Source organism: Aplidium turbinatum, chromosome 1, assembly GCF_918807975.1.
Source record: "Aplidium turbinatum chromosome 1, kaAplTurb1.1, whole genome shotgun sequence".
NCBI lineage: Eukaryota > Metazoa > Chordata > Ascidiacea > Aplousobranchia > Polyclinidae > Aplidium > Aplidium turbinatum.
Genome location: NC_137472.1, coordinates 54,732,324 through 55,005,077, shown reverse-complemented (window position 1 = coordinate 55,005,077; position 272,754 = coordinate 54,732,324). Strand labels below are relative to the sequence as shown.

Genomic DNA, 272,754 nt, shown 5'->3' with positions numbered 1-272,754 from the left:
GCCAAACAGGATTTTTTCATGCCAAACAACATAAAAAAATGCCAAATTTGTGAAAGTAAAAAAGGCCAACCTGGCATCCTTGGTTGCCAGATGCACTTGAGATTCCAACAAAAGTTACAACATCTAGTTCAGTGGTCGGGAACCTTTTTGAGTAAGAGAGCCATTAAAGCTACATTTTTGAAAATACATTTCCGTGGGAGCCATAGGATATGCTGTAATGCTTGAACACTTAATAAAATTAACGCGTGGTGGCATTGTTGAAGTTTTGAAAGTGGGAACGCGTTTTCGCATGAGGAGAAAAACAGCGGGGGGTTTGGGTGGTCTCCACCAGCAGTGGCCGAGTGGTTAGTGCGTTGGGCTCGCAGTCGAGAGCCTGCATGTTCGACTCCAGCCACCCGCAATTGCTGTTGTTTCTCTAGGCAAGAAACTTTACGATAATTGCCTCTACCCAGTGATCGATTTCGAGTAATGGGTAGTACCAAATTTAAGTCATAAGCAGAGTAAACAACCGGAAACAGACATTGCCGTCGGCTGCAGCGTGGGTCAGGTGTACGTCGGAAGGCGTACACCGATGCATAGCGCTCAAGTCCGCTTTCCCGCAATGCAGGATAAAGATAAACAAACAAACAAACAAACAAACACCACCAAAAAAAAATGAAAAATTACAATTAATTTGGTGCATTCTGAGCGTATTTTCAGCTCTAAATTGTAATGAAAAGTTAAGATAAAACTTTTGCGGTTTGCACTTTAGAAGATTGGATTTTTTACGAGCCAGATGCCGTCATCAAAAGAGTCATATATTGCTCGTGAGCCATAGGTTCCCGACCCCTGATCTAGTTCATTATTTGTATGTCAGCAACAACTCAAACTGTAAAAATTACTATACCAACTACTACTCAAAACATCAACTTATACTGGCATTTTTGACTGTTGTCAAAAATAGCAGACTGGCCTTCCGTCAAACTAAAAGCTTGTGCAAAATCATGAAATTATATAGGCTAAAAGAGCCAGTTAATGGTTAGCTATTGCAAGGCAACTGGATCTTTTCCATGTTGTGTTTGTCTAATCATGAAATTATATATAGGAGCGAATTAGTGGCAGCTATCACTAGCAGTAGCGTTGACGGGGGGTCCAATGGGGTACTTTTGGACCCGGGGTCTGGATTATCTAAGGCCCCCGGAACATTTCAAGGGACCTGAAAGCATGAAGAAACCACATCGTATTTTTGGATATAGTGCGTTTTTCTTATACATGTCTTGATTTGGAACTCAAGGATCTCATTGGTACCGGGCCCAAAATATCCTCTCACTCTCAACGGCCCTGATCATAAGGCAACTGGAGTTATTCCTTGTTGTGTTTGACTCATAGGCTAATAAATTTTTGTTAACTTATTAACTTTGTTTTGTCAATTTTACATTCTGTTTATTTGTCACGTAGTTTTTTTTAAATAGCAGATGACTGATTGATTGTGCTTGATTGAATCTCTATCCCCGAACTGGTAAAGCTTCTTTGAGAGCTAAATCCTGGCAGTTTCGCATACTTGCAGAGGCTTTGAACAACTATTACGCAGGCCCGGCTGTGGAGATTGATGGAGTAAAGTTTCTAATTGTTGAAGTGTTGTTGCCAATAGATGTCGCTAGATGGCAAGCTGTCCTTTAACATGCGTTGCTCAGGCGCACACCCCGAGAGTCTGAGCGTCGTCGCTTGATCTTAAAGCTTCGTTCAAGAAGTCACGCGCTAACCAACTGAGCTATCGAAGAGGAGGTCCACTTGTAGATCTACAATGTTCTTGATATGGCATCCCCATGATATAAACTTGTAAGTCATTTATGTCTAGCCTACATGCTGAATAAAGTAACGGTGTTTATGCATAAGCATTAATTCTGCTGAATATACTTTTTTCTTTTCTAGTGTTTGAAGCGATGATATTAAACACAAGTTCTACAATATTATTTTCAGGTCATTGCATCCCAATAACTCTACAATTACTTTGCTTTAACATTCTCCTGTTGAATGTTATTGTTGTACCTGGCTTTTTTTAGCCTAGCCTACTTAGCCTATGCTTAATGTACAGTTTTTCATTGTTTGTAAAGTACTCATATTTGGTATTAATTTGGTGTAGCCTAACTGCTTAAAACTTAAACTAAACAATCAAATGACAACACTGCTTTTAGTATCACATGCTATCTTGACATGCTTATCTACAACATGTTATGGTTGTCTTTCACAAAGTTTAATGACTGATCTCAATAAAAAAATTATAAGGTAAGAAGAATAGAATATATTGGTAAAAAAATTAAATGTAGAGGAATTGGTAAAAAAAGTAAGAAATTAAATGTAGAGGGGTTCTCAAGTAACTCAAAAACTGTCCTTTTTTGGTAAAAAATGTCTAAACTTTAGATCAATTGAGGATCCTTTAAAATTGAACTGTTAAGCTAAAATTGGAGCCTACATCTGCAGTTTTCTCACCAACAGGCACCACAAGAAAGGTGGGAGCAAAAAATTGAAATATTAACCCAAAAATGGGATACCCTACTATATGTAAATAGCAAAGTCTTAGCAGATGTCACTACTTTTTGTATAAACCATTAAAAACCACTGCTCTAAAGTCAAATAAATTTATTTGTTTCGATAGCGCCATTTTGGCTACAGCAGAGCGAATAAAATATTAAGTGAACCATTGATAGCAAGATCGTCGTCGGATCTTGGAGCTAACTCTTTTTACAGTTAGGCCTATGTGACTGAAGTTCCAAAGCAAGGTTTTCTAGCAGTAAGAAAGCAAACTTGAGGACTAGCTTTGTCACAAAAAGTCATACTATAAAAAGTAAAGAATATTATAAGTTATGAGTTATGACAAATTGCTTTTTTTTTAATTTTCAAAAGCAACGGTTCTTGCATTATTTCTAAAGAAAACTGTCTTGAAATATGAAAAACAGAAAAGTAGACATTTTAATAACGGTTCCGCTATCTGTAACCTTGGGTTTAAACCAGTGTTTCTCAACCTTTTTTGGCCCAACGCCCCTTTTATAAACTGGCGAAATTTTACCGCCCCCCCAACAAAAACGATTATTATAATTACGAAAAGCAAATATATATTTGCGAGCGTGAAGACAGCATTGTGGTAACGTCATAATGGAACTCACCATATTTTTTGATATACTGAAAAATTACTGAATTTAAACTTTAAATAGATAGCGTTTGTAAACAAAACGGTTGGTCAATCAAATACGACGATGGTGTAAGAGCAATTGTTTCAGTTTGTTTGGCTATCGTGCGAGCATGTAGAGTAGATTATCCAAAAAATGATGTGACGAAATCGTTACGCTGGTTAGTGGTTAGTAGATGGGTTAAACCAGAATGCCCCCTAATAATCAAAACGCCCCCCTTAAGCCGAGGTAATCATACCGCCCCCCCCTGAAAAATCAAAACGCCCCCCGGGGGGCTGTACTGCCCCCGTTGAGAACCACTGGTTTAAACGGAGAGTTCTAATTACATGAAATGTGAGTAGATGTAAGCTAGGTTACTTTCCTTTGGGATAATGTATCATAATCAGCAGTTGTGGACGCATTTAAAACGAATTTTAATTGGATTTCATGAAAAGAAACGTTTCCTTGTAAAACTAGGTAGCCTATCAACAACTGAGCCTAGTGAAACAAATTTCAAGACGTAGTCACGTAGCTTATAACTTATTAGTAGAAATAAGAACACTGAGATTTAAGTTGCTTGTAGTGTAGGACAAACAAGGAACAAATAGACTAATTGCTAAAACAATCTTCTTGTTGACATTTTATCTTTATTCTTTTGTCACCCACGCATAGACGTCGCCTCGTAATTATTGCATTTCGGCGTCGCTTGTTTGTAGACTGAAAAGTGTTTGTAGTGAGGCGCAATGGAGACTGCAGGCACTTGGCTTGGTGCCTCTCCAGGAATAAAGAGTGTTCGATTCTGAATGCACTGTCTCAAAAATAAAAGAAAATGTTGTGTTAGAAAACACAGGAAATTAAACTTATTACAATGTATTTAGTTTATTAACCGACATTGTCAGGTAGAGAGTTGTAGTTATTATAGTCTAATGCTATTAGAATTGTGGGTTGCATTTTCAGCATTTTGATTACAGGTCTAAAGTGAAAGTAGCCTATTGAAACCTCATGATATCGAGATTATTTTGCAAGGAAATCATTGTTTCTTTTACTCGGAAGCTTTGTATTGTCTTAAATTTATGACTTTATAGATTTAGAGGTATCCAGTAGCGTTAACAAAGGTTAACAATTCAGGGCGTAATTTTGGACCCGATTTCGAGATAATTTTAGGGGCCCGGAACTTTTCAAAGGGCCCGGAAACAAAGAAACCGCAGCGTATTCTTTGGATGCAGCGCGTTTTTCTTATAAATGTCTTAATTTTGGACCCGATGATCTCATTAGTAGCCTGCCGGGCCCAAATTATCCTCTCAGCGGCAATGAATACCTACATATGTTTATTACAGTATGCTCTAAAAAGTGTTGTCTTAGCTAGGTTATTTTGACATAGAATAGATTGATACAGCATATGAACTATGCAATTAAGCTTTTCTATCGACGTCATTTTGGGGAGTTGCAATAACAACAAAAAGCAAGAGGAAATAAAAAGGTGCAGTATTCACAAAACGTGCAGGAAAGAGGAATCACAACACAGCAGTGCAGATCAACGCTTTACAGTGAAATGGAAACCTCGTCGATTACCTTCTCTTCATCAACATTCAAACGAGGAAAATAGCTTTGGAAACCTTGTCCCACCTTCCTCTTCTTCAATTAGTCATCTTCAGGCAAATATTTATCGCCAGCAAGATTCAAAAACTATAAACTATTTCTTTCCGAATACAATAAATATCGCAACAGGTTTTAATTATTTCAACACTCCGTTTGAGAAAAACGACTCAGCAGCAAACTCTTCCAGTCATCTACCATGTGATGTCAATACCAAATCATACTCTTATACACCATTTTCTTCTCTGATGATGAAAGCCGCAAGATCTAACAGACATTCTCCTGCCAAACCTCCAAATTGTCCATCAAAGTCAATTCATCAATTAGGTGAGCAAGACAAAAACTGATCAAAATTTTTATATTTATAAGTGTCCGACTCTTACGTTGTTTTGGTCGAATAGCATTCATTTTTTAGCTTATAGAACAACAATACTGTAAAATCAATAGGCACTTTATTACCAGACTACAATGCTCAATGCACCCACCCTAACAATAATATTGTTATGGTTTCATTTATTGTCGCTCTACAACTGCAAAGGTCTTTTAGCGAAAGGGCTCATTTTTAATTTTGTATCAGGTTTACGATGTCATCATATTACAACCCAACTTATTCTCACTGCAACACAGTTGGTGGGCTACCGTTGTTAAAGTCTTCGGTTTGACCCGACTTAGGATTGATCTTCGATCTACCACAGCATCAGAGCCGAAAGCGATAATCTCTCGGCCACTAAGCTGGTCGTGCACCAACTCTGGTTTTTGGAGAGCTATGAAACAGTTGTGCAAGCAAGTTCAAATGGTTTGATTTTGACAGCAATTGACCACACTGCATTTATTGCTTTTTATCAGACACAAATCAAAAGCACGACCTTTCAAAAAAGAAAACTTCCAGAAACCGAGTGGGAAGAAGATTATTCACAGGATTTCAGATCTTGGAATTGGAAAACGCGTTTGCCTCGAGAGCTTATCTAAGTCGCACTGAGAGAGCTTCTTTGGCTCAGAAAGTTGTAAGTAGGTTAATCTTGCTATATATTTTTTCGATTTGTTTTGAGAGGCTGTTTTCTTCTATGTTAAAAACAATATACTGATCAATAATTTTGAAGAAAGCATTAAGGCAATCCGCCGTTGACTTGCGTTAGAAAGCGAATAGTAGAATTAGAAAGCGAATAAAATCAACAATAAACCTTGATCTTTGTAAACCATTATTATTATTTCACCGAGCTACTTAGGTGTGTAAACTTTTAATTTATTGGCTACTATACTTGCTGTTCATGTCAGCCGTTTGTTTTCATATAAACCTACTGGAGCGTTGACAAAGGGATCCAGAATGTACTTTTGGACCCGGATTCGATATGATTTTAGGGGCCCGTATCCTTTCTAAAGGGCTGGGGAACTTGAAGAAACCACCGCGTATTCTTTGGATATAGTGCATTTTTCTTAGAAGTGTCTTGATTTGTGGGCCGAAGGATTTTATCGGTACTGGGTCTAAATGAACCTCTCAACGGCCTTGCTTAGCTATAAAATCAAAACTTTTTAGAGCTTTTTCAGCGAGATTCAAAAAAGTATTTTCACACAATTTTTTTGTAAAGATAAAATTCGTTTAATTGGAATATAGTCAAAACCTAATTAATAAAAGCAAAACTGTTGTCTGAGATTGCTATAAATATGATCCTATGTATCAAGTTAATATTTTAAATAAAATAGCTTTAAGTGCATAAACATTTTGAAGTGTAACTTCTTCTTCATCTTGCTTTTGAGGCCGCTGCAGGTCACGTTGTTATATCCTGGCATAGCAGCCAATGGATCCTGTCTTCATCGAGCGTTGTTAGGTCCACAGATCTATTCTGGGGTCGGTATACAGGACATTGGTAGATACTATGGTGTGTAGTCTGAAAATCCGAGCTACTCGCAGTGTGACTGAAGTGGGCGAATGCGTAATTGAAGTTTCGTTTTTGTTTTATTGTAGTTTAATTGCTAAAAAACGGAAAAATAAACAACTGCCAGATAATAATATTGTTAATAAAGATGCGTGACTATGGACAAAATGTCGAAAAAACGAATGTTTTAATTCATGTCGCCAATTTGTTGCACCATAAAATTTAATGTCTCTCGTGCACTGCCAATGGAGCCACACTAATGTATGTTAATTACTCTGAGCTGTGGACTAAAAGACTTGACGCTCGTTTAGACAATGTCTCCTTGGTCGCAAAATCAATACCCAGCCAGCAAAACCCCTTCTTTTTAGCGTTGATTCAACGTCTCCAGATATTGAGTTAATATCAAAAGGGCGAATTTTGCTTGTTTGGCACGACTTGCTAATTGGCTTCTGTTTGATTTGTAACATCATAAGATTACTGTAAGATACTGGCGATTATTTGGCGCCATTTGCCTCATTTTCTTCTAAAAGTAAAATAGGTGTGAAGAGGACACAATGAAGACTTGCAACTTTTCCTGCCGCCAGTTTATGGATGAAAGAAACAAAACCCTAATTGGTTGCTGCAGGAAATGATATAAACATTTATTACTCAACGCTGTGCACTTACATGATTTTATTGCAGACAAAAAAATCAACATTTAACAAATGTTACTTGATGACAAAACTTGTCAATAAAGTTTTTTGTCATTTGTTATAAACATTTTCAAAAGAGTTGCACGAATGCAATAGGCTTTTGCTTGGGTCTGCGGAAAGTTTGAGGGGTCTTGCTTAATCCATCACTTTTAGAAAATAGCACTAAAATATATACATTAAAAAGAATAATTTTGCAAAAATGTCACATTGTACCGGGTAGCTTTTCAAAGTTATTTAACACCCAAAAATTTGAGGGCTAAAAGAAAGTATGAGTTATAACAAAAATATTAAGAAACACTATGATAAGGTGATGAAATATATCGATTAGCTTAAAAGTCTAAGCTAAGGAGTGCAATTCTCCGCCTTATTTTGTTATTTCTTTGAGGAGGCGGCTTCGCGCTAACTTTCCCGCTTTACCTTCAAAGTGAAGTGACGACCATAGCCAAGACCGTAACGATCTTGCTATAGCTGAATGTATCAGTCTTCATTTAACTTTCATGGTAAATGAAGGTGTCTTACGGTTCAAAGGCGGATTATTAAAAAAAAAAGATTAATGGTAAAAGGATGAACTTTAAGTCTCAGAGGTTGACAAAGTAAACCCAGACGACGACTTTAAACAAATTAATTTCTCGAGTGTTAACGTTTAATAAACTTTGCAGTTTAATTCCACTATTTATACTGTACTGTTCTCGATTTTCTGTACGTAGAAACGTCAAATTATCTTCATTAAACATGTCATTATCTTTGCACTAATGTGCCGTAGATTCTTTGTATATTAAGTTATCAAAGATATAATATACCTTTGCTGTTTATCTGATAGGAAATTTAATGCATTTATTTGCTGCCACAAGAAGTATAAAAACACATTTGAAAATGTTCTCACACCCAAAACCAACCTTATTAACATAGTCAGGTTATCTACGTGACAGAAATAAAGTAACTAAATGTGTTTAGTAACTTTTAAAGTATTTTTTAAAGCTTTATTTTCAAGCGTATATTTGTTAGAATACGTTGCCTACGAGACGCCATTTTGTGATAGCACATGTTTCAGAGTTTTTTTTAAAATCAAATCAAAACTTCTTTTATTAATCAACCAGTTTTGCTTGAAGTGTTGAATACAACACTGAAAAAGAAACGTATTTTTACAAAATGGTGGCAGTACAGTGAGAATGATAATGCATAGTAATTTGTTTGTTTGTTTATCTTTATCTTTATCCTGCATTGCGGGAAAGCGGACTTGACCGCTATGCATCGATGTGCGCCTTCCGACGTACACCTGACCCACGCTGCAGCCGACGGCAATGTCTGTTTCCGGTTGTCTACTCTAGGTATGATTTAAATTTGGTACTACCCATTACTCGAAATCGATCACTGGGTAGAGGCAATTATCGTAAAGTTTCTTGCCCAGAGAAACAACAGCAAGTGCAGGTGGCTGGAGTCGAACATGCAGGCATGTATACACTATACACTACAGCATACCTTGATCTAATCATTCTGAAGCTCTATACCTACCAAGTAAATCATTATTTTTACAACCCATTTTTACAGACCATTTGCACTAATTTAAAACAATAATATTTTGTGTCTTGGAGAGTGGCACGTAGACTGAAAGGCTTTTAAATACCAGATGACGCCATTTTCTGATTTTTCCTTCTCCTTTTGCAATACTAAGATGACGATTTTTGCCAAACTTTATAACGCACACAACGATTTTTTTAAAAGTTGAATCTTTTTATAAAGCTGTAGTAGCCTATGTATGTTTAACTTAATTCTTTTGAGACAGCAAATTGTTGATCAATGGTTAATTTAGAAATGCAGGAGTAGTTTTGTCATGACGGATTGGAACAAAATATTGATTACAAATGAAAAAAAAGAGAAATTCTTTCTAAATTCTATTAATTTCCGATAAAATTATTAAAAAAACATTAAATCAGCATACAAATTACTGAGTTTTGATCTTGTCGTGCCAAAATATAGTTCATGACTTTGTCAATGTCATCAATCATCATAAGTTCGTCTCGAGTTCAGCAAATTCTTCTACTGTAAGTGTGTCGCTTCGAAACTTATGAAACATTTGATTCCATTCAGAGACGAGATATATTAAAGTTTCAGATACAATTTTTAGGGTCCGTGACCGCTTCGATGGCATCAATAGGGGTCCCCCAAGACAAAAAGGCTGAGAACCACTGGGCTGCAGTACATCATGTAGCTATGTCACTATGTCTAAAACATTAGTTCAAGTTCATTTTTGATTATTAATTTTTAAGGAAGTCATTATGTCCGCTGGCTGCAATTGTTTTTGTAATTTGAAACAGTTTAATCAAACTATAATTTCTTTCAAAATGAGTTTATTTAGAAAAGAAGCGTTTATTTATACGGTAACAGAAGTACATTAACTGACAAGTTCGGCACAGCAGTGACATATTTAGTTATTAGGTTACCACCTGAATATGTTGCTCTATCTTCGTCTTTGATTAGTAGGCTAAAAAAATTAATTGAAAGAACTTGGTGGACCTAGTTGAAAGAACATAATAGCATTTGTTTATGAAAGCGTTTATAAAATTTATCAAACTAGGTATTTCTGGAAAAAAAGTTACTCATTGAGCACGTACAAATGTAATTTCAACGTAACCTAAGTTTTTAAAGTGACCCAAAACATTGCATTTACATAACCAAACAAATTGTTTGAATAGCATTCAATTTATTTGGCTGGCTAGTGTTAATTTGTTTCTTGTCTAGGATAGGATATAAAGTTTGTTGTGGAGATTTAGCATTTGAATCTACTGTAACTTTTAGAGAAGTATCAAGTTTGTGAAAAAACTAATAATACTTTTTTCATATGAGTCATGTTTTTTTAGCGCTGTGTTTTTTTCATCGCTTGAGCTTGCTGCGTATACGAGTGGTGATGAGCCTGCACGACACCACTCGAGAGTACGTGCCTGTGTCTTAGCAAAACACGACACAAAATAATAGAAACTGAATCGATCACTGCATCGCATATTACTGCTACCATAAGACTATCGTGTTGCGATTGTAATTTTATTGTCACAATATTTTACATTATCACGGTATTTTTTCATGATGGACGCAAAATAAAATTGCTTATTTTCTTTTTTTATATTATTTTTCAGAATCTCACTGAGTGTCAAATCAAAACCTGGTTTCAAAACAGAAGAACGAAAGAAAAGCGCCGAGGGTCTGTTCCAGAGGTGGAGGAGATTGGTACATGCAACAGCCCTCTGACCAACGAACCATGTCAAGCCAAATCTGTTAAAATACCAGGCCATGGCATTCAAGTGCGGCCTACATACGGTCCGCCTGATAAATACTTGAAAGCCGCAATTGTAGAGCACATGAAAAGAACTTCTGGCCATTTGCTTAGTGCGAAATAATATACCAGCTGTTTGGTGTGAATTAAAGAACATTTATTGCAAAATACCGTTTTTGAATTTTCGATTATCAACTGATACTGTGGTTAGCCTATATAAGATACTGTTTCAAATGCGTAGAGACAGAGTGTTGTTTATTCATGAAAGCCGTAAGGAAATCAGACAAATTTGTCGCAGTGTTATTTTCTATCAAACAAATACTATATTCCAGATTTACTGATCTTGAAGCTGTGATCATGCAAAATTAGACAAAATTTTGTATTAAAGTTTTCCAGCCTTGATGATGTCATTTCTCATGGTATGGCAGTATAACTTTCAAAATGCCTCAGCATATAGGATAATATTGTCTTCATTTGTTTTTTCATCGGGCAAGCATTGATATTTCATTCCAGAATCTTCACGCTGCGTTACGGTTTTATGTTGTTTTGTTAGTAGTAGGTTTATAACCAACAAGTACAACTAAGATGCTTTTTGTCATCAAGGTATCGTGCAACTATAAACATCGAGCAATAAAATGTTTGAACGAAAAACTACTTTCCTTGAAAACTTCTTCCTCTCTTCTCTTCACACTCTTGCCTCGTTGTGAGCCTTCAGAACATGTAGCCTATCTTTAAAGCGTTAGATTTGAAATGGTCGTTTAACATGACAAACGCAACACAGATTTATTTGCAACACAAAATCACTTAATTTAAAATAATACTTCATTAAACGTGAAAGCAATATCTTTGCATCACTTCCTTCTTGAAACGACTACACACCTTACACTAGATGACAGTACAGATTCAAATAATAAATAATATAGTTTCCTTGAAATGGCTCGGGTCAATCTGAAAATGAATAAAACATGCATCATCTTTTACAGCACAATTTTGTCTGAATATTAAGAACAAGTCGAGCAAATGAGATTTAATGGGATTTTTTTTGTTTTGGTTCTTTTTGCTGGCAAAATCACTGTACTTTAGCCAATATTTTCGTTTACCCTACTATGTTTTTCAAGACTTTCTAAGATCTTATGTTGGAGTGCTACTTTATATTTATTTACTTAATAATTGGATCAACAAAATATCAAGTTTCAATTGAAGCTTAACATTTTGTTACAACAAAGATCTGGCCAATTAATTATCTGCTTATGCAAAAGGAATGTTGTGAAGTTGTATACGCATTGGATAAATCTCGGTGACCGGGTCTGCGTCAGTGGTTGGTTGGTTGGTTTGGTTGCTTGATTTTGAATTTTATCCTCGGACCGACAAAGCCTTGATAGGTTATTCCTGGTAGCTCCGCATATTTGTAGAGGCTCTTGACACAGGGCCGGTTACCAAGATTGGCAGAATGAAGTTTTCCGATTTTTGAAATGTTATTGCGAGGCATTATTTCATTCACTAGGTGCCGCTGAATGGAGAGCAGTCCTGAAAATGCGTTGCTCAAGCGCACACCCCGAGAGTAGAACTTGCGCCGAGCGCGTAACCACTGAGCTAACGGAGCAGTTTCTAAAGTTTCTACAAGTAAGCGAAACTGCCAAGATAAAACTTTCGAAGAAGCAATCTCACTCCGAGCATAAAGATTCCAACAGTCAATCAATTGCAAGGCCACCTGTTGCTGTTGACTGGGTTGACTTTGCATTGTCAATCTTGTTTGTTGCCGACATATTACTTAGCGGTGGTGGGCTGGTGTGAAAGTAATTGCCAAATTTTGGAAAGAATGGTTGCTGCTGTTGCACGCCTGCAATGAAACAATATAAAGTTGGTTGCACTTTTTTTTCATTTTGTAGTTTGGCGAAAAACAATTTTTGTTCTTTGAAGTAAAAGTATCTTATTATTTTTTCCGACTCAAAGAGTTTTTTGGTTCAGCAAAATTTAATATGCCAATATCGTAGCTAGATGGGTGCAAGGGATACAATTTTCTACGGATGCAGTATCAAAATTTTGAAAGCCACCTAAATTCCAATTAAAAGTATCATTCTCTATGACATACACACATCGTCATCAGAGGGCGCAAAATGTGTCATTATAATGCCATCAACATGAAGAAGAAACATTTAGAAAAGTGGTTTTTAATTTCGTAGAAATTATTTTTTCAAGGTTTTATTCAAATGTTTTTTCAAATTTTTCTGTAGCCTATCTTTTTGATAATTGCAAAAACTCTTCTATTAACAGCATAGTGGTAGGCCTACAAAAACCAAGCCAAAGTTTGGAAAATTGATTGCTTTTTGCATGATCTATCTTTTTGAACTTGCACCAAGTTTGTAATAGGTTTCTCTCGAATAGGTAAATGTAGCCTTAAAATATATAGTAGGCTACCTCATTTCTCTTTTCAGATAATGAGAAAACGAAAGAAGTTTTGTCTGAGTTAACCGTGGCGACCTTTACCGCTATGGTTAAATATTTTTTTCTCAACAGCCGATTGTAGTAAGGATAATTACCAGTTACCACTTTTTCTACAATCGGCTGCTGAAAAACATATTGTTGATGGGATAGTCTTAATAGCTAGCGTGAAGACTACATCGTTATTGTTAGGAAAACTCAATTGCTTGCTGTTCTTGTGAGTGCTCATTTTTATGCTGACCGTCAGGTAGCTCGCCATTTCTACATAATAAATTCGATCTGGTGATTCTAGCTGACTTTACAAACCTGTGATACAGTGTTGAAACATATTGTGTTGAAGCAGCGGGTTTTGCAACAAGGAATGGGCTAATGGAAGTCCAGGTTTCAATACGTAGTTTAGATTCCCAGTGACGTAACTTAGACTCACAGCAGCCTGTCGCTTCCATTTTGTCCTGAAACAAACCAAACAAAAGCAGATAAAATTTAGTGAATAGAATAATTTCCCCGGCAACAAGACTTCAACAATCGAAAAACTTCACTCTGCCAATCTTGGTAACCGGTCCTGCGTCATGAGCCTCTGCGTCTACATGTAGCCTATGTTGTGAAACTACCAGAAATAACCTATCAAGGCTTTGTCAGTCCGAGGATAAAGATTCAAAACCAACCAACCTAAAATCTAGCAACAACTTAGCATGACGGTTTTATTGTGATGTGCCTTATTTTTTCAACATGTTTAGATTGTTCTTACACATTTGTTTTCCTGTATATCAGTGGTTCAGATGCCTGACAAGGGCTAACATGTGTAGCCGAAAACGATTGCAACTTTTCATTTATTTCTGTTTATTATGTTAACTGGCGTGTCATTGCTTGGTTTATCTGCTTGTGGTTCGACGAAGTTACCTCTTATTAAATAAGATTGTGAACCAGTGGCGTAGCTACGGAATGTGCCGCTCGGGGCAGATTCAGGTTTTGCCGCCCCTTCAAGAAAAGCATGTAAAAATAAAATGCGTTTTTTTATCAGACTATAATCAAAATAAAAAATCGTGGTCTGAAAGTGCCACCCCCAGACGTGCCGCCCGGGGCTGTTCGCCCCGCCTCCCCCTAGCTACGCCACTGTTGTGAACCAAGCAAAATATTTCATGAGTTGCGTTTGCTAGTGGTAAGGTTTGGTTGATTTTAAATCTTTTTTTCTCAGACCGACAAACTGCCTTGGTAGGTTATTCCTGGTACTTTCGCATGCTTGAAGAGGCTTTTGACGGAGGGCCGCTTATCGAGATTGACAGAGTGAAGTTTTTCGATTGTTGAAGTGTTGTTGCTGGGAAATTATTTCATCAACTAGGTGCGGCTGAATGGAGAGAAGTCCTTGAAATGCGTTGCTCAAGCCCACACCCCAAGAGTCGAACCAGCGCCGCTTGATCTCGAGTCGGGCGCGTAACCACTGAGCTAACGTAGGATACAACAAATGTTCAATCGGCTCACGGTAGGTTGTCAGTTTGACAACCACTCCAGTCCAAGCATTCAGTTGTAGGCTAATCATGAGCCACTTAATAACAATAACATGCTCGAAGGCGGACATGAAATTGGTTTCTTTCATTTTCGTCCAGTTGATTAAAGTTTTCAACCAATAAAAGATTCTACAGTCTGTCCTAAGTCATTGCACTTCTCTCGGTCATTGGCCTGTTCTTTTACGCTCTGAAGAATAGAATAAGGGCAACAAAACTTTCACCACTAGATATGGAATCGATGCAAAAATAATAGGTTTGGGCAAGGATGAATGAAAAGTTCATCTTGCTTGAAATACAAAGACTTTGCTTTTTTAAAAAAAATCAAACATTAGAAATTAAATTAATGTTAAATCATAACAAAGACATCGATATTTGTCTTAGATCATTATTGTAGTTTTGTTTCAATTCAAATTTTCATCTTTAATTTGTTGAGCTTGTTTAAATTGAGACAATGGGGAAATCTTTTTGAATTTAACAGCCACCTTGTTTAGAAGCTAATTCTTCTTTCAAGCTGTAAGCTGCTTCTAATTGGGTAGGTTTTGTAACAGGTGCTGACTCTCTAAGGAATTGCCAAGAAAATGCATGTATACGAGCTTGAATGTTGAAGCGGCGTATGTCCGATGAAAAAAAGCTCAATATTATTTCCGAATTCAGTAAATTTACTTTTAAGTATAAGCTGTTTGTGAGAATTTGTTCCTTTGTTATAGGGTAAAAGCTGGTTTAAATTTTCTTTTTAAAATTGCAAATTTGAATATCGTACAAGCCTATAGCCTTCAAGTGAAAGGAAGTAGTAGAACCGTTATAAAATATCATACAGTAGGATGCTTGGCATAATCAGAGAGGGTTAAAAAAACTAACAAGAAATGGAATTATATGATATTTGGACAGTTTTTTTTTTAGACCTTTATAAGATGAAAATTCAAAATTACTTCGATAAATACCCTACACGTCGACAAGTCACATTCAATTTATTAAGAAAACTCCGATGCATCTTTTCATGGTTATGCAAAAAAAAATCACACAATAAAAGCTTAAATAAGTCTTTTAATTTATGTTGTTACTGATATAACTATCAGGGCCGCTGAATCTCATCAAAAGCACACTGATGCCGCAAAACATCAAAGTAAAAGTAGACTGACTTTTTCGGCTTTACCGCTGTTACGTCGTATTGTTGCTTGTCTATGAAATCACATGCGCTTCAGTGTTCACTTAAGGCATGACGCTGGTGCAAGTGAAGTATTAGATTTAGCTTATAGCCTATAAGCCATAAAATCAAATATATTTAAATTCTATTTAATAAGAATCATAAGAGTTAGAAAAATAAAATCATAGATATCAAGAAAAATAATTTCTATTGTATTTGAGATAATAACTTTACCTTCTGTTTTGGTACCAGGTCTTCACCTGAGTGTCTGACAGTTCCAAACTCTGTGCTAAATTTGTCCTGTCGGTCACGGTTAAATATCTAAAAAGCAAACGATTTACTATTTATTAACAGTAGTAAATTTATTCCTACTGAAAGTGCTGCAAGATGTGAAATAAACAAATGTATCCCGTGTTTGCATAATGTTAAAGATCACCGTAACTATGTAACCTATCTTTTAAATCTGCTATAAGTCTATCAAAAACCCTCTCTTATTTTTGAATGAACTTGTTGTAGAAAAAATACACCAGCGAAAGTGTTTCAGTTTATATAGAGAATAAACAATCAGTTGGAAAATTTTGTTGTTGTAAATGGGCTTCTAATCGGTGAAAAATCGTCATCATTGTCAATCAAAGGAAAAAGTGAAGAAATATTGTACAGTTATAAACACATTCACTCGGAGAAAAGAACCAGAAATAAACTCCATTGAAGATTAATTCTGTTTGGAAAGAAATTGCCATACACAGCAGTATGGTCGCACATCTAAACCACGAAATATTGCGAAAAGATACGCAGTTTTCAATTTTGTTTTAATCAATTCATTTTTATTTTTATTTCCGACCCCCAAATCAAAAAATATTAGGCTTCTTGCCATAACTTAAAAGAAATTTAGAAAATGGCAGAAGCGGCAAACACAAACTCGAGACTGAGTTAGTTACAGCGTACTCGAGACCGAGTTGATTCACAAAAGAGACCACAAGGATTCGGCAAGGTCATAACACCTTGGACACAAAGCTTAGACATCATTAGTATATGGCGGGCTATATGGTAACCTACGTAGGCTTAATATGTTTCAAATATTTTGAACTTAAACAATTGATTTACTTTTGTTGTTCAAAGCTCTTCTCAAGCTCGTGCAATTGCTCGTCAGAAAAAGCGGTTCTGGCCTTTCTCACTTTCTTTGTTTTCTTTGGTTTATTTGATATACTTCGGTTTATAGAACTTTGAGCAAGCTCACTCTGTTTCTTTGGAAAATTCTGCTCAAACTTTTGAAGACCAGACCATGGGTTTGCTTGCTCAGACAGGACAACACCTGAAATTATGGAAAGTGACACAACAATCAGAAACGTAAAATCAATAATATATTATTGCTATTCTGGTTGAGTTTTGTACTCGTGGTCAAGCTACTAATGTATTTTCTGTGAAGACTTATATTAAGTATGTCGAAAAGACAAGGCAACCTATTTTTGTCTCCAGTTCTAACTGATGTAAGGTTTCATTTGTATTTGACCATTATAAAACTTCGTTTGAATCTAAAACCAGTCGGAACAAAGAAAACCAGTCGGTCAAAATATTCAAACATTCAAATAACTCATCAAAGCATGTTTTTTTTTTAACAACAATTAATAAATAATAGTGCAGTATAACAAAAATGATGAAAATAATTGCAATACCCTTCTTGTCTTGGATTAGACAAACTAAAATCATTTTACGTTATTATTAGCGCTGTGGAGTCGTGCGAAAACTATAAGAATCCGATTCCTCGATTTATAACTGGCGACTAACTTCAGGGTTGCCAGATGTTTGAGGGTTGCCAGATTTTAATTTTTTTTTCCTTTTTCATTTTTTAAAATTTAATTCACTTAATCATTAATTTGAATTCATCGTTTTGTATAGGGATTGCAAAGAGTTCAAGTTTTGGTTAAGCACCAAACTGAAGAAGCCAGGTAAATGCATTGTTAGTGAAGAGTTAAACTTGGTGGGTAAGAAGGCAAAGAAGTCAATCTTTCTATTCACCTTCAAGCATGTGGTTAAGTGTCTGGTGAAGACACAGCCGCGTGCGCACGATATGTAGGTTTTTTTTGCATCGTTGTTCAGGTCGTCTCATAACATCGTTCAATGCATTTTTTGCTACATCAAACTGCAAAGCTTTCAACATACCCTTTCTCAAAAGCTTTTTTGTCACTTAAGTAGTTTTAAATAAGGCCCCAATCGAACAAAAATGGAAGACGCCGTACTCGAGTTTCACCCTCATTTAGGATCATCAGTGAGGCACATCCAAGTTGTCTTGAGCTGGAATTAAACTTCTGCCTTGATGAATTCCAGTAAGAGTGAAACTCGAGTATGCCGTTTTCCATGTCATTAAATCGGGGCCTTAATTACATCTACAAATCCCTACATTTCTATAAATCTTAAGTAGTTGCAGGGCCGGATTTAGCTGATAGGGGCCCCGGAGCACCTTTAAATCGGGGGGCCCCCGTGCAAAAAAAAATTTTCTCGCCTACGGCGCGAAGTACCACCTCTACGTCTACAGTAGCATTAATCCAGCACTGCACAGCATTTTGCAGAAACTTCGAAGGCTGAAGAAAAAAATTGCACAAAATCACATTTCTTCTACGTAGGGGGCCCTTCAAAAGTCAAGGGCCCGGGGCACCTGCACCCTCTTCCTCCCCCCCCCCTAAATCCGGGCCTGAGTAGTTGTCATACTCAAGTCTTCAATTTCACATTGTCTTACTTTCAAAGGAAGCAGTTTCTTCATTTCCAAAGTCCGTTGGTTCTTTGGGTTGAACTTGTTCCATCATTTTCAATTGCTGACAATTATCGTGTGCGACTGTCTTCTGCCACAGTGACGTGAAGAATAATGTGTTTAATAAGCTTCTTTGATCTGCAATTTACAAAAAACATTCTGGTCTTGAACAAGAAAAATGCCTTTGTAATTAACTTTGCTTTTACGGAAGTTACCTTCCATAACAATGAATGATCCACCCGTTAGCTCAGTGGTTACACGCCCGGCTCAAGATCACGCGGTGCTGGTTTGACTCTCGATATGTGCGCTTGAGCAACGCATTTCAAGACTGCTCTCCATTCAGCGGCACCTAGTGAATGGAATAATTCCCGGCAACAACACTTCAACAATCGAAAAACTTCACTCTGCCAATCTTGGTAACCGGCCCTGCGTCAAAAGCCTTTAAAAGTAAGCGAAACTACCAGGAATAGCTTATCAAGGCTTTGTTAGTCCGAGGGTAAACATTCAAACCCAACCCAAACCAAACCAAACCAATGGTGTACAACTAACTTACAGAAAAATTTGAAAAGAACATTTGCAAGAAGACAAGTCCTTGTATCAAACTTTTGATCACAAAGTTTCATAGCAAATGTTTTTTTTTGGATTAACTTTATCTTTATCTGAGGAATACATCCATGGAAACATGAACATCATTTCATTTTGGCTAAAACCATCGAATTTATTTAATTAAATTATAAAATGGCAATGTGGAAAAAACTCAGTAAGTTAGTTTTTAAATATTCGTATTCGAAAGGACAAACTTTAAAAATATTTTTGAAAGATTGTATTCCTAAACGTTCCCTTGCAACGGTAGTTACAGAGGTTTCCATTTGTCGTTGTGATTAAAGGTAACTATCTGATCAAGCATGATTATGGTAGAATGAGAAGGAAAAAAATCGATTAATCGCCATATATTTTCCCATCTTGTGATAGTAACTGAATGTTTGAAAACAAAGGCACAACATACAAGACCAGTTCCAAATATGAATTTTTCCCTTTTTTAGTTTTGAAATTTACATAAATCTGCCTATTATACATTTCGCTTCAGAAGCAAAAGAATGTAGTCCAAGGTTTGAACCATTACAAATATTTTTTTAACAATGTAACAAATCATTCAAGAAAGAGGGTTGCTTTCCCACGTTTGCTGGTCCTGAGGTAGTTAAACATTACGAAATGGTGGAAAGCGCTGTCATACCAAAAGAAAGGATTCTGTTGCTTGGCCGGTCTGAAAAGAGTCCATGTGGATTATCAGCTGTCACCAACGATGAAAAAACCCCATCGTTGCCATGAGCCAAAGTTTGCGAATTTAGTAAGGTCTCTTGCAAAGCAATGTCTGTTGACAAAGAATTGTTATTTGTGCTTTGGTCGTGAAGGGCTTGCTTGTGACTTCCACATTCAAAACTCTTTGTAATCTTTATTTCATCTGTTCTTTCATTTGAGAAAGGAAATGATGAAGGAAACAACTTTTTATCATTATCTTGTCTACAGTGTGACGCATCCTCCCGCAATTTCACATCATCTTTTTTGATCTTTTCTGTTGCTTCAAGTATGTCCTCTGTTTTGAGAATATTAGCGATTGTGAACAGGGTGGTTGATTCTTTTTTTATATCTGGTGAAGAGGAAGAAGAATTTGATCTTTTTACTTCACTAAATTCTTGGCAATATTTTTTCTTCGCTGATAAGTTATTACTGTTCATCTCGTCAAGCCTTTCACCCATTCTCAAACTGGTTCAAGCTCGTTTAACCTGGTTCAGATTAAAAATTCTATGGTTCGAAAGTTCATTGTTGGGACAGACTAAATCTGCAAATGTAAGACATATGTTCAAGTAAAAATAAAGTATTTATTAATACTTCAAAATAAAATTCGATCAGTTATAGTTTGAATCTTTTTGCTTGAGCCTTCCGGGCTAAACGTCTTTACCGTCCCAGATTGGTGAGATTTCCTTGGCATACACCAAGAAACTATTAGAGAAAAATCATTTTTTTATCCCATCATTCCAGCAACTGACGGATCCAAAGAGGGAGGCGATCGGCCCCCTAAAACACAGAAAAGTAACTTTATTCACGGTTTATTTTACAAGGTCGGATTAATATCGACCTGCACATCATTATGTATTTTTGAAATCGACCCTCCCTTAGGCTGCTGTCTAGATCCGCCCCTGATTCAAGCCACGGACACATTTTCTTAATTTGGTGGATTTACATGTGATTGCTTTATTCAATTAACAAACTGATTATAAGTATATTATAGCCCACAGTTAAGCTCCAGGAAGTTCAATGTAATTTTTCTACAAAAATATGCTTTAATTTTTTTTCAAAACTCTTGTATTATCATGTCATGTATCCTAAAAGGTCTTAAATATCTCATATGTAACCGATATTTCAAAGTCAGTATTGCGCTCATTAGTTATTTAAGAATTCATTATTAGCGTTTTTATTGCGAAGACCATCATCCTCAAAGACGAAGGATAGCCATAGTCATTATGATATAACCTATATGTTCAGTTTATCTTTAAACCGCAAAAATTCCAGCATTAAAACTTAAACATTTGTATAACAGTTTATTTAATTTTTGTTGTTGAATAATCTATTTGACTATATAGGCTGCTGTAGTTGAGAAATATTTTCTCTTGAACTGTCTATCAATGGTGAAGATAGTATGGATAAATTGAACTAAGTTTGACAAATCTTAGCATAGCTCAAATACTTCAGTTTCTCATTTTTGAAATCATTCATTTCTACTAAGTTCAAACTGTTTCTTTCCACACTTGACATTTTCAAGTGAGGTATTAGAAGACTTTCCACACTTTATCGCTTCCCAATTTCGCCTTTTTCGCTTTCTTCACCATTAACTCGTTTCTATCCAATGAGATGGTATCAAATAAAATATGAAGAACTTATCTGACCCTTTAGGCGCAAACTTAAATGCTTTTTCACCGTTGCACTTTGTGGAATATCTCATCTATTGCTTGAATATTTAATTTCAGCTTTAAGAAATTAAATAAAATTTTGCATTTACCAATATGCAGAAAGGTGCGCTTTTCCTGGCTGTTAGTACAAGTCTGAGTACTCAATAGAACAGCCAGGATGCAACGTAATGGTAATGGTGGTAATGGTAAAAGTAATGGCTTCTTAATTTTGTAAGTTATGGAGAAAGAGGTAACTCGTTTATCCCCATCTTATAGCTACCTTTGTGTTTTCTGAAGAGTAAGCCAACAAAATAAAACATAGCCATAAATTCGTTTCGTAATAGATTTAAAATAAACGCAATGTCTTTATTTTAAAGATAGTGTTACATTTTTCCTTATAATTTGATTTTTTTAGGATTTGTTTTCTGCTATAACAGATTTTAAAATTGACAATTTGTAAATAATGTGGCCAAAATATTTAACGGATTTGTATCCAACAACCTTTTCTGGTCTAGTGGTTGTTTGAGGAGGAAGTTGCGCAAATGGCATATCCTGCTAAACACTGAAATAGCTGCCATAATATTGTCTCAATTGGATGAATCAAATATTCGCTTTGGGATTATCCACATTTGGTTATCAATTTCTAAATTTTTACTGTCAGTCAAATGTTTCTTTATAGTCTGCTGCTACAATGGAAGAATTAGTAAGCAATATATAAATTGAGTTATTGAAAATTGCACGTGGTAGTTCAAAGTTGTCGAAAAAACTTTTACCTATTTTTTTGTCATCAGATACACTTTCACAAAAATCTTAACGTGGCTTTGCATTGCAACCACTTTAAAAGTTTTTCTTTGCAATAATTTATTTGACATCAACATCAAAGACCAAAACATTTGTCTATCTAATTGTTATAAAAACATTTAATGGTTTTGCTTTGTTACCAACCTGATGATGTTACAGGCCAAGGTGGCTAGAATAAAATATTAAAATTTGAATAAATGTGGGATTCTTCAATCTTCAATTTCTCACGAGAATACGCGGTCGGACCGTTCTAACCCCCCTATTAAGCATCTAATGGTTTATTAATGCCTGATTGGGATATATGCCGTGAAACGAGCCGGATTAGATTGTCTAAATGCCAGGATCCTTGTCAATAGGATAATTGGGATACGTGCCTCGAGATCTTGTTAAATGTCACTTACCTCCGTTTATAGGCCACCCCTTAGTATCTATTCAAGCCTAAGTTAAAGTGCTGGTTATAATTTTTTCATTCGTGAAAAACTGCCATTCAAACGGTGACAAAAGCAACTTAAGCCGAGATCAAGCCACAAAGAATAAAAAAAACTTTTATTTCCTCGCTAAACCGACGATTAGAAGCGTACTTGTCCAAAAATGCCCAAAAACTTTGAGCATAATACAATAATTTATTGAATGGTGTCGAGAACGAGAGTGTGACAACCCATTGCTGAAAAAAATATATCGTAAAATCTAAAGAAAATGATTTTTCGTATGAAATACGAGGAACCTGCTTAAAATCAAAATAAAGAAGGCTATGACTAGATACTAAGATATGTTTCCGTTCTTAATTGAGTTAAAAGATCGAATTAGTAGTGACAGGTATCTGCGTCGGTTTGCAACAAGTTGCACCTTTTAATTAAACATTAAGGTATCATTCGTACTAAACCGCTCAAATGTTTGCTAACTAATTTTTAAATTCATTATTGATATTACGATACTTGTTACACAACGCTTATATTTGTTAACACGATTGATAAATATTTGCTTTGCGACAAAAAACTATGAACCAACGTTAGTTTGCACTATGCATATGCACTTGAACAACGCAGTAATGCTCTTTACTCTGGAAGTAATCGTCCATTTAACGGCACCTAGTGGATAGAATACGTTTCGTAGAAAACTACAACTGCTGGAACTTCACTCTGTTAACCTAAGTGACTGGGTCTATGTTGACAGCCTACGTCAACGTCAGTGTTTCAAATCCTCTCTATAAGTACACGTAACGGTTGACAGTAAGTCATTTAAAATAGCATTTCTAACATCATAAATAAAAATTCCAAAGAGATTTAAAATTTTGCCAGCTTAATTTAATCATGGCGAAAATTTAGAAAAAGCCAGAAAATTTGTGCTATCGCTTGAAATTGTTTGGCTCACTAATCATGCTTCTTTGGCTATGCAACGTTTGACCTTTATTTACTAACAAAACTTACATGTTTCTTTGATTTGTTCCATGAAACTTATTTCGTGATGTACCAATAACAACTTTTGAATTATCATAACTGCTCGTGCTATTTTTAGATCGATAGCTAATGCGTTTGGTTTGAGGCTCACATGCGAACTTTTCAGTAAGGAATTTAAGCTTTCCAACAGGTTATGGCAGAAAACATGAAAACGTAGATCACTGTACGTTGATGTTGCCAATTCCTTTTGCAAACAAAGTAGGTAAACAAACTTTTAATTTTATTGCTTGCTTTTGGGGTATTTCGAATAATTAATATTTATTTATAAGGTTTATTTTATGGTTTATAAATAATATTTATAATACTTCCAAATTTGTTGCGTTTGTTATTCTTATTTTAGTATGAGATAAATAAGATACTTTTAATGTTTCTATTAATTCAAACAAAAAACTAGTAGTATAAAACTGACTTATTACAACACTTTTCTAATTTTACTTTTGAAATCTTTGCAAGGAAATCTGCACATTGAGTCAAAACATTCTAAGCGCTTCTGTAGCTAACTTCCGTTTTATGATTTCACAATTTAGAATGAGTTCGTTTTGTTTTCTCACATAAATATAAGCGCTTAAATTGTTCGTTAAAAGGTAAATTTATGTTACAAGATTTATTCATTACTTTCTATTGCAAATGTACAAAGGATGTATCGTGGGAATTGTCGCATACAGAAAAATCAGCTTATTAAAAGAATTAATTTTCAATACACATTTTTGGTGCATTTTGTATTGTAAAGAAAGGGGTACACCAATCTTGCGATACTGCTTTGTATACCAAATACTATTAATATGTTAATATTAATACGCAACATTTTCTACACATTTAAATTAGTGAAGTAATTAATTTTTTTGTGTTCTAAAATAAATTTCAAGTATAGTGACGTACATATTTTTTAGATTGGTTTCTTTTTCTACAGATACGGCGAGAAAACGATCATCTATCTAATATACAACAAAAGAACATAGACAAGAGTGTTTAGGCTAGTGCTTTTAAATTTAATTTAAGTGCTTTGTGTGGGCAGTTACGAATATCGACTTAGCGATAGATAAACTTAGAACAACATACTTAAAAGTTGTCACGTATTTTGCCCCAAAATTTTCCATATTTTGTTGGATGAATCATCGTTATATGCGTTAGTTCAGTTTCTTAATACTCCATGTTTAGGCTATTTTTAATAAAAGCATTGGTCCGACTTTCATCGCAAAGGCTAACATTGCTAAATCTTCTTCAAAGACGGTAGATGAACCATAGAATCGAGAAAGCGTAATAAAAAGGTTGTGTATTGTGTACGTGTAATGAAGTTAGCAGAGGTTTAAGATAGCTCAGTTACTTTGGTAGCACACTCGCCGAAGGAAAGTAGGGTCTTGACCGCATTATTAAAAACCTATAATTGTCATTTGACAAAAAGTATTTTATTTCCAGTACAAATATACAATGCGACCGATTTAATAGTTTGTTTGCATACGTTAGAATGAACATTTTCAAGAATTAGAAGACTGAGGTATGAGTAGTTGGAACCTCCCTAAAATATGAAATGCCATTGAGAATCACTACTTTAAATTTTTAAGTTTTTATATTAAATACAATCTTCCTTGAAAAAAAGTGCTGTCGAGCATTTTGTGTTGATAGCCTATGCTTTGTTTTACTCATATGCTTTTGCCTACTCATATGCCACTCATCTTGAGAGAATAGAGGTACACAATTTTTTCTGGCCCACAGAGGTTCAGAAACACTTTAGCTCATTTACTTCATACTGTGGTGATCTGTAATTCCTTTGCTCAGTAGAACAGAAATTTGAACAAAATAGAAAGTGTAAGTGGGAGTGATGAGGCCTTTCCTGATCGAACGGGCTATGTTTATCCTCTGGCATAAAAATTAAGCATTTAAGTATGACAATGTGCCAACAATTATGCCAAAAAAGAAATATAGTTGTTGTAAAATCATTAGGCTTTGAAGAAAACACAAACGCGTTCCCATATTATAGTAAAATCCGCTATTTTTCCATTGATTTAACATTTGCAGATGTTGAATCAATGTAAAAATGATGGATTTTGCTTTGCAGGGCGTGCTGTACATCGTGCGGCAATAACGTTACTTTGTTTGAACAGAGTCGTTACATTTTACTTGGTCATTATTCTAAGCAGTGAAGCATGTCGAAGGTGCATGTTTTGACTCCTCACGATAAGCACTTGTGACATTTGCATTTCGAGAAAAGAAATAAAAATTCCGGTTGTAAGCATTACAGGATTAATGATTTCTTGCTTCATCCTCAACGCAACTTTTATTTAAAAACCCTTTGTCAAGGAAATAACCTGGGGCTGTATGGATACACGAAAATGTAAATACTGAGTAGGCGTTTTCTTGAGAGACGCCAGTGAAACGATTTTTTTTTGGTCGATTCAAGTGGAATTAAAGGCAATCGAAGATAAATAGATGCGACAATCGTTCTTTGTTATTTTTCAAATTTTAGAAACGCTCAAACTTCTTTATGTGGTCAAGAAAACTAAGTTTTTCTGCTTATGCTGTCAACATACAATATGCAGTCAATGTTTTTAATGATCCAGCTTCTACTCTACATGCTAGTAATTATAGCAAGAAGCTTATTTTAAAGCATTTCTTGAAAGCAGAAAGCATTAAATCTAAAAGAATAGGATACTTTATTTTACAATTTCCATACAAAAGTTCGAAACATTAAAAACTATCCCTTTTCCTCAAAAACAATTTCATTTAATTAAGTCGGTCAGTCAAGCTGCACATTAAAAAAATGAACAATCACGGTAATTGCATTTTATATTGGCGGCAATATTTCATCGCGCTACGGCAATCAAACATTATTCCAACGTGCAGACACATGAACAAAATCAATTAAATCAATTTTTTTTTTGTTTTACAATGTTCGCGGAAATGTGTCCATTGTTATAAAAGCGTTTCATGTCTCTGAAGTATTTATTCTTGAAAAGAAAAAGATTTTACATTTGATTTGATATTAGCCTAATTCCGTATGGTCTGTAGTATCAAAATCGTGATGTTTTCACAAGATAAAATTGCAGCACTAGACGTGCCTCTTTCAGATCTGACAGAAGCTCTATTGTTCATAGATTAAATATTTATCAGGCAAGATTAATAGTGCCCTTCCAACCCTCATCAATGCATGTGTCGTTTCAATAAAATCAAAATCAGTCTGAAGATTATCAGGAGTGATTATAATTTTGTAATGCCTGCCGATTGCTCCATTGTTTGATGAGTTTAGGTTTGTTTGATGAGTTTAATCAGCAGGTTTAATTAATGTTCGACGCAATGTCACTTTTGAACAGTTTCCAATTACTTTTCTAACTCTTGTAGTTTTTTAAATTTAAGAAAAAGATCTAGTCCAGGGGTGGGCAACCTTTTTAACACAAGGGCCAGTTAGGAAAATGTAATGCTTACAGGAGGGCCGCACGTCAATTATCATCAACATCATTATTTTCCTAACTCTTGTAGTTTTCTTAAATTTAAGAAAAAGATCTAGTCGTTACGATGACGTCATCACAACTTGTGATAACCCGATACACAACCGAGTGGTGAGGGCTTGAACATGACCATCGAAAGGGTGCCAGCTTGACACCGTATCATTGGGACATATTTAATGACATTGCCTGAAGGTGGACTCGAAGATTGGCTTACTTGCTCACCATCTACTTAATATAAATCTTCAACCACTGTGCATAAGGTGGAATGTAACAAAAAATAAATCATCACAAAAATCCGTAATTTGAGAGTGTTTATCGCTAAAATCCTCAGAATCTTCTTTGACCCCAAACCGTAATATAGTGCTATGTGCAAAATCTTAGTTTTTTGATGTTGATATGACATTTGTTGACGGTACTCTCTTGTACTGGGTTTAATGAAACCTCTTTGATAAGGTGTTGAACAAGAGCAATGCATGCAGGGACCATTCATGGTTGGTAGGTGCGTTAAAATGCTTTTTAAAATCGACTCGGTGGCGTGGTGGTTTGAGTGCCGCCTCAGAGTCAATTGATGCGGGTTCGACACCCCACCGGGTCATACCATGTTTGGTATGTGCATTAAAATGCTTTGTTCTCATTTTTCTTGGAGTAATAAGCGGCATTCTCCTCTGCATAGGAAAGGTCTTTTAGAAACTGTTCAAAGTTTTTATTTTGTAATTATTATGTAAAGATGTTACAACCATTGAAGACGCCGCAATCGGCATGTTTTTTTTAAATGATTTTGCTATGACCGAACCTGGCACCGAACCCATGTCTACTAGGTTTCTTTGTCATATTCAGGCTTTTTTTGGTGGTGAGAGCCCTGGAACGGCAATCGATAGGGCGCCGGTTTGACACCGCTCAAGGGCATGCAGCTGTATCTTTGGAAGGACACTTAAAGGCATACCTGAAGATGGACATGAAGATTGGATTCCTTGCCTTCCCGTCCACATATCTAAATCTTCAACCACCAGGTGTAAGCCTGGATACGACAATATTCAGGCTAACACCTTGTTATTGAAGATTGAAATTGAGTGGAGGAGAAAGCAAGAAAGTCAACATTATTTTATACTTTCAGGCACAGTTTTTAAGTCTTCTACTGAAACGCTGCCGCATACTCTTGAGAGGTGTCGAACCAGTGCCTTTTTTGAGTATTGTACTCAGGCTCTCACCACTTGACTATACGCAGTCTAGTCGGTGGGACATCAGGCAGTCGACCGTTGGATGTTAACTGTTTAGTTCAGTTCCTTTTTATTTCTGGCCATCACAACAAAAAACAATCCTGTATTTGCTAAAAATAGCGAAGGTTTAGAGAAAGTTAAAAGAGACAGGTTAATGTGATATCGTATTTCACAATTATTTGTGCTGACGAAAAGCGGAAAAACTGTTATCAAGATTTTTCTCATGTAGACAACGTTTTTAAGTGTATGAAGTCAAGCAGTTTCCTTACTTTGCATGCCTTCTGCGGGTGGACTCATTCTCACAAATCATTCTTTGTTCAAGCAATAATGCAAACAATTGTGCACTCAGCAAGCAGAACTATAAATTCTTTCCGTGTTTACAGAGAACGTTGAAATACTTTTGCACTAAATGAGATTAAAATAAAGTGCTCAGCTTGATTTTTCTTACATTCAAAGCTAATATTTGGTTTTCTTACGACATTTTTTTGTCAGGTTGATAATGACTTTTCTACGTACAACCGAAAAAGAATCTCTTGCAAAGTGAAGCTTGATACAATAAGAATGAGAGAAAGCCGACTAGCAGTGTAGTCTCTTTTGAATTAACAATTTCGACAATTTTCATTGAAAACAAGCAAAGGTTAGATAGCATAAGCTAAAATGTAAATATAGGCTACATATTTTTTTGAAATGCAAACTCGTTTCATATAAACTGTATTGCATTGTCATTGCGTTGAAGAAAATGAAAAAATTAAATTATTAAATAATTTTTAAAAAATCTTGTTCCATTGCTTTGATCTCAAAGGCATGAAAAAAAAATACTCCTGGCAAAATAGCCGTAAACTTTTAGTAGAAAATAGGATCAAAAAAGCGAGATAGCTTTCAAGTAAGAAAAGCAATTTTTACTTTGCGCCTGAACAGAAATATTACTTTAATTTATGGTGAAGTGAAAACTATTGCAATTTGGTTGTTTGATTGGTTTTGAATCTTTATCTTCGGACTGACAAAGCCTTGATAGGTTATTCCTGATAGTTTCGCATACTTGTAGAAGCGTTTGAAGCGTTTGATTTTGCTGCTGCAAATCATTTAGATGAGACAGCCTGGCAAGTCGATAGTTCACACAAGTCGTCAGACTTAACTTTAACTTCAAGACAGTTTAGTTTGAGAACGTGAGAGGTCTTCATTGGCTATGTCTGCTGTTTAAATGCAGCAAGACCAACGTTTGTGACAGACTATGTTTTACACAGCAATGGATGCTATTGCATTCAGTATTGTGTACATTCTTTGCTTTAACGACTTGTGCTATGCGTTAGCTACTGTATATTCAGTTTGTAACAACATGTTGTTTATGTTTTTAAGAACACAATCAATTGATATCCAATTAAGTATAAAACAAAATTACATAATATTTTTGCTATCTGATTGTTTTGAGATTCAACTTCGTGTCCAAAATATTTTGTGGATTGCGTTTCGTGTATTTATAGCCTAGTATTCATTTCCTTTCTTGGCTTAACTTCAACTTCTGTATATGCCAAACTTTTCGAAACTTATATTAATTACTTCATTCCGTACTTCAGAAGAAGAGGATTTTTATACATTGTGGTTTAGTTTTTTCCTTACCAAACGCCCCGTTTACAAAACGCCAGCTAGCCGGTACATTTCTGACATAAAACACACGTCACAGATAAGCCACAACGCAGGAGTCAGAAACGTTAGGCGTAGAAATGCAATTCACGTTTGCAGACTTTGAAATTTCCCATTGTAAGTGCTCAAGAAAAAGTTTTAAAATCGAACAGTTAACTTGTCAGAAAGTTGGCGTTGTTTAATTTAAATAAATCAATTTCACTTAAAAGGTTAACTGCTTCCGATGTGCGAGCGTTTAGAATAGTTGATGTCACCTTTTAGCACATTTCATTAAACTATTGCAAGACAACGTCTGAAAATTGTTCTTTTTTTTATGTGTTGGTCTCTTGGAAAACTAAAAAATTATAGCGCATTCAAAGTTAAAGATTTATTTTTTTTCAATTTTTTTTACATTTAAAGTTAAAAAATTAATAAAAAATGTAAAATTGATTAAAATTGTACTTTTCATGTTTGCAAAGTAAGTTATACACTTTAAAAGCGTTGCAGACTACATCACCGGACATAACAAAGACAATATATTGCAGATTAGACTAAGTTGCAACGTTATTGATTGATTAAACATTAGTTTTAAATGTTTAGCGGCTCAGAAAAATTTAATTCGAGCTATAACAAAAGTAAGAGTAAAGACAGAGTGAAACTGTTCACCAGGCATTTACTAAATAGAGTGACTTGCGTTCTTCTGGTGACGAAAGGCTACGTGGTTACCTCTTGATGTTAAGGATGATACCTAGCTTTTATTACTGACGTTTCGTCAGTCGGCACGACTGACTTTATCAAGTGGGCTGAAACAAGTAAACACAACCTGTTCAGCAACAAATAGCACAACACAAAAACATACTGACGAAATGAATGAAGTAGCAAGAATCAGAGTTGAAAAACGCAACAAGATTACCGCTTAGTTTAAGTAAGAGTATAAGTAAAGTAAGAATATACAATCAGCAAATTTCTAGATGGAAGACGTTACTTGAGGTCATCATGTGTAATATTTGTACAAAGAATGTGTCGTAAAGTTGGTTAGCACCTATAACATATTGAATTTGTTGCCCACTAGCGAACCAGAAGATTTGGATTAACAATACATGAACGTTTACGAGGACTGATTAATAAAAACTTCAATTTTTTGATTGTGGTTGTGGTTTCACAATGACTGACTTCTGTAACATAAACTATTTCTAAAAGTAAACGTCAGTTCTTTCTGTTTACATGAAACAACTTATACTGTATCCGATCTATCATTCTCTTGTTTAACATTTACCGTTTTCAGAAACAATTTGCAATGTAAATGTAACCCAGTGGTATTTAGAGCTGAAAGTATTTTTGTAAATATTTTAAAAGAAGCATTTTGATTTAATTTTTAAATTTCGATACAAAGAAAGAAAGCAAGTGGAAAATTTCTAAAATATCGTAAACATGAACTTTCTGTGCGTTATTTTATGTCTATGTTTTGTAACGGCAAAGTCAGCCAAGCTTGGGAAAATTTGCGATAATATGCACGATCCAAAGATAAATAATAAGCCAAAAGTTGACGAAGAAATTATAAACCAGTTTATAAATGAGGAAGTTCCTCCATCTATAAAAACAGGAAGATTCTGGCATCTCAGCGATCTGCATTTAGATTTTTATTATAACCAAAATGCGCAAGGATCAAAAGTTTGCCCATCTTCATATGGGGCTGCTCCGATCGACCCAGGGCCATACGGGGACTACAGGTGAGTAGGTATATGACTATTGCAAAGCTTCACAGACCAACCGGACCACAAGCCTATAGTATAAAAAGATTTTTTTATTTTAGTTAGCGTCAGAATAAATCAAAGCACGCTGTTAAATTGTTTTGAAGAGACTTAAAAAGTAATGGTGGACGGTCTTCCGTAGACTTTGGGGTTAGATTAATGTTAGATTTTTCCTTGTTTATCTGCCACTCTATCCTAGCAGTTAAGTTAACGCCGCTTCTCAGTAAATACTAAAAGGAACAGGCAAGAACAGTGCTGGACATCCTGACCAGAATATATCCTTGGTTTGGATGTTAACGACGCCTTGCGTAGATAAGAGTATAAACTAAGCAACATTTTTTAACATTTTAGATGTGATTCCCCTTGGACGTTAATAAATTCTTCCATTTACGCCATGAGAGCAATTCATCCTGACCCTGATTTTATACTATGGACAGGGTAAGTTAAAATATTGTAATAGGCCAAGCATACCAAAATATAAAAATTTCACAAAATACAAAATGAATTTAATCATACTTTATAAAGAAAACTTGATCCATTTTGCATTAACTTAGACACAATACCAATCCAAGGTTTGGAAACTGAAATAAATAAATCGGTCCAACAGGGCAAAGTATTTTTGTTGTTAAAAGTGTTAGATATGAAAACGACGCTTTTAAGGGCCATCTTTGCAACGTACAGTAGTAAAAATTAAAATGTGTTATCATTATTTATGCTTTTTATTGCTTAGCAAAATATTTTGCCAACAATATACAATTACTGAGGGAGAGCTGCCAGAATTTATAGATTTATAAATTTTATTTTTAACATGTTTGAAACAGGGATGATACTTTGCATACAAGCGATGAAGACAAATATCTTGGCCAAGATGTAGTTTTGGAAACAATCGAAAACATAACTCTCCTCATTCAAAAAGTGTTTCCTGGCATCAAAGTCTATTCAGCACTTGGCAACCACGATCTACATCCAAAAAACCAGATGCCGATTGGCAGCACTTCTTTTTTAAGTGGGGTCGCTGAAATATGGGATAAATGGTTGACTCCAACTGAGAGAGTCGTTTTCGAAGAAGGTAAGTCATGTTAAAGTACAAACAATGAACCATAGGCATACGAAGCCGAGTAACGTGATCAAGTTTAACATCTTCAAGTTTATTACATATAGAAACACAAAACTACGCAACAAATTAAGTATCGAACGTTTTCGACATCACAAGATGTCCTCTTCAGGAATGATATGCATACAACTTAACTACATCTGAATAAAATACAATGGTTAAACTAAATCTATAAACAGGAAAAGACAAAAAACGGCACTATACTTCTGACTAGCTCAAACTCAACGATAGGCTCCACGAGAATCAAAGGTAACTGCATCAAAAGGTGTTAAACAGATCACATGATATGGTAGAAAGGCAAGGTGCGAAAAAACTAATTTTTGTGTTTCTATATTTAATAAACTAGAATATGTTAAACTTGATCACGTTACTCGGCTTCGTATGCCTATGGTTCAACAAGACAAACTCTCTACCGAAGCTCTACAAACAATGAGTTTAGCAAATATGCTTAATCTGACAAAAAAGAAAATTTAGTAAATGTTTCCATAAGCCTATGAGGTTTTCTTTAATGCTAATGTTTACGACGTCATAAAAATACATTAATCTTTATGTCTCGGCAAATCGTCTGGTCTTCTGCAAACAATAAACACAAATTGGTCAATGCATTACTGTTTCGGCTACTAGTGAACTTTTATTTCCATGATTTCAGTTATTTTTTCTATGTTTGTCTGATTTTATTTTCGTCATTGTTTCTTCATGGCAAAACAAACTTGCATGTGTTGATCAACTAGACTTGCCGGCTAAAATTAAACTACACAAATTAACTATAAGTATAGTAAAAATCAAACTTATATTTTTGACTGCTATTAATTTTTCGCCCAATGTATTGTGGTTAATGCCCTAAACATTGTAGTTGATTCTTAAATACTCAACATTTTATATAAGAAGTGTGGTTAACACTACAAAAACATACAACTACATAATTTCTTTCATTGCATTAAAGCACACATGAGATATGCGATTGCTGATAATACAATTTATCAGTTTTAATCCTGAGCATGCCAGTATAGTGACTTGGCATCTGCAGTGATTTAGTTGTATCTGTGTTTAAAAGTACCATAGACAGATGATTGGCAACAACCCTGTTAAAAAAATAAGTTTAGTATTTTTCCAACTAGAATAATTGTTCCATTTTACATTGACTCTACGTCTTTAGATGTTAAATCGATGCAAAAAAGACGATTTTCACTAACTTGCTAAACATAAAATTTTAACAGTTATAGTTGAAGTCACTGCAGTTCATTAGTGTTCAAACAGGTGCAAAACGATTTGGCAAGGAAAGACCATTAAGGTTTTATGAAAATATTTCACTTCAAATCGCCAGAGCGCTTGTTTTTTGATTTATTCGTGGTACATGGTTTTTGACTTACCTTCCAAACTCTGCCAAATTTCATCAATCTTGTTATACTTGCCTTATTTGTAGATGAGAAAAATGAGACACACAGTAGATTGTGTTGTTTTTGATTTAGGTGGTTTCTACACTGCTACAGATGTAACCTATCCTAATCTCCAAGTGTTTGTCCTCAATACTAATCTATGGTATTCCAACAACAAAGCTTTTGACGCAACTACAGAAGTTGATCCTGGAGGACAATTTGAGCTCTTACGAACCACGCTCCAAAATGCCGATGTAGACGCGAAGGTATAGGCTATATGTGAAAACGTGTAGTCAGGATCATAGTTTGGAGTAATTTTTATTTTATGAGCAAAGCCATGGTTGGAACGGCATTTTGTAAATTGATTTAACTTAAAAAGTGCCGATTTTGACTGGGTGTAAGTATATCATTATAAGTTTTGGTTAATTGTTTTCTGCAGACAGGATAGTTTTAAACATATTCGCTCCCATTTTTATGTTGATTTAACACCTGCAGATTGTGTTGTCTGGGATGTTCTTCCTTTTTCTGTTACACACTTTGCCTGTGTATGATTAAAATGTTGTAAAAGCCTGCCTTGTTTTCTAGATATACATAATTGGTCACATCCCTCCTGGCTACTTTGAGCTGATAGATGGAGTTTCTTGGCTCTATCCTCAATACAGCGAGAGATATATCGAATTAATCAAGCAGTATAGTGACAGGATTGCTGGACAATTTTTTGGGCATCACCACACCGATAGCTTCCGGATCTTCAATGACGATAAAAACAACACTGTGAGTCTGTATAAACAGTAACAAATAATCTAAATTGGTTTGTCTTAACTATATCATAACACGGCGCATGCATACAAAAACCAAATCAGAACATCAGTGTCAGCCTGTAGATTTTATAGCAATGAAAAAGCAAAACAAAGTAATAATAATAATTGGCCAACTACTTTGCAAAGAACGTGGAAATGAGTTCAACGATTTTATTTTAAGAAAATGTTGATTTTGCAACCTTGCCTGTGTTATTTTGTTTAACCGAAGATTCTATAAGATATTAACACATTTAAAATTCATTTCATAGTTTAACTATCAAAAATGGATAAAAGGCTGATAGAGAAAACAACTAAAACTAAGCTGACTTCAAAATTTTATTGTGAAATTGTACAAAGTTTGATAGTATATTATAACGTGTACTAGACGTGTATTTTTTATGAATTACTAACTTGGCTGTGACTTTGTCAGGTGTCTAGCATGTGGCTCGCCCCTGGCGTGACACCATGGATGACGACACTTCCAGGGGTGGAAAATGGTGCTAACAATCCTGGAATAAGATTATTTGAGTTTGACCAGTCTACCCTTCAACCTACGGTATGCTTCAAAGAACCTTTCATAAATAATTGACATAGCTCCACCTCTTCTAAATATACTGTGTTTTAGCCCAGGGCTGGATTTAGCTGATGGGGGGCCCCGGGCAAGAAAAATTTTCGCGCCGTAGGCGCGAAAAACCACCTCTACGTCTACAGTAGCATTAATACAGTACTGCACAGCATTTTTCAGAAACTTCAAAGGCTGAAAGAAAGAAAAAATAACACAAAATCACATTTTTTCCACGTAGGGGGGCCCGGGGCACCTGCACCCTCTGATCCCTCCTAAATCCGGGCCTGTGTTAGCCTATATTTGTACTGGTGCTCGTAAACGTGTGCATAAAGCTCTGCACTTTTTTTATTAACATGCATTGTATATTTAAACATCTGGCAGAAATACGTAGGTCGGAAATGTTGCAAACAAAAAGTCGTCAATGATTCAAGGCAGTTAGTATGATAACGTAATCTACGACAAAGACAGAATATAATTAAGCGCTGTTTTATTGTTTTTTTTTTTTTTGCAGCAGTAATCAAGGGGGCAAGGGGCTAGTAGCGTATTCTGTATAAAATTGCATAGGCCTATTTCGTTGCATAAGTTAGCCTATATTTGTTTTTCTATTTCCATTTTGGCGACATTGTTGCAGTACAACCAGAAATTAATATTATTCTTCAGTATTTATCTGCTTATTTTTAATGAGAGTCAACTATGTTTTCAAACTACAAAATTTGTAAGGTACTTCAACAAACTATTATTATTGACTGGCTAGGATTACCAACAGTATTATTTGGATTTGGAAATAGCAAACATTGTTGGAAAAGCGGACTGGAAGTTAGAATACAAAGCTACAACTGGTTTGGAGATACCAGATATCAGTCCAACTCAAATGGGAAACGTATTTAACAGACTTAAAGCTGCCGATCCATCTTGTGCGACATGTAAAGACACTCAACTGTTAAAAAAATACAGTTTGTTTAACTCTGTGTCATACAACACGAGTCCTTGCGACTCTGTTTGTCAACGATATCATGTCTGTGCAATAAGTAAATTTCAGGCGGAAGAATATAAAGACTGCATTGGAAGTGATGCGGTTCACTTGGTCTTCACTAATCATCGGTGGTTGATGACCATTTCTTTAATCCTTGCACTGGAGTTAAGTTAATAATCAACTTTTTTGTTTCATAATCTAAGATTTATAATCTCATTCAGAAAATAATTTTTTTATAGCTGCGTTTGCTTTCGTTGAACGTATGTTTGCGCGCGTGTCACAAGCAAAGCATTTAATCCAAACTGCATGCGCAATTGCGCATACAAAAATTAATCATCCATTCGAACTTTTAATGTGATGGATTAGGTTAGCATTGTTTCACAAATAAATCAATTCTAGGCACTGCTTATAAAGTTACACGTGTAAGTTATGTTCAACTGAACTTCGGGAACCTAACATTTTGATTTGCTAACGCGTGTAATTTGCTTGCATATCCCACAATTTCTCCTTCAGATTACTGGGGTACACGTACCAAGTTTGGGGATTAATGACATCATTGGACCTGCATTATGGCGTCTTTCTGTAGGCTAACTTTTCTAACTCAAAATGCTTTTCCTAAACGAAGTGTTTATTGGCGTAATTAGATAGCAGTAGCCTACTGGCTCTATTTGCCTAAGCGCCTGATAGCTTGGGTATTTGCATTGCTGGCAATGCTCAACTCATGAAAAACTTAAATTATAAAAGCTCTCCTTGACAAATTTATTTTTTTATTCATTTTTTTTAACAAAAAAAACTTTGATAAAACATGCTTTGCAGCTTTTGGTTAGGTTAAGCAGCAATATAAGTTGACTGTGTGGCAAAGTGGTAAAGGGATCTGACCAATCGTCTGTAGCCTATAGGCTGTAAATTTGATATTTATCAAGAATACGGTAATTTATGTTGACATCAGACTTCGTGCCATGACAAAATAGGAGCAGCGCCAGCTGGATCTGCGTACATTGTGCTGTAGCTTATGCAATATTGTAGGCTAATGGAAGATATGTTATCGCAATGTACGCAAAATAAAATGTCATTGTTGCTAGCATTATTATATATCCCTATCCTTGTAGAAGCCTGCTATACTTACTGTCACAAACACGTATATAATGTCATGGTACTGGTTGACGATAAACACCGCTCACATCTACCCAGAGTGTAATAAATTGGGTGGGCGTAGTTAATGAAGAAAGGCGGCGAGAGAAAGGAACTGGCCACCCTACTCCTCGTTAGTGCGATGGCTTGGTATAATGAGAACCTTATCTTTTCATTCCCTGATGCTTGGATTCAAGGATGGAACTCACCTTTACCTTTAGGCTACAGTTTGCAAAGTTGCTTTAAACGGTTTTATTAGAAAACGTATAATTTTGTTTGCGCAATTGTGAAGCAATTGGCTATTTTTTAACTTGTACAAGTAATGACGCTGTAATTCCACTGTATTGTTTTACTAATAAGTAATTAACCGCTTTTTATTGTGTTGAAAAATGCATTTTATGGCTTCATATACATAATGATGATGATAATTTAACTACATTTGAATCTGAAATAAGGTTCTAGCTAAAAAAAAAACCCGAACAGTAACAGGTCTAGAAAAGAAAAGAAGTTTGGAGGTCACTATAAAGTTTAGTCGAATGCCAAACTCTGAACTTTAAACGTTTTTTCATACCGTATCCCAAATCCAAACTTATGCCCGTGGTGCAGGTTTTGATTACAACCTTCATCACCTTTAAACATTCAAAGTTATGAAGTGTCTTGCCAGGACCCAAGACCCATTATTATTCAAACAATTAAGAACCTAAAAGTGGAGGACGAATTTAATTAACTCCGCTACAGCATTTTTCCGTGACAATGGCTCAGTGGGTGGCCGTAAACGTTCGATTCTTTGGTACGGTATCATTGTTGCTCCATCAATATCGTTCAAACAAATTACTTTGTTATCAACGATAGCATTGCCAAAAATCAAGCCATAATCAAACTTGCAAGTCATACTTTTTGCAGACCAAGTGTTTTGGCGCAAGAATTAATTTATTCCAACAGAAGTGGAAACACTTACAAATGAACCAGTTTTCCAAATATGAAAAATTGAGCATGGACATTTGCTTTTATGGATTTACATTGGCTATTCCGGCGTGAAAACGGCTATTACAATTAATTATTTTTTGGCAACAGCAAAGTCTACAATACAAATTATTAAATTTCGTGAAGGATGATCATGAACAAATCAACAAATATTGGGATTTGACTTTTACTTTAATGTTCTGCAATTAAATTAGCTGATCCTGCAAAATTTAGAAGGTATAGCCTACTTTGCATGTTATACTAACAATTACATATCAAAAACTAATGAGATACACTAAATATGAGTTAAGTATTGGCAGTGTAGGCTATAATCATAGTTATTGATGGTTGATATTGGTCTGTGGTTTTCATCCTTTATTTTATCACGTGGATTCTTTTAACTGCTATTCAAAGCTAAAAAATTCCTCCTATCGGAATGTATTTTGTAAAGAGTTCTAGTTTTCAGATTAGTTTAGGCTACATCAGTCTACTGAGAAGAGAACAAGAGAAGCTGTTTGTCTATATAATAGCACCTAATTATTAGTAAGGGTACTGGGGTAAGTGGGGTAAGATGAGCATCTTTTTGCTCAAGCTTCTTTTGAAAAAAGAAAAAAAAAACGGTTTATTTCGGGAAATTTTAAAAGGACGGACTAGAAACACTAGTGAATTACCTATATTTTGGATTGAATTTGATCACCTTGTGATTTATATAATTTTTATGTTAATATTTTATATACGCATTGCTCCACTTATGTCCGACTAATAATTTCTGGAGTAATTTGAGCAATGACCTGATGTAAATAGAGCAATTCTATTAAGCTGAAACATTACACTGTCAGTCTGTTTTTTTTTTTGTAATTGCGAGACACTGCTTTACAACATAGCCTAACACTTTATTTATTTTTTGATCCAGTGAAGCTAAATAATATACAAATTCAACAGTTCAAACAAAGTATTTCTTTTAGGATATTTAAGTATTACATTAACTATTTCTTTTCTTTTGAGCAACTGCTCCAACTTAGTTCAATTAACATTACACACTTTATCTTACCCTGAGGTTTGTGACAAAACTGAAAACATGTAAAAAGCTGCAAGACTAACTAATCTAAGCTTTTTTGAGTATCGTCACCTTTTATATTTACTAAAATAAAAGATTTGATTTACATAATGTGTCAATAAAAATATTCATTGTTTGCCACAGAAGGAAAAGTTAAATTTTTCGACATAAAAAATATAATTGCATGTCATTGTAAAATGCAATTCACTGGACGTAGTAAGCAAATTGACTGAAATGTCAGTATAGGTGATATTCAGGACACAGGTAAAAAGAAATTCTGCAGACTTATTTTAAAAAAAAACAGGGGTTGCTTATCTCACCCCATTGCACACTTCGGGCTATCTCAGTCTCCCCCAATTAACTTTACAGAATGATATTTAAATGAGCACCGACTGCAACCAGTACAAGCAAAAATGATCGAAGCCATAGCCTACACTTCACATTTTGATTAGCTTGGGTATAAACTTCACAAGTTCTCATGGAAGTATTTTTTGAACAAAATAAAAACAAGAGATTCCCTCACCCCGCCTCTTGACAACTTGACCATTGAAAAGGAATTTCAAGACTATTTTATAATTTGCATAAAAATAAACTGTTTGTATATGTGTGATCAATGCAGATCCTTTTAACTCCGCTAGGTCCTTTAGTTGGCCTACATTTGCATCCAAAGAGAGTAGGATATTTTTTAGCGTTTTTACAACAGCGTGTGTTTTCAAGGAGTCAGGGCTAGAACTTTAATTTTTGCGAATCTTACAACTTGTGCTTTGGTTTTAGTATCTCCCAATTGCTGATATGTAGCACATAAGCTTATAACAGCTTTGATATGACGTTTGTTAAACGAAAGGTAGGCGGCTTACACGTTTATCAAGTTTGAATTGTTGCATTTTTTGGAAGGCTATAAAATAAAAAAATTGTTTAGCGCACCATGATATATTCTCCGCTACTCCTTTTTAGTCAAGGTACCAAGACGACAATGCTTAATAAAGGTTGGTTGGTTTTGAATCTTTATCCTCGGAATGACAATGCCTCTAAAATGTTATAACTTCTGATAGTAACCAGTTTATAGACCAATCTGGTTATTTGAATATTTTGGACTAAAAAACAACTCTTTGTTTACGCAGTTTACTGTTTCTTCATTTAGTGCAAAATGTTGACGAATTGATGCCAACTGTGGGTAGCAGTGAATCGGTCATACTCCAGTTATTAGAAATTTCAGTTTTTAACTACGGCATTTGTTATGCCTGCTATAAACTTTATATTTAACTTCAATTACAGAAAAATATTTCAATAGAATATCCCACACAGTATGGGCATAAGGCTTTAATTTACTACATGGAGTGTTTGATAAGAAAATAAATATCATCGAAGGCTAATGATGACTAATTGTTTTTATTAAAAATGCCTACTTCTTCTACGTAGGCGTACATTACAATAGTTTAATTACTAGTTTGCAATTTAGTAATTGGAGATTTGTTTAAGTTTCATAAGTAGCCTATAATTAGAAAAGAAGGTCACCACTATCGGTTTAATAGACCAACCAATTGTAGCCTATGATTGTAGATATCATGGTTAACATGGCTACCACAGTGACATTGATGTATTTCGCGCAATGCACTTGCTTGCTGCTGCCAACTGGCATGTGTCAGTTCCCAGGTCTTATGTTGATTGTCAGCAATAGCTAGTCTATCCAATCATGATGTTTTGTGGTAAAAAATTGTTGTTTTGATATTGATAGTAGACAGCTGACAACAATACAGTATTAAATCAAATATTGATTACTGATACTTGAAAAAAATTGTCTTTTTGACTCAAAAAGTATAAGAAGTGTTAAGTAAACAATCACACAAAAACAACCTGGTCTGTTTTACTGATAGTTTTCTTTTCTTGAACTTTTTTTCAAATTGACACTCAGCTACTGATTTTTCAATACGGTGAATCAAGAATGACTATCAGACTATAGTGTAAAATAATTGGCATAAAGCACATTGTAGTTGCCGCAATCGTATCATGCTCTTACGTTACCACCAAAGAATTTATTTTACTTATTTTCAAACTACGAGTGCATTTCAAACAATAGAAAAGACAGGCATACATACAAAGAAGTGCTATTGTCTATATAAAAAAATAATATTAAAAAGCTAAATCTACATTATATTTGACGCATGAAAAAACAGATAGTATGAGTGACTAATAATAGTGCTCAGTGTAAGACAGAAGGACATACATGACTTGAATAAGAACTATTGAAAACTAAAATCTCATTACAATAAAAATCATCAGGAAAGTCTTAATCATACAGATTTTCTTAGGTGAAAAATTTGATGAGCTGTGAGATATATCATGCTTTTGTGAGCTATTTAGGGGAGTGCTTGGTTTTTAACAATTCTGATTAAGTGGTCGGCCAAGAAAAGATTAAGTAGGTCATCAGTGCATTGAAAAAGGACTAACCCCAAAATGAAGGTAAAACCTAAGCCCAACTACACAAATATATATGATTTTGGGCTGGATTAGTGTATGATAACGGCCTTTGACTTATGACTCCAACAATAGTTTAAATCCCATTTTTATGCAATCTTTTGCGATTATTAACACTCTTGCCCGAAAGTGTAGCATTCCTTACAATTCAAGATAAAGAAGTTATTTTAACGTGTATTGCTACTGTTAAAGCAATGAGTCCTTTAAACGGCAATAGTGGCATGATGCCACAAATCTTCTTCGATTTCTCCGACCTCTGTCCATTGATCAAAGCTTGCGTTATAGCATTCAATTGTATTCACAGCTATCCCGTTCTTGTCCAAGCTAAACATTGAACATATTGGCAAAAGTTGTGTTTCTGACAAGAACAGCATATGGTAACTTAACTGTATCGTATAAAACTTAAAATAAAAAATGGAATAATAATTTCAAAAGTTTCTGAGTCACGTTTGTGTGAATTTAGAATTGATAGCAGAGAGAGAGTTTAGTTTGGTTTGGTTTTGAATCTTTATCCTTGGACTGACAAAGCCTTGATTAGTTATTCCTGGTAGTTTCGCATACTTGTGGAGGCTTTTAACGCAGGGCGGTTACCGAGAATGGCAGAGTGAAGTTTTCCGATTGTTGAAGTGTTGTTGCCGGGATATTATTCCATTCACTAGGTGCCGCTGAATAGAAAGCAGTCCTGAAATGCGTTGCTCATGTGCACGAAAGTCGAACCAGCGCCGCTTGATCCTGAGCCGGGAGTGTAACCACTGAGCTAACAAGGAAGAGCGTTGCATTGGCAATCTACAGCAAACATACAGTATACTAAACAAATCTTAGTTTGCAGTAAAAAATCCAAATTGCAGTTTTTCGGAAAATGTTTTTCACCGAAGAGGAAATTTTATAGTACCTACAAATTTTTGAAACTATTTATTTAAAAATCGAAATACTGTATTACCAATAGGCAAGCTTGAAGCGGTAATCTTTTTAACCGCAATACCCACAGTCATGTTAATTTGTTTTCAAATTTTTCTGTTTTATTTTGACTCACCCTCCGCTTACATAAATCCTTCCTTGTAAGACGCAAGCGGAGCATGCGGCTCGTCCAGTCCTCAGGCTGCCGACGTTTCTCCACGAGTTATTTGTGACGTCATAAACTTCCACACTGCTCAAGATTGTTTCATTCTCCTTGGCCGGTTGGCCACCTTGCAAGTAAACAAAAGTCAATCAATCTTGATGTCTTCATGACTTCCGAAACATTAATCAAGAGCTGATCTCACTCGGTGCGATTCAAGCAAGTTTTATTTGCAGGATACGCACTGTTTTCTAAAGTGCAATTAAGCGATATAGGCTAACATCATGCTAACGCAGAACTTTAGCCATATCAGAAAAACAGGCATAACTCAACAACAACGCTACATTTAACATTATAAAAACATAAAATAATAAGCTAACGTTTTCGGCTAGTCATACAACCCTTTTCAAGCTTATAAGAAAAATATTTTTTAAAACAAATACCAAAGAGTCATACACTATCTCAGCAAGAATATGGTCAAATCTAAACATTTGAGAAAGTTGCTTAACTAGCTCACACAAAATCATAACAGAAAAATTATGCAACACAACGGGTCAAGTATTTGAGAGGTAAAATTAATTAACTGTTCAGTAAAGGACTCAAGCAGATTACGCAAGATGGACAGAAGCACAGCACGAGATAGTGGCACAAACAAAGCAAAAATACGAGAAGCACAAGACGTGACAAATCAATCAAAAACAGTTAAAAAATAGAAAGCTCCGCCAGCAAATAATTTCCTGTTGATCGCTGGGTTGAAAGATTTGATGATTATCAAATGATCATCAAAATGATCATCAAAATGATAATCAGTTTGACAAGCGCCCAGCTTTGTGAACAAAGAAACGTCTTGACCAAGCATCTTTTGGTTCATCTTTCAAGGTGTATGCTTAAGCAGCGTACTTTTCAGTGCAGCTCACCATTTAGCGGCATCTAGTGTATGAATTAATTTGCAAACACTTCAACACCAAGCCGAAGGTTTGCTGGCAATTTCGGTAACTGGGCTTGCGCTGGCTCTAAGCCTCTAGTCTAGAAGTAGGCCACAGTATGCAAAAATGCGAAGCTTAGCTTCCATGGAAGCTTTTCGAATCCGGGATAACCATTAACCAACCCAAAATCAATAAATCAATATTTATTGGGCTGCTTTATCATCGCCATAGCAGCGAAATAAGGCATGTATTAACGCATTAACCTATACAAAAAAAGCGTAATTTTGTAATAATGTACCGATGGCGTAGATGAAGTCATTGAGGACAACCGCCACCAGCCACCGACGTGGGGTCTGCATTGAAGCCACTAAGCTCCACTGTTTGGTGTGGACATCAAATCGTTCAGCAGACTTGAGATGCTTGCCATTTCCAAACCCGCCAATCGAGTACAGATAACCTAAACATAGCACTTATAAATCGTTCAGTTGTTTAGTGTTTGGTATTCTTTATAGGTTTGTACGTAGAATTTTTTTTTGTTTTTACCTTTTCATCGGACCACTGCTATGTTGGGCGTGAATTATGTTTTGCCGAGATAGATAGAAATAAAAACAAATTGAACAAAACAATCTCAAATATTCAATATATTTGTTTTTAGTCACCATGATCACTGCAGAATATTTTTAAGACTTTGTAAAAAGACAAAAGAGCTTATGCAAAAACTTATGTGAGTCTTGGAAAGGTTCCCAAGGGATATTTCATTTGACCATTTATCGTAAGCCTTCTTTGTAGCCTGCTCAGATGAAGATTTTAATAAGTTAATAAGTTACGTGTGTCATAAAGAGGTAGCTCAAAGCATCAAAGCAATAATTTTAGAATTATTTAAGTAAAAATGTTAAGGTCTTTAGTCCTTGAGGGTTTTCATGAGGATACGATTGACCTTTTACGATAAGTCTCCTATGTAGTTTAGCTAGATGCAATTTTGGCAAGTCAATCATTTAAAAGTTTTTCAAGTTAAAAAATGCTAAGGACTTTTATTATTCACAAGAAACTTTCTAAGAAACAAGAGTTGATGTGGGCAGCAGAATCACCTTTGCAAGATACAAGAGCACTTCCGCTGCGTGGTGCGTTCATGGATGCTATATTTTTCCATCGGTTAGAAGATGCAGTAAAGAATTCTCCGCTTGATAATTTCGATCCTATCTCGTCTGTTCCGCCAACCACAAACAAAGCGTCTACAAATTCAATAATAGATTGTTCATGACAAATTACAGAAGAGGACATGGATTGTTTAAGTTCTGTTGTCGTCGTGTGAGCCTTTGGGGACCCAGGGTCTATCCTTTTACCACCCCAGCTTCACGATGTATCTGGACTACATGGAAAGGACGGATGCCAGAAAGCAGCCGGTGTGTGATTTTATCATCCAAGACAAGACACGCAGACCTTTCACTTCTATCAGGCGGCTTGGAGTTGATGCTATCGTTGATGAATTTAAGTTCGCTGTGCAGTTGTATTTGAAAACATTTTACTGGTTTAATGGATGCTTCCTTATGAATGTCAGAGTTCAAACCATGGTAGCGTAATGATATTAAAGCTTTATAAATATATAACAAAGGTTGTGAAAGACATTTATTTACCATTTAGAACTGCGGCTCCCATAACGTAGCGTTTCTTGTTCATCGATGCTACTTTTTCCCACTTTTTTACGTCACTGGTGAGCGACATTCGATATACTAGGTTAGATGAAGCCTCATTCTTCAAAGGAATGGTTTGGCCCCCAATGCAATACACGTAGCCATCTAGCACCGCGACGCACAGTGATGACTGACCAACAGGAATATTCTAGAATTATGTAATCACAGTTTTATGTTACTTTTTGTAATTGGTATTAGTTGACCGTAGAATAATTGCAGTATGTAAATCAGTTACCATAAAATAAAACTGTAAACTGTAGAACAAGAGTTTAACAAAAGTTGTTAAAATTTCATATTGTACTGAGGCATTCATTGCCAACAGTCAAACGGTAAGAAAGCTTGCAAAGAAGGCATATCAGTTGGACACCTATAGAAAGCAAGAGTCTGTATCTCTGGCTAGACACCTCATGCTATAAGGTATGAGGTGTCTACACAAATATTGTGCCGTCCAATCCACTCAATTTAAATCTTTAACTAAAAAAGGACAAAAAAACAATCGAAGATATTTCTTTGTATTATATTTCATACAAAACTTGTGCAGACACATGCAGCTTTTTACAACCTACTTACTGGATATTCCTTTCTTTCATCACCTTTTAGATGAAAGATTTCAAAAACTTGAGTTTGTGTTTTGTGGCCGCCCAGGCTCACAACACAGGTTCTGCAATCTGTAAAGTTCGAGTGTATGTCACTTTCTACGATCAAGCATAAAGCCGGAATGAAATAAAAAATTTCCACCTGATTAATCGTCACCTTAATCGGTAAAAAAAAACTTGCTTATTATTCCTCTTACGGACCTTCACTCATCAAACAAATGAAATATTCAGCTCATAATGTTAGTGCCATCTGTTTACGAATTTTCAACGTCAAATGAGACTCATCACCGTTTCTTCGTTCGGTTTACAAACGACAAGCTAAACCAAATTTCCCTACTTTTACTTTTGTTTCTATTCCAAAAATTTGAAAATTCATTGAAAAATAAATTGTCTGGGCAAAATTGGATCATAAAACTGTAGGCTACAGTATTTGTATCGCGTAGATAAGGAATAAACATATAACTATACAGTACATAGTATAATACATATGAAGTACCTCTACTTCGTTTCTGCTTTTCCAATTGAATTACAGCGTCGTGAAGTCTCTTCAAGCTGGGTAAATGTCCTCGAACGAGTGGCTAAAAGTAATATTGTTATAAAAGTTTAAAGAATGAGCAACATCTTTGATATAATTTACTTATTGGTAACAATTTATAAAACAAATTTAAAAAGTTTCTTTGCTTCAATTATGGATGGAACACTTGTCAAGCTTCTTAGTTTACCGGAATTCTGCATTACATGTGCAACAGTAACTCTTCTACTCACCTCGTTGGAAACAATATCTTCTAAAAATTCCACAGGCAGTAGTAAAAGGTTGACTTTTAGGAATAAGTCAGGAAATTCCTTCCGTCTCTCCTCTATACTGTGATTTACCCATAGAATCACAGCATTGTATATTCCTGTCTCGCCAACCTGGAAATATTGCACTTCAAACAACTACATTTTGCTCTACAAGCATTCAAATATATAACACCAAGCAACTAGTCAAAATAAAGTTTTGTTGTTAACTTAATCATGCCCTGTTATTATGGCGCAGAGGAATAAACCGCAAAATATTTGATCTTCATCAACGTAAACGAGATGCATGGATATGGACTAAGTAAATAAAGTTTTTCCGGCGTAGTTTGTCACACTACTTTTCCTTGCGATAATCTGTTGAAAGCACTGCTGGCTATATCCAGTCCAAGGAATGCTTGGCACTGCCAGTTCAATCAGTTCGATATTTGTACCCTGGAGAAAGCATAGGCCTACATTGATTTTTGGTTTCCTTCTTTTTGCTTTGAAAGTCGATTATTGTCTCAATATACAACATACAAAATTTCATAGATGTCCCCAAGCTTTGTTAATTCCGTGTGATTAAAAAAAAACGTTTTATTCACGTGCAAATGAAATTCAATAAGCCTTGGTGGACGCCTTTTTTGCTTAGCTCGAATAATTACAAGGGTTATGACTCCATGGCAATTATGACTCCGTACGAATACTTTCTTTTGTAAAAAAAAGTATCGGTGTTTGCTTGCTGCGTGATAAGGTGGTGAGGGATTAAATGTCTTTGCATTAAAAACAGAACCATAGTTGCCTCTTTGTCTAGAAGTTGACGTGTTTGCTTTGCTGCCTACAGTTTGACACTTACCTCTTTTTTATCTTGCTTAGATAAGCATTCCCTCATTTTGGAAATCGACAAGCTTTTGAAATCCTCTGTGCATATGACGTCATGAAAGTTATCTGCAATGAACTTGCTGGACTTCATAATCAAGCTTTCATATCTGTGGCCTTCGGCAAGACAAAGAATTGTTATCGAGGCTTTTGCGGACAAGGCTGTCTCCAAGTATTCCAGGCAAAATTGCATTAGGTCTGTATGGTTTTAAAACAGTGTCAACAAAGCATGCAAAATCATTGCATCAAAAGATACAATTTTTCATTGATATAAAAGTTTACCATTTTAAGCACTTGTAAGATGAAGTTTAGAAGTTTAAACGGTATAAGTTGAGCGACTTAAACAATAGTTGCTCTCGGAGTGAGAAAGCCTATTCGGATCCTATGTTCTGCTTTTTGCTTAACTGAGCGTTGATTCCATTGAATTACAGACTCAAACATTGTTGTTTCCACTAATGCTAACAAAGCTTTTTTCCTCTAGGCTAGAAGTTTGCAATCACGGGTGAGCCGGTAGCGCTCCACGAGGCATTTGGTAAGCATCCACGCAAAAGGAAGACAAAAACTCTTCATAAACATTTTGAAAAACTTTGTATTAAGTTTGCATGCCATTAATCGCCTTTGTTTTATTTTGTTGTGTTCAACTGCTTTAAACTTGATGACCTGGTCCGTCAAAATGACACTTATAGGTGCACCTATAAATGGCACCTTGAGGTATACCTCAAACTGGTTAGCAATGTGAAAATGAGTGACGACCCATGCTCAAAGTCACTTTGTTCATAAGCTGTCGCCAAACGAAGAACCGTTCTCAGTGCGTTGCTGAAGTTAACTGTTCTATTCGAAAGTTATACAATACGTGTTTGATTTAGCCTTTCGTCGTAGACAGTAGAGGTTATTTGTTGACTACGCGAAACATAAGCGAACAACTCACCAAAAAATGGCGAAAAGTTGTTATTTCAGTTGCTAATATAAAAGTTGTTTTAGTCAATTGCAAACAGAAGGTAAATTAAGCAAACTAATGTTGCTTCGTTGGCAAAGTGGTGAAGGTAGAAATATGGTGAAAGCGCTCGCATTACTGTCCAAAGGGCGTCGGTTCGACTCCAATCCAAAGCAGGCGGCTGTGTCTCGACGAGACTTTTAATGAAATGCCAAAAATATGGGATGCAGACGACTGCAAGTTCTTTCGCTGCTTCCAGCTGTCTGCTGTGTTGTATAAGTGAATCGCAGTGGTAACTACTTCATGTTATTTCAATGGCGCAAAATAAAGAAGTGATTAGAGGAAGTTTTATTGTAACTGCCGCCTTCCAACTATTTTCAATTTCCTTTGATCACACCTTCATCAGCTTTTTCAATGCACTTTATATTGCTTTTACTGGTTTGAATAAAATTCTCCACCTCTTGATTTGCAATAGAGTGATAGCTACAAGATCAGTACCGTTGACAGAGGGGTCAAGGGGGAACTTTTGGCTCCTGGCCCGAGATAATATCAGAGGTCTGTAACATTTCCAAGGAGTCTTGGAACTTGAAGAAATCACCGCATGTTCTTTGGATGTACAGTAGTGGTGTTTTTCTTAGAAGTGTCTTGATATAGACCCCAACAATCTTATTGGTACCAGGCCCAAACTATCTTCTCAACGGCTTTGTGCAAGATTGACTTAGTTTGTATCGCCCTGACTGTAGGCTATGAGGCAAAAACACAGCAGAAACTTACCGTTCATTTGCAAGAAGTTGGCAGCTTGGGTTAAGCTACAAACATTTTCAGTATTGATTGAAATCCTTCCCGTGTAGATATAATCGATTACCAACTCCATAGTTGCAGAATCAATCATTTTGGACTCCACTCCTTGATAAGTGTTATCTTTTAACTGTTACAATACAATGAAAGGTAAATTCATCATCATCAATGTACAGTCGTGGCAAAAAGTTTAAGACCAAACCGCGAATTTCGAAAAAAACACTTCTTCGTCCTATTTCTTGTCGCTTTTTTACTTATATAACGGTGATTTGGACTGCCAAAATGCTTCTACTGTAGTGTCTAAAATTTGTTTTTATTTTAACTTTTAGTCATGTGAGGGTAGGTATGTTTCGTGCTGTTTTTACTCTTAAATCTGGCCTTTAATTTAACACGATTTGAAGTAGATCCAGAGTTTGTATATGGGTAAAGCGTCTGCTGCAGCATTAGGTTTTTATTGCCAGTCAATGATGTGTGATTACTGACTGGGCAAATATCATAAACTTGAGATAAATATTTGGTATAATAGGTGGAGGATAAATAAGCACCACTGAGGTGTACGAGACACTGACTCTTGCAAGTTGCAACGTTGCAGCAAAACAATAAACTGTGCAGCACACCATCTTTAGCTACAATGCCGTGCATCTTGTTACGTACGGAGAAATTGGGTACTCATGGAAGTTGGGAGAACAAGATTCAACAACTTCTACAAATAGGCTCCAAACACTCTCTTCTGACATCACTTGAGAGCTTTTTCTCCAGCTCAGGAAAAGTTCATGTATTTGAAGGTTTAAACCACAAGAAAATTAATTGTTTTGGTGAAATGTATTGGTGCAATCACTCTGATTCTATTCTGACTTATTTCTATGTCAGCAAAAATAGTATTGCTTACCTCAGATTTAAACAACTCCTGAAAAAACTTGGAGTAGCAAGACAAAACCATTCTGTTGGCTGGAATATTCTTGCCTCCAACGTTGATTGTCACGTCGTTGAAACTTCCTCTTTTTCGGTGTCTAATACAAGTATAGCTTACGTCAGTGACACCATGGATTCAGTACTCAGCCTGTTTGAACCAGTTTACACAAGCCACAATTGGAATGCTGTAAATCTGGCAAACCGGTTGTTAACATATCATTGTCAGCAAACAGTAGAAGTTTGTATTATATTAATATGTATCTGGGTAAGCACACATAGCGTTTGAAAGAAAACTCATTTTCATAGATTTTAAACTCAGATACTTAATAAGTACATCAGCCGCTTTCATTTTACAAAATTATTCAACAAAATCGTCATAGTGTGAAAGTGACATTGTGTAAAGATGACATGACGTATCGTTAGAGAAACAAAAAAATTAGTTCATTAAAAAATTTGTTCTCCTCTGCCCAACAAGTCATTGGCCTGACAATGCTATGGTGCTTCAACAATCATATTTCAGGCTAGTCATAATTGCTTACTCGTTGGCGAAGTCGCGAAGAGCATTGTTCTCCTTTCTTTGGCAGCAAACTTCTGGAGTTGCAGATTTCCCACTTAAAGTCAACAACATGCTTGAAGTGCACGGCAGGCGATTGGATGCATATGGATTCAACGCAAATATACAATTGTAAAATTATTTTGTCTTAACACATCTTACGCTTACGCAGTTGAGGTTTTTTTTCTGAAAAAAAAGATATAGGCCTAAGTTTAGTTTGAAAAACATTTTCTTGGTTCTTTGGAACTTCTTGATGGTAGGGTATAGTCTCAAAAGATGAGCAAAAATTTCCGTTGTGTGGTTGTCCAAACCTATTTGTGCTTGGGCTAAACGAAACAAAATTTGATTCAAAGAAGGTGATTTAAATTGAAGTAGCCTAAAGCAAAATTCTTCGCGAAAAAAATTCATTCAAAACAAAATGCAATGGACTTTAGTGTCACGTCCCTCTGCTTTGGCTGAGGCCTAGCTGGACATTACGTGTTCTGCTACATTACGTTGATCTACACCTCAGCAGAATACTGTCAGCTCGTCTAAAGAAGCAATATCTGTAATCCCGAAATACACCCTGCTATAAACTATTGTGCAGTATAGGCCTTGCTTGTTGTCGGTAGCGACTAGATTTTTACGACCAGTTTTTAACTACCGTTCTGTCCTTGTAAACGTCCAGAAGGATGTTTGTCAGGACACACGATGTGCTTCAGGAAGAAACCAAATATTTTTATATCAGCCCTAAACCAAAGCAATATTTTTACTTGATAAATGCAAATCAAACTTAATCAAAAAAATAAAGAGTCTAAAATGGAGAAACTAAGCTCATGTTAGTGATAGAAATACTGTTATCTTTCACTCTCTATGCATTCTTGACATTGTATTCTATTCAGTGTTTTCGCTTCACCTTTGCTGTTTAAATTAATACTGTCTTCAGTAGTAATTTCATCACTGTAGTTTTCAAAGTCACCTAATTTTTGTCACATAAATTAAAGCAATACTTCAAAGAACTTCGTGCCACGAAAAACGCTAGGCGTTTCGGTAAGGTACAGTCAGATGTTTACTGAGCTCCAGATTAATATGTTTGCCTTGACGTAGGCTACATTTCTTTGTTCTTTTTGTAACCTCTGCCTAACTACCGGTACCATACAAAGCTCATAACTACAAACCAAAAACTTTAAATTCACAAGTGATAATTGGCGTTGATTTTATTGCACTGTCAATGCTACTTGCACGGCGTGGTCAAAGGTTAAGCATGGTGTGACAATGATTTGCAGTGCTTTTACAATGCTAAGATTGTTGTATCATGTTTGAAGAGCTAGAGTTTTAAAATATTTTTACTGTTGAAAGTCGCACCGAAATGGTGTCGAAATATTTCTTGTTTAAAGATGATGCTTTTTTCTTCTTTTCTACTTCATTGGTGAGCGACTTGCAGAGAGAAGCAAGCACTTCCACGTTGGCCATCTTGCTACAGAGCATCAAAATACAAAAGATAACCAAAACTAAACGTGCGATGGATGCAGCGCTATCTCAAACGCACATTATTATTACGTACTGGAAGCATGATCGCATCGGATTTGGCATGAGAGCTTGAACAAGTGATTTACAAGTTCTGTTACCAATGTCGAACTAGAATGAGCATTCGTAAGCATTGAAAGCAAAACTTACCTCCAGCTTGGACGCTTTTCTCTGACACGCTACCATCCCCAATTCGCTCTGAGGACATAAGCTTTCAACACTCACCGAGCCACTTCATAAAAAAACCTTAAAATTTTAAGTATGTTAGAATGTTGCTCTAACGTCTATCTTTTTTAAATTGCACTTTATCTTGAAGTTTCCTAATCGAACATAAAGCTGATCTAACCATTTGAAAATAAGCGCCTGGTAACTTAGCTATTTGCTTTAACGATTGATTTATTTGTAGATGCCATAAAACGCATAGGTGGTTTAATTGCAGCGGATTGTTGTTTATATGATATTGTGATAATAAGTGATAGCTTGATAGTACTATTAAAAGGCTTTTACAAGAAAAAATCAATATAAACGGGAGTTGCTATTTTGAAGAATTTTGATGGCAACTCTTTGCCGTTTGAAGTTTTACTTTTGTGGAAGTAATAAAACTATCTCTGCATGTGCATCTACAGTGTTTGAGGTCCTGCACACACACAAAACAAGAACAGAAAAAACTATTCTGCATGAAAACCGATGCTTGTTTAACTCAGGTAATAAATCGTACGAGTATTATTGCAGTCTGTCCGCTGCATAGCCGAGTGGTGAGAGTTCTGGTACGACGTTTAAAAGGGCGTCGTTTCAACACCGTTCAAAAGCGCGTGGTTGTGGCTTTAGAACAGAGGTGACGAACCTGCGGCCCGCGGGCTGCATGCGGCCCGTCAAAGAATTTTATGCGGTCTGCAAAAGAATTTGACAATTGTTCATGCATTAAAGACAAAAGACATCTTAAAGCTGTTTTATGCCTTCACTGGTACACCTTTCCTTTGCTATTTTCTGAAAATCTTAGTATGCAGTTGAGAGTTGCCACATCGTCTTTTTGACCTAATATTGAACGCTTAGTCAAGCAAAAAACTTTCCAAAAATCTCACTAAGCAAAAAAATTCAATGCTTTAATGTTATTTTATAATATTTTATTCTTCAATGCTGCATTAGATAGCTTCCGCTGTATGATTCGCATGGGCTTTTGTTTGTTGTTTGAAAAAGAAATTTCATTAACTGATTTGTTGTTTCGGAGCATAATGGTCAAAACATTTAGTCAACTTGAGCAAAAAGGATAGAGCCAAAAAAAAAGAAATCATACTCGTATGAAAGCAAACGTTTCGAAAAATAAACTGTCTTCATTATCAGTGCAAGTACTGTTGCTCTATCCTTTTTGCTCAAGTTGATTTGTTTTTATTTTTTTACTGTTGTATGTTTCGATTCTGCGTAAGATAATTTAACTGTATAGGTTTTATTACTTTCATCTGCCGTTTGTTACTTTTCATGAATAATATCTTGAGTCGCTTCTGAAAGATTTCATAGTAGGTTACGATTAAGAAGTTGTGTGGCCCGATAACTCATGTGTAATTGACAAAGTGGCCCGCGACCGCAAAAAGGTTCGTCACCCCTGCTTTAGAAAAACACTTAAAGGCATGCTTGTAGGCAAGGTCGTTGAGAGGGTAATTTGGGACTGGTACCGATGAAATCCTCCATCTTTAAATCAAGACACTTCTCAGAAAAACGTACCATGTCCAAAGAATACACGTCGTTTCGTCACGTTTCTTCCCCTTAATATGTAAGTATGCTACATCAAGAGCAGATGCAGTGGTTACTCCAAGTTCTCCGGCCCCTTGAAACGGTTCCGGGCCGCTAAAATTATTTCGTTCTTGGGTTCAAAAGTACCCACTGGACTCCCTGTCACCACTACTGCCTGTACGTGGACACGAAGATCAACTTCCTTGTTTCCTTGCCCAGTTAAACTAAATTTTTAAGAAAAATGCTATGCCTTTTCAAAGGGATGCTAGAAAAAACTGTGCTTAAAATATTTCGACTTTCACCATACTTTTACTTAGGCCTAGACTCAAAGATGGCGGGGAACATTTCTTTGGTCTGCCAATATTCTAATAACTGTCGTTGTTGATGTACTATTGTACTTATTACCCATACAGCAGATCAGTCGTTTTTTATATTGATTCATCGTCTGCAGACTTTAAATCAATGGAAAAAAATGACTGATTATTTTCTTGGTACTTACAACTGGTCTTTCACCACACTTTGAGGTTGCTCTCTGTGATAAAGGTTGCGATATATGGTTACGCAATATTACTCTTATACCTCTTTTGAATAGACGTATATTGTAAAAATACATTAATAATTCTGAGCAAGTAATCATAGACTATTATGAAGAATCAATAGGTCTATAAAAGCGTTTCAGTAAAACATTTATGAAATATTAATGAAAAAGTTAATAAGGTTATATGGATTTCAATTGACAAGATAGGCCTAATAATAGGTGACAACTCTGGTAAAAAAGCTGCTGGGACTTGGGATTAATGATATTTTCAATTTTGTTGGCTTGCCATCCTGGCATTAAATTTGTTGTAGTCGTAAAACGATATTTAAGAGGCCAAAGTTAACATTACCTCAAGTGTTCAAACATAGGGTTGCTATGATGACACAATGAAAATGTTGCGTTATTTCACAGTCATGTGATTTTTATGTAAGCGATGTGTAGCTTATAACCAGTGGCGCGGGAACTATTTTTCTCTAGGGGGGGCTGAAGATGCCGTAGTGTTGTCAGCTTCTGGGGGGCTTCGCCCCCCAGACCCCCCTTATATGGGTCAGCATTTAAAAGTGGTAGTAGCCTATAAGCATTCGGTCCCCTCCGGTGTAAGAGACGACGCCAAAACACATACATTGTAAATTATGACAAATAAAAAACGGCAACAACAAAGCAACTGTTCAGAAAATTCAAATGAAAACGTACAAATTAGAAAGTGATTTGAAAACGATAGTTTGTGGAAGTGAGTTCTCACACGCTTCCGAAGATTGCTTTTCGCTCAGGTGTTTTCTCTATGAACTGTGTCATGAGTTCTTTGACATCGACAGTGTCCAAAATGTTTTGGTGGACATGCATCAACGCAAGATGAGTAGCCTAAGTCTTTTTTGTGTGATTGAGCTTCTCAACCACGTTTTCAAGCGTCTTAGAGCAGAAAAAGAACGTTCTGATGATGCAGCTAAAGCAGGGAGGCAAAGGCAGAGCTCCACGAATTTTCGCAATTCTTTGAAAAGATCTAGTGTTTGAGGATTTAGTCAGGCCCGGATTTGGGGGGGGGGGGGCAGAGGATGCAATTGCCCCGGGCCCCCCTTTTGAAGGGGGCCCCCCCGACGTGGAAAAAATGTAATTTTGTGTTATTTTTTTCTTTTAGCCTTTGATGTTTCTACAGAATTCTGTGCAGTGCAGGATTAATGCTACTGTAGACGTAGTAGTTTTTCGCCGGGGGCCCCCCGATGTAAAAGTGCTCCGAGCCCCCCATCATCTAAATCCGGCCCTGGATTTAGTTGTGATAGTATCTCACCAACCTTTTGAACGGAGTTTGCGGTTTTTTCACTTACAACTTCGCTAAACAAGGAAAGTTCCGTTTTTAGGCGATCTTTTTTGATGGCATCGGATCTGTTCTCAGTAGCCTATCAAATCTTTCCTCACCATTTGCACAGCTCAGAAGGGCCTTCTATCTGTTGGCTGCTGTAAGCAGATCTGCCTGGTCGAATCTTCGATCAAGCTCAGCTTGAACCAACTCAAGGGCTTCGACGTAGCCTATTACCGTTTCCACGCTCTTTCTCCCGCAGACGACAAACCATCGGATTCTTCTGTGTTTCGAAACCTTGCTGGAGTTTTGCCCACTCGGGGATCCTTTGGCGTTTTTAGGTTATCGGCAAACGTAAAGACGTTTGCTGCATCCATAAGCTTGGAAATGGATTCATCTTTTCTGAGATTTTTGATCCGTTTGCGGAGAATGGTGATGGATTCCAAAACTGAAGAAGCAGAAATCTTCTTGTTTTGGAGCTGTCTTGCGACGGCTTCCGCAGGCTGATAAACTTCACCACTGCAGGTAATCGCAATATAAAGCCGCATCGTGCGTACTTGTTTTACAAAGCCGAATATTTTTGCACGTGCGTCTCCTCGCATTGCACTATCTTCTGTCATGTCGGTCAGTCATTGCGACAGGGTAGGGTAGCACTTAACAACAGGAGCGAGGCAAAAGCACGAAAGCACCAACGAGTAGGACGCAAACCCAGCAAATTGCAGGCAACTTCATCGGAACCAAAAAGCGACATGAATGAAGATTTACGCATAGACGATTCACGAATTACAACTGCAACACTTTGAACGAAGTTTAAGGCATCGGCAATAAGCCTCGCTTCCTTTACAACGTCTTGCAAAATCAAATCGAGAGCATGATTACTGCAGTGAATGTATACCGATCCAGGGCATAATGCTTTAAGTTTGGCCCGCACTCACTTCTAGCAACCAGACATACTGTATTTGCTGCACCGTCAAGACAGTAGCCTTGAAGGCGTTCAATCGGCAAATTCAGCTGGGAAAACAAATCGGTAATACACGAAAACAACGTTTCCGATTTCGAATCGGGAGCATTATAAAACCCAAGAAAAACGTTTTGCAACACGATTACTGAAAATATGTTATGTACCTGAAATTGTCAGAATTTTCTAGGGGGGGCTGAAGCAATTATCGAAATTTCCAGGGGGGGCTGAAATAGCTCTAGGGAGGGCTGCAGCCCCTTGAGCACCCCTACTTCCCGCGCCCTTGCTTATAACAGTAAGTTGTAAAGTGGCCTTTTTAAGGCGTTTTTCAAATAAAATAATTCAATCAATTTTGCAACGTTGCTTGGCTAAACAACTACAGAAGCTCGATATTCAATAGCTTGCATCACACAAGGCTGTGTTAGCCGCCTACCTCACCCCCCGTCTGGAAGACTCAACTCTGTCTAAGGGGCCATCTATTATTAGCTTATCAAGCGTTGCTCGGCTGTTTGAAGTAGAAAAAAGTAAAAACTGCAACAAAATCTCAGATGTTCATAGCTGACATCACATCATAGATTGTGTATTGTCGGTTATCATTTGGTATGACTATTTCAAGTCAACAAAACCTTATCTTTTCACCACCCGATGCTTGGATTCAAGTACGAAACTCACCTAAACGAGTAATGATAAACTTAAGCTTCCTTTACTGAGGTCCGACAGAAAAACTTACCACAATTGAAACTGTTGCTTTGGCAATTACAGTGAGGCAGGTGGCTGAAATGAAATTTTGCAGGCCATTTTACACACTAAGGCAAAATTTAAAAAAACTTGCCTTAAAATACCTGCACTTGTTTTCATTAGTAGCTAATCCCCGCATGCTTTTTAGTCTTTTAACTTACTTGGTAGTGCCAAATATTTCATTTTTGTCGTCCTTTGGTTCATTTGCTTTGCAACATCCCAGTCAACATTATATTTTCCAATGAGTTCCACTAGCAATGTGCTATTACTTGGTGCCAATGACTTCTAAGATTCTTTTACTGATGCTGTTAAAATTTCGATTGCTTGGATTCGTAGAAATGTTTGCGATCATTTTGAGAAACTGTGAACTAGGTGCGCGAATGCCATTATAGTCACTCATAAGTTCATAACCTACTCAATAAGACAAGCGTAGGCCTACTCCATCACCACGAATAGCTTGTGACCTACTGTAAACTTGAATCAAAGTTGTTCAATTTGGCAACTTTGAACTGAAAATATTAATGTAAAAATTCCTGATTACCTGCACATTAACACAGCGCTTAATACGATACCAGCCGACTTATCACTAATACCAAGTGTGGTAAACCGTCAGACCAAAATAATTTTTGCTGGAGTGATCAAAGATCATGTTATTAGTTATTCTTAAGGTCCGCAAAGAGATGTAATGTTTGAGGTTTTTCTAAAAGCTGATACAAAGTTTGAGAAAAAAAAAAACACAAGTTGAAAACCACGCAACGCCACAATAGGCTGCTTTGCTTTGTTATGGAAATTGTTGACACAAGTTGCACTTGAAGCAGTTAGAGAAATGGGTGATTTAACTATTAACCAACTGACTTCTTTTGCGCCACACTACACCTTTGAACCGTTTACTAGCCGCTTGACAACTATGCAGGCAACTAGGTTATAGCCCCATCATTTAGCTAACTTGCATTTACTGTATAAAACATACACTGCAGCGGTGTACGGTCGTTTGGTCGACAGGACGTTAAGTCGACAGAACGATTCATTTTAGGGTTAGGGTTAAAGTTAGGGTTAGGTTAGGGTTAAGGTTAGTTAACTAACCCTAACCCTAAAATGAATCGTTCTGTCAACCTAACGTCCTGTCGACCAAACGTTCTGTCGACCAAATGTCTGTCGACCAAACGTCCTGTCGACCAAATGACCGGGTACCCACTGCAGCGCGATAGCACCAAATTCACAGGTTCTCTTTATACCATACTAAGCCTTCCGCACAAATGAGAATAGGATGGCCAGGTCCTTTTTTTTCAGCCGCCTTGCCTTCAGCTACTACGCATACATTTATAAAAAATGCACTGTATCCAAAGAATATGCTGTGGTTTTATTCATGTTTATACAAAAAGAAAATAAAAGTACCTTGAAAAGGTCCAGGCCCCCTAAAATTATCTCGGGCCCGGGCAAAAGGTACCCCTTGGACCCCCCTGTCAACGCTACTGGCCAGAAGTCTAACGAGGATTGCATGATTGGAAAGCGAAAGCCTTATCCGCTGGGCCATCCCAGATAGCAAACCAGCCGTTTTTTACCTTTATTCAAAAAGCGGCTAACTTGCTGTCTGGGATCCCACTTGTTTAGCGAGGTATAAAATAACCTAGCGATGTGTTTTATTATATTTGTCAGTTGGTAAGCCAGAATTTTTGAAGTCTTCGGCTTTATTGGACGTGTAATCGAACCATGGCATGCCAGACGCAGGAGTAGAGATGGGCATGAATTAGCCTTTTGGTGAATGGGGAAATTAGTAAACGTCACCAGAGTGCTTCAGCAAGGTAAAAAGGTTAAAAAAATGAGTCAAGCTGCTGCATCAAAACACGATGTTTTGATTTGACTTTTTAAAAAGTTTTTAATATTTGCAGCAAAATAAACAGGCTATTGTGAAGTCAAGCTAAAATAAATGGGCAATCTGGGCATGATTTCAAAATATTTTGTAGACTAACTCCAGCTTCAAATAAACAAAAGAAAATCTTCTCATTCCAAATCCACAACTCATTTCTAATGAATGCCATTTGCCTGTTTCACTGCACCATGAAAGCGTAGTTTAGTAGATCAGTGGTTCTCAACCTTTTACTGATTGCGTACCACTTAGAAACTTTTACTGGCGCTGCGTACCACCAAGTAGCGTAGCCAGGAATTATGAAAGGGGGGGGGGGGGGTCTGAGGGGCCTCCCCCAGAAATTTTTAAAAAATTAGTTTGAATTTGGTGCCTTCTGAGAGCATTTTTAACAAAAATGTAGCATAGCAAAGTACCACTAGGAAAGCTCCCGCGTATACCACTACAGTGGTACGCGTACCACAGGTTGAGAACCACTGAAGTAGATTGCACGGTGGTCTATCGCAGCGGTCTACAACTTTTAGCACAACAATCAGGCTTGCTTTATTAATGTGCCGTATTATACTTTGAAAAGCACTTTGTAAAAATCACATATTATAGCAAACAAGGATGCAACGCAGTTTAGTGTATTATTAAATAATCACGCTTGAAACCGATATTGTAGATCATGATAGGCCGACGTAGGCTACTTCTCAATGAAGATACAACAGAAGATAATCATTAATCAACGTTTGGCATTCATTGTGACTTGTGATGATCAGCTTTTTTGATTGGATAAGCTCCGGACTTTGCAAGCAAAAAGAAGGTAAGACCAAGCAACACTGGTTCAATACCCGGGGTGTGAGTTGGAGCAACGCATTTCAAGATCAGCTCTTCATTCAGCGGCACCTGGTTGGTGAAATAATTTACAAACACACGGACTTCAACAAACAGAAGCCTTGCGTTTTCGGGCTCGATCATTGTGTCAATCGTTCAAAGTCTTTACAAGTATGCGAAACTGCCAGGACAGTAAGCTTTCAAAGAAGCTTTCTCCATTCGAAGCTAAACATTCCCACAACCCATAAATCATTCAAACAAACACTGGTGTACTTGTAGGTTACAGACAACAAGATAATGAATCCCAATTGACTTTTCACGATTGTTTTGCAGCACTTGCCAAGTAGCCGATTATGAAATAGGGTTTTTATAATAAATGAGAGTGTTAGTGAATAACTAATGATTTGAATTGTAATAATTAATGAGCTGTGAGAACCTAAACAGAGAAATAACAGATGAATCAACTAAAAGTTTATAAACTACCGTGAAAAGTCACTTGGAAATCAACACCTTATCAAAAAATTCTTTCCCATGCATTTTGATTACAGGTCGATAGTATTCAGAGTTAGATTTGAAGTACAACAAGCAAAGATATTGGAATGCATGTCCAATTGAAACTCAAAGCTTTCTTTGTACAACGCAGCTAAAATTCATATTGAGTGCCATTAGCCTTCCTACACCTTCCTTCGCAATCGAAAGGGCGTCGGTTCGACACCCCTCAAAATCATGCAGCTGTGACTGTGGCAGGACACTTAAAGGCATACCTGAAGGTGGACACGAAGATTGGCTTCATTGCCTTCCCGTCCACTTAATCTGAATCTTCAACCACCGGGTGTAAGCTTGGATATGACAAACCTTTACGATACAATGCAATCTTAAAGTGATTCCAAGCATGAAAACATCATTCCAGAGAAAAATTTCCGCAGTAGGTTAATAGAATAGGAATTTACTGAAAGTGTGAGTTTGCCAGCAGTCACAATAATCTCATAATTTTTTTAAACAGAATATTTTCAAGTAATGAAAAGTGTGATTAACATTGCGAATAAAGTAAACTTTGTCAGCGGAGTGAATATGTCATGAAATCTATTGGTAAAAATTCAGACGACGTGTTAATTCATCACAAAAGTGAGTGGTGCTTTTAAGTTTGCGTAATTAAACTCTTTTGCGACATACATTCAAAATGACGTCATTTGATGACGTTGGAGTAAATAATTAGCATTATTTTCCATACAAGTCACGAGTTGTTGCAAAATTTTATATTTAGCCAGAAGTCCTGATAGATTTCTGTACCGGAAATAATGCATACATGAGTATTAAAACATAAGTTAAATTACATTATTTTGTCTGCTTATTGTTACCAAACATGAAACACAGGCTTTTCCCATTTGGACTAAAACGTTGTATATTAATTAGTTAATGCGCGACTGTCTAACGCCCATTGTATTAATAAAGTCACCGAAAGTTTTCAGAAATTTTCTAAACCTTTGTGTGCATACTTTGCTGCGGGAAATTGAAGTGAACGTCCAGTATTTAACAGAAAAATTGAAAAATATAAAATGGGGTTGTCCACCAGTCTTTTAATCTAGAAACGTAGCCATTGGGAGAAAAGGGGGTTTGAGGGAGTAATCGTCCCTTCTAAACTTTATCTTGCTTCCCTAGAAATTTTTGTTTTTGGTACAATTATAACGTTTCGAAGACATTGTGTTCTACTGTAGATTGAATAACGGTTCATGAATGTTTGGCTGCATTCAGTAGCTAAATTTTTAAAGAAACCTCTTCATTTCAATCATTAAAAGATTTACTTCACCAACAGTTGCTTTTGTCTCCCTAACAATTTTCTTTATAGCTACGTCACTGATTTAACTTTCCAATTTCTTGGTTTTGTGGCAGCAGTAGCGCTGGACTACTACATGATTTGAGAATAGATATGACTGTTGTAAACATATGAAAAAGATGACAATATGAAATAAACAGACTATAACATTAAGCTACATTATTGCAACGTGATAGTTCTAACAAGTGGCATGCTAGTGCTGATAATTAATTTTTTTCAGCTTGTTAAGGTTCAATTTGAGTTTAACATTTCTGACCCTTTTTAACATTTGCTGCATTAATTTTGATCAAATGTAGGCCACTTCATTTTTTTCTAGCGAGGAGGCGATGTTGTTTTGAAAACCTTCAAATTTTGATTTGCTATGTTGCTTGGCTTCGTTATTGTTTGACTTGATTACATTGTTACCCAGGAGCTACCTATTGTGACGTGGTGTCGATTGTAAAGTACAGCCATGTTACTTTGCAATTGATTACAAGATTTATAAGAAAACAAAACGTGTATAAAAAAATCCGCTCACACTAAACTACACACTAAACTAAATAGTTAAAAGCCAAAAAGTTAGAAAGAGATGGGACATTGGTTGCTTGAAAAACTGTATTTATGGCTGTTGTTTGCTTGAATAACTGCGCTGACTCTATGTTGTTTTTGTAGATCGATGTCTTTATTAGAATGCACAAATTTTGGTTCACACAGACTAATTTACTTGGTGGAATTAGCGTAGTTAAAAGTCACTGTTGAACTTGGCACTTTCAGAAGAAGAACCGTTCACACCAGGTTGTTGCCGTGATGTAATTAATCTAGTGTGATGCTTATGGGCAGATTGACTTAACCGGGCCAGCAAAATCTGTCATTTTTTTATTGATTCAAAGTCTGCAGACCGGGAAATGGTTCATTTCAATCTTGCAATAAAACATACAGCTTTGATTGAAGGCCCCACACAAGTGAAGACTTGGAGCGTCATACAAAGAAGCAAGAATCAAACCAGCGGTAAAAAGGCTATTTTTTGGGGTGGGGAATTATTCCATCCATTAGATGCCGCTGAATGGAAAGCAGTCCATAACGTGCGTTGCTCAAGCGCACACCCGGAGAGTCGAACCAGCCCCGCTTGATCTTGAAGCTTCTTCGTTCCAGAAGTCACGCGCTAACCAGCTGAGCTAGCTGAGCTATCGGCTCTACTTTAACGACCATACTGGTTACTTGAAAATTTTGTTTTACTGATAAGATGGAGGCTATTAGGTGCATGAGGTCTCGGTGAGTTTGTGGCAGCCGTGTCTGACTTCTGGCACAAATCCCTAATTAAGCCATGAGTGATGACCACTACTAAGTATGCATGCAAAAGACATGGAGTAGGCGCAACCAAAATTAAATAAATGTTTAACAAATGATTATTCATAAAAAAAAAAAAATCACCTCACTTAAGTCAATGCAATCACGAAAGCATGATACGGATGAAATGTGATTTATCAATGTACGAAACCAACTCATTAAGAAGGAAACTAAAAACTTATGACTGGCGACTTTAGTTCCGTGCATGCCAAACATGCGCACGCCCGCAACTAAAACGTTGCTTGTGGGAAGAGAGGTTTCGAAAAGACTTACATAAGCTGCCCCATGTTGAGATAAAAAAAAAACTATTTTTCCATAACTTATGAAAACATAAACTTTTTCTAAATATAAGTTATCATGGCTTCTGCTATTATCTGAAGAGCTTTGCTTTGTTTCATCAAAACTGGTTAGACCTTCTCATTTTACAAGCAGACTGATTGATTGATATCACAATCGTCATGGTAAAATAGCTAACCTAACATATTTTTGCCATGATAGCCGGCTCTCATACAATAGGGTTAGGGTTAGAATAAACGCAGAAATAGTTACATCTCTAATTTGTAAACCTATCCCATGCTATAAATATAGGCTACATAAAAAATACAAAACAATGTGAAATATTTTTTTAATTTGGTACAATAACGTTTATGAACGCTTTATTTGAAGTAAACTGGCTAGCTTGATGACCTTTCAAATGTACACTGTATAGGCTAACTTATAAAAGTTTCCTATCTCATTGTTATAGACATGCAGTTAGCCTAGCCTATATAATTATACAAAAACTTACCATACATAAACACTAGGCTATGCATGTATGGTCCAAAAGGAAAATAAAGGTGTAATTGCTCTTTATCTTCGTGACTTGTCTTCTCCAATTGGCTACCAAGCAGAAGAACAAAAAAACAAAAAAAACATAAACATGTAGCAATCTTGATGCGTTGTTTATGCAGCACGTTTCCCCTGTCACGTTCCGAGAACAAAATTGAAATGTTTTTTGTTTTTTCACTAGCCTTTTGGACGGTGCAATAAACAAAAGTCATGTTTATTTTTAAGTCAAAAACTTTAAATTCAATTCTAAAGATGTTTTGTCTTGAAACTGATTGTAGAGTTTAAAGTGCACTCCTTTAATATTAAGAGACATTTGGAATCACAGTAGGTATTGTGCAATGTGCAAGAAGCGATCAAAATATAGAATTTCTTTGTCGGTGTTTTTTTTTCGTTTGGAACGCGACTATCCGCCATTTTTATTTACAAATTGTAGCTCAAAACTATGATTCCAGAGCCAATTATTTTAGCTTGTTTAAACGTTCATGGTTTCTGGTTCCAGAACCAATTAAAGTTTTTTGTTAATTTATTTAAACGTTGCAACGTTTCAATGACATATCAAACTAATTACGCCAGACACGTTTATGCACTTTTCATTCTCAAGCATCCGTCTTCTGCCCATTCGTGGAATCTAGAACAGGCTATAAATACAAATGTAAAAGTTGCCGTGCAGATATTATTTAAAGCTTAGGCTGCTGAGATGTTGAGGTGGCTAAAATATTTTCTGAAAAGTGATGTCGAAAAGTAAATAATAAAACTAATAAAAAGAAAAAGCATGTTTCAAAAAAAAGATATTAGCCTAGAACTTTGGCATCAAGAAAGTAAAATATCTTCTGACAGGTGTCAAACCTACAACAATGCTTGATATGAACGACTCGGTTACACGTCTTGTAATGCAAACGAAATTATTTTCACACGAGTCAATTCAGTCATAAACAACTAAATATCGATTCGTGTATGCGAAATTATACGAGACAAGTATATGCGAAACTTTCATGATATAGGTCTCAAAGAAGCTTTCTCAGTCTGAGGATAAAAATCCAATTAATCAATCAATCAGCTAGCAGCTAGATCATCTTCAGTTGAGCTGATTCAAATAGAATCGTTTGTAATCTTAATTGTTCTATTTGAATAATCTTAACTGAAGATAATTAATCTAGCTGCTGGCTGATCAAAATCGATTTTTCCCTGTTTATGATTGAATTGACTCGTGTGAAAATAAATTCGTTTGTGCGTATAGAAATTTGGTTGTTTGAAGAGCAGGTGATTGGAAATTTCCTGCTCTTCCAACAAAATAAAGATAAGTTAAAAACTTCAGAACTCTTGTAAAAAATGTTTCTAAGTTTTTGATCGAATGCCTGGTGACAAACAACTCAAACTTTCAGTTAAAATTGTGAAGTCAGATCTAGTTGTTTCAGCAAGCTAGTGGTGGCAAAGCAGGTTTCTAAACATGTTTCGAAATTGTGAACCGCGGATAACCATTTATTGATACGTTTTGTGGTTGTGTAAGCATATTGGTTTAACGAAAACACGCGATGTTTTCCGTGTTATTATGACTAGATTCGAAGCTTGATTCGAAGTTAGGCCTACAAAAATAGCCTACAGAAAATGATGAAACAAAAAATACTCTTTTGATTACAAAAAAGTCCAGTGACTGGATGACAGCATTAATTCTGGCCTAGACATAGACTGACTATCTGCGCAAGCACAATTTTGATTCTCTTTTTAGAAACAAAGCAAATGAGAGATAGTGGCTAGCAATGTTAACGCTGTTAGCCTACACAAGATGGCAGTGCATGATGCATTGCAATAAAGATGTTGTTGCTAAGCAGTGAGCACTTGCCCAAGGTGTTTTTACATGCAAAAGCATTCTGTAAAGTAGGGCTTCGACCTGACGCACGGTCTGAGTCAGTGTTAAAGTTCACTGTAAATGATTGATTGATTGAATCTTTATCCTCGGACTGGGAAAGCTTCTTGCAGAGCTTAATCTTGGCAGTTTCGCATCTTGTAGAGGCTTTGAATCACTGACGCAGGCCCGGTCACCGAGATTGACAGAGTGACGTTTCCAATTGTTGAAGTCTTGTTGCCAGGAAATTATTCCATCCATTAGATGCCGCTGAATGGAGAGCAGTCCTTAACGTGCGTTGCTCAAGGAAAGCTGTATGCCGCTGAATGGAGAGCAGCAGAAATGTGTTAGTCACTTTCGTAAAGTTGGTAGTTGTCAGCCTCGGTCTTGTATACCGTAGAAAGTGAAACGTATCTGCAATGAATACAGTGCTGCACAAAACCTCATATCATTGGGCTTTGTCTGGTGGTGTCAAAATGTTTTTGTCAAAATTGAACTTTAATGAAATAGTCGCAATACCTAAAACTTCCAGAAGGAAAAGTTCACATGTCACAACCTTTTGACTCAAATCAAAAAGTTATCGGAAAATCAAAATTTTTCCATCAACACTCAAAAGCTGCTGCAGCTGAGATTGGCCTCTTTTCAAAAAGCACATGTTCACACATCGGAAAGGCGGACTACAGTTTACGAATTGTCTATTTCCTAAAAATGACTTTAGTTAACTCAGTTATTTTATGCGTGCATTGATTACGTGCCGTCGAAAACAGTATTTTATACGTTACAAAAGATATATTTTATTTGCGCAATTTTCACAGAAATTTCGTGATCTGACGATTCAGATTGTTATGTCAGTGCAATTAAATATGTATTATTAGTAAACTCTACAGTATGAAAGAAACGTTTCTTAACTTATTTATCTAAAGTGAGATACATCATCTAACTCTCCAACTTTTGATTTGTAAAATCGTTATTGAATAAGCAATTTATAAAAAAAAATTGTTTTATTACTTTTGATGATCTATTCTCTTTCTTTATCATGACGTATGTGACTTTTACAAAATAAGAGGACACGATGCATTGGCTTTGCAGAATTATATGAAAGGTCATGCTGCCATGCGTTTATAAAAGTTTTGTTAGTACGTGCGCGCAACATGTCTACAGTAGAAACAATTGTTTAGTTTAAAGCAGTGAAATTTTAATTAACAGAGTTAGTATGCTTGAAAAAATAAAGTGAAAAGATTAATCTCGAATTAATAAATAACCTTTTCTAATGTCTCAGCTTCAATACTACTGCTGTATATCAAGATTATAACCTTTTCTTTTAACAAAATATAACTGTGTCATATAATAATATACAGAAGGAAACTTTACTTTTAGTAATGCATGTATTATTTAAAGGTTAAGATTACTCTAGCAACGAAATGAAAATAAATTTAAAGATATTAGTGCTGGTTGCTGCCATTTCGTGCCAAGTTCTTGGTCAAGGTAAGTTTTTGTATTTTTGTATTTTTACGCTTTGTAATGTATACAGATTTTATGTAAACCTTTATCTAATGAATTAATTCATTTAGCCCCTTTATGAAAAAAGAAACTTTAAAATCAAGTGACGTAAGTTTCACTTTCCTGGTGTGCGCATGAGCAACGTAGTCCAAGGACTGCTATTTATTCTGCGGCACCTAGTAGATGGCATGATTAACCGGGGCTGCGTCAGTGGTTCAATGTATGTGAAACCGCCAGATTTAAGCTCTTAAACATACTTTTTCAATTTCAGAATAATCAATTAAAACTACACTTTTTTCAATGTATCCCTGTCATGCTTGACCCTCAATTTGAATATTGATTCATTAAATCTTTATCCTCGGATTAATAAAGCTTCATTGAGAGGTTAATCCTGGCAGTTTTGTATACTGGAGGTATGCAGCATTGTTTCGTGTTTTGTTGATTGATATTTTGTTTCTTGCTGATGCAGACACTGGCACCAATGACAGAGCAACTGAAGAAGGTACAAAGGTGACCGACGTACTTCGTGGGACCGAAATAAATGATTCAACAACTGATACTGATGGAGACAAAACAGATGATGAATACAGCAAAATTACAAAAGAACTAGAAAAAGAGGCTGACGATATGCAAGAAACAGTTGATGGGATCGAAAAGACGGTCAAAGTTGTCTTGAAGCAAGCCACAGATGTAGGGGATCCAATAAGCAAAGTGCTAAGACGACGAATGATCAGACTCTCTCGGCAACGTATCCGTCGCTTTGAAGCACGCATCAAGGACTTTCGCACAAGATTGCGTGGAATTAGAAAAAATGATCTTTTCATCTGGTTTGCAGAAATGCGATCATTAAGCAGAGCCGGAAGAAGACAACGAATAGGAGCCATCAGAGAACGAGTGGCAATATTCCGGTCAAAAATTGTCACGTTCCGTGAAAGAGGCTTCGGGTTCCGCAGACGCATCAGACAGATACGACGAGATCTCAGAGCGCTCAGAAGACGACCAATTGTTTCTTAAAGGAAGATGCATTTTCATTTTACAAAACTTTTATTACCCGTTCAACCACACTATTGACTACTTTAACAATATAAAAAAATTATTGCTGCACACAAACAGTAATAAAATTAGTATCATTTTGGATGTTAGTTTGGTCAAAGTTTCTGTGGAAAACTGTTCAACACCAAGTAAATTTTATGTGCAAGACATGTTATCATTGGTTTATTGATACATCAATGACACCACTTTAGATTGTAGTTCCTAACTCAAAAACGAAGGCCCAAATATCTCGATATTTCTTTTATTTGGAATGTTTACGGCTTTGTCACAGTCACCATCAAAATAAGCAATGTAACGATAAAATTACACAACTTTTAGAAATTTTTTAATCAATCCTATAACAAGCCTTGTTTCAAAACCATCTATTCTGTTAAATTAACTAGCCTACTATTTTAAATGAAAATCATTGTATGATAACACTGCATAGAAAAATAAATACCTGCAAAAAAGTTAACTGTTTGTATTGACATTATTTTGTTTTTTTCATAATAACCTAGTATCCTAACCCAGGTAAAGGTCACACTGTTGGAAAGTCTACGAGACGAATACTTTTCAGTTTAATTCATTTAAATTGTTTAAAGAAGAATTCATCAAAAATCTATAAAAATGTCATTTACTATTTTTCACCTGACCTAACCTCTTTGAGTGTCTTTCAATTGCAAAACTTTATCAACATGGCGCTTCAAATCGCATATGGGCTTAGCATTCAACTTCTTTATAGTTTGGTTGAAATCATACAGATAGAAATTTGATAATGTCTTATAGCTACGTCTTAGCAAAGGAAACTTGCTACCACTCATTATATTATTCTAATCATAAAAGTTCTGAAATATTCTTCGGTAACTCAGTTTTATGAACAAATAGAATCTTGCTCCTATATGTCATCATTGCATGTGTTTTTTGCTGTGTTTACTTGCGTTTTTAACTCAAGTTGAACAAAAGTTGTAGAATATATGCGCTTGTCTTCTGCAGTAAAATACTATTTAAATTACGAGATATTGAACAGCATTGTACAGTTATATTCCATGCGTCATTTGCAATAGATCACTACAAAAGTTATAATTTATTCGTGGTTGAAAAATAAAAAAAAAGCAAAAACCAACTAAAAGTGTTGCACATTGTGTAATCGTGTGAAGGCCGTTGAGAGGATAATTTGGGCCCAGTACCAATAAAAATGATTCTCTGACCCTAAATTAAGACACTTCTAAAAAAACGTACTATATCCATAAAATACGAGATAATTTCATCAAGAATCCCTGCCCTTTGAAAAGGAAAAGGTAAAGGGGGTCCCATACTTGATTCAAGTATCGGGTATGAAAAGATAAGGTTCTTATTGTACTAAGCCTTCGGCACTAAGGAGAGTAGGGTGGCCAGTTCCTTTCTCTCGGCCGCCTTTACTTCAGCAACTACGCCCACCTAATTTATTACACCCTGGGTAGAGGTGAGCGGAGTTTTTCAACAACCAGCTGAAGCCGAGAGCCGAACACGGTTTGCATAATTGGAAAGCCAACGCTTTATCCGTTGCGCCATCCCACCACCAACCCACAGTTTACGGGTTGGCAGTGGTGAAAAGGTTAGCCTACGGGTTCCTAAAGTCATCCAAAGCCAGAGTTTAAAAATATACCCTCGAACTCCCGTGTCAACGCTACTGCATGCTTCACGTGTGAAAGAAGCTATTATCTTCCATTTGGTTTGACAGTACCTTCAATATTTGTTTTATCAAATCAAATTTGCTTGTAAATCCCGAATTTGTTTCAATAGTTGGTGGAAAATTTTTTTTTTTAAACTATTGATAGCCATGGCATTAGATAATAATCAACGTAGAATTCATTACGCGTAGCCCAAGTGCATGAAAAGTCAAAGCTTTCTGCATAAGCCTAGCTAGGTGAAAAACGTAATTCGACGAAGAAAAAAGGAGCTATGCTACAGTAATCGTATTTTTTAATGTTTAGTAGCCTACTACAGGCATTCAAAAATTCTAAAAAACAGTGCAAATGTTGATTAAAGCTGTGAGTTGGTTTTGAATAGGAACGATGGATTCTTCAGAAAAAAAAAGAACAACTCAGCTAGCTAAACTCGTTCTTTGAACGTTGAATTAACGAAAAAAGACGGAATCTGCGAAAAAGACGGAATCTGCGAAAAAGACGGAATCTGCGAAAAAGACGGAATCTGCGAGCTAGTGATTGATTTTTGGACTTTAAAAGCAATAGTAATAATGTTTGTTGGACCTAGTATTTCTTCATTGAGGCTATTTCATAGAATTAAGTCACACGTTTTTGTTCTGAAAAACGTTTTTCTCTGTAGCCGTCAGAAATAGTTGTCTGAAATACACAGTTGAACGTTCTGATTGCTTTGGTGCTTTGAAATGCAGTTATGTCATCACTATGCACCACTAATGCTGACAAGTAATCCAGTATTCCATTACGGCGAATTAACTAAAGATTATTAATCAAAGCCCAGGGAAATATTTGGTCATGTGTTACAGTTATTCGGATTCAAAACGCAATTATTAACTTCCTTCCTAAAGTAGTGACGAGGCATTAACTATTATGGAACACTGACATCTCAGGAAACATCGGTTTCTATATTTAGTGTCAGTAAAAAAGAATATTTCAGCGGTTTTACGTATTAGTCGGTAAGTAATTTGACAAAATCTAACGACATGTTGCTTGGACAATGTTCTCAGAGATGTTTTTGATATGAAATTACGTTTTAGCTTCAGAGAATTAACGTCTCAGTCAGCAAATTAGTTTTGCATTGATTCAACGTTTAAGAAAAGTAGACTTCATCATCATCGGCCATGCCTGAATAGGGCGTCGGCTACCGCGATTTTCCACAACGATCAATCGTCTATTGATGTTATTAAATTTACAAAATTCTGGTTTGGCCATGTTAAAAAAGATTCTTAAAAATTTCCAAACCTGAACGCTTCCGGCGCCTCTGACCTGGACGCCGCTCCATCATTACCGAGTGCTCAATTCCTGGCTTACGACAGACGTGACTGATGAATGTCATTTGCCTTTTTTTTTTTTTTTACAATAGAATGGAATTGAAATTGAATGTTTATACCCTTCATATACTAAAAAAATGACCAATTTTTACGAATAATCCATCTTTGATATATTAGGTTGCATATATTATATATCACAGTGGGTAGCCTACTAATAAGTTTAGAACTAACAGTGCGTTCAGACCAGGAATTCTTACTCAGGGATGCTAATGCTGTCACCACTGCGACGTACGTAAAGGGTTAACATCTGTGATTTGTCTAATGTTTTTACCCCCATTCTGGGTTAGGTGAATATTTCTTTTTAGCCATCCAAGAAGGGAGTGTGATAACAAGTTGCGGATTTCAAAGTGGTGCCAACAAGGAAAATTTTATGAACCAAACAATAACCAAAGTTAAACCTGAACAATTGGCAATCGTTGACGTCTATTCGGTTTTTGTTTCAAGTTCAGAACGAAACAAAATATTTTAAAACTTGGGTAAGCTGCCGTACGTTTTTTTTTTAAGTTTATTTTAGCCTTTTGATTGATTGAATCTTTATCCTCGGACCGGGAAAGCTTCTTGCAGAGCTTAATCTTGGCAGTTTCGCGTACTTGTAGAGGCTTTGAACCACTAACACAAGCCCGGTCACCGAGATTGACAGAGTGAAGTTTCCGATTGCTCAAGTCTTGTTGCTGGGGAATCATTCCATCCATTAGATGCTGCTAAATTGGCGAGCAATCTTTAAGGTGCGTTGCTCAAGCGCACACCCCAAGAGTCGAACCAGCGCCGCTTGATCTTGAAGTTTCCTCGTTCCAGAAGTCAAGCGCTAACCAACTGAGCTATCGGAGCGCATTTTTCCATGATTACCCTTTTAACTGCTGTGTAACGTAGAATAAAGTAGTCTAGTACATTCTGATGTGTGTCAGATTACAGCTAGTCTGTTTCTGTTATCACGTAGGCTATGTATGAAAATATATTCCGCCAAAAGTGCATTGAATCATCAAGAAATAGGTTATGTTTGAAACGTCCTTTCGGTAAAGCAGGCTTACTTGTAAAGCATTGCTTCTATTTGAATCATCATCATCACGTACCGTCTCCTATCCGAAGGTTGGCTGTCATTTTCTTCCACAAGTCACGTTCTTCTATTTGAATAAGATGCCGAAAAAACACATTTATGATGGCGAAAGCTTTGTCAAAAATTGCACAAGTTCCACAACTTGACCGATTTTATTTATGTTAGCTACATATTTAGTCGAGAATACGCGTCGACCAGGTAGCCCACATGAAATGCCGGTTCTGTTCAAAAATCAATGTTGCATTTGACTGTTTGCTCACAATCCTCTTATTTTTTCCACAGTGAGCTATTGCATCAAAGAGTATTTACCCGTTTTGGTGGCTTGGCCATTATTTTTCTTTGTACCTATTGCTTCACCTCGAATCAGTCTGGCAATGTTTTCATTTGTTAGTGGTGGATATCAGTGGTGGATATGGAACAATGCACGCACGTGGTGACATTTTTAAACAATGGTTGAAGCGCCAAAGTCACTGCATAAGTGCATATAAGATGTGCACACCAAACGACTCTACTTTACTAGTATAGAGTCTCGGATGCCTATTGCAATAAATTCCAGCTGGTAAAATTGGTTTTGCTTGAGTTTATTCAACGTTTACAGTGGCAAAACATCAAAGGACTGATGGTACTTAAATAGAACAATTTACATTAGGTGAGAGGATAATTTGGGCGCGGTACAAACGAGATTTTCGGGCCCCAAATAAAGAGACATCTCAGAAAAACACAATATATCCAAAGAATATGAGGTCGTTTTCTGGGCCTTTTAGAAAGGTTTCGGGCCCCTAAAATCATCCCAGGCTCGGGTGAAAAAAGTACCCTTTGGACCCCCTGTCAACGCTACTGTGAAAAGCCTAGTCTCCATTGACGGTGATGATACCACGCAATGGCTAACCAACGAGTGCCATGACATATAGCGAAACGAAAGAAAAAAGGACTGATTTTTTTGTGAAACGAACTTCTCTGGCTGTTGCGATGACGCTGACAAAATTGCTTTTCTGCTTGTTTATTTGGAAACACAAAATAAAAATATTTATGCAAATCGGCCTTAAGCATAGTCTTGAGATAGGCTACAAAATATATTCGATTCGACAAATATATTAGGCTAATCTGTTTGATAGCTGAATGTCATGGGATTGATTGATCTTATCATAGCGACATGATGCAACACTTATGAATCCAATAGATCCCAGCAAACAAAATTATCCATTTTTCCATCGTTTCAACGTCTGGCAACGATGAGACGACATTGACAATGGCAACTTTTGTGGTTCAGTCATTTAAGCTATTATGACAAGCAAACGAATTGTGCTCTCCTTTCAAACCTTACAAAAGATCCAAAAAAATAGACATAGGCATTTAAGAAGGCTTGTGATTAGTTGTTGAACTTGACTTTGAATCAGTTGGCATTTGAACTGCCCACTCGACGTCTTCATCAGTTTTGAATGGGGTAATAAATTCTGAATGACGAATTCCAGTTGAAAATTGAGGGGGTCTTGGATGGTCTATTACTACTAGCTCCGGGTAATAATTTCCGGGTCCAGGTATTTTAGTTTTGTCTCCTGGCATATACCTTCTCGCCAGCATAGAATACATGGGAGCACGCTGTCTGTAGCTGTTAGGATCCACAATACTATAACGGGCTGCTCCAGGAGTTTTGGCAAGATCTTCAGCAAAACTTCCTGTGAGGCATCTTCCAGTCATAGAATAACTTGCGCTTGCTATTTTATTGATGACTTTGTTACCTAACAAACTTGGTAAAGCGTAATTGTTTGGAGCAGGGTAAGAATCGCTTCGGCGAAATCGAGTTCTTGATCCCATTGAGTATTTTGGAGCATGTTTCTCTCCTTGCGGATGAACTTTTTCGTTTTCATATTTTCCTGGTCCTGCCTGGTCACAAACAACTCAAACTATCAATTAAAATTGTGAAGTCAGATCTAGTTGTTTCAGCAAGTTAGTGGTGGCAAAGCAGGTTTCTAAACATGTTTCGAAATTGTGAACCGCGGATAACCATTTATCGATACGTTTTGTCGTTGTGTAAGCACATTGGTTTAACGAAAACACGCGATGATTTCCGTGTTATTATGACTAGATTCGAAGCTTGATTCGAAGTTAGGCCTACAAAACTAGTCTATAGAAAATGATGAAACAAAAAATACTCTTTTAATTTCAAAAAAGTCCAGTGACTGGATGACAGCATTAATTCTGACCTAGGCATAGACTGACTATCTGCGCAAGCACAATTTTGAATTTCTTTTTAGAAACAAAGCAAATGAGAGATTGTGGCTAGCAATGTTAACGCTGTTAACCTACACAAGATGGTAGTGCATGATGCATTGCAATAAAGATGTTGTTGCTAAGCAGTGAGCACTTGCCCAAGGTGTTTTTACATGCAAAAGCATTCTGTAAAGTAGGGCTTCGACCTGACGCACGGTCTGAGTCAGTGTTAAAGTTCACTGTAAATGACTGATTGAATCTTTATCCTCGGACTGGGAAAGCTTCTTGTAGAGCTTAATCCTGGCAGTTTTGCATACTTGTAGAGGCTTTGAATCACTGACGCAGGCCCGGTCACCGAGATTGACAGAGTGAAGTTTCCGATTGTTGAAGTCTTGTTGCCAGGAAATTATTCTATCCATTAGATGCCGCTGAATGGAGAGCAGTCCTTAACGTGCGTTGCTCAAGGAGAGCAGTATGCCGCTGAATGGAGAGCAGCAGAAATGCGTTAGTCACTTTTGTAAAGTTGGTAGTTGTCAGCAGAGGTGGGCAAAGTTACTTTCAAAAGTAACTGAGTTACAGTTACAGTTACTTGGCCAAAATAGTAACTGAGTTAGCGTTACAGTTACCGATTTTAAAAAGTAACTAGTTACCGTTACTAGTTACAGTTACTAGTTACTTTCAGTTACTCACAAATCTGAACATAAAATTCTGCACCTGGCCAGCTCTGCATGCAAGTCCAGTTTAACCGCAATGTTTGATACATATTGTTAGAGCCATCCATGCTAACATAACAGCACAAGTACAAAACCAACAAGGTTTTATTTAAAAAAAATACTCAGTGGCTTATATGTTTATTTCCTGTGAGAAATACGAGCATTTCAAAGTGCTCGTCACTCAGGCCTGCCCTTTTGGGCTTTAACATGTCCATCCTTGCCCAATCGTCGTCGTCGTGTGAGCTTCTGGGGCCGAAAGTCTATCCTTTTACCGCCCCAGATTCACGATGTTCCCGGACTACACTGGAAGGCTACTAGAGAGCAGCCAGTCTTTGGTTTCATCATCCATGACGCGCAGACCTTCCACTCCGTTAGGTGGCTTGAAGATGTTACAGTCATCGATGATGTCCGCCCCGATAGTTCAATTGGTTAGCGCGTCACTTCTGGAACGAAAAAGCTTCAAGATCAAGCGGCACTGGTTCGACTCTCAGGGCATGCGCTTGAGCAACGCACGTTAAGGACTCCTCTCTATTTAGCGGCATCTAATAGATGGAATAATTTCCCGGCAACAGGACTTCAACAATCGGAAACTTCACTCTGTCAATCTCGGTGACCGGGCCTGCGTCAGTGATTTAAAGCCTCTACAAGTATGCGAAACTGCCAGGATTAAGTTCTGCAAGAAGCTTTCCCAGTCCGAGGATAAAGATTTAATCAATCAATCAATGATGTGGTCTGCGGTCTGTTCCTCGGCACTACATTCACAGGAGGAAGAGGCCATTTCCTATTGGTGCATGGTTGAGCGGAAAAGCCCGACGCCCGTACGGAGACGGTTGAGGCGCACCCATGCCTGTATTGGTAGTGTCAGGTCGATGGAGCGTGTGTCGGCGTCGGGAATGAACGAATAGTCTGGTGATGAACATTATGAACAAGTGCTGCAATGAAAACAATATTTCTACTGCAGCACTTGACGGAATGGGAGTGTTATGTTTTTAAAACAGTTTTTTCATCGGTCCAATTGTGAATCTGGATCCGCTTAACTTGTCCTCAGGGTCCGCTTCCAAATACTCCTGTAACAGATTCAACGCGCATTGCTTTCTTTTCTAGGTATTTGCGTAAAGTGGTGCAAAAGTCCTCCGTGGCTCTACCTACCACCATCCACTTCAGCGTCGCTGCTACTCCCCTCTTCAGCAGACCAGTTTGCTTCTTCAATTGCTTGAAGCATGTTCTGTTTTATTTTTGTCTTCAATTCAGCAGTGTCGCTTAATGATCAGGCATTAAACACAGATAAGTCTAAATTGTAGGTGGAATGCAGTCGCTGTCCTCTAACCAATGACCAAATCTGGTTTGTATTGCTTCCACAAGAACGTTCACCAACGGCAAGCAAACAGCAATGCTGTTGCTGGTTTTAATGTCAGACAATCTTTTTAGAGGCATTGCAAGCGTTACACTAAATGCAATAAGTTTCAACTTCTTGAAGGTAACTATAACTAACTGACTATAAGCATCAACAAATTTCTTTTAATCGCTGCGTGTTTCTTGATGCTTAAAGTCAGTTAGTTAGTTACCTTCAAGAAGTTGAAATTTACTGCATTTTTATAAATATTTTCAGGTTCCTGATGAGGGCTTAAGTTAAACCGAAAACGTTTGACTGTTAAATTCATTTGTAAATATGTAAAATTTATTATTATAATGCTCAACCCTGTTGCATTGTTGTGTCTTGCCTGTCTTTGGTACATATTGATTAATCGCCAAAAACAACTAATTTAGCCAAATCAGTTATAAAAAATCGCCAAAAAAGAGCCAAATCATAAATATGAAGCTAAACGTCTTAAAAAATCGCCAGATTTCTGGACTTTGGCGATCAATTTGCCAATATGGCAACCCTTCTCCACCAGACCACAAAACAAAAGTAGAACCGCCCATGCGCAGTGCTGCGCCGATACATCTGCGAAAAAAATGCATTATTGCGCAAAACGCAGCAAACACGCACTAAGCAAGACACAAACACGTGCAGAGAAATAAACGGCAATTAAAAACTAAAATTTCAATACAAAAGTAACTTGTAACTGTAACTGTTGAAAAAGTGTTAAAATAGGAACTAGTTACCGCGTTTCGTTACTTTTGGAAAATAGTAACGAAGTTACCGTTACAGTTACTCAAAAAGTAACTAGTTACAGTAACTAGTTACTTTTGTAACTAGTTACTGCCCACCTCTGGTTGTCAGCCTCGGTCTTGTATACCGTAGAAAGTGAAACGTATCTGCAATGAATACAGTGCTGCACAAAACCTCATATCATTGGGCTTTGTCTGATGGTGTCAAAATGTTTTTGTCAAAATTGAACTTTAACGAAATAGTCGCAATACCTATAACTTCCAGAAGGAAAAGTTCACATGTCACAAGCTTTTGACTCAAATCAAAAAGTTGTCGGAAAATCAAAATTTCCTATCAACACTCAAAAGCTGCTGCGGCTGAAATGGTGTCCGACGTTTTTTCGTAAACAGTTGTTCATAAAGCAATTGTTCGTAAGCAATTGTACGTAAAACAATTGTTCGTAAAATTAATTCTTCGTAAAACAATTCATTCTAAAGCATTTTTTCGTGCATGCATTTAAAATTTGATGTATACGAAGAAATGCTTTACGAAGAATTGTTTTACGGATCTCATTTTACGAAAAACAGTTTACGAACAATTGTTTTACGAACAATTGCTTACGAACGATTTGCCTATAACCGGCTGAAATTAATCTCTTTTTAAAAACCACATGTTCACTTAAATATCGGAGAGGCCCACAACAGTTTACGAATCGTATATTTCCTAAAAATGACTTTAGTTAACTCAGCTATTTTATGCCTGCATTGATTACGTGCCGGTCGAAACAGTATTTTATACGTTACAACAGATAAATTTTATTTGCGTAATTTTCACAGAAATTTCGTTATCTGACGATTCAGATTGTTATGTCAGTGCAATTAAATATGTATTATTAGTAAACTCTACAGCATGAAAGAAACGTCTCTTAACTTATTTATCTAAAGTGAGATACATCATCTAACTCTCCAACTTTTGATTTGTAAAATTGTTATTGAATGAGCAATTTATAAAAAAATTTTTTTTATTACTTTTGATGATCTATTCTCTTTCTTTATCATGACGTATGTGAGTTTTACAAAATAAGAGGACACTATGCACTGGCTTTGCAGAATTATATGAAAGGAGATGCTGCCATGCGTTTATAAAAGTTTTGTTAGTACGTGCGCGCAACATGTCTACAGTAGAAACAATTGTTTAGTTTAAAGCAGTGAAATTTTAATTAACAGAGTTAGTATGCTTAAAAAAATAAAGTGAAAAGATTAATCTCGAATTAATAGATAACCTTTTCTAATGTCTCAGCTTCAATACTACTGCTGTATATCAACATTATATAACCTTTTCTTTTAACAAAATATAACTGTGTCATATAATAATATACAGAAGGAAACTTTACTTTTAGTAATGCATGTATTATTTAAAGGTTAAGATTACTCTAGCAACGAAATGAAAATAAATTTAAAGATATTAGTGCTGGTTGCTGCCATTTCGTGCCAAGTTCTTGGTCAAGGTAAGTCTTTGCATTTTTGTGTTTTTATGCTTTGTAATGCATACAGATTTTATGTAAAGCTTTGTCTGATAAATTAAATCATTTAGCCCCTATATGAAAAAAGAAACTTTAAAATCAAGTGACGTAAGTTTGACTTTCCTGGTGTGCGCATGAGCAACGTAGTCCAAGGACTGCTATTTATTCTGCGGCACCTAGTAGATGGCATGATTGACCGGGGCTGCGTCAGTGGTTCAATGTATGTGAAACCGCCAGATTTAAGCTCTTAAACAGACTTTTTCAATTTCAGAATAATCAATTAAAACTACACTTTTTTCAATGTATCCCTGTCATGCTTGACCCTCAATTTGAATATTGATTCATTAAATCTTTATCCTCGGATTAATAAAGCTTCATTGAGAGGTTAATCCTGGCAGTTTTGTTTACTGGAGGTATGCAGCATTGTTTCGTGTTTTGTTGATTGATATTTTGTTTCTTGCTGATGCAGACACTGGCACCAATGACAGAGCAACTGAAGAAGGTACAAAGGTGACCGACGTACTTCGTGGGACCGAAATAAATGATTCAACAACTGATACTGATGGAGACAAAACAGATGATGAATACAGCAAAATTACAAACGAACTAGAAAAAGAGGCTGACGATATGCAAGAAACAGTTGATGGGATCGAAAAGACGGTCAAAGTTGTCTTGAAGCAAGCCACAGATGTAGGGGATCCAATAAGCAAAGTGCTAAGACGACGAATGATCAGACTCTCTCGGCAACGTATCCGTCGCTTTGAAGCACGCATCAAGGACTTTCGCACAAGATTGCGTGGAATTAGAAAGAACGATCTTTCCATCTGGTTTGCAGAAATGCGATCATTAAGCAGAGCCGGAAGAAGACAACGGATAGGAGCCATCAGAGAACGAGTGGCAATATTCCGGTCAAAAATTGTCACGTTCCGTGAAAGAGGCTTCGGGTTCCGCAGACGCATCAGACAGATACGACGAGATCTCAGAGCGCTCAGAAGCCGACCAATCAGGGCCGTTGACAGGATTTCTCGGGCCCGGTACCCATTCATTTTCGGGCCCCCTTCACCGACAAATTGCTGTTAAAATGAGGATGACACATGCCGTTCAAAGTAGAAAATTAAGAGGAATATTATTTAAATATATTCTCAAAGATTTGTCGTATCCACGAATTTCCCCAACTGTGCCATTACGCATAGCCTAATTAGGGATTTCTCCAAAAACCACAAAATCCTTGCTCTCAATCATGATTTTCGTCGGTATGTTAAAATTGTTGGAGTTTTGTCAAATCGCTCAGAAGACGACCAATTGTTTCTTAAAGGAAGATGCATTTTCATTTTACAAAACCTTTATTACCCGTTCAACCACACCATTGACTACTTTAACAATATAAAAAAATTATTGCTGCACACAAACAGTAATAAAATTAGTATCATTTTGCATGTTAGTTTGGTCAAAGTTCTGTGGAAAACTGTTCAACACCAATTAAATTTTATGTGCAAGACATGTTATCATTGGTTTATTGATACATCAATGACACCACTTTAGATTGCAGTTCCTAACTCAAAAACGAAGGCCCAAATATCTCGATATTTCTTTTATTTGGAATGTTTACGGCTTTGTCGCAGTCACCATCAAAATAAGCAATGTAACGATAAAATTACACAACTTTTAGAAATTTTTTAATCAATCCTATAACAAGCCTTGTTTCAAAACCATCTATTCTGTTAAATTAACTAGCCTACTATTTTAAATGAAAATCATTGTATGATAACACTGCATAGAAAAATAAATACCTGCAAAAAAGTTAACTGTTTGTATTGACATTATTCTGGTTTTTTCATAATAACCCAGTATCCTAACCCAGGTAAAGGTCACACTGTTGGAAAGTCTACGAGACGAATACTTTTCAGTTTAATTCATTTAAATTGTTTAAAGAAGAATTCATCAGAAACCTATAAAAATGTCATTTACTATTTTTCACCTGACCTAACCTCTTTGAGTGTCTTTCAATTGCAAAACTTTATCAACATGGCGCTTCAAATCGCACATGGGCCTAGCATTCAACTTCTTTATAGTTTGGTTGAAATCATACAGATAGAAATTTGATAATGTCTTATAGCTTCTTCTTCTTGCTTATGAGGCAGCAATTCAGGTAACATCTCCCAATTGTTGCAACCAGAGCAGTGTCTTCATATCAGGGTCTATGAGATTCACATGTTCTTCAGGTCGAAACACTGGACAGTGATTTATGATGTGCTGTGCTGTTTGACAGTCACCACAAATACAGGCTGGTGAGTCACACAATCCCCAGGTAAACATATTGTGCTTGAAGCAACCAACACCAGTACGGAGGCGATTCAGAGTTACCCATTCTTTTCTTGGCAGGTCTGAGCCAGGTGGTACCGTAGTGTCTGGTGTGACTTGGAACTGGTTGGGCCGTGAGATGGTTTCCCAGCGATCTCTCCATGACTTTATCAGGTCGAAGTGACCTTCATGAAGCGCCACAATGTGTCGAGAAAAAGGGCGCCTGGAAGGCAGGCGTTGACGTGTGAGCTGTTGTGCGTCAAGGACTACACTGTGGAGGAGATGGCGATCATTGACCTCTGCCTTTAATGCAAGCCGTATGGTAGAATTCTCTCTGCGTAGTTTTGGTGGAGCGATGCCTGAAAGCACTGGTAGTAAGTCTGTAGGAGTTGGACGCAGGCATCCAGTGATTATGCGCATGGTGTCGTTAAGGGCGATATCTACTTTTCCTGCGTGTGTGCTGCGGCACCAGACTGGAGAAGCATATTCGGCAGCACTGTACATAAGCGCTAGGGCACTAGTGCGCAGTGTTGGGGTTTTGGATCCCCAAGTCGACCCAACTAGACATCTGAGAAGGTTGTTTCTTGCTGATGCTTTGGCACGAACTGAGTCACAGTGTTTTTTATACGTGAGTTGCCGATCCAAGGTCACTCCCAGATATGTAGGGCAGGGGTCATGTCGGATAAGGGTTCCATCTAGGGGGACTCGTAACTGGCGGCCAGCTTATAGCTACGTCTTAGCAAAAGAAACTTTCTACCACTCATCATATTATTCTAATCATAAAAGTTCTGAAATATTCTTCGGTAACTCAGTTTTATGAACAAATAGAATCTTGCTCCTATGTGTCATCATTGCATGTGTTTTTTGCTGTGTTTACTTGCGTTTTTAACTCAAGTTAAACAAAACTTGTAGAATTTATGCGCTTGTCTTCTGCAGTAAAATATTGTTTAAATTACGAGATATTGAACAGCATTGTACAGTTATATTCCATGCGTCATTTGCAATAGATCACTACAAAAGTTATAATTTATTCGTGGTTGAAAAAAAAAAAAAAAGCAAAAACCAACTAAAAGTGTTGCACATTGTGTAATCGTGTGAAGGCCGTTGAGAGGATAATTTGGGCCCAGTACCAATAAAAATGATTCTCTGACCCTAAATTAAGACACTTCTAAAAAAACGCACTATATCCATAAAATACGAGATAATTTCATCAAGAATCCCTGCCCTTTGAAAAGGTTGAAAAGTTAAAGGGGGTCCCATACTTGATTCAAGTATCGGGTATGAGAAGATAAGGTTCTCATTGTACTAAGCCTTCGGCACTAAGGAGAGTAGGGTGGCCAGTTCCTTTCTCTCGGCCGCCTTTACTTCAGCAACTACGCCCACCCAATTTATTACACCCTGGGTAAAGGTGAGCGGAGTTTTTCAACAACCAGCTGAAGCCGAGAGCCGAACACGGTTTGCATAATTGGAAAGCCAACGCTTTATCCGTTGCGCCATCCCACCACCAACCCACAGTTTACGGGTTGGCGGTGGTGAAAAGGTTAGCCTACGGGTTCCTAAAGTCATCCAAAACCAGAGTTCAAAAATATACCCTCGAACTCCCGTGTCAACGCTACTGCATGCTTCACGTGTGAAAGAAGCTATTATCTTCCATTTGGTTTGAAAGTACTTTCAACATTTGTTTTATCAAATCAAATTTGCTTGTAAATCCCGAATTTGTTTCAATAGTTGGTGGAAAATTTTTTTTTTTAAACTATTGCCAGCCATGGCATTAGATAATAATCAACGTAGAATTCATTACGCGTAGCCCAAGTGCATGAAAAGTCAAAGCTTTCTGCATAAGCCTAGCTAGGTGAAAAACGTAATTCGACGAAGAAAAAAGGAGCTATGCTACAGTAATCGTATTTTTTAATGTTTAGTAGCCTACTACAGGCATTCAAAAATTCTAAAAAACAGTGCAAATGTTGATTAAAGCTGTGAGTTGGTTTTGAATAGGAACGATGGATTCTTCAGAAAAAAAAAGAACAACTCAGCTAGCTAAACTCGTTCTTTGAACGTTGAATTAACGAAAAAAGACGGAATCTGCGAAAAAGACGGAATCTGCGAAAAAGACGGAATCTGCGAGCTAGTGATTGATTTTTGGACTTTAAAAGCAATAGTAATAATGTTTGTTGGACCTAGTATTTCTTCGTTGAGGCTATTTCATAGAATCAAGTCACACGTTTTTGTTCTGAAAAACGTTTTTCTCTGTAGCCGTCAGAAATAGTTGTCTGAAATACAGAGTTGAACGTTCTGATTGCTTTGGTGCTTTGAAATGCAGTTATGTCATCACTATGCACCACTAATGCTGACAAGTAATCCAGTATTCCATTACGGCGAATTAACTAAAGATTATTAATCAAAGCCCAGGGAAATATTTGGTCATGTGTTACAGTTATTCGGATTCAAAACGCAATTATTAACTTCCTTCCTAAAGTAGTGACGAGGCATTAACTATTATGGAACACTGACATCTCAGGAAACATCGGTTTCTATATTTAGTGTCAGTAAAAAAGAATATTTCAGCGGTTTTACGTATTAGTCGGTAAGTAATTTGACAAAATCTAACGACATGTTGCTTGGACAATGTTCTCAGAGATGTTTTTGATATGAAATTACGTTTTAGCTTCAGAGAATTAACGTCTCAGTCAGCAAATTAGTTTTGCATTGATTCAACGTTTAAGAAAAGTAGACTTCATCATCATCGGCCATGCCTGAATAGGGCGTCGGCTACCGCGATTTTCCACAACGATCAATCGTCTATTGATGTTATTAAATTTACAAAATTCTGGTTTGGCCATGTTAAAAAAGATTCTTAAAAATTTCCAAACCTGAACGCTTCCGGCGCCTCTGACCTGGACGCCGCGCCATCATTACCGAGTGCTCAATTCCTGGCTTACGACAGACGTGACTGATGAATGTCATTTGCCTTTTTTTTTTTTTTTACAATAGAATGGAATTGAAATTGAATGTTTATACCCTTCATATACTAAAAAAATGACCAATTTTTACGAATAATCCATCTTTGATATATTAGATTGCATATATTATATATCACAGTGGGTAGCCTACTAATAAGTTTAGAACTAACAGTGCGTTCAGACCAGGAATTCTTACTCAGGGATGCTAATGCTGTCACCACTGCGACGTACGTAAAGGGTTAACATCTGTGATTTGTCTAATGTTTTTACCCCCATTCTGGGTTAGGTGAATATTTCTTTTTAGCCATCCAAGAAGGGAGTGTGATAACAAGTTGCGGATTTCAAAGTGGTGCCAACAAGGAAAATTTTATGAACCAAACAATAACCAAAGTTAAACCTGAACAATTGGCAATCGTTGACGTCTATTCGGTTTTTGTTTCAAGTTCAGAACGAAACAAAATATTTTAAAACTTGGGTAAGCTGCCGTACGTTTTTTTTTTAAGTTTATTTTAGCCTTTTGATTGATTGAATCTTTATCCTCGGACCGGGAAAGCTTCTTGCAGAGCTTAATCTTGGCAGTTTCGCGTACTTGTAGAGGCTTTGAACCACTAACACAAGCCCGGTCACCGAGATTGACAGAGTGAAGTTTCCGATTGCTCAAGTCTTGTTGCTGGGGAATCATTCCATCCATTAGATGCTGCTAAATTGGCGAGCAATCTTTAAGGTGCGTTGCTCAAGCGCACACCCCAAGAGTCGAACCAGCGCCGCTTGATCTTGAAGTTTCCTCGTTCCAGAAGTCAAGCGCTAACCAACTGAGCTATCGGAGCGCATTTTTCCATGATTACCCTTTTAACTGCTGTGTAACGTAGAATAAAGTAGTCTAGTACATTCTGATGTGTGTCAGATTACAGCTAGTCTGTTTCTGTTATCACGTAGGCTATGTATGAAAATATATTCCGCCAAAAGTGCATTGAATCATCAAGAAATAGGTTATGTTTGAAACGTCCTTTCGGTAAAGCAGGCTTACTTGTAAAGCATTGCTTCTATTTGAATCATCATCATCACGTACCGTCTCCTATCCGAAGGTTGGCTGTCATTTTCTTCCACAAGTCACGTTCTTCTATTTGAATAAGATGCCGAAAAAACACATTTATGATGGCGAAAGCTTTGTCAAAAATTGCACAAGTTCCACAACTTGACCGATTTTATTTATGTTAGCTACATATTTAGTCGAGAATACGCGTCGACCAGGTAGCCCACATGAAATGCCGGTTCTGTTCAAAAATCAATGTTGCATTTGACTGTTTGCTCACAATCCTCTTATTTTTTCCACAGTGAGCTATTGCATCAAAGAGTATTTACCCGTTTTGGTGGCTTGGCCATTATTTTTCTTTGTACCTATTGCTTCACCTCGAATCAGTCTGGCAATGTTTTCATTTGTTAGTGGTGGATATCAGTGGTGGATATGGAACAATGCACGCACGTGGTGACATTTTTAAACAATGGTTGAAGCGCCAAAGACACTGCATAAGTGCATATAAGATGTGCACACCAAACGACTCTACTTTACTAGTATAGAGTCTCGGATGCCTATTGCAATAAATTCCAGCTGGTAAAATTGGTTTTGCTTGAGTTTATTTAACGTTTACAGCAGTGGCAAAACATCAAAGGACTGATGGTACTTAAATAGAACAATTTACATTAGGTGAGAGGATAATTTGGGCGCGGTACAAACGAGATTTTCGGGCCCCAAATAAAGAGACATCTCAGAAAAACACAATATATCCAAAGAATATGAGGTCGTTTTCTGGGCCTTTTAGAAAGGTTTCGGGCCCCTAAAATCATCCCAGGCTCGGGTGAAAAAAGTACCCTTTGGACCCCCTGTCAACGCTACTGTGAAAAGCCTAGTCTCCATTGACGATGATGATACCACGCAATGGCTAACCAACGAGTGCCCTGATATATAGCGAAACGAAAGAAAAAAGGACTGATTTTTTGTGAAACGAACTTCTCTGGCTGTTGCGATGACGCTGACAAAATTGCTTTTCTGCTTGTTTATTTGGAAACACAAAATAAAAATATTTATGCAAATCGGCCTTAAGCATAGTCTTGAGATAGGCTACAAAATATATTCGATTCGACAAATATATTAGGCTAATCTGTTTGATAGCTGAATGTCATGGGATTGATTGATCTTATCATAGCGACATGATGCAACACTTATGAATCCAATAGATCCCAGCAAACAAAATTATCCATTTTTCCATCGTTTCAACGTCTGGCAACGATGAGACGACATTGACAATGGCAACTTTTGTGGTTCAGTCATTTAAGCTATTATGACAAGCAAACGAATTGTGCTCTCCTTTCAAACCTTACAAAAGATCCAAAAAAATAGACATAGGCATTTAAGAAGGCTTGTGATTAGTTGTTGAACTTGACTTTGAATCAGTTGGCATTTGAACTGCCCACTCGACGTCTTCATCAGTTTTGAATGGGGTAATAAATTCTGAATGACGAATTCCAGTTGAAAATTGAGGGGGTCTTGGATGGTCTATTACTACTAGCTCCGGGTAATAATTTCCGGGTCCAGGTATTTTAGTTTTGTCTCCTGGCATATACCTTCTCGCCAGCATAGAATACATGGGAGCACGCTGTCTGTAGCTGTTAGGATCCACAATACTATAACGGGCTGCTCCAGGAGTTTTGGCAAGATCTTCAGCAAAACTTCCTGTGAGGCATCTTCCAGTCATAGAATAACTTGCGCTTGCTATTTTATTGATGACTTTGTTACCTAACAAACTTGGTAAAGCGTAATTGTTTGGAGCAGGGTAAGAATCGCTTCGGCGAAATCGAGTTCTTGATCCCATTGAGTATTTTGGAGCATGTTTCTCTCCTTGCGGATGAACTTTTTCGTTTTCATATTTTCCTGGTCCTGCCTGGTCACAAACAACTCAAACTATCAATTAAAATTGTGAAGTCAGATCTAGTTGTTTCAGCAAGTTAGTGGTGGCAAAGCAGGTTTCTAAACATGTTTCGAAATTGTGAACCGCGGATAACCATTTATCGATACGTTTTGTCGTTGTGTAAGCACATTGGTTTAACGAAAACACGCGATGATTTCCGTGTTATTATGACTAGATTCGAAGCTTGATTCGAAGTTAGGCCTACAAAACTAGTCTATAGAAAATGATGAAACAAAAAATACTCTTTTAATTTCAAAAAAGTCCAGTGACTGGATGACAGCATTAATTCTGACCTAGGCATAGACTGACTATCTGCGCAAGCACAATTTTGAATTTCTTTTTAGAAACAAAGCAAATGAGAGATTGTGGCTAGCAATGTTAACGCTGTTAACCTACACAAGATGGTAGTGCATGATGCATTGCAATAAAGATGTTGTTGCTAAGCAGTGAGCACTTGCCCAAGGTGTTTTTACATGCAAAAGCATTCTGTAAAGTAGGGCTTCGACCTGACGCACGGTCTGAGTCAGTGTTAAAGTTCACTGTAAATGACTGATTGAATCTTTATCCTCGGACTGGGAAAGCTTCTTGTAGAGCTTAATCCTGGCAGTTTTGCATACTTGTAGAGGCTTTGAATCACTGACGCAGGCCCGGTCACCGAGATTGACAGAGTGAAGTTTCCGATTGTTGAAGTCTTGTTGCCAGGAAATTATTCTATCCATTAGACGCCGCTGAATGGAGAGCAGTCCTTAACGTGCGTTGCTCAAGGAGAGCAGTATGCCGCTGAATGGGGAGCAGCAGAAATGCGTTAGTCACTTTTGTAAAGTTGGTAGTTGTCAGCAGAGGTGGGCAAAGTTACTTTCAAAAGTAACTGAGTTACAGTTACAGTTACTTGGCCAAAATAGTAACTGAGTTAGCGTTACAGTTACCGATTTTAAAAAGTAACTAGTTACCGTTACTAGTTACAGTTACTAGTTACTTTCAGTTACTCACAAATCTGAACATAAAATTCTGCACCTGGCCAGCTCTGCATGCAAGTCCAGTTTAACCGCAATGTTTGATACATATTGTTAGAGCCATCCATGCTAACATAACAGCACAAGTACAAAACCAACAAGGTTTTATTTAAAAAAAATACTCAGTGGCTTATATGTTTATTTCCTGTGAGAAATACGAGCATTTCAAAGTGCTCGTCACTCAGGCCTGCCCTTTTGGGCTTTAACATGTCCATCCTTGCCCAATCGTCGTCGTCGTGTGAGCTTCTGGGGCCGAAAGTCTATCCTTTTACCGCCCCAGATTCACGATGTTCCCGGACTACACTGGAAGGCTACTAGAGAGCAGCCAGTCTTTGGTTTCATCATCCATGACGCGCAGACCTTCCACTCCGTTAGGTGGCTTGAAGATGTTACAGTCATCGATGATGTCCGCCCCGATAGTTCAATTGGTTAGCGCGTCACTTCTGGAACGAAAAAGCTTCAAGATCAAGCGGCACTGGTTCGACTCTCAGGGCATGCGCTTGAGCAACGCACGTTAAGGACTCCTCTCTATTTAGCGGCATCTAATAGATGGAATAATTTCCCGGCGACAGGACTTCAACAATCGGAAACTTCACTCTGTCAATCTCGGTGACCGGGCCTGCGTCAGTGATTTAAAGCCTCTACAAGTATGCGAAACTGCCAGGATTAAGTTCTGCAAGAAGCTTTCCCAGTCCGAGGATAAAGATTTAATCAATCAATCAATGATGTGGTCTGCGGTCTGTTCCTCGGCACTACATTCACAGGAGGAAGAGGCCATTTCCCATTGGTGCATGGTTGAGCGGAAAAGCCCGACGCCCGTACGGAGACGGTTGAGGCGCACCCATGCCTGTATTGGTAGTGTCAGGTCGATGGAGCGTGTGTCGGCGTCGGGAATGAACGAATAGTCTGGTGATGAACATTATGAACAAGTGCTGCAATGAAAACAATATTTCTACTGCAGCACTTGACGGAATGGGAGTGTTATGTTTTTAAAACAGTTTTTTCATCGGTCCAATTGTGAATCTGGATCCGCTTAACTTGTCCTCAGGGTCCGCTTCCAAATACTCCTGTAACAGATTCAACGCGCATTGCTTTCTTTTCTAGGTATTTGCGTAAAGTGGTGCAAAAGTCCTCCGTGGCTCTACCTACCACCATCCACTTCAGCGTCGCTGCTACTCCCCTCTTCAGCAGACCAGTTTGCTTCTTCAATTGCTTGAAGCATGTTCTGTTTTATTTTTGTCTTCAATTCAGCAGTGTCGCTTAATGATCAGGCATTAAACACAGATAAGTCTAAATTGTAGGTGGAATGCAGTCGCTGTCCTCTAACCAATGACCAAATCTGGTTTGTATTGCTTCCACAAGAACGTTCACCAACGGCAAGCAAACAGCAATGCTGTTGCTGGTTTTAATGTCAGACAATCTTTTTAGAGGCATTGCAAGCGTTACACTAAATGCAATAAGTTTCAACTTCTTGAAGGTAACTATAACTAACTGACTATAAGCATCAACAAATTTCTTTTAATCGCTGCGTGTTTCTTGATGCTTAAAGTCAGTTAGTTAGTTACCTTCAAGAAGTTGAAATTTACTGCATTTTTATAAATATTTTCAGGTTCCTGATGAGGGCTTAAGTTAAACCGAAAACGTTTGACTGTTAAATTCATTTGTAAATATGTAAAATTTATTATTATAATGCTCAACCCTGTTGCATTGTTGTGTCTTGCCTGTCTTTGGTACATATTGATTAATCGCCAAAAACAACTAATTTAGCCAAATCAGTTATAAAAAATCGCCAAAAAAGAGCCAAATCATATATATGAAGCTAAACGTCTTAAAAAATCGCCAGATTTCTGGACTTTGGCGATCAATTCGCCAATATGGCAACCCTTCTCCACCAGACCACAAAACAAAAGTAGAACCGCCCATGCGCAGTGCTGCGCCGATACATCTGCGAAAAAAATGCATTATTGCGCAAAACGCAGCAAACACGCACTAAGCAAGACACAAACACGTGCAGAGAAATAAACGGCAATTAAAAACTAAAATTTCGATACAAAAGTAACTTGTAACTGTAACTGTTGAAAAAGTGTTAAAATAGGAACTAGTTACCGCGTTTCGTTACTTTTGGAAAATAGTAACGAAGTTACCGTTACAGTTACTCAAAAAGTAACTAGTTACAGTAACTAGTTACTTTTGTAACTAGTTACTGCCCACCTCTGGTTGTCAGCCTCGGTCTTGTATACCGTAGAAAGTGAAACGTATCTGCAATGAATACAGTGCTGCACAAAACCTCATATCATTGGGCTTTGTCTGATGGTGTCAAAATGTTTTTGTCAAAATTGAACTTTAACGAAATAGTCGCAATACCTATAACTTCCAGAAGGAAAAGTTCACATGTCACAAGCTTTTGACTCAAATCAAAAAGTTGTCGGAAAATCAAAATTTCCTATCAACACTCAAAAGCTGCTGCGGCTGAAATGGTGTCCGACGTTTTTTCGTAAACAGTTGTTCATAAAGCAATTGTTCGTAAGCAATTGTACGTAAAACAATTGTTCGTAAAATTAATTCTTCGTAAAACAATTCATTCTAAAGCATTTTTTCGTGCATGCATTTAAAATTTGATGTATACGAAGAAATGCTTTACGAAGAATTGTTTTACGGATCTCATTTTACGAAAAACAGTTTACGAACAATTGTTTTACGAACAATTGCTTACGAACGATTTGCCTATAACCGGCTGAAATTAATCTCTTTTTAAAAACCACATGTTCACTTAAACATCGGAGAGGCCCACAACAGTTTACGAATCGTATATTTCCTAAAAATGACTTTAGTTAACTCAGCTATTTTATGCGTGCATTGATTACGTGCCGGTCGAAACAGTATTTTATACATTACAACAGATAAATTTTATTTGCGTAATTTTCACAGAAATTTCGTTATCTGACGATTCAAATTGTTATGTCAGTGCAATTAAATATGTATTATTAGTAAACTCTACAGCATGAAAGAAACGTTTCTTAACTTATTTATCTAAAGTGAGATACATCATCTAACTCTCCAACTTTTGATTTGTAAAATTGTTATTGAATGAGCAATTTATAAAAAAATTTTTTTTATTACTTTTGATGATCTATTCTCTTTCTTTATCATGACGTATGTGAGTTTTACAAAATAAGAGGACACTATGCACTGGCTTTGCAGAATTATATGAAAGGAGATGCTGCCATGCGTTTATAAAAGTTTTGTTAGTACGTGCGCGCAACATGTCTACAGTAGAAACAATTGTTTAGTTTAAAGCAGTGAAATTCTAATTAACAGAGTTAGTATGCTTAAAAAAATAAAGTGAAAAGATTAATCTCGAATTAATAGATAACCTTTTCTAATGTCTCAGCTTCAATACTACTGCTGCTGTATATTAGGGAGGGCCGTCGGAAACAGATCGCTTAGCAACTCGAGTTTCTTAGGAGGTTTGTCGAGTAAATGGCGAAATCGAAAACCATTTTTTAATTGAACGCCAGGAAGACGGCGCACAACACGGACCTAATCGGTAAATCACCCCAATCCAGGGATATTGCCAGAGTTGCCATACCGTCCTTAATTCTAAGATTTGTCCTTTTGAAGAACTCTATCTTAGAAAATATTACTGTCCTTATTGCTAGGAAATGTCCTTCTTTTTGATTTGAGTCCTTATTTTGTCTTATTTTCAACAATTAGTGAATAAACGTAGTGGAATGACAGCCAAATCCCTATTACAGTAAAAGTAAACCTAGACCTGAGTTGTAGTGAGATGCACATAGTATTTTTTTACGAACAATGAGTTGCTGGAACACATTGTTTCTGGCAAACAATATGGCATGTGATATATAATGGCTAGTATAAATGTTGAGATTTGTTCAAAAACGTTTGTTTTATTTTGTATGAAAATTTATTTTTTCTGTTGTCGTTATTTTGGGGTCCATGTCGATGGCAACCCTGGATATTGCAGTGGCGTATACGCCGCACACCCATCAAACATGGTTGATTCATCAATCATCATACAATTAAACATGCAAGTAGGCTACTTGGTTGCCTATATAAATGGTGAAGGCAGGGTATACAAGTAGCCTAAGTACTTGGTAGCCTACATAAAAGGTGATGGCAAGGTATGCAAGTAAATAGGCTGCTTGGTAGCCTACATAAAAGGTGAAGGCATGTTATGCAAGTAAGTAGGCTTTTTGATACCCTATATAAACGGTGAAGGCATGGTATGTAAGTAAGTAGGCCACTTGGTAGCCTATATAAATGGTAAAGGCATGGTATGCAAGTAGGCTACTTAGTAGCCTATTTAAAAGGTGAAGGCATGGTATGTAAATAAGTAGGCCACTTGGTGGCCTATATAAATGGTGAAGGCATGGTATGCAAGTAGCCTAAGTACTTGGTAGCGTATATAAAAGGTGATGACAGGGTAGCCTATGCAAGTAAGTAGGCTACTTGGTAGCCTATATAAAAGGCGAAGGCATGATATGCACGTAAGTCGGTTTCTTGGTAGCCTATATAAAAAATGAAGGCACGGTATGTAAGTAAGTAGGCTACTTAGTAGCCTATAGGGCCTATAAAAAGTGAAGTCAGGGTATATGGACGACACAGGTATCAGATAAGTATCAGTGCTCAGTGAAGGCAGAACAGATAGGGTGTTACCATGACGTACTCAACAGAGGCCATGTCATCGTGCGTGCTGGAGTCTAAACTGGAGGCGAACATGTTTTCATGACTTTGACATACCATATTGAAAAGTTATGTATAAAAAGTTGAAGTGAACGTTTTTCACCTTAAATATTTATCTTATATGAAAAAGTTTGCTAGAAAATCAATTTTTAATTGTATATTCATTCGCCATTTGCGCAACCATACTAAAACGATGCAGAGTTGCCAGGTGTGAAAACCCCAACAGACATCTGTGTGCTTTAATCGGTAGCCTACTGTCCCGTTGTTCTGTTGTTGAATTTGCACAATTGTTTTAACATACCCTTCTTTGAACAGGAAAAATCTACAAGAACTATCTTTACTTTTCAAAAACGCAGAAAAGTCTTAGTTTTTAAAATACTTTTTTTTTTCTTTCAATTTTAATAATAATCCTATGTGATGAAACTTTACTAAACGTTTCATTTAGCAGCTTTATCTGCGGTTTTTATAATGTATATATTGAACAAATTTTTAATTTTACTCAGCTTTGTTTTGAAAATTGCACTCCTTTTCATGGCATTTCATTTAAAAAGTTAATTGTTTTAAACTTCTGGCAACACTGATATTGTGTTCAATAATTGAATTAGGTTTTGCGGTAGTTTTGAAGGTGCTTGCTGTTGAAATGTTATTTAGGGTAGGATATTTGGATAAATGAAATGTTGATTTATTGAAATACTGGCCATGCAAACAAATATTGAGTACCGAGGCTGAAGGCTAGCTAGCGAATGCCGGTAGCCGCGTCAGTTTTGGTAAAATAATGTTAGGCTACTTGAGGGCACACCCAGAAGTGTTATGAAATTGTGTGAAAAGTAACTTAGGCTACTGTACGGTACCTTTGAGAATGATGGGAATTGTTGAGGCTAGCTTTGTTTTTTTTTCCAAATTGGTGTAGCTGTTTTTATTTTTAGTAGAGGTGTAGTATATTAAACGCATGATTGCAGGGTCAGCCTTCAGCTCTTGAGCCTAAAATTGCTTGCATGGTCAGTATTTTAAGGTCACCATGGCTCAGACAAATCTAGAAATCCTAGGCAGCATTTTGAAATTCTACCTTAGAAAAATAATTGCTTAGTCTGGCTAGACTTGTGCAGGCTAATACTTTTCTACACTGTAGAACAGTACAGCAAAAATGTGGCATGAAGGCACCCAGGAATTAAGAGACACTCTCATTTTCAAACCTGGTTTTAAAATTTTGTTGCAGTCTAAAATACCCGATTGTTCTATACTGTGCATGTAGTATAAATAGGAATAGTCTAATGTGGTATAAGAAGGAATAGTCTAACAAACGCTTTTAAGTTTGTGTGCATTAATAAAAATTTAGTCTCCAATTTTGAGACCAGCAAAGTTTTTAAAAAAAAAAGCAAAACGTTCCATGTTTAGATTGTTCTTATAAAAACTGTGCATTTAAATTGTGCTGCTTAAAGTTTGATAAGTTGAATTTGGTCAGTTCATGCGGTCTCAAAGCATCATTTGTGACCTTAATTTTGTCAAACTTGTGCCATTGCAAAGTGTAGCCTATAGTTAGTGCAGGCATAGTTTTCATTACATCTTCATTTTCATGTATATTTCAAAGTATGTTAAGAGGTTATTTGATATTTAATTAAGATGGGTAGAAAATGTTGTGTGACTAATTGCCATGGAAATTATGATGAGGCAAACAAAGAAACAACTTTTCGTTTACCTCGAAATCCTGAAGAGAAATATACCATATATAATATGCATATACCAGGTGACACAGTTTGCCAATGGGTACTTTATGGTTATATCATGTTTCATGAAGTTGTTAACCACTGTTGCAGACCCTCGTTATGTCGTGTTTTTCACTCTATATCAGATCAATACCAGTTATCTGTGAACAAAAAGTATGCAGCTACATTGGCCAATATTATGTTTGAAAATTATTGTTGTCTATTTTCACCTGTATCAGAAAAGGAAGTAAAACAAAAGATTTAAAACTTATATATGCATTAAAAACTTGTTTTTGTTTGTTTTTCTTTGTTGTTGAGACTTCTGTAAGGACAGTTATAGAACTTCTTTAAATGTCCATTTTCATTCCTGAGAAGTCCTTGCACTGATATTATTTAAAGTTGTCGTAACAGATAATTTTTTCGTTCATTATCTGAACTAAAGTAGCACCACATTAGTTGCGCAACCAGGGGGCTTGGTTTAGCCCCCGCCCCCACTTTACTAAAATCCTGGTTGCGCTACTGGCCACAGTCCTTTCATGTAGTAGTTTTGACCATGTAGGTACATTGTATTTTTGTGAATCAGCTCAATACAAAATAATAACTTCAAAGTTAAAACCTTACACATCTACTGTAATTATTTTTATTATTGTAACACACACGGGAACAACTATTCATTGGAATAGACTATGTCAAGCATATGAAATGCCATAGATGAAAATGTATTTTACATTTTGAAATTTGAAAGCAAAATTTTCATTGTAATCGTTTTAGGTTTAAATATACTGTGTTTGCAATGCAATATGTCAATGAAAATGTTCGCCTCCAGTTTAGACTCCAGCACGCACGTTGGTTTGGCCTCTGTTAAGTACGCCATGGGTGTTACCCTACTGACTGAAGCAAGTAGGCTACCATAATTGGGTTCTGTTTCAATGAAACATATAATCATAATAGTGAAGTGAAGGGATATTTAAAACACAATTCGCAATTTATTACAGGTATTCAGGACAGTAGCCAAATCGTAATAGTGCTAGTGGTAGCCTACCAGTCGTATTTTACGTTGATTGATTGAATGCAAATAATGACAACATATTAATTGCTCCGGTGGAGTCAGCAGAAACTCACTGAGCCATCAATTCTACGCGATTTTAGCATCCAACAGCTCACAGAGCTTTTCGTCGAGACTAATGTTCCTACATCGATTGACAGTTTTCCATGCTGCACACAAGCAGTTGAGCGCGCAGTCAAACTCGCCACCGAAGTGAGCGATGAAGTCATCGGCCATGATAGTAGACATGAATTTATTCTGACGCGAACTGCTGCTCGTTCACAGCGTCCACGTTTTGAGTCAAAGAAAGATTACGTTCTGTGATTGTTTTTGACTGTTTACGTCGTTTTGTGTATTTTTTATTTTTTTAATTACTTTTTTTTTTGGAAATTTTTTTTTATTTTTTTTATTTGGGTGATATTGATTTTTTGTGCGGCGTCTTCCCGTGGCCCGATCTAAAAAAGGTTTTCAGATTATTTGTTTGTGACCTAAGCCTCCTATCTGAGCCGAGTTGCTAAGTGATTTGACAAAAAAAGTGCATTGACGGCCCTCCCTACTGTATATCAACATTATATAACCTTTTCTTTTAACAAAATATAACTGTGTCATATAATAATATACAGAAGGAAACTTTACTTTTAGTAATGCATGTATTATTTAAAGGTTAAGATTACTCTAGCAACGAAATGAAAATAAATTTAAAGATATTAGTGCTGGTTGCTGCCATTTCGTGCCAAGTTCTTGGTCAAGGTAAGTCTTTGCATTTTTGTGTTTTTATGCTTTGTAATGCATACAGATTTTATGTAAAGCTTTGTCTGATAAATTAAATCATTTAGCCCCTTTATGAAAAAAGAAACTTTAAAATCAAGTGACGTAAGTTTGACTTTCCTGGTGTGCGCATGAGCAACGTAGTCCAAGGACTGCTATTTATTCTGCGGCACCTAGTAGATGGCATGATTGACCGGGGCTGCGTCAGTGGTTCAATGTATGTGAAACCGCCAGATTTAAGCTCTTAAACAGACTTTTTCAATTTCAGAATAATCAATTAAAACTACACTTTTTTCAATGTATCCCTGTCATGCTTGACCCTCAATTTGAATATTGATTCATTAAATCTTTATCCTCGGATTAATAAAGCTTCATTGAGAGGTTAATCCTGGCAGTTTAGTTTACTGGAGGTATGCAGCATTGTTTCGTGTTTTGTTGATTGATATTTTGTTTCTTGCTGATGCAGACACTGGCACCAATGACAGAGCAACTGAAGAAGGTACAAAGGTGACCGACGTACTTCGTGGGACCGAAATAAATGATTCAACAACTGATACTGATGGAGACAAAACAGATGATGAATACAGCAAAATTACAAACGAACTAGAAAAAGAGGCTGACGATATGCAAGAAACAGTTGATGGGATCGAAAAGACGGTCAAAGTTGTCTTGAAGCAAGCCACAGATGTAGGGGATCCAATAAGCAAAGTGCTAAGACGACGAATGATCAGACTCTCTCGGCAACGTATCCGTCGCTTTGAAGCACGCATCAAGGACTTTCGCACAAGATTGCGTGGAATTAGAAAGAACGATCTTTCCATCTGGTTTGCAGAAATGCGATCATTAAGCAGAGCCGGAAGAAGACAACGGATAGGAGCCATCAGAGAACGAGTGGCAATATTCCGGTCAAAAATTGTCACGTTCCGTGAAAGAGGCTTCGGGTTCCGCAGACGCATCAGACAGATACGACGAGATCTCAGAGCGCTCAGAAGCCGACCAATCAGGGCCGTTGACAGGATTTCTCGGGCCCGGTACCCATTCATTTTCGGGCCCCCTTCACCGACAAATTGCTGTTAAAATGAGGATGACACATGCCGTTCAAAGTAGAAAATTAAGAGGAATATTATTTAAATATATTCTCAAAGATTTGTCGTATCCACGAATTTCCCCAACTGTGCCATTACGCATAGCCTAATTAGGGATTTCTCCAAAAACCACAAAATCCTTGCTCTCAATCATGATTTTCGTCGGTATGTTAAAATTGTTGGAGTTTTGTCAAATCGCTCAGAAGACGACCAATTGTTTCTTAAAGGAAGATGCATTTTCATTTTACAAAACCTTTATTACCCGTTCAACCACACCATTGACTACTTTAACAATATAAAAAAATTATTGCTGCACACAAACAGTAATAAAATTAGTATCATTTTGCATGTTAGTTTGGTCAAAGTTTCTGTGGAAAACTGTTCAACACCAATTAAATTTTATGTGCAAGACATGTTATCATTGGTTTATTGATACATCAATGACACCACTTTAGATTGTAGTTCCTAACTCAAAAACGAAGGCCCAAATATCTCGATATTTCTTTTATTTGGAATGTTTACGGCTTTGTCGCAGTCACCATCAAAATAAGCAATGTAACGATAAAATTACACAACTTTTAGAAATTTTTTAATCAATCCTATAACAAGCCTTGTTTCAAAACCATCTATTCTGTTAAATTAACTAGCCTACTATTTTAAATGAAAATCATTGTATGATAACACTGCATAGAAAAATAAATACCTGCAAAAAAGTTAACTGTTTGTATTGACATTATTCTGGTTTTTTCATAATAACCTAGTATCCTAACCCAGGTAAAGGTCACACTGTTGGAAAGTCTACGAGACGAATACTTTTCAGTTTAATTCATTTAAATTGTTTAAAGAAGAATTCATCAGAAACCTATAAAAATGTCATTTACTATTTTTCACCTGACCTAACCTCTTTGAGTGTCTTTCAATTGCAAAACTTTATCAACATGGCGCTTCAAATCGCACATGGGCCTAGCATTCAACTTCTTTATAGTTTGGTTGAAATCATACAGATAGAAATTTGATAATGTCTTATAGCTTCTTCTTCTTGCTTATGAGGCAGCAATTCAGGTAACATCTCCCAATTGTTGCAACCAGAGCAGTGTCTTCATATCAGGGTCTATGAGATTCACATGTTCTTCAGGTCGAAACACTGGACAGTGATTTATGATGTGCTGTGCTGTTTGACAGTCACCACAAATACAGGCTGGTGAGTCACACAATCCCCAGGTAAACATATTGTGCTTGAAGCGACCAACACCAGTACGGAGGCGATTCAGAGTTACCCATTCTTTTCTTGGCAGGTCTGAGCCAGGTGGTACCGTAGTGTCTGGTGTGACTTGGAACTGGTTGGGCCGTGAGATGGTTTCCCAGCGATCTCTCCATGACTTTATCAGGTCGAAGTGACCTTCATGAAGCGCCACAATGTGTCGAGAAAAAGGGCGCCTGGAAGGCAGGCGTTGACGTGTGAGCTGTTGTGCGTCAAGGACTACACTGTGGAGGAGATGGCGATCATTGACCTCTGCCTTTAATGCAAGCCGTATGGTAGAATTCTCTCTGCGTAGTTTTGGTGGAGCGATGCCTGAAAGCACTGGTAGTAAGTCTGTAGGAGTTGGACGCAGGCATCCAGTGATTATGCGCATGGTGTCGTTAAGGGCGATATCTACTTTTCCTGCGTGTGTGCTGCGGCACCAGACTGGAGAAGCATATTCGGCAGCACTGTACGTAAGCGCTAGGGCACTAGTGCGCAGTGTTGGGGTTTTGGATCCCCAAGTCGACCCAACTAGACATCTGAGAAGGTTGTTTCTTGCTGATGCTTTGGCACGAACTGAGTCACAGTGTTTTTTATACGTGAGTTGCCGATCCAAGGTCACTCCCAGATATGTAGGGCAGGGGTCATGTCGGATAAGGGTTCCATCTAGGGGGACTCGTAACTGGCGGCCAGCTTATAGCTACGTCTTAGCAAAAGAAACTTTCTACCACTCATCATATTATTCTAATCATAAAAGTTCTGAAATATTCTTCGGTAACTCAGTTTTATGAACAAATAGAATCTTGCTCCTATGTGTCATCATTGCATGTGTTTTTTGCTGTGTTTACTTGCGTTTTTAACTCAAGTTAAACAAAACTTGTAGAATTTATGCGCTTGTCTTCTGCAGTAAAATATTGTTTAAATTACGAGATATTGAACAGCATTGTACAGTTATATTCCATGCGTCATTTGCAATAGATCACTACAAAAGTTATAATTTATTCGTGGTTGAAAAAAAAAAAAAAAGCAAAAACCAACTAAAAGTGTTGCACATTGTGTAATCGTGTGAAGGCCGTTGAGAGGATAATTTGGGCCCAGTACCAATAAAAATGATTCTCTGACCCTAAATTAAGACACTTCTAAAAAAACGCACTATATCCATAAAATACGAGATAATTTCATCAAGAATCCCTGCCCTTTGAAAAGGTTGAAAAGTTAAAGGGGGTCCCATACTTGATTCAAGTATCGGGTATGAGAAGATAAGGTTCTCATTGTACTAAGCCTTCGGCACTAAGGAGAGTAGGGTGGCCAGTTCCTTTCTCTCGGCCGCCTTTACTTCAGCAACTACGCCCACCCAATTTATTACACCCTGGGTAAAGGTGAGCGGAGTTTTTCAACAACCAGCTGAAGCCGAGAGCCGAACACGGTTTGCATAATTGGAAAGCCAACGCTTTATCCGTTGCGCCATCCCACCACCAACCCACAGTTTACGGGTTGGCGGTGGTGAAAAGGTTAGCCTACGGGTTCCTAAAGTCATCCAAAACCAGAGTTCAAAAATATACCCTCGAACTCCCGTGTCAACGCTACTGCATGCTTCACGTGTGAAAGAAGCTATTATCTTCCATTTGGTTTGACAGTACCTTCAATATTTGTTTTATCAAATCAAATTTGCTTGTAAATCCCGAATTTGTTTCAATAGTTGGTGGAAAATTTTTTTTTTTAAACTATTGATAGCCATGGCATTAGATAATAATCAACGTAGAATTCATTACGCGTAGCCCAAGTGCATGAAAAGTCAAAGCTTTCTGCATAAGCCTAGCTAGGTGAAAAACGTAATTCGACGAAGAAAAAAGGAGCTATGCTACAGTAATCGTATTTTTTAATGTTTAGTAGCCTACTACAGGCATTCAAAAATTCTAAAAAACAGTGCAAATGTTGATTAAAGCTGTGAGTTGGTTTTGAATAGGAACGATGGATTCTTCAGAAAAAAAAAAGAACAACTCAGCTAGCTAAACTCGTTCTTTGAACGTTGAATTAACGAAAAAAGACGGAATCTGCGAAAAAGACGGAATCTGCGAAAAAGACGGAATCTGCGAGCTAGTGATTGATTTTTGGACTTTAAAAGCAATAGTAATATGTTTGTTGGACCTAGTATTTCTTCATTGAGGCTATTTCATAGAATCAAGTCACACGTTTTTGTTCTGAAAAACGTTTTTCTCTGTAGCCGTCAGAAATAGTTGTCTGAAATACACAGTTGAACGTTCTGATTGCTTTGGTGCATTGAAATGCAGTTATGTCATCACTATGCACCACTAATGCTGACAAGTAATCCAGTATTCCATTACGGCGAATTAACTAAGGATTATTAATCAAAGCCCAGGGAAATATTTGGTCATGTGTTACAGTTATTCGGATTCAAAACGCAATTATTAACTTCCTTCCTAAAGTAGTGACGAGGCATTAACTATTATGGAACACTGACATCTCAGGAAACATCGGTTTCTATATTTAGTGTCAGTAAAAAAGAATATTTCAGCGGTTTGACATATTAGTCGGTAAGTAATTTGACAAAATCTAACGACATGTTGCTTGGACAATGTTCTCAGAGATGTTTTTGATACGAAATTACGTTTTAACATCAGAGAATTAACGTCTCAGCCAGCAAATTAGTTTTGCATTGATTCAACGTTTAAGAAAAGTAGACTTCATCATCATCGGCCATGCCTGAATAGGGCGTCGGCTACCGCGATTTTCCACAACGATCAATCGTCTATTGATGTTATTAAATTTACAAAACTCTGGTTTGGCCATGTTAAAAAGATTCTTAAAAATTTTCAAACCTGAACGCTTCCGGCGCCTCTGACCAGGACTCCGCTCCATCATTACCGAGTGCTCAATTCCTGGCTTACGACAGACATGACTGATGAATGTCATTTGCCTTTTTTTTTTTTTATAATAGAATGGAATTGAAATTGAATGTTTATACACTTCATATACTAAAAAAATGACCAATTTTTACGAATAATCCATCTTTGATATATTAGGTTGCATATATTATATATCACAGTGGGTAGCCTACTAATAAGTTTAGAACTAACAGTGTGTTCAGACCAGGAATTCTTACTCAGGGATGCTAATGATGTCACCACTGCGACGTACGTAAAGGGTTAAAATCTGTGATTTGTCTAATGTTTTTACCCCCATTCTGGGTTAGGTGAATATTTTTTTTTAGCCATCCAAGAAGGGAGTGTGATAACAAGTTGCGGCTTTCAAAGTGGTGCCAACAAGGAAAATTTTATGAACCAAACAATAACCAAAGTTAAACCTGAACAATTGGCAATTGTTGACGTCTATTCGGTTTTTGTTTCAAGTTCAGAACGAAACAAAATATTTTAAAACTTGGGTAAGCTGCCGTACGTTTTTTTTTAAGTTTATTTTAGCCTTTTGATTGATTGAATCTTTATCCTCGGACCGGGAAAGCTTCTTGCAGAGCTTAATCCTGGCAGTTTCGCATACTTGTAGAGGCTTTGAACCATTAACGCAGGCCCGGTCACCGAGATTGACAGAGTGAAGTTTCCGATTGTTCAAGTCTTGTTGCTGGGGAATCATTCCATCCATTAGATGCTGCTAAATTGGCGAGCAATCCTTAAGGTGCGTTGCTCAAGCGCACACCCCAAGAGTCGAACCAGCGCCGCTTGATCTTGAAGTTTCCTCGTTCCAGAAGTTAAGCGCTAACCAACTGAGCTATCGGGGCGCGAATTTTTCCATGATTACCCTTTTAACTGCTGTGTAACGTAGACTAAAGTAGTCTAGTACGTGTGTCAGATTACAGCTAGTCTGTTTCTGTTATCACGTAGGCTATGTATGAAAATATATTCCGCCAAAAGTGCATTGAATCATCAAGAAATAGGTTATGTTTGAAACGTCCTTTCGGTAAAGCAGGCTTACTTGTAAAGCATTGCTTCTATTTGAATCATCATCATCACGTACCGTCTCCGATCCGAAGGTTGGCTGTCATTTTCTTCCACAAGTCACGTTCTTCTATTTGAATAAGATGCCGAAAAAACACATTTACGATGGCGAAAGCTTTGTCAAAAATTGCACAAGTTCCACAACTTGACTGATTTTATTTATGTTAGCTACATATTTAGTCGAGAATACGCGTCGACCAGGTAGCCCACATGAAATGTCTGTTCTGTTTAAAAATCAATGTTGCATTTGACTGTTTGCTCACAATCCTCTTATTTTTTCCACAGTGAGCTATTGCATCAAAGAGTATTTACCCGTTTTGGTGGCTTGGCCATTATTTTTCTTTGTACCTATTGCTTCACCTCGAATCAGTCTGGCAATGTTTTCATTTGTTAGTGGTGGATATCAGTGGTGGATATGGAACAATGCACGCACGTGGTGACATTTTTAAACAATGGTTGAAGCGCCAAAGACACTGCATAAGTGCATATAAGATGTGCACACCAAACGACTCTACTTTACTAGTATAGAGTCTCGGATGCCTATTGCAATAAATTCCAGCTGGTAAAATTGGTTTTGCTTGAGTTTATTTAACGTTTACAGTGGCAAAACATCAAAGGACTGATGGTACTTAAATAGAACAATTTACATTAGGTGAGAGGATAATTTGGGCGCGGTACAAACGAGATTTTCGGGCCCCAAATAAAGAGACATCTCAGAAAAACACAATATATCCAAAGAATATGAGGTCGTTTTCTGGGCCTTTTAGAAAGGTTTCGGGCCCCTAAAATCATCCCAGGCTCGGGTGAAAAAAGTACCCTTTGGACCCCCTGTCAACGCTACTGTGAAAAGCCTAGTCTCCATTGACGATGATGATACCACGCAATGGCTAACCAACGAGTGCCCTGATATATAGCGAAACGAAAGAAAAAAGGACTGATTTTTTGTGAAACGAACTTCTCTGGCTGTTGCGATGACGCTGACAAAATTGCTTTTCTGCTTGTTTATTTGGAAACACAAAATAAAAATATTTATGCAAATCGGCCTTAAGCATAGTCTTGAGATAGGCTACAAAATATATTCGATTCGACAAATATATTAGGCTAATCTGTTTGATAGCTGAATGTCATGGGATTGATTGATCTTATCATAGCGACATGATGCAACACTTATGAATCCAATAGATCCCAGCAAACAAAATTTGCCATTTTTCCATCGTTTCAACGTCTGGCAACGATGAGACGACATTGACAATGGCAACTTTTGTGGTTCAGTCATTTAAGCTATTATGACAAGCAAACGAATTGTGCTCTCCTTTCAAACCTTACAAAAGATCCAAAAAAATAGACATAGGCATTTAAGAAGGCTTGTGATTAGTTGTTGAACTTGACTTTGAATCGGTTGGCATTTGAACTGCCCACTCGACGTCTTCATCAGTTTTGAATGGGGTAATAAATTCTGAATGACGAATTCCAGTTGAAAATTGAGGGGGTCTTGGATGGTCTATTACTACTAGCTCCGGGTAATAATTTCCGGGTCCAGGTATTTTAGTTTTGTCTCCTGGCATATACCTTCTCGCCAGCATAGAATACATGGGAGCACGCTGTCTGTAGCTGTTAGGATCCACAATACTATAACGGGCTGCTCCAGGAGTTTTGGCAAGATCTTCAGCAAAACTTCCTGTGAGGCATCTTCCAGTCATAGAATAACTTGCGCTTGCTATTTTATTGATGACTTTGCTACCTAACAAACTTGGTAAAGCGTAATTGTTTGGAGCAGGGTAAGAATCGCTTCGGCGAAATCGAGTTCTTGATCCCATTGAGTATTTTGGAGCATGTTTCTCTCCTTGCGGATGAACTTTTTCGTTTTCATATTTTCCTGGTCCTGGAGTGTCAAATGAATTTACGTCGCGGTGACGTCCTAAAATTGAATATTGAGGTGTCCCATCTTTTCCAGCTCGGGTATAACGCGGCTCTATATAATATATAGGTCCGGGACTGCACTTATTATCTGTTAAAAATGAACTTTCAAGTTTTTTTCCAAACGAATATGCAGGTTTCATGTGCCTCGTGCAATCATGACCTTTGTATCCACATGTTGAAGGGAGATTATATCTTCCAGCTCCGGGGCCTCTTAATCTTGCAGCAATCATAGCAGTTTGTTTTGAATTACCTTCGGCGTTTTCCATGTTGGCAGTTTTTAAGCTTACTTATTTATAAAACATTATTTTTGTATGATCTTTTTACAGTTTGATTTGCATAGGCAAAATGTTTATGACATCACTATAATAATGCTTATGACAACACCACGCAATGATTGCAAATATTTTTTTCTTTTTCAAATGCTAAAAACACCTTTTGATGACTGAAAGTAGGTAAAATTTCGACCTGGCTATATTTATCCACTAGTTGCGGCAAAAAAAGCATTGCTTCTTGACATGTGTTGCCAAAGTTAGGGCTTGTTCTCCATCTAAGACAGCAAAATTTCCCAAATTACAAATTGTTGTCGTCAACAGCCATGACGTAATAGTTTTGTCAGCTTCGGTATGTTTGGCATAATTATGCTGTTTTTCGTTGTGATGGTGAGATATCAAAACAAACTGAATATTGCACATCTTTTTGTGCATGCCAGTATTTTGTAGCATCACATAAACAATACAACTTTATTGGCCGCATTGTCTTGGGACTGCTTTCCATTCAGTGGCACTTAATAGATGGAACAATTCACATATTACAACAGTTCAACAGTCAGAAACTCCACTTTGTCAATCTTGGTACACGGCCTTGCCTCAGTGGTTCAAAACTTTATATACAGATAGCCAGGGCCTGATTAAGGCTCACGGGGGCCCGAGGCACAGCTAAGTTTAGGGGCCCCTATTGGCAATCGCTTTCGATGCAGAGCAGGAGTGCTCAACTGTTACTGCAAAATCTTTACACAATTTGAAATTGTTACTCAAAAATAACAAGTGTGCACATACTGGCACAATAACTTTTACTACCTACGCCTACGGTAGGGGAAAGTGCTATGAAGTGGACCGGCTGATAATTTGGACCACTGCTGTTTTTTCAATGACTGAAGTAAATAATTTCATGGTTTGTGAACAGCTTGAATTAACCTTTCTTACTGACCTACTGACCTAGTTTTTACTACTGTATTTCAGAATTCAGATTCAAAGGATTGAGGCTTGAGCCAGGGTTGTCAGATTGGAATAATTGATTCCAGATCTGGAATCAAAACGAACTGTCTAGTAGAGAAAAAAAATGTCTGGAATCTGGAATAATTTTTAGAAGCAAATTGGGATTGTTTAGACAAGTCTAGATTGTTTCGGTAATTGTCTTTTTTTCATTGCATTTAGTAGCTGCAACGCGTGCACGTAACTTTCTGCCCTAGTTCCGTCTCTTTGATTGAAACTTTGTTGCTGAATTGCACGCTCTCTGGCACGAAAGCCTGTCTGTGAGAAGTGTGACGCAACCTAGTTAGCTGACAGGACTTTCCGCACACTTAACACTGGGTTGTATTTCCACGTATGTTAAGTTTACTTTTAATCTGTTATGTTTTTAGGTTGTTACAGAATGCAGTACCATAGTTATTGTTAAGTACCGCTACGATATTTATTGATTTTCATATTTTGTTGCATCAAAGCAGTTAGATAAGAAGTTCAAAAATCCAAGCGTATGTGAAGTTTATTGTAGGAAGAATATGGCTCTACGCAGTGGCGTATCCTGGTGGGTTGAGCAAGGGATTGAAGGGAAGCAATAAAACTCGTGGGGGGTAAGAACGTTCCGAAGGCACGCGTATTCTAGGGGGTCCGAGGGCATGCCCCCTGAAAAAATTTTGCAAAATTACACTCAAATAATGGATTATATGTAGTGCTTTTGGAAACAATTTTAGGGTAGGCTAATATTTGTATGTACGTACGGTATGAAATTTTTTAGCAGATATCCAGCGATTAACTTATTAAAGGTAGCTCTTACACAAACGGGCAAAAACTGGGCAAGGCTTCTCAGCAGGAGGCAACCCTACGTACATTTTTCAAAAATTCTAATGATATAAAGAAAAAAACAGTTGCTCTTTCGCTTGCTGCACGTTCATTTGTCAGCATACATCGTTTACACTGCCAATCATTTGACAAACTTTTTCAACAAGCACGCAGGCACAGACATAAAATTGGGGTGAACAAAGGCTACAAAACTTGATAAAAAATGTGCTGGCATCATCTTATCTTAGGGATATTTTCATTTCAACATGAAGATTCTCACCACTACTTATTGTAAGTAATGTCATATTTACAATATACACTGCGTATTTAATGGTATTTTGTTTTAGACTTGAGATGAAATGTCTAGAATAAATTTAGAATAATTTAGAATCAAACTGGCATGCAATCTGGAAGGGAAGGCTACAACTAATCTGACAACCCTGGCTTGAGCTAGTTCTTTGTTGTTGCTAGAGGTTTTGGGGGTCTGCCATGTTATTTTGCTGGTCCAAACTATTGAGAATTTTTCAAATATTGCTACAGTTACAAAATATTATACAAAAGTAATCTGCAGGAGAGGCATTGCTAATGACTATCTGCCAAAATCTTGAAGAAATGTCCACTGTTTAAGTTTATTAATTCTAAATGACACCAAGCAACATAAGATTATGCTAACTGTAATATGGACCACCTAACTGTTTGGTGATATGGACCAGTGGTCCAGGTTATGGTCAATTGGTAGAAATTTGTTTCTCAGTAATGAAGACAGGCATAGAAATGAAGTTCCATGAGATTTATGCATTTTTTTTTAAACTTTTTAGAGTGCATCATAAAATATATTTGTAACTTGCTTTCTTATAGTGATAAAAGCTACTACCAGTAATTTGCATAATCACTAATGATATAAACAATTTGATTAAATTCTGATGACATGTCTAAGCATGGAAATTGGATTTAAATGCAGGAAATGGATTTAAAAAAGCAGGAATTTACCCCCATTAATCCTCTTGTATTTGATGAAAGTGATTTTCACTCAGCTGAAGTTACTGACAAGCCTCATGAAGTAGACACCTCTCCAAACAATGTAGCCTATCACCGCTGATAATTGATGATCAAGATATGTCTACTCAAGATGCAATTTCTCGAAACATTTTACCTTTGTTACAAGATGTGGTAAACATTGAGAAAGTGGCAAAAAATTCTATCATGTCAACAGAATTAAATGCCGGAACTTTAGCTGATGCACCGTATGAAGCAATCTCACAAGCACCAGAACCATCGTCATTGAGTGTTAAGAACTTACAATCTTGTTCAGTTAGCATTTCATGCAGGGTATCTGTCGAGGACATTATGAGCCCACTTCTAAAATAAGTTACAAAGGGAAGAAAACGTAGAAAAACTACAAAGGCTACTGTGCTGACAGGTACGTCACACAAACATAAAATCAAGTTCACAGAAAAAGCTAAACCAGCAAAACAAGTGAGAAAAGGCTTAACCTTTAAGTTTTCAAAAAAGAAAGGTATTCCAAGCAATGCTGCTTCTGCATGCACTTGTCTTGTGTGTGACGAGTCCACTGATGAGGATTGGATTCAGTGTTGTACTTGTCAGTGCAAGAAATTGGCCCATAAAAGTTGTGCTGATATATCAAATGCTCATTTTTACTATTGTGACAACTGTGCCAACGATCAATGATTTGAAACTTGTTTGAGATGGCTATCATGAACGTTTCAGACTATTTTTATTTATTGAGTGTTTGTGTTCTATTTCATGCCTTTGAAGTTTGACTTCCTTGATATATTTACTTTCACATGACAACGGTCCATATTACAGTATGGTGGTCCATATTATGAAACAGGGTGGTCCATGTTAGAAACTGAGTTGATAATATGGATCACTATATAAAAAAAACTATAATGTAGTTCTCTTTTGTGTTATGTTTTTTTGATTGGAATTGTTTTTGCAAACCAACTAGCCTGTAACTAATCAAATAAAGTTAGTTTCACCCCAATGTTGTGGATCTTTTTAAAAATATTAAGATTTTTCATTAGGTGGTCCAAATTATAGTACTTTCCCTACTAATGTAAAAAAATGGAGGCCTCCAAAACCAGGGGGCCTGAGGCCTGTGCCTCGTGTGCCTCATGGTTAATCGGGCCCTGCAGATAGCCAGAGATGTACGTATACGCCGCAAATTCTACGCCGTAGACTTTTTGTTTACGCTAACGCTTACGACCACATTTTTTTGGATAGTTGTCGCTTGAGGCTACGCCGTAAAGTTTTCGCGTTTTTTTAGCGTATAGTGTCAACGTATACTTTTTAAAATCTTAGCTGTTGTTTGCATTTTTGATGATGATGCGGATTTTATACTCGCCAGCGCCACACATCCGAATTACAGGCTTTCGTGGTGGTTTGCCTGATGTCAATCCAGTGGAAATTCGAAAAATGGCCACTTGCCACCCATCAAAGTTGTTAAAAAACTCTGAGGCTGAGAACCACTTCAACCAGACGGAGGAAGCCAGCGACAACGAACCCCGTGGGCTACTCCATGCTCTTTATGACGACCCTCGCGAAGACAGCATAGGCCAGCTGTAAAAGCGTAGGCTACTTGGAAGAGAGGCCACACAAAGGACCATTAACCGTTGGCGTTTTTCCAACGAAAGATTTCCAAAATCCATTTTTTTGCTACAATACGCCAATACCTTCCAGCGCTGCAGTTGAAAGAATGTTTTCAATGGGCAAAGACATATTGAAACCAAAACGGAGCAAAATGTCCGATAAACACTTTCAGATGCTTGTGTTTCTTCGTGGAAATTCAAAATAAAACTTGTTTGTTTCGAGTGGTTTATACCGTGTGAATGTTTGGCACCTAGCAAACAAAATGAGTTTACGCTAGTTGTTGGCAACCAAATCTGTAAGATACAGTAGGAAAGTTGTTTCAATTAAGCAGCCTAGTGTCGGAATTACCTGAACTCCTGTTTGATGGGGGCATAGCCTACGTACCTGTGTATTTTTGCATGTGAAACTGTGATTATTTCTCACAATGAGTTTGGACCACAAAACTTGGTAAAAGCTTCTCTGGATTTTTGCTTAGGCCTAGCCGTGACACATCGTACAAATTCAAATATATTTTGCCTAGCCACAAATACGCTGCTATCTCAAAGCACTCGTAGCCAAGGCTAAATTTAAAACTAACTGAACAATTCTTCTTCTTGCGTATGAGATTGCTGTTTTGATTTGTTGTCATTCGCTTGATTGCAAGAATCAATTACCAGGGCTCACCACTAGGAGGTTGACAACTTTTTCAGTAAACAGTTTAATTTACTGAAAACTATAACTGAATGTAGGCTACGCAGTGGCGTTGACAGGGGGGTCTATAGGGTACTTTTGGACCCGGGATCATTTAGGGGCCAGAAAGCATGAAGAAACCACAACGTATTCTTTGGATGTAGTGCGTTTTTTCTCTAAATGTCTTGATTTGAGGCCCAAAGTAACCTCTCAACGGCCCTGAGGGCTGAGGCTATGTATTATTTTATCACCATCACCATAAACAGCGCCCTGGTGCATAGTTGGCTCTGTGGTTTTATTTATTGTCGCTCTGCAACTGCAAGATCGTTCAGCGACATGGCTCATTTTTAATTTTATATCATGTTTACGATGTTGTCACATTACTACACGACTTATTTTCACTGCGTTATGCAAGAAAGAACACAATCCGTATCGTTTTCAAAGTCTTCAGTATGACCCGACATGAAATCGATCTCAGACCTACCAGCACAAGAGCGGCTGAGCCGATTCCAATAACCACTCGGCTACTGAGCTGGTGGCTCTGTGGTTGTGGCGCTAGCCTATATAACGCTGTTATTGCACCGTAATATAATTTAAACAACCAAAATGAAACTTTTGTCATTGCAATGATAAAAGTATTTTATTAATTAATTAATGAAAAAAATAAACGTTAGTGTAACAGTGTTGAAATATCACTTGAAGCAGTTTGGTCAGCTATGACGTAGGCTACCAGCTTCCACACAAAGCTTCCACGTTGGCACATAACTGTCAAAATATTATTGCTCACAAATTTGATATTTAATTTCAAGAGCAATGCAAGCAGTCTGAACAGCTACTACAAATGCGTTTAGTTTCGAAGCAAAACAATCGAATATTGGCACATCACAATCTGAAATGTCTGAAGAAACAAAGTTTAAACATGAACAAAAACTTTTCAAACATGACTGTAATTGACCCTCAGAACATATTGATCGAAGTTTGGAAATACAAATATTCGAGGCATGTAATTTGTTCAAATAATCCACCAAGTATGATTCCATTTTTCCTGCACCTTCAATAACATGTTCTTGTCTGAGAGTCTTATCCAAAGTACTCACAGCAGCCCAGCAAACATGCTTCAAATCGTCTCTCACATGAGGTGCTTCGTAAGGAACTATAAGAGACGCAATCAGTGCATTGTTGTTTTTGACATGAACAAAAGCTTTGTTTTTGACAGAGACAACTGCTATTCCTTCTATGTAACCCATGCATAACTTTAAATCTTCATTAAGATGGCCTACTGTTTTGGCTGCAGTTACACGAGTCAATGCCTCCATTGGCTGTCTCCCAATCCTATCAATAACTATGACACCATGCGTTTTGAAAAAATGCTTCAGTTCCTCAGAAATAACTTTTTGGTTGAAAACAACAAAAATATTGTTGCAAACAATGCTTTGTGCAAAATCTTGCAGCTTTTGAGAGAAAATTTTATCAACAACATCAACACTTTGATCTTTCCAAGAAAAGCTGTCCGCAAGGTCTGTCACAGTCAGAGAAATGTTCAATACAGCCACATTCATATTTCTACACGATGCAGGGCATTTGAACAGCTCTACAATGCCCTCTTGTGTGTAATGATGTAAGTCAAGCAAAAGTCCATTGTATAAACTCAAGTCATCAAAATCTGAACTTTGTATGAAATGAATCGCAGGCCAAGTAATAGATACGTTTTTTGAATTTTCTGGCATACATTTCAAATAGGCATTCAATATCACCATGGATAATCTTTCAGTCTGCTGTGAGCTGAATGACAATACTGGTTTAGTTGCAAGTACATTGCTCAACAACGTAGTCAAAGGTTTAACTTTATTGATTTCAATCTTATGTATAATTTTGCAATTTTCTATACTTTTTATGTGTGAATGAACTAGAAACAAATACTGGCGAAAACATTGTGCAATTAGACAAGAAGATAAATCAGATTTTAAACCATTTTCAACAAGAGCAATGCACAATAACAGACAGTACAAACCATGGTCATAATGTAATTTTAAGTGCTGTTTCACGCTGGAAACAATTAATTTAATCACTGCGTCGTCAATATCAAACAAGGTGCTGTCAAGTAAAAGTGTTGATGAGCTACCAACCCTAACATCTTCGCTCTGTTGACTTGAAAATAGTTTTGTGCGAGACTTCGGTCCGTAAGATGACTTCAGTAAATGTTTCAATTTGTTTAAAGTCTTTATTGTGGATTGCGACTTCAATAACTTAATTCTCGGGCATGTTGCACTTGTTTTGTTTGTTTCCATGGATACAAGGATTGAACACAGATATAGATTTAAAACAGTTTTCCAACCTTTGTATTGTAAGTCTCAATACATTTCAATAAATTTTCTATTGCATGCTACTTGTAGGCACATACCTACATCTCTCTGAAGCTTAAAACAAACAAATTGAACTGTCTGTGCAGCAATAATATCATAATATGCAACATTAAAGTAAGCCACCCACACTGCCACAGTCAAAAATGCTAGATCCTACAAGAAATTGAAAATTACTCACACACCCCTAATGCAGATTTTTGTTAAGTTTTTTCAATTCTGCGAAGTGTGCAAATTAAGTACTGATACGGAAACCTTTGTGACTGACAAAGCTAAAAGGTACCAGTATTTTACTTAAAACGTTGCAAAACAGATCTGCAACTAACACAAAAAAGAAAGCTAACTGAAACCAAAAATGATGAGGATGAAATAAACTCATCATAGCAATAATAAACCTGACAAAATTCCTGAAACAAAAGAAAAGGTGTCAGCGGCATAGCCAAGTGGCATGAATGTCTGCATAGAGCTTAAAATAATGTTACTATGTCATGACAAGACACTTAATGTCTTGCCAATATAATAGAAGCAGCTGAAACTCAATGATTAGAGTATATGTATCTTTGCTGCTTCCAGTAGTCTGTTGTGTTGCAGCTGTCATCATAACATACTGTCACAATAGGCACAAAAAACATGATTATTATGGCAAAACTATAATGCTTTAACAAATGGCAGGGGTCCCACGCTAGTGTTGTTCAATTTTATTATGATTTTATGCTCAAAACAGGCTATTTTTTATGCTTTTTTTATGATATTCAGTACAATTTTATGGCTTTTTTATGTTTTGAGCAGATTTTTAAGATCATGTACACAACAATTGCACGACTTGGAATGGTAAAAATACAATCGTTAAAAACTGTTTTGGTCTAAAAATTAACAAAACTATTTTAAACCAACATTTTTTACAGCAGCAGTGCTTAATACTTATTATACTGAATTCAGAACAACCACACCACATTCTTTCAATGTAAAATACTTAAATATGAAAACTGCCAGGTATAGTACCTCTGTAAAATTTTCAGCATTAGACTTTAAAAATGAATAACATTGCTTCGATTCACAATACAAAGTGGTTGTTTATGAACATTTGGCCACATGTTCGTAACTCAAAACATGCCCTACATTCTACAACTTTCCAAAAATTATACTGAAACACCACTTTTCCACTTCACAATAAAACACAATTGGCCACAGTGAGAAATGCAATTAAATTTAAAAAAATCAAACAAAGGTATAAAAAGTGTAACACAAAGGCTGCCCTACAGTCTACAATGTTCAAAAAACTTTTGAAAAGCCACTACTCCACTTCACAAATATGCAAAGTATGGTGAGCAGTAATAACCCTTACGTTTCACCCCAACTTCACTTTTTTCAATTTAAGGGCAGCCAGTTCTTTATCGCACCGACGCTTTCTCTCAAGGCCAATACTAATTTTCGCCAACGCAGACAATAGTTCGTTTTTATGAAGTATTTTACTAGAAAGAGCATCTTGCAGCTTAGCATTCCCTTGCTCAATAATTTCCTCTGCAGTCTTCAACTCAATCTCGCATCTCTCAATATCATCATTCAGCAAGGCCTTACGTGACAACTTTTCTGTTTCAATTCCTGCAGCATCTTCTTGCTCTTGGCAATTCTGCCTCTCCCGTTCTTTCAAAATGTTTGTTTCTTCCAAAAAAGCCATATAATTACTTCTTGCTCCTTTTACTTGTTGCCGAAGTTCTTGTGTGATAGGACATTTTAAAGTGCCTCCAAACTTATCGATCCATTCTTTAACAATTTGCAAAGATAGCCTACAATGGTTTCTTCTTGTATTGTGTAGCCATGGCTGGCAAGTAAAGCCTTATTAATTGAAAAGCCGCGTTCAGGAGCAGCATTTCCGTGACTTAATGCGCAAACAGTTAGAGCAAGATTGGTAAGTTGGGTGTATTTTTAGTACCGTACCATTTTTGTCAAGCAAATGTCCTATTTTTAGCCAATAATGGTCAATTTGTTTGTAGCTTGATTGAGGGTTTTCATACTCATCAGCCGGCAGCAACCCACATCTTTCTAAGGCATCTTGCCAATAGGAATATTTACGTTGACTTTTGGAAGTTGTAGGCTCATTAGTGGTATCACTTGTGCTTTTTTATACCATTCCTCTTTAACATCTTCATACTGGTACGTCAGCCACTGGTCCCTAACCTTGTCGCAAAGCTCTTCTGCTGTTGTTGAGTTAGGAATGTCATAAACAGATGAAAGACGTACTTTCATCGCACTAGCCACTCTAATGGTCAAATTTGAGATGGCATTGGTAGCACCATGTGCACTTCGTTTCTCTGGGTGAAGATACTGAGCATATTTCAGTATTGGTCGATTCAAAGGCAAATGATCAATCAGATATTTGATAGATTTTTTGTAGAAATTCATGCACCAATTTCTGAAATTCGTTTGGTCTGATCTGAAATAATTGGGTCTAATAGCAATTGCTTTGGAATCTTTAGTACCAACATCAATTAAATTCACAGGCTTCGAATTTTCGTTCTTCCCAACATCAATTTCAATATTTATAGTAGCATTTTTTATGCCAATGGTCAAATTTTATGACAATTTTCTGACTTTTTATGATGGGGGTGAAATTTTATGCTATTTTATGATTTTATGCCGTGTGGGAGCCCTGACATGGTTGCATCACATGTAAGTTTGCCAATCATGAAAACAAATTTTGGTCCACACTACTTTTTTATTTACATACATAAAGAACAACTTATACGCTGGTGAAAATGATTGGAAATGGTGACATCTGTAGTTGAAAAATTTATTGTTTGTAACCACTTCAATATGAAACTAAACAATGGATAAACAGTGATTTGTGCTATTTTAATGGATCAAACATGCTTTTCACGCTTTTGTGCCACATTTTTAATTGTACTTCATGTTGTTACATAATACAGGTCATTAGATTATTTTTTTTAACTCTGTTGGAATTTGAGACATTTTCTAGGATGACTTTTATTTGCCAAAACAAGATGTGGTTACATTTGCGAAACAAACTGTTCATGCAATCTTACCGTATCTCATATTGTAGCTAACCGTAGGCTTCAATCAAGTTTAGTTTCAATGTAAATATTTAATAGCCTAGTTTAAGGAATGCCTTATCGTGTGCACAACATAATTACAATTTGTTGACACTTCCTTACAAAAATAAGCATATGATTTACAAATATCTTGAGAACAAATTTATACAACTGAGAGAATGTTTCCTGAATCCTGACGCTGCCAAACGAGTTTCTCCACAACAGCTTCGAAAATTCCCCAGTTGCAATAATATTTCACCATCATTTCATAATCATAAAAACATCTTAAAAATAAAAATAAAAGCTGGCGAGGTGTCCGTTTCGACCTTTCCGAAAGCTTAAAATGTGCTGCATTATAACATTTTGTTCCAAGCAACTTTGATATATTGTGAAAATCGTCATTTCTAGAGGGGGAGCGATTGACTAGTGGACTGCATTGTCGTCTCGTTGTTTCCTTGTCAGTATGAAAACATGTGCAACTTTTGGATTGTGTAATTTTTATATTAGTTGCATATTTCAAACATGTATATACTATGTTATTGTTTCTAACAAATAAATCATTGGTTGAATAATTACATGATTGATATATTTTCATATTGAAGAGAGGATTTTTTTTTGGCAACACTAAACTAAACTGTACTCGGGATTCCCCAACTTCGACATCAATGTTGTTTTTTTTATTTTGGAAGTGTAAGGTTGGATCTGAAGGAAATATTCATATTTTTGTTTTGTTTGTTTGTTTTTCATATCTTTATCCTGCATTGCGGGAAAGCGGACTTGATCGCTATGCATCGGTGTACGCCTTCCGACGTACACCTGATCCACGCTGCAGCCGACGGCAATGTCTGTTTCCGGTTGTCTACTTTATTTATGACTTAAATTTGGTACTACCCATTACTCAAAATCGATCACTGGGTAGAGGCAATTATCGTAAAGTTTTTTGCTCAGAGAAACAACAGCAAGTGCAGGTGGCTGGAGTCGAACATGCAGGCTCTCGACTGCGAGCCCAACGCGCTAACTTAGTTGTGCAGCCAGTGGCGTAAGCTACGCAAGGGGAATGGCAAAAAAACCATTGGGCTTAATATTTGAAATTATTGTATTATTTTATGGCTTATCATGGCTTTATTTAAAATTTTAAATGCATCATCCTCTATTTTTCTTGGTTTTTATGCAAATTTTGCAAACAAATAGCAGCGTTGATAGGATGGTCCAAGGGATACTTTTGGTTTTGGACCTGAATCACGGGTGATTTTGAGGACTCTAAACCTTTCCTAAGAGTTCAGAAACAAAAAAGTTTCCACGAGTTTTTAGATATAGTGCGTTTTATCTTGGTTTAAGACCCGAGAATCTCATTGGTACCGGACCTAAATTATCCTCTTAATGGCCTTGCTCCTCTTTAGTATGAGCGAAACACTGTGTTGAAATTAGTCGATATAATTAATTCGTCGTAAAAAAATACTTCTTCGTTCTATTTTGTTGATCAAAGTCTTCAACGGCAGAAAGTACCGAAGAGTATGCCTGTTTTGGGTCTATTGTAGTTTTAAGATTTATTTCATCTCTTTTGCTGTCATAATCGGAGATATTCAGTTTATTACTTGACATATGTTGCAGCTTGATATTTTGTCACGTGACTTGAAATCCGGCTTGTTTTTATTGCCACTGAACTGGAGTTGGTTGCTGTTTTCACTTCCTTGAATTGTCAACCATTTTTCAGCAAGTAGCCTAGCCTAATAAAGTTTGTAAAGATTTTTTGCACTTGGAAAACGGAGTGGATGCTAGAATTGGTCTCAATGGGAAATCTTTCGGTAGCGGTGAATCGTGGCTGTTCTTATTTTCATGGCAATAACAACCAAATTGAGCTGATCTTTCATTATTATTTTTTATTGCCTGTAAAGATTGATGATGAATTGGAGAGTGTAAAGATACGCCATGGTATGGGCGCGTTTTACTGAACCATACGCTTTTATGACGAATATCTATGCTGACAAATTCATTGTCAACAAGAAATGTGGGAAAATAACTTTTTGAACGAACTTTGTAAAAGTCAGGCTTGCAAGTGGTGTGTTCATTGATATGTCCTCCACAAACGTAATCACGCAATTCATTGCAGAAGGCAGTAGAGCGACAGCAAAGTACATTGTTTCTGTAGAATGCTACAACTTTATGATGAACAGCGAGTTTTACCGAGCAAACTTGCTCTTCATAAGGTTCAGAAGGTTGAGACTTATCCACATCAATATGGACCGTTCTTTGCCACAGTTTGTTCCTGTTTCTTCGATTTTTATTTTCCTGACGGCGATGAAAATAGCGGGCTTGCAATTTTCTTATAGAGATCGCCACGTATTGCAACGTGTTTTCAGACATTTCAAGACCACATTTTAGATCTTGTCTTTAGTATAAATGAGTTTAGTATGCTACTTGAAATGTTATATTTTACTCAAGCGTGTAATTCTTGTTGGACAAACATAAATGATTTCACATTGGTTTTTCTACTCTTTCTCTCAAAAGAGGTTAGAAAAAGCATTTTCTGTCTTAAGAGTTCCTGCAAAAAGATTAATAAATTATCGAATAAATAGAATTACCATAGCCGCTTTGATCCTGTAATTTCATGTAGATAAAAAGTAATATAGCTACCTTGACACAAACCTTTGAAGCAGATATAGGTCTAATTAGTATAGACCTACAGCTATGCCATATTGTTGAAGTTGAAAGCCCAGTTTTAGCTTTGACATCATTGTAATCGTCATCACTCACCATTCACCAATTGTACAAACACAATATGTGGTATTATTCAGAAAGTGTTTTTCAATGTGTTTAGCTTAGCCTACACACAACCTTGACACTGTTTTAGGCTAGAGTTTTGCCAGGGAAGATTGTTCCACTAAATGTCATTTTGCAATCTCAAGTGCTAACCAGATACGACATTCAGTGCCATGTTTATAACTTTTTAACCTGGTTCATAACAATTCCCCACCGGGTGTCGAACCCATGATAACCAAGCACTCTACTCACTACGAAAGTAGGCTTTTAAATATTTGAAATCAGCGGAGCTTGTAGTCCTAGGTGGTGGTGCAATCATTGTGTTGAATAAACGTAAAATGTTATTTCGTCATTGAGCAACATCTCTCAAAGTTTGTTTCCCTTTGACTATAAAAGATATCTTATAGATTTTTTGATTCAGTGAAACTGTGTTTGCATAGGCATCATATAGCTATAAAGTCAGAAAGTAAGTTTGCAGTTACAATAGGCTACAGACGTCTGTACTTCTTTGTCGTATGAGCTTTCTTCCGGATTATATTATGTTTGGGCATGAGGTCATCAGCCACTCGACAGTCTCATCATCCAGGGCCTTCAGTCCAAGCGTTCCATGTGGTGGTTGATGGATTGGGCAGTCATGGACAACATGGTCTACTGTCTGGTCTGTGGCACCACACTCGCATCCGGGTGAGGGAGCCAGGCCCCATCTGCACATGTCTGAACGAAAGCGACCGACGCCGGTTCGTTCGTCTGTTGATGTCTGTTTTTATAAAACACTGACTTCTACTTACGCTAAGTAAATTGAAACTACTCATGTCTTGCATTAAACTGACAACACGACAGACTATCACCCCAAATGCACACAATATGGAATCACCGGATGCATGCTCATTACAGGATCATACTAAATGTGCCGGAAAAAAGAACAAATAGCGTAGATAAGCGAATTACGAGTAGGCTAGTCAAAAAAGAAGTTAAACTTCGGCTGCCACGCACTTTAATCAATGTCAATGGGACACTACTTTTTCATAGCTTAAATGTTGCAATACCATTTAGATATTTTTGCCACATCATTTAACCATCCGTACCTTTGCTTCTAGCTTGTTACGAACGTAGTTTTCTTAACGCTTGTCAAAATTTTATTACTTTGTTTCGCCCGCGTTTGTTTGTAGTGTAATCGGTGCTGTTGATTGGTTCAGAGTGAAGCAGTCGATGCAGAGTGACTACAGGTTGACTGTGCGAATGATAGCACTTTAACCAGTAGCCTACGAACCATCTTTCTACATGACAATGGCACTTTTCATTGGAAAGACAAGCTCGCACACAACACGATTAGTGTGAGGGCAAGTTCACACCAGAAATCAATAATTTACAATTCTTGGCCCCCATCCATATTGCCTGGAGTTGGATCAAAGGATATTAGCCTACATAAAGTAATTTAGAAAAGGCAGTAATGCAGTCTAACAAAGAAGCAATACTGCAGAAAATCGTTTTCTGAAATCTGATGAAGCAGTTTACTAGGGCTACCACATGTCCTCTTTTAAGAGGATTTGTCCTCTTTTTTGAAGAAAAATAAATGGTCCTCCGAGGACACCCAAAAATGCTCAAATGTCCTCTTTTTTTTACATTTTCAGTTTTCAACAGGACTTCATTGTTATGTGACTTTTTCGCAATTTCCAACCATTTCTGCACCAATGCAACATGTTGAATTATAGATTTTCAAAAAAAGCATTTGCGTAGGCTACTATTTGATCTGTTGTTCTAAATAATCTTAGACGTTTTTTTGTCGTATCCAGGCTTACACCCGATGGTTGAAGATTTAGATTAAGTGGACTGGAAGGCAAGGAAGCCAATCTTCGCGTCCACCTTCAGGGACGTTCATTGAAACACTACATTGCTTTGCGATTGTCGTAGGTAGCCAAATGGCGGTCAGCGATGAGTGTGAGCGGAGCTTCAAATCCACTTGTGAGGGAATTTCCTCATTTGAGGATATCTGATCAACAATTTATAAAAAAAAAGAAAAATTGGGACAAACTAAAAAAATTAAGAAAATCCCAAAAATGAGTAAATTACAAAGAAATAAAAAATTAAAAAACGCAAAAACGTGCAAAAGAGTTTGACATTTTAAGGTCCTCACACTTCTAAAATAAATTATTGTTTTACCCAGATTTATTTCATATTGATTCAGCACTTGTAGACGTTATTGATTACCAACGTAATAGTTTGGCTAATTTGTCAAGTGAAGCAAATCGAAAACAATATCCAACTATGCATATAGGGGAAAGCCGTGTAATATGAACTGCTGTTGTTTTCAGAAAACGTGGCAATAAAAATGTTTGACTTTTAACAGCTTGAATTAAGTAAGTTTGCTGGTCATTTGACCGGAAATGTTCTTGTTGAAAGTTGGCGTGTTGCTGAAGTTTTGAGGGTATGAAGGTAGCTTGTGTGATATTATTTTGCAGATGGAGAAATTGTTGTTTTTTTTATCACTATATCGATGGACTTGTAATTTTTTGATTAATATACCCTCAAATAAACTTGATGATGGAAATCACAACAAGTTTTGTTTAAAAAATGCATTATTTAGTTGATTATCAGCATTTTAACTGGAATCACTACAAGTGTGTAACATGAACCCTAGCTGAATGTGTAATATGAACCCAGGTTCATTTTACCAAGTGCTTTATGATGGTGTAATGAATTTTTGTAAACTGGGGTTCTGTAAACTGGGGTGGTTCTGGGTTCTGTAAACTGGGGTTCAGACTTCAATTTTACCAGCATTCTCAATGCAGTGTACGTCATTTGATTAATGTTGCTTATCTTTTTGTGAATTTAATGTTTACATTTAAAAAGTAGTGCATTTTTACTAAAATTGGTGTAAATTATTTGAAAACCTTATGGTAATAAATTTTGTTATGCTGCGCATGTAATGTGGCTTTCTTTAGTGCAGTTTTTGTGTAGTCAATCCACCTCTATTCAGCAATGACTCAAAATTGGTTCATATTACACATCACAGGGGTTCATATTACACAGAGGGTTGTGTAATATGAACTCTTTTGGTAAATTAATAAAATTGAAATAACTTTTTTATTGCAAAATATCACATACTAATATATTGATGGGGCATAGGTATGTATGTTAGCTTGCTGTTCTGTAAATATTGTCCATATTTTCATTGAAGTTGTGAAATTAAGAACGTTTATTATTAGGGGGTTCATAATACACGGCTTTCCTAGCCTGTTGCAAAATAAATCCTTGCATGAATACTTACAACTTATGTAGGTGCAAATGTGGAATGAATTTAATCTATGATGCAATCACAATAGTACAAGGAAGGAAACAGCCTTGTAGTTGAGTTTGTTTTTAGCATCTGATTAACAGCTGTATACAACTTCAATTATATTTCGTGCAAGTAGGTTTATGATTTCGTTAAAGCTGATCTTTTTTTTTTTTTTCTGAAAAAAGTTCAAGCATGGCTGCCTACAGATACTGCCTGCCTCACATTTTTATTACATTATCACATCACATTTTTATTTTGTCACATGAATTTAACAAATCGGCTTGCGAAAAACAAATTTGTCTGGTTATTTTGTGTCTGTTTTTTTCCTGCTTATGTCTATAATTATCCAAAAGGATGTAAAAAATACTTCATACGTAACACTCTACTTGTATTTTACTCGCTGGCCAAACGTGTCCTCTTTTTAGGCGATGAAAATATGATAGGCCTATGTTTACAGCGATGCAGCAATAAATCTCTTCTACTAGGCCTAGCCTACTACTAGCCTACTCTCTAGCAGTTTAGCTAGACTACACTTCGGTATTCTATGCCTAAACTATCTCATACGTTCTCTCGCTTCTGCTACTACAACAAACGTAGCTAATTTATTGCATTATTCATCACAACGTATCATTGACAACGCGCAAGCGGATGTTTTCTAAGCATACAGTACTCGGATACTAATCACTTTACCATCGATCATATCACTAGAACTGAAACACCACAGGTTGCATTATGCATTACCGTAATAAAAATTCAAAATGCATTATTATTTGTTCTGATGACTATCATGACTTAGGCTTATCTCGAGACGAGTTTTTATAGTTCAACTAAAATGTGAACCAAAACCACAAGCAGATGAAACCAAAAAACCTGGGATTTATTACGGCATTCAGAAACATTACAAAAAAGCTGTTGATGTTTTCAACTGTGCAGTGAATGATAAAACGTTTTAATATGGTACGTTTTTCTAATCGTGATTAGTTGTTCAGTTTCGTTTCAATCGTTTGATTAAAAAGAAACTTATCTACTTAAAGTGCACAAAGTCGACGAACCATGTGTTTTCATAAGCGGGAAAGCGTGATAAGTGCAGACATGTTTTTAACTAGCATTGCCACAACATTCAAAACAAACAGCTCGATTATTGTTTTTGTTTGGACTGTTTTCAATTTCAAAGCTCCATTATTGTTGACATTTTTCCGCATTGCTCTGCCTGTACATGCGAATTTTTTCACATTGAGCACTAAAATTTAAGCGATAAGTAAGAAACAGTTTTACAAAAAACAAAACTCCACAAGACTTAAACTCCAACTGTCAATGAAAATGTATCGTGTTGTTTAGAACTAGTGAAAAGAACACAAAAAATTTTGAAGGTCAGTTCAGTTTGTTTTTATTTGTGACAATTACAACAACAAAAAACAATATATATCCTAAACATAACATAACAGAGGTCCAGAAACAGATATAAGCGACAAAATACAGTTACAAAGTAGTTTGATATGTAGGATAACAACCCTTGAAATGTTTGGTACAAACGATGTTGTAGTTGTAGTAATAGCCTATAATATGGAAAGATGCCTTCTGCTTTCCTAATGTTATACTGGCTAAAAAGCTTTTCCTACTATTTCACTTGGTGAGCTGCGTCGCAATTTTTTACAAGCTGGTCGAGTATCACTTAGTCACTGGATGGCGCAAGCACCACTTTTTGTCAAAGCTGAAGGAAGGTTCACTCTCTTGCGTTGTTGCACTCTTTCCATAACCTAAAAAGCGAAAAGGTTCAAACGAAAAAAAAAATTGAACGTTAATGAAGAAAGGCATTAAATTTAAGAAGGTATGAAAGTATTAACTTGTTGTTGGTGCTGCATTTTCACTTTTATTTAAACTGGCTTTGATGTACGACGGAGCGGTTCATTTACAGGCCCAATTGGGCAATTTTTGTTTCTTTCTGTGATAAACTCCATGGTATTACTGGGTTTTATTCATTTGTAGTTTTGTTTGCAAGAATTATCGAAGCAAAATTATTTTGTTTTTCTTGCTTATTTTAAAATCCAGACTATTTCGTTTCGTTATGTAGTGCCCGAAACAACAATAAGCAGCATGAGATGCTTGAAATGCAGATTTTTACATTTAATAAACATCTTACATATTTTATAAGTTTGCTGGAAGACACGTAGTCAAACGTCATTTCGCCATGATGCACTACTGCCATGAAAATATATTTTTAAAGTAGCTCCGATTTTCAGAAATTCGAGTAAATCAATTTATAGCCTATATGGAACCCTTTATAATTTCCATGCCAGCACATTCCATTTATAATTTCCATGCCAACACAGCTGTGTTGTATTAATTATTTTTGCATATTGGATTGATCAAAAAGTTCCCGCGCTTTTCAAAGCAAGCAGCAAAAATTTCTCTCTCCAGGCCCAAATCAAAAAATAGACTCAAAAAAATAATTAAGGCCTGGAGAAAAGCTAATTCTAGAAAAAGCAAGAAGAAAATTTGATTGTAGTCATATCAACACCAAAACTATCAAAATCAACCAGGAAGTTGCAGAGATAATTAAACTTGAAAAGACCTTCAGTTAGGCTAGCTAAGAAGTCAGCAGTCATTGTTTGTTTGTTTTTTGGCATTTACGAAGATAATCACAGCTGCCAGTAAAATCCTCAAGTTTAGAAGACAAAGTAAGTTAAAAGGACTCATTTTTGACTTCTTACATTTTCTAAACCCAGCCATTATTTTTCACCCAACCGTTACTAATAACCTTCAACCCAATCAAGACCAATTTCAGCACAAGCTCAACCATCAACACCAAAGAGGTTAATTTATTGGAAACAAATCAAATTTCAGAAGTAAAAAAGATCAAATCTGGACAGTTTATTGTACGCTACCACTCCATTTTTTGTTTAATTTTAGTTTGTTATTCTATTAATTTGTAGTTCTACACAATTTTGAAGTACAGTAATCAGATTCAGCTAGGTCAAGACTGACTAATATTTTTCCTCTAAGTTTCATCCTTTGTGACGTAATAATAATATTTTTGAAATCTTTACTTTCCGAACTCGTATTTTTTTTTTTTTTTTTTCTTGTACTGTATTTTACATTTCGTATTCCGACATTGATCGATATCATAAACCGACTAACTTAGGCTACGTCTACGTAAGTATATCCATTATCCTCGCCAGTCTTAATTCTCTTTTTAAGCTGCATATTTTAATCAGGTCATTTTAACACAATTCATTTGATTCTATATCACTGCTTGACGGAATTTTGCCCTGAGTTACCTTTCATCAACTAAAGTACCGTAATTTAATTTAGTTCTTAGTTTCAAATTAAAATTATTACTTAGTCAATTTCCAAAATCCTTGCTAAATTAAATATTTTATAACGCAATAATAGTGTTTTGTTTATTTTCTAAAGTGTTTCTTACACCACTTAAACCAGACTTGTTATTTGTTCTTTTTCGGTGCTTGTTAGACACCGTCCTATTTCGTCACACATAAGTGAATTCTTTGATTATCCTGACTACAAGTTATAAATGCAGGTGTCGGTGATTTTGCTTTTAATCTGTTTTGTTGCAAAGTCATTTTGTAATCTTTCGTGTCCTGCGTTATTGGTTTTGTATTCATCTGTTGGTCATACTTTGTTTGTGGCAATGTCTGCGGATTGTAAAAATTTTTATTCAAAAAACTCCTTCTCTTTAACTAACAATATTAATAGGAACCAGCTATCGATTTTACATGTAAACATGAGAAGCCTAGTTGGCAACTTTGAAAAATTAGAATCACTGCTTGTCGAAATGCAAGAAGCACCGGACCTTATTGCTGTGTCAGAAACCTGGCTGAATGAAAATCGATTGCATTTTGTTAGCTTGCAAGGCTATAATTTTGTCCACTTTAATAACAAACAAACTGATGCTAAAATACAAGCAGGTGGTGTCGGGCTATACGTAAGCAGTTCAATAAAGTATAATCAAATTAATAATTTAAGTCTAAACTTACAGGAATGTGAAGATCTCTGGGTGGATATTACTTTATCAAACAATAGACAGTGCACAGTTGGTGTAGTATACAGGCATCCCAAAAATAAGTTAATTGAGTTTCAAACCAAATTCTGTGAGTGCATTGATTCGTTAAATAATTTCAAAAAACAATATTACATTTGTGGTGATTTTAATATTGATATGTTAGCAAAGTCAAAAAATTCTGCTGTAAAAAATTACTGTGATGCGTTTCTCTCTTTAGGCTGCAATCAATTAGTACAATCCCCAACCCGTGTAACTTCCACAAGTTCAACTTTAATCGATCATGTATACAGCAACGACCAATCAAATAAAATTCAATGCCATGTTCTTATTCACGATGTTTCTGACCACTTTCCTATTGTAGTTGTGATAAACTCTGTAAAACCAAAACAAGAAAAATATACACAAAAAGTAAGGAACATGAAAAACTTTGTTGCTGATGAATTCGTTTGTGATCTGGAAAATAGCTTGACCAACCAATACACAGAAAGGAATGATTCAGTTCATAGCAAATTTAATCATTTCATCGACACTTTTAATGACACTTTAAACAAGCATGCACCTTTACGATTGTTGTCTCGAAGAGAAAGAAAACTCAAGACCAAACCATGGCTAACAAAAGGAATTTTGAACTCCATCAAAACTAAAAACAGACTATATCACTTAAAAATAAAAGACCCAACAAATACTTCTGCACAAGCAACATACAAAAAGTACAGAAATGTACTTACTCATACCAAAGAGCAAGCAAAAAAAATGCATTACAGTTTTCTTATTACGCAAAGCAAGCACAACACTGGAAAAATATGGAAAACCATAAATGACATCATCAAGTACAAACATAAGCACACAGCTCACATACCAGAAGAAATAATTAGCACTGACAATGAAAAAATATCTGACCCTGCACAAATAAGTAACTGTTTTAATGATTATTTCACAGAAATTGGTCCTTCTATGGCATCTAAAATCCCTCTACCGTCTCCTGGCTCATTATTGAAATTGCAAAGTGTCCCATTCTCCTTTTTCCTAAAACCTGTCAATCAAGAAGAAGTATTAAAACATCTTAATAATCTTTCTGTCTCTAAAAGTACGGGACATGATGGAATACCTATAAGATTTGTCAAACTATCCTCACCAATAATCGCCCCTTTCCTCACCAACTTATTCAATGAGTGTATCGATAAAGGTGTATATCCTGATGTACTAAAGGTCGCTCAAGTTACCCCAATCTTCAAAAGTGGCTCCAGGAAAAATTGTTCCAACTATAGGCCCATATCACTATTGTCCCCCTTCACCAAAATATTCGAAAAATGCCTGTATGAACAAATGTACAATTATCTAACAAAAAAAGACCTGATCACACCACATCAGTATGGATTTAGACCTCAATATTCCACTTCGTTAGCTGTGTCAAACGTTTGTGATAACATCTTAACTAACCTAGATAATAAAAATACAACTTGCTCTGTATTTCTTGATTTAGCTAAAGCCTTCGACACAGTTGATCACACTATTCTCATACAGAAACTGCAAACATACGGTTTTCGGGGCCTTCCATTACAATTGTTAAAAAGCTATATCAGCAATCGTCTACAGCACACGGTCGTCAATGGAATCTCTTCAAACTCAAGACAGGTTACCTGCGGTGTGCCCCAAGGATCGACATTGGGACCCCTTCTTTTCTTACTCTATATAAATGACTTACCAAATTCAACAAACATGAATGTTAAACTATTTGCTGACGACACCAATCTTATGATGAGCGATAAATGTGAAATAAATTTGCAGAACAATGTGAATGCCGAAATGCAAAAAGTTTACAACTGGTTGAAGCTTAATAGATTATCATTAAATTTCTCAAAAACTGAATACATGCTAATAACAAATAAAAAACACATAAAAAATTTTAACATTAACATTGGTAACACAAGCATTCAACAAAAAGATCAAATAAAATACCTTGGCGTTTACATAGATAACAAATTAACATGGAAATATCACATAGATAAAATTTGCGGAAAAGTAGCAAAAGGTTCATGGGCGTTGCTTAAACTCAGAAATTATGTCAACACAGACACTTTAAAAGATGTGTATCACGCTTTGATTTACTGTCATTTGCAATATTGTATTTCAAGCTGGGGAAAGGCCTGTGACAGTGCACTGGATCCATTAATAAAATTACAAAAAAAGGTTATAAGAATAATTACGAAACAAAATTACTATGCTCACACAAATTTTTTATTTTTCAAAATGAACATCTTGAAACTAAAAGACATACATAACATTGAAATAAAAAAACATATGTACAAAGTTCATATGAATGAGTATCCGTCTACGTATTGTGATTTATTTACAAATGCTTCATCTATTCATCAGCATAACACAAGATATCAAACAGGCAACAATTATTTTATAAACAGATCAAACACAGAATTTGGCAAGAAGTCCATGCAGGTATTGGGACCAATGCTCTGGTCAGAGGTTCCAAGTAGGCTAAAAAACTTATCATTTCATTGTTTCAAAAAAGAGATCAAAACGTTAATTTTACAAAGCTACAGTGCATCGTAAGTGATATGTTATGGAAACCAACTTGTCAGTTGCTTCGAAAACTTTATTATTCTCTGCTTGCTTCATGGAATTTTGTGTTTTGGCCTACGTTATCATCAATATGTTTTTTTTTTTTTGTGCGTATGCTGTTATTGAAGCGCGGGAACGTTTCAATTATTATTTTTCTCTTGTAAGCTTATTTTAAATGGCAAAATCGTAATTTCCGTAGGGTGGCAATTGACTAGTAGACCGTATGGTCGTCTCGTTGTCTCCCTGTCGGTATGGGAACCTGTGTAACTTTTGTACTGTGTATATTGCATATTTCAAACATGTACCTATGTTCCTGTTACTGACAAATAAAACATTGATTGATTGATTGATTGATTGATTGCCGATGTAAGCTCAAATGCGTGAAACATTACTGCTATCTATTGTTAGATAATTTTGAATTCTTTAAGCAAGAATAGATCATAACGTACGGCAAGGTACTCCATGATGTCAATAGCGCTGTCGTTATCCTTATCGATTTGTGACATCATTTCCTTGAGCTCCTTGTTTGTGTAAAGATGCCCTTGTTTCATCAGCAGTTTCTCCAATTCTTCTTCATCAATTGTCTGAAACAAAATATTACAGCTAAATATTAAAATTATTAAAATTAATTGATAAAAAAAATTAAAACATCTCATAACATACACTAACATTTCTTAACGTTTTATGTGGCCAGAACAGTAAATTCAAAAGCAAAATAATATAGAAGACTGAATAAGCTTGATGGTTTATTTAATTGGCTATTTTTCAAACTACAATAACTGCAAAAATAATGAAAAAGGCAATATAACGCAAGAGAACAACTGCACGCCCAGCAAGCTGATGCAAGAGAGAGGCCCAATTACGGATCCATAGGATGCACTGCCAAATAATTATAAATTCAAGATGAATGTACGACTAGTCCAATTCATGTCAAGTTATCTTGTTGTGTATCGCGATTTCGAATAATAAATTCTCTTCAGCACAACTTTATAACAGGCATAGTAAAATCTTCAGTAGGTCAGTTTAAGAATGCAGCAGTTAAGTTTAGAAAGAAATCAACAAAAGTGTTTTTCGGTTGCTAAGAAACAAATAAATTTAGTCTGCGAGCAGTAGTGACAATATTATGTAAATTATGAAGGGAATTAGGCTAAGTCATACATTAGTAAAACGGAGTGACAACGCCAGGGAGGGATTCTGGGGAGGCAAGCCATCCTCGCACAAAAGTGACACAAAATTGCCCTATAACGGATCAAATTGATACAGTCACTATCAATTAAATGCAAAAATAATGAAAAAGGCAATATAACGCAAGAGAACAACTGCACGCCCAGCAAGCTGATGCAAGAGAGAGGCCCAATTACGGATCCATAGGATGCACTGCCAAATAATTATAAATTCAAGATGAATGTACGACTAGTCCAATTCATGTCAAGTTATCTTGTTGTGTATCGCGATTTCGAATAATAAATTCTCTTCAGCACAACTTTATAACAGGCATAGTAAAATCTTCAGTAGGTCAGTTTAAGAATGCAGCAGTTAAGTTTAGAAAGAAATCAACAAAAGTGTTTTTCGGTTGCTAAGAAACAAATAAATTTAGTCTGCGAGCAGTAGTGACAATATTATGTAAATTATGAAGGGAATTAGGCTAAGTCATACATTAGTAAAACGGAGTGACAACGCCAGGGAGGGATTCTGGGGAGGCAAGCCATCCTCGCACAAAAGTGACACAAAATTGCCCTATAACGGATCAAATTGATACAGTCACTATCAATTAAATGCAAAAATAATGAAAAAGGCAATATAACGCAAGAGAACAACTGCACGCCCAGCAAGCTGATGCAAGAGAGAGGCCCAATTACGGATCCATAGGATGCACTGCCAAATAATTATAAATTCAAGATGAATGTACGACTAGTCCAATTCATGTCAAGTTATCTTGTTGTGTATCGCGATTTCGAATAATAAATTCTCTTCAGCACAACTTTATAACAGGCATAGTAAAATCTTCAGTAGGTCAGTTTAAGAATGCAGCAGTTAAGTTTAGAAAGAAATCAACAAAAGTGTTTTTCATTATTTTTGCATTTAATTGATAGTGACTGTATCAATTTGATCCGTTATAGGGCAATTTTGTGTCACTTTTGTGCGAGGATGGCTTGCCTCCCCAGAATCCCTCCCTGGCGTTGTCACTCCGTTTTACTAATGTATGACTTAGCCTAATTCCCTTCATAATTTACATAATATTGTCACTACTGCTCGCAGACTAAATTTATTTGTTTCTTAGCAACCGAAAAACACTTTTGTTGATTTCTTTCTAAACTTAACTGCTGCATTCTTAAACTGACCTACTGAAGATTTTACTATGCCTGTTATAAAGTTGTGCTGAAGAGAATTTATTATTTGAAATCGCGATACACAACAAGATAACTTGACATGAATTGGACTAGTCGTACATTCATCTTGAATTTATAATTATTTGGCAGTGCATCCTATGGATCCGTAATTGGGCCTCTCTCTTGCATCAGCTTGCTGGGCGTGCAGTTGTTCTCTTGCGTTATATTGCCTTTTTCATTATTTTTGCATTTAATTGATAGTGACTGTATCAATTTGATTCGTTATAGGGCAATTTTGTGTCACTTTTGTGCGAGGATGGCTTGCCTCCCCAGAATCCCTCCCTGGCGTTGTCACTCCGTTTTACTAATGTATGACTTAGCCTAATTCCCTTCATAATTTACATAATATTGTCACTACTGCTCGCAGACTAAATTTATTTGTTTCTTAGCAACCGAAAAACACTTTTGTTGATTTCTTTCTAAACTTAACTGCTGCATTCTTAAACTGACCTACTGAAGATTTTACTATGCCTGTTATAAAGTTGTGCTGAAGAGAATTTATTATTCGAAATCGCGATACACAACAAGATAACTTGACATGAATTGGACTAGTCGTACATTCATCTTGAATTTATAATTATTTGGCAGTGCATCCTATGGATCCGTAATTGGGCCTCTCTCTTGCATCAGCTTGCTGGGCGTGCAGTTGTTCTCTTGCGTTATATTGCCTTTTTCATTATTTTTGCATTTAATTGATAGTGACTGTATCAATTTGATCCGTTATAGGGCAATTTTGTGTCACTTTTGTGCGAGGATGGCTTGCCTCCCCAGAATCCCTCCCTGGCGTTGTCACTCCGTTTTACTAATGTATGACTTAGCCTAATTCCCTTCATAATTTACATAATATTGTCACTACTGCTCGCAGACTAAATTTATTTGTTTCTTAGCAACCGAAAAACACTTTTGTTGATTTCTTTCTAAACTTAACTGCTGCATTCTTAAACTGACCTACTGAAGATTTTACTATGCCTGTTATAAAGTTGTGCTGAAGAGAATTTATTATTCGAAATCGTGATACACAACAAGATAACTTGACATGAATTGGACTAGTCGTACATTCATCTTGAATTTACAATAACTGCACTTGACAAAAAGACCTCAAGTAAAATAGGTGAAATGTAATTCAAAATCTCCATGAACTTTTTTTAGTGATTTCTTGGATCGTTTAAGAATCAACTTCACAAACCAGTGTGCAAAACATATTTTTTCGGATTGTTTAGTAAGCTATTTGTTGAGTAGCTTACGATTTTCCGGCACAGTAGTATTTCATATTTAGCTAGGCTATTTTTTATCAAAATTTCTTAGTCTGATAGATAATCTGAAGGCTGAGAAACGGGCATGTAGGTTTAGGGTTTGTTAGCAGTCAAATCCTGCCGTCAGTAATATTGGTTGTTCAAATGTTTAGAAAGAGTTTATTGTGCTGTAGTTTATCCCATGCTATTGGAAACAAAAGATCTTTGATAGTTGTAAGTGTTGTCTTTACTTTTTTGTTTTCAGTCAATAAGATTTATCAATTATCTTAGCCTTTGTTTCAAAGTCACACAGTAACCTTTGCCTTTCTCATTTTACAGTGGTATAGGATACTTTGTAACAAAATATTCAAGTCTTGTTGAGCCTATACACTGTTACTTTTTGTCCTGCACTATAAATTATACTATCCTACAGACGTTTGTTTAACATTTTAAACCCACTAAACCACTTCAAGACGTTGTTTATCATTTTTACATCACCACATAAAATTTGTTATGTGCTGTACCGATATATAGTAGGCCTACTGCTTTGTGGCATCCTTGATGTATTAGCCAACCAAGAAGAATATTTGTGGTAAATTTCAACTGATAAAACTATGAAACTTTATTATTGTACGACTTCATTTGAGAAAACAGTTTTCTTACCAATTATAAGCCCATTATTAATTTTTTTGGGGACCCTAAAATTACGACCCATAATTTTGGAAGCCTAGTTCTAACTAATGCATTTATTACAGGTTATTCATGAAAAAAAAAATCAGATTGTGCATTGAATCTTTTTCCAGCAGACATTAAAATGGCTACTCGTGCTTGACCTAGAGCAGCTTTTCAACCTTTTTGCACATTGACCACAACGTAGTCTCGAGACCCCTCATAAAATATTCATTGAAATCATGTTTAGACCTAATGCAAAAATACAATCACATTTGATTCATTCTGACATTCACTCTATGTATTTTTTCACTGTTTTAATGTAGCCTAAACTTTTGAGTCAAAATAATCTTTTCGCGATGTTAATACGGTAGCCTACTGCTTTTATTATATTTCCTCCGATTATTTCCATTTTTTATCAAACTTAACTTAAAGCAGAAAAAATAATGAATCAAAGTTATATTTTTTACATTTTTATCGGTGGATTTTATAGCAATCTTTTATGTATTTATGGGCTTGTTAAAATCAGTTTTAATGAAATGGTTGGTGCTGCATTATTTTAGCAAGCTTCTTCAGCTCAAGAACACTCTGCGCTGGTTCGACTCTCGGGGTATTCGCTTGAGCAACGCATTTCCGAAATAGTCTTTATTCAGCGGTATCTAATGGATAGAACAATTTCCTGGCAACATTTCAACAATTGGAAACTTCACTCTCCCGATCTCAATAACCGGCTCTGCGTCATAACCCTGTACACTATGCGAAACTACTAGAAATAACCTTTCAGAGGCTTTGTCAGACCGAGGACAAAGATTTAAAACTACCACCACTGCTACCAATAACTGTTGAAAGAATGTTCATACAAAGAGTATCCTACACACTGAAACTTCTCAAGGCATGAAACGTGTGGTAAGCAGCACTGGACGAAGATATACACTCACCTGATGGCTTTCCATCACCTGCCCTGAAATTTGAACAATCCTGTCTCATACGAAGAAGAAGACCATACTAACAAACTCATTTTGACACAGGATTCCAAATAACCTTGGTATTTTGCCACAGGGCAGTTAGTTAATTACTGCTTAGCTTTAGTCTGCACAAAGCAATGTGCAAGAACCAGGTGAAGAATATCGAATGCTTCCTACGTTAAAGTCTTTGTAACCTTTGCAAAGTTAAATAATAACTGAAGCCGAGAAGTTAAGTAAACCAAGGTCGAGAAACGGTCGATTACAAAAAGACAGTTTTCGATCTTTTCTCGCAAATAAGAATTAAAAAAGATACATTGGTCGTTCAGGCGTGTTGCGTTCCCAGGAAAAAAAAAAGGCCCGCGACCCTCAGGTTAAAAACCACTGACTAAGAACTCCCACTAACATTGAACGTTGATTGGTTATTGGTTTACATCATATTGTCGGAAACTGTAAAAGCCTTTATGATTCATAATTGAACAATCCTTTGAAACGTTTTGTGGCACGTGACTCCTGCTTACCCCATCGTTGTTCGTGTCACATTCGCGGAAGAACTTTTCGGAGCTCAGCATCACTGAAAGTTTTAAGTCTGGATACTTTTCAGCAACTTCCTATAATAAAAAAATATTTTAATTCATACAAGAAGCTCTAGGTAGACCTAACGATTTTTTGTTTTAACTACTTTCAATATATACAGTGCTGTAAGTTTAATTTATTTTTTAAACCTTTCGTCTGTTTGGGCTATTGCCAACAAGGAAATGGTGTCAGCATCGTCATGCCAGTGACAGGGTCAAGTTTTGTCCTGTCTGGTGCTGGGGTTATTTCTCCATGCATTAGAACAGGGTCCGCAAATACTTTTTGGTGCGACCCAAAAAGCAATCGTTCGAAATCTTCGCGACCCAAACGTTTCGGAATGCGCAAAACACTTTGCAAATTAATATCAATTCCAATACGGTCGTCCCCGCTTATTAAGGCCACATCGGGACCGGACGATTTTGGCTTATTAAGCGGGGGACATTTTTCTACCACTCCTATACCTTTAGTTATTCCGGAATGAACCAAATTAGGCTTAATAAGAGGGTGGACCTTTTAACCGTGTGCTTCGTCGTCGTGCAAGCCTCTTGGGCCGAGGGTCTACTCTATCCTTTTACCGCTCCAGATTCAAGATGTTCCCGGACTACACTGGAAGGCTACTAGAGAGCAGCCAGTCTTTAGTTTTATCATCCATGACACGCAGACCTTCCACTCCGTTAGGTGACTTGAAGATGGTGCAATCATTGATGATGTGGTCTGCGGTCTGTTTCTCGGCACCACAATCACAGGAGAAGGAAGAGGCCGATTCCCCATTGGTGCATATGGTTGAGCGGAAAAGCCCGACGCCCGTACGAAGACAGCTGAGGCGCACTCATGCTTGTCTTTGAAGTGTCAGGCCGATGGGGCATGTGTCGGCGTCGGGGATGAACGAATGGAGTCTGGTGGTACTTGACTTCCCTTCAGAATTCCATTTATAGTCCGCCCAAGTAGCCGCAGAGATGAAGTTCATCTGCTTCGTTGATCAGACATTGAGCGACTGGTACGAATGGGTGTCTTGATTTCAGTCGACGGGGGTGCTGGTTTGGGGGAGCAGAGATCTTGTGGTGGAGAAGATGGTTAGGCTCTAGTGCCCGTCGGCCAAGAAACAGAGTGGCTTCTTCGCGACGAAGCTCAGCAGGTTGGATGCCAGCGAGAATGGCAAATTGTCTAATGGTGTGGGACGTAGGCATCCGGTAACTGTGCGCAGGGCGCTGTTTATGGCAGTGTCGATGTTACGGCAGTGAGCACTGCGGCACCAAACAGGTTCACAGTACTCTGCTGAAGAGTAGACAAGGGCTAAGGCTGCTATACGCAAAGTGTCAGCACTCGCCCCCCAGCTGGAGCCTGCCAGGCGCTTGAGCAGTGGATGTCATGTAGTGGAAGTGGCGCTTGAGTAGTGCAGCGCGGGATGTCATTTTCTTACGCAGTGACATCAAATGGTGGCGGTATGTGTACGACCTGTCTAGTGCCACCCCGAGATATTTTGGTTCGAGGCAGAAGGACAGAAGTTTTCCATTGTAGCTCACGACCAGCTTCCCGATTGTGTAGGTGGAAAGCTGCCGCCGATGTTTTGGTTTCGCTGAGTTTCAGTCGCCAGTTCTGGAGATAAGCTGAGAGAGTTTTCATGCCCTGCCTCAAGGTGTCTTCCAGGCTATATAACCGTGAGCTTAACTACTGTACTGCAATCGAAAGTATAAATTTTCTTGTAGCCTACCAAATTGTACGAAACTCAGCACATCAAAGACTATATGATTGTATTTATTTTTGCCATACAAGTTATATTTTTTTTATGGTAAGTTTAAACCGTTTAGCGACCCACTGCGGATGGTCTCGCGACCCAAACTTGGGTCGCGACCCACTATTTGCGGACCCCTGCATTAGAAGACTGAAATTGGATAGACTACTCATGACCTGATTTTAAAACCCTTGTCACCAAGTGTCGATTATCAAAGAAGCAATATAAACTTACGTTAAAATGATCTACACTCTTTAAAGCTGCCTGGTATTTTTTCATGTCTATTGGTGAACCCGGTTCAGGAGTATCTTGAACAGGAGTCGAAGTACTTCCTGCTGCCTTTGGTGCATTATTTCCTTTTGTTTTAGGTTTTGAAGATTTTGCTCTTTTCATAACCGGAGTTCGTGATTTGCTTGTAGTTGGCCTCACTACTCCCAATTTGTTTGCTGGCACTTGGGAGTTGGAACTGTTCTGAAACATTCAAGGCAATTAGCTTTTGAGGAAAAATAAGTCAACACTAACCATAAATCAGACATGAAAAAAAAAACTTTCATTAAGTGCAAAATTCGGTGCCATGAGACAGATCTACTCTCGCGGTTCACTTGATGTGCTTTATTAATGGAACGCTTATACGTACATATTTGTTTCTTCCAATAATTTACGTGAGTAGGTTATGGCAAGTTGATGAAGTGGATAATCAAAGTTAGTTGGTGGCATACCTAAAGGTATAACCTACTGTGCTGTAATGAATGAGTAGGCCTACGTGTCTAACCTTATAAATGGGCCAGTTTTAATGCATTATGCTACTGTGTGTACTACGGGGTGGTTGAAAACTACAGGAACTAAACAAAAATTTAAAGATATTTGACTACCGCAGGAAGTTGCCTGGATGATTCTTTTTGCAGATTTTTGATTTGAGTTTGTAATTCTTCAACTTTGTTTGTTAGATCATAAACTTTAGCCTTGTATTGTTGGATTTCTTTATCTTTTTCTTTTAGATCTGCTTTAAGTAAGTCCTTTTCCTGCAACAAACAAAATAGCTAAACTACTACTAGTTGACTTATATAGGTTAACATATGAGCAAAAACAAGCAAAAATATTAGTCAACTGAAAGCAACAGGATTTGCTTATAAGAAATCGATTAAGTTTCTTACTGTCATAATTCCTAGTTCTTACACGTAAAAAGACTTTGGAAAGATTGATGACGTGGTTTATTGGGATATCAAAACCTCTTTGTCGACTTCAAATAAATATGCACTACCACTTGCAACAGCTACTTTGCAATCGGCAATAACTTCTACTTTTGCAATCTATTCACTATTGGTTAGAACTCTACAGTAGTCTTCAAAATACTTTTCATTACAACTTCTAATCCCCATAATCCACAACTCTAAACACAACTCTTAACACATCTCTAATAATAATAATAAAATCACGCGACTGTTTGTTACAGCTGTGCTTGGACCAGAAACTTCCAGAGACTAGTGTAATATTACATCACAAGATTTCATTCTTCTGGTCAGCAAGCCAAAAACGTTTCCAGAAAATCACGTACACAGAAACTTTCTAGAAGCAGATTTTGCAATAACAGATTACGTAACTAAAGGTTGCTATCGGTTAGTAATCGTCAATACACCACAACTGGATTACTCAATAAAATAGTTCACCTATTCTAAAACAAAAATGTAGCCTGTCGCCCAGCTGCGCATATTGATTGTGACACTCACCTTTATATATTCAATAATGATATCTTGTGGATTTTTATTTGAAATATCTCCGCTTAATGCGGGATATGTGTCAACTTCTGCCATGGCTATTCCAGCACAAACAACAAATACTTAGTATAAATTATCCTGAAATAGGCCTGTGTTGCATGTCAGAACTGGAACAGCAAAATCCGTCGTTTTGCATTTGTTCATCGTCTGCAGACGTTGAATCAATGTAAAAATGATAGATTTTGCTGTCTGGGAATGTGTTAAATTGAAGCTGCAACGCAACATTTTCAACTTTTTTAAACAATTTTATATTTAATGAAGCACACGCTGATGTCTCGTAAACCTTTGTCCCGGTATCTCGATGTTATTGAAGACATAAAGTTACAAGAATCCTTCATTTAGGATACCACAGAACGATTCAACATAATAAATCAATAAAATTAGCCCGGACTCTTAAACCTCCGTTGTGGATTATCGTTGTTGGGAGAATTGAAGATTTAAATCTTATTAAGATCCATGGATGCAGCCGAACAAACAAAATAGGTAAATAAAACAAGCAGGTTTGGCAACTGAATAAAATTTATTGGTAGAGCTTTCGCCACCGTAAATGCGGCTTCATCAGTACTATTATTTAAATAGAAATATTTTAATTCTTTTTGAATAAAAGTTAATATTGTTGGAAAGGTTTTGTATGTTTTGTTTTGAAACTCTGGTATTTTCTCCATCAATCAAATCTTTCAATCTCTTTTTTTTTGAAATCCATTTCGATATTGGATGGCTAACCGTATCAATCAAAAAGAAAAGATAAAAATGGCTCTGTAGTTTTCAAAAGTAACGTCTAATTTTTTTAAAATAGACTAAGATTTGATAAGAGTAAAATTATTAATCTCTGACTAAAACAAAAATCCTTGCTTTAACTTTCTCAAAGCTTCGTTTTTGCTCGAACAACTAACTGGTACGAAACAGAAAGATATTATTAACTGTTTGTACATTTTTTTTGTTTCAATGAATTACTCTCATTCTCACGTCAAAGTGACTAACAAAGCATGTGTACACAGACTGACCCGGTCACATGAAAAGTTGAGATCTCCCATTACAAACAACATTGTCATTTTTATTCACACAATAGCAACACGATGAGACGGACAACATCTTTTTGAGTGCACATTGTCCAAATTAATGAGACAGCAAACTTTAACAAAGCTTATTTACTAAAACTTACTTAGTTGTAATCTTAGGTTTAAACCACGCAGCCTACACAAAAACGAAAAAAAGGAAGTCATTAAAACAGGATTACTGTAGTTCATTGAAGCGCAAGCTTTCTATTGTACAATATTTTGTGTAATCATTATTTTAAAATACTGTATTGTGCTGTTTATTCAATTTTGATTTAGGTATTTAAAAACCTACAAGGAATCTACGGCTGTTGGAGACCAAAACATTACAAAAAGATGTTGAAGTGGTTAAATTTTTCGTCTTTGTTTTGTTTTATTTCGAATTAAGCTTATTCACTGGAACTTTTTTCTTGTCACAACTTAAAACCACTTTTGCTGTGATAGGTTTCTTCCATTTTAAAGAGCACGGATTTTTTAATTTGTGTCATATCAAGTTAAAGGCTTTTACAAATAAAATCTCAGAATTTAAAGTAGATCTTTTTTAGTTACACCAGCTGACGTCATTCATCCAACGGATCTCAGATCCTAATGCACCGAGATAAAAGAATTGTGAAAGAAACCTTATACCTGTCTGCACATTAGTTCCTGTTGAGGTGATTTAACGTCTATGGACGTTGAAGTGTCGCAAGCAGGGTCTGATTTGCTACCTGGGATTTAAACATGTGTCACTAAAAATCAAAAAAATTAAATTGCAAATGTTTCGGGGAATGAGATAAAATGTTACAGAAATAGATGCAAACAGCAGGCCCAAATCAAAAACAGACACACTCGTGGATTCTTTTCGATCTCTCGAATTTCAACTCGTTACTTTCCAGGTAGCAAAACCGTCCACCTTACATTGATTCAACATCTGCAGACGTTATAAAAATGAGGGATTTTGTTGTCTGGAGTGGTGACTGACCAGAACCAAACACACGTTTTATTTGTTTATTGCAAAACAAACCAACTTGTTTCGTCATAATCAATGAGAAAAAAGACAAAAAAAAGATTTCCTATCGCACTTGGGAAAAGGAAATATTCATAAACAGAATTTGAAGCCTGTGCTGGATTGAGTTTAACCGGCACTCAGTATTTTGTCGTGCGAATAGAACAATCAATAGGCTATACTCATATCAATCAAACTTAAGAAAATGGCCTCTATGAGATGTATGAAATTCTTCAAAAGAATGTTTTTATTAGAGTCAAATGATTCGCTTTTATGCTTACAAAATATAGCAACCGAAAGGTGGAAAAAGTGTGGCAGATGGCCTGCAAGTACCAGGCATGCAGGTTCTCAAAGTTTTACCACAGGTAAAGTACCGCAAGAAAACCTTGAACAAAAATCAAAGATTACATAAAAAAGCAATAACAAAAAGTAAATTATATTTGATTTCATTAAAAATGGGCTGAATACTGAAAAGTTTGGGTGTTCATCAGAAACATTATCGTTTTTTAGCAGTAGTTGTAAGTTGTAACGTTCATTTGATGAATGCAAGCGCCAAACATCAGTGAAGCAACAAAACAACATGAATGTTTTTTGTTTTACTTCCACAATGTTCAGATGAACGTTGCAACTGCTAGGCTACTGCTAGAATCGATAAAACTGGCTTCTAATATTTATTGATGTGTCGGTTCATTCGTTACACATTAGTTATCTCATCTTCGATTACTCCATAGGTCCAAGACTCACCTTTATCATTAAATTAAACAAAGTGATCCCATACCCGGTTACTGAATGTCAGAGAGAAGATGGATATGTTTATTTAATCGACCTTAGCTCACACTATTAACCAGAGTAATATGTATTGTTTTTGGTCTCCTTTCTCTTCACAAGCTACGCTAGAGCGTATACGCTCTTACAGTCTATTACACTTTTGAGCAAAATAAGCTATGATTTCAACATTTAGCGCAGCTGGTTATGGAACCTGGGGCGTATTATTACCAATCACCATAAACTAATTGTACCATTAATGTATTAAAGTTCTTCATAAAAAATACATTATTTTATTCACTACAGTAGTGCCCGTTTATTAAGCCCACGGTTAATAGGCCCTTCCTTTTATGCCAACTTGGTCCGGTCCGAAGAACTGAATGTATAGGAGTGGTAGAGAATCGTCTCCGGCTTCTAAGCCCAAAATAGTCCGGTCCTGAAATGGGCTTAATAAGCGGGGTATATTGTCTTTCACTCAATAACAAAAGTCGTAAGATATACATAATCTAAAATAACAGTAAAATATGTTTATTTAGGCCAATTTATTACATTTCTTATCAACGACAAAATGAGTTTTTTTTTTGCCTACTTATTAATGCGTTGTAGATCTTAGTTGCAAAACTCTTGACTATTGGATTCTCATATATTGAAATGTAATACAATGTAATGTAATTAAAATGTAAATATATATATTGTTAACTGAGAAAGCTTGTTTGTAGATTTCAATGTATAATTTTGAATCTTTTAATCAAAAATTCTAAGTGATATTCAAAATATTGACCTACAAGAAGAAATGAGTTTAAAACTAACAAGTCACATTTTGTGAAAATTGGGTTATCAACAAAATATGTTGTATTATAAATAATGATCAAGCATGTACTAGCGCAAAATTTGATTTAAAAAACGACTTTAAAGGAACAACTTTCGCCATGACGCATGCTGGTGTTTACATTGAAATAAAAGATTTAGCAAATTTGATAAAACTTTAACTTGATTTTTTTCATAAGTTGTATTTTGTGACTTAAGTAGTTTTTTAACTCAGATCTTCAATTTGCCTTTTTTCAGAAAGATGCGTCGCAAAAAAACGAAAATGGTTTACTCCTGGGCCATTAATGGTGAGCGATCGTGTCAAGGAAGCAATGCTTACAGACCTGGAAATGCGACACGCCGATTTTGCTTATGTAGTAAAGTGAGCAGCTTTTTTTGTAAAGCCAAAATTCAATTCAATAAAGCTACTAGAGTTAATAAACTTTACTGAAAAATGGTTGAACTTTACTTTTTATTGGAGGTACGCGAAGTGATTTGTTTGTCTCAAGTTAATTCTTCACAAAGAATGAAATTTTGAGCTGTTTTTCTTAGAAAAGAGAAAAAAAACAATTAACCAAAAAGAAATTTTTGTAGAAGCCAATAATTCTATTTTTATTATACAGTAGTATTTTAATAATTTTATTTTTAACAGTTCTGTTAGGCTACGGAATAAGCTTAAAATTTTGTTACTTAAGTCATGGCCACCTGGAGATATTTATCTTTAGGTGGCCATGCTTAAGTTCAAAAAGAAAAAAATAAGGATGCTGCTTCCAATGATACTTGTGTGCAATAAAAAATTTCAATTTGCAAATTACAAGACGATAATTTTTCCCAAATATATTTTTTGCAGTAACGAATACGTGTGATTTGCTACTGCAAAAATGTAGCCTATGGGTCAAAAATATAAATAAAAACTGACAACAGCCCCCAACAAATATCTTGTCAAATGGTTATGACTTTGTAAACTCAAAGCAATATTTGTCAAAAATACAACCTCGAATTTATGATTACATGTGAGCGTTCGCTAATAATGTTACATCTTGAAAGTAACATCGACAGTGGGTGGTCTTTTGGTGGGCTACTGTATGTGTAAAAACTGATTTTTTTCTGGATGATATTGAAGTAAAAACAGTAGAGTACTTATTCAAAAACAAGAGTATGATAAAGAGCCGAAAATGTAAATACAAAACTCATTTTCAGCAAACGTTTCGAAAACTACACTGTCTTCATCTTCAGTGTTATAAATGTAATTTATAGCACATGATGATTATGTGCCTGATCTGATACAGACGTTGGCGATCATGGTCTTCCAAACTTCTCTGTCATTTGCCATTCGTATAAAATCGTTCGTTTTAACTGTTGTGTTTGTGGCCCATTGATTCAAGCTGTTTAAATAAGTTAATCTTTGTCGACCTCTGCTTCTTTTTCCCTGTATCATCCCCAATAGAGCTAATTTTTCCAAATCTCCATGTCTGTGAATATGACCTACAAATTGCATCTGACGCCTTCTAACTGTTGTTATTAATCTCCTTTCTGCATTTGCCAATTTCATAACTGGCAAATGCAGAAAGGAGATAATAGCACATAATGTTATTTATAGAGATGTATTGCACTGAAGATGAAGATAGCAGGCCAGTAGCGTAGCCAGGAATTTTGAAAGGGGGGGGTTTTGACGACCCAGCGGCGGGGGATCTGGGGGGGCCTCCCCCAGAAAATTTTGAAAAATTACTATGAATTTGGTGCATTCAGAGCATTTTCAACAAAAATGTGGTTACATATATTCCTGTAAAATGGTGGTGTCTGGTGGCATAGCAAAAGGATAAGATCATGTTTTCTTTGGCATTTTTCAGAAATAAAGCTAAGTCTCTATGTTTTCTTGTTGCTAATTCCTGGCTGAGATGTTTGGTATTGGCAAAACTGGCTCTTTTAATGCAATTTTGTTTAAAACTAGGCAATTTTTTTTAGACTGAAAGCATCATTCTCAATATCGTGACGTCACACGCGTGCCTAAGGGGGGGGGGGGGGGTTGTAACCCCCCCTCCTTGGCTACGCCACTGTAGCAGGCTATAGTTTTCAAAACGTTTGTTTGTTGAACATAAGTTTAGTACCTACGTTTTGAGCTTTTTATTTATAAATGAGACTAATAATTTAAGCTATTGTCTACTACTTTAAGCTAGCACCTTTTTGTCCAAATCTCTAGCTATGGCACCTTTTATTCTTATAGACTAGTTATATCATCGGCATATTCTGGAAGTGGAAAATGAAACATGCGAAACTAGCTTTGAATTTTCAGGTTTGTCCGTAGATGTCTTCTTCAAATCGCTAAAGTTTCAGACTGCGAATACACAGTGGTTCCGTTCAATGGTAGCGGAACTTTTGCTATGGAAGCAATACTTCGTACTACCCTTGGTGACCACAGTGGAAAGGTGAGACTAAACGAGTTTTCACGTGTAAACGTAACGTATAAAAACACGTTTTACATTTGAAAAACTGTTTGTATGAACTTGATAAACTCATAAACCGAAATAAAAGTAATCGAGAACAAAACATATTGTGTTAAGTCTGTTGAAATACTTCAACTTTGAACATCTGTAGCAAAAATACTGAAGCTTTTTTGCTATACGAAATAAAAAAAATATTCATTTATTTGTGTTAACAATTGAATGCGGCTGTTACCAAGCATTTAGTTCTACATTCTTCTGATGTTCGACGTGCCGGCACTGTCAGTGATTGGAGTGTCGCTTTTCCAGATCTGTAAGCATTGCTCTGTTGACACGCTTGCTCACCATTAATAGATCAGGAGCAGTAGCGTTGACAGGGAGGTTTAGGGAGTACTTTCAGACCCCGGCCCGGGACGAGGTTAGGGGCCCGTAACTCTAACCCCTAATCTTTCCAAATTATCGCGTATTTTCTGGATATACTGTAGTGCGTTTTTCATTGAAGTGTCTTAGTTTGGCCCCTAGAATCTTATTGGAAGCCCAAAATTATCTTCTCAACTCTAACCAGAAGTAAACTACTTTCGTTTTAATGCGACGCATTTTTTTGAAGAAAAGAAAAGATTGAACTTTTTTCTACTTTTAGTTGATTGTGATGGAAAATGGCCAATACGGGAAACAAGTAGCTCACATGGCAAAAGCTTGCGGTCTCAGAACCAAAGTTATTCCAGTAAATATAGAAAAACTCCAACACATTCTTTTGGAGACTAGCGAAGTAAGCGGTGTCGTGGTCTCCCATTGTGAAACTTCAACTGGAATGATCAATCCAATACATGACATCGGGGAAGTTGTAAAAAGATGTGCACCAGGTTAATTAGAAAATAATTTATAAATATTTAAGTGAAATCACAACTTGTCAAACAACATACATTGTACAGCTGTCAACACGCAATGATAGACCATGTAAAGAAGTTTATCAAGAGCCATTTGTCTACGATAAAAAATTCTTGTTAAATTGAATAGTCACAGATATTCAATTAAACATTTTGTCACATATATTTAATCTTTTTATGATTGTGCAATGTGCATTTATTAACAGACAACTTTTACGTTTTTGTAAACCATCCCAGCAAACTGTTCACTTGAAGCGGTTGACTGTCTCGCATCATTGGTATTGTCCTGTTACTCAACGCAACAAACAGCTTACCAAACTCAGTTTTTGAAAAATGAATAATGAATAATAAGAATACATAAAAATGAGGCAGGTAAACTGTTTGTTGTAAACAGTAAAGGCTGGTAAACTGTTTGTTCGTTCGTCGTATCCAGGCTTACACCCGGTGGTTGAAGATTTAGATTAAGTGGACCGGAAGGCAAGGAAGCCAATCTTTTTGTCCACCTTCAGGCATGCCTTTAAGTGTCCTGCCAAAGACACAGCCGCATGCTCTTGAGCGGTGTCGAACCAGCGCCCTTTCGACTGCCGTTCTAGGGCTCTCACCACTTGGCTATGCAGCCGACAACTGTTTACAACTGTTTGTTGTAAACAGTAAAGGCTGTAAACTGTCATAATATGTTTATTGACAGAGTGTGTATTTTCATAATATATATTTCAGTGTGAATTTGATTTAATTGTGAATTAATTTGCTCCTTGGTCAGGTCTTGCCAACATTGCGTCTGAAATGACAAAATTATCGTTTCTGTAGGGTGGCAATTGACTGGTAGACCGTATGGTCGTTTCGTTGTCTCTCTGTCAGCATGGGGACTTGTACCACTTTTGCAGTGTATATAAAACTTGCATATTTCGATCATTCACTGTTCTTGTTTCTTGCAAATTAACCATTGATTGATTGGTTGATTGAAAATATGGCCTACTCTCTATTTCACAGCTCAATGACTTTGGATAGTTACAGTAACATATGAAGCTTTATTCATGACTAGACGGTTCTTTTTCATTATCTTATAATTTTAATTGCTCGTCTACACTAGACACTCAAACTTTCATTGTTTCAAATCATCGTTGATTTTTTGCAGACTCCTTGTATTTTGTTGACGCTTCCACCAGTTTTGGAGCCTTGCCAGTAGATATGCAAAATATAGATTTTTTAATTGGAAGTTCTTACTTCTGTTTGCAAGGTGTTCCAGGAATATCTTTTATAGTGACAAACAAAGAAAAGTTGCAAAAGTATGAATTTAATTTTTTATTCTTTAATACCAAGCGTGCTTGTACTTAGATCCATGTTTACTTGGGTTCCTTCGTCAAACATGTATTTTAATTAAAATAATGGCTAAAACAAACATGTGATGAAAAGCATGCTCTATAATATGCAAAAACTGCTGCACAAACCCGATTGAAATCAAGAAAAAAAGCTTTCTAACACACGTTCAGCCACTAACCTCAACAAAAGAAGAAACAAGACTTAAGCAATGGAAACAACAATTCGAAAATGACCCATCATGCACTGAAATGAAGGTCCCACCATCAGAGTCCCTCCCCCCAGGAGCAAAAGCTCCCTGGGCAAAGTGGAAAACATTAAATCGACTCCGAACCGGTGTTGGACGCACTAAGTCTGCAATGGTGGAGTGGGGCTACGACACGGGCCCAGCTTAATGTATTTTGTGGCACCGAGTCCCAAACAGCGGACCACCTTCTTGTTTGCCCTCGACTTACCACCCGGTGCAGTAGGTGGGACCTGTCAGTGTATAACTCCGTTGCGGAAGAATGTGTCAATCTGTGGTGTATCAACAAATTTTAGAAGACTCGATAGAAGAATTAAAATAATGATAGGCTTATAGCCTGTATTGAACTCAAGCTTCAGTTTCATGTCGCTATTCCCAAAAGACTGCGCTGATAAACTATGGGCTTCTGCTTTGAAGCAGTGCATTTCTGCAGTAATCGGACGTTTACATACTTATGAGAAATAAAAGATGCTTGCCGTGGCAGGGGACATGATAAAGACATTGGTTTCACTTTTGGTGGTTGTGATTGAAGTTACTTTAGGAAAGGCAACATAGAGGCTGTTTTTATCGGTATCACTACAATTAGACAATTCAAAGCCTACAATTCAAAGCCGATCATTCAACGACAAAATTTTAAGGCAGAGATCTCTGAAGAAAAAATCTCTGTTCTTTAAAGATCCCTGGGTTAAGGTTAGGGTTAGGGTTAGTGTTAGGGTTAGGGTTATTGTCTTTATCATAAATAAATTATCGGCTTTGAATTGACCGCTTTGAATTATCTGCTTTGAATTGACGCAAAACCGTTTTTATCTTCCTATTGATAACGATTGTATGTTTTTTGTATGTAAAGGCATCGGTGCAGAGGAGATGGCATGGTTCTAGACATCGGAGCTCAGTACGACGAGTTAGAGAGATCAGGCACATTTATGTTTACTCCTTCTTATCAGGTGATGCTGGCATTTAAAGAAGCACTATTAGAATTTGCTGACGAAGGAGGTTTGCTCGCACGCTCGACCAGGTGACAAAGTTTATGCTTAGTAAACGAATTTGCACTGATTTGCATTATGAAAACTATTTTATGGAATTTGCGCATGGTTTAACTTAGTTTTTGGTGCAGTTGACAAAAAAATCTTTGTTGACTCTAGCTGGCAACTTGTTTTTTATGTTAATTTAGTTTTGCGGTAAGCAAATCACAGCTATAAGAACACATTTGTGTACAATTTCTTTACTGTCTTCTATACAGAATGCTAATTTCCATGCAGAGAGTTGTTTTTCTATAAATATGTCTTTCTTTTTCATTTTTTTTCGTATGTCTATTATTTTTTTCTACAGTACATTATGTCTGTCGATACAAGTTACTGGCTGATTGAATTCAGTCTAAGACTCGCAGATTTGTGCCAACTCCAACTCTTTGTTTACTTTTTGGCTGACTATTTATCGTTTGAAAATTGTAAACTGACATAAAATTAACATTATGTAAACAGCACAACTGAATTGATTTAAACCTTGTCTTCATCCAGACTGCAAAATTTGCCATTTTTAAATTGATTCAACGTCTGCAGACGTTAAATCAATGTAAAAATAACGAATGCATTTCAAATGCAATTTCACTTAACCTATCGTTGCTATGCCAATGTCATTGCATCTCAACATTCTTTGAATTTAGTTCTGTTTAAATTAGTGGTTCAGTTTGTTTTTATTCCTTGCTATCACGATAATAAATAGTGTAGGCTATGTCATCGCAAAAGTCAGGCAAGTCGGACAAATGATAGGAGCTATAATACGTAGAAACTAGTTTTATAGTTAAAAGTTCTCTTTAATTACAATTTTAATAGATTTGATTTTTCACATGTTTATTATCATCTTATTATCTGATTTATTGACCTAAAGTTTTATAGTTAAGTATAATATTTGATCTTTTCTATTCTTTTACACAATATTACCTACTTTTTTAACACTTTCATTAAATTTTATAATCATCTTAATAGTATTTCATTCTTTATTATTGTTGCAGATTATATTGATGAAGCCACACTTGTGTGGCGAAAGCTCTGTATTTAAATGAACTGATTCTTCTGATTTGGTGTGATATTGTTTACTTTACTTAACAACATGCTTGAAATACATAGCGCTCTGTCTTAGGATCGAACCAAAAACCTTTCATGACACATCGTCACCACACTTACAGTTTTTGATCACAAGTGAATACGAGGTCTTGCTATTGCGAAATTTCATAGTGGCAACATGTTTGCAACCTGAGCCTCGTTTATTTACAGATACCGGGAAAACTGTAAGACGTTAAGGCAAGACATGACAGAAATGGGATTCTGTCAGCTTTACAAAGACAAAGAAAATCCCGAAGGTTTTATAGTTACCGCATACTTACAGCCTAACAATCCATTATTTATTGCCGAAGAATTTCGTAGAAGACTAGCAGACACAGGTGCCCAGATATTCTAGCATACTTTTAAAGTACAATGATTTTTCTTTATTATTCTGAAAATACAGTATATTCAGTTCACAGGTGTTACACCGCTACTGCTTTAATATGCTATGTTATTTGTGGTAGACAATATTTTGATGCTATAATAATATTCTACCAATAGGCCGATACAAAAAGTGTTTTATTAATATTTATCTATTATTTACAATGTTAAAGTTGGCTATCGCTTATGCTGAGCTATTACGAAACCACGCTTATAAACTAATTTTTTATCGGCCATCACACTACCAATCTTGAGCTACTGTGAAACTGGCTATCGTGTCATGGCCAACAAAAGCTCTACTCTTTACTTTGACTCTGTTTTATGGTAGGCTAGGCTAATAAGTAGTAAATAGTAGGCTAATAAGACCTTTGTAGAAAACCTCTTTTCAGATGCAAAAGAATAATTTCGGTCATTTTATTTTATTTTGCTTTTCAAAAAGGTGAATAACAGAGTTGATAATCTAATATGTCTAAAAGTAGATCTTTTAGTATTTCTTGTGAATGAAATAGATAAACATTCCTGCTTCATAAAGAAGTAAATATAAGTTGTCAATATATTTAGTCAAGTAAACGATCTTTTAGGTGGACACGGAGTAATAGAAATGGTGGCCAGTGCTTTACAACTTTTTTTACAATATTTATTCCGGCAGATGCATGAAGACAGAAACGTAGACCCAAGTCACTACCTGACTAAATATGATCAAACTGACTAGCCTTTTTTTGTATTTCAATAGGCAACATCATATGCGCAAAGCAACTGAGCTCTATCAACTGCTTTCGTATTGCCAGCATTGGAAACATGTTTCCTGATGATGTAAGAGAATTAACTGTCAACATAAGAGAAGTCTGTCAAGACATGAGGATAGACCTTCCGCTGGATGAAAAGAGTTATTAGACGTCACGAGAGACTTCATTTTTGTTCCAACCGTTGATTCTGGCATGTCAAATTGCAGAAAGAGTCTACCCATGTGCAATAAACCGAAGTGCTTGTTCAGATGATATGTAAACAAAATGATCTAGCCTACGCTATAGCTACAGCATATTGTGGCCTTCTATAATATATTTCAAGGATTTTATTCAACTGACAGGACCTATTTACCTACGTTTCAGTTGTAGGCTGAGTAGGCTATGTTTGTTTATCTTTTTTTGGAAATTTAAATGGTTTATTTTTTCACGCTTGTTGTAGAATTTTTTTGGTTTGTATGGCTACATCTGTCAATGACATAATAGTTGGCCTGCTTCCTCCGAAAGAAGCACGTTGTTTAGATTTATTGTCTCAGTCGTTAACGAAACCGATAAGACAAGCTACAGATATGAATAGGTTATTATGTGCAAGAAAAATATTGAAGTATTAGTTATACAGCTGCTAGCTATCGTTGTTGTCAAGTTTAACAGTAGGCTACAGTACAGGCAAACGTGAACTGAATAACCTATAGTGGTAAAAGATACATTCTTGGCTTCAGAGGCTCAAATAACGATTTAACATCTCTTTTGTAGGCTACTCTTCGTTTTTTCGTCCGTTCAAATAAGTTGTATAAGGCCTATTGAACATGATGTAAAGTAATGAACACAAAAATTGAACCGTTTGGAGCATTTGAAACATTAGTTTTAATAAAATCACTGAAACAAATATTGGTTTCACTATCTGGTTTGCAGTCTGTTGTTTATGTAAATTCTTGATCACAAAATAAAGTTAATAAGTGCTTAATGATGCCAACAAAAGTTTTACCTCTTTTCTTCATTTCTGCCAAAGATCAACATGCAGTAAAAAAATCCATCAAATGCAGTTTTTATGCAAACAAAGCAATTTGCATGAAATTGTATGCTTGGTGATTGTGAGCTTGTACAGAAAGTCATGTCGTCAAGCAAGGCTCTGATTTGTTTAAATCTAGGGTGTTATAGCCAAGGCTGCGAACTCGAGATTGATATAGAAAAAATATATATAAAATATAGTTATTACTCTCTAAAATCTCTACAGGCTGTTTCACTCTAAAAGGGGGATCATCAGAAGGTCCTTATACAAAAAGAATCTTATATGAGCACAAGCAAAATCGATCGAGTTCAAATTTACCCATTCTCTGATTTAAAAAGAAAAGAAACATTCCGGTCAATTTTTGCTCCTAAAAACTTAATTGCATTTGACACAATGCAAATTGCTACGACAGACTTCGCATTTTGTTGAAGCTTTACTCTTTCCTCTGCTTGACATCACTTAATCGCTTGATCACAGGCCAAGTTCCTATAGGCATGGTTCTTGAAAACATATCGTTAGTCTAGTAACTTTAGAGAGGTTCTGGGCTGCTGGCCAGCTAGACTTGTATAAAAGTTAGAGTTAAAATTGTGAAGTTAAAAAAATTAGTTGCATTTACAGTAAGGTATTAGATAGTTTTAGTAGTTATAAGCCAGTAAATTCGTATCATTTATGTAGTGGTAGTGTCTTGTACTTGATTGACTCAGGGAATCTTTAGGGACGGATTGAAAAAGCTTCTTTAAGAGTTTAATCCTGACAGTTTTGCATAGCCTACTTGTATAGATGTTTTCACCACTGACACAGGCCGATCATCGAGATTGACAGAGTGAAGTTTCCGATTGTTGAAGTATTATGTCTGTGAATGCCGATAAATGGAGAGCTATCCTTGACATGCGTGGCTCAACTCAAGCTCAATCCTTAGTATGCGTTGCTCAAATGCACACCCCGAGAGTCGAACCAGCGCCGCTTGATCTTGAAATTTCTTCGTTCCAGCTGCTTAATCAGCTTAGCTATCAAGGTGAACAACTAGTAAGCTACTGGCTTTTAAAACTTGATTTCACTGCTCGCTTGTTTAATAGATATTTTTATTGCTCAAATTGCGGGTTAAGTTTTGTTATTTTGAACACAACTCAATTTATTTTCATTACGCACGAACATGCAGAAAGCGACAAAGTAAATACACGAATTTGGTAACAACAAAAGAAAAACATGACAAAACAAAAAGATTTAAAACGTGCCTCGCTAAAGACTTAGAAGGTTGACTGCGTTTTAATTTGTCCAGTTTTTTGCAGAATACGTGTTGAAGTTTTATCGAAAATAGGCCTGCGGGGGGGGAGTGTCGCTAGACCTCACACCAGTTGGTCGACATTGCCCTACATACGAGAGTGGGAGCTCCCGATGTTGGGTTGCTCAGCGCAGGCAAGTCGACCCTTGTATTCTACCAGAAACAACTTAGGTTTGTGTAACCGAAATAGAGCAAAATCCCGAAAGCAGATTAAGCTGTTTCGTGCCACAAACCTAGAATGAATACTACTGTAAAAGGGTGAGATCTTCTTTTTTGTGACGTAACAAGAATAATTGTTGATCACAGTCAAGAACATTTCTAAAATGCGGTTATTTTGACAAGTCTGTAGAAAAACCTGTAAATGAAAAAGATTTTCTATAACTAGAAAAGTTTGCTCCGTCGCTTAGCGGCTGTATAAAGAAATATATGAAAAGCAAATAAAAGAAAGCTTAGGCTAAGTGTAATTTTAAGCTAAAAACGTTGAAAAGTACAAAGCATGTCTCAGATAAGGCGGTTCACCAAGCTTTGCTGCAAGGAATACCACAAGTACTTGGTAGCGCAAACGCGATGTTCCTCTAGTACTGGAAAGACGTCTGATAAACCTTCAGCACAATTCCCTCCTCCAACACTCATGGAAATAAAAGGAAAACCCCAAAAGAAAGTTAAACAAATCAACGCAGAAGGTAAGTTTGATATTGAGCTTCTGAATGTATTAAACGTGTTTAAGTCTAATGTAAGATTCGTAGCCTAACTTAATGCAAGATAGGTTTTCTTCAGGCAGACATGCAGCTCTTGTAATCTAATTCGAAATTTCACAGGACGCACAGTTGTCCTTGTCGTCTCACATTTGGCAATTTTGAAGCGTTTGTGTGGCAGGGCATGCTTTAACCCAGATGCAGTAGAGTTGTCAGTGGTACTTTTAGACCCGGGATCATTTCTAGAGCCCGAAATCTTTCTGGGGCCGGGAACGAATGAAACACCTCATCAAGGCCGTTGAGAGGTTATTTCGGGCCCGGTACCAATGAGATCCAGTTCAAAAGTACCTCGTGAACCCCCCTGTCAATGTTACTGCACCTCATGTTCTTTTGAGTCATGCTTGTTTTTGGTGGCCGGGGTTGTTATTGGTACCGGCCCCAAATTATCCTCTGAACGATCTTGCTCAGATGGTCCATGCCACCACGGCCTACATGCAGCTTATGCTTTCGTTAGATTTAGATCAGTACCGTAGTTTATGAAGTAAAAATTTTGGCACCGGTATCATGTGTTTAAAATAAATTTAATTCAAGCTTTGCTTAACAAAGAAAAATAAAAAAACTACTAATATGATGCAATTTTGCACTCAGTATTGTATGATAAGATAGAGCAAATACCGTACCATGCAATCTTGGACAACTAGATTTTTTTTATGCTTTTTTGAACTTGGCTTGGCTTAAAATTTCACTGGCCAAAACAAAAAAAGTTTTCTTCCATGAAATTTTTCAACACATTTTGCATAAGTTGGGTTGCTAAACCTAGTGTGGTGTTGGTTTTTGCTCAACACACTACTTTGAGATGAATCATAAAAAACATTCATTCATGAAAAAAAATTGGAATAGAGAGCAGCTACCTTTGATGGGATTCTTTTGCAAGCTACGTTTGTGCTTGCATTTTTTAAATAAATTGCTTTCATTTTCGAGGAATTGTGATGAGAGTATAGAGACAAAGAAACAAGGATTTAGTGAAGTATGGCCTACTCGGCAGGCCAACAAGAAAAAATAATCTAGAATATTGTGCTTATCACACGCGAGGTTATCGCTAAGAAGTTGATTTTTTAATATTCATGTGAGTTAGTTAGTATAGGCTACACGGTTTTACGTCTCCTATTTCCCGTATTGCGAGGGTTAGACGTGTTAAGAGTGTTTTTCACAAAACTAAATCAGCAGATTTAAAACAAAAGCATGAAGAAGAGAAAGGAAACTGAAATAACATCAGGTTTTAAGCAATTTTTCTCATGTAGAAATACGAAACATAGATGAGTCCAAAATTATTAAGCCATCATAACTTTTTTTGGTTGTTGGTCTATTATGAAGGGCACCAAGGTCATTTGTTACCCAATTCGAGCATTAACCTTCTATCATTTCAGTTTAGTCGACTTTGGTCAATTCAACTGTTGATCTGGGCTTTTGATATTGTGATAAAAACGTTCGTCCTGCTTCCCAGTTAGGTCGCCAAAGTTTTCGGTAATTTTACTGAGGTGGTTATGAAAGTAGGGCGCTTCATCGTTCATCTTGTCCCATAGTTCTTGTAGGCTGAGGAGACACTCTTTTACCACCTCTCTGAATCTGTAAGTTTTCCTTCGGCTATGGAAGCTGTAAACCACAATTGCAAATGCATCCAAAGCTCAAGCCACATACTCTACATCTTCTTCTTCATCTTCAGAAGTGGATGAAAATGTCAAGAAGAAGTTTTCTTTTCTTCATCGACTTCTTGGAGCTTGGTACAAATGCTGGTTTCGGTCATATTCATCACCAAGGGGATTCGGTACGAGTAAAATTGACAGAATTTGTTCTTCTGTCTACTTTTCTGGAAGATTTATTTTTATTAAGGTGGCAACTCTCTTATCAAGTATTGAAAATATGCTGCGGTCTCGTAAAAGCCACTTTAGCTACTCCTAGATCAGCGTTTTTCAACCACACAATCAACAATTTATTCACTTTCAGATTTCCTCAATTATGATATCTGGGTCTGCATGAATGAGCACAAAGTTAATATTCATGTGGGCATTACAGAAAAACAAACACTAAGTTCTTGTGATTTTGATTTTTGACTGGTGTTCTATGGACCACAAGTCAAACAACACCTGACGATCTTTCACGGAACACCGGTTGAAAACCATTGTCCTGGATGAGTAACCAAGAAAGACTCGTTGAGCTGCTTATTCCAAAAGTATTGAATGACTTAAACAATTAAATTTTTATTTTTTAATAGCATTTTTTTTAAATTTTTTCCAACTAATAGCTCACACACTTCAGTTTTCAGCACTTGGCTCCATCGAACTACAGTATACTGATGCGATTTTGTCAGAAATTTCAAACGTAATGTTGCCAATCGCACATAATTTAAATAAAAGTTTTCTTTTTACTGTGAAAAGACCCGCTGTCTCTTTATTTCATGACTAGCGGGCTTCTCAATTAGTTGTTTTTTTTGGTACATTCACCATGTACCGGTATGTTGCTCAATCACACATGAGTCCACAACTTCCCGTGATGAGAAATCTTCCGACTTACTGGATTTTTTTCCTGATATAATACGGCAATCTGGCTCGTCGTGTCATTTAAAAACGGTTTTGCATTGAAAGCGTTTCAACCCATGATTAGTCACGGAGCTGGCTTGTAGAAACACATATGTAACTTAATTGCTTCAAGAATCAAAATTATTAGTTTATTTCCAGTAGGTAACGGTATAAAAAATATTTCTTTATGGATTGTTTCTTACCGGAAGTAGGCTAGGCTATGCTTTCTTCTCACTCCCGATCTACTTAGGTCACATATGAAAATTTGCGTTAAACATTTCGATTTGACACACGAAAAGTTTTTGACCTCAGTTTTGTGCCAAAGCATAGGTGGCTTTGCCGCTAGCCCAAGAACGCATGATTGCTGATCGATATAATAAGGACCTTCTGATGATCCTCCTTTTAGGTGAAACAGGCTGTCAAGGGTTTAGAACTTTAGATGGTAATAACTATATGTGATATAATTGTCTGTATGTTTACATGGTGACCTCTGGTGAGATCGTACGCTGTAGACCGGTATGTTTTCATTTTGGATCTTTTTCAAATCTACGAAAGACCCAGCTGATAACCCCAGAGGATATTTAAACATTATTTAAGACTAAGTTTTAATTTTTGATTAGCGAGATGTCAAAATGACCAGTATGGCCTTAATCTGACCTTGCAAATGCAGGTTGGAATAAAGTTCTTTACTCAATTGATTGAGTTACATAGGTAGATAAATGGGAAAGATCACCAGTTTTTCATGACATTGAAGATCAAGATCATCATGAACAAGTGATCTTGAAGATCACATTCAAGACCTCTTTTTTGCATACCGTACTCGAAAAAAAATCAGTTCTCGATCAATGAAAAGATCAGCAACCTCTCAAGCACATAAAGTGAAATTTCCATTACTTTAAAACTTTTTCTTATGATTTGAAAGAAAATGCCTAATGAAGTATTATTAACTGCAGGCAGAGGCCTACTATTTCGATCTTGGGGGTCTCTTCATCGCAGTGAAAGAAAATTGACTTGTATTGCTTTAGTTTTTTATTTTTCCGATTGATTTTGCTTTATTTTTTCCTCTTTGGATTAGATAGTTGTTGTGGTGAGGTAAGTTGACGGAAACAATTAACTATCGATAGCGTTTGAATACCAAAATTAAAACTTGTCTCATTTTGCATTTTGATCACATAGGCCACGTCACTTTACGCTTCCTCACATTCCTATTGAATTCAATGTATCTTTCATAATTCTTAGTTTTTCTACTTGTTTATTGTTTGCAAATTGTAATTGCAGATACAACAAGTCATTTGAACCATTTACGAGTGATCGCAATGAAAAGAAAGTTGTTTACTCCTGGCCCCCTCATGGTCAGCGACCGAGTGAAGGGGGCCATGCTAACTGATATAGGAAAAAGACACGCTGAGTTTCCATATATAGTTCAGTAAGTACAGTATGAGGATTTTGTAGAGTGTTTGAGTTAAATTGTCATTGTTTGGATGGTTCACCACTACGGTATATTCAAAACCTTTTGTGGTTGTTGTGAAATTCGTACAATAGTCTACATCAACTGATCTGAACTGATTACTCGAGAAACAGTAACAAGCTTGTTTTTACCACCATCCTATTTCTTCTACGTCGAACAACGGCATCTATGCCAATGTATAAAATTTCAAAACGTCCATGTTGGCACTGTTAAACCTTTGTTCAATAATTTTGGAAATACTTGAACAGGTATGTGAGAAGTGCGCTTTTGCAAATTGCAAAGGTGGACCCGAAGCAATACACAGCGATTCTCATGAACGGGAGCGGGACCTTTGCCAGCGAGGCTACACTGAGGACTATATTCGGCAACAGCAATAAAAAGGTTTGAAATAACTCAGTGGAAATTGTCTTGTAGGGCTTTAGCAAACAACTAATTAACTTCACAAAACTGAAACTTTCTTGTTCCTTTTTTCTTCGAATTGTTCAGACTACTAAAGTATTTCAGCATATTTAGAAAATGTCATGTTTTTATTGGTGAGAAATTGAGGCGATAGAATGCTGAAAGAAAAAAAATTGAACTTTTTCTGATAGTTTGGCATATCTGTGTTATGTGTTATGCTTTGGTGATGAGACTGCGCAAACTCAATATTGAAGCAAAAGTAATAAAAATTTTTGATTGTGCTGAAGATGTGAATTTTTATCGAGACAAAAAAGTTATTTAAAAAAGGTTTAAAAGAGGTCAACTAAAGAAAAATATTTTAACTTGAATTGTCATACACTTTCAAAACTGACATCAGGTTTGGCTGAGACATTAAAATAGATGCAAAATCACACAACTTAAACCAAAAAAATGCGTGTACTCGAATAAAAATCGATCGAATTTGTATCCCTGACTGACTGTACTGACTTTTTTTTATCATACAAATTGTGAAAAAAACTAGTCTAACTTGTTTTCAAGAAGGTGCTGATCATGGAAAATGGACTGCACGGAAAAGTGTTGGCGGACATCTGCCGCACCAGTGGCATTAATCACAAAGTGATTCCGATGAATATGAAAGTTCTTCAAGACACGTTGCTTTCTGTCAACGACATCAGTGGTGTCATGGCTGTTCATTGCGAAACTTCTTCGGGCATGATCAACCCTGTCAACGAAATCGGAATGATTGTGAAGAAATGTGCCCCCCGTAAGTAAAGCTCTCAGTGTACGGGTATGTGCAAAAGCAACTACATGGTCATTTTTAATAGGCCACTGTATAATATTAGTTTTTATGTATTTTCTATTGTTGCTTGTTTGTGTTATTAAGTTTGTATTTTTAGCTATAGAATCTGTTACATCATTGCATCCACAGTTGGCTGTGTACTGCCGAAAACGTAAATGTGCTCAACTACTCATAATATATATATTTATATGAAAATATATATTATGAGTAATAACTACATTTGTAATAACTACATTTGATTTAATTCGCTCTGCTTTGCCTTTTTGCTTGGCATTGAGCACTTTTTGTAGTATTAATAGTTTTCATTGTTTTTTTATATTTATATGATATATCACCCAAATTCGGTTTTTCCCCGCTAGTGGTGAAATGTAGTATGCGGAATGTGAACTTGGCCAGAATATTGCCCAAAATTTGAAAATTAAAAGTTCAAGTTGAGATATATGTAACCTATATCGAACATATTAACACAAGTATAATATTGATCAAAATTTTCACTTAGGCTACTCTATTTGTGGACGGTTTAGGATACTAATAAATTTTCATACCAGCAACACATACGATCGGTTGTATTTACAAATCTCCAGTCCTTGTCCTACTCGGTTAGAAGGCTTAGTTTTAACGGAAGAAAAAGTTGCTCTACTTTATCTGTCTATTAAGGCGCGTAACTTTTATCACATTTTTCAGAATGTTTGTTCCTCATCGATGCCATGACAAGTTTTGGTTCCATCGAGGTGAACATGGAAAACGTCGACTTTTTGATGAGCAACTCGTGCAAGAGCTTGCAGGGTGTTCCTGGCGTCTCTTTCGTCATCGCTAAAATTGAGATGCTTGAAAAGTAGGTCCTTGTCAAAGCAGCTGTAAAACTTTGCTTTTTTTTGGGGAGGGAGTTGAAGTAACTGTTAAAAAGGTATATAAATGTTCTGATATTTGAAATAAAGAGTTTGTGTAAAATATATTTCGCATGAAGTATTGAAGTATGAAGCAGCTGAATCGAAGCAAATTTATGTTGATTCATTCGAAACAAAATTATCAAAAATAAATCGAAATGAAATGCTAAAAACAAAATTAAGAAATTCCCTTCAAAACGAAATATTTTAAACTTTTATTTGTTTTGTTAAACGCTTATACGAAGCTGTCATATCATTTAAAGGCCATGTAGCAAATCCATTGGTTGCTTTCGTTAATCGCATGTGGTTTATAATTTTTCTAGCATAGCACACCGAACAAGAATATAAATTCTGCAATTGGTTTCAGGCACCGCTGCAAAGGTAACGGGTTGGTCTTGGATATCGGAGCTCAATACAGAGAGCTGGAACAAAATGGCCAGTTTCTATACACACCACCAACGCATGTTATGATAGCGTTCAAAGAAGCTTTAATGGAATTCTCCGAGGAAGGGGCATTGAAAGGACGTTCAAAGAGGTAAGACGTATTTTGAAATGACCATAGACCTGCCGAGATGTAATGAGATAGTGTTAAGATATAATAAAAATGACAGTAAAAAAATAAAACAATGTTGAGTTTGAAAAATTATGTACACTATTACAAGTAAGATGTTGTTTTTGAAACATAAAACTCTGAGGTACACCTTGCTGCGCCGATATTTTTTTTACTGATGGTCCAAAAATTCCACTTCATTTTTTCCCGCGGAAAAACCAGGCGACATTGACTGACATCCTAATAAGTGAAAGTGTGTGATGTTCCATCTTCGGAAGTTTTTCTTCGTATGAATCTTTATCTTCTCCACTCTAAGGATCGAGAGCTCTGCTTTTATCGCCTTTGAGCAGTGCAGCGACTCGGTGTAGATGTTTGGGCAGGTGTCGAGCAGCCACTGAATTGATTCGTGGTCCAGTTCACGCAGACCACGCATATTATACCATTTGGCGCATGTGGTAGATGACGCAGTTGCAGATGGTGTGGTCTGCAGTTTGTTCGTTCTTGCCTACTCGATAATTCTCCATCAAATGACGGCTTGCAGCAAGAAACAGCACTAATTTGCAAATCGGCCGTGACTCAACCATACCGCCAAAAAGCCGTGTTCTTACATCTTGAGACATGTCACTGTTTAATTGCTCAAATCGTGTGATTGGTTCTAGTCCAAACGCAGCTCGTGCAACGTTGTATGTAATATACCATTTGGCGCATGTGGTAGATGACGCAGTTGCAGATGGTGTGGTTTGCGGTTTGTTCGTTCTTGCCTACTCGATAGTTAATAGTTTTTGTATTTGCAGTAGTTTAAACCAAACACCTAAGCTTACTTATTTTTGGTTTGTTGCTGCTACTGTTTTGGAAGCAATCCGCTTGAATGCGATCTGTTAGTAAGTCAGCAATGAAACATGAATCGGATTAGATCAACTGCAGTTTCCTTTTACAGGTACCGTGAAAACACAAAAATACTCAAGCAAGAAATGAAGGAAATGGGGTTTAAAAAGTTGTTTAAAGACGAAGATAACCCACTTGGATACATTGTGACTTCGTTCAAATATCCCAATGTTCCACAATTTGTCTTTGAAGAGTTCTACAGAAGATTAAGTGACGCAGGTAATAAATTAACCCTCAGCGCCCGGTCGCAAAGTTAGGTCAATGTAGGCAGATTTACTTTCGTAAGTAGCCTATTTTTAATTTTGATAGAATATAACTTATTACGCTACGCAATCATAGCTTATTGTATAATATTCAATAGCCTAACACATACGCAAAGTACACATTACAATAGCGTAATAGGTTATCTCATCACTCAAAATTTGAAGGTTAAGAAAAAATATTGAATGGGCTATTTATTGCCGATACTCGGAAAAAATTTAGGACGGTCTGGTCGACTGTTAGAAATGAGTATCAGCACTCTTGATAACGCACCAATACCAAACAGCGTAGCAATGTCTATTCTCTGTTTGTTTGTTTTTTTACACCTACAAATTTTCTCTACTCTTTACTCCTCGTATTATAAAATTTAAAATAATTGCCTTAACCTAAGGTGTTGCGACTGTCCCAAATTTTTAACCGACTACCCTGTTTCGGTCCTAAGCTCGTCATGACGTTCGCGTTTTGTCGCTTTTTTCTTTGTCTAGGTCTCTGCTATGTCTAATATACGACCAGAAATAAAAACAAACTGAACTGAAATGATTTAGTTAGCAATTAATATTATTTATTTATACGCCGGATGCATAGCAGAATGGTGAAAGCTCTGCGGTTCGACGTTTAAAAGAACGCCAGTTCTACCCCGCCTAAGAACATGTGTCTGTGGCAAAGCACTTAAAGGCATGCCTGACGGTGGACATAAAGATTGGCTTCCTTGCTTTCCCGTCCACTTAGTCTAAATCTTTAACAACCGGGCATAAGCCTGAATGGGCCAAAAAAGATAGGCCATTTACTCTGGTGGCAAGCTTTAAAATTTCGATAAATGATAAATATCTTTGCAGGACATGTAATTTCCTCGGAGAAAACAACGGCGTCAAATTGCTTCCGCATTGGGAGCATCGGTCACATGTTTCCTGAAGACATCCGGGAGCTTACCATCAGCATCCGGGATGTTTGTCAAGAAATGAGAATAGAGCTTCCACTTACGCATACCAACAACGCTTAGAACAGATGCTTGTAATGTGCAATGTCCGTCAGGATATGAAAACTCAGCTTGTAAATAAAAAGGAAATTAGATTTATAGTTTGTGTGTCCTTTAACAGGTTAGCCCGGAAAAAAAAGCTGTTGTTAAACAGCGGCCTCGTTCCAATTCCCTGAAAGTAAGCTGCAATAAAACGCATGACCATTGACCAATGTAACCCAAACCTTGTTTATTGATTGAATTTCTGCAATACTCAAGTTCTTTATCATGCGCTAACGTTATGATCTGTGGTTTCAGGATTGCTAATGGCTATAGGCTTACTTGTTATTTCCGCTCAACATCCACTATCTGAAATTTCACATTGTTCTTATGCGTAATCTAAAAACGTTCACTTTATAACGTCAAATCTTCCCAAAGGAAGGTATTGTGTTCTTATTTGCTAAGAGCACATGCACCATGTCTTAACATTTGTCTTGGCCGGTGGAAATGTGCTCCTGGCTTCTGCCAGTTCATGATGTTGCCCATTAAAACATGAAGTTACTAAAATATTAGTAGGCTACAAATTGATTGTACTAATTAAGTACGAATTGACAAAACCGTGTAATAACAAAAAAAACCAAAGTGCTTGGGTTTTGATTGATTGAATGAATCTTTATCCTCGGACTGGGAAAGCTTCTTGCAGAGCTTAATCCTTGCAGTTTTGCACACTTGTAGAGGCTTTGAATCACTCACGCAGGCCCGGTCACCGAGATTGACAGAGTGAAGTTTCCGATTGTTGAAGTCTTGTTGCCAGGGAATTATTCAATCCACTAGGTGCCACTGAATAGAGAGCAGTCAACGTGTGTTACTCAAGCGCACACCCCGAGAGTCGAACCCTCCCCGCTTGATCTTGAAGCTACTTCGTTCCAGAAGTCACGCGTTAACCAACTGAGCTATCGGAGCTGTAGGGTAGTTCGGAGCAAAAAATTCAGCGGGAAAAACCGGTCAATTTCATTTTGATTACACATAATTAAAAAAAAAATTCCAAAAATTACTTAGTGGAAAGTGGTTCTTAGAACTTTGTGGTTCATAAGCTTATGTGACTTGGCAATAGCAATCAGGTCACTACGAAATGTTTGCTTTTTGGGTTGGTCTAAAAAATTGGATGTTTTTAACTTTTGTTAAAGATAGGCTATTGACGATAATACCAAAATGTGACCAGCAAGCTTTTTCCTCACTTTTCTACAGTATCGTCGCGGTACGCAAACACCATGTTAATGATTGGTAGTAAATGCAAACACTGCGCATAAAAATCAAGTATGCAGAACGGTCATCAATTAAAGCAGCCAATAGAACTAGGACTAAAGTGTGATGTAGTCTATTACTCTATTGTTCGTTGGCTTTCTAGTGCTGTAGCGTAGGTACTGTGATTTAAACAATAGAATAGACCAGGGGTCACCAACCTTTTTTGCATGCGGGCCACTTTGGCACTAAGGAGAGTTGTGGCGGGCCACACTAATAAAATGTTAGGTAGGTTGACTCTTATGCTAGAAAAGAACGCATTTCGTACCCAGTATCCAGCGTTACATATTGTTCATATTTATGTTAGAATACCGTAGCAACAAAATTAATCGAACAACCCTACTGCCAGGCCAAGCTCCTTTTACAACACTTTTGGCTTTTTTAACAATGCCTAATGAATAGAGGCCACTTGTTTTGTGCACTTATAGCGAGGCGAGCGGTTTCATCAGAATATTCATCGCCAAGCAAGAGTGGTGTTGTTACTTCGCTTCGCAAAAGATATCTTGCAATTAACAGTTTCAGTAAACAAGGAAATGTTTGACACATCGCAATACAGGCAACAATAGTGACCTGCAAACATATCAGCGAAAAATAGGCTCCAATAACAGGGAAAAAGAAACCAGGTACCATCTTCTCTTCTCTCGTGTTGTCGCTATATGTCAGGGCATCCGTTGGTTAACCACTGCCTGGTGTCGTCATCGATGGAAACTAGGCCTTCCATACCATGAGGAGGTCTGTATAGCCGGCAATCCTTGATAATGTGTGCTGCCGTCTGCATTTCACCACACTCACAAGCAGCATTCTCTGCCGACGAAAGCAAGTACCTCCACGTGGCCGCCCCCGCAAGTACCGACTTTGGGAAACTAAACTTGCTACAACTGTCGCTATAAAGTTATGCGGAAGAACAATCATCAGAATGGCACCCCCAGACCAAGCACAGCGCCCTTGTCAGGGCGAACAGCACCAGCTGTTGTAGGTCAAGGAGTGACCATTCTGCAACTAAATGTTGAAGGCACCACCAACGCTAAACTAGACATCATCACACCAGGTACCATGAAACAAACGCTTGTGGAAATCACCGAAAAATCGTAATTTATGAACAGTCTTCCCTCTAAAAAAGCAATGAGTTGGTTTTTCATCCTTTTTGTGAGAATCTATAAAACCGTCTTTCTTTTATTATAGACAACTGTCACTTGCGGTGCTCATCAGCGTGGCAAGAATTTGTTGATTAACAACATTTTGCAGTAGCCTACTTGCTTCGGCAGTACATATACTATAATTGGAACGATACAGATTAGCATGGCTCCTGCGCAAGGATGACACGCAAAATCTTGAAGCGTTCCATATTTCTTAAAAAAAAAAACGTGTTGCAGTAAGCCTACTAAGCTAAATATTTTCATAATACAATCAGAAAAAGTCTCTAAATTTATATGTAATATATTGCCAATTTATTATAAATTGAGTTGGCACACCGACCCATTTTACCAACAAAAACTTGCACAAAGAGAACACTGCTCGTGAAACCCAATAACGGTGAAACTCGCACTAGTGTTTACATGACATTTGCAAACTTAAAATAAGCAACCCCATGCTCACAGACAATTTCAAAATTCGAAAACAGACGTTTTAATCAACCACTGGGACAGTGTGGCTGGACATCGCATCGGAATAACTTTAAGCAACCCCCACCTATAGAACTATAATCTGATTGGTCGGTTGGTGGAATCGTATGCAATGCGAAAATATGCTTCCAGGAAAGTATTTTTTGCCTTCGTGCTCTTTAATTCCCTCAAGAAAAGTATTTTTGGTTATACTTGTACGCTGATACCTTCCGCGGGCCGCCATTTGGTGACCCCTGGAATAGACAATCGTATATTCTAGGTCTACGGTCAGGCATTGTTTGCTACTGCATTATGACAAATTTGAGATATACCAAGGAATGAATGTTTGATTAAGCACGTCCAGTAAGCCATGAGCACGTCCTTTTAAACTTGTTTTCAAATTTATCAGACTTTCTGCAGTTCTATGATAAAAGCTAAAATCAAATTTATTTTCTGTTCGATTTACTCTGCATCACGACTAAGCTTTACATGAAAAAAAAAAACTCAGAAAAATAGCTTAGCCTATCTTCTCTTTCCGATAAGTTAATTACCTTGGTTTCATCGCTCAGGCTATTTTACTTTTGTGTAGGCTACTCTTAATATTTTGAGCTTCAACACTATTAATCGTTTGGTTGCATAAGTTATCAGAAAAAAAGAAAAAATTTCAAGCTGCAACCCGTAGTGGAGATGACTGATTGCAGGAAATCACATAGCTGACAGAAAATTAACTGTTTTTGATATGTATTGTAGAGGCTCCTTGTAAAGGCAGGTCTACCCTGATGTATCCCCAAAGCTCTTTGCTCCATGAATTTCGAGATACCATGAAAAAGGAAATCTGTTTACTAAGCTCCAGAAAGCGTGTTTCTATTTGCAGAAACTTAAGCTGATTTTTGACATCAGGTCAGATTTACAGGATTAGCCTATTATAGTTTTGTGGTTCATCGTTCAAGGAACTCTTGCAATGGAAGCATGTCCAATAGTGGAAACAAGACTTGGAAAAGTAAAAGGGAGATTACTGCTCAAACATTCTGGGGGCAAACAAGTTTACAACTATACTAAGCTGCCCTTTGCTAAACCACCACTTGGAGAACTTCGCTTTGAGCCGCCTTGCGAGTAAGTAGGCCATAGGCTACAGTATATTTATAGGCTACTAATTTTACTGCTTAGGCTTCTTTAGAAAAGAAGGCTAGTTTAAGGAAAAAAAAAAAATAAAACATTATTTAGACACATTTTGTAAACTATGATTTAATTTTAAGAACAAACTGATAAAACAGACATTAGCTTATCAAATATTATTTGACTAAATTGAGTTCTTACATCAAATGCATCGAAAAATATTGCAAAAAGTGACTGGTCAGAAATCTAGCGTACACATCTAATTTCGTTGTAGGCTTATCGTACCGTACTTCTGCTTATGATGGTCTCGCACCAGTGACGATCGGTGAGGGAAAGCAAGGAAAGCAGTGCTTACCTGAGCGAAAACTATGCAAAGTATAATGACTGAATTCTAGGTTTAACTTCTTATTATTTTTATCATGTCTATTTTAACTTGAAAATTACTGTATTCGTGACTAGAATTACTCGTAACGCTTGTGAGTAGTCTAAATCCTCACCAAACCGCATGTCTTGCCTATAAATGCCAATTAACGCAAACGCTTCTGTCAGAAACAATCACTGAGGCTCCAAGGTAAGCAACTATCAAAGTTGCTTACCCAGATTCAAAAATGTCAAAAAACGCCTTCGTTTTATCCAATCATCACTCGTTTTGCAAAACGTCACCAGCTGCTTAGCCAATCAGATGTGTTATGGTGAGACCAGGTGAGTCTTGCTTTCCCAGTGACGTCAATGCATACATTCGCTAGAGCGGCTAGACTAACTCGTCAGAATGGTGCTCGTCACGGTACACAGCACAAGCATCATAATGCCGAAATAATTGTTGCTGTTTTTTGATGTCTCCTCGCCATGTACTGTACTTTAGCCTACTAGCTTTCATAGTCATGCCTTTGCCCTATTTACAGCGTTGATGTAACGTTACTTCGCCAATGAACGTTCAGGTGCGGATGCAATATTTGGTTTGTTAAGCTTCTATACGCAGGAGGCAAACTTATCCAGCTTTTTGTACAAATTGCTTGCGGTTGTAATTATGTTTGATTTGTTTTGAAAATGCTCTCAGAGCGCATCAAATTGAAAGTGTTTTTCAAAAATTTCTGGGGGAGGCCCCCCAGACCCCCCGCTGGAAGTGTTGCCTTCGGCAACACGCCTTCGGGCTTCGCCCGACGGTTACGCCCTTCGTGCCTAGGCCTACTACCTTGCTGCAGCATATTTACAAATTGCTTTCCCAACGGTTTAAGCCACCGAACGTCACTGCCTCGCACCATTAGCAGCCTAGTTTGCTGCAGTAGGCTACTTAGTTTAGAGATGAGGTTAGCTCAGTGGATCTCAAACTTTTTCAGCTTGTGGCACATTAGAAAAAATATAAAACGCACGCGGCACACTTACAAATCAAGAAAAGATGCTTTAAAAAAAATTATTTTCACGTGTCAATGCGATGGATGTGCTTGTTTATACCAATATAAGCTTCGACTGAAACGAGGTTGCATTGTTGACAAACATATACCCGAATTTTATCGTCAATTCCAAGCAGTCTCTCTCGTTTACAGCTTTTAATTTCAGTCAAACAGAAAAGCCATGTTGACATAGCCATGAAGATGCAAATGGCAATATAGTTTTGATTGCTTTTGCGCGGATCATGAAATAGAATTTGGAAGCAGACAGCCAAAACGCATCCAAGTTTTTTTTGTGGCAACAGCGTTTGAAAAAATGGGTCGTTTCGTAAATCAATGAGCTGTTCTTCTTCTGCAGAAAGATTGCTTGATTCATTACTTCTAAATGGTGGGAAGTAATGTTAGCAATAGCTTAACACAGCAGCCCAATAGTGACGTGGCAATTACCCTGCTGTATCGGCAATGCCATAATTGGTTTCATCGTCACAATGTGCTTATTTATCATCTATTGAAGGAGTTAAAGCGCTTTTAAGTCGCATGCTTGTCTGAATGGCTTATTTTAAATATTTATACAGTTCTCTTACAAAATTTGAAAAAGATTCGCGCACACTTGAGAATCTGTGGCGGCACACTAGTGTGCCGCGGCACACAGTTTGAGAATCACTGGGTTAGCTATTGGTTAGGTGAGCTAAATACATCAAATGAATAAAGACAAACTAACGATTAGTCGAGATTCACACCGAACATACAAAACCGTTTTCAACATAAAAACAATGTCACACGAAAAATGGTGCGTGTTTGTTTCCTTTTATCATTTACACCAGAAATTGTATTCTTGAAATGATTTGAAACCCGTGAACCTCGTGGGTACCGGACCCACATTATCGTCCCAGCTGCCCTGTACATTGCACTGCGGATATGTCACTACATATTGCCATTTCCATGTTAGAGCTGAACCATGGAAAGGGATTTTAGACGGTTCAATCAATCCTCCACTGCCATATCAAGACATGGAAATGAGTCACGAAATATTCCAATATATGGTGATGAGTAAGGAAGTTGAAGTGAATGAAAGCAACATGAGCGAAGATTGTCTTTACTTGACCGTATATACGACAAATCCATCTAAAACTGCCAATCTTCCAGTAAGTTTTGACATTTATTGAACTGTAATGTTAATCGGTGGCCTATAGGTTACTGTACATGAAAACAGTAACATCCGTACATGAAAAGTGCCTATGATTAATTAAAAACTGCAGAATATGACAGTCTTTTTTCGCCTATTAATTTATAAGCTTATTACAGCAGTAGGAGAATGAGCAAGCCTGTAGGAAATGGTAGGTAAGCTATAGACAACACATGACTGCGATTTGACTTTGAAACCCATGTGTTGGTTGCTCAAATTTTCCACCCTAAGGAAATACATCGAACAGTTCTGCTATTGAAAAAACAAACAAAAAAACGTCTCTATACCTTGCTTATTAATATCGTCTGTGGTTTGCGAAGCGCAATGAGCTGCATACTGGCCTGTATCTTACTTTGATTTGAAAGCGTTTCTATTGTTTAGGTCTTATTTGGCATATACGGAGGAGGATTTACTTTTGGAGCTGAAAGCATGTACAACGGTAATGTTGTTAGCGGCTTCAATGACGTAGTTGTTGTTGTCCCAAACTACAGAGTAAACATCTTCGGGTTTTTATCAATGGGAAAAGAGAGCGTTTGCCCGGGAAATATGGGACTGCTAGACCAAGTAATGGCGCTAAAGTAAGTGGTATTTTAACCAATGATACCAGTACAAAAACACAAGGTCTTGCAAATAAATTATACAAGTAGATTGCCTGGCTATTATAGAACAATGACATAAGCTAGTGCATATTTTCCGACTGAGTCATAATACAAAGACACTTAAATTACTTAATCATCTGGACTACCAACAAAAAAGCACCACACAGAGCTTTCTCGATACATCATTTTATTATTTTTAACTTCTAGGTGGACAAGAGACAATATACAAGCTTTTGGAGGTGACCCCAACAATGTCACAATATTTGGCGAGAGTGCTGGGGGAATGGCTGTGAATTATCACATCTATTCTCCTTTATCTCGAGGATTGTTTCATCGAGCTATCTCTTTTAGCGGAGCCATGGACGTTCCGGGTGAGCATAATGAAGTCATCTGTCAGACAGCGGTTAATCTGGTGCAGATTTTCACCAGACCAGCCACCGATTTGATTTGATCTTGTTGACATGTAGGTTGCCGGAAGAACCCTTTTAACATTAATTTTTGGCGTCTCTTGGACTGGCGAACTCTATCAAGAAGTGTGGCTGATTGAAAAGTACTATTGGGCTACTTAGTAGCGTTGATAGGGGGTCCAAGATATAGTTTAGGATCTGGGATCGGTGTAATTTTAGAGGCCAGTAACCTTTTCAAGGGGCTAGAAAACTTAAAAAGTCTCAAAAATGTCATTGGTATCGAGCCCTATAATTGTTCTCTTATTGGCTCTGGGGCTACTACAGTAGCCTATAGGCCTACTATGCACAGTAGCGTGATTTTAAATCGTATTTTGCTTATTTACACAGTTTGTCAGTAAGCTATGTAGGCCTATGATTTGTGACCTCAATGGAGTAAGCCAATTCTACTGCAGTTTACAATTATAATTCCTGTAAATTGTCTAACTGTTAGCTTAAAAGTGGTTGACTTCTGCGGAAATGGTAATAATGATTAAATAGGTTCCCCGAATAGGTTATCAGGCATTCAGGCCCACTGGTTGGCAACTTTAAAAATCATACATTTTCATTTTTATTGATTCAGGACTCCCGTTGAAAACAGCAGCGCCTTTTTATGAAGAAGCTTTGAAAATATTAAACATAAAGGAAGCAAATAAAAAAGACATCCTAGCTCTTCTGAAAACCGTTTCAGCTGACGACTGCATAGATGTTGTTCGTACCTTGTACAAAGTAAGCTGTGAAAGATTAAAATCCATGTTGTAGTGAAAGCTAAGTTATGGACTCATCTTCTTGGTTGCAAATTTGCGCCAGAAAAAAAATTAGATTAACAAATCTTCTGACTCGAAAGTTTACTAAACTTATCGAATTAATGTTAATACAGATTATTACAGCTGTGGGGCGTGGGCCTAATGAGTGGCGTACGCAGGATTTTCTCAAGGGGGGGGGGGCAGGAATTTTGAAAGGGGGGTTTTTAACGACCGGCGGGCGAAGGCCGACGGCGTTTTCGCTTAAGACGACACCTAGGGGCGGGGGTCTGGGGGGCCTCCCCCAGAAAATTTTGAAAAATTACTTTGACTTTGGTGCATTCTGAGAGCATTTTCAAAAAAATGTGGGTATGAATATTCCTGTAAAATGGTGCTGTCAGGTGGCATAGCAAAAGGATAAGGTCATGTTTTCTTCGGCATTTTTCGGAAATAAAGCTAAGTCTCTATGTTTTCTTGTTGTTAATTCCTGGCTGAGATGTTTGAATGTTTGGTATTGGCAAAACTCGCTCTTTTAATGCAGTTTTGTTTAAAATTAGGCAAGTTTTTTTTAGACTGAAACCATCATTCCCAAGCATAAAGAAACTGAAAGCATCATTCTCAATATCGTGACGTCACACGCGTGCCAAAGTGGGGTTGTAACCCCCAAGGCCCAACCCCCCCCCTTTGGCTATGCCACTGGCCATTGATATCCCAGACGTCTTCATGATATCCCAGTATGGTTTTAGTTTAGACTTTATCCATTTCTCTCTCACTAATCACTATAATAGGCTTACAGAACACTATGCTACATTGGCATACCTGGGGTGGGGTAGGTGGATTGGGCCATGTATTTCGTATTGGCTTAGTCTATAAAACAACATTGTTACAGTAATTGCTTTGACAGAGCAATGCAAAACATATTAAATGCCTTAATCTACGTCGTTAACTACTAAAACATTTTAAGGGGGGGAGGGCCATGGCCCAATGCCCCCCCCCCCCCCCTGCGTACGCCACTGGGCTTAATCCTCATTTTTCTGCACCTGCAAGGCTAAAAATTTTTGAACAATAGCCTACCTTTTTCTTTCAAAATTTTATTGTTTTTAACTGTCTTTAATAGAGTAACTTTTACTCTATTTTGAAACAAAAAATGTCCTTTCAAGCAACCGTTTATTGTTTATCATTAAGTTAGCATTTTATTAACTGATGGTTATACTCCAATCAGCAAGCCCATTTAGGACTAGGATAAACAATTAGGCTACCATTTAATGGGCTTGTAAAGAAATGTTTTTTTTTCATGGAGTTCACGGTAGAACAACACATGCAAATGTTTTACAGCTATTTAGCAATCAAGGCACTAGACACTAGAGTATGATCAGTGATGGGCATTATCGGCGATAATTTTTCGGCGATAATTATCGGCGATAAATTTTTATCGTTTATCGTTTATCGTTATCGCTTAATTATTTTTTCAGTTATCGTTTATCGTTATCGCCAAAGGCAATATTTGATTATCGCCGATAAATAATCGCCGATAAATTTTATTTCGGATCAACACACAAGTGGAAGGCCATGAAAAGTAATATTTTTACTAGTCACCTAGTTCATGAAACTAAAATTAAAACCAGTCCTTCTTCAGTGCCTGAAATGTGTGTGCACAGGTCGTTGTCATGGGAGGGGCACGCCCCCTGCAGCGACGGCCCTGACAACACAATAATTTTTAGAGTTGCAAATTGCAATGCAATGAAATGCATGCAACAAGTCTTATGTTGTTTTGCTGCAATGGGCAATCGCGAGTGAATTTTACAATTAAAATGTAAGCGCACAGGCGGTACAGATTCCTTTGAAGCGAAGCGAAAGAAATTGGTAAGTGGTTTATGAAAGTGTCGCAATACGAGGCCGCTTTTACATCGGAAACATGGTCTTTCGCGCCACCATCACTGAAACAAGCCATTGCAGAATATGATATTGCTTGAAGCATTTGACATGCAGACCGACATCACACTTTTTGCATCTTGTAAGTTAGGAGTTTTTGCATGATAATAGGCGCATCGAGTTGCGTGGTAAAATTATGCTAAATACAGTATAACCTTTCTCATTTACCTATGCTGCATAGCCGAGTGGTGAGAGCGCTGGAACGGCAATCGAAAGGGCAGGACACTGTCTTTCGCAGGACACTTAAAGGCATGCCTGAAGGTGGGCATGAAGATTGGCTTCCTTGCCTTCCCGTCCACTTAATCTAAATCTTCAACCACCAGGCGTAAGCCTGGATACGACTACGATTTACCTATGCGACATAGCCAACGCTCAATCAAATATTTTTATTCCCACTAATAATACAGCGCCTATATTGTAATTCTTATCTCAACAACTCAGCGTTCTGCCATTGCTTTAATGATGGTATTCACAAAGAAAACAGAAATATTTATCTGAAATTATCAGTAAATTACGATAATTATGTTATTGTTCTTGAACAAACACGACTAATTTGACTAGTTTGATGGATTTCACAGTATGCACATTTTTACTACCAATAACGCTTAAGATTACTGATAAATTTTCAAGCATTTTGCGTTTTTTGGAATTTTTTCAATTATTGCTGACTTTGCTGTAAACAGCCCGTGGAAAGCAAAAAAAAAGTTTGAAATTTTTTATGGTATTTTCATTTGATTTAATTAATTTGCCTACTGCACGTAAGCGGCAGGCCGGCAGTGTAACTCAATTGATAAAAGCATCCAACTGGTATCTGAAGGTATAATTGTAAGCACGGCGGTTACCTCAGTGGTTTGATTCTGGATCAAGAGGTTGAAGATTCGATACCTACTGCCGCTATTGCGATTCTATTCATGCATAACTTACAAAAAGTTTTGTCCATTTACAGTATATTATGTTCGATTTTTCGTCATGTTGATGAAAACAGGTCGTGCTGCATGGGATGTGGCAGCGCTAATCAAGAAAAAAAAAAATTATCGTTATCGGACATTATCGGCGATAATTTGTCGTTATCGCTTAACTTTTTTTTGATTTATCGTTTATCGTTATCGCTTTAGGCATTTTTCGTTTATCGATTATCGTTATCGCTTAACTGAAAAATGAGTTATCGCGCCCAACACTGAGTATGATCCTCATTAGCGCTTAGACTAGTTTGTTTTTGAGAGGCTAAAGGCTAGATACTAAGATTTCTCTTAACAATTGACTCTCTAGTTGAAAATACCCTTCCGTCATCAGCAGGCTACTGGGCACCGAAGACAGAGTTGTTCTGGTGACTCTTCTTCTTCATGGCACAAGCGACATCGAGCGTTCTAATTCTTCTCCGTCGATATCAGGTTTACCCAACTTTGTAGGGTAGGATTGTGGCTGGAACGAGAAATGAGTGACATTTAATTTTTTATTTTTGCAGAAAATGCAATTCTTTTATGCCACTTTGGATGGGAACTTTTTTCCTGAGGAAATACCAAACCTGATTGCTAAGGGGGATGTTGCTCCAGTTCCTTACCTGCTAGGCAGCAACAGCACAGAAGGATGTGGTATCATGAATTTAGGTTTTCATCCTCACTTTTTTGACGGATTATCGAAAAAAGAATGCTTGGAAACGCTGAAAGGCTTTATTGGCACAGTTTGCTATGTAAGTACATGACTTAGACCTCCAGTTGCCTAATAGGCTAAGTTTGAACCGCTTACCGGGAGGCTAGGTAGTAGCCTAATCGGTAAAAATCTATACGGAAAAAATATCTGCAGAAAATATCCATAAGGAAAATCTCTACTGGAAAATCGTCATATGGAAAATTTCCCGACTGGAAAATTTCCCGACTGGAAAATGCCCATATTAAAAAAAAACCGGACTGGAAAATGCCCACTCAGAAAATAGCCCCTCTCTCAAAAAATAAGGATATTTCCCAGACGGAATGTTTTCCTTGTTTCTACATGAATATGTTTGTTACGGCCAATCTCTGTACAAATCAAACGTCATATAAAACCGTTCAAGTCTACTGAATATTACGTCATGGAAGTTGCTAGAAAATGTGCCAAAATTGCACCATCGTTCATAGACTTGTGTCAAACTTGTTTGGACTTGTTTGGGCCTGTTTAAACAGGAAATATTACATCAGCTTTAAACACCTGTTGGAATGACTTCATAATTGTCTTTCATTTATTGCGTCACAGTTACTTTCTACGTGAATTTGAGATATTGATATCTATCCCCTTCGGTCACGATACAGTAATTCTTTATAAGAAAATTTTTAATTTCTGCCCTAGAGGTCTTTTAGGCCACTAACTTCGGAAAATATTTGATTTTTAATTTTTCTTTAATAATATGCAAATTAGGGGGGGCGTACAATTGTACGCATTGTGACTGTCTTAATTGCACAATTGCACTGTCTGTGACTCAACTAACCAAAATGTAGATATATCTATTCATACAAACATAACAAAGTCAACTGTTTTTTATTGAAAGAATTTGAATCAAAACAGTCTACATTTCAACAGTTTCAAATTAGTCTCTTGTTCGTTTGAAATTGCAGGAAATCATTTCAGTCTGTTACTTCTTGTGAAATTCTTTGAAGCAATTTTTGTGCTTGTTCAAGCATAGATGAACTTTGCACTTGATACATCGGACTCTGCTTCGACTACTGCAAGATTCCAGTCTGCAGGTCTGTCCAAGTCCATCAATAAACTCAGCCCAATGGTCAAAACAATCATACCTCACATCTTGCACTGGCATGGCTGTTATTTTAGCTCTTTTAGGCTGGGATGAAAGGGTTCCGTCATTGTCGGTCAGGGATCTAGGCCTACCCACAGGCCTTGTTTGCACCGTCGCGGTTGTCAAAGCTCGACCGACTTCATCGCGAAAATCAAGTAAATCAAGAATGTTTGATTTGGGAGTGCCATGTTCCCGCTCTAAATCGCGATACTCCAGCCATGAATTGGCAAGTGCCAGATCAAGAAAATGAAAGAAAAAGCGAACAGGCCATTTTTTGATCTTCGCGCTAATTCTGTACAGAGATATCAGAAAGTCAATTTTGTCTACTCCACCCATGAATTTATTGTAGACAGCAATGGAATGGGGGGCGGTCGACCATGATGTGCTCTTTGTTAGACTCACTCCAACGTTGTACTTGATCAATGGGCTCAACGCCGGCATAAGTTGAGGCAAGTGTAACAATCCCATTGTCAAGCCAACGACTGACACAAATGTCCCTTTCAGCAGAAATTTTGGAGTCAATTTCACCACGGGAACGAGCCTTCATTTGCTTTTCAGAGAGTAGTGGGCAGTTGTACATGCGATTGTTTCTCATTGTGCCAAGAGAGAATATACCTTTATTCTTCAATTCTCTAAGCAGAGGAATACCGGTGAAATAATTGTCAAAGATTAGTTTGTAGTTTTTGTTTCTTGGTATAGAGTCTGCTAGCCTTAAAACGACTGCAGCACCCAAGCCCATACTCTTGTACTCTGGAGAAATGCCAGTTCCAGCTCCCTGGTACAGTTCAAAATCAAGAACACGGCCTGATTTTCCACAAATGACCCAGTTTTTAACACCAACGGGGGTAGGTTTTGATTTAATCACTTGTTTTGCAGGTATCCGCCCAGTAAAAGGGATCATCTGCTCATCTACTGAACAAAATTCCTCTCTGGGAACTTGAAGGCAAGCATTGCGAACAGCATGGATGAGTGGTGCTACTTTCCAGAATTTGTTTGTATTGTCATTCGGAGGTTCCTTTGCAGACACAATATGAATGTTTTGGCGTATTTTGAAAAATCTATTGACTGGCATAATATCGGCTACACGGTCAATACGGGTGGCGGGTTGCCAGAACTTTCGGATTCGAGGAAACTTCAAATTACCCATGAGAATGTTCATACCAAAGAATTTTCGAATTTCACCAGCACTAGTATTGAGAGCATTTCCAGTTTCTCTCATGTAGTAGAGGTTAGTCTCGGTTGCAAATTCTTCAAAAAGTTTATTTGGAAAATATTTTATGAGAATCTCAAGTGGTGAGTGCTTTTCTTCTCCGATGTGAAATTGGTCCTTCCAGCTGAGGTCGCCAGGAGTGAAATTATTCCCAGTCCAATCAATAACTGTCTTTTCCTTTGCTGAAGTTGTAGCAGTTGCACTGTTCTTTTTTTTCTTTGCTTTTGATTGTCTTGCCAAATTAGATGAACTAGTGTTAGAAACTAAATTCGCTCCTTCAGTATTACTGGAACCAGAATCAGAACTGGATAAATATGATAATGGCTTGACCCTGGTTGTTTCTGGGACATAATCAATGTCTATGTCATCATCATCAAAACTCTCCTCATCCGAAAGCTCAATGTCTGACCCATCCAGTCGATTCAGCACATCATCTAAGGGTACCAATTTTGGTTTTCTTTTCCTTTTTTGTAGGGCTGAAAAAAAAATCAAGGCTTCAAAAATGTAGAAAAAAGAATAGATTATTTAAAAAAATTTCAAATCAAAGATTGAATCAATGATACCAAACTTTGAGAAAACTAGATTAATTATTTCTGTATTAGTTTAGAGCGTAAGTGTGTAAAAATTGCAGACATTCAAGAAAAACTATACCTGCACCACGTTTTACTCCTGAAGTAAAATTGAGACACGCAACGTACAATTGTACGTGGTTTCGGCCAAAAAATTCTCTAGGCTAATCTTTAGTAAGGATCTACATAAAATTTTTCTCTACGTGATCCTTAATGATTACTAATTCAACTTACACGCTTAATTATTTATTTACTTCCTTGGTTTGTAGTTATTTTAACAGTTATTTTTCTTACCTTCGCTTGCTGCCAGCATGTTGGTAGCCATCTTGATTGAAAGTCGACATGCGGTTTCAACGCTTGAACGCTCAGAGCCAAAACTGTTGTCACGTGTTACTGTTATCAGTACAATTGTACCTCTAGTTATTCAAATGTCCTACTGTAACGCTTGGGCTAATAAAAAACATCTAAAAATGATGTACAATTGTACGTCTGGTGACCGAAGGGGCTATTCTGGTCATTCGTAAAATGATTGTTTGAAAGTTGGCCGCACATTTAACTGTTGGCTTAGTGCTTGCTAGCTGGACAAAGGTTCCGTCTTTTATCCAAGTAATCTGTTCTGTAGTGACAGTTTTCAGTGGTGTACGCGTTGCACCCCCTCGTTTTCGGTAGCCGTGGGCTAATTTTTACAGAAATACACTTTTTGAAAAGAAGTTCAAGTGTGTGTTTCTTCGGTCATTATATGCAGACGAACGGATCCGGGAACTTTAAGTTACAATTTTCCCACGAAGAAATTATGGTTTACCGCTGTGACCAATGTTTTGTAATGGATTTTTACCTACAATCGTAAGCTAGGCTAGATTATGCTTTGTGGATCAAAATCATTGATAACAACCTAACCTTGCGTACACATTTAGAAAGGACTTTCAGAGTCAGCCTACGATGCAATTATAAAAGAATACCAAAAGCAATATGAAGACGAGAAGTTTAAGTGGAGCCAAACTTTCGGAGAGGCTTATGGAGACGTAATGTTTGCAATTCCAGCGCGCAAAAGCGCCGACGCACATGCAAGTAAGCGACACGTAATATTGCAAACACACGAAAACGAGCAAGAAAGGGTTGGATGCATCAAAAATGCATTAATTGCTATTCACCCACAGTAGCGGATCCAGAAAAGCAATTGGTCACATTTCACCCTAAAATTGTAAAACACCCAATTTTCCCTCAAGCTTTGGCTACAGCGTTTTCTTTAGCTTTCTCAGGAGCCGATTGTAGCCTAGCAAGATTTTCATGACCTAACACTAATAGGAAGCATTGGGTAGCCTACTCAAGTTTTCATCACTGATGGATGCAAGCGGTTGAGATTTTTGAATGTGCTCTAAAAACTGATCAAGTTATGCAATATTTCAAAATAAACACATTGCTTATTCAACTAGTTCAAACTTATATTACTGTAATCTATTTTAGATTGAAACAAGTTGCAGTTAGACTATGAGGTAAAACACCATTAGTAGACTATTCAACACTATTGGCCTACCCGCACAATTATAGACTTTGTTGCTATAACTTTTTTGTGGTCATGTAAAACAATCTTGTAAAACTAAATTGCAACTACGACTGTTGCTATCTGGGCTTCTGGAAGGGGATGTGAGCTTGTAGGCACAACGCAGTGCAAGTCAGTCTGAAAAAAGTTCAGAAAACTTCTTCTCTTCACAAGCAAGCAACTTCCCTGCTACGCTACAATCAAACGGTCAAGTCTATTCCAGCTGTGTGAGGAGTGTAACGCTCTATGGCTCTGAATAAGGGCAACATTAGCAAGCATCGTCAAGTGTCTACATATGGGCGGCAATACTTCGGAAGGAAGACGGTAGGCTACTTTAAATATCACGTCATTAGCAAACGCTCCAAAATGTCCAATACGTGATTAGCAGGTGCAGCCGCAACGACAACGTCAACATCTAAAGCCTGCCACTAGTGATGATGGAAAACTCCGACAATTTTGTCTATTGCAACGCTTTTCCTCTTGATTTGTGATACTCGTTTCCATACATATGGAAACGGCCTCATGCACAGTGAGGCTCCACAAATCTCTACAACGTAATGGCTAACCGATGGTAAGATGGACTTGCTTGGTCAAGCCTGAAGACAACATCCGGTTTGAGACTTTTTTATGCAGGCTCAATATTAGAGACATTATTGAAGCCCTTCAATCGGGCAGACCGAAATGGTTTGGACACGTTGAGCACAGCACCACCTGGATCTCGAAGGTCAGAAGTATCAAAATTACAGCAAAGTGGGGTCAAAGTATAGACTAAAACTTTCTTGGGAGGAACTCATAAAATGTGCCCTTAAACATGGACTAACAACCCAATGGACTGTGAGGTGTAAAGTGGAAGACTTCGTTCTTGAACATCCACACCCGCAAAATAAACAAAAAGCGACCAAAGCAAAGTAGGCTACAATTACTTCAAACTGTTTTGAGGTCAACCCCCCACACCCCAAGAATAGGTATTTTATTTTCGGACCAAGTTTTGCAGTGTCATTTTTTACAATTTTGGCTTTGTTAAAGCTCTGCCCTCATTGTGTTTTTTCTGGATCCGCTGCCGCTCTCCAAGTAAGAAAATCTGATAATTAAGCAACTTAAATCCCAGGATTTTTTTTCAATTGTAATCCTGGGATTGGAATGCCGATTACTGATCCACAGATAAACTTTGTGCAAGCTGATTTCTCGATTATTTAACCATGGTTAGTTTAATCGACCGTTCAAAAAATCGCTCGTGGTGCATCCCACCCTAAAATTGTAGCCCCGGAGATCAAAAACATAGGCCCAAGAGAAAAACTCTTCGACATTATCACTTACGTTTCATTGTGATACTAAGATTCTAATAAAAAAAATATAGAATAGTCTATTGATTCCATGGATTTATTGTTTGTTGTACGATAACTTACAGAAAGCAAGAATCCAACTTACGTGTATAAGATGACGCAACAGCTCAAGTATTCTCATGACCCTGAGTATGGACCTGCCAGTGTCAAGAAAGTTCCATTTTGTGAATGTGATCATGGCGACGACGTTGTTTTTACGTTGGGAATTCCTCTTAATGAAGCAAAACTAAGCATTGACGTCAAATTCAATCAAGATGAAAAAGATTTGAGCAGAGAATGGATGAAATATTTGACAAATTTTGCAAAGCACGGGTAAATGAAATGCTATACGTAAATATTATGTTCAGAGTGTGTTTTAGGTTGTAGATGTTAAATGTGTTTTCCTATTTGTTGCTGTATGCTAAACCTCTGCTATGTTAAGCTTCCAGCATACAGTTCGCTGCGATATGATTATGCTAGTAGCCTATAAGATATAAGTCTATTTAACCCCGAATTTGGTTCAAGTGGCGATGAAAAGTTTTTATCTTTACAGAAATCCAAACGTGGGAGTCCCAGTCCAAGTGAAATGGCCATTATACACCATGGAAAACAACGAGTTTTTGTCTGTGCAGCAACCTTGCTCAGCCAAGGCAGGTTTTTGCGGAAATCGAATTAACTTCTGGGAAAAAGAAGTAGGCTAGAGCCTCTTCAAAATACAGCGACGTGATATCAAATTTATTCGTGTAGTTTTCTATTAATTAACATTTTAGTAATTTTTAAACTACTGTATGTTTGTTTTCTTTACTCCAGGCTAGTCGATGGAAGGACTAATCTAAGAAGAAAAAATAGAAAGGGCTTGACAACACTGCGCTTGCGAAAGTTTGAAAGCGGTTGCAAACTCTCGTTATTTTAGGTTTTGACATAAGTGTGTCCAAAAAAAGCATTGCTTATCTGTGTAGCATGGTCTCAAAACCGTATCTTTAGTAAAAGTACTCAATGTACTGTATCATTGATGTATTGTTTTCGTGATTTCGGAAAATATGGCCTTTGCTTTTATGTTGCAGGGTATGTTCTATCACACTTCAAAAAGGTTGTTTGAAACTAGTTATGTTGAGGGAGTACTTGGGTATATTGAAAGCGATTAGTGAGATTGATATAGCGCTTTTGTCAATATTATGTTATAGATAGGCCTATTGGTTTATGAACGACAACTATTAACTGCACATATAAAATACATTGATTTTTGTTTACCATAAACGGTGTGTGTTGGGATTTCTGACATCAAAAATAGACGACTAAAAAATTGGAATGTAGGCCTTAAGTGAAAACGATATTGGTGGTCTCACACTAAAAAAAAGCTTTCACTGTAGCCGGCTAAGTTTTCAGCATTTACGAGAGTAGGGTGGTCATTTTTTCCCCGCCGTTTTTCTTAAGCAACTTGAGGTAGGCTGTCATTTTCTGGATAGAAGTAAGTGGTGTTTTTTATCAACCAGAGTTACGAGAACCTTATCCTGTACACGATTGCACCACTACGTAGAAAGTAGTGGTAAAAGTACTCGCCTGCAAAGACAACTGGTTACAGATGCAATGTGGTAAAAAAAGTGAGTTCCATGCTTGATCCAAGCATCGGGAGATGAGAAGATAAGTTTCACATTATATATATTAAGCCATGGCCACCTAAAGATACGGCCTGATTTGTCACATTTTGCAGAAATTTCCAGGTTTTTCTAACTTTGGGCGAACGTTTAAATAAATTTTTCTTAAAATTAGATTTTTACGCTTTCTTTATTCTTTTCCCCAGATGACACAATAGGTTTCAACATTCTCACATGTTGAAAAACAAAGAAAATTTGATTTCGAAGATTTTAGTCAGACTGTTAATTTTCAATAACAGTCTGATTTCGCGTTTTTCAACTTACTTTTTCTCATTTGCTATTGCTTCCCCAAGGCAACAAAAAAGTTTTATATCATTAGGAAACCGCAAAAAGTAAAAACATCTCAAAAAATGTCAGTCAAGCACTAGCAGTAGCTGTAATCAAAATTTGCAAAATGTGACAAATCAGGCCGCATCTCCAGGTGGCCATGATTAAGCCATCGGCACTAACCAGAGTAGGGCGGCCCGGCCGCTTTTCCTTTAGAAACTACGCCCACCCAATTTATTACATCTTGGTAGAGGTGAGCGGTGTATTTCAACAACCAGCTTAAGCTGGGAGTCGAAACAGGATTGCATGATTGGAAAGCGAGCACTTTATCGACTGCGCCATCCTACCGCACGCAATTTGGTACTCAACGTTAAAGGCGTAATTTTCCATGTATTGAAAAGGTTTATTAAAAGCAATGCAACCGCAATGAGCATAGGCTACTCATGTACAAACTGATAATGTGGATGCAGAAGTAGTTTTTAAACCTTTCATTTTTCGTTTCGACTGGATTCCAAAGTGTCCACCACTTACTATTACCAATTACTTTGTTTGAATTTTTGAAGATATTCTGAAATCTTTTTTTTGTCAATCTACCTCTTGGAACCTGTCATAAAAGATTAATGTAACATTTCGGCACCTTTTTCATGATCTTTTGCTTCCCTTGAGGGGTGCTTTATCTACTCCTCCCACTGTCATCACTACTTCCTCTAGATCTGTGATGTTGAGAAAACTGATAAAAGCCATGTCTGCTATAGATGCAAGTTATTCACACGACTGGTCATGGAAATAGCTTTTCAATATGCTTCAATTAACATGGGCAAGTGGCCTGCATTAAATGTTGTATCGGTTGTACCTTCTAAGTTCAAATAGCTCAGTAGACAAGCATAGAAGATAAAGTTCAAGCAACGCTGGTTAAAATCTTGGAAATATGCGCTTTGAATAACGCACTTTGACAACAATATGAGCCACAAAGCTTGAGAGAAATTTTTACTGGTCAATAGAAGGACTTCTTAAAAGCTAAAAAGGGCTTGATAACCAACGCTCCAAAGTCGGAAAACAATACACGACTCCGACACCTCCATTTGTAACTGGCGGACTCCGAGTTCAGTGTTCTTAAATTTTTGAGTGTTGCCAGATTTGTTCTAATTTGTGTCTTTTTTCATTTTTTTTAAATTTAACTTCATTTAAGTTGTGATCGAAAAGGACGGCTTTCACAAAAACTGAAAAAAAAACACTTCTGCTTTCTGGTGAAGTTTTGGAGCGCAATGCGGAGAACAAGAAACAATATTTTGAAAAAAGATTGCAAACAAAAATTTTATCTCACAATGTAGATACTGTAACGATCTGTTTTAGCCTGATGCTGCGGGTTCCCTGTGGCAGTAGCGGTTTGCACTAGCTTTCGGAAAACAGTTCCCTAGTCATGTGGTATGAAGAATCGATTCATTAATACCTAAATTATGAAGTAAGCAACAATCATGTTGTTAAAAGCGAAACTCAATCTATTGCAAAAATTTTATTGTGCATCGTTTTGTATCAAGTCGGAGTCGGTCTTTCTCGACTCTGACTCCGGATACACCAAAATCCTTCCAACTCCAACTCTACAGCCCTGTTGGTAATACTGTACAGCAGGCTACTGTAGCTTACTTACTGTAAATATGGATGTTTTACGTGGTTGCAAACTCTGGGCTTATTAGCTTTTGACATGAACGTTCTAAACAAAAATTAAATTTTTGTATTTAGACTATTACAGGCTACCTATGTAATAGCAAGACTTTAAAACTGTGGTTTGTATGGAAATATTTTTCTTTATAATGCCTCATCCATGCATCATATCTCTTTCTCAACATTTCAGGTAAATTTGAGATGTATAGGCTTATAGTTTTGTAACCTACGATTAAGTTATGACATTTTGGTTGGCTGGAGAGCATTCACCCTTGGACCTTCTGCCAAATCCCTTTTTTAAATTAATATTGTCATAAAAACCTTGAGATAAGCTATCGATTAAAAACATGGACAAGAAAGCTTTATTGAAGTTCGTACGCAAATACAATGTTAATCATTAATGGCACAAATGCAGACAATGCAAATAAGAAATCAAGTTTGTTCAGCTCGAAGGAAAAGCTTTTGAATTAAAGCATTCTATGGTATTCATTGGCTGTGCAAAGTTTTCGATGAAACTGCAGCAATGTCTAGCAGTTTTGTAGTTTCTGCCTAGCAACAATGTATATTGGACAACCGGTCTCCAGCAGCACGTTCTTAAATGTAGATATATCACTATTGAAAAGAAATAGGATAAAAGAGTGTTGGGTAAATTGTAATGACCAGTTAAACTACATCAAAGCAGGCCTGGATAGAAAAACCTTTTCAAAATATATTTTTATTGTAGGCAACGACGCAGCCAAATTACTTCGTATCAGCTTTATGTGGTATAGGCGTACTCAGTAGCGTAGGGTCTGAGGGGCACGGAGAGAAAGTACCCCCAACCATTTCGAAGTTGCATTTTTTTAATATTAAAATAATGTTTTAATAATGTTAGGTTGAGAATTTTCTGGTTGAAATAAACTTGCAAAGTATCAGGGATGAGCAGTTATGAGGTTACAGGTCACTTAATTGTTCAATACATACATTTGAAACGTTCTTGTTTTCGAAACGTGAATGCAAATCGAAGAAAAAATAATAACATTCCAAGAATACGTCAACAATAAGTTTGTTCTTTCAAAAACATTGTTAGCAATCTTTATTGAAATCCTTATTGCTTTCGATCACATAAAGTTTTGCTTGTTTTCTCTTGTTAGTCGAGGTCAGTACGTTCAAAATTAGGCAAGGTTGCATGTTTTATGACGTATAAACAGACTTTGATATAATGTAACATCATATTTTTGTGCGTTTTTGCGTTGCTGTGCTAAACATAGCTTGGGAGTAGATTTCTACTCCCTATTCAACGCCAAATTGCATTGCGTCAAAAACGCTACAAAGTTGCAATACTTCAAGCATTCATTTTTGTAAAACTTTCTTACTGAGTGATTGCACACCAGACAGCAAAACAGTCGTTTTTTACATTATTTCAACGTCTGCAGACGTTAAATCAATGTAAAAAACGATTGATTTATTTGCTGTCTGAGAATCTCAAAGTTTTCATAATCTATGTAGGCTATATTAGGGATGATTTTGTAGTTGTAAAAATTGAATGTTTTAACTTTTAACAGAGTTCGTGTAAGTTAAATAAAGCAGCCATTATCTCAATCTGATCGCTGTAAAAGTCAAAACAGACATATGCTTGATCACATTTCCTTTTAGCACAACACTGAGAAAAAGTTGCGATTAGTTGCATTTAACGTCTGCAGACGTTGAATCAATGTAACAAAGACGGATTTTCCTGTCTGCTTTGTTTGTGATCGACAAAAAGTCACAGGTGGCGGCTACTTGACATCAGGGTTGTCAGATTGGAATAATTGATTCCAGATCTGGAATCAAAACGAACTGTCTAGTAGGGAAAAAAAATGTCTGGAATCTGGAATAACTTTTAGAAGCAAATTGGGATTGTTTAGACAAGTCTAGATTGTTTCGGTAATTGTCTTTTTTTCATTGCATTTAGTAGCTGCAACGCGTGCGCGTAACTTTCTGTCCTAATTCCGTCTCTTTGCTTGAAACTTTGTTGCTGAATTGAACGCTCTCTGGCACGAAAGCCTGTCTGTGAGAAGTGTGACGCAACCTAGTTAGCTGACAGGACTTTCCGCACACTTAACACTGGGTTGTATTTCCACGTATGTTAAGTTTACTTTTAATCTGTTATGTTTTTAGGTTGTTACAGAATGCAGTACCATAGTTATTGTTAAGTACCGCTACGATATTTATTGATTTTCATATTTTGTTGCATCAAAGCAGTTAGATAAGAAGTTCAAAAATCCAAGCGTATGTGAAGTTTATTGTAGGAAGAATATGGCTCTACGCAGTGGCGTATCCTGGTGGGTTGAGCAAGGGATTGAAGGGAAGCAATAAAACTTGTGGGAGGGTAAGAACGTTCCGAAGGCACGCGTATTTTAGGGGGTCCGAGGGCATGCCCCCTGGAAAATTTTTGCAAAATTACACTCAAATAATGGATGATATGTAGTGCTTTGTGGAAACACTTTTAGGGTAGGCTAATATTTGTATGTACGTACGGTATGAAATTTTTTAGCAGATATACAGCGATTAACTTAAGGTAGCTCTTACACAAACGGGCAAAAACTGGGCAAGGCTTCTCAGCAGGAGGCAACCCTACGTACACTTTTCAAGAATTCTAATGATATAAAGAAAAAAAACAGTTGTTCTTTCGCTTGCTGTGTTCATTTGTCAGCATACATCGTTTACACTGCCAATCATTTGACAAACTTTTTCAACAAGCACGCAGGCACAGACATAAAATTGGGGTGAACAAAGGCTACAAAACTTGATAAAAAATGTGCTGGCATCATCTTATCTTAGGGATATTTTCATTTCAACATGAAGATTCTCACCACTACTTATTGTAAGTAATGTCATATTTACAATATACACTGCGTATTTAATGGTATTTTGTTTTAGACTTGAAATGAAATGTCTAGAATAAATTTAGAATAATTTAGAATCAAACTGGCATGCAATCTGGAAGGGAAGGCTACAACTAATCTGACAACCCTGCTTGACATACACGGCTGCCAGTTCTTTAGCGGTCAGTAGTGGATGCCTGGTTTGTGAGAAAAACTTGCGGTTTCTTGTTTTGCAGGACAGAATGTACCGCTACAAAAATAGCCTATTGAACCTTTGGTACCAATCTTACTACCTTTCAGTCGTGGAATTAAACCGACCAACTTATTAGGTAGAGACACCTACTATTGTGTTGCTGAAACAGGATTTAGCCTCGAATTTTGAGCTTGCATCTTTTGTCATATTTCCAGTAGCAGCTTTGTTTGTTCTTGAAATGCTTTGATCAGTTTCTCCATGTCTGAGATTCTCCTGCCGATGACCTCAAAAATGTCTGCTGCAAGCTATTTTATAAACACATAAAAAGAAATAGGTAGAAATTTAGGCAGTAGGCTAGTGACAGATGGACTGGATAAACACAGTATTATTAACAAAATAAAACATGCTGACTTACTTTGGTTTCTCACTTTGTCCGCCCCGTTAGCTCAGTGGTTACGCGCCGGCTCGAACAAGATCACGCGGCGCTGGTTCGACTCTTGGGGTGCGCGCTTGAGCAACGCACTTCAGGACTGCTCTCCATTCAGCGGCACCTAATGAATGGAATAATTCCCCGACAACAACACTTCAACAATCGGAAAATTTCACTCTGTCAATCTCGGTAACCGGCCTGCGTCAAGAGTCTCTGCAAGTATGCGAAACTACCAGGAATAACCTATCAAGGCTTTGTCAGTCCGAGGATAAAGATTCAAAACCAACCAACCAATCACTTCAAAATACCAAAGCAACTAAATGTAGGCACCACCACTGTATTTTTCAATCAGGAAAATAGTCAGTCCTCTTCGATACAAAAATGCCTAAAAAAATTAAGTTTACAGCCAAAAAGTCATACTTTGTATTGAAGTTGTTGAGAGTTTTGGAAATATTCTAATTTGCACCAGAAAAACGTATCATGTTAGCCTATTTACCTAAATACCTGGTGAACAGCCTCATTCATATTTTAATCTGAATGTATTGCAGATTTACATGGTTATTATAGTTTTTGCGGGTCACAGTTTAACAAATTCTTACAATGGCGGAATGCCCAGTTGTGAAAACAGGTCTTGGCAAAGTTAAAGGGAGATTACTTCACAAGCAACCTGGTGGCAAGCAAGTTTACAACTACACTAGGCTGCCCTTTGCTAAACCCCCACTTGGAGAACTTCGCTTTGAGCCCCCATGCCAGTAAGTAGCCCACATTGGGTTTTACAGCTTAGCTTTCTTCGGACTCATCAAGTAGGTTATAATCTCTGAAACTTTATATTAAAGAAGCAGAAAGCCATTTCACAAACGAATTAAATGAAGGGAAATTATATAAAAAAAATACAATACTTTGCAAACGTCATGCATGCTTTCATCAAATGGTACGAAACCATCAAAACATCGTTTTCGTAAGATTTGGTAAAATAAGTAGCCTATAGTGTACAGCACTTTTGGATTTAAAAGTTAAAGTGAGTTGTTAAGTAAGTCCAATGTCGTTTTAAAAACGCATAATTCAAGTCTAGGTTGATTGAATGTAGAGATGTACCGATACCAATATTTTGGCCGATACCGATCCCGATACCGATATCACTTTTTTAGGCCGATACCGATACTGATATTTTGGCCGATACTTTGATGTTACAAAAAGAAGCAATTTTGGTATTTGCAAGGAATTATATCAAATGCTAAGTTTTACCTTATTTGCATAAAACTATTAAAAAAAGCTTTGAATTGGCATAATTTATTAAAGATTCAAGAATCCAATCTCAACCGCATTGTTGTGTCATAATAGTAGGTTTTAGTAATGAAAGGCCACCGTAATTGATGATTGGAGTATAAGGAAAGAAACATTACATCATAATTGGGGTTTCTGAAAAATTAATAAAGTGTTTGCGCAAACTCTCCAAATAGGCTATCATAATTAATAATAAGATGTAAAATGTAAACCAAGTGATTTGTGTAGTCGCACAAAAAACTATTCGACAAGTAATGTGCAACCTAAGGGCGCTTGTCGTTTGGTTGAAAAGCTTTTGCCAGGCCAAGACTACCCAGGTAGCAAAAATGCACAATTCTGCATCGCTCCCACCCCGCCAAATGCTCAAAAAACCCGTGCAACTCGGCTGCCCCCAGCAAGCCGGCTCCGCCAGTCAGCGATTCAACTTCCACCCTTAGCCGCAATAAACTCACCAAGCCAAAACAATGTCACGGCAGAATAAGTAGGCCCAAAAAGAAAGCAATGGGACCACGAATCCTCACCAAACCAATCAAAATGGTCTTGTTGCGCCCAAGATGACAACCTCATTGCGAAGAAAGGAGCGTCCCCCCCCCCCCCGGCCACCAGCACAAGGCTGAGCACTCACCAGCACAGTGAGCTGCCGCGACCCGCCAACCACAACGGTGCAGCTTCCACACTAGCCATTTCAATTCTTGCTACAAAACGGCTGCCGAGAAACATATAGTTGATTGGATGGGCTAAATGGCTAGCGTGGAAGCTACACCGTTATGGCCAGAGAATCGCAACAGCCCGCCGCACCAGTGAGCGCCCAGCCCCGTGCCGACAGCAGGGAAGGACACTCCCCCCCCACAATGAGGCCGCCATCCCAGGCGCAACAAGACTACTTATTGATTATTTCAGTGAGGATTTCCAGTCCCACCGCCCCACCCCGAGCCCACCCACTCCGCCACAACATTGTTCAAGCCTGGTGAGTTCACCACAACGAAAGGCGGAAACCAAATCACAAACTGACAGAACCAGCCCACCAAAAAACAACCAAGCCACACGGGTCCCTGAAACGTCCAGCAACGCAAAAACGATGCAAAACTACACATCCGCCACCTGGGTAGTCTTGGCCTGGTTTTATCCTCTGCTGAGAGTAAGAAAAAAAAACACAAATGATAAATATTGGAGAAATTGAGTCTCCTTCACAACTTAAGAATCGAACAACGCAAAACTGCTGAAACAAAACGTTTTGTTTGAGTGAAAGAATCACTGTAAGCAAACAATGCCAAAAGGTGCGCGCATGATGGGACTGCATGATGGGAATCATGGGACTGTGAGGTATCAAAAATTTGAACAGGTTGTTATTTTTCTACTTCAATGTGACGTTAGTTACTACTTTAAAAAATCTATATCTTTGCTTCCGCAGAAAATCCGCAGCAAACGCCTTTTTTTACATGTTTAGTATCGGCCACAGTATCGGCCAAATTTTGCCGATACCGATGCCGATACCGATACTCAAAAAATGGCCGATATCACCGATACCGATGCCGATACCGATATATCGGTACATCTCTAATTGAATGTAAAGCCCATTTGCAATTTTCAGTTCAAAAAACGTGCTGACGATCACTTTTCGCAAACAAATGTGGATTCGAAAACAAGCAAAATTTTGACATCGTTTTGCTCAGAACAAACGTTTGTAACTTAGAACGTTTTTAAAACTACACTATTTAATTTACAAACAAGCTTCACGTGCTTTCAATTATTTTATTGTCAAAGAAAATACAGAACAGATGTGGCCTATGATAAAAAAAAAAAATTGATAATTTTTAATATCATACAATTTGCTTCAGAGCCGAGCCATGGAAAGGAATCTTAGACGGTTCTATTGACCCTCCCAAACCTATTCAAGACCCAGAAATGACTCGTGAGTTCTTTCAATACACTGCGGCAAGCAGAGAAGTTGGAGTGGATGAATATACCATGAGCGAAGACTGTCTTTTTTTGAGCATATACACAACCAATCCTTCCAAAAGCGCTAATCTTCCAGTAAGCTTTGAAGATTTGATAATTTTACACTTATTTCATAAAATTGTCTTTGTTCATTGACGTGTCTAGAAAGAAGAGATAATGTGAAGGCCTCAGTTGAAGAGCTACTGTACGTCGAAAATACGACTTTTTAGATAAAGCAAGTTAAAGTTCTTTTAATGTTGTTTAATGATCTATTTCTATGTAAATACCAGCGTGTGTTGTAGCGAATTTGTAATCAAATTTTGCACGGGAACATGCATTGACCATCATACAACATTTTGTATTTTTGGTGATAACTCAATTTTCACAAAGTGTGACTAAAGTAATTTTACAACTCAGATATTTAACTTAACTACAATTAGCAGTGGAGCTACCAGTGAGCTAAAGTGGAAAAAGGTTGGCTTGGAATAGAAACATAACCTATAAGCTTAGGCCTGCAGAGCAGATCTGGCCGGTTTCAGTTTCAGTCGTTATTTTGCATCATTTGGTTATTTTGGCCCATCTGTTGTTGGTCATTCTTGCTACATTTCCCAAAAAAGAACTAGTAAAGTACAAAAAAAGAACTAGAAGGAGACTGAAAAGAAGATGGCGGGATGACATTGAAGAAAAGATTGGCATCACCTGGATGAGAACAGCTAAAGACCGAATTGGGTGGAAACATATGTGGAGGCCATGTGCCAGTAGTGGCATGACTGGCTGATGATGATGAAGATGAATTAAAATTTTAGTCGATTGAATCAAGTTTTACGCAAAATTTTTCTAACTCTGGCTATGAATTTGACAAATGTGGCATTTGGGAAATCGTTTGTTTATACATAAAAAATACCTTACGATTCAAATGCAGCAATGTAGCCTATTACCTCAGTTTGAGAACATCTATTTAATAGTTATTGTTTAGGTCTTATTTGGCATATATGGAGGAGGATTTACTGCTGGTTTTGAAAGCATGTACAACGGTAATGTGCTTAGTGCCATGAATGACGTCGTCGTTGTAGTTCCAAACTACAGAGTAAACATCTTCGGGTTTTTATCAATGGGAATAGGGAGCGTTTGCCCTGGAAATATGGGACTGCTAGACCAAGTAATGGCGCTAAAGTGAGTTATGCGCAACCTATATTGCCTAGAATTGCAATTTAATTATAACTTATAAGGATTTTGTCAGTGAAATGACATCAGTCAACATTTGTCTGTAGCTACTGTATATCTAGGCAACCACAGGAAAAAAAGCAGCAACAACTAACCTAGCCTTCATATGCAACAATATGGTAATACTGACAGCTTCGTAATTCTAAAATTTTAAATACAGTAGGCTACCGGTAGGCTATAGCTTAAAAATTAGAGTAGCCTACATGAAGCAAACTGGATGTTTTTGATCAGTGTCCCAACATCATCTCGAAAATGCTCCTAAACTTAAATCCTCATCAGCTTCATTCAAAATTGTTGAGCTGTGTACTCTTTATTTTCAAGGTGGACAAGAGACAATATACAAGCTTTTGGAGGCGATCCCAACAATGTCACAATATTTGGCGAGAGTGCTGGAGGAATGTCTGTAAATTATCACATCTATTCTCCTTTGTCCCGTGGATTGTTCCATCGAGCTATCTCTTTCAGCGGATTTATAGACGTTTCGGGTGAGAATGAACTCAATCCGTAGGTCGTTTTTCTGTAAAGCAGCTGTGTCCAGCCCTAACGCGTCTCTGGACCAAATTTCTGTTGATATTTTTGAAAGAGCAGGAACTATACAGCACATTTAAAAATATGGCCTAATGACTATACGGTGTCAAAAATCTGTCAACTGCAAATGATTTACTTTATCAGGCAATCTCAATCCAATTTTGTGTAATATCGTTCTTGAGCGCGACAGTTATGAAACAATGAACGGGATGCATGTTAGCAGCTTTGGACAAAACTACTTTGACATGGATTTTTACTATCTTAGCTAAACTTCAAAAAATCGCTACATTAGGCCACTTATTTCTGAGTAAACTACAAGTTTTTTTCCATTTTAACGACAAGATCCTAAAGAGAGTCTGACGACAAATACTTCGCAGCGTCGAGCAATGAGCTATTGTTTTCTTGTCATCTTGTGAATTTCATTGATTATCTTATGTATCAAAACTGAAGTAGGCTATTTCATTCCGAAACCAGTTAGGCTATATAAAGGCTCGACTTAGCGAAAGAAAAACATGCAAGATCAAATAACGGTGGTTAACCCACTGCTTCATTCAGCAGTAAGCCTACCTAACTTTTATGTGGATGAAACAATTTAAAGACAATACCAGTTGAACGGAAAACGCAATGTCGCGTTGTCAAACTCGATGACCAGTTCTAAAGGTGGTCATTGGTTTGTCTTGTTAATTTTAGCTTGCTGCTTATGAGCTACTAATGCATAAGCTAGGTTACCTACTTAAGCCCATTTATCCATTTTTATTTCAGGATGGCCACTGAAAACAGCAGCACCTATTTATGAAGAAGCTTTAAAAATATTAAATATAAAGGAAACAAATGAAAAAGACATTCTCGCTCGCTTGAAAGCCCTTTCAGTTGACGACTGTATAAAAGCTGTAAAAACCTTGTACGCGGTAAGCGAAACATTTAGCTTCCTGCGCTAGCCAAATGTAGCCTATGTTGTGGAGGCCTCAAAGCTAACTTAGGTCTGCTTTTTGAAAGTCTGAGTTTGTCAGTGATTTGATTTCACAACCCTTGTTTTCGTAGCTACCTTCAGTTATTCAATACGGCACTTGCTTTTATTTTAACACACACAAAAAGCTAGATTAAAACAAATTTTTTATCGAACGTTTTCAACACCACATAGTTTTCTCGTCATGAATAACAATTATACAGTAATTTTATCTTCATCTGATGAACAAAATACAGTAGTTTAATGTGTCAGCGCCTACACCTCACATTGCGTTTAGCAGGCACAACGTGGAGTGGATGCGCTGACACCTAGCGGACTGCAACCCTGGCTCTGGTTCACTCTACCGTTGAATACTGTGTCCTTGCCTGGTGCCGCAGTGCCCACACCCACCTCACCGACCGGCAAATCAACAACGCATTGCAAACTGTGAATGGATGCCTGGGCCCAACTCCAACAGAGTACCTACCAATCCTTTTCTAACCCGCTGAGCTTCACCAAAAAGGAGCCGCTATGCATCTGGCTCGTTGGATAGATCCCAACCACCTGCTCCACGCAAAACTCAATGTCGCACCTCAGGAACCCTCCCGGCGACTAAAGTTAAGACCCCCTTTTGTACTGTATGTTAGCTGCCGCTAAATTATTATAACCATTCAGCGATCATACCATCAGGGCAGCACATTGTATGGAAGACACTTGGAATGCAGCATGATGTGCCGCCGATACCAAACTCCATGGTTTTATAACTCACACAGTGGCACGCCTCCCCCCCACTGGTATAGACCTTCCCCGACTGACTTGGGTTAAGCTTAACAAAATCTGAACAGGAGTCGGTCGCTTTCATTCCAACATATAAAGTGGGGTTTGGCTTTCTCATCGGCCTGCGAATGCGTCGCGGAGGAACAAACTGCTGACCATGTCATGCTTGAATGTCCTATGTAGGCTACAAGGTATCAAATGAAATGCATGGTATAGGAGCACTGGACGAAGCTATAGCCTACTCACCTGGCTTTCCATCACCTGCCCTGAAATTAAACAATCCTGTGTCACACGAAACAAGAAGAAGAAGTAGTTCAAGAATAAATTTATCAAAAAAAAGCCAGTACTGTGATCACAGTCACAGACGCTTCTAACTAGCATTACACTTCACATTATTCATAAGAATCCAAACAAGATAACTGCATTAAACGGCGGCAAACAGATCACATAAGGTGGTACAGACACAGTTTCCTGTAGGCTACGCAGATAGGCAAAGTAGAAAAAACGAATTCATTAAAATAGCCTAAGCAGAGCAAGAAAGAAGAGCCCCAAGCATATAATTGTCTGTTTAACTGTGGATTGTTACGTTTTATGTGCAGGTCTTTCAAGATCTTGGTTTAGTACTCAGACCTTCCTCTGAACATAATTTTAAATTGCTTAATCGAAACGTTGTTTTTACATGCTATAGATGAGAAAATGTGATGTTTAATTGCACTTTTGTCTGTACAACTCAAATTCAGTACTATTCCTGACGAGGACACCATGAAGTTCAGTCAGAGATGAGCAAGATCACCAGTTTTGATGATCTTGAAGATCAAGATCACCAAGAATATGTGATCTCGAAGATTAGAATCAGATCACCAAAAAAAAAGTGTAATCTTGAAGATCAAGATCGTAATCTTGCAGATCCTACTGAAAATATCACAAAATTTGTAATTAGTTTTATGCTTTTTATTTGAAAAGAAAACACCTTTGAACTACATCATTTTTCACCAAATTTTTGTCTCGTTTATATGGGAAGCTTTTATTCATGATACTAAGTAGGCTATTCAAAGTTCAAATAAACATTTGAAAAAAAGGAAGTTAGGCCGTGGCGAGTTGGACCCTTGACCTTGACAAAACGTCTATGAACGTTCAATCGTTATGAAAAGTGAAGGTTTTCTCATGAGAATAATTTTGTTTGCAGAAAATGCAATTTTTTTTTGCCACTGTCGATGGAAATTTTTTTCCTGAGGAAACATCAAAACTGATTGCCAAAGGGGAAGTTGCTTCAGTTCCTTATTTACTTGGCTGCAACAACACAGAAGGATGTGGTATACTGAACTTGCATTTTTCTCCAAATGTTTTCGACGGATTGTCAAGAAAAGAATGCTCGGATGCACTAAAAGGTTTTGTTGGTACAATTTTTTATGTAAGTTTGGTGTAAGCTTCCTATATTTTCAAATTGAATTTTAATCTATCAAACAGCAGGCTGAGGCTACTTATACTTAATTTAAAACTAACAAAGCCTACGTCTACGTAACCTTCTAGTAGGCTAAACTAGCCTACATCTACAGAGTTTAAAGGCTACAGATTAAAAATATTTTCTTCATAGTAGCCTAAACACATTTTTGATCACAAGATGATGTTGTATAGCCTACATTCTTCATAACCTAGTAGCTTAACCGCCATCTTTTTAGAAAGGACTACCAGACTCGGCTTACGATGCCATAATAGAGGAATACCAAAAGCTATTTGAAGACGGAAAGTATAAGTGGAGTAAAACCTATGGAGAGGCTTTTGGAGACGTACTGCTTACAATTCCAGCGCGTAAAAGCGCCGATGCACATGCAAGTAAGCATCCGAGTTATGTTAACACACACCAGAATCGGATCAATTACAATTGCGATTGAATGTAATTAATTATACATTTTCATATAAGTGCAATTATTATTGTAATTGAGACTTTTTGTTGCTATGTAAGTTCAAATAATTTTGGTCCAAATTACAATAAAATTTGGTAGCCTAAGTTGCAAGCATGGTTAGTACTTTTGTTGAGCCGCTAGTTGGTATTCCAAATGGACTTCTGCTACATCGCGATCTAATCTTTATCAAATCCAATTCCTTGTCTTTGATAAAATCAAACTGCAAAAACTCATCGATAAACATAAATACTGAAAAATTTAATTTTTGTCTCGGCAATTTCAACGTGTAATCAATCGCCTTTGAAAGTAGCTAATTAACAACGTAATATTGTAAATATAGTGTAGGCCTAGTCCAGGGGTCGCCAACCTTTTTTGCATGCGGGCCACTTTGGCTCTTAGGAGAGCTGTGGCGAGCTGCACTAATAAAATTTTAGGTAGGTTGACTTTATGCTAGAAAAGAACGCATTTCGTACCCAGTATCAAGCGTTACATGTTGTTAATACTTATTTTAGAATACCGCAGCAACAAAATTAGTCGAACAACGCTACTGCCAGGCCAAGCTCCTGAACACTTTTGACTTCTTTTAAATTGCCTAAAAAACAAGGCCACTTGTTTTGCGCACTTATAGCAAGGCGAACGGTTTCATCAGAATATTCATCGCCAAGCAAGAGTGGTGTTGTCACTTCGCTTCACAAAAGATGTCTTGCCATTAGCAGTTTCAGTAAACATGGAAATGTTTGACACATTGCAATACAGGCAACAATAGTGACCTGCAAACATATCACTAGGGCCCGCAAAAGTCAATAAAACCATTTTTTTAAGGAATTTGTCTGTCCATGAACCAAAGAATAAAGTTGTTTTCAGAACCTAGGGGACTGTTCTTAAGAAGTTTATTGGTCAAAATAAAGTCAAAATTTTGATTAAAGTCAAAATTTGTCAAACTATCGCTTTTGACGAACTTTTTGTGTTTCTCGAGAGTAATTTTTGTCAAAATCCTCGTAGAAGCATTGTAAATCAGGAACTGTGACACAATTAAACCATAGCAACCCATAAAAACTGTTGTTTCTCTGGGCAAGAAACTTTACGATAATTGCCTCTACCCAGTGATCGATTTCGAGTAATGGGTAGTACCAAATTTAAGTCATAAGTAGAGTAGACAACCGAAAACAGACATTGCCGTCGGCTACAGCGTGGGTCAGGTGTATGTCGGAAGGCGTACACCCAGTGGCGTACGCAGGGGGGGGCATTGGGCCATGCCCCCCCCCCCACCCTTAAAAATGTTTTAGTAGTTAACGACGTAGATTAAGGCATTTAATATGTTTTGCATTGCTTTGTCAAAGCAATTACTGCAACAATGTTGTTTTATAGACTAATTAAGCCAATACGAAATACATGGCCCAATCCACCTACCCCACCCCAGGTATGCCAATGTAGCATAGTGTTCTGTAAGCCTATTATAGTGATTAGTGAGAGAGAAATGGATAAAGTCTAAACTATAACCATACTGGGATATCATGAAAACGTCTGGGATATCAATGGCCAGTAGCATAGCCAAGGGGGGGGGGGGGGGGGTGGGCCTTGGGGGTTACAACCCCACCTTGGCACGCGTGTGACGTCACGATATTGAGAATGATGCTTTCAGTCTCTTTATGCTGGTTTCAGTCTAAAAAAAACTTGCCTAATTTTAAAGAAAATTGCATTAAAAGAGCGAGTTTTGCCAATACCAAACATCTCAGCCAGGAATTAACAATAAGAAAACATAGAGACTTAGCTTTATTTCCGAAAAATGCCGAAGAAAACATGATCTTATCCTTTTGCTATGCCACCTGACAGCACCACTTTACAGGAATATTCATACCCACATTTTTGTTGAAAATACTCTCAGAATGCACCAAATTCAAAATAATTTTTCAAAATTTTCTGGGGGAGGCCCCCCAGACCCCCCGCCGCTGGGTGTCGTCTTAAGCGAAAAGCCGTCTGGCTTCGCCCGCCGGTCGTCAAAAACCCCCCTTTCAAAATTCTTGGCTACGCTACTCTCAATGTCCCCCCCCTTGAGAAAATCCTGCGTACGCCACTGCGTACACCGATGCATAGCGCTCAAGTCCGCTTTCCCGCAATGCAAGATAAAGATAAACAAACAAACAAAAGCAGGAATGCCCACTTGGATCAGAAGTAAATTTTTTTGCAAATTGTCCATTGTTTATTCATTGTTAAGTATTTAAATAATTCTTATAAAACACTTCCTCTTCACCAACGTGGTCTTTTCGAAGATCAACAGTTTGGATTTTAGGAATAGATTACTGACATTCTGTTATACAAATATGCCTAAGCAAGCTAAATCGTCTTCAGCAATAGTTAGACAGATTTGTCGAGATTTTTCTGATGAAATTAATGCAACTCCCAGGGGTGATTTAAGATGCAATTTTTGCTAGTTTATAGTGAAGTGCGATAAAAAGTATTCTGTTGAAAGCCACAGGAAAAGTAAACGCCATCAAGCTGGATTGGAGTGACTGATAAGCATCGCAATCAAGGCAAACTTTTATTGAACAAGCCCCTTTTATTGAACACGTTTGGGTCTGAAATCGACAAGATATTAATTATGTTTGGGTAACTGGTATCAATTCAAGGAAGAACTGTGACCTCTAGAAATAAGGAGTTTCGTTGGGACAAAATAAAGTCAAAATTTGATAAAAATAAAGTCAAAAAAATTTTTTTTAGGTCAAAAAAAAAATGGCGCTACATATCACCGAAAAATAGGCTCCAATAACAGGGAGAAGAAACCAGGCACCATGAAACCAACGCTTGTGAAAATCACACGAAAAAACGTAACTCCATCGTAACTTATGAACAGTGTTCCCTCTAAAAAAGCAATGAATTGGTTTTTCATCCTTTTTGTGAGAGTTTGTAAAACCGTCTTTCCTTGATTATTAGATAAATGCCACCTGCTGTGTGCTTATTAGCATGGCAAGAACCAGAAAAAGTCTTTTAATTTATATATAATATTTTTCCAATTTATTATAAATTGAGTTGGCACACCGACCAATTTTGCCGACAAAAACTTGCATAAAAGAACACTACTCGTGAAACCCAATAACGGTGAAACGCACACTAGTGTTTACAGGACATTTACAAACTAATAAGCAACCCTATGCTCACAGACATTTTCGAAATTCGAAAACAAACGTTTTAATCAACCACTGGGACAGTGTGGCTGGACATCGCATTGGAATAACTTTAAACTAAATAAACGACTCCTACCTGCTACCTAGAACTAAAATGTGATTGATCGGTCTGTGGAATTGTATGCAAAGCGAAAATATGCTTCGCGGAAAATATTTTTTGCCTTCATGCTGTTTAACTTCTCAGGAAAAGTATTTTTGGTTATACTTGTGCGCTGATACCTTCCGCGGGCCGCACATAACAGCGTGGCGGGCCGCATGCGGCCCGCCAGTTGGTGACCCCTGGTGTAGTCTAAACAGGGATATCTTGATACTACGGGATGCGAAGCTTGAAATCGTGGGCCAAGTTAATGCGCAATAAGGCAATAGTCGTTGTTTTTCTTATTTTGTCCGTTTTTCATGTAGGCCTAACATTATTATGATAGAGCTTCGGTAGAGAGTTTGTCTTGTTGAACCATAGGCATACGAAGAGGACATCTTGTGATGTCGAAAACGTTCGATATTTAATTTGTTGCGTAGTTTTGTGTTTCTGTAAATAAACTTGAATATGTTAAACTTGATAACGTTGCTCGGCTTCGTATGCCTATGGTTTAACTTTATTATGTACGGTAGCCTAATAGGCAATAAACTTATGGGTTATTAATAGCCTACTTTTGTCAAAAACATAAGCTAACAAATACAACTTTAATAAAACGATTAAGTGAAAACAGTCGGTGTAAAACAAATATCAAATGCAGTAACACGGTATTGTTCAATACAATGTAAACAGCATATAGCCTAGTTAGCCCTTAAGTTGGACCGGCAGATTTCGAGTTTCGCATCCCGTAGTGTCAAGATATCCCTGAGTCTGAATAACAATTTTGATGATGTAATTGAAGTGAAAACTACGAAAATGAACCAACTCTAGTACACACCAACAAAAAAACATGTAGCCTAGCGTAACAAATGTGAACTAGTAGCAAAATGAACTTGGCGCAGGCTACATTGGGACGATCTTTTATTTTGTCGTCCATGATTATATTGTTAAATCAATGCTAATTTCATGCCGACAGAAAGCAAGAATCCAACTTACGTGTATAAGATGACGCAACAGTTAAAGTATTCTCATGACCCTGAGTATGGACCTGCCAGTGCCAAGAAAGTTCCATTTTGTGAATGTGATCACTGTGACGACCTTGTTTTTACGTTGGGGATGCCTTTTGATGAAGCAAAGCTATGCATCGACGTCAAATTCAATCAAGATGAAAAAGACTTGAGCAGAGAATGGATGAAATATTTAACAAACTTTGCAAAACATGGGTAAGTGAATGGCATGCTATTATGCTAAGACTATTTAAATGTGTTTAAAGTGTATTTTAGATCGTCTTAAATGTTAAAAATGTTTTCAAATGAGTTGTCTTTTTTTTTAAACTTTGTTCAAGGTAGTATCATAGTGTAAGCATCTGTGTTGTGGTCTAGCTAGCCCAATCACAGAGATCTTTTTGCAATTGTTTTTTGAATGAAGCTTGGTTTAGCGCCTGACCAGCCTATACGAAAAAACTGCAAGATCAAGTGGCGCTGGTTCGACTCTCGTGATGTGAACAACATATTTCAGGACTACTCTTCATGCAGCGGAATCTAGTAGATGGAATAATTCACAGACATTAGTTGAACAATTGGAAACTTCACTCTGTCAATTGTTGGTTTTGAATCTTTATCATCGGACTGACAAAGCCTTGATAAGTAATTCCTGGTAGTTTCGAATACTTGTAGAGGGTTTTGACGCAGGGCCGGCCACCGAGATTGGCAGAGTGAAGTTTCCGATTGTTGAAATGTTGTTGCCATAAAATAATTCTATCCACTATAGTTGCCGCTGAATGGAGAGCAGTCCTGATAGGTGTTGCTCAAACGCATACCCTGAGAGCCGAACCAGCATCGCGTGATCTTAAGTCGGTCGCGTAACCACTGAACCTACATGGATGCAACAACTATGCGCGTAAAACCCAAACTATTATGTAGGTCAGTGGTTCTCAAACTTTTTTTTGTTGCGACGCCTCTGGAAAAGTTTTCTGGACTTGCGACGCACCAGCAAATAAAAGTTAATGAGGAAACTTATTATTAAAGTTTTGTTTGTTGATACAACAACAAAAAGCAATGCATATTATTTAATGTGACGTGTGGGCTTGTTTGTTTTTACAAAGTTCATTAAATCTTGGGAGAATTTTTGAAATTGCCACCCGCATTTTTCTTTCAGTGTTTATTGGTAATCGAAATTTGCTTTTTATCACCGCCAAGGCAGAAAATCTTGCTTCACATAAATATGACGTGACATATGGGATAATAATTCGTAGTGCTTTCTTCACCAAAGCTGGATAATCGCCATTCATTGAAATCCAGAAATTTGCCGGATTTCCTGAATTAAACATCCTTTTCAGGGAATTGTCACAAGAAAGGTCAATGTAGGCTTCTTTTTCTTGTGCAGTAAAAGACAGTGGAGTAGGTTGGACAAAAGGATCACGAATTCATTCGTAGTTTGATAAATTTTTCGGGAAGTATTTTGCAAATTTCGACTCGAGCTTGGACAAATGTTGCCCAAATATGCTTCACAAATTTGAAAGCAGCGTCATACTTTTCTTTTCAAGCAAATTGGACAAGAAAGTGAAATATCGAGAGCTTCCAGACAGGTTTGCTATATCTTCCTTCCACAATAGCAGCTTTTTAACAAATGCTGCAATTTTATCTGAAATGTCATTTTTATTCGGCCCTTGCATAGAAATGTTCAGTATAGTGAAGATATCACACAAGTAAAGTAAGCCAATTTCAATAAGAAATTGTTCTGAGCTAAACAATCTGCAAGTGGATTATTTTCTTGCTGCAAAAAAAGCCTGAAGTTCATCCACCAATTCGTAGAAAAGTTCAAAGAATTTTTTAAGCGAAAGCCACTTGGATGAAAATTAAAAGAGCAAACTCCGATGCGCTGCATTCATTTCTCCACAAAGTTTTTTAAAACTCTTGACTTCAGTGGGCGTGTTTTAATGAAGTTATCAACTTTGATGACAACTGAAACTGCTAATCAAAGGATTAACCTCATCTTTATAAGATAAACTGAATTCATCTACGAAACGAAACTCTTCTGCGACGCCCTTGGAAAATTGAAACGACGCACCAGGGCGTCGCGACGCACAGTTTGAGAACTACTGATGTAGGTTATCATCGCAGTTTTCGCCAAAATCAATGACCGGGCCTGCGTTAGTGGTTCAAAGCCTCTACAAGCATACGATACTGCTAGGATTAAGCTCTTAAAGAAGCTTTCCGAGATTGGCAGAGTAAAGTTTCCGATTGTTGAAAACTCTCGTCAAAATCAAAAAAGCTTATTTTCACTTATGAAATCACACAAATACAGTTAACTACCAAAATAAATCTCCGCTTTTCTTTCTGGCATGAAATAATCACAGAAATGGTGTTTGTCACTTAGTAAGTAATCTTTTATTTTACTGGGGCGTCAATATTCCCACGCCTCTCTTGTAGTTCTACTAAGCATACGTTTTCTCAATCTATTAGTATTTCTTCATCATTTATCATGCCGTCACTAATTTTCTGAAACAACCCACTCAAAGGCTTCAAGCTCAATAGGTTATTCCATGAACAAATCGATACACCACTTGGAGGGGTTGTTTTGCCTCTCTTCATTCCGTACATCGCTTTCTTCACCTATCCTCCTGTAATTTCCTTCGTGAGACTTCTAGAGCAGCATCCCATTTCAGTAATTCCCTGTTGCCATATTTTACAGAAACCCAAACATTGGAGTCCCAGTCCAAGTGGAGTGGCCTTTATACACCATGGAAAACGACGAGTTTTTGTCTGTGCAGCAACCTTGTTCGGTCAAAACAGGCTTCTGCAAAAATCGAAGGAACTTCTGGGAAAAAGAAGTAGAGCCTCTTCAGAATACAGCAAAGTGATATCAGCTGTTAATCGTATGGTCCTCGTATAATTAATCTTTCTGTAATTGTAGAACCATGATGCTTTTCTTTAATTCATGGAAGGACTCCTCCAAAAAGCAAAGGGGACCGTGAGAACTTAGGTTTATCCCAGCAAGCAAACATTGTCCTTTTGCATCATTTTATCGTCGAAGCGATGTAAAAACATTAATTTTTTTCTAGCTGGGGTGTTTAATTACCAACGTTGTACTTGTACGTATAGCCTAATGTAATCAATTACTCACAACGCATTGCATCTGCTTTATTAAAGTGTCCGGAACAACAAGGAAATGGCTAAAAAAGCGACGTACCAGCAGGCCAATCAGTATTGGAGATGGTACTTAAAATTTGAAGGATTAATAATGGCCATGAGTAGTTGTTAGATTAAAATTGTTATGGACGCAAAACCCAAACTATCTTGTACCGTAGTCTATAATCAGTTTTTGCCAAAATCAACGTTACATCCTATGCAATCTTAAAGTAGGCTACATATATTTTCTCCAAGAATGCACTTTGACAGCAGAAATGCGGTACCGTAACTGTGTTTTTATTGATGGAAACATCTCAATGATACTGTCAGAGCACCTCTTTCAATATGGTGTTGCATCTAAAGTGGCTTATTGTTTTATGAAGAACGATGCTTGTACAGTAGGCTACACTGTAGTTATACCGTACAGTAGTGCATGGGTATTGGATATATACTTCCAATTTAGAAGAAACGTATTCAAATAATTAATACCATACCAAATAATTCTATTTAAGTTCCTTCTGATGATCCTATTAAGGTGAAACAGGCTGTTACGGTTTTTAGTAAACTAACAACTAATTTTGATGTAATTCGCTCTGCTTGGCTTTTCGTTTGGCAATGAGCATTTTTTGTAGTATTAATAACATTTATTTACTTTGATCTGGTAAGCTATGTGTATTGTAATTGTGCATTCCATCAGCTGCCAATTATGACGTAACAATCGATGCCGACTTGTTATTGAATTTAGTTCTCAGTGCTGAAGTCATAAGTTCAACGCAAACTTGATAGTTATAGCGATGAAAATAAACGATCATTGTTGATGCAGTGCCAGACCTTCCGCCGTCGAAATAGCACTTCACTAGGATTCCGCAGTGCTCACGCAGTTGCCATGTTCGGATTGCTAAAAATTCGCCAAGACTTTTCGGTCATGGATGTATTTCCAGTGACCTATCTGTCATGAAGGATTGGCATAGGATTTTGGCATCTTTTTCATGATCTTTTGCTTCCCTTGTGGAGTACTACGTCCACTCCTACCACTGTCATCACGACCTCCTCCAGATCCAGTTCGGTGATGTTGGGAAAACCGATGAAGACCATGCCTGGATGAAAATTTGATTAGTTTACATTACTAGTGGTAGAAAATTATTCAAAAAAAAAGGCACAACAGTTGCCATGCCTGACTGACACTAAAGGGAGTCGGTTGTGTATTGGTTGTAACTTGTCCGCTCTAATATCTCAGTAGATCAACATTAAGCTCTGTAAATCAGTCAAATATAACACCAATTAACGATGTATCGACTCTCGGTGGTTCCACTCATGCACTTGAGCAGGACACTTCCATTCCAACTCCTCGTTTCAATGACATGTGATGAATGGGAATACTTTACAGACAACTGATGCAAACTCACGCTGTCGTGACAGAGGTTGGGTGAATGATTTAAACTTCCAAGCACAGTATACAAAACAATCAGAATCAAGCTTCAAAAGAGGTTGTCCCACCACGAGGATAAAGTTTAACACAATCAATCAACCAGGGGTTCTTAAAATAAATGTTCTTTAAATAAAATATATAAATGTACAATACAGTAGTAGAGTCTTTCTTAGTTCCAGGTAAAAAAATTCAGACAATTACTCAAGATAAAAGTCCCCTAAAAAACTCACGGGATTGGCTTCGAACAGTGGCTTTCAACTGGTAGGCCAAGGCAGTATTTTTAACTTTTTTTCACACACCACCAATATTTTTTTCAGTTTTAGTGGACCATGAGCAAAAAAGGTTGAAAACCGCTGGCTTAAAACAACCCAGACAGCAAAACCCGTCATTTTTACATAGATTCAACGTCTCATGTAAAATAACGGATTTTGCTGTTTGAGTAAGATAACTACCTTCCTCCCTGTCGATCATTCCCTTGTTGATTATTTGCTGACTCAGCGTTGTTGTCTTCTTCTATGTTGGGGTAAAGTTGCGCTTTGTTGCCGTCGCTGGCGAGCCGACCGTAGAACTCGACGTGTCGCTGAGAATTTGTGTTCTCAATGCGCTGCGTCCACATCGCAAGCAACGACTGAGAGCCTTCGATGAAACCGAACCATAGGCTTGTTACGTGGGAAAAGTCAAGCAAGTACCCAGACAGCAAATCAACCGTTTTTTTACATTGATTTGCTGTCTGGGTAGTAATAAGCCTTATATTTAAATGCAACATATAACTCAAAAGCAGGCTTGAAGACTTAAAATAAAACCATTATCTACAATTGGTTATAGATCATAGCGCCAAAAAATGATTGCATTAAAATTAAACACAGCAAGCTTTGTCGCTGATGTCTCAAAGCTTCTTTTTGCTCTTGCTTTCTATTCAGCATTTACCTTTTTGAGGTCGCATTGTCAGAGAGGAATCCGCATCACTTTTTTGTTTCTTGACAGGCGGTGGAGATTCTGGGGATTCGAATACGTCACTTCCGGCGTCTATCCTGCTGAAAATAACATCAAAATCTGTAAGAGACTTGAGCTTGAATTAACACTGTACAACTTATCAAAACTGACCGTAACAATGTTTGGTAAAGTTAAAATAATTACTTGTTGAGAGAAAAAGTTGCTTTAACGGAAAGGATTATGAAATTTAAGCTTTTTCAAATTGAAAAAATAAAAAAAACATACATAACACAAGGTTTTCAATGATAAGACGTTGAATACCAACAAAGAGATAGCCTCGGCTGCATGTGAAATGCTGTGCTTTAACAGTGTACGGTACGCAATACTTACGTCAGAGATCAAATGTTTACAAGCAGCATAGATTGTAAGCCTATCCTCACCGTTTGTCATCAGAGAATTTCGTGATTGCTTTCGAAGAGGTGCCATTCTGAGAAGTTAACTTTCCTGTGCATTCGAGCAAACAAACAAGAACTTCGTGATGTTGCGGTGACGTAGAGGAGTGTGACCGAAGGAACGCCTCAAGTTCGTTCCATAGCGACTTGTAATGTTCTTCTCTGGAAAAAAAACACAGCAAAAGAGGTGTAGATTCGATAAATTGTAAACCAATTTTGTCATACCCAGACATATATATCGCAGTTAGCCTAAATATTTACGGAAGAGTGGACGAGACAGAGACCAATCTTCGTGTCTATCTTCAAACATGTCATGGAAGTGTCTTGACAAAAATACAGTCATGTGGCAATTATATTGAACCGAGCCCCTTCCGAAAGTCGTGCATAGCTCCTATTGCTTGACCACGCAGTCGCTTCAAAATTGCACGACTTGAATATAACGCAACGCTATTATTCTCCAAGAACGGAGAAGTATTGAACCAACATCCACTGGTTCAAAATCAGGCATTTATTCACCACATTGGTGACCTGTTGATGAGTGACTGACATATCTTTTGGTTATTGTCGACTACAAGGCAGGCCTAATGTTTCGAATTTAAAACCACTTTTCAATTTACCTAGGTCGATTGAAAGTTTCGAAAATTCTTACTTTCTATTTTGTTTCGTTAAACCACGAGATAGGCCACCCGATGACGTCACAACCGGCAAAGCCACGCCCTCTCGTTCTAAGCCAATCAAATGATAGATGACTCGTTGACAACTGACAACATCTTCTGATGACAAATTCTCCTGTCGAAAGTATTTGAAAAGGTTATTATCATCATCATCATCGAGTGATTTTTTTTAACGTGCAGGTTTCACGGGGCAGTTCTACACTCGTAGGCCTCACCCCAGATCACTGCTGAGCTGCACGAACGGGTAAGATATAATGATTTTCGCTTGATGCGGACAAAAATATAAACGCCCAAAGTGATATGAACATGTTGGCTTTAAATGCAGCATAGTAAGTTAAGAAATCCTACATTTATTCATTGGAGTTCCACGTAGCTTTACAGACACGTTCAGAAAAAAATCCTAGAATGTGAGCACACGGAGATTGTGTAGACTCAGCCTCCATACTTATAAATCGCTAAAATAGAACAAAAGTGATACACCTGCAGTACAAGGTCTAAAAGAGGGTCCACTGACTTTGACATGTTGAACAAAATCGTTTTCGAAAATACAAGAGGCCAACAACGGGTTAGCCTTTCAACGTGTTGTAGGGCTCCCTCCTCTGGAATATCCTGTTCTATTGACAATCCACCAAGGGGCAGTAACTGACTCTTTCTGATAATATCGGAAAAATCCTGTTACATATATAAAAATAAGATACATGTTAAAAATTTTTTCGCTATAATTTGTAAGCGTAAATACGACCTTTTCACAATCTCCTCCGAATCTACAGCAACCTGCAAAACTAAACGAAGACCTAACATACTCCAATTAAACTTTGTAACTATCTCGGCTGCAGAACAAGATAAACGTGATGTTATGTATATTGTGTAGTCATGGTACCTCTAAGTCGCCATGGTATTGTTCACCACAATCTCAATATTTCTACTTTTATACTCACATTAATTCTGTAATCTGTCACTTACCACCGACACCATCGGATATACTGGGGGGCTCTTCAAACGGGGTCCTGTTCACTCCTAACGCGTGCAGGAAAATGTCAGACCCCCTGCATGAGATCATGTGGGTCATTTGGCGGGTGGAAAGTCCACTAGCACTTGAGCCGGCGCCGCCATCGGCTCCTTTTATCCAATGCTCCAAAGACACTGAACGACCTGCAACATAAACAAACTGAAGTTTCAAAATGGAGAGTATCACACTAAATGGGCAATCAAGTTTATTAGAGCTTTCGCCATAGAAGTGTGACTTTATCAGTAAAATAAATTTGATTTATCATTGTGGGGGCAGGGTGTGAAGTGAAGGCGATTGCGGCACTTGAAGGTGAATCCGGCCACCCTCGGAAACGGGGACATCACCAGTTTAAACCTGGACTACTACTAGTAGCCTAAGTACTAAATAGAAACTGAAGTTTACTAAATCTAATGTGTTAAATCTACGACTGGAGTACGTATTGTTCTATAAGTTTGAACTAATTGTAGCAAAAACAAAGAATGCATTTAACTTTTGTTTAGATTTTATCACGAAATGTTTTGATACAAGTTTATCGACTGTGCAAAGACCAAAACATCTTTTAAAAAGTGCCCAAAACATCTTTTAAAAACAGTGGACAAAAATTATGTGGCGATTTTAACAGTTTGCATATACTGTAGAAGAGATACGAGCATAAGCGCTACAGTAGTCACTGACCATTCAACAAGAAATTGGTGAGACACAGTGATGGACGGCTGTTGACGTCAACAGGACTGATGCGAGCGGCTCCGGTGCAGTGAAATAGTTCTGGAAATATAATGAACAAAACTTTAACAACAAGCGGGAACTCCGTTAACTTCGGTGACCGAGCCTGCGTTAGTGGTTCAAAGTCTCTACAAGTATACGAAGCTGCTAGGATCAAGTTCTCAAAGAAGCTTGACATAAAACAAATCAATCATTCAAAACAGTCACTTGGCTACGGTCAATGCATTTGATTGTTCTCATGTTGAATCGATTTTCTGAACTTATCTATTCGTATGTAAAGTTGTAAACGTTTACAAACTATTCTCGAATATACTTGTAAGATTAAAAAAGATTCGGTTTTATGCTGTTTAAATGCAGTTGGTTACAAACATAATAAAAAAACAACCCGTGAGAAAAGAGCATAGTGTGAACTTGTTTAAATGTAATAAAGATATTTCTAACAATAAATTTGCATAAGAGAAAGGCGCTGGGTGACAACACACAAAAGCAAACGCAACAAAACTCTGACGAATATAGGATTTATTGCCTCATCCAAGCTTACGGCTTGTGGATGAAAGTTTACATGTGGACACGAAAACAGAAAGTCAATTTACGTGTCTTTGAGTGCCCTACCAAACACACAGTTCCATGCTCTTGAGGAGTGTTGAACAGGCGCCCTATCGAGTTAATTATCAGGATCCTCACCACTGAGCTATGTAGCCGACACATACTTGATTAGCTTGAAACATACCATTAGTGTCAATTTTCGGAGTGCACCACTTCAACAACATTGTCGAACATAATTCTCCATCCCACGTGCTGCGCTCTGGCTCCACTAGTAGTGTTCCAGGAAGACGGCGATGGAGAAGCAAAACGTCATAGTTCGCTGAACTATTTGCATGCTGCTCTTCCTATTTCAAAGTAAATCGAAAGTGTTTAACGTGTATCTATAATAACTTCACAATGCAGATGTTAACGACCTGTTTTAGCCGGCATTGTGAAGCACATTGTGGAGGAAACAATGATCATGCTGCTAAAAACGAAACTCAACCTATGGCATCTATATCAACGTTAAAATGAGCACACGAAATGCTGTGTCCGACCAGATGCGCTGCAAACGCTTTCACTCTCTCTTAACTTGAGACAACGCGACTAAGGGAAAACATTTCTTTCTCCAAAAACACAAAAATCAAAGACTGTTATATTTAAAAAAAAATTAAGGTTTATTTTAATTAAAACACATCAGATATAACAATTCGTTGAAAAGAAGTCGTCGCCGCAAATACTGTAACACAAACTGTAACAAAATCAGGGATTCCAAAACACACCGGGATGCGAAACTGACGGATTATCCGCTTAGGATCGTAACAACAGTAGTGCTATCATCATGTCGCCGAGTGCGCGCGTGGCGGTGACATGTGATTTTGCCAATAGTAAACAGATGCTAGACAGCAGTTCACGTTTCGTTGTTCTTATTTAGTAGTTGTTTATTCCCTAAAAAAGAGATAATTATTTGACCAGCTTGATGAATTATCGGTAGAAGGCAATCAAAGCTGCAATGGCAACTCTCACCATGCTGGTATGCCATTTTTGAAATTATCTGGTACCAGGTTACAGTACTTGTAGAAGGCAAGTAATGAAAAGAATTATTTCTCCTTGAGACATACTAAAAATGTGTTTTCAGTCAGCAATGAGTGCTCAAGATGTGCGCTTTCAGACAAAATGGCATCTGACATGCTCAATGATATTTATGATGGTACGGGATGCGCAAAATATCATTAATGAAATGATATTGTGTTTTTCTTTTTAGGATAATAGTTTCTATGTGCATGATGAAAATCTGATGTAATTTTTTGAAATCTGATAAAATTTGAAGAGGTTTCTGGTGACAAACTCATTTGAGAATTTGGCATCACTGAGCTGCATAACCAATGTAGGCTAATGGTAGTAATACAGTCACCTGGGTTGTTCAAAACCACTTAAAAATGGAAGTTGATGAGTTGTCCGATTTTTCCCATTTCAGTCAGACTTTACCCTATTTCTATGATATTAAGTATGGTTATCAGCACTAGGTTTTATTGAAATTACCTTTTTGTTCAGGTGTTAATTTGTAAAATAACTACGGTACGGTACTAAAATCTATTGGTTAAATTTCTGGTAGTGGTATATGCTATGGGCTACACTTGTTGTGTGCCAAACTGTAATACCGGCTATAGATCAGCTAATAATGGAGAAAAAGTTGCAATGCTTCGTTTCCCCAGTGACCCAGAAATGCTTCGCCGTTGGGTCAATGCGATTCCCAGGAAAAACTTAACTGTGACAAAAAATAGCAGAGTATGTGCTAAGCATTTTTCTGACGTTGACTTTGAAACTGTTTCTACGGATCAATGTAAAAGCAGAACTAAGAAGCGAGACACACAACAGCTTAAAAGATTAAGATTGAAAGCAACTGGTATTCCTCATATCTTTCAAGACCTGCCCAAATATTTATCTAAGCCAGCTCCTCCCAAGCGCTCTACTACTGCCTGTTCATCTTCTGCACGTTTGGACAAAGAAAACCTTAATATCCAAATGCAAAATGACAAAATGCTTGAATTGGATAAGGTCAGAAATTTGGATGAATTAAAGAAGAAGTTGTGTGATTCTAATTTGCCATTGGATATTATCAAAGTGGAAAAAGTGCATGTTATTGAATTTCACTATATTTACTGCAGTGAGAACAAAGACACAGCTCCAAATCTTATGTCTTCTGTTATGATTGGAGAAGATATGTGTGTGAATGCTTTCGTAAACTCGGTGATGCTGTCAAAGGAGAAGTTTCAGCATCTGATGAACTCCAATATAATAAGTACATTGACTGAAGTTAGCAACATTCTTGCATTTTGCAAAAACCTCTGTAGCGATTTGCAATCTGGAATTGTCGATAACTACAATCGCATTAATTTAGCCATTTGTGCTCTAAAAGATTTCAAAAGCGATGACAAAAGTGATGATAATGATTCAGGTTCATGTATGCATTTTGTGAAATTTTTAACAGAACAACTTAATTTGATGCTACTTCCCAAAGGTGGCCGAAGATATTCACCCGAAATGATTACAATATCATTTTTGTGGAAACTCAACAGCAGTTCTTTATACAAGCGACTATCTGACTTTTTCTTGTTACCATCTACACGCAGACTGCAGCAACTATCAATGGACTTGAACATTGAAACAGGAAAAGTTGATATGAGCTACTTAAAGAAAAGAACGTGTAATTTAAGTGAAGGTGAACGAACGGTTGTGCTACTGATTGATGAGGTCTATACTGCCCAGCGCGTTGAGTACAGTAATGGAAGTTACATCGGTCTAACAGAAGACGGTCGTCCAGCCAAAACAGTTTTAGCTTTTATGGTGCAGTCTGTCTGCAAAAACTATAGGGATGTGGTGTGTTTGGTGCCAGTAGAAAAGCTTGATACGAAGCTTTTACAACGCAATTTTAATTTTGTAATGGATGCTCTTGATGAGAATTTTTTTGTTGTGGCTGTATCAGTGGATAATCATGTATGCAACAGGTAAGTCCATTATACTTTTTGATGTTGTTAGTTGCCTTAAAGCAGAAGTATGGAAACTATTTTATTGTCACCTCTCATTCGCCATAACCATCCAGTATATTCGCCATATGATGATACAGTACTACCCTTAGTAATATTAAATTGCAACAAAATAATTATTAAACTTGTTCTAATCAACTTGCATGGGCATCATGGTGAACAGCCATCTGGCCTGTGCTACATTAGGCTGATTGTAGAATCGATTTTATTTATGTACCGGTATACAGACGAAATCGGTTAATAGTATACCGCTTAAACGTATCAATCGTTTATTTGAATCAAAACCTGAAATCCCAAACCAAATCCAATCTAATGTTAAGTAAAAACATCGGTTAAACGTATACCGCTTAAAAGAATAAGTCGGATAATAGCATCAGGACTTGCTTCTCGCTTGCATACTTCATTCATTTAATTGTATAATTGTACCCGTAAGCGAAAAGAGAGTGTCTCTTTTTTGCTTCGCATAATTGTCTGCAATGTTCAAAGGCGAAATGAAGCAAAGGTGAGACAGACGCATGCGATCAAAACAAAGACAAGTGTCTGTAATCCCAGACCATAATCTTATGTACTAGACAGCGCACTACAAACAACCAATTTTCGCACAGCTGGGCTTCATTAAAACAAAAGAGCAGACAAAAGGAATAATCACACTTCCCAATAAAGAAGTTTAAATGCTTTTGATGTCATCCGTAGGCGACTGACCTTCCAAGGAATGGACGCGGACAAATTACTTTGGCTTGAGAGGGAAGTGTTGAAAAGCATGTCCAAAAATTAAACCAGAAAACTTTGGAGAATTTTTTTAAATTGCTGAAAAAAAGTAGCCTACTGTTGTGAAACGCAGTGCGTAATTTCATTTGTGCAGTTTCGTTCAGTTGAAGAACATTGTAAATTAATTATTTTACCAGACAGCGCAAAAAGACTTGAAAAAAAATCTTTGCGATTTCAAAACAAACAATGAGTGTGAGACGTGTTTTTCTACCGTACCACTGTTTTCGTAGGCCACGTTCCATACTCAAAACTACACAGCTGGTACAAGCTAAAAATAGCACGCTTCAATCAAAAACTTCAACGGTCCAAGTTGATCGGTGAGATTAAAAGAAGTTCGATTGCCGCAGTTTGCAGAAAAATGCTTTGATTGTACAATATGCTTTCCCAGTCAGCAAAGCTGGTCTTTTTACATTGAGTCAACGTCTGCAGACGATAAATCAATGTAAAAAGGACCAGTTTTGCTGGCTGGAACATACTGCATAGTGTTATGTAACACAGAACTAGTAAACTCTTCAAAGTTTAACAAGAATTGTAAACAGTTGTAGGAAGTATCAGTTGTAATGTGCGTTGCAGCTTAGACAGCACAGACACATTCTCAACAATTACACCCATTCACAATAAACCTTTTTTTTTAGTAAATTGGTTAAACGAATCAATCGTATAATCGTATCAAAACGTCTGGCAAATAGATGATTCGATTAACCGATTTCGTCTGTATATGGTACTGATTCATTTTGAAGTATTGTTAGTAAAGCCAAGGAACCCAATGTTTATGAAAGTTTTCTGCTACAGGCATAAGCCATCTGGAACAATAATATGCATATAAAACGGTTTAATTTTAACAAAAGCTAATACGTATTGAAAAGTTTTCCTTGAGATGGCCATACTTTAATTTCTCATTTCTTTAGAAAATTGTTTGCCGAATTATGCGGAAGCAGCAATCTATCAAGCAGTGTGGCTCACCCTACCAAGCCTAATGAACGTTTGTTCTTGCTCTTCGATTTCACCCACAATATGAAGAATATATTCAATAATTTTGTGAACAGAAAGGTCATGCATATTCCAGAAATCACTGGTGACCAAAGCTTACTTGGTGGAAAGTGCATTGCTCAGTTTGCACACATAAAACGATTGTATGCACTAGAGGAGCACAAGCCTCTGAAAGTGGCTCATTCATTGAAGAAAGCTTCTCTTAATCCGAGCAATATTGCACGAACCTCCCCACAGCATGCTCTCAGTAAGTGGAATTGATGTATTGATCTGCTGTATGAATCAGTTTTATTTGCTGTGAAACATTTCATTTTTATGGTTGGCCATTATTTCTAGAATTAAGTTACAATTCCATGCATGTACTTTATTTAGTTTATACTGGTGTACTGGTAGTTTAGATCGTATGTCAACAAGGATATACATATCTTCACGCAGGAAGAAACCGAAGATTTCTTTTCGATTTGTGGTACATTATTATCTCTGTACTCTCAAGTGTTTTTGTCTGCTGGTAACATTTCTTTCAGCTTTAATGCTGAATATTTCGTATTATTGAACGTTGTATGACTTGTGCATTGTGTAGGTGTGTTCAGTGAGTCAACTTTCCTTGGTTTGGAACTCTTTTCAGAAGAACACCCCGGCTTCAAAGACACAGCAAAATTTGTGAAATTTATCTGCACTATTTGGAAGATTATGACCGTGAGAACGCCTTACAAAGGTTAGAACATCCATATTCTGCGCTCTTTGAATATTATACTGTATTTTGTGTTATTGTTACGACACTGCCAACTGTTTTGTGTATAATATTTTGTCTTGTAATGTTAAGTAGCCTAACTCTGCATTTCATGAAAACAGGCGATATTTTCTGACACTAATAAGCATCAAGATGTCTTGAGCTATGAAGCTTTTGTATGCCATTGCTATCAAATGGAGATGTTGATAGACATTCTATCTATAAATTCTATATCAATAGCCTACACTTATTAATTGCAAGCTTTTGAGGGCAACTGACCCTGCACCCTCCCTCTCTCAGGGCAAAAGCAGACAATAAATACTTTACTATAAATGCCTTCATGAAAAGTATTTTTACTCACTGCGTTATTATATTTAGGCATTGAAAAGAGAGATAATATGTGCAAGCCTATGATGTTTGGAGATGAACAGGAACAAGCCAATTTGCAATACCTTACTGCGGCGACAGACATATTTGTGCAATGGAAGCAATCAGGATGTTCTGGACTGACTGACCAAACCTTTTTGGCCTGCATCCAAACCATGACTGCAGTACCAAAGTTGGCAAGGTACTTGCACGAAAAGTTTAAGCTTCGGTACGTTTTACCGGGAAAATTCACCTCAGATCCCATAGAAGGACGTTTTGGATGGTACCGCCAAGCCAATGGAGGTAACTTTTTTATGTCAATAAAGCAGCTTGTTGAAGCGGAGAAGAAAATTCGGACATTGAGTGTTTTGCAACAGCACGGTTTGCTGGCAGCTTCAAGGCTGAATAATGATGAAGTCATGCCTTCACGGCATGCTAATGGTGGTAGAGGGAGAGGTACAGACGACCCCGGAGTAAAGTGGTTGACCGAACATTTGCTGATCGTTGCTGTGCATGGACTGGAAGATTTGTCCCAAAATGATGCGAACGTAGCTTTTTATGTTAGTGGCTACATTGCACGCAGCATTACGCGCCGACGGAAATGTGAATGCTGCAAAGATCTTCTGATCAAGAGCGAGGATGTCCCTCCATTTCCTGATTGTGAGTCAGAAGACCACACCAAATTATTCGATATGGCAGACCGAGGGGGGTTGTCAGTGCCTTCTGAATTCTGTTTTGCAGTAACCACGCTAGCTGTACAATGTTATACTGCTATCATATCGGATGAAGGTGCCAAATCCAAAATGATGTCAGTTTCTAATCAGCGCTCTGCATATATAGCAGCAGTGAAAAATGTTGCACACGAGTCTGTCCATTATTGTGCTATGCTGCGCCAGAACTGCGTAGGAGGACATTGTAATTTTGAACTTATTTTGGAGATAGTTTTTAACTGTTTTGCCAAAAACGAACTCAAACGGCTCAACGCACCAAAACATGAAACACCAGCAATGATGGCTAGAAAGATTCGAAAAGTTACGAGTGCCAGCTCCAACAAAACTGCTGCTTAAACCTCTAGGTTTTGGTATTCGATTTGTTATTATGTGTTTTTAATATTCTAAGAAGTGTTTTTTCACCCTTGACTTTTGAATTATTGTTTTTGTAATAGTTTTTTGGGAGCTGGTATACAAGTCCCCCCCCCTTCGTAACTTATGACAAAGAGGAATTGACCAAAACATGTGGATTGAAGTGTGTGAACAGTAAAACAAAGGTAAAGTAGTTTCACCCTATATGTTTGGTCGAGTCCTGTCTTTGTCATGAGTTACCAAGGGGGAGGGGGGGGACTTGTATACCAGCTCCGCTTTTTGGTGTAAAAAATTGTAATCAACCAATATTGCTTCCAGTCATATGTAATGCCAATACTAGTGTTTCTAGAACGTTTGAAACAGAAACTGAAGTAGCCTAAGTTCTGTATCAGATACTGTATATGCTTACAAACAGCTGCAGCATTGTTTCGCGTTAGCCCTACTGTTGTTACGCGGGCAAACCGAGTTTCGCATCCCGGTTTGTTTAGGAATCCCTGAACAAAATGTAACACAAAAACGTCTCAATCATGAGACAAAAAATTTAAATTCAGTGCGCTACATCAACAACTTAATACTGACGCATTGAGTCGTTTGTCGAAAAACTTGGTTGAACAATATTATTATCGAACAGTTAAACACCTAATACATGATTCTGAACTATTTGGCAAACCTTCATGGGGATTCCAGTGATGGAGGTAACCGAGAGATCAAAATGCCTCCTCACAAGGTTCAGCATTCTATTAGCGATGGCTATGCCATGTCTCGTTGCCTTTACGTCATGAGTTTCAAGCAGGATTTTGGGGTTGCCTTTGTATGGAGAAAGATCAATTTCGGTAATCGAACAATTGGATCCGAAAGGCTTGACGTGAATTATGACGAGTTCCACGCATGTAATCGGGAGCATCCTAACAATGTACAGTGACTATGAACATGATCAGTTCAGCATATTTTTTTTGTTGGCCAGAGAAAACAATCGTATTGGATCAGTGCACATACAAGTTTGCTACAATGTGCATTGTGCAATCATCAACGCGAGTTTGTACGAGTTCGCCGGTCGATTGTACAATGCAAAGCAAGAATAGGCTGATCACTGCATCGCACAAATTCTTTGACAAAGTTTGTATGTTGGTGCATTAGCGTACAGTCAAATGAATGCTGTTCTGCCGGTTGCGAGGTAAGATGCATTGAACCTATCTAAATGGGTTACAGAATAAAACTGGACAAAACTGGCGTTTACATACTAACATAAGCATGAATTTAAACAAATTAGAACAGACTTAACTAGTTAAAAGATTACCCTTCAGACTTGGCTGCAAGATCAGAATGCTTCGTAACTGCATTAATCACACATTCAACGATTGCTTTGCAAGGTGTATCACTGAAAATGTAAAAGTGAATGCCAGTAACTACAGCAAGAAAATCATAGCAAACGTTCTGAACAAATACTAGTCTTATCCTATTGTGGGCGCAATAAGTTTTAACGAGCATAGCACGTCAAAACAAACAGATTTATTTCAATAACCATTCATTAAATTTACTTTTTTAGTTGGGTTATGCATACAATGCGGCCTCGATTTGCAACATTTTGGCCTTCCTTCAAAGCTTTGCTTTGGCTTGGAGTAACATCGCACAAAGCTTCAACCGCGGACACAACACCAAGCATCATACTTGAATCGACTTTTTTTAATGGAGGTCCAACTCCAGCTAAAGCTTTCATCAACTAAAATATAATAGCTGCGATTAGTTTGTGCTGAAAAGATGGTAATGTGTTTCATTGAAAAGAATAGATATAATGATATATACATATAATATGATAAAATTAGCTTTTGTTTTAGAAAGCCAGACCGATGATTGTGAGATGTGTTTGGTACTAATTCTGATACAAAAAAAACTTAACATTTTAGGAAATACATTCTCATTCCAAAAACGAGTGTGATGTACAGTCGCCAAAACAACTTAGGTAATTCAATGTACCATTTAAAGTTTTTGTTTCAATTGAACATGTTGAAACATAACTTTAAATATAGTACAGTATATATATATGTAGAACATATAAAAATCTCTCAAATTTAGAGTGCAGTTGTGAGTGACTCCAGTTTATACATTATACTGAATTATTATTAAGAGTTGCTGATTTCTCCTTTTATCATAGAAATTTGAACATAGTATGTATTTTCTTTGTAAACTAAACACAGTAAGATTTTTATCAACTTTAATCTAAATTTGCTGGGTTATCATGCATAAAAACAATTCACAAAACGAGATACAAAAAAGTCTCACAAGCATTATAGATAGTCTTATTAGCAAATGAAAAACATTTACCGTACCGGTACTAGATTTTACTACAGTCTAACTAGGCCTATTTACAACATTATCTTTGAAACAAAATTGAAAAAAATTAACATACATGAAGCATATTTTGTTCTTCATGTGCCCACGAGTTTAAAAACTGTGCTGAGCAGTCACTGACAATGAAACGCAGTAACTTTTCAACATGGAAGATATCCCAAACAATTCGACAATATTCGCATAGTGCTTCAATGCATGCAGACCAGATGCTCTTGGAAACCGGAGCTAAGGGAACAACACCCTAAAAGATGTTAAATATATATCATTTAAGCAAGACACTGTTACCAATAAAAAAGTGTTTAGTTTGCAATAGACATCAAGAAATCAAGTTGAAAAAGTTTTTTGATTACTTGAATGTAAAATAAATCAAATGTTTTACGGTATAGTCAAGTGGGGTAAAAAAAATTTTTTTTCAGAAAGGTTGTCCTAGATTTTTTAGCTTATCAAGTATGACCACTAAAGTTGGTCACAATATGCAGACCATGTATGTCTATCATCCCCCAATGAAATTTTTTAAATCCATTAACTGGTTTGGAAATTATGCCCAAAATACCTGAATTTTTTTTTACCCCAGCTTTGGGGTAAAAAAAAATTTTCATGGGGTAAAAAAAAACACCTGTTAGTATAGCAGCTTCTTCTTCTTTATTTTTATAATATTGATTTCATATGTTTTGCTATTGATTTCATATGTAATGTAAGTGATTCTCCACCAGAGGAAAGAAGCTTTGTGTAACTCATATATCAAGGACTGTGAGAGATGCTGAACCCATACTCAAAACTGACCGAATGGGTCATGATGATGATGTAAACGATTTTGCCCACAATTTTTGTATGCACTTTTTATTAAAATACACATTCTGAAATCGCAAAGTCTCATTACTGTAATAAAAACAGCAGCAAGACAAAAAATTGTGTCTAGTATACTTATGCACGCCATCCTGAATTTTATCTGAGGCTCTGGTTTGAACATGCAAGTGGGCGATTAAATTTCGCGGATCGTGAATCCTAAAAAATCAACCAGCAGTTTGTGAATGAACATACAACTAAAAAACAACAGACAGGAAATAAAACAACAGTTTGTGTATGTATGATTGTATGTGTTGTGCACTATCAATCAATGGATCACTCTGTACTCTCAATCTGCGCTATTGATCGACTAACCCGCAACACTAACCTTAAGCTCGGACCCCCAACTCCAGAAAACATCAATTGATTGTGCATAACACATGCATACATTGGCACTGATGCATCCAGAAGTTTGTTTTTGTATTTTTTGGTGATATACTGCTTGGCAGTTGACATAACACCAATACAAAGCCAAAACATTCCATAAAATGCACTGTTTTTTTTTACCCCAAATCAACGAATTTTATTGGGGTAAAAAAAACACCTCAATAATAATTTACACAAACATTTGGAGGCCCCAGTCTTTGTTGCATCTAGTAGCCTCACAACATAGTACTCACAATATAACATTAAAACATTCATACTACCTATCACTAAAATTTAGCAAAAAACTTTAATAAACTCCTCCGAACCTTTTTTTGCACCCTTCGCAGGCCATATTTACTCTATTTAACATAGCTCTTCTTTGTCAAATCCAATCTTTTTCCTCTACCCCTCAAAGTAATCTCCAAAGACCACTTAAACAGACACTAAAAAAGTTGAGTGAATATCTACTCATTTTAGATGTGAGATGGTAAGTGTTTTTTTTTACTCCAATAACTCCACTATTTTTTTTTACCCCACTTGACTATATGCGAAAAGAAACAGACAAACAACAATTTTAGAAGCGCTGTTGATCAACGAATCAAGATTGGATGATAATTGATGATGAATGAAAGATGTTATATATAATTTAACTGTTAAGTTTTTTTTAGCTCAATATAGATCAGTGATTTTCAACCTTTTTGGCGGAACGGAACCCAATGAAACATTCCAAAAGCTCGAGAAACCCCTGTTCAATAATTTAATTGCCTTATGCAAAAAAACATCATTTGATTAATAAAATAAAATTAAAATACTCATGTTCAGATTTATTTATGTACAATAAAAATATATACAAACTGTAAAAAAATACATTTAATTTCATAAAAAAATTGGTAGTGTAGCAAATTTATTAATAGAGGCAAACCTAATCAATATTTGATTATATTTAAACAATACGCATAAAATAAAATAAACTGTTGGATTTGAATGTAAACTTGCGGAACTGCTAGACTTACTGACGGAACCTTAAGGTTCCGCGGAACCCTGGTTGAATACCACTGATATAGATGTTGTACATTTAAAGGGCGGGGAAACCCAAATTAACTTTTGCAAGTTTTTTGTTTCAGCGTGATGTCAATGTGTACAACATGCGTTTTAGCAAAAAAAATTCCAAATTTTATTGCCCTCGTCTCGCTAAGGCCGCTTTTGTTTGATGCCCGTTTGCGAGGTCTCGTGCGCATCCATCCGTGACGCTGTGACGCCACAAGGTACATATAGTCGTGACCAAAAGTTTAAGACCAGACTTGATTTATGACGATTTTTGCATTACTTCAAAATACTGCATCAGATATAAGATGATGCAACTGAAACAATATCTGATGCAGTATTTTGAAGTAATGCAAAAATCGTCATAAATCAAGTCTGGTCTTAAACTTTTGGCTACGGCTGTATGTACCTTGTGGCGTCACAGCGCCATGGCTGGATGCGCGCGAGACCTCGCAAACGGGCATCAAACAAAAGCGGCCTTAGCGAGACGAGGGCAACAAAAATTGGATTTTTTTGGCAATGGCTATTTGACCGGCTCCGGTCTTTGAATCTGAAACACTATTTGACCGGTCATGACGTCACTGCATGAGCGCTTTTTTCTTTTCTCTTTCAAAGCAACAGACGAAAAGCGCCGATATAAGTTCTAACTTGAACACGTATTCTTCAACTCAGTCCGTGGCGCGTGCGATACGTCTCCGGCTGCCAATCTAGAGGGGATGAGTTCGATACCATCCGGAAGCATTCTTTTTTTCATTTTTTTTTTATCTAAATTTTGACCCGAAGCGCATTTATGTGGTCAATTTTTAATTTGAGTAGCCTACAGTCCAAGTTAGTTAATAGTTCTCAAGTATAGTTCTCAAGTTAGTTATATACAATACCGGTACTTCTTTTAAAAGAAATGATAATGGTAAAACCATTTTTTAAAGAAGTATTGTATATAACTAACTTGAGAGAAAAATGTAGGGTCGTTCGGCAACACACGTTCACTTATGACGATCGGAAAATTACCAAGAGAAATTCTCAAATTCCAGCAAATTAAAAAAACTCTAACAGTATTACTCACATTTGAAAAGACATAAAAAATGGGCTGTAGGCTACTCAAATTAAAAATTGACCACAAAAATGCGCTTCGGGTCAAAATTTAGATAAAAAAAAAAAAGCTTCCGGATGGTATCGAACTCATCCCCTCTTAATTGGCAGCCAGAGACGTATCGCACGCGCCACGGACTGAGTTGAAGAATACGTGTTGAAGTTAGAACTTATATCGGCGCTTCTGGTCTGTTGCTTTGAAAGAGAAAAAGAAAAAAGCGCTTATGTAGTGACGTCATGACCGGTCAAATAGTGTTTCAGATTCAAAGACCGGAGCCGGTCAAATAGCCACTGCCTTTTTTTTTTGCTAAAACGCATGTTGTACACAATGACATCACGCTGAAACAAAAAACTCGCAAAAAGTTAATTTGGGTTTCCCGCCCTTAATTAAAACAATATTATACAAATGCATTTACATCATAAGGATTTTTTTAATGTTAATGATTTCTTATCTCACATATATCTTGGAATATTTTATTAAACACATTTCTAAAATAGGGCATATATAAATTACATGTCCATTAAACAAATTGTAGCTTTTGTGCGGTTGGGCATAATAGAATATTTAGAGCTTAAAACTAATTAATGTTTTCCATTGCTTGCATGGTACTATAGTATAACAAAAAATTGCATAAATGAGCAACTTACTGGTGGTCTAGACTTGGTAGATATATCAAAGTCAACCATCTGTTTTGATGACTCTCTCATGCATGCTCCATGGTCAAGTATAAATACAGTTTTGTGGTCAGTAGATAAGTCTTCGCTAGTCATAATAGCCTGCTTCTACATGCACCAGGATATAATTTAAGCTGTAGACAACTTCCCAAATAGAACGTCACTTATTGTTTAGTCCGTTTTTATCCAGTTTACTGTAAAAGAACTAATGTAGCCAAAAATTACACAAATTTACAATGTGAATGAAATACCATATATATGTTACTTTTCCATCTTAACAATAAAATCCATTTTTAAGTAAACAGCAGGCTACATGTTTGTCAACAAAAGGCAAAAGATAGGCTATATATACGGCATATTTGCCATGTTACATATAGGCTATATAGAAACTAGCCTTTAGTCTCTGAAGCTATTGTTGCATGACATTATTTACAAAAACATGTATGATATGTTGGAAGGTGTGCAAGTGCATGCACCATTAATTCGGTACCAAGGAAAAGGAAATTAATGTCAAAACCATACCGAAAAAATCAAAATCTTCTAATCAACATTATTAATTTGCATATATATCTTTTTAACCTACATGTTGGCAGTAAAAAATAGGCAGTGGCTATTTGACCGGCGCCGGTCTTTGAATCTGAAACACTATTTGACCGGTCATGACGTCACTCCATAGGCACTTCTTTCTTTTTCTCTTTCAAAGCAAAAGACGAGAAGAGTGCGTATATAACTTGTAAATTCGACGATTATCTTCAACTGATTGGATGGCGCGTGGGTTACGTCTCTGGTTGATGTTCCAGAGGGAATGAGTTCGATAATTCGCGGAAGCGTTTTTTTTTAATTTTTAACTAAATTTTGACCCGAAGTGACTCAATCGTTAGGCTGCTGCATTTTGTAGTCAATTTTTATTTTCGGAAGCAAACAGTCCAATTTTTTATGTCTTTTCAACTATGAGTAATAAAGTCAGAGTTTTTTAATTTTCATGAATTTGAGAATTTCTCTGGATAATTTTCCGTTCGTCATAAGAGGATGTGACCGTGTTTTCCGAACGACGCATTACATTTTTGCGATGTGACCGTGTTTGCCGAACGACGCATTACATTTTTGCGTCGTTCGGCATACACGGTCACATCCTCTTATGACGAACGGAAAATTATCCAGAGAAATTCTCAAATTCAAGAAAATTAAAAAACTCTGACTTTATTACTCATAGTTGAAAAGACATAAAAAATTGGGCTGTTTGCTTCCGAAAATAAAAATTGACTACAAAATGCAGCAGCCTAACGATTGAGTCACTTCGGGTCAAAATTTAGTTAAAAATTAAAAAAAAACGCTTCCGCGAAGTATCGAACTCATTCCCTCTGGAACATCAACCAGAGACGTAACCCACGCGCCATCCAATCAGTTGAAGATAATCGTCGAATTTACAAGTTATATACGCACTCTTCTCGTCTTTTGCTTTGAAAGAGAAAAAGAAAGAAGTGCCTATTGAGTGACGTCATGACCGGTCAAATAGTGTTTCAGATTCAAAGACCGGCGCCGGTCAAATAGCCACTGCCTTTTTATGTGAAGCATACTAAAACAGGGCAATTTGATACTAATAACTGTAGAGAACAAACATTAATAAGTACGATATGATGATATAGGCGTACTGTAAAGGTAAGTTATCCTTTGTATTGAGCACTTAAGGTACGCATGTATATCCATGTAACAGTGGGTTTTTGACATTTTTTTTAAAGCGATGGAACGGTAAAAAAGGCCAAACGGATATTTACCTGTTTCTATCAAAGTAATATCTATAATAGGCTATTCATATTTATTGACACAGTAGCGGATTTCAATAAATTGTAGCAAAAATATTTCTGAAAGTAGCCCGAAGAATAACAAGTATAAAAGAACTGTAGAGGATGAGTTTTAATCCGCTACAGTGGTGACATCTGGCACCACTAGCTGGCTTAGAGGGTGAGCACAGTCTGGCTCGGCGCTGGCGTCACATTACGAGTATTGAACAAGACAGTAGGCCTATAGAACATGCATTTCACAATGGTGAATATGGTTTTCATCTGGAAAGGTTACGATATATGAGAAGTATTGATTATTATTATGCATTTTGAAGATTAAATTAAAAAAAGGCCAAATTTAAGGCCAAATCTAGAAAAAGGCCAAATGTATAATTTCTAAGGCCAACCGACTTTAAAAAAGGCCAAATTCGAGAAATTTGGCCTTAAAAAGGCCAATCTGGTAACCCTGATTTAAGTTGAAAATAATAAAACACGAACTTATCTAGTGTTGCCAAATATATTTTCACACTGCCACAAAAATTACAAATCGCAATTTCCTTTATTCGGCGTTTTGTCAGCATAAATTACTTGTTAGTTTGTTTGTTTTTTGTTGACGCCTAACCAAAATCTTAGAATGTCTAAAAAAAATCTTTGACCTCTCACACGTCACAAATCGGTTTTGGCAAGTGCCCAGTTTAGTCGTTTTTCTGCTCTTTCATTACGAAACCTCGGGATTTCCTTCACAGTAGGCTACATCCTCTTCATCCTGAAAAACCTTGAGTTCTTCCAAAATTTACTAGAAAGGGGAAAAATTTACCAACAAACAACAAAAAATCAAACAAAAAAATCCCAAACAGTAAATTTTGTAAAACTGATTGAAACTGCAAGAAATCTCCTTGTCATGTGCATTTCATTAACCATGATCTCACTGAAGTGTGTCTCGAAAAAATTGGAAGCCTACTTTTCAAACCAAGGAGAGTGGAAAATATGAGACGACTCGCTTTGCTGATATTTTGTTTTTGCAACTTTAGTCTTCCAACTTTTTACACACATGTACCTATGTTCCTGTTACTGACAAATAAAACATTGATTGATACATACATGGACATGATTGAATTTTTATCCTCAGTCGAACTGGGAACACCAGGACAACTCACTTTAATACTGATTTTTCAGCTGGAGGGTCACTGCGAAATTTAAAAATTGGCAGAATTGCAAAGAGTTTTCTTTGCTTTTTTGTAAGTTCATTTTCATTAAATGAAATGGGTGCTTATTAGGTTTAGTTTGGAAAAATGGGTTATTGTATAACCTAGGCCTACACCAGTAGGCAATGAGGTACGGTGACAAACTTTTTAGGTGTTCATATTTTTTAAGAAGGATGAGTTGAGCAAACTGCAAACTTATGTGTGATTAAAGCCAAAGAAAAAAAATGTACAAACAAACCAAGAAAATGGTCAATGTACCCCACTCGTATGTACACTAGCCTATTTTTTAGGCAGTGGCTATTTGACCGGCTCCGGTCTTTGAATCTGAAACACTATTTGACCGGTCATGACGTCATTACATAAGTACTTTTTTCTTTTTCTCTTTCAAAGCAAAAGACATGAAGCGCCGATATAAAGTTCTAAATTCAACACGTTCTCCTCAACTCAGTCCGTGGCGCATACGTTGCGTCTTGGGTTGCCATTCTAGAGGGGATGAGTTCGATACTATCCGGAAGCATTGACATTTTTTTCATTTTTTTTTTTTTTTATTTAAACTTTGAACCGAAGCGCATTTTTGTGATCAATTTTTAATTTGAGTAGCCTACAGCCCATTTGTTTATGTCTTTTCAAATGTGAGAAATAAAGTTAGAGTTTTTTTAATTTGCTGGAATTTGAGAATTTCTCTTGGTAATTTTCCGATCGTGATAAGTGGTCCAATTTTCCAATCGTCCATTTTTTTTAAAAGAAAATTACATTTTTGCTCTCAAGTTAGTTATAGCCTATACAATACTTCTTTAAAAAATATAACTAACTTTAGAGCAAAAATGTAGGGTCGTTCAGCAAACACGGTCACTTATGACGATCGGAAAATTACCCAGAGAAATTCTCAAATTCCAGCAAATTAAAAAAACTCTAACTTTATTACTCACATTTGAAAAGACATAAAAAAATGGGCTGTAGGCTACTCAAATTAAAAATTGACCACAAAAATGCGCTTCGGTTCAAAGTTTAGATAAAAAAAAATGAAAAAAAAGACAATGCTTCCGGGTAGCATCGAACTCATCCCCTCTAGAATGGCAACCCAAGACGCAACGTATGCGCCACGGACTAAGTTGAAGAAATGGTGTTGAATTTAGAACTTTATATCGGCGCTTCACGTCTTTTGCTTTGAAAGAGAAAAAGAAAAAAGTACTTATGTAATGACGTCATGACCGGTCAAATAGTGTTTCAGATTCAAAGACCGGAGCCGGTCAAATAGCCACTGCCACATAAAAATTGTTGCAATTCTGTGGTGGTATCCACGTTTTCCCCCGTTATTTCAGGAAAACTTTCGCAAGTGCTGTAGCCTATTATAGCACACAATCACTAATTATTGGTGGTTGGTCAATTCTTGGTCGTTGGTTTAAATCTTCATCCTCGGCTTACTCAGTCTGAGAATGCAGATTCAAACCAACAGTAGTTGTTTTTCAATCTCAGTGGCGAATCCTTTTTATGCGTACCTTAAGTGCTCAATACAAAGGATAACCTACCTTTACAGTACGGTATATCATCGTATCGTACTTCTTAATCTTTGTTCTCTACAGTATGGTAGTATCAGATTGTCCTGTTTTTGTATGTTTTCCACCGGGTTTTACATAATAATTGTTGCAATTCGGTGGAGGTATTCAAGTTTATCCCAGTTATTTCAGGAAAGCTTTCGCAAGTGCTGTAGCCTATTGTAGCACATCATCATCATAATCCATCGTCGGTTTGTTCCCCACTAGTGGGGGTGGCCGATTGTTTCCGCGCAGCAATTGGTCATTGGTTGATTGTTGGTCGCTGGTTTGAGTCTTCATCCTCAGCTTACAGTACTCAGTCTGAGAATGGAGATTCAAACCAACAGCAGAACTTGTTTCTCAATCTCAGTTGCGAATCTTTTTTATTCATTGAAGTAGTGTGCCTGCCTCTGCACACCTGTGTGTATGAATGTGTAGTTAGATTTACTGTTATGGGGTGGTGGCTGACTGATGACTGCTTATGGTCTTTCGCTACCATCCTGATTGCGCCATAATCTAACCAACAGTTGTACAATGAATTGTTTTGACAATTACATTTACTCTGCTTGTTTGTTAATATATGGCGCTGTTGAAAGAAAATTGAATTGACTTATTTAATATTTTCTATGCTTGGCCTTTTTTTTGTATTATTTTGGCTTTAAGACCTTTTTATGGTTTGGCAATTCTGCTGCTAAATGCTGATATTCAACAAAACAAATCCAAGCTCGGATTCTGGCACATTAAGTCACTACTTACAATGCTTATTTTATCTTGTTTGAGTTTGGCTTATTTTTGGCCTTTTTTCTACCTATTTGGCCTCAAGTTGGCCTTTTTTTTTTGGTGAGTTTGGCCTTTTTTGCAAATTTCTGTCTGGCAACCCTGACTTAAATTGTTTAGTGAGGGTGAGGAGTGAGGACTGAGGAGTGTTATTGTGAAGGACTTCAGGACTCAGGTGTTCAATTCAATTGGTTAGAAATTTAGATGGTTGGTTTGTTTTGAATCTTTATCCTCAGGCTGACAAAGCCTTAATAATTTAGTCCTCGTAGTTTCGCATAGGGTACTTGTAGAGGCTTTTGACGCAGGGTTATCAAGATTGGCAGAGAGAGAGATCTTTTATTTCATCTGTTGCGAGAATAGTACGATGTAATTATACACAATACGAATAAAATAGTAATCTAGATACCACAATAGAGAATGAATTCTCTGATTGTTGAAGCACAGTAGTCGGGGAACTATTCCATCCACTATGTGCTGCTGAATAGAGAGCAATCGTAAATGCATTGCTCAAGTGAACACTCCAAAAGTCAAACCAGTGCCGCATGATCTTGAGTCGAGCACGTTACCACTAAGCTAACAGGAGAAGTACAAGAACACTTGGAAGTTGGCTGAAACTTACTGGTAATTCTTTGACATGTGACTTACCGTACTACCGTATCTTTGTCCAGATGTTTGTAAGCAAAAACAATGATATGCGGACAGATAACATATTATATACTACTAGCCTATATAATATAACGTGCGAGAAAGTTTTTGTAATAAGACGAATGACATACGGTAGGCTATATATTATATAGGCTACGTATTTTGATTGTTGACAAAAAGATAAGTGCCGTTTATATACACAAAACTGTCAGCAAATCTCTCTTTTAATATGGAAAGAATCAAACGCGTCGTCGTTGTGTGAGCCTCTGTGGCCGAGGGTCCATCCTTTTATCACCCCAGATTCATGATGTTCCCGGACTACACTGGAAGGCTACTAGAGACAGTCTTTGGTTGCATCATCCATAACACGCAGACCTTCCACTTTGTTAGGCAGCTTGAAGATGGTACAGTCATTAATGATGTGGTCTGCGGTTTGTTCATTGGCACCACATTTACAGGAAGAGAAACAGGCCATTCCCAATTGGTGCATGGTTGTGTAACGCTTCTGGGTTGGATGACTTGAAAGCAACACTAGATTTGAGAAGTCCGGAAGTATATACATCTTTTATTGCGGCAATTGTTGCAGCGATCAGAGCGGATTCAGAAACGTCACTGACTGAGTGCGTAGGTCGAAAAAAAATATACATGCCTGGTCTCCTTATTTATATACGAAAGTATTCATCCGCCTGAGTGCTGCCACGCCCAATGCTAATGAATTAATAAAACTTGAACGTAGGCCAAACAGTAGAATTATGAGAACGTTGGACTGCACTGCAGAATATTGGTTGATGACGAATACGAGACAGCAGTCGGTACAGTTGAGCGAAATAGCTCGACGGCCGTACACCAATCTAACCACCACCAAACTAAAAAACCATTTATACATACGGTAAACAAATTATATAATTTATTGTAAAAATGAAAATTTTCTCTGAAATTAATTCCGTCTGGTAGGTTAAGTGAAATAAAATACCCGCTGTCCTCAAGTGGTTAAGTGGGAGATGATATAGGGGTAGGCAGTACAGGGTGGATTTTTGGCACTACCTTTGGATTTTGCATAGGACTCTTTTTTAAACAATAATATGATATGACAATGCAGAATCAGCAAAAAAAATTGGAGTTTAGGCGTTGTTGGCAGTTGGCACCACAAAAAACTGAAAATTATATTTTCGAATTGTGAATTTAACAAAAAATCACAATTTTCTGGAATAAATGATTTTCAAATGTAAAATACTGCATAAACTTGTCATTATTTTATGCAAATTGGCTCTGTGAAGATGGAATAATAACTCAAGACTAATTTGGAATTTTATTAGTCCAAAAAACACAAAAAAATGGTGAAAAAGCATAGATATTGAGGCAAAAACACCTACGGTATTGAGTTTAATTTCCAAAATATGAAGTAATGGTATTTGATACCGCCTGCAATACTTGAGGAATTTTGCAGAAATACTTAATACCGATTTACTCTGTACAAATCGGTTAAAGTTATCTTAGTGGTCAAAACCCAGCAAAAATCAGGTAATAAAACATACAAACGAAAGTCATGAAAGTGTACTCACACTTCACTTCAGAAATTTTTCAACCGTTTTGGAAATAAAACTGTGATTACGCAATGTAAATGTGATATTCCTTTCTTGGGAAACATCCCACTCACCATCAATAATGCATTCAACAATCGACTCTGGTTTTAAATTTATTATATCATATTAGTTTTTACTGGATGTTTCCATTTCAAATCGGACCCTTTTTGTACTCTCGTGAGGTGATCCATTGTATATCTGCCATCGATATTTTGCCACACGTATAAAGCAATATACCATGTATCAAGATCAAGATTCCCTTCAATCATCAATGTGATATAATAGTTTCCTACTTCCATCATGTTGTCATCTTCAGTATTTTGAGTTGACATAACACAGGATTGTGATGACAAGACCATTGCAGCATCATTGTTTGATAGCAAGGAAACAGATACTGGGTCATGTTCTGCAAGAAGAGCACACAAGTTGAGTAATCGTTCCTCGTGTGGGATAGTATTCATTTTGAACAAATCTGGCTGCTGTATGACACCAGCTTTATGGGTGTCCCGATAGAAGGATAACTCCGTTCGTACCTACTATATTTTCTATTTTGTCAGGATTTGATCTGAGGATTTCATGCAACTCTTCTACACTCGTTGCTGGTCCTATCCATCCTTGACGCAATTCCAAACATTTTTGAGTGTAATTTGCTGGGTTTTTTGCTGTTTCAATTTTTTCTGAAGTTTTCAATTCCAGGAGTTGCTGTTGTTTACCTAGTACCCAGTGCTTCTCCAATCTCCATGTCATTGAGAATCTTGACTATGATATAGAATTTAACCCTCTAATGGGATGGCACAACAGATAAGGCATTGGCTGTCCAATTATGCAAACCTGGTTCGACTCCCAGCTTCAGCTGGTTGTTGAAAACACCGCTCACCTCTACCTAGGGTGTAATAAATTGGGTGGGCATAATTTCTGCAGGAAAGGCGGCTGAGAAAAAGGAACTGGCCACCCTACTCTCCTTAGTGCCAAAGGCTTAGTACAGTACAATGAGAACCTTACCTTCTCATACCCAACACTTGAATCAAGTATGGGACCACTTTTTAATTAGTTTGTTCTTGAAAGTGAGTGATTGAAACACATTGACATCATTTCGGATCCTTTTTGCAATAAACTTCTTATTACGGAACTTCGCAACATGTGCTCTTTTGCCAAATACAACAAGGTGGCGTTCTGCATCAAGGTTGTGCGATGGCAAGCTGGCAGCCTGGCACGTTCTTCTTTTGAAAGCAAATGCAATTAAGTTGCACGAGAAGGGTCGTCAACCTTATTACTAAAGCCATATTCCTGGCCAGCTTGTCTCCCCAAAACATCAGCAAACACACATTTTCTGCAATATTGGTTGTGCAATATCTGCTGTTGGTTTGGTGACTTGAACATGAGGATATTCCATAACATAATCTTTGAGTATGTATATACATCTTGCCTTTCTTTAATTTGTTGTACAGAAGAGGGAGCATTTGGAGGAGTTCTTCTTGCGTGTTTACCTCAAGAAGATACAAGTAGGTCTATGGTAGTGTGACTGCATGCGTAAAATATTCAATATCATCCTTCACCCCCCCAAAATGCCCTTAATGGTTCAAGAAGTCCATTAAATGCATTAACCTCGAAAGCTTCCCCATTTTATACCCTACCATTCTTCTATCTCTTCTAGTGTCTGGGGCTTTGCAATAGGACTGTCCTTTCCTTAACACTTTATCACAAAAAATTGAAGCTTTTTTACCATTTTTTTTGTTTTTTGGACTTTTCTTTGACTAATAAAATTTCAAATTAGTCTTAAGTTATTATTCCATCTTCACAGAGCCAATTTGCATAAAATAGTGACAAGTTCATGCAGTATTTCACATTTGAAAATCATTTATTCCAGAAAATTGTGATTTTTTGTTAAATTCACAATCCGAAAATGCAATTTTCAGTTTTTTGTGGTGCTAACCACCAAAAACGTCTAAGGTTTAAATTTTTTTGCTGATTCTGCATTGTCATATCATATTATTGTTTAAAAAGGAGTCCTATGCAAAATCTGAATACCTTCATTTTTACTGCCTACCCCTAGATGATAAACCGATAGTTGTATGGTACGGTACTTAACATTAGATAGGATTTGGTTGGGATTTTTGATTTTGAAACTATAATATAAAATGATTGATATGTTTCAGTAATATGCACTTATCCATTTCATCTATTACTTGTTTCTTGAACATTTTGTTTTTAAAAAGATTATGTTAAAACATGGAGTAACGACCAAGTCGATCATCAGATTTTCAGCAAATTTTTTAAAATTTTTGTTAAGTTTTCACAAAAAATAAAAGCTGAAGGCATGTTTGCAATATTTCAGCTATAAAACTCTTTAATTTATTTTAACAAATGACAAACCTCTTGTTGCTGTATCCACGCATTTTACAGGAAAGTTTTTTTTTTAATATATTATATACGTATTGTTTTCTTGTTCTAACTTCTGTGTTATTACATTTACAACAAAATAAACCAATCAATCAACTGTTTCTCTTTTACCAGTGTTGCGAGGTGCTCTTCAGATGTCCAGCACACATGCCAGAATCTAGTCCAACACTTGTATAGTACATTATACTTAGCACAAAAGTGGCTCAAAATTACATAAGAAATACACAAAACCTTATTTATGAACCATCACTTAAATTATTAACTTAGTGATGTTGACTGCTGTTAAACATGGCAGATTGGCTTCCAATCAAAAATAAAGCTCAAAAGTTTGCATGGCCCTATTTAACATTAACACTATTGTAATGTGAGTTTATAACGCCATCTATTTTGCGTTACTCCTGTTACCAGATTGTTTTTATAAACTTTTCTTAACATGCCTAAACCATATCAAGTTGAAAAAACAATATTGATAGCAGGTACAGGAACTGACATTCCATGCATGAGAACAAGATGTGAAGTTATTTTGAGCAACGTTGACAAAGGAACTGCCAAAGATATGCTTGAAAAACTTAGTGGGTGGAAAGCTGATGAAATAACAGAAATTCAAATTGGTTCGAGTGAAGGTGACATGGGGAATGTGATCGATTCTTTATTAGAAAAGATGAAATCAGGATCTAAAGTTGAATTTGAAATCAAGTTTTCAAAAGATTCACTCTTGCTCCCTAATCAAACAATTTCCTTCATGTTAGAATTTGTGGCTGTTACTGTTCCTGCACCTCAAATATTTGAACTTGAAGTAGAATCTTGTCTCACCATTGCTGAGGAATATAAGGAAATTGGAACACGCTTGTTTAAAGAATCCAGAACATATGTTGCAGCTTGTTTTTATTCCAAAGCTTTGAAATATTTAATAAATGCTTATGATCTATATGATGCAGAAGGTCAAAATCTTGACCACGTTAGAAATATGTTATCAGTTTGCTATTTGAATTTAGCTGCATGTTTGTTGAAGTATAATAGATATTCTGAAGTAATTGCCAATTGCACTGATGCATTGCGATATTATCCAAATGCTGAAAAAGCATTATATCGCCGTGGTAAAGCGTACCTTTGCGTGAATGACTTTGAAAATGCTAGCAAAGACATCTCATTAGGCTTAAAATTGTACAGTCATAATAGTGGTTTTAATGAACTTTCCACAGAACTTAAATATAAACTGTCCAAAACAAACTTAGAAATGTCCCATAGATTAAAAACTATGTTTTCTTAGCTTTATTCTGTTTGTCAATGATTTAGTGCTAAACCAGATTATTTTATAAATGGTTTTCTACTTCTTTCAGTAGCCTATCTAAATTATGGTATTGATCACTGTAGAAGCTTTGATTATATCTAGTTATAATGCATTTAATGTTTGTATTGCTTTTGCTAATTATATAATTAGCGAAAGCATTACAAGTATTAATACTTTGACTATAAAAAATAATTGTCAAAACAAGAGTGATTTAAAGAAAAGCAATCAAAAAGAAATAGAATTTTGTTTGTTTTTGATTTTACATTAGTTTGTTGTATTTCAAATGACATCACAATGACATCAAATGACATGCTTGTTTATCAACCATTGATATGCTAACTAAGTGCTTTCTTAAGTGATCATGCATGATTGAAGACATATAACTTTGTTTACGTTATTTTTTTTATTACTGACCAATCAACCACAAATTTCATGATTATTTTGAAGAAGTGGTTCTTTTAGTTCAACTAAGCCTTAAGCTATATTTCAATCTTCTCATTATAATTATATCTATCATGAGTTTGTTACGATCAAGCTGTTAATGTGATTTCTTTGGTATGCCTTATTTAAAATATTGCTACATTATTAGAGGCAATCTTATGTTTTACAGTATGTGTATTAGGGTGGCTCTTATTTGGCAAAAAATGAAAAAAATTTGAATTTTGTGTGGGACACCCTTTGAAAAGGTGAGGTTGTCAGAAAAAATAACTCCTGCAAAAAATGTTTGACTTTGAAATTGATTTAGAGGTGGCCCTCCCCCCCTAAAGTTTTGCGCCCTCCTCCCAAATACCAAATCTGCATATCTCAAAAACTGCTTGAGCTAAAGATACGGTTTTTGTGTCAAAAGATGCAGAAAGCATGATTTCCTATGTGCTTTCTGAACAGTGATTGCGTCTATCTTGAGTAGAAAAGCAGTTATTTAGAAAAAACCTGTTTTCGGTATTCTAGCACAAAACAGTGCTAAACAAGTATTGTGGCCCAAGCTATTCAATAAACAAAGTTCATAAACTAACCTGTAAAACTGGTAAAGTAATAAACGAAATAAGTATTCCTAAACTTTTATGCATTCATGCATAGCTAAAATGCCCGTTTTTTGTCATATTCCTTGGAGAAACTCCTGAGCGTGGAATCCGCTTTCAAGCTTCAGGTGCTATGCATCGCACTTGTTGGATGGCGAAGGCGATTTATGCAAAAGCTTGGTCTGCATTTATGGTATCTGTCTGAAGAAATGGTTGAACTAGCCTTGTTTGACTCTCGATTGTCTGTGGAAAGTAAAAAGCTAATGGTGGCAACCATGTTAAATGAAACAGCAGAACGTCCACCAAGGAGACGAAGCATCAAAGTAGATGCGTTTCTTAGCAATAAGGGTCTAGAACAGTATTGCACCTCTAATTCAAAATGGCTTCAGCTGTTGGGTGAAGATGAAGCAATAATTAGACTTTCAAAGGATCCTGCTCATTGGACTGAAGATGGTGCATTTATTCAAGGTTTACACATGGCGAAGGGACTTTCAGTAGTCAATGACAAAGCAGAGAGAGGAGTTGCTCTCAGTCTAATCCCGGATTTTAACAAACTCTCAACTGAAGATGAGTACCAACTTCAGTTTCTTTTACAAGTTGTTACTGAACACAGGAAACTGTTGAATCCAAATTCCAACAAGAACAATATTGTCGATTCTTCTTCGTTTAAATTTTCTTTGTTACTCCAGGGGTCAAGGGGCTCTATCTTTTACCACCCTTGGGCAGTGCCGATGTGGTTTAGATGCTTGAGCAGGTGTCGAGTAGCAATTGCATTGATTCGTCATCCAGTTCAAGCAGACCACGCACACCATTTGGCGCAGTTACAGATGGTGTGGTCAGTGGTTTGTTCCTCTATGCCACACTCACAGATTGCGGATGGAGCCATCCCCAATTTGTGCATATTTGAGCGGAATAGTCTGACTCCACAGTAGCCCAGTACGCAGGCGGTTGTGCCACACCCAGGCCTTCCTTGGCAAATTATGCATTCTGGTTGGATGGGGGCTGGTGTCGAAGATAAAACTTTAGAGCCTTGAGGAGTTCTTCTTCCTCTCTGAGCTCCATTTGTTGTCCTCCCAGGTAGCCGCGCTGATGGATTGGTTTTCAGCGGTTTTCATCAGGAGTTGTGCGTCACATACAAATGGGTGTCTCGATTTCAGTTGGCGAGGATTCTCGATTGCTCGCTCACAGACTTGTAGAGACTTGAGTGGAGCAAGTGGTTGGGGTTCGTAATGCCGAGAAAGAGACAGGATGGCTTCTTCGCGACAAAACTCAGCTGGTTGGTTGCCTGCAAGGACAGGGAAATTGTCCGATTGTGTAGGTCGCAGACATCCTGTCACGATACGCAAGGCAATATGTAAAATATTGTCGATAATATCGCTTCTTGCAGTACTGACCAGAATTACATTTTGAAATGAATATCGTTACCAGTGTTCCCTCTAAGGTGCAAAAATTAAGAAAAAAAACGAAATTTTATAGACGGTTTCGTGGTCACAAAAAAGGTTGTAAAATCAAGATTTGGTCAAATGCGTTTTTTCTAAATAACTGCTTTTCTACTCAAGATAGATGCATTCAATGTTCAGAAAGCAGATAGAAAACCATGTTTTTTGCATCTTTTAAAACAACAACCGTATCTCTAGCTCAAGTGGTTTTCGAGATACGCAGATTTGGTATTTCGAGGGAGGGCACGGAACTTTAGGGGGGGAGGGCCACCTCTAAATCAACTTCAAATTAAAAAAAAATTTGCAAGAGTTATTTTTTCTGACAACCTCACCATTTGAAAGGGTGTCCCATGCAAAATTCAAAAACTCAATTTTAAGAGCCACCCTAATGTGTATGTAACTCAGACTATTAGTGGAAAACTACTTAGTGGAATCCAGTTTTTGTTGAATGATTATTGCGCATGACATGGAAACTGAGCCTACCATTAGTGTTGGTATTTTAACAGGTATGCACTGATTTGTTTGAGTGGTGCATTTTTGTTGTTGTAGTTTTTGTAGCCTGCTAATATTGTAATAACAGATGCTGCATGTCATTTTTATCAATGACAATATGTCCTGGTATACATGTGTTTAATGTGGTTAGGTAACTGCTTGCACTTTCAGCATGTTGCAATTGAAACGTAACATCCATGGGTGTTGCAGTTGTACTTTCTTTATTCAAATTTAACAACAGGTGTTTTCAAACAATGCTTTAACTCTTAGTTGTGCTATTTACATTCCATGCATGCTGTGGTTTAACTCAGATATATTTACTTGCTTTTTTAGCCAGTGATCGGTGCTCCAGAGGAGAAGCTCGTGACCTCAGTGGACCAAAACTGCAAGAATTAATATGCTCTCTGGAGAAGTATGTTTTGTTGCAGTGTGTTTTTATTTACGAGCTTGGTTGCCCTCTTTTTATCGAAGATATTCAATATACTCGTATATGACGTCATTAAGGCCGTCATATATGACGTCATTAAGGAAGACGCTGCTCAAGTTTTACCCTTGTTTGGAATCATCAGTTGTGCATATCCAATTATCCATGTGTCTGGAGCGGGAACTCTATAGGATTTGTGGACGTCCTTGACTTATGATCGAGGCCTTAATAACTTTACAAATCCCCACATATCAATAATTCTTGTATAACACATGTAAATGGAAAATATTTTTCTGTTACGTCAAGAATAGTGCCTGTTCCTTCAAACCAAACATTCAAAAATACTTGCCGTCTTCCAAAAACTAGCATCTGCAGAGATTATTTTCGGATAATTTTTTTCAATTAGACACGTTTTATGTCAAATCTGTAATAGTCGATCATAAAGCAGTGTATAAACTAACGGTTTTTCTTTGACCACGTAGTATTTTTAGCCAATCAGCGTTTTTCAATGACATTTTATAGTCCAACCAGAAAATTAATTTAGCATGACCTTTGAAGAGAAGTGCCTTGAAAGGTTACAATACGTAATTAATATGTAGTGATACATTCGGATTTACAAACGTTCCTGTTTTTTCCCCTGACATAAATTCATTGCAATAAAACAAATTCATCACATGATATTTGATGTTTATTGTTATATATATATTATTTACAATAATTTATTGCTATAATGTCTCTGTTGTAGGCATCGTGTGATTATCAAAGTCAACAAGATAGTCCCGGATGAGATAGCTGAGATAAAGGTGATACTTTACTTGTTTTTTGTTTTTTTTTGTTCATCAAGGAAACTAGTATAAACATTAGTTTAAGACTGTTTATTTTTTGATCAAGTTGACAGGACGTTTCACCGGTTTTGCTCATATATCTAACTATAATATGCTTTTGGAAACAGAAAGATAGAATATTCACTGTAATTATATTGGGTTTGGCAATTAAACATTATGCGTAGATGCGATTCTCAATTTTAGTTTTAAATACTGTGCAATATATATTTATTCTCAAAACATGTAGTGAAATTAATTTGTAGAATAATATTTGTTGTACTACAAGTTGTAAACAAACAAGTGTAATAAATAATTTCCAGTTTCGGTGTTTTTCGGCGTGTTTATGCTAGTTTTATTTCCGAGTTGCGAGAAAAATTTTGCAGTTACGATTTGTTTGTTAGTTGGTTTGTTTAGTTACATTTCGAACCGACTTTCAGGAAATAAATATATATATACCGGTACCGTTTCTATTTGAAAATATCGCTTTTGACGTTTGCACGAAATTTCTAATTCTGGGCTTCTCTTAGGTTTATTTTAACTTGTAACTATTGGGGGGCTACTTTTGATCTAGTTTTTAATAGCAATTTGTCTACAAGTTGTAGTAGGGCGCCGTGAGTTATTGCAAGTTTTTAAAGGGCACCGTCAGCAATAATAGTTTAGAAATCACTGGACTGTTAGTTTTATCATAATATCTAACCTCTGGCTGTACACATCCAATGACGCGTTTCGTTTTGACTATTTATTTTAATACTGTTATACACAATATACAGTAACAGTATTAACTTTCATTTCGTTAAGGCTACGTTGCAAGATTGGGCAGACAACCAGGGATTGGACCTTATTCTAACCACCGGGGGAACTGGGTTTGCTCCCCGGGATGTTACCCCTGAAGCTACCAGACAAGTGATCGACAAGGAAGCATCAGCCATGATGACCGCCATTGCCGTCGCAGGATGCAACGTGACTCCAAACGCAATGCTTTCAAGGTTAGGTTGAATGATCCATCCCAGACAGCAAAATCCATCATTTTCACTTTGGTTCAACGTCTGCAGACAGGGATGTTGTTCTTACATTACCAGCGAGCGATCATTTACTATATTTTCCATTCTGTCCATATTTCCATTTACACCAAATACAGTTTGAACAGGTTGTTTTTCCCTTAGGTCTGTTGGGATCATCAGAAGGTTTTTATTAAAATAGATAAAAAAAAAGTCATATGTAATTTTCATATTCCCATTTATATGTAATATTTTTGTCTATGTTGATGGCGTTCTTTATTGCAAGATAGGTACGCTCTTTGTTGTCTGGGTGGGCGCTTGAGCAACGCATTCCAGGGCTGCTCTCCATTCAACGGTACCTAGTAGATGGAATAATTTCCCGGCAACAACACTTCAACAACTATCGGAAACTTTACTCTGTCAATCTCGGTAACTGGATCTGCGTCAGTGGCTCAAAGGCTTTGTCAGTTCGAGAATAAGGATTCAAACCAACCAAACTGTGGCATATGAGCTGGTGTCTGATTGTTTGTTTAATGCAGCAAACTGAATTAAGTCGACGTTTTCACTGTAGCTTAGTTTTTCAAATAAAAAAAAAAATCAAAGAAAACTTTCCCAGCAGAACGAAATTTCTATCTAAGCGAAAGTGCGTTCTTAAGCTTTTTAAGCTTCATTTCTTTGAAAGTCAGAAGCAGCTCCAGCTTTGTTTTTCATGTTACTCTTGCCCACGACGGCATTACTTATTCTAAGAATGGCAAAGTTACGAAGACCGTTTAGCTTAGACATGCAATTGTTCAACGTGTGTCGCTCCAGGCAATGCCTCCGTTTAGATTTTATCTTTTGCTCTACCACAGAATTACGAAAACTATATATAATTGTTTTTGACTATTTTTATTCAAACCCTATAATTTATTTAGCAAAAAAATGCTATATAATTTATTTGCTTAAGTAGGTGGATGACATTCTGTCGTTTGATTTTTGTCTGGCATAAAGATATAAAATATATCTGATCAAAATTACATGCTAATTCACTAAAAACTTTAACAGCCTGTTTCACCTTAATAATAATATGATCATTAGTAATGCTATTGTACGACAAAAAGTGTTCAATGCCGAGTGAGAAGCTAAGCAGAGCGAATTACATTAAAATTAGTTACTAGTTTGCTAAACATCCTTTTTCACCTCAATAAGATCCTTTATTATTAGTTGATCCGATTAAGTTAGGGAAAGTTACTTGAAAACTAATAACTATCTACAATTAGATTTTAAGTCATTGCTTTAATAAGATGCTATATTCTTCAATTCTTTAGACCGATGGCAAGTTTGCTATCTAACAGTTGCCCACTCTAGTTTTCAATACCACATTATTGTGGAGGGAATTTGTTTATTCGTGCATTTAACTTCAATTAGAGTTAGACGATATTAAAAAAACAGCTAACACCAGTAAGCTAGTTCAAAACGTATACAATGCGACAAACTTGGTGAACTTATAAACCTCCATTGTTCGTTTGGAGGTAGTTTTCCACGTCCTGCCGTCGATTCAACGTCTGCAGACGTTGAATCGATATAAAAATGACGGAGTTTACTGTCTGGGTTATTGCATTAGTTATATTTTAAATGCAAGGGCCAGCTATTTTCCATAGAGAGGCCTTTTGATCAATGGCGAATTAAAGGGCTGTTGGTGTCATTCGAACAAAAGCGTTTTACCTCAAGAACAGTTGAACATTGAGCTTGTGAAACAACTTGTTCATCTTCATTTAAGAATCACAATCACGGGTTTGTGTGAAGAATGTCCTTCATTCTTATACCTCTATCACCACCTTTGGCTGGGTCGACCCTAGAGTAAAACATGTGAATAACTGCGAAAAGATCAGAGGATTTGTGCAGCAAGTCTGTCGAGTTTTCTAATGCATTCCTTAATTCAATCATTTTATGGCTAATATGCGGTGGTTAAAGATTTGATTAAGTGAACTGGGTAGCAGGCACGCCAGTTTTTGTGCGAATTTTGATCCGTAGGCTATATACCGAGCCGATGTCTTTTTGAACATCTTTCCACTGCTTTCATCAGGCAGATAGCGAAATCTGTCATTTTTACATTGATTTAAAATGGCGCGATAGTAGTGCTAAAAAGTCGAATGAAGTTTGATTGGCATTTTTAGATTTTTGAGCAATTTTAGAGTGAATTTTATCTTTCTAAATCTATACAAAAAATATTAGGCTCCTGTAATTGTTAATTATTTCAAAGTTTAAATATGCCTCTCGGCCCGCCTCTTTGAGACCCTTGATTTCACGTCTGCATACGTTGAATTGATGTAAAAATCACGGATTTTGCTGTTTGGGCTCTTGAAAACACAGCCTATGAGGTTTATTTACCAGAAAAAGAGCGCTTTTAAAAGACTTATTTGGTCCATTATTTTAAGTGTTGCCGACGACGACTATTGTAGGATGGGGTGCAATAAAACATTGTATTAAAAGTCTTAAAATGATACTTTAGCCCAGTAGCGTTAAATCTCTCTTTCCATTTCGCTTCAAAGAAGCCTGGCCTTCATCCTCAACCATGCACCAATGGGGAATGGCCTCTTCCTCCTCCTGTGAATGTGGTGCCGAGGAACAGACCGCAGACCACATCATTAATGACTGTTCCATCTTCAAGCCACCTAACGTAGTGGAAGGTCTGCGTGTCATGGATGATGAAACCAAAGACTGGCTGCTCTCCAGTAGCCTTCCAGTGTAGTCCGGGAACATCGTGAATCTGGGGTGGTAAAAGGATAGACCCTCGGCCCCAGAGGCTCACACGACGACGACGAGAGCCTATGTGATTGAGAAAGTTTTCAAACAAGCGCACATTTGCTGATGCAAAAGTGAACATGTGCATTGTTTTGTCTGAAATGCACTACATTTCATAGACCAGATTACGTTGTTGTGTGTTCTGATATATATTCTTTATATCAACTGATAAACTTTTCAGCGTAGTTATTATCGTCCAATGGAGGCTATGTTTGAATGCCTCAAATTTTGCATGAGATTTCCCGCGCAGAGTGCTAGACATGACCTATCGGCGTGCTCGCATTGTAGCCATGTTTTTTTAATTGTTTTCTCAGTGAACCACACCGAAACGTCGTCGCAGAAAAGCTTACTTTCAGCTTGATGCGTGCACAAGCTCAAAATTTTCGATCTATTAGTGGAAATGTATTTTTTACGAGATCACTTTCTTGTGTAGTACTTGCATAACAGTTTAAGGGTGACTGGCTTAGGTCATGATTGTTGCCAGGACGTTGTTGTTTGATGTAGAGACTTGGCAGTTTTGCATGCATGTAAAAGATTAAGTCTTTGAAGCGGAGCCTGTGTCATAAAGGTTAGGACTGGAAGCTTTCGCTTTCGGATCAAAATGACAGAATTGATTTAAGCTTTTCCTTCAACTGTGAAATCTCTTGAGAATATGTAAATTCTTTTTGAAGATAAAAATGAGCCAATATCCTCTTATATAATTGCAACATCGGTTTTTCTGGGTCGCTAGCTTGATGGATTTGTAGGCCGGCTTGGGGCTTATAGATGTCAGTTCATATCACTAAGCAAGTCTTGCCTGTATCGGCGTAATTCGGTTTGCACCGGATTTTGGAAACGAAGCTGGAATCGCGTTCATTTTGACGCGATTCAACATATCCTGCTGATCATACCAGCCTTTTCAGCTATTTCATCTAACATTTTGTGATTTCTTTGCTTTGGCTACCCTGATGCTACTAGAATTGAATCATTGAAATGTTGCTTTTACAGGGCCGTATGTGGTATTCGCAACAATGTCCTCATTCTCAATTTCCCTGGAAGTGTCAAAGCTTGCTCGGTGAGTTGCATGTTGAACGAAGAGAAATTTCTTTCATTTGTAACTGCAATGTAATAGCTTTTTTTCTACTGGAAATATGGAATTAGTGTTTTTTGTCTTTTTATTTTAATGCACAGCTTATATATTAATAAACCGTTTCATACTTCAGAAACAAAATTACATTTGAAGCTTACAGTGTTTTAACAAAATTTTGAAATACAAATGTTAGATTGATTTGATCTTTTTTGTCGGACTGAGAAAGCTTATTATGAGAGCTTAATCCTGGCAGTTTCGCATTCCTGTAGAGGCTTTGAACCACTGACGCAGGCCTGGTCACCGAGATTGACAGGGTCAAGTTTCCGATAGTTGTTAGTGTTGTTGCCGTGGAATTATTGATATTCCATCGATTAATTGCCGCTGAATGGAGAGCAGTCCTGAAATGCGTTGCTCAAGCGCCCACCCCGAAAGCCGAACCAGCGCCGCTTGATTTTGAGTCGTGCGCGTAACCACTGAGTTAACCGGGCGGACAGCTAGACATGACACTGAAAGCGACAAGATTTTTATTGTATTTTTTTTTCATTGTTTCATCCGTTGATTATACTTTGAAGGTATAGGCTGAAATATCAGATTTTTTAATTTTGGTAGGCTAGTTCCAGTCCCTGAAATACCTAAATTCTTTCAATTCAACAGACTTAACATCTTAAGTTGTGTCCGATTGGGTTGATGTGTTCACCATCTTTACCTTTTCTGCTGTTTTTACGTAGGAATGTTTTTCTGTCATTCGTCCGTGCCTTCCCCATGCCATTTCTTTGCTCCAGAACAGAACAGCCGATGTCAGTCGCGCTCACAGCAACAACAATCAAGGATTTATAGCGTCTCGTAGCTGCCCTTCGCAAGCGAGTGCGCCTTGTTGCAACCGAAGTCGAAATTCAACACGTTTTGAAACTCAGGAAATCCAAAGATCAGAACAAGCTCTGTTGGCTGTAGTAAGTTTCTTTCAAATACCTAGTCCTAGATCATTAGTTCAATATGTTCGTACAGATATCTGGTTAAGTGTATTCCATAATAAATGTCATTCAAATTTTGATCCAACAACGTAATCTTAACCGTAAACTTTGCTTACACCCGCACATCTTGTGAGGGGTTAGCTAAAATATGGCGGACGATAGATACAGCTGTACTTCAGTTGACTCTCTTTAGGTTGCTTAGAAACTCAATGGACATCATTTCAACAGAGGGTTGCTTTTGCCGGTGAGTGGTGCCATCATGTGTCTGTTTTCTTGTTCAGGGACAACAGGTCCACACTTCCACTCCTTCTACCGCTGCGTCACGTGGTGGAAACGCTCCAATGGAAACGGAAGCCTTCAGTAATGACCACCACATATTCTCAAACCACCACTTGGATCCTATCCGAAGAACCGGCACTTTAAGCGAACATGATCTGCTGTCTGCCAATGATCTTAATATGAATGGAGGGGACTTTTCTCAATCCGAGGTGAGTCAACTTTTGGGAACTCACCCACCCAACCGAACTGTTCACTCTTCTCCTGTCACTATTTCACTCACTGTCACCGTCGTGTTTCATTGTGTATTATGTTTTTAGAGTGGATTCTGAAATACAGAGTGTCCTACGGAAAATATTAACTTTTTATTATACATTACTATACATTTTTTTCTTGTTATTTTCATCATCTTTATAGCCTTCTTCGCCAATCCAAGAGCAGAGAGTTATTAGAAACATGTTGGAAATCAAATTTTCATATTATAATATGCTAAAAAAAACAAAATCAACTTATATTTGCGGAAACTTTTGTGCTCTTTGCAGAAACTGAAATAAAACTCAGTTTTGCATAACAATCTTTGTAAGCTGTGTGATGTTTCTCGAAGATTGAAATCTTTCAAATAAAATTGTGTCAGTAGGTTTAGAGGCATCCGCTTCCATGGGTTATTACATATTATTAATTTTCGCATCGTGTTTCAAGTAAGATTTTGCTCTTGAAAGAAAACAAAATCAAAATCGTTTTCTATATACTCTCAGTATCAAAAATTATAGAATATTCACAAGATTCTTTTTACTATCGGCACTGTTTAGTGTTGGGTATTCTTTTTGCGTGTAGAATTCTTTATTATTCCATATTACTTTAGTGTTATGCTGTTGGGTATCAGCCGAATTTTTATACGTTTTTGGTAACTGCGTGCTTTCAAATATCAACAATGCAGTGCAGGGCGCACTTCTTTTCAGGTTCGTATCATTGGAAATCGACCGCAAGCTGAAAGCCAGCCATCCGACAGTGCTATAGGTTAGTTCACATTTGTAGTAACTTTTTATGAGAATTTGTTGTTTGTCAAACTTTTATTGTGACACATCTTCGAAAAGTGTGCTGCAAATGTGTCATTTTCGGAACGATAAATTTTACTATTCTGCTTTTAAAATGACATAGTTTGGCGCCAGTGACATTATTCGTTTTAAAAAAAAAAGAAGCTAATTCAATAGCAATCGTCTCCACTGTTTTAAACGTTTTGGTTCTGTGGCTTTAAAGCATTCAGTGAGTTGGCAAAAGCACTACTGACAACGCCGCATAGTCCCTTTGCGCTACAGTATATGTAAATTCCTTTTTGTATTTTGCTACGCTCTGTTTACTTCTGCATTTTGCTCTGAAGATCTTGAAAGTTCGGTAGAGTTCGGCAAGGTTGCACGAAGGCTGCGTTCGTCTCCTTACCCTATGACGTCAATGGACAATGCGTTTTCTCTCGTTTTGAACAATTCACCCGCTCTTCCAGTTATAGTCAAGTATTACAAAGGTACGCTCGGCGCATTAATAACATAGTACACTATATTTTATGTAAAATATACTAGTTTAGCGTACATATAGCCTTTGCATTCTCACGTCAACTGTCACGATATAATGGGCTTATATACGTGTTTTTGCATTTCTACAATATTGTTTTCTAGCTATACTATTGAACAGCATAGCTGAAAGGCAACTCAAATTTCTCTGTCACTTCATAAGGGAAAGAAGAATTCGAAGATCTCTGTCTAAGCCAGGGGTGACGAACCTTTTTGCGGTCGCGGGCCACTTTGTCAATTACACATAAGTTATCGGGCCACACAACTTTTTAATCGTAGCCTACTATGAAATCTTTTAGAAGCGACTCAAGATATTATTCATGAAAAGTAACAAACGGCAGATGAAAGTAATAAAACCCACACAGTTGAAATTATCTTACGCAGAATCGAAACATACAACAGTAAAAAATTAAAACAAATCAACTTGAGCAAAAAGGATAGAGCAACAGTACTGAGTACTTGCACTGATAATGAAGACAGTTTAATTTTAGAAGCGTTTGCTTTCATATGAGTATGATTTCTTCTTTTTTTGGCTCCATCCTTTTTGCTCAAGTTGACTAAATGTTTCAACCATTATGCTCCGAAACAACAAATCAGTTACCGGTAATGAAATTTCTTTTTCAAACAACAAACAAAAGCCCATGCGAATCATACAGCTGAAGCTATCTAATGCAGCAATGAAGCATAAAATATTAAAAAATAACATTGAAGCATTGAATTTTTTTGCTTAGTGGGATTTTTGGAAAGTTTTTTGCTTGACTAAGCATTCAATATTAGGTCGAACAGACGATGTGGCAACTCTCAACTGCATACTAAGATTTTCATCTGTCAGCCTCATCTGAAGGCATAAAACAGCTTTGAGATGTCTTTTGTCTTTAATACATGAGTGATTGTCAAATTGTTTTGCGGGCCGCACAAAATTCTTTGACGCGCCGAATGCGGCCCGCGGGCCGCAGGTTCGTCACCTCTGGCTAAGCGGTCGCCTTCCCGGGAGGCGTGCCCGTGGCAAACAGCAAATATCATTTCTGTCTAATTTTCGACGTCTGCAGACGTTGAATCAATGTAAAAATGACGAATTTTGCTGTCTGGGATGCGACTGAACAGTTTATTATTTTACGAAATCCCATGAAGTGCACAGCACGCATTCAGCAGCAGACATTTGTTGTCAAGAGACTCAACATTTGCTTTGGTATATCTCCCGGCACGTTGTTACGCTGTGGATGTAGATCCAGTAAACTATGATCAATGTATCTGCCGACGATTTAGGTGCTTTTAGGTACAAGAAGTTGTGGTTGTTTGAAGTTATAGCTGTGGTTTCACGTTACTTAGTATTGCCCTTTCTCACTTCAGAAGCCTTCGGGTACATCCTTTCAGAAGACGTTCGAGCTAAGGGCCCTCTTCCCCCGTTTCCTGCTTCGGTTATGGATGGCTATGCTGTGATTGGTGAGCTAGTTAGACGCTACGTTTGTTGTAAATGTCTTGGTACTGGTAGTTAGTGTGGTTACTCCGAACGCCAGCTAGCGCTTGTGGATTTCTAAACAATGAAATAATGAACCGACGAAAGGTAATATACTTGTAACTTATTATGTTCACCAAGTGACATTTTTACATTGCCTAATTAACTGGCTCTGCCTCTAAAAATTGAAGAAAGAAATATTTTCGAACAGCTGTCAAACCCACCGCCATGTTCGATCTAAACGGCTCAACTCAAGTGTTATTATACAAATTACGTTATTTTCACTCAAACCATATTCAGCTAGGAATCGATTTCAATCTATAACGTTATCCTCAGCCAAGTTTGTCAAATATTGAAGTATACAGTACTGGACAATTTATTACGGATTTTTTTTTTTTGGACAATTTACAGCAAATCTCAATTTTTTTGTTTTTCCAATAACTGAGAGCTCGGAAAATAATTGTAATCGTGGCCCAAAGCAAAGAAGCTGCCATTCTACACAATCGGTATTCCACAGCGCCACATTGTGACGTCATAAAATACGTCACAAAGGCTCAACTGAACTGCTGGCATTGTAATAGAGACTTGCGCCATTATGACGTCACAATCCGGCATTATTACGTGACATTGAATACCGATGTTGGAGAATTGCAGCTTCTTTGCTTTGAACCACCATTACATTTATTGTAGTGCTCTCAGTTATCAAAATAAAATCTGAAATTTGCTGTAAAATTGTCCAAAAAAAAAATCCATAATAAATTGTCCAGTACTGTGTAGTTCATCTGAGCAAACTGCAAACCTGATTGACCTCGCAATGGTAGATGGAAATCGACGTCGGGCTAAACACTAGTATGCTTGAACTGGCTCATGTTGATGTAATTTGATATCACTCTGAAAGTTTGTTTAAAATATTCCTAGTATCGATCGTGATAGCATTGTTGTAGTGCTGGATTCAAAACAAGCCTCACGTGAAGCAGTATAATTGAAAGTCTTGGCCAACCGAAGTAAAAAGTACAAAACTCCGGGATCAGAAAGTAAACTTATGTTCAGCAAGCGTTTCGGAAGCCGGAAGCTGTTTTCATCTTCGGTATATCACCAGGGAGTTTTATCATTCTGTTTTTAGTACTAAAGATGAATACAGTCTTGTTTTCGAACCATATGCTGAACTTTAGTTTAGTATCTGGTTGTAAGGCTCTGAAGAATTCTGTCACTTCCCGTAATCACTACGCTATATGCAGCTTCTGACACACCAGGAGATGTTGAAGTGATGGGCAGTTCAATTTGCGACCGTACAAACAACACGTCACGCGGTGCCTGCATCACCCCCGGAAAGACAATTCGAGTAACCACCGGAGCACCACTTCCACTCGGTGCCGACGCTGTCGTGCCTGTAGAAGACACATTGTTGTTGTTGGAAGCAGACGACGTAGGTGCATGTATGACGGTGTCTAGCTTGAATTGTACTATTTGCAAGTGAAAAAGTTATTTTTAAAGTTTTGTCGCATTAGGCTTCATACAGTCCATTGTTATGAAATGTACTTTCAGTGTGTGACGTATTTTTCTGCCTTTCTTTGCTCGGACAAGCACTTACCATCGGTGAAAGGTGTTGCTGTACAGTGTACAGCTATGCATGCTTCTTCATCGCTTGATCTCTTGGGACTAAAGGTTTTCCCATCTACCACCCTAGGTCGCATACTTCACAAGTGTCAACAACACAAGTTATTTGGTGAAGTTTTGCACTTTTACTGGATTTTAAAGTCCGATGTTGAATTGCTTGCACTGAGACTCGTACCTTGATCGCCCGGTTTGTCCAAATTCTTTAACGAAATTTAAGGAGGTTTGTGTCTGCTCAAATCCTTCTTTTTGGGACAGCTTTTACGTGATTCATGTCAGTACTGTTTTGTTAAATGGAAGCAAGCTCGCTCAGTTACAGTGTTTGACTTTGCGTATGTTGCGATACTTTGCAGTTGTTCGAGTGTTCGTGGTCCTCTAGTTATCTCATGCTTCTTTTTAACACCGAGTTTTTAAAACAAACTGACTTTAGAACGCATCACCATTAGCCTATATTTTTACTCATTCTGTTACACTCACCACTACTACTACCCAGATAGCAAAATCCGTTATTTTTACATTTAATGTAGGCTACATTTAATCTTAGACTTCAACAATCAATGTAAAAATAACGGATTTTGCTGTCTGGGTAGCGACTGTTTTCAAATTGAACCGACAAAACAACAATTGCTTTCAGGGCGAGACTGAGCTACAAGTTCGAATCTTGAAGTCGGTTCAGATTAGACAAGACGTCCGTCCGGTTGGGCAAGACATCAAGACCGGGGAAAGGGTGGTGAAGGCCGGGACCAAGTTGGGACCATCTGAGGCGGGTGTGCTGGCAGCAGTTGGAGTCACCAGCGTTCATGTCTACCAGAAACCAGTGGTCGCTGTGTTCTCCACTGGAAATGAGGTCTGTTGGTTTTTACAGTTATTTGTTTGGGTAGTTTCGTCGTTGTTGAGTTAAATTGCCCCAGCTAGAAAAGTTTTCCAGTTTGCATCGTTTCAATGTCGTGTTTCGTTGACGTCAGTGATGTAAAAATGATGGCTTAGCTAGCTATGGTAGCTTTGGTACTTGTGGATAATGCGTCAGCGTTACATGAAAACTAGTTGAACTGTCAAGTGAGTGAAATATTTAAGTCGTGTAGCTTTCCAAACTTTTCAATTGAAAACCACTGATTGACAGAAAAAGTCATCGAATTGATTGAGAGATTCTCTCCTTAGTCATGTTATCAGTCGTTTTTACGTTGAATCAAGGTACAAATGATTGATTTTCCCAACTGTGTAATACTTGTACCTTCACATTTCTTCTTCTTGCGTTTGATATTTTACTATCAAGAATGAATTAGTAAACCCATTCATGCTCGCCTAAAGCAACACATAATCTGAAGAGAAATGTCCGTAAAATATCATCGACAACTGAAATTGCATGCGGTGCAGGTAGATGTGCTACCGCACCGCAAAAACCTCTTGGTTGTCAATAATCCTTTGTTTTGATTGTCTAAATTGCCGGCTGCAATCGCCTACCCTGCGATTTATTTACTGCTCCGCTTGATTGATTTCGAATCTGATGAAGTCTTGTCACAGAAGTCGATCTTTCCTTTTTTTGAACAATTGTAGTGACAGATGCGTTTGTTGCAGCTTGCTGATCCCGAAAAACAAAATCTGGGCCCGGGCGAGATCCGGGATTCGAACCGGGTAACATTGCTCCTTGCTTTGGAACAGCAGGGTTTCGAGACTGTGGATCTTGGCATCGTCAATGATGACCCAAACAATCTAAAAGCTGCTTTGTTGCACGCCTGTGAAAACGGTGGGCATGTTTTTCTATGTCTTTTGTTTGCTTTCTGCACTTATTGTATGATTTGAATATATTTTTTGCAATGTAACAATAAAAACGAGATTGTGAGCAGTGCCGGATTAAGGGTCTGCTGGCCTGTAGACACATTTTATAAGTGGCCCGAAAATCAGGGTTGCCAACTAAAAAATTAGAATTATCAGTGTTACCAAATTATTGTCACAAAGATCGTTGTTGCAACTATAACACAGGGTGCCGTGCAAAAACTTGGTCGTATGCGTAACTAGATAACAACTTTGCGCGCTTTTGCGATTGAAAACGCGTTAACTAGTTTTTGGAGGTCAATCTTAAAGTTATTTCTAATTTCTTAACACAACACAACGCCACGTTTGTTTCGTTGCGTCACCCAACGGAAATGCGAAATTTTAAAAACATCAAAAAGTAAGTGGCAACATGTTTCAATTCGTCTTTTTTAAACGATTTTGCAACCTTTAATTTATCTGGAAAAACAGAGCTATTAAGATAAATACTTCTTAGTTTAGAAAATAATTATTTTGAAAACATTACTAAATTTGTACTGATTTTAAAGTGGCCTGGCTTTTTGACTGGCCTGTAGGCACGTGCCTACTTTGCCTAATAGTTAATCCGGCACTGATTGTGAGTGATTGAGATTACAACGTCATGGATAGGCTACTGATATGAATACTTTTCTTGTTCATTGGCGTGAAAAAAGTTTTCGTTTAAGCTGGCTGACTCGATGACTGATAGCTGTTGCTATCATCCAGATTGTGCTATGATATAAGGTTTACTATTGTGACGCAACATATTGTTTTGAGAGTGTTAAACAGTGTCACTCAGTTGTATGGCGCTAACAAAACAAATAAATTGAAATGTTAGTAGCCATAATGTGTGTTTTGGCATGATGCTATTTCAATCTCATATAGCCTAGATGCGTTGTTCTTAGCGCTTTGCAAAACAGACAGTTTCAGCTCTGTTGTATAAAGGCGCTGAGAAGTACATTATAAATCAACTAATTATTTTTGATAAAACGTAATTGAATGATTTTTGCTGTTAATTGTTTGTTTCAGCTGACGTCATTGTGACGACCGGTGGTGTCTCCATGGGTGAGAAGGATTACATCAAGGCTCTCCTCATCAATATTGGAGCCACCATTCATTTCGGCCGCGTCCGCATGAAGCCAGGGCAAGTTTACTTAGCAAAATTCCATTTTTAATTCAGTTAATAAAACTAATCATTTTTACATTGGTTCAACGTAAACAAAATATATCTTAGGTTTGTGGTTCGATGTGTGCTATTGGCTGCATAATTATATGCTACAGTGTGTCAGCTGAGTGGTGAGAACGTCTGCGCGACTTTCGAAAGGACGTGCGTTCGACTCCGTTCCACAGCACACGGCTGTGTCTAGGCGAAGGCACATGGCAAGTCAAAATAAGGGAACAGCTGACTCGAAGACTATATATCACTTCGCTGCATCCTGTCGTCTGTTGTATCGCCTCTGTGATTGCAATTTTACGTATGTTATCGCAATGGGCGCAAATAAAAACAAGATTATTATAGTTGCATTTAAATATGAAGCAGGGAAAAAAGTTTACTTTTGTTTTTATATTGTTCCTTGGTTTTATTTCTTTACTTTTTCCCGGCACCTGTTTGTCTCATATTCAGTTCAGCTCCTTCAACAATTGGTTGCTTGTTTTCAATTGAGAGCATTAATTGTATTTTTTGTTGATCAACAGCAAACCTACAACTTTTGCCACCATCGACACACAAAGAGGAAGAAAGCTTTTCTTCGCTTTGCCAGGTTAGTTGTTTGTATTACATAGCACAAGCAGTAGTTGCTTGCGGCCAAGGAATCACTGATAGTTCGCGTTTCTTTACTGTTCCAGATTACAGTTATTCCACTTCCACATGACAATATCTTGGCAGAAATTGAAACTCATACGAAATAAGCATGCCGCTAACAAGACAAAATTTTTGATATGATGCCATCGTGAAATATAGATTTGATATTTAAATCCATTTATATAGCTAGCTAAGAAAATTTGCTGAACTTTGTCGAAGAAAACTAAGGTTCGTCAGAACAGTATAAATTGGCTGAACTTTGTCGAAGAAAACTGAGGTTCGTCAGAAAAATATAAATTTGCTGAACTTTGTCGAAGAAAACTAGGGGTCGTCAGAACAGTATCGAAGCTCAGATTTATAGACATTCATATCAACCAATGAAGTTTATTTCCAGTATATGCGTTGAAACAGTTACATACAACGCTACATGCATGAAAACCAGATGTGTGTCCATTTCGTGCACTTTTGAATGCGCTTTTGGATTATTATTAAAGGAAACCCGGTTTCTGCGATAGTGACGTGCAATCTCTTTGTGCTTCCATCACTACGTAAGCTGAGTGGTAGCTCGGAACCAAGATCCACCGTCGTGAAGGCGAAGGTAAGGACCCAGATAGCAATTTCCGTTGTTTTACATTGGTTTAACGCAGACGTTGATTCAATATAAAAATAGCGGATTTTGCTGTTTAAAGAATGGATAGTGGATACTAATCAATAATCATACAAGTCTGAAAGACACCTGGCATTTTACATTGATTTAAAGTCTAAAGACGTTGAATCGATGTGAAATAAGACTAATTTTGGTAGTTGGGATGCTACCGCTAAAAAGTAGCTTGCGCTATGCTGCCAGTGTTCTGATGTTGTCTTTTCGTTATTCAACGAGAGCTAATAACGCAACCTGTTGCTTATGGTTCGAAGTGATGTAAGCAAATTGATTTCTTAGTTTAGCTCCAGAAAAATGTAAATTCAAACGTCGAATTTCACTTATTGCAACTACCTTGCTTTTATTTTTTGCAAAACCGATCAATACAGACGAGATCTTTCACATCGCGATAATGGATTCATCAAAAGGCTTTGTAGATTTTGCAAATACTTAACCAGAGAATTAAAAAATTTTCGTATTTGGTTTACACCCATTTTGAAATTTTCTTTCTTATCTGCTTTGCACGTATTTTATATCCTGACCAACGGTAAAACACAGCGACAAATTTTTGCCGACAGGTTTCATCAGACCTTCGACTTGATCCTAGACCTGAGTACCAACGAGTCCATCTACGGTGGGAGTTGAAAGAATCCATTCCATGGGCTGACAGTACTGGTCGCCAATTCAGCAGCCGCTTGCTCAGCATGGTCAAAGCCAACGCTCTGTTGATGCTGCCACCTCGTACCGACAACTGCGCCACTATCAAACGCGGGGAAGTAGTAGATGCGATGATCATTGATAGGTTGTGAGTGTTTTCGATCTACCAATCCCCTGTGTGTAAAATAGCAAGGAATGTGCCACAAGAGGATAATATCGACGGTGGCAGAATCCAGACCGGGTTGTGGTGTTGAAGAGATTGAATCGTGTCAGGTGGATAGGCTGTCTGTTATATCGTATCTTCTACTCATAAACAATACTATCGTGTGCTGTTTTTGTTCTTTCCATCATTGTATTGTCTTGGAAGGAGTTACCTGCACTTTTAGACCGATTTGTGACATCATCATTCGAAGGCAAACATCTTCCATAACGTTGCATTTTTACTGCTTCGGTGTTAAAACTTTTGCTTTGCAAGGCCCTGTAGTAATGACTGTTCTTAGCTGTAAATTTGTTCGCCTGTTTATTGCGAATGTCTTCAACTTATGAAAACCTTGGAAACGCTTATTTTTCACTCGCATCAACTTTGGTTCAAAACGGTTCCATATAGAAACTATTGTTAAACAAATTAAATAATCAATAATTTAAACTCAACAACAGATAAAGAAGACAACATACAAAACTATTATATATATTTCGATGTTTTATATCAAATCTGTGTCGTTCTTCTTTCGGCTCTGGCAACTCTAAAATCCTTCCGAATAGTATGAACGGGATTGCGAATCTGCTTGTTAAGCTTATAGGAATTTTTATGATGATTAAAGCAAGATGCTTGTGGTGTCTGTATTTTCTTAATGAAATATTTATAATTATGTGTATTGCATCTTCTGTGATGTTTCGTTGATTTGCTGCTAAACCTAACCCTGTTACTGACTAATTTTGTACGTTCTTGCAAGTCTTGAAGGTAGTTTCGTTGCCAATAGCGTACGGTATGATAGTTTCAGCATTGTAGGAATAATTGCTTTGCTCAATAAACTACGTGAACTGTAACTGGTTAATAATATTGTCTTCAAAACAAAAGTACTTCTCTATAGGCTAATCGCTTGCGCTTCATTTGGTTAGCGCATGACTTCTGGAGCGAAGAATCTTCAAGATCAAGCGGCGCTGGTTCGACTCTCGGGGTGTGCGCTTGAGCAACGCACGTACAGGAGTGCTCTCCATTCAGCGGCACCTAATGGATGGAATAATTCTCCGTCAACAACACTTCAGCAATCGGAAACTTCGCTCTGTCAATCTCGGTGACCGGGCCTGCTTCAGTGATTCAAAGTTTCTACAAGTATCCGAAACTGCCAGGATTAAGCTCTGCAAGAAGCTTTCCTAGTCGGGGATAAAGATTCAATCAATTTGTTAACGATTCTTGAAGACCTTAATTCTTTCCTAACATGGAAGACCACTCATCTGTTGCAACTGAACACAGGTTTGACAGGTCCAAATGTGTTTCTACAAGACTTGAACGACATTCACAAAATACATAGCCTATCCCTTTTGTTGTGCCGTGAGTAGAAAGTAAGAAATTGCTCGCAAATATTTTTGTCTGGCGTAACTCCCCTGATAACACAACTAATTACTCTGTATTCGTAGTGTGAAGAAACGTTGTCATAAGGCATTTTATTTGCTAGCACGTAAGTTATGTGACAACCAATATTTTCTCGCTATTTTGGGCAGTTCTTGTAGCACAAATAATACTTTTTTGCTGTATCGTTGAAGGCCGCAGGAAGAATGCTTGATGGCCGCATGCTGCCCAATGGGCCGCGGTAGAGAATCACTGCCTTTTTAGACTATCATAGGCCTACTGCGACGCACGTCAGAAAAGAAAATATTATTTTTCGTAATTGTTTCTTTTTTTTGCATTGTGAATAAACAATGCAACAACAATTAATTAACCTAGTTTTTGGCATATAAACATCCGCAAGAGCTCGAGTGCCATTTTCAAATACGCCTAGTGCCACGTGTCGGACACCATTGGTCTTGACAGAGGAACGTTGCTTCAAGAAAAGACGGAAAAGGATAAATGAGAACGAAACTTGTTCTCAGCAGTCAACACGACAGTTTATAATAAGTTTATTTTGATATAACTTAGTAGTTCAGGGCAGGGATGGCGGAACCATTTTAAAAGTAGGTGGGCCCAGAGGCGCAGCAATCAAAGTCAATCCAACTTCTGGGGGGCTTCGCCCCCCAGACCCCCATAACATTGTTGCGTTCCTAATATCTGAAATCGTTTACTTTACACGAAGAGTCGGCAACCTACGGCCCGCCGCTCCTTCACAAATTATAATAATATGTGGCCAGGCCAGTGGTTTATTACTAGGGCAACCAAAAGTCAATAAAGTCAAAATTTTTCTGCTCTGTTCAAAGTTTATAAAACGTCCACAAACTAAATTTCAGGCTGACACGAAGAGAGGTTTCAAAGTTATTAAGTAAAAAAAAAGTCAAAATGCATGGTTAGGTCAAAATTTTCTTTTAACGTAGTTTTTCTTCTCTCTATTGATATTTTATTAAAGCTACGCAGATACTGATTTTTTGTTGCAATTTCTGCTGCTGTTCTGACGTAATAATCCATCTGTTGCAATTTCTGAGGTAATAATTTTGTTGGGGCCACTACTGACGATTGAATATTAGCCAACTACCCTGCTGTTGATGAGTTGGTTGCCAGGGTTAAGGCAGTGAGCATTAAAAACAGGTCAAGAAGAGCTAGTTTTACTTCCATTGGCCAACTTCCACAGCCAAATGTAACTAGATGGGGTACTTGGTTGAAAGCTGCTTTCTATTATTCAAGAAGTCTACCTAAAGTAAGAAATATTGTGGAAGGCTTCCATGATGGTGGTGTCTTGCTGCGGCGTGCTCAAGATGCTGTAAAAGCTCCCAATTTAGCTACTCACCTTGTACAAATAGAGGAGCAGTACAGTGCACTGTTTGATTTAATTCAGAAGATGGAAGACAGCCGATGCACCATTCAAGAAGCTTACCAGAAAATGAGGGCCCTTAACTTTGGTGTTGATGGCTGCCTAATTGGAAAATATATTCAAGCAAGAATCTCAAGAAATGACATCAAGTGCATTGTGAAAATGGGACGAGATGATATTTCACCGCATTTTTATAGCTTGTTGAGGAACTCCCTGGCAACTTCTGTATCAGTAGAGAGAAGCTTCTCTATTTTATGAAAATTTTTGGCGAGAGACAGGAACTTCAAAGGCGATAATGTGAAACATTCCTTGATGTTGAAGTATAATACTGCAGAACCCTCTCAGTAATTTCGGGATATTTAAAGGCACTCCATATTTATCTTTTGCAGTTTTTCGAGTGACTTTCATTATGTGTTCGTTAGCTGTGGTGTGGTTGAGTCTTCCACATTTTTATTTCATTAGAAAAAGAAGATATCCCTACCTAACGGTTCGATTTCTTATATGCTTTGTATTTCGCATTCGGGTTGCAAACGCAGAAAGTTATTGGTCAAAATTAGGTCAAAATTTGTAAATTATAAAGTCAAAATTTCAAGTTTTTAGGTCAAAAAATTGGTTGCCCTATTTATTACAGTATAATCGAATGGAAGAACAAGTAGGCTACTTTTCATTAATCATTTTAGTGGGCCCACGTCTTTGATTTGCAGCGTTTCTGTTTGTATAAACAAAGAACTCAACATAAAGCGCCATTATGATACAAAACATATTATTTTTTCCCAGTTAATGGGTCAAACAAGGAACGGCAAAGTTAATCTACTCAAAAATAGCTTTAAAACAGCAAATTTCTCTGTTACAAAAGAAAGGAAAACCAATGAATCTGAAAATTCTTTTGCTAGCTACGACAGATAAGCCTACATCTGAGCTGTCAGTATTTGTGCGTGCATTAAACAAAGATTTTGATGTTTAAGAATTTGTTCAGCTGATTCCCGTCAAGTATATTACTAGCCGATATTCTGAAAGCATTAGGCTACGACACGCCTTGAAATCATGCCTCTGAATCTATCAAAACTGGTATTAATAGGCTACGGCCCGCCAAGACCATGTAAAGTTTGGCTTTGGCCCGCTGTTAGAAAAAGTTGCCGACCCCTGGTTTACACATTGCGTTTTCGTAATTGCCTTTCGTGCCAACAGGCAAAATTTTCCGTTTTTGGGCCGGATTTGGTCAAAAAATTTACAAAATTGTTGAATTGCTCTACATCGCTGTACAAAATGTGGCGATGTACACACAAATAAAAAGGCAACAATACACACATAATACCACCTGGAAGTAATAATATGCAACATAACATAGTAGCCTACGTGCATATGTAATGATATCACAGTTCTAACCATAGAGAGCATAGAGAATAATTATATTGATTGATAGATTGCTCCACCAGTCACACGCAACCACACCCACACGTGCTGCACATCAATAATGGACTCAACAGAAAAGTTTGAAGATTGGATTTCATCATTGAGCTATCAAAGATAATCAAACTACTGTGTATCAAATGAGTGAAGAACTTTTTTTGGAACTCCCTCTCTGATTTTCCGTTTTCGCTACCTTTTCAAAGAAATTTGGCTTTCAAAAGTAGGTGGGCCAGGCCCACCCAGAAAACAAAGTAGGTGGGCCGAGGCCCACGAGGCCCACGTGGTTCCTCCATCCCTGGTTCAGGGGAATCTTTAGGCTAAACGTGTTACACGTTGTTTTTTTGCATATTTTTGCAGTTGGTCAACCCAACTTTGATTTTAGTGGGTGCCGCAACTTTTTGGGTCACGTGATCACCCCCAAATCGGGGATTTCCCTAGAAATCACGTTTTAGCTCTTTTACGGCATTTTTGTGCAATTGCATATTTTAACTTAAAAAGCACACACAAATAAGTGAGACAAAACAAACACAAAATAATTTGATTGATGACGTCATCAATTTGTTTTTTTGTTTGTTTGTTTGTTTATCTTTATCCTGCATTGCGGGAAAGCGGACTTGAGCGCTATGCATCGGTGTACGCCTTCCGACATACACCTGACCCACGCTGCAGCCGACTGCAATGTCTGTTTCCGGTTGTCTACTTTACTTATGACTTAAATTTGGTACTACCCATTACTCGAAATCGATCACTAGGTAGAAGTAATTATCGTAAAGTTTCTTGCCCAGAGAAACAACAGCAAGTGCGAGTGGCTGGAGTCGAACATGCAGGCTCTCGACTGCGAGCCCAACGCGCTAACCACTCGGCCACGGCTGCCGACCCTAACCCTAAACCCTAAACCCTAAACCTAACCTAACCTTAACCCTAACCCTAACCTATTTTGGTCGTTTGCTGTTGGTTTTAGTCGGAGTACCGGTTACTAAAACCATTTCACAATTCCCAAAAGTAGTTTCGTCATAATTGCATATTTTATGACGTCATCATTACATTATTAAGACTAGACAACTTGAAATTCAGAAACCAATGGTAAGTTTATTCCGAAACAAGCGATCAAATACTATCATTATAAGTTTTGCAAATGTTCAAAATTTTGCAATTGCAAGCAATAACAACAATACCAGTACAGTAGGCTATGACGCAATAACGGCGTCATCAAAGATATAACCAGAAGAGCAACTACTAGGGGTGAATTTCCCTTTTAGCCATGCCACTTTAAAATTTAAAATAATATGTAATTATGATCTACAAATCAAATGAATACACGACACCAGATTATGCAATGTCTGAGTCTAAACACTGTCAATTCAAGATGAAAAAAACTAGCGGTTTTCGATGTTAATAAATTCCTACCATACGTAATTTGATGTTAATCGTACGACAAGCTTGATATATCGCTCCGTGTGTATGCTGCATCAGAGCAGTTGACGTTGGTGGCAGCCTTTGAATAGTGCAACCATTGGTAAACATCATACAACGGCATTCGTCTACATCCGTGATAGTAGGACCATTGCCATAAAGAGTTATGAGATACTTTTGTATGTCATTCATAGAACTAGGAGAGCTTGAGAAATTCAGAAAGTTAAATAAATCACACATTTCGGTAAGATTAAGCATCCAACAATCCCAAGCCTTTTTTTCCAAAGACGAAACAGGAGCCTATCACAGCCTGTGATAGCATGAAACAAAGGCAAAGAAACGCAAATCATCGGAGATTGAGGTAAAGATAAAATATATCATGGATTGGAATGAAGCGAGTTTTTTCTCCAACTCCAAATTCAACCCATAGTTTATAGATTTCTAATTTGTCAAAACACGAAATTGCAATAATTACCACATCAGTAGGCTATCTACTGTTTTGACTATGGCATCGGATTTTCCATGTTTCACATGGAGAAACATACGGGTGTCAGCCTCTTCGTGATCACACGGGGAAGTCTCAGACATGTCCAATGTTTGATTGCTAAGAGCTGTATCAAACGATGTAACAACAATCGTAGACAAGTTTGGGTCGACTGAAGTTATCACAGCTTGTTGAACCAGTTGATATAACGCAGTTTTGTTGCTGTCATTTCTCAAGAACTCAGACCAGTTGAGAGGAAGGCGAGTATTACAATATTACTTGTGACACTTGTGACAGCCACGTAACATCTACATCCTCACCTGTTTCTTGCAGAAGATTTGATGTTATTTTTCAGATATACATCGAAGACAATGTCAACACGATTGTACTTTGCCAGTAACGTAAGGGATAACGATTTAAAAAATGTATTCTTCAAATGTTTTCACATTACCCCTGGGTTTTATTATTTGCGTGAGTGCTGAACCGTCTATAACATAGACGTTGCAACTTGGTGGAGTAGGCTACATTGTGGACATCCAAAGCGTTCTAAAATTGTGAGGAAAGCCGATTTTGTTGTAGATCTCAAAGAACCGTTTGCAGATAATGCTATAGGGTACAATGATACTTCGTGCTAAAAGAACAGCTTTAAAGCATCTTTGCCACAAACATAGCTTGAAACAAACACTCCATGAAGAAGGGATGATTTATATTTGACTATGAGTTGTGTGTTCTTCTTTGGTGTTCACATTTTGCCGAACAAGTCTTACACGATAGCCTACTTTGGTTATTGGTTCTCCAAACTTTTGATCTTCAAGAAAACTAGAAGATACAAACGATTCAAATTTTGTTTTCCCAAAGTTATGAAGGTTTAGAAGCTGTTGCACACCTTCATCATTGGAGGCTTGCCCTGAGCACATTGTCAAAAGTTTTCCAGACGAGTCGGTGAAAGTGTTGCCAAGCTCTTCAAACGTTTGTACCAAACAAATAAATTCTTCACCAAACCTCTCGTGATAACCTTTGCTTTCTTTGTGATGTAGGCATGTAGCCATTGGAGTTTTTTGTCACTATACAGCCAATTTCGTCATGAAATTTTGTCACCGTTTCTACAATCATTGGTTGAGAAATCATTTCAACGCTTCTTCGTTTTGAAACAAATCTATAGTAGCCTACCTCCTTTACCTTTAACTACGGCTTTGCACTGCTCATGACTCTGGTCAAGTGCTATTGCAGAAAACCTCTTATCGGATTTTGTAACCAAAAACTTCCCTTCAGCAAAATGTGTCTTCAAAGTGAAATCAGTTTGCTCTACTGCTTCAATATCACGAATGTGAACTGATGTCCAACGAGCATAAAAGTGATGATTTAATGCAAAAACCTAGGGCAAATATGCTTTTCAGATACTTGCAGTACATTTTCCAATGTTGCGTTTTTTTCCAAATTCGCAAGTGATCACCCCGATAATTGCCAACCGAACAGACGTGTGCTAGAGAAGTTTTTGTGGCCGACAAAAGAACTACATGCCGTTCTGGGATAAGGAGTGCGAAAGCCTCTACTTCGACTTCCTCCACGCCCCCCAGGGCAGCGACACCAACAGCTCAGCCCTGTTGGCAAGGCTGGACTCAAAGAGGAAGGATTGCTGGACAGAAGCTGTTGAATCAATCGACTTCACGCACTCCAGGCGCATAGCATGGAGTACATTGAACAACCTAATTGGCAGATCACGTGCCTCTCGTCAACAATGTCCCGTTTCAGCAAATCCCATCGGCTCACAACTCGTGGAGAACGGGAAATATAAATTGAGAGACCGTGAATCAGACAGATCCGTCTTACAAGAAATGACGGACCTCTGGAGGGTAACAACCCCAGACGGGGACAACATCTCGGGTGAGTTCAACCAGGAGGAATTTTCCGCCGCCCTCCAGCACATAAAGCCAGGTAAAGACCCGGGCCCTGACCACCTATGCCCGGAGATGATACTCCATGCTGCTGCTTCCCTAAAGTCCTGGTTAAAAGACTTCCCTTCCTGCTGTTTGCGCCACCTAAGAATTACCAGAATCTGGAGAAGAGCCCTTGTGGTTGCAGTTCCTAAGCCAAAGAAGCCCCCAGGGAATCCGTAGAGCTACTACGACCAGTCTGGTGCCGTAGTTCCCACACCCACCACATTGATACCACCATCAACGATGCGCTGCGTACTGTGACTGGATGCCTGAGTCCCACTCCGACTGACTACCTACTCATTCTAGCAGGCATCCAACCCGCTGAGCTACGTTGTAAAGGAGCCACGATTTCTCTCGCTCGCCGCGCTCTGGACCCCGACCATCCCCTCCATGCAACATTCAAGCGACCACCACCTTCAAAGCAGCGGCTGAAATCAAGACGCCCCTTTGTGCCTGCCGCACAACAACTACAACACAGAAGAACTTGGTTTAAGTGCGGAACACTGGACGAACTACATGTGGAACACGGAGTGGCAAAATCACACCTCCACGCTCCGTGACTTCATACTCGACGCCGATCCCCGTCCACCGGGGATGTCCCTCACAAGGCTTGCGTGGGTCAGGCTTAACCGCCTGCGAACTGACATCGGCCGCTTTGTTTCGGACATGCACAAGTGGGGCCTGGCTCCTTCACCAGAATGCGAGTGTGGTGCCACTGAACAGACCGCAGACCATGTCATCCACCACTGTCTAACCCACCGGCCTCCACACGGTGCGCATGGTCTGAGGGTCCTGGACAACGAGACTGTTGAGTGGCTGAAGATCTCCTGCACTCCAATCTAGCCTGGAAAGATCAGCTCATACGCCGATGATGAGTAGTTTTTTTGGTAGGTACATTCATGATAGGCCTATCATTAATCAACCTGTATAAAATACTGGTTATTGCCTACCTACTATACTCCTCTATAAGAAAAACATCTGAAAAAAAAAATTACAAAACAAAACTATGACGTCATTCATAATGTAATGCTGACGTCATATTTGAAGAGGGAATCATTTTAGCATTGGTAACTTATTGTAACTAAAAAAGTAACACCAACAACAAACAAGCGACCACAATAAGAAAAAAAAACAAGCAAAAAATTAATGTTATGACGTCACAATGACGTCATTAATAAAATAATTTTGCGTGATTTATATCTCGTGTATTTTGTAGTGGCAGTCAGTACAAATATATGAAAAATAACGTATCTAATTGCATAGAAAAGCCGTGAAAAGAGCTCAAAATTGATTTGGGGGGAATCCCCGATTTGGGGGTGATCACGTGACCCAAGAAGTTGCGGCACTAACTTAAATTGAAGTTAGATTCATTAACTACGAAAAAATGCAAAAAAACAACGTGTAACACGTTTAGCCTAAAGATGCTCATTTTTGCCCCTAAGGGCCTGAACTAGTATAAAATACTAGTTATGGCCTACCTATTATACTAACCTATAAGAAAAAAATGTAATAAAAAATCACAAAACAAGGTTATGACGTCATTCATGAAGCAATGCTGACGTCATATTTGAAGAGGGAATCATTTTAGCATTGGTAACTTCCCGCACAGCAAACAATGTCGGCTGATCGTTGGCCAACGGTCGCGAACGTCGCGGTCGGTTTTTCGCCGCAAAACAACCATTTGCCAACTAACATTATTTCTTTAACTGGACAAAGAATCAGTAAAAAAGGGTACAACATGTTATAATTTGGTGATATAAACCACATAAAACATTTTTTTTACCAAATATATATTGTGTAAAACTTGGTTGTGGACACAATGCTAAGACAATGGTGGGCCAACGTCGCATTTGTCGTCGTGGGCATTCAGTTGAAAACCAACCTCCAGCCACCGATTGTTTATTTTGATATTCCGAGTGAAATAATCTTACATAATGAAAAGTACCCATTACAATTCTGTGAATTGAAGCTTTTATAAATTTTTATTTCAACAAACGTCAATATCATAAATAAGTTGTTAACACAACGTTGAACCAACGAAGAACCAACGTCACGTACGTCACCGTGGGCATTCGGTTGTCAGCCAACCTTTTGAGAATAAATCTCAATGTTGGTGTTTCTGGCAAACGAATTAAGAGATATGGCAAGTATGTATTATAATTCTGTGAAATGAAGAATTTTTAAAGTTCATTTCAACAAAAATTTAATATGACTAATATAGTTGTTGACGCGACGTTGTGCCAATGGTGGACCCCACAGCGCGTTCGTCGCCGTGGGCATTCGGTTGTGAACCAACCTTTCTACAACAAATATCATTTTTCGTATTCACAACAAAATAATTCGAAGCATTGGCCAGTATATGTTACAATTTGACGAATTAAAGTGAACAAAGGTTTATTGTAACAAAAACGCTATATAAAAAATATTTTGTTGAAGCGACGTTGAGCCAATGGTGGGCCCCACAGCGCGTTCGTCGCCGTGGGCATTCGGTTGTGAATCAACCTTTCTACAACAAATATCATTTTTCGTATTCACAACAAAATAATTCGAAGTATTGGCCAGTATATGCTACAATTTGACGAAATTAAAGTGAACAAAGGTTTATTCTAACAAAAACGCTATGTAAAAAATAGTTTGTTGACGCGACGTTGAGCCAATGGTGGGCCCCACAGCGCGTTCGTCGCCGTGGGCATTCGGTTGTGAATCAACCTTTCTACAACAAATATCATTTTTCGTATTCACAACAAAATATTTCGAAGCATTGGCCAGTATATGCTACAATTTGACGAAATTAAAGTGAACAAAGGTTTATTCTAACAAAAATGCTATGTAAAAAATAGTTTGTTGAAGCGACGTTGAGCCAATGGTGGCCCCACAGCGCGTTCGTCGCCGTGGGCATTCGGTTGTGAACCAACCTTTCTACAACAAATATCATTTTTCGTATTCACAACAAAATAATTCGAAGTATTGGCCAGTATATGCTACAATTTGACGAAATTAAAGTGAACAAAGGTTTATTCTAACAAAAACGCTATATAAAAAATATTTTGTTGAAGTGACGTTGAGCCAATGGTGGGCCCCACAGCGCGTTCGTCGCCGTGGGCATTCGGTTGTGAATCAACCTTTCTACGACAAATATCATTTTTCGTATTCACAACAAAATAATTCGAAGCATTGGCCAGTATATGTTATAATTTGACGAAATTAAAGTGAACAAAGGTTTATTCTAACAAAAACGCTATATAAAAAATATTTTGTTGACGCGGCGTTGAGCCAATGGTGGGCCCCACAGCGCGTTCGTCGCCGTGGGCATTCGGTTGTGAGCAAACCTTTTGCCAAAAAATCTTAATTTTATTTTATTTATTTATTTGCAATCAGACTCAAAGTCCATAGAATTCAAAATGCTTAGCCTACGCAATTGAATCAAATAGTTTTCAATTAGAGAAAACACAAGTCTCACGAAACAAAGTGTTACAATCACTCATACAAATAGCCTATATTAAAATGTTGCATGACCAAATGCTGCATAAATTTGATTAAAGAAATTCATCTTTTGATAAACGTTTTTACAGCTTTTCAATAGTTTATAAGTCAGTAAATCGGTTGGATATCGGAAATTTTTGAAAATGAAATATAAGCCGTCGCCAAAAATTCATATAAAAATAATATTTTGTTGAAAATACAACCAAGAAAACTCAAAATGCAAAAATTTTGTCTTGTTTGAGGATAAGGATTTTCGTTAGCCTACATCTGCCGTATTTAACGTTTGACTAGAATTAACTACATCAAAATAAAATAATTTAATTTGGACCAAAAAAATGATTTCATCATGTTTTTACAGTAACCGCAAATATCCCCCATAAAGTAGCCTACAAATGATCATATGAATGTTTGTGGTGGGCAAAACTATTTCTCAACCATTCAGACTTTCGAGTGTTCAATACAAATTACTTCCTTTAGCCACAAAACTTGTTGTTCTCATCTCGTTTGCTTCGAATTTTCGAAGTATTTCGTTTCGACCTAAAAGTTTCTATTAAAAAGCAAAGTCCAATTTTTTCACATTCATCCAATGTTTGAAGATGTTGAATCAATGTAAAATGCCTGATTTTGTTCGCCAGTGATTTAACCCAAATAGAATTGAGGTTTAATTAAATCCAAAGTTTGATTGAATTGAATTAAGTTTAACTACTAGATTCACCCGGACAACAGAGCAGAAATTGATTTTCATTGATTCAACGTTCACAGATGTTGATACAAAAGCATGCTTTGCTGGCTGGCAATAAACAGCTCTTTGTTAATTAGGTCATGCATTGGTGTTAATTAGGTCATCCTCTTCTTTTTTCATTTTTTTCCCATGCTGCCCTGCTTTCAAATTTATTCACAGTGAGTTGTAACGGCTTGAGGGCTTGTACGAATAACAAAGATAATATTGCGGTGCTTTGGTATGTCAGCAAGGTCCAACCAATGAAATTGCGAAAGATTTTAAGCCTACAAGCTCCAGCCTCGAATACTATCATTAGTCGCCTGGAAAAGCATTGGTGAGTGTATACTAGGTACTGCATATCGCTGTTTTTATTGTTGTTAGCATTTTTGATAAAGCATGAAATGGTTCAATTAGTTCAATGTAGTAGCCTACTATAATTAATTATAATGCAATACCGATACATAATTATTCATAAATTTAGATTTTAGGACACACCTGGGTGTGTACTGTGCAGTGCATTGATTTTTGTGTTAGTTTCGATAATACTAAATAGCTTATCTCCTGTTTTTTCGATGAAGTCAACTTTTTGTAGCAAGCTTGCGCGGTGCGTTTTTTGTAAGGATTCTGAAAGTAACGAAAAGGTTCCAGATGCTTGTTTAATAGATCAATGAAAAGTCAATTCAATACCATTACTTATTTTAAGTCAGTTTGTTTTAAGTGGACACTGGTAAGCAAAATGTTTCCTCCTACATTGATAAAAAAAGCTCACCCTCAATAATTTGTTTATTTTTATGTCGCCAGTTTTGTGGCTCAGACTACTGTCTTGTATCGCAATTTTGCAATTTTGGTACGATCTAATTGATTAAAAGCAATTAGTTTTAACATAAAATCTAAAAAAAACACTAAATTATTGGGTCAAGTTTTTGTTAGGTCATTAAGGTCATTTTCACATTTTAAAGTAAATTGTTTTGAATATTCAGGTCGATGAAAACTTGCTCTATTTGTGAGGAATAGGCTGATGATGATGGATGATGGTGATGACGGATGATGATGAGGCTACATCAGATTTCGATAATCCTTTTTCACTACAAGCACAAGCATGGTCAGCTTAAGCATTTACCCCTTTACCTTATGTTTCGTTTTCAACAAACTCTCAGTTTTTAATGAATAATAACTACAGACAAAGCTTCTGTAGTTAATTTAATGCAAGGTTGCATGAAAAAGGTGTTTATTACAGTGACGAAAAATCATAATTTTGTATTTGTAATAGAAGTAATTCGCAAAATCTTTGAAGAAATGATTTCAAAGTTTATTTGTAGCAGGATAATTCTCATTTTCTTTTCCAGACTGTTGTAATCAATGTAATTCTGAGTTTATCCATGGGAGATACTTTTAGAACTTTTTCAGTGTGATTAGTTCATTGCTTTATGGGAAAAAATTGCTTGTTAGAGTTAGTTACGTGGCTTCAGCAACCAACCTTTTCCACTAGACATATTGGTTTGGACCAGCTATTGGCAATTTATCCCAATGACATTATTATTTTTAGATGGAGTACGAAGAACCCATAACTTGTCCACAGCAACAAATTCAAATATCCATGCCGCTATTTCAGACTGGCTGAAATACGCAAGAGATGAGGACTGAGAAGTTTGAGAAGAGGAAGACAGGAAATTTGATTTAATTTGCCTCATGCCCTTTTCTAGACCGCTGTTATATTTAGCATGTTCTTTGTTTTTGCTGTGATGGTTAGAAATAAAAACAAACTTAACTGCCATCTGTCCTACTCTTTGCTTGTATGAGTGCCTTTTCTAGCAATGTTGTACCGAGTGGAATGCTAGTATGGTAAGTGATAAGGTTTACTGCGAATTGAGGCCTCGATCCCACGTCTTCGTGGTCATCATTTTCAGCACAGATTAACTCGAAAAAAGTGAGTTAACAACACGCCACCATGTGGTCAAAGTTAAGAAACGTTTTCGGTTTGGTGAGGTCGTAATGTCTAACCCTTGTCAGAGCAAAACGTGAGCGTTTGGTCGTAGATTAGCAAATGATGGCCAACGCTAGGCCCACGAGTAACCAAATCGTTTTCGCCAGAGGGGATGATAGTAAATTGCGTCTTCCACGTCGACCCAACGAAAGCGTTTGGTCGTAGGTTGGCCAACAGTGCACTAACGTTGGTTCTACGATTAAACAACTCTTTTTTGCCACAGTGAGGATAGTTGTAAATTGCGTCGTGGATCCCACCACGAACCAACGAAAGCGTTTGGTCGTCAGGTTGGCCAACAGTGCACCAAAGTTGGGTCTACGATTAGCCAAGCATTTTTTTTGCCACAGTGAGGATAGTTGTAAATTACGTCATGGATTCCACGTCGAACCGACGAAAGCGTTTGGTCGTAGGTGGCAAATGGTCGGGAAAGGGTTGGCCAACAGTGCATCAACGTTGGGTCTACGATTAGCCAAGCCTTTTTTCGCCACAGTGAGGATAGTTGTAAATTGCGTCGTGGATTCCACGTCGAACCGACGAAAGCGTTTGGTCGTCAGGTTGGTCGCAGGTGGCAAATGGTCGGGAAAGGGTTGGCCAACAGTGCATCAACGTTGGGTCTACGATTAGCCAAGCCTTTTTTCGCCACAGTGAGGACAGTTGTAAATTGCGTCGTGGATCCCACGTCGAACCAACGAAAGCGTTTGGTCGCAGGTTGGTCGCAGGTGGCAAATGGTCGGGAAAGGGTTGGCCAACAGTGTGCCACCGAGGGATCGACGTTTAACCAACCGATTTTTGTGACTGACGATTCGCCCAAGGTGGCCCGCTGGCCAAATTTGTTACGCGCCAACGTCGGAAACCAACGGAGGGCCCACGGGACGTTTCCGATGGTCTAACGTTGGACCAACGACACGTTGTTGTGCGGGTTATTGTAACTAAAAAAGTAAAACCAACAACAAACAAGCGACCACAATAAGAAAAAAAACAAGCAAAAAAATTAATGTTATGACGTCACAATGACGTCATTGATAAAATAATTTTGCGTGATTTTTATCTCGTGTATTTTGTAGTAGCAGTCAGTCCAAATATAAAAAGATAACGCATCTAATTGCATAGAAATACCGTAAAAAGAGCTCAAAATTGATTTGGGGGGAACCCCGATTTGGGGGTGATCACGTGACCCAAAAAGTTGCGGCACCCACTAAAATTGAAGTTAGATTCATCAACTACAAAAAAATGCAAAAAAACAACGTGTAACACGTTTAGCCTAATGATGCTCATTTTTGCCCCTAAGGACCTGCACTATAGTTCATTTCCACATCCAAAAATAAATTGATTGATCAACGTGTTCTAAAGCACAAATTTTATTTTCAGTTTCAGTACTAGGTTTAGTATTTCATTAATGGTTTATTTTAGACCTTGCGATCTATATTGGACATGGGTAAATAATTTACGTATACAAATTAGTTTAAGTTTAGTAAGCTTATAATTTGTTTAAATTGATGTGGGCCACTAGGTAAAACATTATTAGTTTCACGTTTACGCTGTTTCTTCGCATGGTGGTTCATCATATCACGGTGGTTCATCGTAACATGGTGGTTCAATAATTTGGGCTTAATCTACCTTTTTTTAAACTATAACGTCAATTTTACACAATCGTCAAAAGAATGTCATTTTCAAAAAGGAATTCTCTATCAGATGTGCTATTTTAAAATGTAACTGTTCTGTAACAATTGATTTCTTGATTAACAAATAAACGATTCCTGTTCATTGTTGCTTGAACTAGCTTCAGCTTCGTTATAGCTATTTCTGCTTTCCATCTCGCTTCTTCCTTGGAGTGCACTCAAACGTCGTCCGTTTGAGTGGTTAATCCTTGCAGTTCGTTCGGTTCTGTTGTCGGTGGAGCAGCAGTTTCACAGGAATACCAAAAATCTTTTATAGTTTTCGTGTCAAAACAGAGAAGCCAAAACAAGCAAATACCCTAAAAATACAATAGTTTAAGCTACAAACTACATCATATAATCTAATTATTTTATTTATACCGTTGCTAATAACAAAAACTGTCTTAAGTTCAACATTTAAAAAAATAGATTTTCTCCACTTTTGTGCTTTTGAAGTTGTTCTGCGTTTTTTTTTTTTATAAAAGTGTGGAATATTTAGCTCCTTTAGTCTTGGAGATATAAATTTCTTAAAAATGTAGTAGGCCTGCAACCCCTTCATGTTTCTTAAAGGCGTTGTATGTCCCAGTATAAGAATGTTTTGAGATTATTTTTTTTGCTTTTATTAGAGTTACGCCAGTTTTATGAAATTACCTAATAGGTAAAGAATATTTAACGAGACAATATTAAATTTAGAACCAGGTCAGCAGCTTGACGAAGTGTGAAACCAGTGAAGTGTCGAAAGGAGTGATGCCGGAAGACGAAACTGTTGATGGCAGTGATATTGATCCTAATTATGCATTACATCTTATTAAAACTTGTAAAAGTATGCACGAAAAACTGACAGGACTGCATTATAAAAAAATACCACATAAAGCAACGACATTCTGTCAAAAGTAAAAACTGTAGGCATGTTACAAAACAGCTTGAAACAAAAGAATGGAACGAGAGTTAATTACAACAGTCATTGATTTCATTGGAACACACATTGAACAAACGGAGTACAGATTGGCATTGAGCCAAGAGCGTAAATCAGGGCCACTCAATTGGCGGACCGTGGTCCCAATCCGGACCCTCTGGGTGTTGATGGAGGACTTCGGGGTTCTGGAAGAATAACCTCATTGCCTCGTTTCAGGGCTTCTTTATCGGCTGCATTGCCAAGTGGTAAGAGCCCTGGAGCGACGTTCGAAAGGGCGCCGGTTCGACACCGCTCAAGAGCATGCAACTGTGTCTTTGGTAAAACACTTAAAGGCATGCCTGAAGGTGGTCACGAAGATTGGCTTCCTTACCTTCCCGTCCACTTAATCTAAATCTTTAATCACCGGGCGTACGCCAGGATCCGACAAACAAGAGCCTCTTTAATCAGATTTCTACTGGAAGGAAGCAATTTTTTCTGTAATTATGTTAGTTGCTGGCCCCCCACACCCTCCAACACTTTGTCAAAAATCCAAGTCGAGTTATTAAATTTTACCTAAAAAATGGTTCAGTACTGATAGTTTAACTTTCGTGGTTGTGTGTGAAATAATTTACTCACCGGACCGCTAAAAACATTCAACTTGTCAAACTGGACATTTGTTAACATTAGTTGAGTTTGTAACATTAGTAACTTTGGCGTAGATAATAACGTATGTCGTTTCTTTATTGTAGTGTGGTCTCATAATATGGTGACTAGTGTCAATTCTCAATGCAAAAGTTGATAGGCAAAACCAACGTCGATTAGCATCAAGTTTGGTAAGCGGCTTTCAAATGCGATGTACAACAATGCATTCGACTACTGAAATTTGTGACAAAAATGCACCCTAACGTCACATTTAACGAATGGCTTATTGAATAAGCCCTAAGCAGCGGAAGTGTCTAAATTCCGCATATATTTGATCAAAGAATTTCATTTTCTTTAAACTTTTCTAGAGTTTTTCAATACCTTACAAGTCTGTTAATCGGTTGTATATACAAAAACATTTCGAGCGGGGAGGGCAATTGCATCTTTCACCCCATGATTACTCCCCTGTTTTACTTTCCGCAAGGTATGAGAATATCATACGTTGTTGTAAAGGCAATATATTTTTCTCCTACAAGTAACAACAGAGATAATTATTTAAAGTTATTAACAATAATGATTGCAAAGATTTTATAACGCCATACCTGAGTAGCAATGGCTATCGAAAAAATCCAGTTGATGACAGTGAAGGAAACAACATTGTCACAATTCATCATCAAATATCCCCAGATCCATACAAAACCAACAGATATTAGAATAGTGAGAGCTTTTTTTAACATTGAACGAACAGTGTCAATGTTCTCCAAGATATTCTGCAATGTTATATAAGGTTCTGCAATGTTCTGCAAGGATTGAATCCTTTCAAAATAATCAACACCATTGTTACGGCCAATCTCTGTACAAATCAAACGTCACATAAAACCGTTCAGGTCTACTGAATCTTAGCGTATTACGTAATGAAATATTTCTAAAAATAAGCAAAGATTACATCATCGTTAAATCTTGAATTGCACAACCGTTTGAACACCTGCTGAAAGATTACATCATCGTTAAATCTTTAATTACGAGAACAGGTGTAAGCCAGGTGTAAGCCAAACTTGAACAGGTGCTTGAATAACTTATCATTGCTTATCATTATTACGTCACAGTATCTGCCTACGTGCGTTTGAGATATTGCAATGTATTATCGTCATTCTTAAAATTGTTGCTTGAGAGTTGGTCGCATATTTAACTGTTTGCTTGGTGCTTGCCAGCTGGACAAAATTTCCGTCTTTATCTAAGTAGTTTGTATCGTAGTGACAAGTTTTTAGTGGTGTACGGTGTTGCACCCCAATTTCGACAGCCAGTTGGCTAATTTTACAGAAATACAATTTTGAATAGACGTTTTCAAAAGAGTGTTTCTTTCGGTCATTACATACAGACGAACGGATCCGGGAATCTTGTGTTACAATTTTCCCACGAAGAGATTATGGTTTACCGTTGTGACCAACCATAGACAGACAATTGTTAGCTGATTGATAGGATTGAATTGCATAATTCAAAACGATACATAATTATTCAAAAAACAATGCAATGTATTGTTTTTGAATTATGCAAGTAAATGCTATCAAGTTGCTAGCATTTATCTGTCTACGGTATTCAAAATTTTTCTCTCTACCAAAACTATAAATAATGAACAAGATAAGAAAATTTTGTAGTTTCGAAGCAATAACTTGACATTCTTACCTTGTTTCTTGGGGCTTCATTTTTGTTCGTGGCACGCTAATCAGAAAAAACAAAATTTAAGACCATTTATAAAACAAAGTCTCTTTTATTTTTACAATTATGCACAATTACAGACTAAGACAATTCAATAACAGATTTATCCTTAAAGCCTTTATTATACGATCAGGGATCTTCTTGGTATACCAAATCTTGCAGCCTGATATAACTTATTCTAATCCACGAATCCGTGAAGCTATTAGAATTAAGCTACATAAAACAGGTTTCAAGACAAAACATATTCTGAAGAATTTAATCTATTGCTGAAAGACTTGTTTCGTCCGTCGAAACGTTTTCTACCGATCCAACTTTGCACAATTTTATTTTTGGCATTTTTTTACCGTTTGTTCCACAAATCTCCAAATCACACCGATCAAAACAACCAGCACAACAATCAAAATTACTCCAGCAGGAAGCAAGAATGAGAAGTACAGTGAATTTCCATGCAGCCAACAATAGGTGTCACTCAACATTTCCGAGAACTCGGGTTCCACTATAAAAGTTTATAGAAAATAGTTAAGCATTCTACTTATGTAGTTGAATGAGTTTCGCTTTTAGCAGCATGATCGTTGCTTACTTCACAGTGTAGATTCAAACGATCTGTTATAGCCTGATGCTGCGGGTTCTTTTTGGCAATATCAAATTACACTAGCTTTCGGAACACAGTTCCCTAGTCATGTGCTATGACATGACATGTGCTACTTATGAATTGGATCAGAATACTCGTTGTTATAAAGTTATGCCAATGACGTTTTCGATTATATCAAGGTCACAGAAGCGTTGAAAGAATGGTTTGAGCTAAGTTAGCTTAGTTTGCTTTCAGCTTAACTGAAGATGATCTAGCTGTGAGCTGATCGAAATCGAATTTTAGCTGTTTATCATTGAACTGAATCGTGTGAAAATAAATTTCTTTGTATTACAAGACATGTAACCGAGTGGTTCATATCAAGCATTGTTGTGGGTTTGACACTTGTCAGAAGATATTTTCAATTTCTTGATTT

The 272,754-nt window shown here is 37.3% G+C and overlaps 18 protein-coding genes, 1 long non-coding RNA gene, 1 other non-coding gene and 2 pseudogenes across 27 annotated transcripts in view; 13 read left to right on the top strand and 9 right to left on the bottom strand.

Annotated features, from left to right (window-relative positions):
- The first annotated feature begins 4,552 nt into the window (after positions 1-4,552).
- Positions 4,553-10,700, top strand: LOC145767389 (uncharacterized). The gene is made up of 3 exons (XM_082579201.1): positions 4,553-5,069; positions 5,589-5,746; positions 10,440-10,700. Exons 1-3 carry the CDS (start codon positions 4,553-4,555, stop codon positions 10,698-10,700), a joined length of 936 nt encoding a protein of 311 aa, XP_082435327.1.
- A 20,615-nt stretch (positions 10,701-31,315) lies between these two features.
- Positions 31,316-38,066, top strand: LOC145775518 (acid sphingomyelinase-like phosphodiesterase 3b). Its single transcript, XM_082586813.1, has 7 exons — positions 31,316-31,629; positions 32,002-32,088; positions 32,472-32,719; positions 34,234-34,406; positions 34,726-34,914; positions 35,371-35,496; positions 36,260-38,066. The coding sequence occupies exons 1-7, from the start codon at positions 31,331-31,333 to the stop codon at positions 36,650-36,652; spliced, it is 1,515 nt and encodes a 504-aa protein (XP_082442939.1). The 5' UTR covers positions 31,316-31,330; the 3' UTR covers positions 36,653-38,066.
- A 3,472-nt stretch (positions 38,067-41,538) lies between these two features.
- On the bottom strand, positions 41,539-48,138 carry LOC145779745 (kelch-like protein 25). Its single transcript, XM_082591387.1, has 9 exons — positions 48,005-48,138; positions 47,140-47,286; positions 46,871-46,952; positions 46,349-46,446; positions 45,722-45,926; positions 45,176-45,319; positions 44,386-44,544; positions 43,138-43,291; positions 41,539-42,428 (listed from the first exon to the last, which is right to left on the bottom strand). Exons 1-9 carry the CDS (start codon positions 48,119-48,121, stop codon positions 42,308-42,310), a joined length of 1,227 nt encoding a protein of 408 aa, XP_082447513.1. The 5' UTR covers positions 48,122-48,138; the 3' UTR covers positions 41,539-42,307.
- Positions 48,139-49,338: 1,200 nt separating this feature from the next.
- On the bottom strand, positions 49,339-51,299 carry LOC145767378 (kelch-like protein 2). Its single transcript, XM_082579191.1, has 4 exons — positions 51,211-51,299; positions 50,649-50,769; positions 49,736-49,889; positions 49,339-49,421 (listed from the first exon to the last, which is right to left on the bottom strand). Exons 1-4 carry the CDS (start codon positions 51,297-51,299, stop codon positions 49,339-49,341), a joined length of 447 nt encoding a protein of 148 aa, XP_082435317.1.
- Positions 51,300-67,900: 16,601 nt separating this feature from the next.
- On the top strand, positions 67,901-70,093 carry LOC145781889 (uncharacterized). Its single transcript, XM_082593578.1, has 2 exons — positions 67,901-67,982; positions 68,467-70,093. The coding sequence occupies exons 1-2, from the start codon at positions 67,919-67,921 to the stop codon at positions 69,009-69,011; spliced, it is 609 nt and encodes a 202-aa protein (XP_082449704.1). The 5' UTR covers positions 67,901-67,918; the 3' UTR covers positions 69,012-70,093.
- Positions 70,094-74,321: 4,228 nt separating this feature from the next.
- On the bottom strand, positions 74,322-74,841 carry LOC145780896 (ciliary microtubule associated protein 1A pseudogene; annotated as a pseudogene).
- Positions 74,842-79,557: 4,716 nt separating this feature from the next.
- LOC145783844 (uncharacterized) lies at positions 79,558-81,049 on the top strand. Its single transcript, XM_082595612.1, has 2 exons — positions 79,558-79,637; positions 80,122-81,049. The coding sequence occupies exons 1-2, from the start codon at positions 79,574-79,576 to the stop codon at positions 80,730-80,732; spliced, it is 675 nt and encodes a 224-aa protein (XP_082451738.1). The 5' UTR covers positions 79,558-79,573; the 3' UTR covers positions 80,733-81,049.
- Positions 81,050-87,175: 6,126 nt separating this feature from the next.
- Positions 87,176-93,656, bottom strand: LOC145767367 (ciliary microtubule associated protein 1A-like). Its single transcript, XM_082579180.1, has 2 exons — positions 93,570-93,656; positions 87,176-87,852 (listed from the first exon to the last, which is right to left on the bottom strand). Exons 1-2 carry the CDS (start codon positions 93,654-93,656, stop codon positions 87,322-87,324), a joined length of 618 nt encoding a protein of 205 aa, XP_082435306.1. The 3' UTR covers positions 87,176-87,321.
- A 3,358-nt stretch (positions 93,657-97,014) lies between these two features.
- Positions 97,015-99,571, top strand: LOC145780905 (uncharacterized). Its single transcript, XM_082592568.1, has 2 exons — positions 97,015-97,094; positions 97,579-99,571. Exons 1-2 carry the CDS (start codon positions 97,031-97,033, stop codon positions 98,187-98,189), a joined length of 675 nt encoding a protein of 224 aa, XP_082448694.1. The 5' UTR covers positions 97,015-97,030; the 3' UTR covers positions 98,190-99,571.
- A 4,734-nt stretch (positions 99,572-104,305) lies between these two features.
- LOC145773419 (ciliary microtubule associated protein 1A pseudogene) lies at positions 104,306-105,625 on the bottom strand (annotated as a pseudogene).
- A 5,669-nt stretch (positions 105,626-111,294) lies between these two features.
- LOC145772396 (molecular chaperone MKKS-like) lies at positions 111,295-113,481 on the bottom strand. The gene has a single exon (XM_082584276.1). It carries the CDS (start codon positions 112,953-112,955, stop codon positions 111,444-111,446), a length of 1,512 nt encoding a protein of 503 aa, XP_082440402.1. The 5' UTR covers positions 112,956-113,481; the 3' UTR covers positions 111,295-111,443.
- A 9,278-nt stretch (positions 113,482-122,759) lies between these two features.
- LOC145783193 (uncharacterized) lies at positions 122,760-138,150 on the bottom strand. 4 transcript variants are annotated; one of them, XR_014290910.1, is made up of 7 exons: positions 138,001-138,150; positions 137,146-137,295; positions 136,508-136,744; positions 134,487-134,576; positions 129,162-129,296; positions 127,271-127,449; positions 125,976-127,168 (listed from the first exon to the last, which is right to left on the bottom strand). XR_014290910.1 is itself a non-coding variant. In XM_082594996.1 (6 exons), the coding sequence occupies exons 1-6, from the start codon at positions 138,082-138,084 to the stop codon at positions 123,791-123,793; spliced, it is 777 nt and encodes a 258-aa protein (XP_082451122.1). In that variant the 5' UTR covers positions 138,085-138,150; the 3' UTR covers positions 122,760-123,790. The 4 variants fall into 4 exon arrangements, 3 of the variants coding, with proteins under 3 accessions (XP_082451122.1, XP_082451137.1, XP_082451130.1); XM_082594996.1 differs by lacking the exons at positions 125,976-127,168; positions 127,271-127,449 and adding an exon at positions 122,760-123,871; XM_082595011.1 differs by having other exon boundaries at positions 125,976-127,449.
- On the top strand, positions 132,439-150,656 carry LOC145783172 (2-aminoethylphosphonate--pyruvate transaminase-like). Of its 3 annotated transcripts, none has more exons than XM_082594984.1 (8): positions 132,439-132,568; positions 141,919-142,042; positions 143,954-144,086; positions 144,742-144,964; positions 146,124-146,274; positions 147,397-147,564; positions 148,823-148,989; positions 149,766-150,656. In XM_082594984.1, exons 2-8 carry the CDS (start codon positions 141,966-141,968, stop codon positions 149,924-149,926), a joined length of 1,080 nt encoding a protein of 359 aa, XP_082451110.1. In that variant the 5' UTR covers positions 132,439-132,568; positions 141,919-141,965; the 3' UTR covers positions 149,927-150,656. The 3 variants fall into 3 exon arrangements, with proteins under 3 accessions (XP_082451110.1, XP_082451095.1, XP_082451103.1); XM_082594969.1 differs by lacking the exon at positions 132,439-132,568 and adding an exon at positions 140,180-140,453; XM_082594977.1 differs by lacking the exon at positions 132,439-132,568 and adding an exon at positions 140,325-140,453 and having other exon boundaries at positions 141,923-142,042.
- Positions 150,657-152,410: 1,754 nt separating this feature from the next.
- On the top strand, positions 152,411-162,171 carry LOC145783155 (2-aminoethylphosphonate--pyruvate transaminase-like). Of its 2 annotated transcripts, none has more exons than XM_082594957.1 (8): positions 152,411-152,749; positions 156,616-156,763; positions 157,054-157,186; positions 157,766-157,988; positions 158,709-158,859; positions 159,279-159,446; positions 160,399-160,565; positions 161,444-162,171. In XM_082594957.1, the coding sequence occupies exons 1-8, from the start codon at positions 152,563-152,565 to the stop codon at positions 161,605-161,607; spliced, it is 1,341 nt and encodes a 446-aa protein (XP_082451083.1). In that variant the 5' UTR covers positions 152,411-152,562; the 3' UTR covers positions 161,608-162,171. The 2 variants fall into 2 exon arrangements, with proteins under 2 accessions (XP_082451083.1, XP_082451076.1); XM_082594950.1 differs by having other exon boundaries at positions 157,763-157,988.
- A 1,942-nt stretch (positions 162,172-164,113) lies between these two features.
- Positions 164,114-164,215, top strand: LOC145784859 (U6 spliceosomal RNA). The gene has a single exon (XR_014291061.1). It is a non-coding gene; the product is annotated as a U6 spliceosomal RNA (small nuclear RNA).
- A 1,133-nt stretch (positions 164,216-165,348) lies between these two features.
- On the top strand, positions 165,349-180,531 carry LOC145776037 (pyrethroid hydrolase Ces2e-like). The gene is made up of 9 exons (XM_082587447.1): positions 165,349-165,578; positions 167,919-168,114; positions 168,537-168,733; positions 168,962-169,125; positions 169,781-169,926; positions 173,338-173,562; positions 177,333-177,486; positions 179,367-179,613; positions 179,834-180,531. The coding sequence occupies exons 1-9, from the start codon at positions 165,427-165,429 to the stop codon at positions 179,979-179,981; spliced, it is 1,629 nt and encodes a 542-aa protein (XP_082443573.1). The 5' UTR covers positions 165,349-165,426; the 3' UTR covers positions 179,982-180,531.
- Positions 180,532-186,895: 6,364 nt separating this feature from the next.
- Positions 186,896-202,321, top strand: LOC145783140 (pyrethroid hydrolase Ces2e-like). Of its 2 annotated transcripts, none has more exons than XM_082594931.1 (9): positions 186,896-187,085; positions 189,456-189,651; positions 190,532-190,728; positions 191,101-191,264; positions 192,070-192,215; positions 194,217-194,441; positions 194,710-194,863; positions 199,166-199,412; positions 201,883-202,321. In XM_082594931.1, exons 1-9 carry the CDS (start codon positions 186,934-186,936, stop codon positions 202,049-202,051), a joined length of 1,650 nt encoding a protein of 549 aa, XP_082451057.1. In that variant the 5' UTR covers positions 186,896-186,933; the 3' UTR covers positions 202,052-202,321. The 2 variants fall into 2 exon arrangements, with proteins under 2 accessions (XP_082451057.1, XP_082451065.1); XM_082594939.1 differs by lacking the exon at positions 201,883-202,321 and adding an exon at positions 200,575-200,739.
- On the bottom strand, positions 202,319-221,603 carry LOC145783133 (integrator complex subunit 13-like). The gene is given in 15 exon segments (XM_082594918.1): positions 202,319-203,416; positions 204,201-204,384; positions 204,676-204,782; positions 205,122-205,295; positions 205,783-205,922; positions 206,288-206,479; positions 206,746-206,768; positions 206,771-206,959; positions 207,492-207,581; positions 208,270-208,429; positions 215,718-215,952; positions 216,345-216,425; positions 216,586-216,767; positions 217,455-217,637; positions 221,390-221,603. Coding segments are annotated over 15 exon segments (2,208 nt in total). The 5' UTR covers positions 221,513-221,603; the 3' UTR covers positions 202,319-203,271.
- A 10,172-nt stretch (positions 221,604-231,775) lies between these two features.
- Positions 231,776-232,612, top strand: LOC145767358 (peptidyl-prolyl cis-trans isomerase FKBP4-like). Its single transcript, XM_082579171.1, has one exon. It carries the CDS (start codon positions 231,776-231,778, stop codon positions 232,610-232,612), a length of 837 nt encoding a protein of 278 aa, XP_082435297.1.
- Positions 232,613-235,374: 2,762 nt separating this feature from the next.
- LOC145772108 (gephyrin-like) lies at positions 235,375-253,497 on the top strand. The gene is made up of 17 exons (XM_082583946.1): positions 235,375-235,597; positions 235,917-235,995; positions 236,753-236,810; positions 237,630-237,817; positions 241,601-241,667; positions 242,411-242,632; positions 242,935-243,141; positions 243,889-243,946; positions 244,308-244,448; positions 245,845-245,937; positions 247,189-247,376; positions 248,199-248,411; positions 249,140-249,308; positions 250,382-250,496; positions 251,048-251,112; positions 251,648-251,751; positions 252,372-253,497. The coding sequence occupies exons 1-17, from the start codon at positions 235,540-235,542 to the stop codon at positions 252,600-252,602; spliced, it is 2,256 nt and encodes a 751-aa protein (XP_082440072.1). The 5' UTR covers positions 235,375-235,539; the 3' UTR covers positions 252,603-253,497.
- Positions 253,498-265,075: 11,578 nt separating this feature from the next.
- Positions 265,076-266,626, top strand: LOC145766676 (uncharacterized). The gene is made up of 3 exons (XR_014288722.1): positions 265,076-265,192; positions 265,839-265,960; positions 266,405-266,626. It is a non-coding gene; the product is annotated as an uncharacterized LOC145766676 (long non-coding RNA).
- A 1,679-nt stretch (positions 266,627-268,305) lies between these two features.
- The window catches only part of LOC145768416 (uncharacterized), a 5,535-nt gene continuing 1,086 nt past the window's right edge, over positions 268,306-272,754 (bottom strand). Inside the window, exons 2-5 of the mRNA XM_082579906.1 lie at positions 272,095-272,246; positions 271,718-271,753; positions 270,637-270,804; positions 268,306-268,817 (exon numbers count right to left, since the gene is read on the bottom strand). Of these exons, the coding sequence (XP_082436032.1) occupies positions 268,680-268,817; positions 270,637-270,804; positions 271,718-271,753; positions 272,095-272,246 (494 nt within the window). The 3' untranslated portion in view covers positions 268,306-268,679. The remainder of the gene's footprint in view (positions 268,818-270,636; positions 270,805-271,717; positions 271,754-272,094; positions 272,247-272,754) is intronic.

Coding starts and splice junctions, on each gene's coding strand:
- LOC145783155 (XM_082594950.1), top strand. CDS start 152,563: ATGTCTCAGATAAGGCGGTTCACCAAGCTTTGCTGCAAGGAATACCAC. Junction 152,750..156,615: donor TAAACAAATCAACGCAGAAG/GTAAGTTTGATA, acceptor TTGTAATTGCAG/ATACAACAAGTCATTTGAAC. Junction 160,566..161,443: donor CAGAAGATTAAGTGACGCAG/GTAATAAATTAA, acceptor ATATCTTTGCAG/GACATGTAATTTCCTCGGAG.
- LOC145781889 (XM_082593578.1), top strand. CDS start 67,919: ATGAAAATAAATTTAAAGATATTAGTGCTGGTTGCTGCCATTTCGTGC. Junction 67,983..68,466: donor GTGCCAAGTTCTTGGTCAAG/GTAAGTTTTTGT, acceptor TTGCTGATGCAG/ACACTGGCACCAATGACAGA.
- LOC145775518 (XM_082586813.1), top strand. CDS start 31,331: ATGAACTTTCTGTGCGTTATTTTATGTCTATGTTTTGTAACGGCAAAG. Junction 31,630..32,001: donor GGGCCATACGGGGACTACAG/GTGAGTAGGTAT, acceptor TTAACATTTTAG/ATGTGATTCCCCTTGGACGT. Junction 34,915..35,370: donor ATGACGATAAAAACAACACT/GTGAGTCTGTAT, acceptor TGACTTTGTCAG/GTGTCTAGCATGTGGCTCGC.
- LOC145767378 (XM_082579191.1), bottom strand. CDS start 51,299: ATGTTGTTGACTTTAAGTGGGAAATCTGCAACTCCAGAAGTTTGCTGC. Junction 50,770..51,210: donor CTTCGCGACTTCGCCAACGA/GTAAGCAATTAT, acceptor TACTTGTATTAG/ACACCGAAAAAGAGGAAGTT. Junction 49,422..49,735: donor CAACTTCTTGCAAATGAACG/GTAAGTTTCTGC, acceptor TTGCAAATCAAG/AGGTGGAGAATTTTATTCAA.
- LOC145767389 (XM_082579201.1), top strand. CDS start 4,553: ATGCAATTAAGCTTTTCTATCGACGTCATTTTGGGGAGTTGCAATAAC. Junction 5,070..5,588: donor AAAGTCAATTCATCAATTAG/GTGAGCAAGACA, acceptor GCTTTTTATCAG/ACACAAATCAAAAGCACGAC. Junction 5,747..10,439: donor CTTCTTTGGCTCAGAAAGTT/GTAAGTAGGTTA, acceptor ATTATTTTTCAG/AATCTCACTGAGTGTCAAAT.
- LOC145772396 (XM_082584276.1), bottom strand. CDS start 112,955: ATGGAAACAAACAAAACAAGTGCAACATGCCCGAGAATTAAGTTATTG.
- LOC145779745 (XM_082591387.1), bottom strand. CDS start 48,121: ATGAAGTCCAGCAAGTTCATTGCAGATAACTTTCATGACGTCATATGC. Junction 47,287..48,004: donor CTAAGCAAGATAAAAAAGAG/GTAAGTGTCAAA, acceptor CAATATTTCCAG/GTTGGCGAGACAGGAATATA. Junction 46,953..47,139: donor AAGATATTGTTTCCAACGAG/GTGAGTAGAAGA, acceptor TATTACTTTTAG/CCACTCGTTCGAGGACATTT.
- LOC145783844 (XM_082595612.1), top strand. CDS start 79,574: ATGAAAATAAATTTAAAGATATTAGTGCTGGTTGCTGCCATTTCGTGC. Junction 79,638..80,121: donor GTGCCAAGTTCTTGGTCAAG/GTAAGTCTTTGC, acceptor TTGCTGATGCAG/ACACTGGCACCAATGACAGA.
- LOC145767358 (XM_082579171.1), top strand. CDS start 231,776: ATGCCTAAACCATATCAAGTTGAAAAAACAATATTGATAGCAGGTACA.
- LOC145767367 (XM_082579180.1), bottom strand. CDS start 93,656: ATGGTATGTCAAAGTCATGAAAACATGTTCGCCTCCAGTTTAGACTCC. Junction 87,853..93,569: donor CCTCTGTTGAGTACGTCATG/GTAACACCCTAT, acceptor GTTTGTGACCAG/GCAGGACCAGGAAAATATGA.
- LOC145783172 (XM_082594969.1), top strand. CDS start 140,294: ATGGCCTCTATGAGATGTATGAAATTCTTCAAAAGAATGTTTTTATTA. Junction 144,965..146,123: donor TGTAAAAAGATGTGCACCAG/GTTAATTAGAAA, acceptor GATTTTTTGCAG/ACTCCTTGTATTTTGTTGAC. Junction 146,275..147,396: donor AACAAAGAAAAGTTGCAAAA/GTATGAATTTAA, acceptor TTGTATGTAAAG/GCATCGGTGCAGAGGAGATG.
- LOC145783193 (XM_082594996.1), bottom strand. CDS start 138,084: ATGGCAGAAGTTGACACATATCCCGCATTAAGCGGAGATATTTCAAAT. Junction 137,296..138,000: donor TCATTATTGAATATATAAAG/GTGAGTGTCACA, acceptor TGTTTGTTGCAG/GAAAAGGACTTACTTAAAGC. Junction 129,297..134,486: donor GTGACACGAACAACGATGGG/GTAAGCAGGAGT, acceptor ATTTTGTTTCAG/ACAATTGATGAAGAAGAATT.
- LOC145780905 (XM_082592568.1), top strand. CDS start 97,031: ATGAAAATAAATTTAAAGATATTAGTGCTGGTTGCTGCCATTTCGTGC. Junction 97,095..97,578: donor GTGCCAAGTTCTTGGTCAAG/GTAAGTCTTTGC, acceptor TTGCTGATGCAG/ACACTGGCACCAATGACAGA.
- LOC145783140 (XM_082594931.1), top strand. CDS start 186,934: ATGGCGGAATGCCCAGTTGTGAAAACAGGTCTTGGCAAAGTTAAAGGG. Junction 189,652..190,531: donor CCAAAAGCGCTAATCTTCCA/GTAAGCTTTGAA, acceptor GTTATTGTTTAG/GTCTTATTTGGCATATATGG. Junction 191,265..192,069: donor CGGATTTATAGACGTTTCGG/GTGAGAATGAAC, acceptor TTTTTATTTCAG/GATGGCCACTGAAAACAGCA.
- LOC145776037 (XM_082587447.1), top strand. CDS start 165,427: ATGGAAGCATGTCCAATAGTGGAAACAAGACTTGGAAAAGTAAAAGGG. Junction 165,579..167,918: donor CGCTTTGAGCCGCCTTGCGA/GTAAGTAGGCCA, acceptor TTTCCATGTTAG/AGCTGAACCATGGAAAGGGA. Junction 168,115..168,536: donor CTAAAACTGCCAATCTTCCA/GTAAGTTTTGAC, acceptor TCTATTGTTTAG/GTCTTATTTGGCATATACGG.
- LOC145772108 (XM_082583946.1), top strand. CDS start 235,540: ATGATTATTGCGCATGACATGGAAACTGAGCCTACCATTAGTGTTGGT. Junction 247,377..248,198: donor TGTTGTTGGAAGCAGACGAC/GTAGGTGCATGT, acceptor AATTGCTTTCAG/GGCGAGACTGAGCTACAAGT. Junction 248,412..249,139: donor TGTTCTCCACTGGAAATGAG/GTCTGTTGGTTT, acceptor CGTTTGTTGCAG/CTTGCTGATCCCGAAAAACA.